At 41.3% G+C, this 225,391-nt stretch overlaps 4 protein-coding genes and 1 non-coding gene across 7 annotated transcripts; 4 read left to right on the top strand and 1 right to left on the bottom strand.

Moving 5' to 3' along the window:
- The first annotated feature begins 39,197 nt into the window (after positions 1-39,197).
- Positions 39,198-101,680, top strand: Dcr-1 (Endoribonuclease Dcr-1). Its single transcript, XM_080273346.1, has 21 exons — positions 39,198-39,373; positions 42,160-42,340; positions 46,720-46,845; positions 50,168-50,325; positions 51,012-51,256; positions 55,023-55,149; positions 55,655-57,494; positions 62,087-62,217; positions 65,285-65,371; positions 66,634-66,778; positions 69,116-69,258; positions 69,630-69,768; positions 70,544-70,765; positions 75,806-75,985; positions 77,937-78,150; positions 84,594-84,763; positions 87,488-87,678; positions 88,358-88,599; positions 89,126-91,207; positions 97,261-97,481; positions 101,270-101,680. The coding sequence occupies exons 1-21, from the start codon at positions 39,198-39,200 to the stop codon at positions 101,678-101,680; spliced, it is 7,431 nt and encodes a 2,476-aa protein (XP_080129472.1).
- A 7,136-nt stretch (positions 101,681-108,816) lies between these two features.
- On the bottom strand, positions 108,817-117,179 carry IFT20 (intraflagellar transport 20). Its single transcript, XM_080273364.1, has 4 exons — positions 117,030-117,179; positions 111,771-111,925; positions 111,468-111,580; positions 108,817-111,288 (listed from the first exon to the last, which is right to left on the bottom strand). Exons 1-4 carry the CDS (start codon positions 117,154-117,156, stop codon positions 111,171-111,173), a joined length of 513 nt encoding a protein of 170 aa, XP_080129490.1. The 5' UTR covers positions 117,157-117,179; the 3' UTR covers positions 108,817-111,170.
- Positions 117,180-117,735: 556 nt separating this feature from the next.
- Positions 117,736-151,683, top strand: LOC145401004 (BTB/POZ domain-containing adapter for CUL3-mediated RhoA degradation protein 2). 3 transcript variants are annotated; one of them, XM_080273362.1, is made up of 8 exons: positions 117,736-117,794; positions 120,160-120,292; positions 123,755-123,899; positions 125,464-125,564; positions 129,816-130,027; positions 131,138-131,336; positions 134,916-135,075; positions 151,316-151,683. In XM_080273362.1, the coding sequence occupies exons 2-8, from the start codon at positions 120,272-120,274 to the stop codon at positions 151,336-151,338; spliced, it is 861 nt and encodes a 286-aa protein (XP_080129488.1). In that variant the 5' UTR covers positions 117,736-117,794; positions 120,160-120,271; the 3' UTR covers positions 151,339-151,683. The 3 variants fall into 3 exon arrangements, with proteins under 3 accessions (XP_080129488.1, XP_080129487.1, XP_080129489.1); XM_080273361.1 differs by lacking the exon at positions 151,316-151,683 and having other exon boundaries at positions 134,916-138,497; XM_080273363.1 differs by lacking the exons at positions 117,736-117,794; positions 125,464-125,564; positions 151,316-151,683 and having other exon boundaries at positions 120,165-120,292; positions 134,916-138,497.
- LOC145401118 (5S ribosomal RNA) lies at positions 118,644-118,762 on the top strand. Its single transcript, XR_013897539.1, has one exon. It is a non-coding gene; the product is annotated as a 5S ribosomal RNA (ribosomal RNA).
- A 10,279-nt stretch (positions 151,684-161,962) lies between the features above and the next one.
- On the top strand, positions 161,963-208,470 carry LOC145401001 (anillin-like). The gene is made up of 21 exons (XM_080273358.1): positions 161,963-162,107; positions 162,268-162,300; positions 163,337-163,750; positions 169,219-169,484; positions 173,537-173,724; positions 173,929-174,053; positions 174,732-174,876; positions 176,642-176,857; positions 180,465-180,656; positions 182,336-182,468; positions 183,539-183,665; positions 184,033-184,152; positions 184,398-184,508; positions 185,213-185,332; positions 187,852-188,007; positions 195,112-195,241; positions 203,019-203,227; positions 203,512-203,694; positions 204,811-205,005; positions 207,384-207,556; positions 208,175-208,470. The coding sequence occupies exons 1-21, from the start codon at positions 162,015-162,017 to the stop codon at positions 208,296-208,298; spliced, it is 3,453 nt and encodes a 1,150-aa protein (XP_080129484.1). The 5' UTR covers positions 161,963-162,014; the 3' UTR covers positions 208,299-208,470.
- Positions 208,471-225,391: the final 16,921 nt, after the last annotated feature.

Below are 225,391 nucleotides of genomic sequence, written 5' to 3'. Positions count from 1 at the left end.
GCTGGGAACAACATATGGGATATAAAAAATAAAATTACAGTATCTTTGTCATTGAACACTAGAATGAGAAAAATACAGAACCCAGCTGATAAAGAATAGATGAGAAGCAAGAAAAGAACAAGAGAAAAAGAATTGTGTAACAAAAGAGATGGGTATAATAAAACAAGGCAATTATGCAAAGTTAAAGAAAAGAAACTGAAGACAGAAAACATTTTAAACAGATTAGAGAAAAGGGGTAAGTACGATAAATATAGTCCGGGTTTCTCTTCTCCCTTTCCATTTTCCTCTTTGTTTTCAAATCTGTTGGGTCCTTCCATTGTACCTGTCACTTTTCTCTGACAGTCCTTTCTTAATCTTACAACTCCCCCTTTCCCAAATCTTCTTACAACTCCCCTTTTCCCTTCTCTTGCCAGCTCACCACACTAACCTTAACAGTACTGACCAAGTCTGTGAAACATCATCTTCATTCATTATTTTCAGTTTTAAGTCTGTATTCTACATGGGTGGGGGCATCCATTATCCACTTGCTCAATTTAGTGCCATATGTGGGTAAGCCTACACTTAGTGACAACTCAAATGATTTTCTGGAACTCAAGAAACCATTTACTTCACTGGATGGTAACCATATAACCAAAACCACTGAATCAGAGGGATTGAAATGTTGCTCCTCAGAGATCACATAATCATTTTGTTTATTATAACCCACCAGTCCCATATCCTTTCAGGAATATTGTGATGATTTTCTGTTGTGTTAAAGTTGCCGTGAAACCATTTTGTAAGTTACTGTAAATTACATTACCAATATATTGGTAGTTGTCTAGACAGTAACTCACAGTCCGCAATGAGTGAGACAGGCTACGTGCCCCTAACCTTGGGTAGCCCACCTTTTTATGGAACCAATTGTTCCTCTTCATAGATAGCCCAGTACCTCTGTACTTGTATTACACATCTGATCTATACAGTACTTAACATGTCCAAAACATCGCACTCATTTTTATTTTCTTTTGGATTCTTTCTATTCCCAGCTGTCTTCTCATTTCTTCTGAAGATATCCAGTCATCCACTTTTGCTCCACATGTTCATCAAATAAGTCTTATGTCATTTAGTTCCAGTCTTATTACAGTATATTCTCTTTTATGCCCTATATTTTACTGTTTTACAGGCCAGTATGAGAATCCTAACACAGCCACCAAACACTTTCCCTTTTGTGGCCAATGAAAATACTTGACATGTTAGGATGGGTAGCACTTTTGTTAACTGATTTTAAGGCACAATGCACCCTTACAGTAACACTGTTCAGCACCACCCCAGGCACATCACCAATCACTAGACTCAAATTTCATCACATATCAATTGGTTTACTATCTAGCAGTCATACTGCACCCCTGTAACTACTGTGCCAGAAATACACCACCCACCTCAAACTATCTCTTACTGTACTGTCCTACATCTTGTGAGTGTCTACATCAGCATCCTTGGTATTATTTTACAAGTGCACAGGGATTTGGAATCTCAATTTTACTCTTACAGATATCTAAATCTCATTACGAAGATACTACCCACACCCTTCCTACATACAGAACATGTTTAGTTACCTGAATCCATATGCAGCCCAGGGGTGGGATTCTCAGATATATTTATGATCGATTGCCTGTCGAAACTTGTGCATGTTTTCACAGGAAAATCCTGATGAGGGAAGACTTTTCACCTCCTTTCCTTGATCTTCCTGCAGAAAGCACTTATAACCTGCTGTAAATTTTTGTGTTGTGACTTTAAGATTTATTTATGAAATTAGAAGAGGACATAGAGGAAGATTCTACAGCCCACATGAAATCGTAAGTGCATTTACTGCGTTTATGGATCTTGACGCAGTGTCATGCCAACAGATCACAGTTTTTGTTATCCTGATGTTTACTGAGACATTTGAACTCCATACCATCTCCACTTTCAGAATTCTTCTTCTTTCAAACTCTGCCATTGACACAAGTTCATCACTGTATGAGTTCTTCCCAGAGATCTCGAGATGATGTTTGCAGCAGTGGGTCAACACAAGCCCCCTACTCTCGTGATGGGGCAAGAAAGATGTAATGCCGTGATGATAAAGTTTAGTGTAAGGTAAAAAGTCAGGAATGGATTCAGCTGTTTGTTATGAGTGTTGTTCCTCATTTTGTAGAAATTCGTACAGTATGCAATACATAAAGCTTCTGTGTTGGACGTAGCTTAGGGAACCTTTCTTTGAAATTTTATTGTTCACTTGCATTCTAAAAAAAAAGTACACATACACACACACACACACACACACACACACACACAAAACTATGCAATTGATATACAATAATGGTGTAAGCAGATGTGCGAAAGTCTTGAGGCTTAACCTTCACTAAGCTGAATAAAATCACCTGACAGCAGCCATAATAGCCTGTGCTTATGTCAGTCAAAGACAGCGAAATAATTCCATTAATCATAAATCCAACTTTCCCACCAGCAGGCTACACATTCACTTTATTTCTTTTTTCTTTTTGGAATTGGCCCGAATGAAGAGTAGCCCACTCTGTAGGTTACTTCGATTCCTTAAAAAAAAAAAAAAATCAAAAGTTTGGATACACGGGAAAAGTATAACGTTTTTTCTCGCTGCAGATCTTTAGTGACATATGATGACACTCCAAGGAAGAGTACGCCGGCATCATATTGCATGCAAATAATGAGCTGTTCCAAACTTTTGCATCACCCTGTATTTGAGTCTTTATAAAGCATAGCACTGTATGATGAAAACGACCAGATGAGACACGCACTAGTCGGTGTGTGTGTGTGTGTGGATTTGTCCACCTTACTTAGAAGAGTGGACACGAGCAGATTGTGGAAGCCCGTCAGAGATTTATATATGAAGGGGGAAATCGTGTAGAGATCGTTGTTAGGGGAAGGAATGTGTGAGTGCAGGTGAGGATGATGGAATGAGAGGGTTAATGGATGAGGTGAGGGCAGAGATGTGGCGAGTTAGCAGGGGAGTGGAGATTTAGTAGGGGGGGGGGGGTAGGAGGACACAAGTTGGAGGAGAGCAGATGAGGGAAGGAGGCGTATTATTTCTGCGGCAGTGTGGGATCGTGATGTTCTTGGAATGAGGACAGGTGAGATTGTAGCGCGAAGTGAGACTGTGGTAGGACAGTCTAGGATATAATGAATCAGAGGAGACTCGTCAGAGTGGTGGCAGTGCATACGTGGCTCTGGGTCAACGCGAGTGACTTGAGAGAAGGTTGGGAAGCCAAGCCGTAGGAGATGAATATGCCTTTCTAGTGAGTTGGGGGTGCGAGGTGGGATGTCCAGCAGCTCGTATGCTGTGGCTCTGGCAAACCAGGAGGCAGAGAAAGATCCATCAGCGGCAAGAGTGACACTAGTCGGTTAAGGTTTTGGCCATGCTTTGTTATTTGATAATTAATCTTTAGACAGCTTGGAAGATACTCCATTTCCCGATATTACTGTGCCTGTTCTTATCCTCATTTATAGAGCCATGTGATTGTGTGGTGCAAATACGAGTATACTGACTATTCAATCCGCGGAAAGACTAGGACGCAATTTTTGCTGCCAATTTTGCGATTTATTCAGCTGAGAGAAGTACCCCGACTGCAAAGGATTGTAAGCTACCCTATATAATTCCATGAGGATGACTAGGATGCTTTTAATATACTTTGGGTGCTGCCAAACAATTTTATATCTATGTAACTATATATACTGTATATATTTTGTTTCCTGCTGAGGAGAGGAATAATCCCCCGAGCTAGACCTTATTTGATCATATAGCCTTGCTGAAGTGACGGGAGAGCGCTACCCCTCCCTGCACGGCAGTCGGCAGCCACCCGGGCTACAGCATTCCTACCCTGCTGAGGAGAGGTCAGGTCTAAAAGGTTGACGGATTTTTAAGTGATTTAAAACGTGATGAAACAGCCCTAATCATATTCAGACATATACCACTGGATAAATAGGTTAGCAGCTGTAGTACGAAGCACTACCACTTTCACATAATCCATAATTATTAAATGGGAAGCAGATCAGCGACAACCACACGTGGCAGCATTAAGATCATGGTATTTGACAAGTTTAAGATGACCATCACGCCATATGAAGAGCAGCTGGTAGTGATAGGTGACTGGCGTGCACTGAGGGGGTGGCACTTGGTCTGACCCACGTACAAATCTAAGTGGAAAGAAATAGATAAATGTCAGACGTGTGCAGACCTTCAGGGACTAAGAACCACCCACAAGGAATAGTTAAATTTGTACACCATCCACAATGCAAAGGTAAAGTGTAGCTAAATTTGTACACACAGTACCTTTACTTATTTTACTTTAACCTGGCCTATAATTGCTATCTCTCCATTTTGAAAAGCAGTAAAAATTTGCGGATAAAACGTCACAAAAGAAAGTTGACTCAGGACTATCCACCCAACGTATTGATTCCAGTTATTATTTCTAGGGAATCCGGTTTAATGGTTTTGTAAAAAAAAAAAACTACGAGCGCTTGGAATAACAAGTGCTGCGAAAAAGTGTAGAGCTGTATTTTTTTTTTTTTCTACTGAGCCATGTGGGGAAAAAAAAAAAAAAACTACAGGCAAAGGGGAATCAAATGCTGAAAGACTTAAAAAAAAAAAAAAAACGCTGCAGTAATTCAAATAAGAGCCACTTTCAAGATCTGTTAATTTTTAAATGCCATAGACAGTGCAGTTAGAAGACTGGACGTTGTATTTGGAAGACTGAATATACCAGTAAACTTTTTTTTTTTTTGGGGGGGGGTAGATTTCGAAGCTAAAGGAGTGCTATTGTGTGGATAGACAGACATATGCTGGGTGTAGAAAGAAATTAGAATGTCTAATTTCTGGTACAGGCAGTTGGAGCCTGTGAATCTTTAAAAGACAAGCAGTGCCTGGCAACAACGGATCATGAGGGTGGTGGGAGACAAGTGTCCAAGAGATGACATTGCTGGCTCCTGGTTGTAGGAGAGTGTGGGTTTCGCCATAGTCGATAGACCAAGTACCGACGTCAGTGTTCAATGTAGGCCATTATAATCAGTGACTTATACATATTCTGTGTCATGTGCAAGTTTTAAGGGCCGTTTGACTTGTCGAACTCCAAGGAAATGCCGAACTCATGGTGAGTACCTCCGCCGCTCCACCTGCAGTGTTGTCGTAAAACTTTTGTATATGCTCTGGTCAGAGTATTCAGCCTAGCCATTGCCATAGTATGGGTAATTTGCTGACTGCTCCCGTCTTAACTGAGGGAGTTAAGGATTACTGAGTGAGATTTACTCTTTCAAAACCCTTCTTCCCACGCAGAATGAAGCGTTATAACCTTTTGTCACTGAATCTCTCTCAACCGAATAAATACTCCGTGGTTGGTCAGAACATAATACTTTGTGTGCGACCAGACATTTGACAGGGTGGTATGAGTAACTAAATATAAATGATAGAATGGATTAGGTTTCTGAAGCGAGGCCTGTTGAACATGTTCAGTGAAATCCTGCCTATTCTCTAGCGTAGGATAAATTGTATACTTATATAGATTTATGAAGATAGTACCCGGGGGCGCTAACCATCCACTTACTCGATGTAGAGCTGCCTTCAAGTGACTCTAGTGAGTGCCACTCAACCATTTAGTTTGTCACTGACAAACCAAACGGTTTCTTTTAATCGTAACCATAATGACACCTGGTGGAGTAGCCTTCATCCAAGGGATGGATGGGGTTTATTGCACATGTAGTGATATTCAGGGGCGAGTGAGGCATGTCACCCTCGCATTAATGTCGAGAGTATGCAGCCTAGCCCTGAATCGCTACACTCCTGAAGGACTGGGTGGTGGATGGATACAAAATATATCTGCCTGTAACAGAAGACTTATCAACCAGTATTTATAACGTTGTTAACGTAGCTATTATTTGATGCTGTCAGCAATAATAGATGCGGCACCCGGATGGAAGGTGATTAAAAGAGTAAATGAAGACATGGGGGGGGGGGGAACAGGGAAGAATGCTGATTATGCTGAGTGGATTAATAAAACTGCATTGTGGTGACGAAGCAAAGTTGTGCCGTGCCGTACACATTAGCAAAACACTATCGCTCAGAACTTCGATAATGTTCTACTTGATCAATCCAGCTCATGTCTAAGGAAAATTAACATTTTTATGTAGGTCTGCAAAACACAACAATACTAATTACAGGAAGAAAACGCTATTAGCAAGCTATATTGTGCATCACGTAATCATGAAAGCGGGACTGGGATTTTTTTTTTTTTTTACCTAGTGAACAGCAGGGACAATAGTTTACCCGTTATTCCACTGCGTCTACGTAACACTCAGGGCATGTTCGTCTCTTTCCTAGTTGACCTTTCGTATCAAAATGAATCACGTATGAGCAGAGAAACATTGCAAACCTCTCTCAGTTTAGACATTGGTTAGGAGCGGAAAATGAGAAGCGGAGTGGAAGAAATGTTAGGTGCACTTTAGTCCCAACTCAATCTGCCTTGCACCTAACTGACCTGTATTTGGCTCTTATGAGTGCGTTGACAGAGAATGGGTCAGGGTGGTCCAGGATGTGGCAGGATCCTGCACAGTAATGCAGCAGCAGCACCTTGGGGTACTCCACCTCACGCAGACCCAGCTCACCCAGCGACACCTCCACCTCACGTAGCTGATACACATGGGAAGGATGAAGCGTTACTGGGGTAGTGGACTTAGTTCATGAAAGATGCATGCTATTATTAACTAATTTCCATCTAGGAGTAAACGATGGGATAAGACAAAATATTGAAGCAGGGACAGCACTTGTCGTACTATCCAACGCTATGCTCAGTAAAGTGAGCCACATAGTCATTCATACATTGCCCAGGCCTTTGGAATCCTGGCTCAAGGTCACGTGTACGAATATAACCATCTGTTCATTTTTAGATGCCAGAGCTTCTCCAGGAGCGCCGCTGTCCGTTTTTTTTGTCACTAACGACACTCGGAAACAGTGATTCACTCCCGTAGACTTTAGCGACTTGAGCGAACTCAACACGCCACTTGACACCACACAACACACAATACTGCCTTCTTTCACCACACCACACCACCTAAGTCCTGACACCACACACACACCCATACTGCCTTCCTCCACCACACCACACCAATGACATTAACCAAAGGACCCTAAGACTATCGCATCTAGTACTTTAGTAATTGTTTTCTTAGGCGCACGTCACCTTCACCTGTGGGGTAGTCTTTTCTTCGACGATTTGTTTCAGAGGGAGTGTACAACCTTCGTCATTTGCTTCCCCGTATATACTTTTGTGTACACATTTTGATCCCTTGTCATATTGGCTATTACCTATTTCAGCACCCCTACCTCGCTTTCTAGCACATACAATTATCAGCTTCAGTTATCCTCTCATGTGTCAACTACGCCTGCCAGTCACATCACACGTTTTGAAGGGACACCAGACACTCACCCTGCATTGTCTGCTGATGGACCTCCTCCGCACTCTGACATGCTCCCCGAAGTTGCCCCTGGTTGCGCTGTGTCGTTCCATCCGCTCATCTCGACCGGACATAAAATTCCTCATGGCCCTGTGAACATTGTCATCATCTCCTGTTATCTTGATGCGTGCCAGTTCCTTGATGCAAACGATGGGTTGAAGAAGAAGTGACTGATTGCCTTGTATGCCTTCAGTCAGTGTAGAGTCTCTTGATAGCACAACTGTAAATTTGGCTTGATGAAACAGCCATCCTTGGAGGAACTTTGAAACATCCACGATCACCCAGTCACCGTGCAGCGTCTCCAGCCTCTCGCAGGGAAGGGGCGGGGTGTGGCCATGCTGTATCTGGTCGTGTGGAGTGATACTTGGAGAGATGCTTGTGTCATTGGTACCCAGAGTGAGATTATGCAGAGAGGAACTTGTGTCATTATTAACCAGAGTGAGGTTGTAGGTGCAGGTGGTGTTGGGGGAAGAGCAGACAGTCAGCGCGAACCTAGCCACCGCCGTGTGTAAGAACAGATCCACCCGTGCTCCTCGTGGCCGTCGCTTAATGGGTGTGAAGTGCCACTCTTGCCTCTGTGCTTGACTTATATCTGGAAATATGTGATGGAGAATAGTATGTGGAACTATGTGATGGAGGACAGTATCTGGGAATATGTGATGGAGAATAGTATGTGGAAGTATGTGATGGAGAATAGTAGGCTATGTGGAAATATGTGATGGAGGACAGTATCTGAAAGTAATTGTGATGGAGAACAGTATCCGGAAACATGTGATAGAGAATAGTATGTGGAAATATGTGATGGAGAATAGTATGTGGAAATATGTGATGGAGGACAGTATCTGGGAATATGTGATGGAGAATAGTATCTGGAAGTATGTGATGGAGAATAGTAGGCTATGTGGAAATATGTGATGGAGGACAGTATCTGGGAATGTGATGGAGAATAGTATCTGGAAGCATGTGATGGAGAATAATATCTGGAAATATGTGATGGAGAATAGTATGTGGAAATATGTGATGGAGAACAGTATGTGGAAATATGTGATGGAGAACAGTATGTGGAAATATGCGATGGAGAACAGTCTGTGGAAATATGTGATGGAGAATAGTATCTGGAAATGTGATGGAGAATAGTATCTGAAAATATGTGATGGAGAATAGTATCTGGAAATATGTGATGAAGAATATAGTATCTGAAAGTATGTGATGGAGAATAGTATCTGGAATTATGTGATGGAGAATATTATCTGGAAATATGTGATGAAGAGTAGTATCAGGAAGTATGTGATGGAAATAGTATCTGGAAATATGTGATGGAGAATAATATCTGGAAATATGTGATGTAGAGTGGCAGCCTACCTGGAAATATGTGCTGGAGGATAGAATGCAGCTGTTTAAACACTAATGAGAACTAACTTTTAAAAAAAATATGGATTCTGTCCAGTCTGCAAAATTGTCACATTAACTCTTTCAGCCCTAGGTCGTCAATGTTACTTAATTCTTGCTAGTAACGGCGAGCCATCCCGTCCAGTTCGAAAAGTCTGTCATAAAACTGAATGTAATCGTCAAGAAGCAACAACAATAAAACAAAAAAGATGTGCTCGTGTTGAAATGGTGAAAACTATTCGTGATTTAAATTGTAAATGCATATACTGGCGATTAAAACTTAAATATCTTTTATCTATGATGGGATACTAAATAAGTTGGTTGCTTTGCTTTATACTGACAGCGGTGTGGCTGGTGTATGGATAGGGAGTGGGTGTGGTGGTAGTGGGCGGACAGGGCGGGCAGGAGGGCTGCTGTGCGTGGCCAGGCTCTCCCCACACCCACTTCTTTCACTGGCACATCACCAGCCACGCTTGTCGATACACCTACTCTCACGTCCCCATCCTTTCCCTTCTGGATAATGACACAGTCATTAATTCGTTTTGTAGAATATTAGTAAGAACAAAACTAATTATTAACAGAAATTTGATGTAGGCTCAACACACATTTCAAACATGCCTTGGTATAATAGTGGCCAGAACTCTTCATATTGGAAGTATTATACTCACATTTGGAAAAGGTGCTCACTGCTACAATATGGCAGACTTGGCTTAAGAGGGGTGCAAGTAGGGCCCAAAGTGTTTATATCTAACCAGTAAACATTTTTTTCATCCATTTAAAAAATACTTATTCTTCCTAGTGTTCTAATACAGCGTTATGCAGTAGGCCTACTGGGACTAAAATCATCTGGTGTTAGTTGGAACAGAATACTAGAACAACCCCGACCATGAGAGGGTTGAGGAGGCTTCCTAGCACCTCCTCCGTACCAGTTTAGGCTGTTTTTTCATGTGGCTTTACAGTATCGTCTTAACTACTTCCCTATCCTCTGAAAGGAGCATTGTCCTCCTTTAGGAGGAGGACAACTTCAACCTGCAGTCCATTGGGTTCTGCTACTACTTACTACTACTGCTACTACTACTATTACTACTACTATTACTACTACTACTACAGCTCTGTGTTATTTACCGTACACAATCTATGCCGGAAATGGAAAGACATAAATAACATACAGACGAATAATCAGGTGAGATGTGCAAAATAAATCGATATGGAAGAGATAGTACAATGCCTCCCGAGATGACAAGAACAGCCAGTCCTATCTTTCGTTTGGCAGTCACGAATATCTCCCTTACTGTCAGCCACCCATCACTTCTTGCACACACTCACACACACACACACACACACACACACACACACACACACACACACACACACACACACACACACACACACACACACACACACACACACACACACACACACACACACACACACACACACACACACACACACACACACACACACACACACACACATCACCTGCATCTCACTCTCACGCAGCCTTCCACCAGCGAGACGTAACAACTTTTGCTGACGTGTGTGGGAATCCTGATAGACCAACCTGAGTGAAGGGCTAATTAACAAGAGTACAGGGAGTGGTGAGAAATGCTACTACTATGTGCACCAAGTGTTAGGTAGTGTACGCTGCTGTTGTTGTTCCCAGAGTTGTGTACAAGCCGCCTCATTTACACACACACACACACACACACACACACACACACACACACACACACACACACACACACACACACACACACACCTAGCTTCCCTGGGTATGTGGCAGGAGAATGTGTCCGACTCAGGGAAGATGGACGACCCTGCCATGCATAGTCCCGGGCCACCCTTGGGCAAAGTGTAGCACCTGTTAGCCCACGAAAAAGGTAGTAAATGGATGGTTACCTTTGTCTCAGGAGGTACAACCATGGGAGTGACGTGAGGCCAAGGTCCGGTAATGGACTAGCATATGTTCAGGTCTGTGAATTTATACCGTACTTATGCTTTTTATTTTATTAAAAAAGCTATATCGTAGCCTACAAAAGCAGTATATTTCATGAGTAAAGAAGTAAATTAAGATGAAATAAAACAAAGACACTGATCATTCAGATCCTCTCTCCCATCTGAGGATGGGATGAGGTGGATTATAAAAGTACATTTTTTTTTTTCATTGAATACTCATCGTCATGACCGAAGTTTTGTATTTTTCATATTACTCCACATGCTGAGAGTATTATGACCTTACTGCCTTAATCGACATCACATTATAACTCACATATTTGTATACTGTTCACTTTAACTAGGAATAAAATTGCCATCTCTCCATCTTTCCTTACAGGCCACCATCCTTTTTTCGGGGAACAGGAAATGGACTGAGGGACGTTTGTATAACCGGGTAACAGAGCCGTCTGGTTATATCGGTGCCACCAAATGAAGGCGTCCCTCTCCATGACAAAAGAGCATAACAAAGGTGTAAAATGACTGAAGAAGAGGTTTTACGAAAGCCAAGACGCCAACGGGATATGAGGTTAGTATGGAAGATTTCGCAGTACCTGTTTTTTTTTTTTTTTTTTTTTTTAACCGGTTTATTCTGAAAATTACAGGTCAATACTCTTTTGTATGCCGCTGATGCAAATAAATCAGTATCAGCTCGATATACCTAAGAAGCGACAGACTATCAACGTGTAATAAGATAAATCGCCAGAGAGGAGATGTTACGAAGATCTCTATATCAGCTAGAATACGGACGCGCGTGAGACCTGAGTGAAGTGGCAGTGTATACAGATAGATTGGTCAGGGGACACTTACTGTCTGTCAGTGAGGGAGTAAACATCATGGGTAAAAGGGGCAGACCTACCGGGGATGCTGGGCGGGTCGGGTCGGGTCTCACCACCAGCACAAACACCAGCATCACCCCCGCCACCGCCAACACCACCCACGCTGACCACCACAGCCACCACCACCACCATCTCCTCCACCATAGACGCAGCACCTGTCATCATAGGGCACAAGTTACACTTGGGAGTTACACCATCACTTACCTTGCCTTACCCAACCCAACCCATCCTTATCTCACCCTCCCCCACCCCCTTCCTTGCACTACAGAGACCATCGGTGGTCTTAATCCTACTCTACCCCTCCCTGCCCTACCCAACCTTACCCTACCCTACCTTACTCAGCCCTACTACAGCATCACCACACCCCTTCACTTTACAGGAAAACATAAAGAATAAACCTGTCAAGAACTCTCATACACACACACACACACACACACACACATTGTATATATATATATATATATATATATATATATATATATATATATATATATATATATATATATATATATATATATATATATATATATATATATATATATATATATATTCCACACATATACTCGTATGTAGGGTAAGATGGGATTCAACAAGAAAAGAGAAAATCGGGAGACCTGCCAATAGCTACCGTAGGTCAGTGGTCAGTAAAAAGTGCCACACAGTCATTCACACTCCATTCGAGCCACCGGAATCGTGGCTGCAAGTTTAATCATCTGCAAATTTGGTTCTGCATTTTTCTTTGTAGGTGCAGTTCAAATACACCTGCTAGATAGTAATGCCGTTGACTATCAGGTTTAAAAAGGGTGCCAAACCCTTGTAATGTGCAGTATAAAATCATGTATATTACATAATGCATTGTAATCAGGCAGAGTCGAAAATGACAAACAAGGTTAAATCACATATGCACTAGGTTAGGTTAGGTTGGGTTTGGTAATGATTGGATGCTTGGGTTTAGCTTTAGATGCTTTGTGTCAATTTTATCACCTTGCCTCCTTTAGGAACCGTATAAATGTCTGGCTCTGTAATTTGTCCGTAACATATTGAGAAGCATCATGAATTCAGTAACGCTGACCTTAATGCCTCCACTCTCACATAAATAAAATTAAAATAGCCAGATTATCTTCTAGTGTAGTAGCATTTCTGAAGGAAATAGTTCTCTCTCTCTCTCTCAGTGAAAATAAGATGTTAGCGAGCAATCGTTACTGTTTTTGGTTATTTACCAGACCGACCAGTTTTCAGCCAAGTACGGATTCCACCTGTTTTTCGCGTGCAGGGTTGTGGTGTAGCCTACCTTTAATTAAGTCCTGAAATGTTTTGTTCCTAGCCACTCTCCTGAGGTTCCTCTCTACGCTGATGGATCCTGATGAAATGTCCAGAATATAAACAGCACAGTGTATAACAATGAACCTAGCATCTTCACTCCGGGTCAACGAACAGAGCCAATACCTGCATGTTCACAGCACTGCCCTGTACCCACTGGCCTGACATTTGAAGGAGACATGTGAGGCGGCGTGTTATTGTGTTCTGGCGGGGACAGTGAGAGACCGATGACAGCTTGACGACTGGATCTGTTTTGTCGTCCTGGTGTTTAACGTCCACCGTGGAACTGTTCTTGTTATTGAGACGAATGTGTTGGTGAAGGCAGAGTGGCGGAGATTTGACGGTCGGGACAAAAGTTAGCCAGGGATTTCACCTCTTCCATTTCTCACTTTCCTCTGTTGGCTAGTATTCCCAAGGTGAGACTCGGTATGTTTCTCTGGTTATAGATAATTCTTCGCCATATAATTCGTCAGCTGGTGGACAGGAATAGTGAAATTGGACAAGCGATTTGACTAGTGATATAGGAGAATCATCGCCGCCTCATACTAATAATTCATGCAACCACGCCTTCGCTTTCATTTTGTGGAAGTGCCCAGTTCCGAGAGGTGACAGGCACAAAAAAACTGTACAGCAAATGTATATATAAGAAACTGAGACAAAGAAATTACATTAAGAAAAAAAAAATCTTACCGTACTATAGTTAGTCCTGTAATAATGTTTTTTGTTAGAACCGCTCCAACATAATCACCACCACCACCACCACCATCACCACCATCATCATCATAATCATCATCATTTTCTTCTCCCTTGAGACACACCATCCCTTGCCCACCCACAGTGAGATGTGGTGTGGGAAAAGCAAACCAGCACTAGATCATTCCAAAGCATTCACAGTATTCATCACGCATCACCACTACCGACACAGTATTCAACACCACAAGAGACGGCACTTAAAACATTCAAGACTACACATCCTGCACAACACTACCCAACACCCAGTAATACACAACATACTGGTACCAAAGCACACACAAGAACCACAACACATCATCACACCAAAGACACCACACCACAACACATCATCACACCAAAGACACCACACCACAATACGTCATCACACCAAAGACACCACACCACAACACATCATCACACCAAAGACACCACACCACAACACATCATCACACCAAAGACACCACACCACAACACATCATCACACCAAAGACACCACACCACAACACCAAAACACATCATCACACCAAAGACACCACACCACAACACCAAAACACATCATCACACCAAAGACACCACACCACAACACCAAAACACATCATCACACCAAAGACACCACACCACAACACATCTTCACACCAAAGACACCACACCACATCATCACACCAAAGACACAGCACCACAACACATCTTCACACCAAAGACACCACACCACAGAACCACATCATCACACCAAAGACGTCACACCACAACACATCTTCACACCAAAGGCAAGTTGCAACATTCCAATACACGACACATACATAATACACCTCCTTCACGACACTCCTAAACAGTACCTATAACATGTGTATTGTCTCAAACTACATGCAAGTTCCATCCCAGAGTGGGGGAGGGAACAATCTGATTAATTGATTTTCGTTAAAAGAGACTTTACTGATCGTCCACAACACCTTCTGTAGCTTCAGCTGCATATAAGATAACTAGTTCATTGTATTATTTTCACTCAAACAACTACAGTTTACTTCACAACAAACCTAGTGACTATTAAGGTTAATGAATAAAAACGATAACTTCACAACGAATCTAGAGTGAGTGTTAAGGTTAAAGAAAACAAACAAACCGCATCGAAAAGAGTAAACTGCTATAAAATTTTGGTTTATCTTGGGCTTTGACTAAGATCCTTTGTAAATACCTCCCCCACCCTAATGGGGGGCGCGGTAGCACAGTGGTAGCGCGCCGGACTCGTAATCGGAGGATTGCGGGTTCGAGCCTCGCCCGGGCTGCCGTGCCGGGAGTGGTAGCTCGCTCCTGTAACCCTAGCGGGGCTATATAGTCCAATACAGGGCTTAGCTCGGGGGAACTCCATTTCTCCCATTTCCCCCACCCTAAGACAACACACGCTTCCCATGCCGTCAACACCGCCATAGCCCCGGACTCACAGACACTTGCAATCAGTTCCACGTCGCAGCTAGGTACCGGATTCGTAAATTGGCACCGGATTCTGAAACAAATCAACTTTTTCTTTTCCGAGATGGACAAGAGACATGGGGTGATTCCCTTATCTTTGTTGTCATATCTGTCTGTCTGTCTGTCTATCTATCTTTATGTTCATCTATCTATCTGTTTATCTATCTATCTGTCTGTTTGTCCATCTGTCTATCTGTCTATCTATCCATCTATATATGATAATTCCTCTTGTAACTAAAATGTATTTGGCAAGAATAGGTGACGTGGAAAAAAAATTGTTCCATGTGTTTCCTCGTTTTTCCTACATGAACCAATCCTAGTGAAGACAGAATTGGTCATGAGCTGTTTGTACATCAAAATCCTGGCTAGTATAGTCCGGCTTTAATGCATCTAGCCTCTCATGTTCGCAAAATCCCTCCTAAAGCTGAGTAAAATCGTCTGCGTGGTTAAAGAATAGAACAGTTTATAAAAGGCGTCTCTGTTGTGAAAAGGCAATATTAACTCCACCAAGATTTTTTTTTTTTTAACCAGCATCCACAAGACGATTTTACTTTTCATTAGGGGAAGTCTCAAGTAGTGACGTGGCTAATAAAGACTACTTCTTACACCTCCAGTTGGAAAAGGCTCCCTAAGCGTTTGGAGACGACAAATATGAATGAAGAAATGCATTATTAGGTTGAAGGAATTAAAAGTTACAAAATATGCGGTCAGAAAATATTTGGATCGCTTATTTTTGACCTACCTGACTGCAGTAGATGGCACTGTGGTATTTGTCGTTGTGTTGATAAGTACGGTAGCGCCAGTAGCTGGATAGCAGGTTATGGTAGGTGTGGTTATAGTTTCGGTAGTGGTAGGGATGGTAGGAGCTGTGGTTGTGGTGGTGCTGGGCTTTGTAGTTGTGATTGCAGTGGGTCTTGTGGTTGATGTTGAAGCTTAAGTTGTGGTGGAGGTGGCCGTTGTGGCTGCGAAGATTCTTGTGGCAGATGTGGTGGTTGTGGCTGACCTGACTGTGGTAGTTTGGCTGGCATTTGAGGTGGTGGTGATTCCTGAAGTGTTCTGTGACTTTTATGAAATTGACGAGGGGTTGTGACGGTTGTGACTGTCGTGTTGTAGGGAATAGCGGTGAATAGGCCTGCGCTGCGTGATGTTCATTTGTTGACTCGTGTTTGTTTAGCGTATCTGTTGTGTTTTTACTCGGGGTTCCATCGTGGGACTTGTCCTTTTTCTCTCCATGTTGCTCACTCATACCTTTCATCTTTCCCACACACTCCTCATCAGTCTCTCCTGTTTCTCTCCCAGGCTGATCCTCTTCCTCCTGCTCCTCTCTTTCCAGTTTCTCACACATCTTATTCATATTCATATTTTTCTCACTGTCCTCTTCTTCAGTATCTCTCTCCTGTTCCCTTTTCCATTTCTCACACATCTCAGTCATCCCTCTCTCATTTTCCTCCTCCCGTTCTCCTTCAGTTTCTCTTGTTTCTTTTCCAGGATACTGCCAGGATCCACTCACTGCATTTTCTTCTCCTGCTGTCTCTCCCATTTCTTGAACATATTTTCCATCTTTCTCTTTCACATTCCTCCCCTTCACCCTCCTTTTCCTCTCTCTCTGCCTGGCCTGCACTTTTTCACACCCTTCACATCTCTTTCTGTATTCGCCTTTGATTTCCCCTTGTTCTGTTCTTCGCTTATTCCACGCGCTCCACTGACCTACCAAAGGAACACCACTGAATATCGCTTTTTCTATCTCCCCACACAGTGTTTCCTTAAAGTTTGCTGATCTGAAAAGCCAATGTGCGGTTGAGGGGTGAGATAAGGGTGGTGGTGGTGGTGCAAGGATGTGGTAATGTGTTGGTGGTGGTGCAAGAGAATGACGAAGTGTTGGTGCAAGATGGAGTGCTTGGTGTGGCGGTGGTGCAAGTGGAAATAGGAGTGATGTTGGTCCCTAAGGATGGTAGTGGCGATTGGTGCAAGCGATGGTAGTGGTGCAAAAGAGTAGTGGTGCTGGTGTCTCTAGTTACTGCAAGGGAGTGTGGTGGTGGTGGTGGTGCAAGAGAATGGTGTCGGTATCTGGTAGAGGTGTAAGGGAGGGGTGGCTATGGTGCTAGTAGTAGTGTAAGGCAGTGATGGTATTGATGGTAGTGGTGGTGTAAGAGAGTGGAGCTGTTGGTGCCTGGTAGTGGTGTAAGAGTGGTTTTGGTGCTGGTATTGGGGTAAGACAGTGGTGGTGTTAATGCCTGGTAGTGGTTTAAGGCAGTGGTGGTAGTGATATAAGAGGTAATGGTGTAAGGAAGTGGTGGGTGGTGGTAATGGTGTAAAGGAGCACTGGTACTGGTGCTGGTAGTGGTGCAAGGAAGTGATGGTAGTGGTGTAAGGGGGTGCTGGTAGTGGTGTAAGGGAGTCTTGGTAATGGTGTAAGGGAGTGATGGTAGTGGTGTAAGGGAGAGTTGGTAGTGGTGTAAGGGAGAGTTGGTAGTGGTGTAAGGGAGTGATGGTAGTGGTGTAAGGGAGTGTTGGTAATGGTGTAAAGGAGTGTTGGTAGTGGTGTAAGGGAGAGTTGGTAGTGGTGTAAGGGAGTGTTGGTAGTGGTGCAAGGGAGTGATGGTAGTGGTGCAAGGGAGTGTTGGTAGTGGTGTAAGGGAGAGTTGATAGTGGTGTAAGGGAGTGTTGGTAGTGGTGTAAGGGAGAGTTGATAGTGGTGTAAGGAGTGGTGATGATGCAAGACAATACTACGAGTGGTGTTGGGTGGGGGTGACTGTGACTGACTGAGCGACTGATCGGGTCAACACACCAGACTGGAGTGAGTGTTGACCATTAGACACACACATACACCCGTTTACCCCCCCCCACCTTCTCTCTCTCTCTCTCTCTCTCTCTCTCTCTCTCTCTCTGTTTGTGTGTCCGTCCTTATGCTCCTTTTCCGTCTCTCTGCCTATTACTCTCACCCTTCCTCTCTCGCTTTACTCCTCCCTCCCCTTCTTTTACTCTCCCCTCCCTTCCCCTCCTCTCATTCTCTCCTTAATTTCCTTTTGCCTCCCTCTCTCATTACTCTCCCTTCCCTTCTCTCACCCTTTACTCTTTTCTCCTTCACCTATTTCCTTTTCATAGTATTTCTTCCAACCTTTCTCCTACTCTCATTCCCTCCTCTTCTTGTGCTTATACTCGTATATATTGGGTTTGACACTTCATTTTCAGTTTGACAGTAAACGAAGGACCCTTTCTGGCAGGTCTGTGTGAAGGGCATCTATAAAGGAAATTCTTTAAAATGTGCTCATAATTATTCTTGCATATGAGGTGGAGCCTGGATTCCGGAGGCTTAAGTGAAAGTGTGAATGACTGTGTGGCCTGTTTCAGTGGGCATGCTGTTGACAGCTTACCCACTTTTGTACTTTTTCTTTCCTTGTTCCTAGTTTCGACCTCGCCCCATGCTTAGGTGGAAAAGAAAGTCTGGAAGATGTTGATGATGATGTTGTTGATGATGATGGTCAGTGAATCCCCGGGTTGATGGGGCTAATGGTATATAGGTTGTACCAAATTAAACTCAATGGCACAAAGAATATTTTCAACAATAAAATACATTTCAATTTCATGGAGCTTATTCCTTTTTGGTAAGAGGCGTCAGCTTATTGTTTGCTATATAGAACGATATTTTTATCGTGGCTCTGAGCTGCATGATGTGTCCTCAGGCAACAGCGTGGCGTAAAATTAAACCCGTGCTTCATTTGGTAATCTTGCAGGGTAATCAGTAATCTCCAAGAGTCGGCGTTTCCCACACAGCCAGTGACAGAGGCTGTCACACGCAGGCACCAGTTCCCTCCTACATAAACACTGAACACAAATATGAGCACTAATGAGAAACCGCTCAATCTTCTACTACAGCACTGATCCCCGCCACCAGTTATTTTCTCATCTACTCTCAGCCTCAGTCTCCTGGGAAAACCTCCCCATGTTACACCCAAAATCACCTCTGTCACCTCTTGTTGTGCCCTAACACCGCCTACGATACTATGTGCTATGTGCAAAACAAGAGGTCAGGAGTTCGACTCTGGCCCGAGTACAGTTATAATTTCCCATACGACCCTGGCACACTCGAGCATACCACCAGCCACCACTATAATCGCATACCAAACATGACAAAGACAAATATTGTCCCTCGCCTCATTTGATGGCCCAGTGTTGTCAGATTCACACATCTTCCTGAGCGATAATATTCTGCACATTTCAACTCACTCTCCTTTTGTATTTTATTTATGTAAACTGAATCGCTATGTAAACGAAAAATAACATGCAAGACAATGTTAAGGTGTGATATAGAAATAAACGTCAAAGGAAGAGCCGCCCACTCTCTCTCTCTCTCTCTCTCTCTCTCTCTCTCTCTCTCTCTCTCTCTCGTCTCACGCCCGTCAGCACCAAGGTCCTTGTGTTTGGTGTCATAGGAGGCTTCTTAGCACCGTTTCCTTAGCTATTTATTTGCCATATTACCAGTGGCGTACCTGAGGGGGGCGGGGGGCCCCCCCGGGCCTCCAATTGAGGGGGGCCCAAAAAAGCCTTAAAAATTTATAAGCTTTTACATAAATATTTAAAAATATATATATTTATCACCCCCACAATCCCGGCTGAGATGTTAGATGAGTTTTGAGAATGAGGGGGCTAGGTTCTTTGCGGGACCACCCTCCTGGAGGGGGACCCGCAAAAGAACCTAGCCCCCCGGGCCCCAAAATCTCTAGGTACGCCCCTGAAAATTACACCTTGGCATTCACCTTCATTTATATAAGAAAAACATTTGTAGTGATTTGGTGTGTGTGTGTGTGTGTGTGTGTGTGTGTGTGTGTGTGTGTGTGTGTGTGTGTGTGTGTGTGTGTGTGTGTGTTCTTACCTAATTGTTCTTACCTAATTGTATCTTTACAGGAATGACTCAAGCTTGTACTATCCCGTGTCTTAAACCATATTTATCGTACATATCCTTAAATTTGTGAATTGTTTTGGCACACACTATTTCATTCGGTAGTGCATTCCATTGATCAATTGCTCTGTTTGGGAAACTGAATTTCCTTACGTCTTTATCACCTCTCTTCTTATGCAGTTTTTTGCAGTGTCCTCTTGCTGATGCTTCTCCATATGTTAAGTAATCATTTATGTCTATTTTCTCCTTTCCTGATATGCACTTATATAGCATTATCATGTCACCTCTTTTCCTTCTCTCCTGTAGTGTTGGTAGATTCAGTTTATTTAGTCTTTCTTCGTTGCTTAGGTCCCTTAAGCTTGGTATCCATCTTGTAGCGGCCCTTTGAACTTTTTCGATCTTGTCTATATGCTTTTTGAGATGAGGACTCCAGACTACTGATGCATATTCCAGGGTTGGTTTAATGAATGATGTTATTATCCTTCTTAGCATGTCTTCATTTATGTATGTGAATGCTATTCTCATATTTGCAAGCAGTGTATACATGTTCCGTACCTTCTCGCTGATGTGGTCAGCCAAAGATAGTCTGTTATTGATAATCACACCTAGGTCTTTCTCTCTTTCTGATGTGTATAGGGTTTTATTTCCTAACTTATAATCCCAATCAGGTCTTTTTCCACTTTTACCAAACCTGATTACATGACACTTGTCCACACTTGTGTGTGTGTGTGTGTGTGTGTGTGTGTGTGTGTGTGTGTGTGTGTGTGTGTGTGTGTGTGTGTGTGTGTGTGTGTGTGTGTGTGTGTGTGCTGACATTTCTTCTGTGTATTTCTTGTAGTCGACTTTACAAACACAGTTATAATTAGTTCCCTGATGCTTCCTAACACCTCTTCTTTAACAATTTTTTTTTCTTACTGCATTTTAATATTCTCTTTCCTGTTGATGAATCGCTTTTAATATAGAGAGATTTAGCATAAGTATGGCAGGAGAGAATATAAATGAGTCCCATGCGGAAAATACTATACTCTTTTTACCTTAACTTGGTCCAGATTTTCGTTCTTTTGTAGCTTATTTCACTTAATGGGGGAAAAGACAATGATACTATTCTGCACATTTTCCGTTGCACTTCTTCGTGACTAGCATCATATTCTGGTGTTAAGCATTTGTTACAGCTCAGCATTCACGATGGAGAAGTGGAAATTTTAGGCCGATATCCAGAACACCGAAAATATAATAAATAATAAAATTGTAGGTTATAAGAGGCACAATATATCGCTGGCTGAAAGGCGGATACGGAGCTTATAATGCCACTGAGAATGAGGCCTAAAAGAGTTCGTAGCACCTTTTTCACGGCGATCTATTCCCGTATTTTCATCAGTTAAGGAAGCTCACTAACATCTCTTCCCAAGCGATTTATTTTCCTTACTACTTCATACTATCCTCTCCTGCAGAATAAAACAAGAGACAGGACAAACTTGTAGTCCTTCCCGTCAAGCAGATTAGTTACGAGCCTGCATAGGAGAGAGAGAGAGAGAGAGAGAGAGAGAGGTGGGGAAGGGAGGGGGTGAGAAGCAATCACATCCAAATAAAATGGCAATTACAAACCCCAGACTGGACACGTGGCCGCCACACTGTCAACACCACACCACAGCCCAGCGCACATGCATCGAGGAAGGGGGGGGGGGAGAGGGGGGGCATGGAGCAGGGTAAAATAAAAATATCTTCGAAACCCCTGGGCATTATTATTATTATTATTATTATTATTATTATTATCATCATCATCATTGTCGTCGTCGTCGTCTTTGTTGTTGTTATTTGTTATCGTAAGCCTCTTAGTTTGCTTCCTTAATCCATTTATTTATGTGTCTGATTAATGTGCCATCCCTATGAGTAGTACCACTTATTGTTGTTGCTGCTGCTGTTGTTGATGGTGGTGGTGGTGATGCTGTTGGTGGTGATGGTGGTGATGCTGTTAGTGGTGGTGGTGGCGGTGGTTTTGTTGTATTCGTTGGTGGTGGTGGTGGTGGTGATGTTAGTGGTGGTGGGGGTGATTTCGTCGTTGTTGTTGTTGTTGGTGGTGGTGGCGTTGGTGGTAGTAATTTTGTTGTTGATGTTATTGTTCTTATTGTTCATTTTATTGCTCTTGTTGTTGTTGCTTTAGCTGAATGTGAATCCGATACTGTCCTTCTGCATTTCGCCATCCCACATGAAGGCGTCCCTCGTAAGTCTATGCTGAACAGAGAAGCGGGAAACAAACTGCGCCTAACAGTAGGACCGGCACGAGAACTGAACTCAGGCTCTCCCATTTGCAAGCTGGAAGTGGGGAGAGAGACAGACAGACAGACAGACAGAGACAGAGACAGACAGACAGAGACAGAGAACCAGTGCATCACCAGTTCCCATATGCAGCCGAGAGAGAGAGAGAGAGAGAGAGAGAGAGAGAGAGAGAGAGAGAGAGAGAGAGAGAGAGAGATATGGCCTCCATGTAGCGTATGCCAACACAGGGCCTCCCCACAGCTGAATCGCGTCTGTTCCTCGTTGTTTCCTGTTGACGCTGGTGGTGTTGATGGTATGCTGCCTCTGTTCCTGATGATGATCATGATGATGTACCCTTTTTGCTTTTACTTGGCTTAAAATTGTCGTCTCTCTGTCTAGAATGCTGAGTTGTAATATTAGTTTAGCACTAGAATATGGTGCTAGTCACGAAGAAGTGCTACGGAAAATATGCAGAGCCGCTTGTTACGTTGAGGGTGCTGTACTCTTTTTGCTCTAACATGGCCTAAAACTGTCATCTCTCCATCTTCAATGTTGAGTTGTAATATTAGTTTAACACTAGAATATGGTGCTAGTCACGAAAAAGTGCAATGGGAAGGATGTAGAGCCGTATCACTTTTTCTGCCACCGAGCTACATGAAATAAACTACAAAGGGACACTAATCTGCGCCAAGTTAAGGTGAAAGAACTACTGGTATAATCAGACATATGGAGTTCTACCACCAGAGCTAGGTTATTACTGTTTTTATTATTACAATTATTATTATTATTATTATCCTCATCATCATCATCATCATCATATTTATAATCATCAAGACCTTTCCCACTGCAAAGTATTACTAAAACTTCCCACATCCCTGTCGAAAGTTTTCTTGTTTTTGTCGATATTATTATTATTCAGGGGAAGATCTAAATAGCTGCCATTCGCATACCGTTTTAGTTACAATACAGTCTTCATTTTTTGCCATATTATAGTACTGGGTGGTCGCTTCATCTGACCAAGTATCCTCCTGATCCGACTGCTGGAATCCAGATAGGATCCGGAACAAAAAAAGAAAAAATAAAGGCGACCGTAAAGATCATGAACCACATAGTTGGAGGGCTGAAATTTTTAAAGCATATACCCAGGACTTGGCGAAAATACAGTGCTTCATGTAGTTCAGATCGGATCATTATTCTCTGAGATCGCCTGGGGTCCAAAATTTTGGACTACTCCGGAAGACAGAGAAATCACCTGATTTTACATGAAACAATAAAGCTAGAGCAACCAAACTTAATAGACTTATAAAATCATGATGTCCTAAGGCGATATGCAAATGATCAGTGACACTGACCCCAAGGCCCCTTCATGGCATGGCTTCAGTAGGCAATGATTGGGAAGTTTTTATTATCAAAACCGTCCTTTGACGAATAACCGCGAATGACAAACTACGAATGACAATATACTAAAGGGAAAAAAATGTTTATACTCTCTCTCTCTCTCTCTCTCTCTCTCTCTCTCTCTCTCTCTCTCTCTCTCTCTCTCTCTCTCTCTCTCTCTTCTTCTTCTTCCCTCATTACCTCTTTCCTATTTGTTTTTTCGTTTCCCCTCATCTGTTTCTCCCTCTCTCTTTCCCCTTCCAGTTCCCACTGAGTAAGCGACATTGATCCCGCTGTGTGCGTGCGTGCTTGTGTGTGTGTGTGTGTGTGTGTGTGTGTGTGTGTGTGTGTGTGTGTGTGTGTAGGAAGTGATGATGTACGTCTCTGCCCTCACTATGACCTCGCTGAGTCCTGTCTGCCATATCCTGAAAGGAAGACTGGGTCCCGTAACACTCGTTCCTAAGCGATTTATTTTGCTTATTTGACCTTAATGTCTTTTCTGTGTTATATAAATATTTCTAACATCGCCATACTCAGCAAAAACGACGTTCAAAAGGATATTAACCAGCCATACCCAAAAATAAATAGATAAGGAAGAGGTGTTAGGGAGCTTCCTTACTCAACGAGATTACGAGCTAGGGTGGGATATAGCCATTTACTGTTTACTGAAGTGATCACAATTCTCTCTCTCTCTCTCTCTCTCTCTCTCTCTCTCTCTCTCTCTCTCCCTTTCTCCTCTTTTTTTCTTTTCTCATTTTTAGACCAACCAAACTTTCATCAATACGGTCAAATTTATGCAAGCAAAATTTGCATCCATTTTCTATATATATATATTTTTTCCAGTATTATAGTCTGTCTAGTAAGTGCAGGAAGGAAAAAAGGGGATATTGATGTAAAAAAAGAGGGGGTACTGATGTAAGAAAAAAAAAAAGGGGGGGGTTACTGATGTAAAAAAAAGTGGGGTACCTATGTAAAAAAGGGTCACTGATGTAAAAAAGGGGGCACTGATGTAAAAAAAAGGGGGGGGCACTGATTTAAAAAAGGGGGACACTGATGTAAAAAAAGGGGGGTACTGATGTAAAAAAGGGGGGTACTGATGTAAAAAAAAGGGGAGTACTGATGTAAAAAAGGGGGGTACTGATGTAAAAAAAGGGGAGCACTGATGTAAAAACGGGGGGTACTGATGTAAAAAAGGGGGGTACTGATGTAAAAAGGGGGGTACTGATGTAAAAAAGGGGTACTAATGTAAAAAAAATAATAGGTGGGGCTCCAGATTACCTCTAACCCCCCCCCGATCCGTCCGTTTATATACTGTAATAGCTACAAGGAGTATTTTCCGTCTATCTATCTATCTATCTGTCTGTCTATCCATCTGTCTATCTATCAATATGTTTATCTGTCTGTCCATCCATCCGTCTATTCATTTGTTAATCCATCCATCCATCCATTTATCTATCTATATGTCTCTATGTCTGTCTGTTTGTCTATCTATCTATCTATCTATCTATCGCTATCTGTCTATCTATATATCCATCTGTCTATCTGTCTGTCTATCCACCCATCTGTCCATGTATCTGTCTATCTTTCAGTCTGTCTGTCTATCTGTCTGTCTGTCTATATCTCTCTCCTATTTCTTAAACTTTCCACTTCTCGGCCTTTTTCTATTCCTCTACACCTCTGCCTGTCTGTCTGTCTATCTATCTGTCTGTCTGTCTGTCTTTCTGTCTATCTGTCTGTCTGTCTGTCTCTCTGTCAGTCTGTCTATCTCCATTATTATTTCACGAGCTCTCTCAACTCTTAATTCTATTTCCAAACCCATCTATCTATCTTTATACCTGTCTGTTTATCTATCTATCTGTTTATCTTCATTTCTATTGCTCCGTTTTTTCTCTAACTCTCCCCAATATTTCTGTCTATCTATCTCTACCTGTCTATCTATCTGTCTGTCTATCTATCAGCTGAAGAATCGATTAGGCTGTAGTTCGTTCATTTTATAGGCGTTGATTTGCGTCCGTTTGCGGCTTATTTTTACTACCGCGCTCTATCCTTTCCATAGCACTTCTTCGTGACTAGCATCATATTCTAACGTTAATCTATTGTTACAACCTAGCATTCACTGTAGAGATGACAATTTTACGTCTAGTTAAAGTGGACGGAGAATAGTAACCAAGGAGACGCATCCCTACATCGTACTTTAGATGAAGCTCCCTAACATCACTTCATTAGCGATTTATTTTTGGATAGGCTGGTTGATATTAATTTGTATGCTATTTATGATGAAAATGGTGGTACTGGAATTATTTAAATGAAACAGAAGGTAGTAAGGTGTAATAAGCAAAATAAATCGCTTAGGAAGAGGTGTTAAGGAGCTTCATTAACCGACGAGAATACAGGCCTAAAGTTCCATCAAATTTCATGTGACCCAGTTATGTCAGATGAAAATAGCCGAGGTAGGAGACTTCATAGCACCTTGTCCTCAGCGATTCATTATACATGCGAGAGAGAGAGAGAGAGAGAGAGAGAGAGAGAGAGAGAGAGAATCACTGTTATGACAAGAATTATACATGATAATAATTAATAATACCGCCACCAGCATCATCATCACAGCTACTGACTTACCACCGTCACCGCCACCACTTTTACAACCATCATCACCATCACTACTGCCCAGTCATCATCATCACTACCATTATCATCATCATCATCATCACCAGTAAACACCAGTACTGCTATTACTACCATGACCACAACCTTTATGATCACCACCACTATCATCATCACCATCACCACAACCATTACCATCATCATCATCACCCCTACCATCACCACCACCATTACCATCATCACCACCAACACCACCATTACCATCATCACCATCACCACCACCATTACCATCATCACCATCACCCCTACCATCACCACCACCATTACCATCATCACCATCACCCTACCATCACCACCACCATTACCATCATCACCATCACCACCACCATTACCATCATCACCATCACCACCACCATTACCATCATCACCATCACCCTACCATCACCACCACCATTACCATCATCACCACCAAAACCCTGCCATCACCATCACCATTACCATCATCACGACCAACACCCTACCATCACCACCATCATTACCATCATCACGACCAACACCCTACCATCACCACCATCATTACTATCATCATCACCATCACCTCTACCATCACCACCATCATTACCATCATCACCATCACCCCTACCATCAGCACCATCATTACCATCATCACCACCAACACCCTGCCATCACCACCACCATTACCATCATCACCACCAACACCCTGCCATCACAACCATCATAACCATCATCACCATCACCCCTACCATCACAACCATCATTACCATCATCACCACCAACACCCTGCCATCACAACCATCATAACCATCATCACCATCACCCCTACCATCACAACCATCATTACCATCATCACCACCAACACCCTGCCATCACAACCACCATTACCATCATCACCACCAACACCCTGCCATCACAACCATCATCACCACCAACACCCTGCCATCACAACCACCATTACCATCATCACCACCAACACCCTACCATCATTACCATCATCACCACCAACACCCTGCCATCACCACCACCATTACCATCATCACCACCAACACCCTGCCATCACCACCACCATTACCATCATCACCATCACCCCTACCATCACCACCACCATTACCATCATCACCATCACCCCTACCATCACCACCACCATTACCATCATCACCATCACCCCTACCATCACCACCACCATTACCATCATCACCACCACTGGAAAGAACATAAGATGAAGTAGGATTACTTCGTATACAGTATACCTTGTTTACCTTAATCTAGAATACCACTCCAGATGGCACTGACCCCCTCTCAAACCTTTATTTAATATTCTTCTGTATTTATTTATTTATTTCGTCTTAGCAGTGAGCGGCTACCCTAGCATTCAAGGCAACATAAGGCACTGACCACCGAACAGTGATTTAGGAAGTGGTAGATGGTAGGTGTCTTTAGCAAAATAAATCGCTTAGGAAGAGATGTTAGGGAGCTTCCGTAATCGACGAGAATACGGGCCCAGGTGCCATATCCTCGTCGGGTAAAGAGGTTCCCTAACACCCATTCCTAAAAGGTGTACTTTCCAAACTACCCATTTATATCTTGTTTGTTGCTTCATATCTTTTTGATGTGGACATAGATTGCATGAATAACACACAAATATATAGTAACAAAGCAGAATAAAAAATAAGTCGGCAAGGAAGAGGTGTTAGTAAGCTTCCGGGCAGTACGACAATACCGCTCGAGGGAATGTACAGGTAAGGCTCAAAGGGGCTAGAGTCTGTCTCTTTGTACTACAGGGAATAAAGTGACCTCTCAGAAATTGTAGGCAGGTAGGTCGAGTTGGGTATAGTGCCCTTTTTATAACTGGAGCCCTAACCCCTCAGATTGTCTTTGGACGCTGCTGGATATGACAGGGATTATTTTCCAAACTACCCATTAATATCCTCTTTTTTTGCTTCTTATATCTTTTTAATGTCGACATAGAGTGCATGAATAACACACAAGAAAATAGTAACGGAGCAGAATCAGGAATAAACCAGTCAGGAAGAGTTGTTGGGAAGCTTCCTAACTACACAAGAATATCGCTCTGGGACTCCCTGAAAAGTCCCTGTCCGCCGCGGTATTCCAACCTGTGTCGGTCCAGCCACGTACCGTACGGTCCAGAACAAGAATATCATTTGGGGATGAACTCATATAATTCTGTTTCTGTTGGACATGTGACTAGTAACGGTTTGAAGGCCTCCCCCCCACTTTTTTTTTTTTGGGGGGGGAGGGTCATGGCGAGTGGCGAATTTCTTAAATGTGGCCTTTCTAACAGGAGAGGTTTTTAAATGTGTATAGCCTTCCTTAATTTCTTCACTGTTAGATATTATTCCGAAGATGAGGTTGCAAAAATAAACTAAAACGAAAGGTCAGCACAGTAGGGATGCAATGGGGGAGCAGAGATGCATGGGTAGGATGGGCGAGGATGGTGGTCGGTGGGTGGAGGGGGGGGAGACGCGATCGGAAAAGTATACCCTGGGAATTTGTGTTGAGAGTCAGTTGGTGGTCGAGGCATTCATGATGATGTGTCCAGTACATCAGAACAAAAGCTAGTTTGGTGGGCTTAGATGGCTGAGATGGTGGAACATAATGGAAGTATATATTGTGGAGCTGAGTGGTGTAGAACCTGTAGGTCACAGGTGGAGGTCAGGTGTAATTCAAAGGTGAGGAAGGAAGGAGAAAAAAAGAAAAAAAAATGAGGGTCATGCAAGGGAGCAGGTGGGGTGGCTGGGATGATTAGTAAATTCGGTACTTGAAGGTAGGAGTACAGAAGTACTAGCCATGTGGGACCATTTGTGGCTTCGCTGACGTGAAGTAATACCATATGAGGCATCACTTGAGTGTAGCACCTTGCATTTGAAAATCTTTAGAGAGCTACATTAAAGCACTGACCGAGCTGCTCCTAGATACCCATGCTCCTGCATCCAAAAGGGGTGGGTGGATGGAAAAGAGTGGTTGGAGCAGACGGGATGCAATGGGCCTTGGCGGGATGTTCGTGGATGGTGATGGAAACTGGAGCGTAACCACTGTAGGTTGCTCAGTTGGGCACAGTGATGGTTGGATTGGTTGATTTGAAATTTTCTCAACCTAAAAAAAAAAAAAAAAATGTCTTTGAGTAGGTCAAAACTCTCTGTGCAAGAGTGTCGATGTTAAGCTGTGAAACTGTCTCGACCAATCCGGCAATCCCATGATGAAGCCTTGCTATTTTTTCAAATTTCAAGCAAGAATAATGAATGTTCGAACCCACAACCGTTAACCTTTATCATCCACTCGGAAATCAGGATACGTGAAACCAGTAGCAGAAGTGATAAAATTGGAGCATTTGCTTTGTGTTTCGGCTTGTGAGTGGCATCTGTTTGTCATTTCAGAAATTAATTGATTTTTGTATGAGTATGTGAAGAATGATTAAAAATGCCATGAAGATTCCCGTAAATTTATTTACTGTGCATGATAAAGCGAAGTACGTATTACACTGTATGATTTTCCATGAGTTCTCACAAGCGAATCATATATTTTATTTGATGATAAAATACCTAAAGAAAAGTCTTCCTGGCATCATAGTACGTAAAAGTCTTTTAGCACAAGAGGAAGGCTTAGATATCAGTAAAAAATATCATTGTCTTAACCTGGATATAAAATTACTCTAGGCTGTGGTGGGAGGCTGCTACTCCGGATTATTTTCCACAAAAGCTTTAAGGTTTGTGCACTGCATGTCTTTTTCTGCCTGATTAACTGTTTACAAGTGTGTTAGATTATTATAGACGATATGAGGATGATTTTGTGGGGCATGTTAAGTTTGTAAGGTGATATATTGAATGGGTGTAGGAGTTGTGTCAGTGACCCTGTGAGTGCATCTGGCTCTCTCTCCTTGCTTTTCGAGTTTCTTCACATTTTGCACGTTGGTAATGAGGTGTTAGTTCACCACATTGCGCTTAAATATTACTTTCCTCACCCGACCATCACTGTTTTTTAGGGGAATTATACTGTAGTGGGCGATATGGTCACAGCTGTGTATCATAAATCACAAAAAAAAGTTCCTCTGCACATACATCATTGGTGAACATCTAGGTAAGCTCCTACTCCCAGCATTGTATGGTATATTTTATAAAATATAATATTTCAAATGTTAGGCATGGAGAGTTCAGAAGTGCATAATATTGAAGTTATTAATTGTAGGACCTTAATAGTTTTGCACACCAAACCATATCTAGCAGGACCAGAGCCAATTGTGTAAGTAACATACTTTGGCTCTATCCTTGTTTCATAATAGTTATTTCCACAAAATTTGGGTGTCATAATTGAATAACACTTACGGTAAAATACTTGGTACATACATTTCAACATCTGTGAATGAGTGGTCACTTGCGTCTTGTCCAAAAATATGTCATTCATAAAAGTGACAGTACGGTACTTTAGGTTAATATTGTGGTCAAGATTAGCTTTAACTAATGGCTGTGTTTTATATAAAATAAATTGGTAGTCTCTCATATTTTGTTGCATATTTGTTTAAATCTGACAGTTATTTTATCTCTGGATTTTTTTTATTATAGTACGGTTCTTTATTTAATTGAAGACCCTAGGTATTTTCATATGATTCAATTGATTTTGATGCTCATTTCTGTTGCAGTCTCATTGTTTTGCCAATTCACCCCTTTCATCTATAAGGGGAATACATGGGAATGCGGTGTTTTGGATGGGGGAAACACAGAGAAATGAAGAATTTTCAGTATGGGCACCAAAATCAATGGAATCACAGGAAAAAAAAGGGGGGGGGTCCCAAAGGGGAAGGAGGGTGCAGTCTTCCCCACCTAGACATACACTGCTACTAAGCCTAAATTTGAAAGTCATGTACCATAGGGAAAGGGGGGCTGCACTTTCTGGCGAAATGGCTCAACATCCTCTACTGCTACATCCAAACCCTCTCCATGTGCCTTACAGCCAGTAAGTCCATGTCGAAGTTTGAACCGGGTGAGCCAACCTTCGGATGCCATGAAGTCATGCACGTTGTGCAGACGTGCAAACTTCTCGGCTGCAGCCTTCAACTCGGTCCCAGGGACAAGCACGCCGGCACCCCATTGCTGGTGGAACCAGACCCGAGTCGACTGGTTGATGATGGCGTATCAGGGCTGGAACATCTCCTTCCGGTCACCTTTCCTAGTGGTATCACTGTAATCCTGTCCATACTGAGCCAGCTTGTCCCGTGAATTCTTGATAGCAGACAAGGTTGAGCCCAGCAAGTCAAATTCACACAGAATACATGAAGTTGGCCATCCCACATCAGCCTTGCCCAATATCTCACACTTCGTCTCCTGAGTCAAATCCCTCCTCTTGTATTTCTTGGGTGGTGGTGGAGCCATCACCACAGACACGAGAACACCACAGAGGAGAATTAAGGCCTGCAGAAGGTAGGGCACCAACACAAACGCAACAATGGAAGCCACCATTGTTTAACCTCAGCCAAGCACGTCCACACCTGGAGAGACAAAGGCGGGAACTGAGGTGCGGTAGCACTTGGGAGTGTACAGCATTGCTATGTCTCTACTACACTTGGTTATGAGCATGCAAACAAAAAGCGGCACACTGACCTACGATCACTATCTATCTATCTATTGCCAGACGCCTCAATCCCGTTTGGGGTGGCCACAAACAAATCGCCTCCAAGTCGCCCTGTCCCCCGCCATTTCACTACCCTGCTCCCAACTCACACCCCCCTCTCTCATATACCTCTCCACCCCATCCCTCCATCTCATCCTCGGTCTCCCCCTCCCTCTTCCACCCTCCACCTCACTCACATACACTTTCTTCGTCAGTCTTTCACCCTCCATCCTCTCCACATGGCCAAACCACCTCAGTGTGTTCCTCACAACGCTTCCTATCACATCCACATCAACACCACAACGCTCCTTTATATCCTCATTCGTCAGCCTGTCTCTCCACGTGACTCCACAAGCTCCTCTTAAATAACTCATTTCCACTGCTCTCACTCTTGACTTGTGTCCTTCCAACAACGTCCAAGCTTCACTTCCGTACGTTAGAGTTGGTATCACAATACTGTCATGTAGTAACTTTTTTACTTCCATGCTCACTTCCCTGTTTCTTATCACTGCTTTCAAGGAACCAGCAACCTTTCTTCCTTGCTGTACCCTTTCAAGCACTTCACCCTCCAAACCTCCATCCTTACTCATCACACTACCCAAATACTTAAACGTACTCACATTTTCCAATTCCTCACCATCCAACCTCGCTATACATTCACTGACTACGATCACAAGGGTCCTTTTTGCTCACCCAGGCAAATGTTGCAGCTTGGCGGTAACATTGGGTCCTTATACATCATGGGCCTAAGGAGTGGCTGAGTAATCCGGACTGTAATGCTACCGGTACTTTGACCGTTCGGTAAGGGGGCTAATGGCCAGGAGTATCCGATTAATCCGGGCGGCTGGGGGGTTTCAGCCATTCAGTAGGGATGCGTTCAGCCATACTTGCTCAGCTTGTGGGTTATGCTTTGTCTTCTTTGTGCACTGCCAGAATGTTACTGGTGATGGGGTGGCTGGAGGATTTCCACCATTCAGTAGGGAGCCATACAGCCATTCTTGCTCTGCTTGTAGGTTACGTCTGTTGTCCTTGCACACTGGCAGTGTGTTTCTGGTGATCGGGGTGGCTGGGGCATTTTGACCATGTGTTAGGGATCTGTACAGCCATTCTCGCCCATGTTATGGGTTAAGCTCTTTTACCTGTGCCCAGACAATGAGGCCAGTGAGCCACCCAATGGACTCTTTTGACTATGGAGGCTGGCTAGGGTCACCAGGGGATTTTGGCCATTCGGTAGGGATCTGTACTGCCATTTTTGCTCAGGTAATGGGTTATGTTTTGTCTTCCTCATGCGGTGCCGTTGTGTTTCTGTTGATCGGGATGGCCGGGGGGGGGGGAGTTGGATAGCCATTTTAGCTCAGCTTGTGGCAATATGATCTGTTACCTGTGCATGGAGAGAGAGGCCATTGAGTCACCCAACAGACTTCTGATTTTCTAGGCCGCCCTGCTGGCCGCCAAAGCCGGAATTTTTATGTCCAGTTACAGACAAATAAATCCGGATACCGGTATAATAGAGCCAAGGCCTAATGAACGGATACAGATCATGGCCAGATATTGATCGACTGGATATTAGAGGGATTATAATACAGTAAGTCAAGGAACCATTTACAACGCTGGGTGGTAACCATATAACCAAACCATACGTGCTCCCTACGTGTCAACAAGTGAGTTGGTGGAGGGTTAGTGCCCCTCCCCGTAAAACAACTAACTCGGAGTCAAGTGGCCACCCCTTGTGGGATTGTGGCGTCTGGCAGTGGATGGATGGATGGATGGATGGATGTATATACTGTATTTTACAGGAATGGGCTGGTCTTCCCCTCTATTAGTCCAGTCAGTTGTACCCCAAAATAGGTATTCAGTAAAACTCACTACAACGGACTAATTGGGGTCCAAGCCATTCCAAAAAAAGCAAAAATCTGATAAAAGCAACATCTGGACTTCCCCCTGCAAACCGAAACTTTTTGCAATAATGTATACAGGTATCAGACATTAGTCCTGATCACACCAACAGGTTTTCACTATGGCATCACCAACTGTTTTCACTACCATTGCAATACTGTACTGTATTATACATTCACTACAATAATAAGATGGTATGATATACAGTATTTACACTTACAAAGGGTACCCAAGTACTGTATAGCGTTTGCTTTATGCCAGCCATACCACACTGAATTCAATTATTGCCGAACTCACGATATTTGTTTATATGAAAGTAACCGTGTTCCTTCTGACTCACGGCAGTATCCACTCATATTTACCTCTTGGTCCAAGTTATTCTGTGATATACCCAGTAATACTGTAAGCAGTCTTCTGCACAACAACATATAGGCTAATTTTGGCAAGGTTTAGACTCAGTAAAAGCCATACAGTATGGTATGTAACACACACAAGAAGATATATTCATACATGAAAAGTGCCATGGCCATCATCCTGCTTCACCCCACCAATTTCTTCTGACTCATGGTAATATCCCATTTGCCTCATTTCTCAAATGCCACCATAAATAATTTATTGCATTCCCGGTAACAGTAAAATTAAAGCAAGGCTTGGACACAGTAAAACTCATAAGCACTAAAAAAATATTATTTTCTTACGTAACCATTGCGACTCACTTGGCATGCCTGACTCCCCCCCCCCGACCACCACCTTGCCAAGTGTTTATCATCATTCAGCACCTGGTGAAGGATCCTTCAGAGCAAATCCTTCAAAATCATTACCCATTATTTTCAGGGTCATCATCAAAAAACAGTGAATCATCCTCCTGATTGTCTTCACTGGCAGGAGCTGAATCATGGACGGGAACTGGAGTTGTAGCTTGTATCTTATGTGCCATGTACTGTGTGATTAATGCATCTATCTATCTATCTATTGCCAGACGCCTCAATCCCGTTTGGGGTGGCCACAAACAAATCGCCTCCAAGTCGCCCTGTCCCCCGCCATTTCACTGCCCTGCTCCCAACTCACACCCCCCTCTCTCATATACCTCTCCACCCCATCCCTCCATCTCATCCTCGGCCTCCCCCTCCCTCTTCCCCCCTCCACCTCACTCACATACACTCTCTTCGTCAGTCTCTCACCCTCCATCCTCTCCACATGGCCAAACCACCTCAGTGTGTTCCTCATAACGCTTCCTATCACATCCACATCCACACCACAACGCTCCTTTATATCCTCATTCGTCAGCCTGTCTCTCCACGTGACTCCACAGGCTCCTCTTAAATAGCTCATTTCCACTGCTCTCACTCTTGACTTGTGTCCTTCCAACAATGTCCAAGCTTCACTTCCGTAAGTTAGAGTTGGTATCACAATACTGTCATGTAGTAACTTTTTCACTTCCATGCTCACTTCCCTGTTTCTTATCACTGCTTTCAAGGAACCAGCAACCTTTCTTCCCTGCTGTACCCTTTCAAGCACTTCACCCTCCAAACCTCCATCCTTACTCATCACACTACCCAAATATTTAAACGTACTCACATTTTCCAATTCCTCACCATCTAACCTCGCTGTACATTCACTAACTTCACCTCTCTCAAAGACCATCACTTTACTCTTCCCTACATTCACCTTTAGGTTCCGTTTCTTACACACTCTCTCAAACTCATCCACCAAGCCTTGCAGCTCCCCTTCGTCTTCACTCAACAACACAGTATCATCTGAAAACAACAGTACAGGGAGTTTCCAAACACTATCCTCTCTCACCAGGGCCACTCCGCGTCTTGAATTAATATTAATAATAATGTAGGCCACTTTTCTATCTAGCGTTTTGACAATACTTTATTGTTACAACTTTAAACAAACACCTGTACTGTACTGTTCACTTTATACACAGTATTTACAGTCTTACAAAATACAGATGTTTGCTTTGTCTGTATACAGTGTTTCACTTATCACTCGTCACCCTTGAGCAGTATATCAGGGACTTCCAGGGAAATGATGTGGGTCAGACCAAGGCAGAGCATGGGGGGGGAATAGTGACTCCGCTAACCCTCCACCAACCGACGCACAAACACAAAACCACGCGGACAATACAGCCACTCTGGACTGAGGTCAGGCCGTATTGCTTCTAGCTTTATTGGAGTTTTCCTGAAATACAGTACAGTATAAGAATTTGGTCTGGTTGCTGCTCGACTCTGATCAAAGCGAATTCCGGTCTATTGAAGTCCGTTGTAATGAGGTTTTACTGTACTTTTTTCGTCCTGTTCACATATTGGTAGTCTGAAATCAACAAGCAACTAGCAGTGTACATTGCATATTGTGCTAGAATTATTTTCATTAAAACAGTTGGAATCACTGCACCCTGGTGGTAAAATTTTACCATTAATTACATTCCTAATTAGGTCTGCTTCCCTTTTTTGGTGTGCAGAGAGCGGCCAAAGGTTCGTTACAGTAGCTGGGAAAAATTATTTTATCTCTAGTTTTTACCCATTCATGCCTCTATTTTGTGTATCACCTACACCTTCTGTTCGGTTTCTGCTGGTTTTACTTTAGTAAATAACAGATTTAAAGAAAATTTGATTCTTTCTTTAATTTTAACTTCTCTTACAGTGGGAAAGTATAATCACTATATCAACTGAATAATTATCGCAGTTATAGCTTTCAGACAATGTTACCAACACTTTGTGTCATAGGTAAGCTGTGTGAGAGTGGGCAAAAGTTAGATGCAGCTGAATTTAATTGTTCAAAGTAATTACAGGGTCAGTTGTAGGTAAGTGACTAGATATTCAGGAAACATGATTTTGGACCCATGATGTTGAAGTCCTGGCAGATGTCTGGTTAGACTTATACGGTACTTATGACAGACTTGAATATAAATAAATAGCAATTACACTCTATACCATACTTTTGTTTTAAGTGCAATAGAAACCTTGCTTTGATTCATGATTGCAATATTTCATGTTGTCCAGACAGGGGAGTTCATAGAGAAGAAACAGTCGGTAATATGTGATATGAATTCATAATCAGTCCCAAAATGAAAGATTTCCTCATACTAGGAACAAGCAGCAGTCTCACTTTAATTACTGGTAGCACTTTTATATGGGCTACAAAGTTGCAGTGACATTATAAGTAGAGATTAGCATATATTTTGAAGTGTCATAATATTTTGTTTTCATGTTTAACAAGCAATTAATTGTGCTACTCCTTGAGCCAGTAAACGATATAAACAAGAATAAACTAAAACATGACAACCTTGTGTTAAAGGAATTGAAGGATAGCAGGGATAGTTTGAGATTTTATACTGACAGCTGTCATTATCAGTGAGAAACTTCCCTTTCTTTGACAGGTAGTTTGGGTAAATTTGACTTAGTGTTGTTGGGTTTGGTTTAAATAGTGTGTTATAGTTCAGAGCCTGTTTTTAATGTTATGTCAGTTCATTGTAGTGGTAGGTGGTGGTGACCATCATCCACTCACTTGATGTAGTGCTGCCTGCTTTTTCCTTAGCCTTTATCATTCTTTTTTCTGTGCCTGCCCTCCTCTCTTCCTATTTCTCCCATCTTTCCTGTCACTTCTTATTGCTTTTCTTTCCTTTTCAGGTGGCTTTACACTGAGTGACAAGCCAAATGGTTTCCTGTAACCCAAGAAACCATTTACAACGCTGGGTGGTTACCATATAACCAACCCATACCTGCTCCCTACATGTCAACAAATGGGTTGGTGGAGGGTTAGTGCCCCTCCCCGTAAAACAAATAACTCAAAGTCAAATGGCCATCCCTTACAGGATTGTGGCATCTGTCAATAGATAGATAGATAGATATTTGTTGTCATTCTCCTACTACCCATAGTGATTTGGGCAAGTGATAATTTTTGTTGAATTACTGTTAATTACTTATCCTTAAAGATTAATGATTTGAATTGTTCTTTTTTTTTTTTTTTCTTTCAGTTTGCCACCATGAAGGTATAAGACAGAGCAATAAGAATGGTGTGTGGATCCCAGTGATAGTACAGCAGACCCCAGCTGATGGTTCAGCATGGTATGTTAGAGTTTTCAGGGTTAGAGAGAGAGAGAGAGAGAGAGAGAGAGAGAAATGTTTATAATTGTAAACAAGCACAATGGAGTGTCAGTGATAGACAGATCAAGGAGGAAAATATTTACTAATTGATTTCAGCTTTCTTGGTTTTCTCTGCAGAATAAACATATATGTTACATTACTAGTATTTATGATTATACAGGCTCTGGCAAGTTTGAAGTCATTAATCATAAATTTTATGTTGAGAATTGCTGCAGAAGCCTGGAGGGACACAATATTCCTGATCAGTATTGTATGTCAGTAGAGGTTAGCCACAAGCCAGGGCAGGTGTGGGGCTGGACAGGGATCAGGTGTCAGGGTTGCCATTCACTTATTGTTACAAGTATTATCTGGAATTCATTTTGGTTAGCCACAAATAGTTTCTTACATTTAATCATAACTAAGTTGGGCTGGTCTTGTTTTTGTTTAGTTGAAGTAGTTAATGTTGATAAGGAGAGTGGTAGGGTAAATGGGTATCTGATTTCAAGGGACTTTGATTTCCATTGCCAGATAGGCTACTGTAAATTTTTCTAGTCTCTTTTCCCATTATTACTTGTACTGGCAATAGGAAGTTTGATTTGCTGTTAATACTATTTTTTTTGCAATGAAAATAAAATGTGAAAGTTTCGTGCTGGATATCAAGTGGTGGTGGTGGTGGTGGTGGTGATGCCTGGGCCAGTGTGTGTTTGTGGTGTGGACAGGGTTCACATCCTCTCTCATGTACACCCCTACTCCAGTGAGCTGCTGACTGCACACTGCACTCACTCACTCTAACTACTTATGTGGTAATATTTACTATGTACAGTGCCCACCAAATTTTCAAATATGAGGAGGAAGCGTAAGGTAAGAAGTTACGTTTTCTCATCATGCATTTGCATATTAAACTGTTTGCTCTGTTTGCACAGTATGTATTATATTATACAGTATATTTATCAAGACTTTGATTACCCATACTCTTGAAGTCAGTGTCATCAGTTCCAAAACTTTCTCCCCACCGTTATATGAATTCTTATCTATGGCATTCATCAGATTTTGTTGTTAACCATCTATACATAACACCTGTCATCCCTTCTTGCTCAGTGAGTGACTACCGTACTCATTAATGCAAGAGAGTTATAATATTTTTATTCTTCACAGCAACCTTTGTTGTTTCTTTAAGTCCCAAACTTGTCATTACAGATGAACCGGGTCCAGCCAGAAAATGTTCATTCTACCATCTTCACACCGAGGGAGTACCAGGTGGAACTGGTGGATGCGTGTCTCCGCCAGAACACCCTCACTGTCCTGGCCTCACGCTCCACACGCACCTTCCTGATCACTATGGTCACCCGGGAGCTGGCACATCTCACTCGCTGGTATGCTTACACTGTTCTACACAGACAAGAAACCCATGTGTTGTACAGTTTTCCGCAGATAAACAGTAGCTACAATTAAGACTAGACATTCATATATTTTTACGTTTGCTTCAGTAACAAAAGTTACTTAAAGTAATCGTGGAAACAAGTAACATTCATGGGAAAATTACCAGCAGTACTTGTTATATAAATAACTGATGCCATGCATTCTGTTGAGGAATTTGCATATTGGGGGGGCCATGTTACAAGTGATGTTTGCTGTGAACTGGAAGCTAAGCTAAATACCAAAATCAGGTAATTACTTTCCAACAATTGCTGAATGCTGTTGAGAATACAGAGCTCTGAAATGTACATGGCAATAAGATTTGTAACAATATTAGAGTCTCAACTTGGGTTTTGTTTACTTGTGGCTAAATGTTTCTTGTCTAAAAGTAATGGGTGTGTCACTAACTTTTTCATACACATGTATTCCAATGCATTTGCACAGAAAAAATTGCTGATGTAACCTGTGTGTGCAAATGCATTCTGAAGCACAGAGTGCTTGTAGAGAGTGTCTAAGAGAAGTTTGTTTGTGAGTGTATATTTTGCATTTTACTTTACCTTATCCCAGATTTTCATCTTTTTGCAGCTTATTTCATGTAGGTCAGTCACAGAAAAGGACAGTACTACAGGTCTGCATCCTGTCCTTTCCATAACACCTCTTTGAGACTTAAACCATATGAGGAGCTCCAAGGAGTAACACTGGACACATCAAAGTCAAAACTGACAAAATAGTGGGCAGACTAATGAATTGTGGATACATGGCACCTTGGTGGTTCCTCTATGAAATGCCTGTTATTATCATTATAATGATGCTCCCTGGAGGAACTCCCATGATGCCAGGGGTAAAAAATATCCGTTGTCTAGCCTACATTTTCTTGGTTTATTGATTATTGCAGGTTCGGCTTTATGGATAGCTTCATTTATCATCATTGTCATCGTTGTCATCCATCGTCCATCATCATCATCATCAGCAGCAGCAGCAGCATTATCATTATCATCATCATCATCATTTGGACCTCCTTTCCCACCCTAGGGCAGGGTGAGGAGTAGCAATATCCAGTCAGCCAATGTTTGCCCAATTCAATGAGCCATGCTTCCATTCACTCATTATTCAAGTCCTCAAAATCCTGGCTTCATCAGATAGTCCAAACCAAAATTTCATCACATTCTGCAGCTTCCCATTTACCTGCTGATAGGGCCAGTCTGAATGCTACGTTAAAAAGGGGTGCCAAATCCCTGGTTTTGCACTTCATCGGACAAAATTAATCCATCCAGCTCGGTCTCTTGTCAGTCCCATAGCCTTACCTACTTTCATACCTCTGTTCCTCGCACACTCATCCACCTTATCTCTCCACTTTCTTTTTGGCCTACCTTGCCTTCTCCCTCCTTCAAATTCATTCAGATATACCTTTGTCACGACTCTGTTGTCATCCATTCTTTCCACACGACCATACCATCCCAGTACACTTTCTTCGATTCTGGTATCCACAGACTTCCTCACTCTGCCTCTTTCACGTATCACATTATTCCATATCCTATCCACTCTCTGTACCTCACATACATTCCTCAGCGGTCCTCTCTCCCCTGCTTTTACTTTTGACTTTTCCTTTTTATGCCAGACCATAGTCTCACATCTGTATGATAAAGTTAGCACTAACACTCCTTCATGTAAGCCTCGCACTGCTGCAACACTCAAGCCTCTATTTCTTATCAAGACCTTCATAGCACCAGCTGCTTACCTTCCTTGTCACTCTGCTTTCCACTTCTTTTGCACATTTTCCTCTCCTTTATATCACTGTACAGGGCTCTTGCTAACTGCCGATGATTGCAAGCCATTTGGCTCCTGAGGTTTCAGATTTACGAGCCAAATAAATTTTTAGTAGCCAAACTGACTACAAGCCGAAATATTTTACGAGCAGTAAATATATTTATTTACACATTGTGATGATTAAAATCATATAATGAGGTTTTAAGCATTCACAGTGGCGACAAGGAAAGACTTAATAATCAATCACAATGTGCTTTTTTGTTCATTTAAGTGAGATTTACTTATTTTGTAGTTTACTGGGTTTTGAAGTGGATGTATTTTCTCCTCGCCAAAAGGCGACTTGCATGTAAAGTTTGTTCGCCGAAGGGAAAAATTACATGCATTTGCGAGCTGTGGCTCGCCAAACAAGAGCCCTGCTGTACCCAGGTATTTGGACTCTTCCAGAATATTCTCTCCCTTATACTTTATTCTTGTGTTAATCTGTTGTTACAGCACAACAATCAGTGTGGAAAGATGGCAGTTTTAGGCCAAGTAGAGTAAAAAGAATAATGTTATATGTTGGAGTGTGCATAGAGAGATTTCTGGAGCAAAAGAGTGCCTGTATAGAGCATCTATGAGGATGATTGTGTTGTAACATTTTAAGAGTGTGCTTTAAAGTACTTTAGTTAGCATAATGTATTCACAGTGATTTCTAGTGCACAGTAAATTTCAGTAATTATAGTGAGTGTGTGAGAATAGCATAGTGTATGTGAATGTGAAGTTATATTTGGTAGTGTATATGCAGTACAGGGATATTTGTTATGCTGTACAAATATGAGTAGTATTGGTGATGTGAGGTGTGTGGCACACTGGAGAGCTGCCGGGCATAAGTGAACATACTGTCATGCTGTGCCCAGAGTCCACCTAAAAAGGGAGGGATGGGGGTGTTTCATATTAAATGTTGTAAACCCAGAAATTCAATGCCTTCTTCCAGTAGCAAGGACCAAGGCGGACATGACCAGCGCACGTTGATCACAGGATGGTGTGGGCGGGGACTTGTGCGGGCAGGAGAGGCAATCCAGCAAAACACTAACTTAGCTGTCACTACTTATACTGCCCTTGACCAAGTCCATGGCTGGACACCTCATCGCTGGGCTCAGGCCTTCAGAGAGGCTCAGGTTAGGCATTCGTAACAATATTTATTCATAATGCTCATGTTAAGCTGTCCTGAGACTGCTAATTTTTTCACTAATTATGAGATAAATTTTTACTGGTAGCTGTCATCATATTTCAAGAAATAAAAACCAGATGAATAGTTTATGATATTTGAACTAGGTAGAAAAAGAGTATTTAAGGTATGATAGTTAAATGCATCTCAGGTAGAAAATGAAACATTCAAAGTAAATTATGGTGGACAGAGTGCAGCATACTGTAGATCTCTTTACCTTTTATTGCTGTAAGCTGATAGGCCTGTGATATACAGTATTGGAATTGTCTTGTAATCTTGCCCTAAGTAAATCCTGAAAGAAATTTGGTGGCCAAGAATGTGTCAGTGGCAGAAATGAAAAATGCTGTGAAAAATTGAGGAATGGAAAAGTACCAAATGATAAATTACTCTGGGGTAGGGGGGTTTGTCAAGAATACTCCCCCAGTATCCCTGCTTGTCGTAAAAGGCGACTAAAAGGGTTGGCGGAGGGTTAGTGCCCCTCCCCGGAAAACAACTAACTAAAAAAACAAACAATAAGCCTCGGACAAGGACTGACCAAACGTTGACGACCAAGGACCTGACAAAGGACATTACAATTGGAACGTGGAATGTAAGGGGAGCAAATGATGAGGTGAAAGAGAGAGAGATTGTCCAGGTGCTTGAGGATGCGAAAGTGGATGTATGTGGAATAACTGAAACAAAATGGGGAGGAGAAAGTGTGAGAGAATGGGAGTATGGATGGGGTATATGTGCAGGAGTAGGTGAGAATGAGAGGGCAAAGGAAGGAGTATGTATAGTTGTGAGTAAAAGATGGAAGAGGAGCATAAGACAGTATGGATCAGTTGGATCAAGGATTGTGTGGGTAAAGTTGAAAGTTGGAATACAAATGTGGGCGATTGTGTGTGTGTATGCGCCAACGCAAGATCGTGCTAGAAGAGTGAGAGAAGAGTTCTGGACAAATGTAGAAGTGTGCATGGAAAAGTTTGGAAGGAATGATAGTGTTTTTGATTGGTGATATGAATGGTAAAGTTGGGAATGTGAAGGTGGATGGAATAGTTGGTGAGTGAGGTGTGCCTGCTGAGATAGATGAGAATGGGAGTGCGTTAGTGGACATTTGTGCTGGGAGGGGGTTGGTGATAGCCAATACCCTCTTCAGGCATAAAATGATCCACAGGTATACATGGCGAGTGATGAGAAGGGTGGGTGGTGAATTGAGTGAAAGGAAGGCAATGATTGATTATGTGTGTGTGGATGAAAGGATGCGAAGATGTATATTGGATGCAAGAGTTTATAGAGGTTGGGGGAGTGGACTTTCTGACCACTACTTGGTGGTGGCCAGAGTTAAAGTTCAAGTAAGATGGAGGAATAGAAGAAGGGAAAGATGAGAGGAAGGAGTAGTTGCAAGGAGAGTGGAAAGGTTACAAGAGGATGAGAAAAAGGCAGAGTATAAGAGAGAAGTGGAGGAACGATTGGGCAAATATGAGTTGGAGCAGATGGGGGACGTGGAAGGTGTGTGCAGAATACCTGTATTTACAGAAGAAATATGTGCAGCATGTGATATGGTGTGTGGAAGGAAGAGAAGACGGAGGGGGGTGCAAGGAACAGCGTGGTGGACTGAAGAGGTGAAACGGGCTGTGGCACAAAAGAAGAAAGCATACAATGAATGGATGAGAAATAGGGGCGTGGAAGAAGTTGAGAGGCGGAAGAGAGAGTTATATGTAGAAAGAAAGAGAGAGGTGAAAAGATTAGTAAGAAGAGATTGGATGAGGAATTTGGAAGGAATTTGAGTGTAAAGTGGAGGGACTGTAAGAAAATGTTCTGGAAAGAAGTGAAAAGAGTAAGACAGGGTGGAAGTGGAGTTAGCAGGGGAGTGAAAGATAAAAATGGTAGATTACTAGTGGAGAAGGGAGAAAAAGTGAGCAGATGGAGAGAACACTTTAAGGAATTGTTGAACGTGGAGGATGGAAGTAATGCGAGTATATGTGGCTGGGGAATGGCTGGAAGAAGGAGGGAGGTGAGAAGACAGGAAGAAATCAGTAGGATAGAAGTTGTGGAAGCAATGAAGAAAGTTAAATCAGGGAAAGCCCCAGGAATTGATGGAGTGTGTGGTGAAATGCTGAAGCATGGGGGAGAGATAGTAGTAGAATGGATGTGGAAGATGTGCAGATTGGCCTGGGAGGAAGGTAGAGTCCCGGAGGATTGGAAGTCAGGTATAATTATTCCCTTGTACAAAGGAAAAGGGGAAAAAGAAGTGTGTGGTAATCATAGGGGCATTTGTCTTCTTAGTATAATAGGAAAAGTATATGGTAGGATACTTATTGACAGAGTTAGAGATGAACAGAGAAATTAGTTGGAGAAGAACAGGGAGGCTTTAGGAAGGGAAGAGGTTGTGTAGATCAGATATTCATTCTCAGATCTTTAGTGGAAAAGTTTCTAGAGAAGGGAAAGAAGTTGTATGCGGCTTTCATGGATTTGGAGAAAGCACATGACAGGGTGGATAGACTAGGATTGTGGAAAGTGTTAAGAATATATGGAATAGATGGGAAGTTGTTGAATGCTGTGAAGAGCATGTACGATGGTGCGAAGGCTGCAGTGCGTGTGGATGGTGAACTAAGTGAATTTTTCTCTTTGAAAGTTGGGTTGAAACAGGGATGTGTCATGTCTCCATGGTTGTTCAATCTGTACATGGATGGGGTAATAAATGAGGTACAAGGTAGGGTAGTGGATGTTGGAGTGGCCCTGGTGAGAGAGGATAGTGTTTGGAAACTCCCTGTACTGTTGTTTGCAGATGATACCGTGTTGTTGAGTGAAGACGAAGGGGAGCTGCAAGGCTTGGTGGATGAGTTTGAGAGAGTGTGTAAGAAACGGAATCTAAAGGTGAATGTAGGGAAGAGTAAAGTGATGGTCTTTGAGAGAGGTGAAGTCAGTGACTGTACAGCGAGGTTGGATGGTGAGGAATTGGAAAATGTGAGTACGTTTAAGTACTTGGGTAGTGTGATGAGTAAGGATGGAGGTTTGGAGGGTGAAGTGCTTGAAAGGGTACAGCAGGGAAGAAAGGTTGCTGGTTCTTTGAAAGCAGTGATGAGAAACAGGGAAGTGAGCATGGAAGTGAAAAAGTTACTACATGACAGTATTGTGATACCAACTCTAACTTACGGAAGTGAAGCTTGGACGTTGTTGGAAGGACACAAGTCAAGAGTGAGAGCCGTGGAAATGAGTTATTTAAGAGGAGCCTGTGGAGTCACATGGAGAGACAGGCTGACGAATGAGGATATAAAGGAGCGTTGTGGTGTTGATGTGGATGTGATAGGAAGCGTTATGAGGAACACACTGAGGTGGTTTGGCCATGTGGAGAGGATGGAGGGTGAAAGACTGACGAAGAGAGTGTATGTGAGTGAGGTGGAGGGGGAAAGAGGGAGGGGGAGGCCGAGGATGAGATGGAGAGATGGGGTGGAGAGGTATAATAGAGAGGGGGGTGTGAGTTGGGAGCAGGGGAGTGAAATGGCGGGGGACAGGGCGACTTGGAGGCGATTTGTTTGTGGCCACCCCAAACGGGATTGAGGCGTCTGGCAATAGATAGATAGATAAATAGATAGAATACAGTTAAATGTTTGTGGGGAAGCACAGTTTCTAAGAAGCCCTGACTAATTTAGTTTTACCATTGTTGAGGTAAGAGACTGGGAGTTGTGCCTTTGTATAAAAGTCAGAATGGCCAGAGTGAGTGTTAAACCACTGTACATGTGGGTAAGGTATATGGACAGATTGTCAGAGAAAATGTGAGACAGTTGCAAAATCTAGCCAGTGATGAATAGGATCATTTCCAAAGGGGTAGGGGAGGTGATGAATTGAATATTTGCTTCGAGGCAGATGGTGCAGAAAACATCTGGGAATGACAGCACAATATGGTGATTGGATGGGGCAATGTAGGATTGGATGATGGATGGATGGATGGATGGATGGTTCTGGAAATGGCATATGACAGAAAATAAGAGATTATGAAAGAAATTGTACAAATCTAATGATATGGATGCTGTAAAGGGCTTTTATGATGGTAGCAAAGCATGTGTAAGAACAGATGTCTGTTTGAATGAGTGCTACAAATGCATTCATACATAGAGGTGCACCTGTGAGCTTGATGTCTATTGTATTGTCCCAGGTTGGAGATGAGATGAGAATGACATAGGTCAAGAGTGAGAGCAGCAGAATTGTGGCTGCTGGGGAGTGTTTGTGAGTTTCATAGGTTTGATAGGATTAGTACCTGGTGTATACTGATGAAGTAGCAAAGAATCTGGTGATGATAATGGTAAATGATGATGTGAGTGCTGAATGTAATGAATGTTATACTTACAGGTGGTGATCATGACTGTGGAGGTGGTGGAGCGAGGACTGGCGGGGGGGTTGTTACCATTAAATGCACTCAACCTCCTTGTCATTACTGATGCTCACCGCATGGCCAGCTCTCCCACCATCAACCAGGTATAAACTCACCTTGTCTTCCATCACATTTTTACATATGCTGTATTTATACTCTCGTTCTTACATTTTTGCACCTTTTAAAGTACATCACATATTTAGCAGCATCTTTCACTTTTTTGCCTTAAAAATTTTTTGAAAAATCCCCATTCATCCTTGAGGGCAGAGATTAGCTTTGTTTATTTTGAAACAGACTCATCCAGATAGTATCTCACGGCCTGGTGATCACATGTGTTTTTTCGATTTAGAAAATATTTTGCAATGCAGTTGATATGTAAATAAATTGTGTGTGGTGTGGCAAGAGTAACAACAAAGAAGAAAGGTACGGCATGGTGGGGTGAGGAGGTAAAGAGAGCGGTGGAGGAAAAGAGGAAGAAGTGGCTAAAGTGGTTACAGGATAGGGGTTCAGTTAAAATAAGAACTGAATATGTAGAGAGCAAGAAGCACGTAAAGAGACTAGTGAAGAGGAAAAAGAAGGAGGTAAATGAGGATCTAGGAAGAAAAATGAATGCGAACTACTATGAAAATAGTATTCTGGAAAGAGGTGCGGAAATGTAGAAGTGAAACCGGAAAGAAATGGGATGGTGTGAAGGATGCAGGTGACAGATTATTAACCCATGGAGATGAAATAAGGACCAGATGGAAAGAATATTTTGAAAGCCTGATGAATGGGGATAGAGAGAGCAGAGCAGCTGTAAACATGATTGGTTTTGGGGGTGTGCAGAGAAGGAATGCAGTGCCAGGAAACATGACACTCGCACAGGTGAAGAGTGCTGTGAAGCGGCTGAAAAATGGGAAAGCAGCTGGGGTTGATGAGGTGTATGCAGAGATGGTTAAATATAGTGGAGAGAATGGAATGAAGTGTTTGTTGGAGATATGTAAGAAGGCATGGATGAGTGAAACTGTGCCTGCAGAGTGGAAAAAGGCTGTGATTGTACCCCTGTACAAAAATAAAGGTGAACGAAGCGAGTGCAAGAATTATCGTGGCATAAGCTTACTGAGTGTGGTACGGAAGGTATATGGAAGAATTATTATAAAGTAAGAGAGATATCAGAAGTCCTAGTGAGTGATGAACAGGATGGCTTTAGGAGTGGCAGAGGATGTGTGGACCAAATATTTGCAGTGAGACAGATAGTAGAGAAGGCTTGTGAGAAGGACCATAAGGTGTTTATGGCATTCATGGATCTGGAAAAAGCATATGACAAAGTGGACAGTGAAGGATTGTGGAAAGTTTTGCACATGTACGGTGTAGAGGGTAAGCTGCAAGGTGCCGTCAAGAGTTTTTATGATGGTAGTGAAGCATGTGTCAGGGTTAATGGGCATCTAAGTGAATGGTTCACGATCAGTGTGGGCGTACGACAAGGTTGTGTGATGTCCCCACGGTTGTTCGGTGTAGGCTATATATGGATGGGGTGATGAGAGAAGTGAAAACACGAGTAATGGAGAGAGGGATGGCATTGGTAATGAGTGGTGATGTATGGAATATCTCAAATTTGTTGTATGCTGATGATGCAGTACTGCTTGCAAGTACCGGACAAGAACTTGGTAGGCTAGTGCAGAGTTTTGCTAATGTCTGTAAGCGTTGTTCCTTGAAAGTAAATGTAGAAAAGAGTATAGTGATGGTTATTGAGAGAGAAGGTGACTCCCAGTGCAATGTAATAGTGAATGGAGAGAGACTGGAATTGGTGAGAGAGTTCAATTACCTGGGTACAGTGATAGAAAAGAGAGGAAAATGTGCAAAAGAAGTTGAAAGTAGTGACACAAAGAAGAAACGTAGCTGGTGCTATGAAGGCCTTGATAAGAAACAGAGGCTTGAGTGTTGCAGCTGCACGAGGCTTGTATGAAGGAGTGTTAGTGCCAACTTTAACATATGGATGTGAGACTATGGTGTGGCGTGAAAATGAAAAGTCAAGAGTAAGAGCAGTGGAGATGGGACTGCTGAGGAATGTATGCGGAATACAGAAGGTGGATAGGATACGAAATAATGTGATTTGTGAAAGATGCAGAGTGAGGAAGTCAGGGGACACCAGAATTGAAGAGAGTGTACTGAGATGGTGTGGTCATGTGGAGAGAATGGATAACAATAGAGTGGTGAAGAAGGTATATCTGAGCGAATTTGGAGGAGGGAGGAGGCGAGGTAGGCCAAGGAGAAGGTAGAGAGATATGGTGGATGAATGTGTGAGGAAGAGAGGTTTGGAAGTCGGCGAGGCTAGGGAACTGACAGGAGATCGAGCTGGCTGGATGAATTTTGTGAGGAGAAGTGCATGGTCAGGGATTTTTGGCACCCCTTTTTAACGTGGCAGCGTGTGGATTGACTTTGTCGGATATGATTATGTGAAGCTACAAAACGTGGTGAATGTTTTTGGTGTATCCGATAGAGCCAGGATTCCGGGCGCTTGAATGATGAGTGAATGGAAGCGTGGCCCATTGGATTGGGCACTTTTGGGCTGTTTGGACATTGCTACTCCTCACCCTGCCCTTGGGTGGGAAAGGAGGTCCGGATGATGATGATGATGATGATGATGATGAAAAATTTCATGCACTTAAGTATTTACTCAATATTTTTTTAGAAATGCCTCTGGAACTCTCACAAAGCATTCCGTGCAGCTGAGAGGGAATTTTTAGACTCGGGAATATTATGAGATATTGCGTAAGAGATTTGCTCAACCATCTGGGTGAAAAGCAACATTGCCTCTCAGACTCAAAATTTGCAGAGATCGGGGAATCATTCAGACTTAGGGTTAAAGAAATGTAGATGTAAAGTGGCTGTCTGCTGTGTTCTGACACAGTGGTTGTGAATTGGAGAATGCTGTAAAGGTGTAATGTTTAAGAAGCAATAGAAATTCGAGAGTTTTCGTACCATATTTATTGTTGTGGAAGGCTGTGAATGAGGTTTTTTAAGTTTTGTGTGGCACCTAACTGTCGTTGGATGGCATACTCAGGTTAGGAAAATTTAGACTCTTGCAAATGATGGGTTGACTCATTTACATAAGTAAAATATATGGATTCAGATCATGTAAATTAATTCTTCATTCAAAATTATAGTGACTGGTTGACTTTGTTTATCCAGGCTTACTGTACAGTGTAACAACATGAGCTTACAACTTCTTGCCCTTTTGTATTAGTTGCCTTTGCACTAAACATCTTACAACGAATGTCTGGTCTACACAGTCTGTGGTAATGTTTATTTTTGGATAGTTTCTCAGCATCTGTTCGTAGGATAGAATCCTTTAGTTTTGGATGAAAAGCTCCCTCAGGTAGCTACTCCTGTTGCTGATGTCCTGCAGCTCCATACCAGTAATCATATTGGTACCATCATGGTCAGATCCTGGAAGAATGTGGGAAGTGCCGTATTCTGGGCATGACAGCACCAGTGTTGAGTCAGGTGTGTGCACCGCCCCAGCTGGAGTCCTTCCTCAACCACATAGAAGAGGCTTCATGCTGCAGGGTTGATACTGCTTCTGAGATAGTCACTGTTCTCAGGTGAGTGTCTTTGACCAAAGTATGTTATACGTGTTGATGAGTAATATTTATGTTCGTACAAAAACAGGTTTTGCACATACAGTATTTTGAATGCTTGAGGTCATTACGTTATGGAATTTCTCTCTCTCTCTCTCTCTTTCTCTCATATTTTTAATTTTATTTCTTTATTTGTGTTTAGACTTAATGCATTGATGAGTAAATGGATGTGTAACTCATTCAGTTGGACAGACTTTGGTTAGTATCTCATTCAGTCATTTTTTTCTGGCTCGCTGGACCCTTCCTCACTCCACCTTAGGATGGGAAGGGAGGTCAGGATGATGATGATATTACCTGCATTTGGTTATACTGTACTTTGTATGTCAGTGTTATGTGAAGCACATTCAGCATTTTTGTCAGCCTTTATTTTCCTAACATGTATGTAACATATACAGTACTGCACTATATTATCATGATTAAAAGTTTTACTGCACTTACCTGTTGCCTGGTAAAGAAGGTGCTCTATGAAATATTTCTATGTGATGCCAATATGAAAGATAAAATAGGAGTTTTAAATGGATAGTCTTTGACATTCAAGGAGGAATGAGAATATGAAAGGCAGGGCATAGTGATGGTCAAGGATTGTTGGAGAACTTTTGCCTGTAATAGTACAGTACATTGTGCCTCTAATTTATGCTTGCCATGACAAGGTATGTGAACAAGCCAGTGGAGAAGATAGTGATGTGCCGTGACCCTGCTGCTGATGAGAGGTCAAATGCAGAGGTGGAGGTGCGGCGTCTTGTGGATGATGCTCTGGACTTCCTTGCCAACCACCGCTATGACTTGGTGGAAGTATATGGACCAGAGTATCAGGAGTTTTGCACAGGACTTCCTGACCCCAACACTGAGCCTAGGCAAATTCTCTTGGATTTCCTTGAGGTGCTCAATAACCTAGGTGGGTAGTGCATGTTTTATTGAAATTAAGTCAGAGTTTTGTAGACGTCTTTGAGCGTCATGCTTTGAGAGTAAATATAGAAAAGGGTAAAGTAATGGTTATTGAGAGAGAAGGTGACTCCCAGTGTGATGTTACAGTGAATAGAGAGAAACTGGAATTGGTGAGAGAGTTCAAAAACCTGGGTAAAGTGATAGAAAAGAGAGGAAAATGTGCAAAAAAAGTGGAAAGTAGAGTGACACAAGGAAGGAAAGTAGCTGGTTCTATGAAGGCCTTGATAAGAAACAGAGGCTTGAGTGTTGCCGCTGCATGAGGCTTACATGAAGGAGTGTTAGTGCCAACTTTAAAATATGGATGTGAGACTATGGTGTGGCTTGAAAATGAAAAGTCAAGAGTTAGAGCAGTGGAGGTGAGACTGCTAAGGAATGTATGCGGAATACAGAGAGTGGATAGGATACGGAATAATGTCATTCATGAAAGACGCGGAATGAGGAAGTTTATGGACACCAAGAATGAAGAGAGTATACTGAAATGGTATGGTCATATGGAGAGAATGGATGACAGTAGAGTGGTGAAAAGGTATATATGAGTGAATTTGGAGGAGGGAGGAGATGAGGCAGGCCATGAAGAAGTTGAAGGGATATGGTGGATGAGTGTGTGAGGAAGAGAGGTATGGAAGTTGGTGAGGCTGAGGGATTGACATGAGATCAAGCTCGCTAGATGAGTGTTCTATGGAGAAGTGCATAACCAGGATTTGGCATCCCTTTTTATTGTGACAGCGTTTGGATTGGCTCTGTCAGATAGGTATACACCTTGGTCCCAATTAATGCGTTATTAAATTGCACGATTCGCAAATAGCGCAAGCTGTCTCTTAATATCCACAATGTCTGGCATGTGGAGTATCACAAAAAGCGTGAGCTATTCCCAGTCAGGCCACCAATAACGTGGGACTTTGGGCAGAGCGTGATTCATGACGTCAGTGCTCAGATGTGTTAATTTTTATTAGCGTGCAGTGTGTGTTCCCTTGCGCATCTGTGGGAAGCTAAACTAGTTTTTTTGCCGCATGCAGTCTGGTATCACGTGCAGTCTTGTATTGTGTTGGAGGAATATTTTCACTTATTCAGGTAAACTCAGGTCTATTAGCTCTGAAGTGAAGAAGGAAGTGATTAAATGGAAAGATGAAGGACAGCGTAATTCAGTGATAGACAGAGCTTCGGGCCTTAGTAAGTCAACAGTGAGAACGATTTTGAAAAAGAAAGACGATAGTATGGAAGCCATCATGGCACATGGAGCTTCTAAACTAGACAGTCACATGCAAACCCGAGACAACAGAGTGATAAAAGTGGAAAGATTCCTTACCATGTGGATGAGTAGAAAAGAGCGTGAGGATGTGCCAGTAGATAAGAAGGAAGTTCAAATGCAAATAATGACGTTCTATACGTTGACCTGCTGCAAATCAAATTCCCCGCCAGGCAACTTCAGAGCATCAGCAGGGTGGCTATACTGTTTTCTGAAATGCAGGGATTCAAAAAAGCTTAAGTTCACAGGTGAAAGTGCTTTTGCTACTGAGTTGGCGGGCAGTGACTTCCCAAGCATCCTGAAAGACATCATAGAGGAAGGTGGCTACCTACCGGATTGCATTTACAATATGGATGAGGCCAGATTACAATACAAAAAAATGCCAGTCTACCATCCTCTCTAAGGAAATTAAAAAGGCTAAGGGCAGAGAGCCTGACGAGGCAAGGATTACAGTTTTGTTCTGCTGCAGTGTGACAGGATCACACAACAGGAAGCCGTTATTAGTGCATAAAACCAAACATCCTAGGGGCTACAAACACCTTAGTGATATGAGTCAGGCTCATGTGTATTAGATGACCATGCAAAATGGGTGGATGAACTCATAAACTACCAAGTCATGGTTGCTTGATTGTTTTGTGCATGATGCAAGGTGGAATTGCAAGAAGTTTGGAGTGCCATTCAACATTTCACTTCAAATGAACAACTGCCCTGCTCATCCCCTTACCTGGCTGATCTCCACCCTAACGTCAAGATTGTGTTCCTACCCCACAACACAACATGTCTTCTTCAGCCACTGGACCAAGACCTTATTGCCAATGCAAAGTCATTTTGCCAACTGAGAGTGTACTGCTTGCTTAGAGAAAGCACAGAAAGTGGGGAGGAGCTCCAGCAGATTGTCGCTGAGGCTGAGGCAGAGAATGAGGATGTTGACATTGACGACCATCAGCCTGGTAGTCAGTGTGAAGGATGTGAGCCTGACCTACAGGCCAACATTACCAACCCCCAACTGGGGACCGTCCACCTGTTTTAGAGGTGGTTCACAGTGAAGGATGCCATTGATAATTTGATTAAAGCATGGGAAGGTATAAATTTGGCAGTAGTGCACCATGCGTGGAGACATCCCCCCCCCCTCCTTTTTTTTCTTTTTAAGGAAGAAGGAACCAAAGCTGTGAGGATGTGAGTGAGGGAGTCCAGAGGCTGGGTGATTCAGTTGCCCAAGGTGCACAGCAAATTCCTGGGTCTGGGGAAGTAACACCTGAAGAGGCTGCTGAAATTAACAATGCTGGTGAAGCCACCACAACAGAAGATGTGATTACTGCAGCATCTGTCGAGGACACATTACAGGAGGCTAGACAAGAGGAGGTTACACCGATGCCAGCAACACCAGAAACACCAGAACTCACCATGATGCAGATCAGTCGAATCTTGGCTGCTGTAGATACCTTAAATGATTGCTCAAAAATGAGATATCCAGTGTCAGAAAGACTGAAATTCTGCAGGGAATGAATGAGCTGTTCCGCTACTACAAAGACATTCACATCTAGAAAATGAATGAAAGGAGGCAGATGCTTATCACAAGATTCATTACCAACCCCACACAACTTCAGGAACCTCAGCCAGGCCTTTCATGCCAGGAGGACGATGCTATGTCAGTTATCAATGAATTAAACTTCAAAGGATTTGTTAAGGAGGCTGATGAACTGAGGAATTCTGGGTATGACCCTGCCCATCTTGAGGATGATGGTGATGAGGAGGAGGAAGTGGTGTCGGGTGATGGTGCTGGGCTTCAGTAACCTCTCACAAGCCTCGGAACCCCATCCCCGTCCAATGTACATAATTCCACTAGAGCTAAGGTAACTTGCCATATTTATACATTATCAGTGCCTTTTTATTATTATGCTGTTATTATTATTAATCTGTGTTCTGGTATGAATTTTAGTGTTATTAAGTACTAGGGTAATTATCAGTATTAAAAAGTTTAACCTCTGCATTTAGAGTCACTCATCCATCAAATGAATTTTTCCCCATAAGTTATGTGTATCAATTAGCGCGATATCAAATAGTGCGCGCTCGTGCATCCACCATATAGGCACGTTAATTGGGACCAAGGTGTATGTGAAACGACAGAATGTGGTAAAATTTTTTGGCCTATCTGATGGAGCCAGGATTTTGAGGGCTTGAATGATGAGTGTATAGAAGCATGGCCCATTGAATTGGGCAAACTTTGGCTGTCTGGACGTTGCTACTCCTCATCCTGCCCTAGGGTGGGAAAGGAGGTCCAAATGATGATGATGATGATGATGATGATAAAAATTCAACAGAAGGAGGCTACTGAGCAAATGAGCTGCATGAAGAGTACAGCAGAGGAACCAAGTATGTTTATGATAGGGAAACAGTGTTTTGAAAATATACAGTAAACCTTTAATGCAAGTTATGAAGTACAGACTCAGTGAATATTTCCACCTTTCAGGGCTGTGGTGTGCTGACAGAGCTGCTCTTTATGCTTTAGTTGAGGTGGAGAAGTTAAAAAAGAAGACTGCATATGACCGCCACTACCTCTTGCTTTGTATGATCTTCACAGTCATGGCTCGAATCAGGTTGGTGCTCCTGGTTCTTCACACAGTAGAATTGTTATAGTTTATCCACTATATCTTGTAGACTGCAGTCTGTTAATGAATTAATTTATTATCACTATTATTTTGCTGTGGGTTCTCCTACAATGAAGGAATAAAAGAAGGCAATATCTGTATTTAAAAAAAAAAAAAAAAAAAAAAGACACTAAATCATCTGTAAATAGCAAGTATAAAGTGAAGAATGCATCTCTTGACGTGAGAGGTTAAATTTGTGAAAATTTTTGTCTTCTGGCATCATATTTCCCCTGGCTCAATGGTGAACTGTGGGATTACTACAGTTCTGCACCTTTTCTGTTACACTTCTTTGTGACAGGCATCATATTGATTGTTAATCTGTTGTTACAGTTTTGTATTCAAGATGGAGAAATGAATATTTTAGGCCAAGATACTACTTACTTTGCGCTTAGATTTGAATAATATAAATTTAAGTAAGATACTACTTAGGCCATGAATATGCTTTTCTTTTCAGGGCTGTGGTGGAGCAAGCATTTGATAAATACTCAGAATTAGATCAAATTTTAAAATTCTCAACCCCCAAAGTGTTGCGCTTAGTTGAGATCCTCCGCCAAGTAAGACCACTTAATTTTGTTGACCCACGGAAAAGAAGGGATAAAGGGGAGACCTCTGAGGCCAACCGGGGGGAAGGTGGCAAAGCTGACGGATCTGAGGCTCTGAAAGTCTTAACAACATCAGAAGAGAAAATTGGTGCTATTGAGAACTCGGAGAAAGAAAATGTTGAAACAGGTGGTGGAATCTTAAATCCTTGTGATGATCTTATTACAGCTCCACAACCAAAACACAATCTCGTTGTACCTGCAGATAAACGTTCACAGAGTATGAGTGAATTGGCTGTTGAGGCTTCTTCAAGTGGTGGTGCATGTCTTTGTGATGACGCCCCTAATGATTGTGTTCATGAAAGTAATGTGATAGACGGCAGTAGACTAGCAAATGATGTACCAAAAGAGACAGTTCCTAAGTCATGTACTAGAGGTGCTCAGTTGAGTGATTGTGTTGTGAGAGATAGCATGTGTACTTCAGATATGAGTGATTTCTCTACCTGTAACTCTGATATATCTGAGGGGGAAAGCAGTGAGGGGATATGCAATCAGCCTGAGTGTGCAACTGAATGTGATGCTGTTAACAAAAACCCAAGTGATATTTCTTCAAGATGTACAATGGAGGCTGTGTCTAAATCACATTCAAGCACACTAGATTGCTTTCCTGATAGGGTAGATCCAAGCAAAATAGTTATTTCCAAACTATTAGATGGTAGTACAACCAAAGGACTTAGCTGGGATTGCTCCACTGGTATCAAATCTAGTAATGCTGGAGTGAAAGAAAAGACAGTAATGGAGAATCATTTATGTAAGAGTAGAGTGGACAGTACAGTACAAAATCATCCTGATATAACACACAACTACTGCAATATTGAAGTTGTAAACAAGAAGAATGACAGTCAGTCAGTCATAGAAAATATATGTAGGCTTAATATTAGGAATTCATCTTGCAAAGGTGGCTGTGAATCTGAAAACCCTTCGAGCTGTGATGTACACAATGGAACTCTGAGTGCCAAAACTGAACTGAATGATTTTGCCAAGGTACAGAATATAAAGAATTCAGCAATATGCAATGGGTTTGTAAATTCCAACTTACACAGTTGCCCATCCCCTAGAATCTCAGAGGAGAAAGATATAAAGAGGCAGAATGGATATGCCAATCAGGATGGATCGGGAAGTGAGAGTGATGATGGTCAAAAATGTATTGTGTGTTTAGATTCTGAATGCTGTGATTCAGTACAAAATCAGCTTAGCATGGAATCTCACCCTAAAGAAGATTCCACAGCTGAAACTAATGCTCCGTCACCTACCTCTAATTTAGAGCTGCCATGTGAGGCAGATGCTATTAGTGTAACTCATGTCCATGCTGCAACGAGTGACAATGAAGCAGAAGACAAAAAAAGATTGACTGCGATTGACACTACTAGCTGTTCTGGAGAAGATATTGCTCTCTCCTCAAACCAGCCAGTTGTAACCTCTAGCCTCAGAACTGGTACCACATCTGAGGGTACTGGTCTCATCTCCAGCAAAGAGACAGAAGAGAGTTCTTCGGGGTTTGGTGTATCATCTGAGGCTGTAGCCATGGCAAACCATCTGGCCCAGTTGCTGCCCTCAGGTGGGAAGGGACGTAAACGACGCGACGAAGTAAAAGAGAAAGTTAAAGTTCACAACCCTGATGATCCAGACTCTGTGTGTGGCCTCATATTTGTCCATCATCGCAACATGGCAAAGATTATTTACAGGCTTCTCAAGGTTTGTATGATGTGGTTTACGTGAATCATAGACATTAGTTACCTGACAGCATTACTGTTTGTGGGATCAGGAAGGTAAAGAAACCATGTACTGTAAATTTGATATCAAGCACACTTAACATGTAGAATTTGTCACCATCATCATTTTCCAAACTCTTGTTGCCAACTAAAAAAATGGGGTAAAGTAGGATCCAGAAATAGAGAAAGAGAAAAAAGAAAAATGGGAGAACTGTCAGTAGCCTGACAGTGAAATAATCCAGTCATTCATTATTCATACTTTATAGTCCTGCCTTCACCTCACATGCATTAACATCTGAACATACTTTTTGTATCTTTTCTTAACAGATGCACCACACATAAACCCATCAGGTAGTCATTTTGTCATCTGTCTGAGTGAGGTTAAAAAGACATTGCAGTCCCTTGTTGTTTACTTCTCCATATGTACTGTAGCTGCTTTATCCTGTCTTTTCTGTCCCTTGTCACTTTTTTTAGCTTCATCATCTTCTTAACTCATTTTCCACATTTCATTTATCATGTCCATCCATCATCATGGTCTGCCACTCCTCCTCCCACTGTCAGGTTCTTTATCATATACCTGTTTCCATCATCCCCTCACTTGATGTGTGCTGCCTACTACTTCCTTCCTCTTTCTCATTCTGTCTGTGTGTGCTTTCATCTCTTCATACTTCTCCCTTTCTTTCCTGTCACTTGTTATTCTTCTTTCCACTAAGTGACAATCCTAATGGTTTCCTGTAACCCAAGAAAACAATACAGTGCTGGATGGTATCCAAATAACCAGTTTACGGGGTGAATTGAAGCCAGCAATGGAATCCCTGTTAACTGGATGGAGAGACAAATGCAGCATCCATCCAGGAACCAAACCTCCACACAGTTCCCTGTGTCTCACTGTGATGAAGCACTGTCAGCCGCAAGGGAACACCAGTTCACTTTACAGGACAACCCTGCAGGGACAGTTGCTTGCCTGCAGTTGAGATCTGCTCAACCAGAGAGACTGGGGTTGAACGACAACAACAACCTTATCTGCCGTACATCTATTCATTCCGTATAACCAGTACCATCTAAGCACCTGTTGACCCCTTCCTGCTCTGTGGCTTCCATGTAGCAATGTGCTCTGTATGCTGTCCACTTTATGCAAAGCTCACACTTCTGTTGACTCCTAAAGTCCGTTCATCATCGATCGCGTTTTAGACGAGGTACGTTCAGTCCGATCCACATCGATTTAGTAGAAACCATAAAAAACTGAGGAGAGGTTGCCATGCCTCTTTGATGATATAAATGGAAGCTAGCAAGTGGGGAACAACAATATCTGGTGGTGTCTGGCATGATTGGTTACCCTAGATGTGGTGGGAGGGGCCCCCTCTCCTTGGCCATCTCCACCTCCATCTGCCCCATTGGATCCTCCTCTCACTGCCTTCTCCCACCCAGATCTCCCTCATACCCCCTCTATGCCATTGTGGGGGGGGGGTGTAGCAGGCATATTCCCTCACCCTTGAGGCCCCCCACCACCACTCCACCTCCTTCTGCCCCATTGGTTCCTCATCTGACTGTCACCTACCACCCAAATCAAGCAAGCCAAACACAACGCCATTGTGTCATTGACATACAAGCTTTTACCCTTGACCTATTTTATACAGTGGAATTTATATTATATCTTATTAGTTATTTATGTAAGGTTATTAGCCAAAGAATATCAGTTTCTTTGTATAATTTACCCATTTTCCATCATTTTCAATGGGAAACTTTTGTGATTGTAGGGTATCTGCAAGTTACGGTTTTTTCAAGTGCTTGAAAATGTGCAACAAGGAAGAAAGGTTGCTTGTTCCTTGAAAGCAGTGATTAGAAACAGGGAAGTAAGCATGGAAGTGAAAAAGGTACTACATGACAGCATTGTCATACCAACTCTGACGTATGGAAGTGAAGCTTGGACGTTGTTGGAGGGACACAAGTCAAGAGTGAAAGCAGTGAAAATGAGTTATTTGAGAGGAGCCTGTGGAGTCACATGGAGTGACAGACTGACAAATGAGGATGTAAAGGAGCATTGTGGTGTGGATGTGGGTGTGCTAGGAAGCGTTAGGAGAAACACATTGAGGTGGTTTGGCCATGTGGAGAGGATGGAGAGTGAGAGACTGACGAGGAGAGTGTACGTTAGTGACGTGGAGGGGGGGAGAGGGAGGGGGAGGCCAAGGATGAGATGGAGTGGAGAGGTATATGAGAGAGGGGAATGTGAGTTGGGAGCAGGGCAGTGAAATGGCGGGGGAGAGGGTGGCATGGAGGCGATTTGTTTGTGGCCACCCTGTATGGGATTAAGGCGTCTGGCAATAGATAGATAGATAGATGGATTTCTGCCGTTCAACCATTTACACACATGAGTACAGTTTTTTTTTTTTGAATGACATAGGTATATGTTATTGTATTATTTACATGGAGGACCTAATATTTTAACATGACAAGAAATTTATTTTTTGTTCAGTTATTTCATTTATTTGTATTATCATAATGCTTTTTCTATGTTTATACATTTCAGTATATGTATAAATATTTGGCTTATTGAGTTACAGTAATTACATATGCGGTGAATCAACATATTTTTATCTTGCATGCAAAGGTGATTTTTTTTCTCCTTGTTTTATGCACACTCATACAACGTGTTTCATCCCTGGGCACATGTTTCATATTGATTTGGGTGATTTTTGTAAGGTTATGTTTCAAACAATAGGTATATACCAAAATTTTCCTATTTTCGGTCAGACTTGATGGGTAACTATTATAATATTTGATGGTCGATTGTGTGGCAGACATTTGGCTTATGAGTCTGAGATTGACATTTTCAGGTGTGTAAATTCAAGCTCTTCAAATCAGTTAGAGAAAATTTTACCTTGGTGAAAATTGAAAAATCGATGCCTTTTCACAGCTGGGGTGACAGTCGGGCCTAGAGATTTGCGGACTTTAGGGGTTAACAGTCCCATTTTGACCGCACTTTCTCCAGACGTTCATGTTTATATCATACCAATTTCTCATTTGTATGTTAGTATGACCACTGCCACGCCCTCATTTTCTTTTGCAGCCTCCATCCTTGATCCCCTGTTTCACATCATGGCCAGCTGCTCCTCCTTGAGTTACTTCATCCTTCACTGTCATGACATAATTGCCACTTTTTCTGTAACTATGCTGGTATACTTTAATCATTCATTAATTCAAGATGTACCTGGTGACTATGGTATCTTAAGAATTGTTAATGTAAGTTTATTGAATCAGTACTGTTAGCTGTTTCCCAGGTCCTACGTTTCTGATGGGGCAGTGGAGGATTGGATGAGGGATGGATGGGTAGGTGGAAGTCATTTACTGGTATTGCTTCATTTGAGTATAGGAAAACCTCCTTTTGTTGTGGATCTAGACTTACCTGGCACATAAGCCCAATGGACTGCTAGTTTTAAAGTTCCTTTTTTCCAGCAGACCACTAATTTTCCTCTCAGGGGACAGGGAAATAGTTGTGGGATACTTGTGTAACCAGGCTCTCAACTCACCCATTATAATGATGCCACCAGGTGAACATGTCCCTCTCAGACACCACATGTGTTACCTACAGTAATGGGTACTGGTACTGTATCCTTTATCCACCTTTATTAGCACTGAGTGAAAACAGTGTAGTTTCCCTCAGTGGAAAAAGAAAAATTGTAGTCATTGTCTTTCATGCATAATTTTCTCTTTTGTAGTTACCAAGTATGACAAAGACGCAAATGTCTTGCCCCATCGTGCACAACTTTTCCAGTGCTTATTTAACAGATATGATGGACACAGTAAATAAGCTTTGCACAGGTACTTCCAGTGTACCATTCTCTTGTATATGTTAGCAGTATAACTATTAGCACTGTCATTGGAGCCCTCAGTCACGTGACCACTCAAGCCTTCCTCACCCTAGGCTTCATTGTGTTCTCGTGAAGCATTGGCCCCAATTTTTGTTTCTTTTTATACCATATCGTTTTAATGTTGTTTGATTAGAAGTAATTTTTAATTTGTTTGCTTTATATATATATATATATATATATATATATATATATATATATATATATATATATATATATGTCCCATCAGACCCTATTTTTAGGTGTGGGAGTAATGGCCAGAATGGAGATAATGACACAACTGATGTGCTGTAACAATTATTTCATGTAGAGTATGTGCCATCCATCCACCTGTTTGATTAATTTTATCCTCTTGTCATGGTCATGCAGATGAAGGCTGACTCCCTCATGCTATATATCTTACCCTTTTTGTTCTGTGTAATCTGAATTTTCATTGACTGTCAGTGTTATACTGGCATTCACTATCTGTAGATTTTTTAGCGATGCTTTTTTATAAGACTCAAAAACTGCTTATTACAGTTCCATTGTTAGTTGTGAAGCTGATTTGCAAGGTTCCCCCCACTATCCATTACCAGTCATATGTAGAAAGTTATGGTATTTTAGATCTCGTCCCTAACTTAACATGAGGACTACTTGTATAGTATAAGTATGGTTGGTAAGATCAGGAAGGATTGAGCCTTTGGGTTATGTGAGCGATGTCGGTCAACAGGAACTGAGTGACATAGGAGGAGACTTTGCATGGATATTCCCCCAGTACACAGTGGAGGCACGGGAGAGTGTCAAAGATGATCCCAGGGCTGCTGAGGCAGAGCACAAGAAGCAGGAGGAGGTGCTTCGCAGGTCAGTGTGGCTCTCATAGAATAATTGATATAATATTCTTTTAGGGCCACTTTGTCATCAGCTTAAGGGCTTTCTGACACCTCTTCCTTACCAGTTTATTGCTGCACGTGGTATGTAGATCATCATTTTTGGTTATGTGTGAGATGGAGGGATAATGGAAAGATAATTGAAAAAGGGGTGTGAGTTGGAGGGAGTGCAACCAAATGGCAGAAGACAGGATGACATGGAGGTGATTTGTGTGACTACCCATCATGGGGTAAAAGTGTGTATCAGTAGATAAAATAGACATTTGTTTTCATTGTTCAGTAGCATAGATCAGACAGGTTCACAGGATAGCACTCTCCAACTTGCTGTGTTCTATGGCACCTCTCTACTCATACCTCTTAAATCTTAATTTGACCCACACCACGTTACCCGTGAATTCCTTGGTATACCTCTTTGTAGACATCCTGGTACCTTTATACTTCTACACCCCCTCCCCTGACACCCCTGGTTTGTACTCTCAATATGTCCAGACCGTATTATCATTTATTTTATTTCCGAAAACTGTGTTGATAACTAAAGGACATCGGTAATATACAAAGGAAAATTTAAGTGTATTAGACTAAATCACTTAGGAGTACAGGCCTACCTTGATATCTGAAGGTGTTTTGTGCTGGTGGGAGTGTTTGGACAGTGAGTGCCTGGATATCGAAGCAATTTTTCCATACCGAAGAAAAGCCAGAGATAAGTTCCAGGCCCAAACCCAAACTCTCATATACTGTACCTTACTCAGTCCTGACTGACACAGAAACACCATAGAGAATGTTATTATCCTCAGAAACACTACTGTTGCTAAAAAATGGGACATCAATCATCACAAACAAACACATTGTGGCAATTTATTGATGGCATAAGTCTATACAGAGATACATTCAGGACAACAGACACAGCAAGAGTGGATGAGCACGGCCCAGGCAGGCAGTGCACTAAGTGGGGGTGGGGTAGGATGGGGGGATGGGGAGGGAGACATGCCTGGAAGCAAGAGTGAGGGAGGGCTGGGGAATGGGAAGGGAGACACATCTGGCAGCGCTGAGCGTGATGGGGGATGGGAGGGGGACGGGGAAAAGCGAGGGGATGGCGGGAGGACAGGGAAAGCCACGCGCACCATCACATCCACAATCGGATGCACACTTTTCAAACGTAGAGGTGAAAGTGAAGGGGAATGTAAAAGTAAAAGAAGGAAGGTGAAAGAGAAGGCGAGTGAACGTAGTAGTAAAGGTAAATGTGAAAGTGAGAAATTAATGATGCAAGTGAAGGTGAAATTGAAAATGAAAGTAATAGTGAAAGTGAGTGTAAAGGTGAATGTGAATGAAAGTGAGCATGGAAGTGAATATGAAAGTGAATGAATGTCAAAGTGAATGTGAAAGGAAAGGCAAAAATGGAAAGGAAGGTGAAGATGAAGGTGATGATGCAGACGAAAATATGTGAAGTAAAAATGCAGGTGGAAACGCCCAATGTGGAGAGAGAGGGAGAGAATAAATACGAAAATGACATAATTGGCTACCCTATCAATAAGCAGATGAAGGAGATAAGGCATAATACCTCCCCCCCCCTCTCTCTCTCTCTCTCTCTCTCTCTCTCTCTCTCTCCATTCCCTCCCTCCCTCCCCCTCCCTCTCCAGGGGTAGAAAGAGAGGATAAAAACAGGAATGAGATGGGCGAGCGTAGCTGTCGCCAGGCCCCAAGTGTCTCCACTTCCTCTTAGTAGTCCGGGCATGAGTTCGGACCAGCAAATCGATGGCCATTCCAGTTGTGGGAATGTTCCCCAATTTCTGTGTTTGGTGTAGCGAATGTTTGGTTATTGATGTGCTGGATAGTGGGGTATTCCTGTAGATGTTAAACAAGTTCCTGCCCCATTGAGAATATGAACTGTAATCTTGTCCTTGACCATGTCTGTACTTTTTTTTATTTCTGCATTTGGAAACTGAACCTTGGAATTGGCAGTGTTGTAACTCTGGCAAGTGCATCAAGTTAGGGTTATTTTCTTGAAAAATTGGGACGTGGTATCATAAATTGTAAGGAGGTCTGAAGGCCTTGTTAGACATCCATAGAAGTGTCTGATGGTCACATACTGGGCTAGAAAGGGAAGTAATATAAGAAGGAACAAGATTTTTTTTTAATCAACGAATACCGGTACCTTATTTGGCTAATAGTATTGAATAATTTGTAGCACTGTATAAGGAAGATAGTAACAGGGCTAATCATTAAACTGAACAAGAGATGAAAGAATTAGATATATCGTAATCTGAAAGTAAATAAATTAAAAAGTTTTTGTAGTTGATGAGGCAGTGAAAAGACTGAAACTCTACGTATTTTTAGTGGGAGACACTAAAGTAAAAGAAAATAAGAAAAAACTATGTAGGTTTGTTGTAGGGCAATTTGGAATTGGAAAGCAGAGTGTTAGATGAGAAATGCCAGTGAAAATTAATGATAAAAATTTCCAGAAGAAATAGGTAATGAAAATGACCAAATGGTTGTTCATTGTTGCCCCAGGTTGAACTGGATATGATAAAAATATATATATATATATATATATATATATATATATATGAATACATAAATTAATAATTTTATTGTTTTCATCCATAGTGAATGGATTAATATCTCACTTTACCAAGCACTGTAATGAAAGCTTCTTATAGCCTACTGTTATTGTTAATAATAATAATAATATTATTATTATTATTATTATTATTAGTATTATTATTATTATTAGTATAATTATTCCTTTTCATCTTACTGCAGTTGTAACAGTGGGAAATTAGATTAGGGGCATAGTGGTGGTAGTGTAGATAACTTGTTGGATTCCAGACTCCTTGACTCATAAGTGATAAATGTGGGAAATAATATATTGAGCAAATAGGTTGTAGGGCACTAACCTCTGATTTGTTTCTAGATTTAGACACCACGAGTGCAATGTAGATAACTTGTTGGATTCCAGACTCCTTGACTTATAAGTGATAAATGTGGGAAATATTGTATTGAGCAAATAGGTTGTAGGACACTAACCTCTGATTTGTTTCCAGATTTAGACACCACGAGTGCAATGTGCTGGTGTCAACACGAGTGTTAGAAGAAGGCATCGATGTCCCTCAGTGCAACCTTGTTCTTAGGTCAGCAGAATGCATTTTGGGTTGTATTTATAGTGTGGTCCTTGGCCCACTACCTGTTCCCATTGAACCTCAGTTCTGTCTGCCTCAGTGTATGATATATCGTTATGCAGTGGGTTTTCACTTGATGCAACCACATCATATAATGAGGTATGGCTGTACTTTGCAAAGTCTTTGATGAGCATTGAGACGCAGTTGTGAGTTACTGTGCCTCAACTTTGATTCAGTATACCTGTAACTTATAATAGCACCTTACTGAAGAATTGTGATTGGTTAGTTACCAAGTTTTTAGCCATACCGGTACAGTCAAGTCGCCTATGGCGCGTGATTCTATGGCACGGCCATGTGCAAGACCCCCCCAAAATGAACCACGTAGATAAACTATACCTATGGCGTGGGCACGGCAAGGTTTGAAACGCGCTGGCAAATTCCCCTGGCGGCACACTCCCCCGTTTGTAAACAAAGAAGATGGTGACCACTTCAGCTCCATACTACAAAGGCTGCAACTGTGGACTTTTTTCTCTTATGAGGAGGTTAAACCACCAAATTCATTGTGTTAATGAAACATTAAAGATTCTTTGGGTAATGTGACTAGTTTATAGGTTTATTCGTAAAACTGCCATGAACGGGTTAGTGATGGAGCACCTATCTCAGAGCTAAGACGAAGTATAATACCTCCCATCATCATAATCACGTATATAAGAATGATCATTAATGTGTTACACGTGAGTTTTGTTGACACAAGCGTACAAACTTTATCAAATAAACTTCATCAATCAGTGCTTGACCAGGCAGCCTCCGCCATCTTTAATGTTTTGGTTGGTCAGCTGATCTGTGTCTACTTGGCTGAGCTTTTTTTTGCCCGATCTGCAGCGCGTGGTATTGCCCAAGTAGACACAAGGCTGATCACCGTCCCCTTTTTTGTGCCTATTTTTACGTGTAATACATGCATTGACTGATTTCTTTATTGTGTGCGTGAATAAAGTGGGGAAAAATGGAGAAAAGTGGGGTGAAAAGGGGGACTTTGGACGAACGTCCAGAACCAAATTCCATTTTTCCCATACCGGTACGGTAGGTTTTGTTATTTGTATGGCATGATTTTGTTTGGCACAGGCTTGGTCCAGAACCAATGATCCGCACCTTAGGTGACTTGACTGTATATGGCACAGCTTTTCAGTGTTGGTGACAGTCAGCCATTTTATTACCTAGCAACACTAAAGGGGATAAAATTTTTTATTTTATTGACCTCAACTGTTTCCTTACAGATTTGACCCGCCAGCTGACTACCGCTCTTATGTACACTCAAGTGGGCGTGCAAGGGGCCAGCACACCTTCTACTTCCACCTTATTACAAAGTCACAGGAGACTACCTTCCTCAGAGATATGGCAACCTATGCAGCCTTCAAGCAGGTTGATCTTAAATTCCTGTAATATGTAAGACTAGATTAGAAGCATACCAGCTTGCTTGTTTTTTCTCATAACTCAGAATTTATTCTGCACACTGCTTTCTATTTGCTTTATTAACCTTTCATACACCAGGTGAAAAAACGTTACCCAGAATGCCATATGGGATCTTGAAAGACCCCAGCTTAATTTTTTTATTTCTGTCATATGCACAAAGTTACAAATGTTAAATTTTGTACATATGTTGCCCAGGACACGGCACGTGTAGCCAATCCACCATGTGTCCCTTTTGTGTTTTATATAGTACAGTATTTATTCTTGTGTGTGTGTGTGTGTGTGTGTGTGTGTGTGTGTGTGTGTGTGTGTGTGTGTTTTTAATGAAAGTAAAATTTTTAATGTTTTTCAAAATTTTTGAAAGTGTGCACATGTCATGAGTAATGTGGCATATATTTTTAGGTTACATCATTCTTATTCATTCAGCATGCTCTTAACGTAATAAAATAAATGTATTATCAGTTTTAATACCATAGAAAAAAATAATAATCCATCATCATCACCATCATCATCCAATCCTGTGTTGCCCCATTAGGAGTGTAGGAACCTGGGGCTAGGCAAGTTGGTCCTGACATTTAAGATGAGAGTGACCAGCCTCACTCATCCCTGAGTGGCATTACATGAGCATTAAACTCCAACCACCCCTTGGATATAAACCTACACAGGCTCCATCCGATTGGAGCACCTTAATTACCCACTAAATCACCAGGTGCCATAATTTGGTTATATGGTTACCACTCAGCATAGTAAATGGTTTCCTGGTGTACAGGAAACCATTTGGCTTGTCACTCAGTGTAGAGTTACCCATAGACAAAAGGAAGAGGAAAGAATGAAGGAAAGAAAGACAGAGAGGGAGTGTAAAATCATCATAGGCAGGAGGAGGAGGAAAGAATGAAGGAAAGAAAGACAGAAGAGGAAGGATGGAAGAGAGGAAAGGGCAGACACCCAAAGTAGCACTACATCAGGTGAGTGGATGGTGAGCGCCCCCAGTGATGCAAAAAATTTGGTTGGATCTGTGTTTAGAACAATCAAGACTGACATTTATATCCAGAAAACTCCTGAATTATTTAAAAATCAAATAAACTTAAACAGGATTGACACTAATCAGAAAACCCCTGAATGATTTTAACATCAGATAAATCACAGCAGGTGTCATTATCAGCATCAGAAATCATGGGAGAATCTTCTGCAATTCTCCCCCACAGACTGTAGATCATCTCATCATTCAGTGACACGATCAGTATATCTAGAGTTGGGGGGACGAAGGGGTTACATGGAATGGTAAATGGGTACTGGATGACTCCCCAGTGAAGTTTGAGCCCTCCTAACTCCTGAACAATAAGAGTCTTTCCACTCAAATGTTGTATGCTTATACACTGGCCAAAGACAAACAAAGTCATGGTTTGCCAGATCCCTAAAACAATAAGTTGCAGAATGTCATCATTTAAAAAATTTGTTGAGGTCAAGCTGACCCCACATGGCGTATAATGGGTTTTAATATATGATGGGTCTTTGAATGTAACGTGTGGGGAGTGTAATGCTGTATGGTAGTGAGACCTAGGTAGTAAAGGAAGAGGATATTCATATGCTTAGACATACAATAAATGACAAGATTAGATGGATGTGTTGTGCATCCTCGAATGCAAGGCTTGAGGGGTGGGGCCAGAATTAAGATTGAAGAGTTGAGGGGAAGAATGGGACTGGAATATATTGGTGTTCTGATGAGAAAGGGTAGATTGAGGTGGTCTGGGCATGTTGAGAGAGTGGGTGATGGCAGTAGGGAATGAAAGGTGAGAAGTGTGAATGCAAGGGGTAGCGTTGTGAGAGGCTAACCGAAAAGACCTGGGACGAGGTCATAGAATATGACCTCAGAGATAAGGAACTGAATAGGGAAACTGTCAAATATCAAGCAGCATAGAGAGTTGCCATTAGGTGACTAAGGTTAATGCATGCAAGCATGTTGAAGCCTTTATAAATGATACGATACGATATGCCTAAAATTGCCATCTCTCCACCTTGAATGCTGAGTTGTAAGAACTGATTAATGCTGGAGTATGATGTTAGTCATGAATAAGTATTATGGGAAGGATGTAGTGCCATAGTATTGTCTTTTTCTGCCACTGAGCTACATAAATTAAGGTGCAGAAGGATGAAAATGTGGGCCAAATTAGTAAAAAGCAACTTAGCAGTGGAGCTTCAGTGGGCAATTTTTGTTTAATTTTCTGTTTATTTAATAGCTAGAAATAATATAAAAGAAGACAGATTGTAATGAGGATTTACTGTATATAGGTTCTGGTGAGCCGGTGCAGCAGTGTAGAAGCCGGAACTGATTGTGAAGTGACTGAGGATGAAGCCAATGCCACCTGCCCACCCTACCTCACCCCAGCAGATGCACGTGTCACCATGGCTTCGGCTATTGCCCTCCTCAACAAGTATGTGATTTAGTACACTGGTCATTCTAATTGATTTTTGTTTGGATTACTGTACTGTGTAAAGAAAGGTGGGTAGGAGGAGGAGGATGAACAAGTTAGTAGTGTTTCCTCCTCCTTTGGCCAGAGCTTTTATTTGGTATTTCAGCAAATTTATAGCAGTTTTTATAGCTATGGTGTTACAGTGTTATGGTGGTACAAGTTCAAGGTTGGAGAAATGGCTATGTAAATGTTGAGGTGTATGGTCTTTTCTTTGTACCTGAAGTGCATAAGGATTAAATCATCATAGGCTTTAGTTTTTACAGGTTTTTGGTGCCACTGACTCCAGTTTTGATTCTTCTCACCCATAACCTCACTTTTGTTGTTACCTACAGGTACTGTGCCAAACTTCCAAGCGACACTTTCACCCGGTTGACCGCCATGTGGGAGGTGGAGGAGAATCAAGAAGACCCTCCAAGTTACTGTTGCCACATAATGCTGCCCATCAATTCACCTCTGAAGGGAACAATACAGGTACGGTGCACTCACTCGTCCATAAGTGGGAGTAGAGGGTGAGGACAATGATGATGATTTATAACGTCATAGAGACCACATAGAAATAGTTTTATGTTATTCAGTTTCCTCTTTAGAGGCTAAGACATTGCATCTGTTTAGAGAACCTTTTTCAAAGTGCTGCATGCTTCAAAAAAGTTCTCTGCAGAATAGGAGTTAGGCCTTAGCTCCTCAAGAGAGGGAGTGCATTACATAAAACTTCGTGAAAGTGGAAGAAATATATGTAAAGGTATGTCATTCATACCTTTACATATATTTCTTCCACATTGTGTCTTTGAATAGCTCTCATCATATGCACCTGTTTCACCCGTATCAAATTAAGTATTGCAATTGAGTGTAGGTAACAAATAGTAGGAGCTACAGAAATTCATACTAATGGGGATTGCAGTGAATCATATACTGTACAGTTGTATCCTTACATCACTAGTTCCAATAGCTGTTTTTTTTTTTTTTTTTTTTTTTTTTTGCAGATTTTAACACACAGATTCAAGGGTTCTAGATATGCTATAATGAAAATAAGCATACCCAAAGTGGGTGTGTTTTTTATCAGGTTACTCAAGGAGCTGCACTGTAATGTGCTAAGTATTTTTATATGTTGAAGGTACTCCAGTGGCCAGACAAGTATTTTTTTTTCTCTTTATTCCAGAATTGTCATTACCCATTGGAATTAGTATTACCCATAGAAGTTAACTTAATATTTATGAGGCTTGTGTGTGTGACACGTATTTTGATGTAGGGTGAATGGGAGAAGAAGGTGTCTTTAGCGAAGATGTCTGCTGCCTTGGAGTGCTGCCGCCGCCTGCACCTGATGGGAGAACTTGATGACAACCTACAGCCGGTTGGGAAGGAAAGCATGAAGCTGGATGATCACCTGTGTGCCCCTCCACCAGATGACCACGTGCCTGAAGGCATGCCACGTCCCGGCACCACCAAACGACGACAGTATTATTACAAGAAGGTACATCCAGTTAGTAATAGTCTCTCATCACCAACTGCATTATGGTACAGTATGGGTAAACTGCTGTGGCCCCAGCTCATCTGTACATGAACCTGGTGAGTTGGGGGAAGCAGCCCATTTCAAGTAGATGCTCCCAAAGATCCTTTTGTAGAGGTTATGTTGAAGGATTGTCTATGTCATGAGAGGGGTATGCATGAGGTAAGTGTGAAAAGGGTATATGTGAGTGAGTTTGAAGGTAAGAGAAAGTATGGTATGTCAAGAAGGTGGGTGAATATGATAAGTAAGTGTGTGAGATAGTGAGGTGTGGAAGTTTATGAGAGTAGCAAATTCCCAGGAGATCAAATTGGTTGGATGCATTATGATTTTTTTTTCTAATAAGTAAATAAATAGTTGAAGGACTGACTGTCTGGCAGGTCCATGTGATGGGCATCTATACAAGAAAATGGAAAATTTTTGTGCAGCTATATAGGAGTGCAAGCTGGAGCCAATATTCCAAGAGCTTGAATGATGTGTAATGATTGTGCTGCCCACTGCATTGGGCATGTAGTTGATAGTTCTTCTGCTTTTTTAATTCGTCTCACCTTTATGTGCGAGAAATATGGCTCAGAATGATGATGGTGATGATGGCAGCATTTAGAACAATGATATTGATGATGATGATTCATTTCAGCAATTATACAGGCAAACCCTGATATACGATTCCCCTAGATGCGATACCCCAGAATAGTGATGGGGGTAGAAATACCACCCTACCCTGCCTAATGTAGGCCTACCCCTGGTTTTGCGATTGGTTTCGATTTTTTAAAAGCTGATTTTGATAGTATTTTAGACTTAAATTTTGTGTTTAGGTTGATTTATAAACTGTTCTTAGACTTAGATTAATGTATGTTAGTCATAGGTGGAGTGAACACTGTCACATGGGGTACGGATTCTCGCCTTTCAGATGAGGTACAAAACAGTGTGGACAGCTAGGCAACTCAAAGAATATTTTGTGAATTGTGGTAGGTGGGGGCACTTACCATTCACTCACTCAATATAGTACTGCTGTCGAGTGTCTGCCCTTTCCTTTCCGTCCTTCTTTCCTTCCATCCTCTTCTGTCTTTCTTTCCTTCATTCTTTCCTCTTCCTTCTGCCTGTGGGTGACTCTACATTGAGAGACAAGCCAAATGGTTTCTTGTACACCAGGAAACCATTGACTATGCCGGGTGGTAACCATATAACCAAATTTTGGCACCTGGTGGTTTAGTGGGTAATTATTGCGCTCTAATCGGATTGAGCCGGTGAAGGTTTATATCCAAGGGATGGTTGGGGTTGATTGCTCATGTAATGCCACTCAGGGATGAGTGAGGCTGGTCACTCTCATTTTAAATGTCGGGACCAACTGCCTAGCCCTGGTGTCTTATGCTCCTCATGGGGCAGTGTAGGATTGGATGATGGATGGATGGATGGATTGACCATTGAACATCTAACCTATCGTGGAATACATAATTATTATTTTAAATAAATATTAATAATTATGAAAGCCTTAACCCCTAAATACCGAAGCATGTCAGTGTATGAGTTGACCACTTTAGCCCTCTCAGCCGAATCACGTCAATATAGTCAACAGTAGCCTGCACATTGCTCCACCCCGATTGTGACATATATCCCTTCAAGCCAATGAGAACTAACCCCTCCGGCCTCGGGTTGTGTGATCCGGCCACTCTGGGGGCAGGGGGGTCACCCCCCCCTCTCGGCCCACCCACTGTCTGAATGTTTCGTCATCTGTCATGTAATAACCCTCTCTGAAGACCCTCCCACCCCTCTGTACACCCCAGTAGGACGTTGTTAGTCGAAGTTTACCCCTCCCCCAACCACGAGGCCCATTCCATCCCCCTCCAGCCTCCCCCTACCTTATATACCCCTACCTACCCTACCCCCTCTCCCTTTCGGCCCCATACTACCCTCCTACCTCCAATAAACCATCGTGTGATAGTGAGCACGCTGCTTGGCTTGCTCTTCCCCCCCCACGCCTCTCCTCCCCCACTTCCCCCACCCCCAACACATGTACATGTACTTTATATGTATTGTCTCGTTTTTTTTTTTTCTCCCTGTTCCTTTTTGTACCTGAACATAATAAATGCTTCTCTGTATACAAGTACTATTCTGTGCATGCAAACACGTGCAATCACAGGCATCTGAGCCCCAGACCCCGCACCACCACCCAGCCCCCTCCCCCCACCACCACCTCTCCACCTCAGTATTGTAAAGACAGTTACATTTTCCCTTTTCCCTTGCATGCATCTGCAACAGTATTGAACAATATTCTATTTTCCTTCATGGCAATACAGTACAATCCCAGCAATCCGGTATCCAGACAAACGGAATATTCAGAACAACAGGAAAATTCAAGGGCTGGTAAAAATGTCAGTAAGTTATAACTGTGCGCCAATTTGAATGGACCGCCAAACCGCCGTTTGATTGTGTCACACGAGGCTGGGAGAAGTCGGACAAAGCAAGGTGAAGGCATTTCCGGCTGATGTAAATCCCTAGCAAATCCTCTTAACCACCGCTCCTCTCCCCCTCTTTCCCCTACTTGAATTCAGTCATCCTCCACACCTTCCGAAAATCACCAGTCTGCGTTTTGCCACCAGACAGTAAACAAGGTCTTTTGCTATTGTGTTCCTCTGATAGACGGTAATTTGTACACTCCAGAATGCCTAAAGTGCAAACTAAACGTAAGCGTATTGTGCTTACCTTGAAACAGAAGCTGGACATATGCAACAGACTTGAAAAAGGCGAACATTATAAAACACTAATGGCTGAGTATAAATGTTAATAGGAATGAAAGTTTACTTTGTTGGAAGAAAAATAAATAAATAATATGTCTGCATTTCATACGTACATCATTTATTTTATTTTCTGCAAAACAGCTGAGTGGCGGGTGAGGGGTGGAGTGATGGAGGTCAGGTGGGGAAGAAGAAGAACAGTCGGAAACGTAAACAAACTCACGTGGGGGCACAGGTGTTGTGATAATTCTACAGTGCAGTCTTAACACATCATCAGTTCACTAATAAATGTTCAAGCTTTTATTTCTATACTTTATTTTTCAATTTTTATGAGTACAGTACATATAATGAATACAGTAATTTGGTAAACAATGGACTGGTTTAATTTGCAGTACTGCTAGTTGCTAGACATTGCACACGTGCGTTATGACCATGGTGTCTGTTTACAAGGCAGTTTTTCAGGCGGAATCTCTTAGTGTAACCCCTAATGTGACTGGTGAGTACCTGAACTGTATTTACTGCTGTGATAGCCTTTGTATAGATTTGACTTGAAAATCAGAAATACGGGAAAAATCTGTAACCAGGAAGGTAAATTCCCCAAGCCACCCGGTTAACTGGGATTGTACTGTATAAACGTTTGGTGTTTTTGAAAGTTTCTGAAGTACTATGAGGCACTGCAGGATTACTCTTCATACGTGACTTATCTCCCCACTCGTGCAAACACACCTGCTTGCATGGTTGATATGCTAAATCACATAGATTTTGTTTGTTTCAACTAGCCAAATTGGTTGTTACCGTAAATGATCTCCCAAGGTTCAATGTACTCATTGTGGGCCTTCTCCCTGATCAAAATGTATCTCCCCACACATACGTACACATCTGTTTTCGTAGTAGTTGGTCAAGAACAAACTAAAGTGCTCTACTTTGATGAGAAAGGTTGGTTTTATCCAATCTCCATACTTACAAACCTTCTCCCCACGGGGTACTTTATCTCCCCAAAAGCAAGTAATCTCCCCACACCCCAAAACACCTGTTCTTGGGCTTGGCATGACATATGATGTTCCAATGACCTATTTCAGTAATAGAAATAGTTAGTTATCAGAACTATAGAGGCTTTCAAAAAATTTGGGGGGGGGGGTAACTATATTCCCCCCCCCCCTCAACTTTGACCCTCGATTGTGCGGTAACCATTAGGCCTAGGGGGGTGCCGATTGCGGTCAGGTGTGTAAATTCTTCCTCTTTAGCCAGAACATATTGATTTTTCTCCTTGGTGAAAGTAACAAAAACACCCCCGAATTGCAGCTCCAGTGGCAGACAAGCCAGATTGAATTGTGGTATTTAGGGGTTAAAGATTACCATATATATTTCATGCATTGATGAAAAGTGTGACATCGATAAATCACGCGTTTACATTCGGGCTGTTGAAGGAGAAAGCTTTGAAAAATACAAAGGAATTTCTGAATAAATGTTGGATAATAAGAGAGAAGAAAATAAAGGAGCTTAGCATCCAGAACAGTAGCCAAAACGACATAAAGAGGGGCCATTATGAAAAGGCTGCCCCGATTGCATCATCGATCAATAAATCATGTGTTTACATTCAGGCTGTTCAAGGGAAAACACTTTTTGAAAATACAAAAGAATTTATAAATAAATGTTGGAAAATAAGAGAGAAGAAAATAAAGGAGCTCAGCAACCAGAAGAGTAGCTAAAACGACATAAGAGGTGCCATTGAAAAGGTTATCCCGATTGCATCATCAGTTGCATTCCCCGTCAAGAGAATTCCCCGTCAAAACATCAGCGATTCTCCATCACAACAGTTCGCACCTTGGACGATTCTGTGTCATTCATACATTATTATTATGCATAACAGATGTTTATTTAATTGTCCTGGGACTGTCTGATGGTGGGATTATATACAATGCTGCTACTTCTTCTCTGCCGAGTTTGGATACGAGTTGGAGATCGCATTTTTCAGCGACCTTGACTGGGTACAAGCGAGACGAGCATTGGTTTTAGGCCTAGGTTAGCTTCTTTCACAGCTGATGGCTGTAAACTTTTTTTTTTTCAACTCATTTGGGTGGGTTTAGGACTTCGTTGGGGGGGAAACCTAAGACTCCAAAACGCATCCCCATACTTTACATGTTGAATCTACCCTGAGATATGATACCCCGCCTAGCGATGGGTTTTTACTTGACCAATTGCATTGTTAAACTGGGGTTTCCCTGGATATATACATCTAAATTCAGGTTGCTTAGTGCTTCATCATTTTCAGGTAGCAGAGTGTTTGACTGGAGATCAGCCAAGAGATGACCTGGAACTGTTCATCTACAAGTTAGACATGGTGTTAACTTGTCCCATCCCAGACGAGCAGAACACTCGTGGTCGTAAAATATACAGGCCAGAGAAGTCTTCACGGTCATTTGGTATTGTCACAACAAAACCCATATCTCAGGTAAGGAGCTTCAGATAGTGGATATTTTTCCCTGTTGCTGAGGCTGACAAGGAGCTTACACATGGTGGCACTGTGTAGCCTTAATTGAGCAGCTGTGGCATTCCCCCAGGAGCCATACCTCCTCATATTTCCCTGGACCTACCCGTGGGGAAAGACCCCTGTCCAATCCAAGCAAGGCATTGCCTACCATGAAGGGGCGCTAGTTCCGTACACAGTGTAACTACTATAGCTCTCTGTAGGATGTCCCCACAAAGCAGTTGCAAACTGTGTTTGATGGGTCTGCTCAACCAGATAGACCAAGGTTAAGCAACAGCAGTTTCTACAACCTGATACTGCATTCTACTCCCCCCCACCCTCCCCTTCCCTCAGTGCTTTAGTTGTGTCAGCACTCTTAGCCCCAAACCGTGCCATTAGGTTTCATGGCCTTCTTGTGTTGATGCTTAGAGTGGTTACGGGGTCCGTTTATCTATCAGCATATTCAAATAAAGTTAGGAGGAAGCATGATATGCCAAAGGTGGCATGGTATGTCAAGTGAATATGTTATACAATGCGGTATTGATGTTGAGCAAGCTAAACATTAGAGAGGACAGGACAGAACAAGATGGGAGTTGTGAGAGCAACTGAGGTTTGAGCATGCCTGTGGATGACAGTGCTTGTGGATTGAAGCTGAAAATTTCAAATGTTTTATCTTAGAGTGAGTGAGTTTCTAGAGAGAGAGAGAGAGAGAGAGTGAGTGAGTGAGTGTGAGTGACTGAATGTGAATGGATGTGCATCACATCACATTCCCTAAGGCACTCTGTTGGTGTCTTATGGATGTGTGTGTCATTCCCTAACCCTTACACATTAGGTGTCACATATACATGCCACACAAAAAAATGTGTGTAGTTATCGGGTGGCATGGATACGTTTTCTGGAGTTTTTATATTTGCGCGCCAGTATTGGGGGCCCAATAATGGTTCACGTATTAGAAAAGGCCAATACTGAGATGTTGCCATTATGGAAACACTATTTCATTGTCTCTTAGTGCGGTACAAGATGTTTCCACTGCTGCAGCAGCCTCTGGCCGCTCGAATTACTACTTGGAGGAGCTTTAACATCAGTTTTAGACAACTCAGAAAACAGGTACTTATTATCATTATTATTATTATTATTTTTTTTATTTTTTTATTTATTTTTTTTTTTTACATTATTTTAGACATAATTTTACTCAAAAAATTATGGTCTGTTTTTTGGTGTGGAATATTATACTGTATCAAAAAAGTCTCTATATATATCTCAAAACCCCCATGTGTGGGACATTCAGCCAAAAAAACACCCCCGAGGTGGAAGGGTTGGTGTCTTATGGATGTGTGTGTGTGTCATTCCCTAAGGCACTTCATTGGTGTCTTATGGATGTGTGTGTGTGTGTCATTCCCTGAGGCACTCTATTGGTGTCTTATGGATGTGTGTGTCATTTCCTAAGGCACTCCATTGATGTCTTATGGATGTGTGTCATTTCGTAAGGCATTCCGTTTGTGTCTTATGGATGTGTGTCATTTTTTAAGGCACTCTTAATTTCTTATGGATGTGTGTCACTTCCCAAGCTGCTTTGTTGGTACCTTCTCTAACTGGTTCTTTCATGTCCTTTTTTATATTTGTGTATTGTCCCTTTTCCATTGATATATTGTACTGAAAAATTAGATCTTGTTGATAAAGGTGATTATAGCAGTGCAAAGGGTGTGTGTTGTAATAAATTCATGTTTGTTAGAAAATGATAACGGGAAGCGACTAAAGGATATGTCAGGAGAGGAGGTTGTGCATTTGTAACTCATATTTCAAACACAAAGATGCACATAAATATACATGGTTTGTTAGCACAGCTCCATTGTATTCCATAGCTTTCTAGACCATTAAATTACAGTACTGTTTCGATTTTCAGCATTAGTTTTCATCGATTTCTCCTTCCTTATAGGTGAGTGGATTCCCTGTGTTTACCCGATCTGGTGAGGTCATTGTGCAGGTGGAGGCGGTGGGAGCAAGAGAACGATTCACCCAGGACCAGCTGATTGCCCTTCAGTATTTCCACAAGTTCTCCTTTACACATGTCCTGCGCCTTGAGAAGTATCCCATCAAATTTGACCCCACCAATGCCCGGACAGCATTCTATATTGTTCCACTGAATAAGTGTAAGTTGTTTGAGGAAGATGTGGATTGTTTGTTAATTTATTTATGTTTATTTATTAATTTTTTTTAGGGGAGGAACGGAAGCTTGAATGATGCATGAGTGTTTTTTTGGCACATTTTACTGTGTATAGTATTTATAGTCCTCCCAAAAGCGTACTTTATCTGTCCTTGTTTCTGCCTCCTTCCTGACCCAGTCTTTAAGTAGGAAGATTTCCCCCCCACTCCAATAATGAGCCCCAGAACTGTTTATGTCTGCCTTCCTTTGGATGGTAACTGAGAAATATTAGTTTAGAATTAGGCTGAAGGATTGTCTGCTGCTTTTTTTTTTTTTTTTTTTTTTTTTTTTTTTTAAATGCATCACAGGTGCTGTTGGGTCTCATTATATAGTGCAATTTGTGAGTGTGCACATGTGCCTGTGTGTCTGTTTGTCTTTGTCTATCTGTCTGTTTGTCTTAGTTGATGGTGAGTGTGATGAAGTATAGTGCAATTTGTGAGTGTGCACACATGCGCCTGTCTGTTTGTCTGTCTCAGTTGATGGTGGATGTGATGAAGAATAGGTATATCAGCTGCAGCATTTTGAAGTTCAGTATGTTGTGGCATGAAGGGGGGAGGAATATGATGGGGTTATGCAGGGCACAAGGGTGGGGCAGTGGAGGGTGTTTCCTGAGTGGTGAGTTGCAGTCCACCTTGGTGCAGCACAGGCTGTCAGTCACAATTTATGGGTTAATAAAAGTTTGGGGTTGTACGAAAGCATGCGCTAAGGTACCAACTTTTTTTTTTTTTTTTTTTTTTCCCAGGTGACTACCCTTTCCTCTGTTCCTTCTTTCTTTCCTTCTTTCCTCTTCTGTCTTTCTTTTCTTAATTCTTTCCTCTTCCTTCTGTCAACAGGTGACTCTACACTGAGTGACAAGCCAAATAGTTTCCTGTACACCAGAAACCATTTACTTCGCTGGGTAGTAACCATTTAACCAACTTATGGTGCCTGGTGGTTTAGAGGGTATTTATGGTGCTCCAGTCAGATTGAGCCGGTGAAGGTTATATTCATGGGGTGGTTGGGGTTTATTGCTCACGTAATACCACTCAGAGATGAGTGAGGCTGGTCACTCTCATATTACATGTCAGGAACGACTTGCCTAGCCCTGGACTCCCATGCTCCTCATGGGGCAACACAAGATTAGATGATGATCTGTCTTTCTTTCCTTCAGTCTTTCCTCGTCCTTCTGCCTACAGGTGACTACGCTCCCTCTTCTGTCTTTCTTTCCTTCATTCTTTCCTCTTCCTTCTGCCTGTGGGTGTCTCTACACTGAGTGACAAGCCAAATGGTTTCCTGTACACCAGGAAACCATTTACTATGCTGGGTGGTAATCATATAACCAAATTGCAACATGCCAGCACTTAATCCTTTGCACTCTGAATTCTAATTTCTTAACACTGCACAACTGTAAATTTCCATGTAGTCTAGTGGTATGGTATTGCAGTCTATTCACAAAAGCAAGCATGTGAGCAGCCATGGCGATGAGCTTGTAATCATGATGGTAGGTAGATGGGAAGTTGGGAGGATGCAGGGGCGCTCTAGTGAACGTCGCTGAAACTACGCACCAAAACACAGCTGTTCGTCAGCGCGCGGCAAATTTAGAGTAGGGATAAACACATATTGACTTTTTTTTGGTGTCCCAGATGTCCGGATATATTAAGGAATAATCTGAGACTTGGACTATGGATCCAAGGCCAAAGTATTCGGGGCTTAGGGTGTCCGGGTCTTAACCCCCTAAAGTACTAAGCTCGTTGATCAAGCTTTTTGCGTAATTTCTTAAAAGGATGAGCAACGCCGATCGTCCAACATCCACAAAAACTTGTGGCAGCTGGCTCCACCCCGGCTGTGGCGTAGATGACTTGTAATCAATCAGACTAAGTGTTGGACACACCGGAGGGGGGACCAGGCCTGTACGCAGATGGTGGGGGGTGTACCCCCCACCTCCCTCTCGCCACATCCCTCTACCCCACATCCCTCTACCCCACTACCTTGTTTACTGTACTACTCTACCTCCCTCTTGCCACTTCCCTCTACCCCGCTACCTTGTTACTACCCTACCTCCCACCATTCTTACCACAACCACCACCCCTCCCACACCCTCCTCATGCATCCCTCCCCTCCCATGTGGATCCCCCCCATGTCCTTCCCCCCAAGTCATCTAGGGAGAGGGTATTTCCGCCTTACCCTCCTTCCATGTTCCTGTACTCCACTGGGGCCCTTCCTTTGTGTCTGGTGGTGGTCTCCTCCCATCCCTCCATCCCCATACTTCCCCTCCTGGCCTTACCACCTCCCACCACAACCCCCCACCCCCACCCCCACCTCCTAGCACGCAGTATCTTTACTTCCCGGTCTCAAATATTTTGCGTAATTTTTACACTTTATGGCACGTGTTTTTTTAATCATTACCTGTAATTTATTAGTATCTTTGAATGCAGATATGCACACCACAAATATTTTAGCTGTCTTTATTTGAAACCCACTTGAAAAAGAAATTTTATTTTCTGTAGCTAGATTTGACAGCTCAGAGGGAAGGGGAGGTTAGGCGAGGGAAGGGGAGGAGAGAAGAGGGGAGGGAATGGAAGTGAAGGGAAAGGAGAAGAGGGGAGGGAAGGGAAGTGACGGGAAAGGAGAGGAGGGGAGGATAATTTGTACTATTTATCATATTTTTTATTCGGGGGGTTCATTTTCCCTAGCTGGATTTGACAGCTCGGCGGGGAGGGGAAAGAGGGAGGGGAGAGAAGGGGAGGGTGGGGATTGGAGGTATGGGGAGAGGAGGGGAGGATAATTTTTACTATTTATCATATTTACTGGGGGGGGGGGGTTGTCACCATTTTATTTTTTTCTGAGCACATTACAGTGGTTTATAACATCTTTACACACCATAAAAAATTGAAAATGGCAATTTTTATAAGTATTTTTGTGAAGAAAACGGGTGCAAGCGCCTTATTTTCTTTCTCACCGGGGCCATGACGGGTAACTATTATCAACTTTTACAGGCCATAGTTCGGTAACTATTGTGTTTTCTGGTGTGTAAATTCTAGCTTTATAAGTCGGGCATAAAATTTTTAACCTTTGAGAAAGTAAAAAAATAGGCCTGTTTTTGCATCCTGGGAGGTAGTTGAGGCTGGAGAATTGCGTACTGAATATATATATATATATATATATATATACACACATACATACATACATACATACATACATACACCAAATGGGCAGATTCACATGGCCATGTAGAATGTGAGAGGTGTGAATGAGTAGAGCAAGAGGGTGGAAATGGTGAATGTGTTCAAGAGTGCAAGATATGCCATGATGGCATTGTGTGAAACAATGATGAAAGGGTGTGGAGTGGAGTGGGAGGGTGTGAAATGTGTAAGATCAGGGATGGATGGGTGATGAAGATGCAAGGAAGGAGTTGCTTTGTTGATGAATGAGGTGTGGCAGATGGAATGAGAGCTTACAAATGTGTCAGCTCGAGGTGTACAGTATGTATGTCAAGTTCAAGTTTGAAAAGGTGAAAGTGGCGGTGATTGTAGCGTATGCACCGTGTGAGAACAGGAGTGAGAGAGAGAAAGACAAGCTTTGGTATGAGCTGGATGAAGTACTGGGAGAAATGCCGAGGAGCTATAAAGTGTTTGTAATGGGCGATGTGAATGGAAGAGTAGACACTGGTCCTGATGATAACATAATGGGTTGTAATGGAGTACCAGAAGAAAATGATAATGGGAAATGACTGAAGGATATGTGTCAGGAAAGGAGATTGTGCATTTGTAATTCATATTTCAAACACAAAGATGCACATAAATATACATGGTATAGAGGGAATGGGGATCGTGTTGAAAGGAGCTTAATTGATTACGTGCTCGTAGAGAGGTCGATGCTGGGAATGGTTGCTGATATAAGGGTCATGAGAGGATGATATGGAGGTCTGTCAGATCATCTGATTGTGGTATGCAAGATCAATCTGAGAGGAGTGAGGTGAACCAGGAGAGAGAGGAGCAGTCAGGGAGAAAGACTGAAAGTCGAGAATCTGAGGATCAAAGAAATGGCAGTTGAATACAGGCCCAAAGTAGGGGAGGAGTTAGAATCAGTGAACTGGAATGAAATGGATCTGGACAGCCTGTGGAATGCATGCGGGGATTGCTTAGTTAGAAATGCTAAAACGGTGTATGGTGTGGCAAGAGTAACAACAAAGAAGAAGGGTATGGCATTGTGGGATGAGGAGGTTAAGAGAGCAGTGGAGGAAAAGAGGAAGAGGTGGCTAGAGTGGTTACAGGACAGGGGTTAAATTGAACTGAATATATTGAGAGCAAGAAGCACGTAAAGAGACTAGTGAAGAGGAAAAGAAAGGAGGTAAATGAAGATCTAGGAAGAAAAATGAATACAAACTACTCTGAAAGTAGGAAGTTATTCTGGAAAGAGGTGCAGAAATGTAGAAGCGAAAGCAGAAAGAAATGTGAAGAATGCAGGTGGTAGACAATTAACCCACCGGGATGAAGTATGGACCGGATGGAAAGTATATTTTAAAAGCCTGATGAATTGGAATGGAGAGGGCAAAGTGACTGCTAACATTATTGGTTTTGGGGGTGTGCAGAGAAGGAATGTAGTGCCAAAAAATGTGACACTTGCACAGGTGAAGAGTACTGTGAAATGGCTGAAAAATGGGAAAGCAGCTGGGGTTGATGAGGTGTATGCAGAGATGATTAAGTGTAATGGAGAGAATGGAATGAAGTGCTTGTTGGAGATATGTAAGAAGGCATGGATGAGTGAAACTGTGCCAGCAGAGAGGGAAAAGGCTGTAATTGTACCTCTGTACAAAAATTAAAAGTGAGCGAATTGAGTGCAAGAATTATTGTGGCATAAGTTTATTGAGTGTAGTGGGAAGGTATATGGAAGAATTATTACAGAGTAAGAAAGATATCAGAAGTCCTAGTGAGTGATGAACAGGATGGCTTTAGGAGTGGCAGAGGATGTGTGGATCAAATATTTGCAGTGAGACAGTTAGAGGTGAAGGCTTTTGAGAAGGACCATAAGGTGTTTATGGCATTTATGGATCTAGAAAAAGCATACAACAAAGGAGAAAGAGGGAGACTGTGGAAGTTTTGTGCATGTATGATGTAGATGGTAAGCTACTAGGTGACTGTTAAGAGTTTTTGCAATGATAGTGAGGCATGTGTAAGGGTAAATGGGCATCTAAGTGAATGGTTCACTATCAGTGTAGGCGTGTGACAGGGCTGTGTGATGTCCTCGTGCTTGTTCAATATATACAGTATATGTGGATAGAGTGGTGAGAGAAGTAAAAACACTAGTAATGGAGAGAGGGATGGTGTTGGTAATGAATGGTGAATGATGGAATATCTCAAATTTGTTGTATGCTGATGATGCAGTGCTTCTTTCAAATGCTGGATAAGAGCTTGGTTGACTTCTGCAGAGTTTTGTAGATGTCTGTGAGTGTCATGCCTGGAGAGCTAATGGAGAAAAGAGTAAAGTGATGGTTATTGAGAGAGAAGGTGGCTCCCAGTGTGATGTTACGGTGAATGGTGAGAGACTGGAATTGGTGAGAGAGTTCCAATACCTGGGTACAGTGATAGAGGAAAATGTGCAAAAGAAGTGGAAAGTAGTGACACAAGGAAAGAAAGCAGATGGTGCTATGAAGGCCTTGATAAGAAACAGAGGCTTGAGTGTTGCAGCTGCATGAGGCTTACATGAAGGAGTGATAGTGCCAACTTTAACATACAGGTGTGAGACCATGGTGTGGCATGAAAATGTATGTGGAGTACAGAGAGTGGATAGAATACAGAATAATGTGATTTGTGAAAGATGTGGAGTGAGGAAGTCTGTGGACACAAGAATTGAAGAATGTTCTGAGATGGTATAGTCATGTGGAGAGAATGGATGAAAATAGAGTGGTAAAAATGGTATATCTTTGCAAATTTGAAGGAGGGAGTTGGCGAGGTATACCAAGATGGAGGGATACGGTGGATGAGTGTGTGAGGATGAGAGGGATGGAAGTTGGTAAGGCCAAAGGACTGACAAGATATTGAGCTGGCTGGATGAATTTTGTGGAGAAATTCATAACCAGGGATTTGGCACCCCTTTTTAATGTGACAACCCTCTGATTGGCTCTATCATATAGGTATATGTGAAGCTACAGAACTTGGTGAAACTTTTTGTGGCCTATCTAATGGAGTCAGGATTTCAAGGGCTTGAATGATTAGTGAATGGAAGTGTTTCCCTTTGAAATAGGCAGACTTTGGCTGTCTGGACGTTGCTACCCCACACCCTGCCCTAGGGTTGGAAAGGAGGTCCATATGATGATGATATTGATGATTAACAATCACTAAATGGCTTTTCAGATGCAGTTAAGTGAAAATAAAAAGCAGATTTCTGGATTTCTGTTATTATTATTCCCAGTTGAAGGAAACGAAGGGATCGACTGGGATTTTGTGTACAAGATTCAGTCTGAGGGAGATCCGCGGCCAATGCCACCTCCAGAAGCCAACAGACAAAAGTTCACGTTCCAGCACAGCCTGTATGAGGACGCAGTTGTCATGCCCTGGTACCGCAATCAGGACCAGCCACAGGTACTTGTGCACATCATAGTATAGGCTTTTGATATGATATCAACTGTATGTGTATATGTGTGTGTGTGTGTGTGTGTGCATTTTGTTTGTTTGTTTATTTGTTTGTTCATATGTACGTACATACATTTCTTTGAGGGGGATTCAAATTTAATATTTTAGTTATGTGTTAGTAAGTGGAAAAAGACAATAGTAGTACTCGCGTAAATTTGCGGCTTTGGTGTGGCCCGCACCTGTGTACCAATGGTGCCACGTTTCCCCAACTTGCAATGTGAAACGGAAGCTATTTATGTACAAGGCATCACAAATACGATAAATTCAGATGAATAAAACTTACACTTGTGTATTTTGATGGATGAATCAACAGTAATCTTATTATGCATAAAATATTTATACAGTAACACAGAAACATGGCATACATATTGTACAATGTTGCCAAAAGAAATTGTCGTCACTTTTAATGGTTTTTAGCATAGTTTTAGGGTGGGTAATAATATCACAGTTATGGATATAAGATAATGAGTCTGAAAAAAAAAGAAATATGCCAATATCCAAAGTAAAAGAAATAATTCATATCATTCTTGTGAGTGGCAACACTGACACACCCAGTCTGGCCTAAGGTAAAGTACGTACCTCCATAGACCCAAGCATAGCTTGTACAGGTGTTGCTAGGGAAAAATGCTCACATTTACTGGCTTTTACCATAATTTTAAGGGCGAGGAATAATCACATTTCTAATCATAAGCTAATATGTAGGACAAAATAGTAGGCATATGCCAATACCGAAGTAAAAAAAAAAAAACATTATTCACTCGCGAGCGGCAACCCTTCCACACCCAGTCAGTGGCCTTGACCTCAAGGGTGGTGTGGAAATGATGTCAAATTTACAATATATACAATATTATGTAAAAGAAAATATCCAAAATGTCTCTTGCAATAAAAGAGAGAGAGAGAGAGAGAGAGAGAGAGAGAGAGAGAGAGAGAGAGGCAGGCAGGAGAGGGGCAAGGTTCAATGCATTGTCGGCATGACGGGGGGTGGTGGTGGTGGAAGCATTGTCAGGCTGAGAGAGAGATGGAGGAAGGGGAAAGAGAATGAATGAATGAAAATCAATCATGGTACTGCAATAACGGGTCATCTGTCGCTGTATACAAAAAATGATAAATATCACTAAATATAACAAAACCAAATTAACAAATGAAAGCACAATTATAAATAACTTATAAAAGAATCAAAAGTACTCAGGGTGGCTCACATCTCCCGCCAGGAGAGAGAGAGAGAGAGAGAGAGAGATAACGTTATAGAAAACGTGGCAACACTGTACACAGGTGCGGGTCACACCACAGGCGCACATTTACGCAAGTACAACTATAGTTGGAAAATTTTGTACTTCGATGCAGTATTAAGTGGTAGATGGAAGTTGAAGGAAGGATACGGATAGTAGAATGGTAAGGGAAAGGAAACTGGCAAGCACTTTTACCCATTGACAGCTAGGACTTTTCTCAACAAAACTGCTAAGTGGATGCAAAAATATAATTCTTGGATATACAGTATTAGTAGTAGAAAAGGAATATTATTAGGCATAGTCTTTTTTGCCTCTGACACTTGCAATTTAGCTCGTTTTATTAAACTCATATAGTACTGTATTAGCATGAACATAATGCTTAGAATCACCAGCCACAGTTAAAAATTAGCCCTTAGGTTCCAGAGATGTATTATGGTAGTTTGTTCTTGCTAATCACCAGAGCCTTATTTTCAGCTAAAGGGAGACCCCCTGTAGTGAAAGGATAAATCTCTCAAGTCCAAAAAGAAAGTATCAAAATCTGTGTAAATTGATAATTCAAAAAATACTTATATGAACTGAAGGGATGAAAGGCCTAAGTTTTGAACAAAAGTGGTGGCAATGAGTGATTAAAGATATGTTATACTCTTTTGACATGACCTGAAATTGCCATCTTCTCATCTTGACAGCTATGTTGTAACAGTGGAACAGTAAAATATGATGTTATAATCACAAACAAGTGCTGCGTAAGGGATGTAGAGCCATAGAATTAACTATTTCTGCCACTGTTCTATGTGAAATTAGAAGCAGAAGGATGCAAATGTGGGCCAAGTCAGGTGAACGTAAAAAACTGTACCTACACAGATTCAGTTTATGATGGCAGTGAAAAATGTATGTGTTTCCTGTACACCAGGAAACCATTTGCTGTGCTGGGTGATAACCATATAACCAAACTATGACTCGTGGTGGTTTAGTGGGTAATTAAGGCGCTCCAACCGGATTGAGCCTGTGTTTGTTTATATTCAAGGGGTGGTTGGGGTTTATTGCTCACATAATGCCACTCAGGGATGTGTGAGGCTGGTCACTCTTATCTTAAATGTCAGGATCAACTTCCTTAGCCCCAGGCTCCTATGTTCCTCATGGGGCAACATAGGATTAGATGATTTATGTAGTTATACTTTGCTGAATTTTCCCTTAACCACTTCAATAGTTACATTTTTTCATTTTTTTTGTGCTATATCCAGACAATTTTATTTGGTTTGGGGGAGATTTTTCTAACTGGATAGCCTTCATTAATTATTTCAGTGAGAGGCCTTTTCTAGAAATGGCCAGAATTAAAAAGAAAAAGAGAACCAGCTTGATAAGGTTAACATAATAGAGTGATAAATTGTAGTAATTTTAAATTATTAAATGATATTGGTGGAGTGACTTAAGCTGTTATTTACAGTACTTCTATGTGGCTGAGATCTGTGCACATCTTAACCCCCAAAGTGACTTCCCTGATGCTGGGTTTGAAACCTTTGAAAAATACTATCTTACCAAGTATGGCCTTCAGATCTGCAATTTAGCCCAGCCACTGCTTGATGTGGACCACACCTCAGGCCGCCTCAACCTGCTGACTCCCCGTCATGTCAACAGGTCAGAATATACGTTTGCGGTACTCATAATTTATATGTACTGTAATGTGTTTATCTGTTTGAGAGTGCATCTATATTCTCAGTGTACATTATGTACTCTTTCACTTTTGAATCTGTTCTCTCTGAATCAAGTACATTCAGTCAAGCTATTAGGTCTAGACCTGTTACCCATTATCATCAGTAATCTGTCCTCTTTTCCCTATTCCCCATCAATGGTTAGGAGGCTGCTGTGGTAAAATGACAAAATTTATCTGAACTTAACAGGATTATTACATGTCTGCTTGAGGGTGGAGATGGCCATGAATGAGATTTTGTTCATTCTTGTGTTTAGTTCGCAGTGTGATTATACGGATGAAAGGTGAAGGACATCGCGTCTGGTTGTGACCTATAGGTGTATGCAGCCAAGGGTTGGTGGAGGTTTATTGCTCACGTAATGTCATTTTGATGAGCAACTGGTCACTTTATTCTTACATGTCAGGACAAAGTGGCTTAGTCCCATACCCCAGTGCATCTGATAGGGGAGTATAGTATTGAATAAGCAGGAGAGAGAGATAGAGAGAATATTTAAAATTTAGTACAGTAGTAAGGTTTGAGATAAAAGAATAGTAAGTCAGTTCCATTTTACCTCTGTCAAGTTTGAGATGTAGTCAGCTGTGAATATCTGTATGTTTGGTCAACAGGAAGGGTGTTGCACTGCCCACCACCTCCGAAGAAACCAAGCGTGCCAAGCGGGAAAATCTGCAACAGAAACAGATCTTGGTGCCAGAATTGTGTATGATTCACCCTTTCCCTGCCTCCCTGTGGCGTAAGGCTGTGTGTCTGCCCACCATCCTATACCGCATTAATGCACTCCTTTTGGCTGATCAACTGAGGATCTGTGTGGCCTCGGAAGTTGGCCTGGGGCTACAGACTCTTAATCCAGGTACAGTAATTTCTCACTTAAAGCTGAGAATATGTACACTAGTGAAAGGATGCTTAAGTGGAGCAGCTTGAAGTAAAACATGCATCTGGTTCATGGCTTAGAGATTTAGATTAAAAAGAAAACTCCATAATACTTTTGTAGTAAATCATGAACAGATAATGAAAACTTCAATGGATATGGCTTTGAACAGGGACTGCCTACATTGTATGTGCCAGCTAAGCACTTTATATTGCTATTGTGTAGAAAGAAAAAAAGAGAATAGAGATGAGAAGTAATGCATGATTTACCAGTGATATAGGCATAACTGTAAAGGAAAAGGGGGAAAAGGAGGTCTAGAAGTCAGTGCTACAAAGATAGACACATAAAAAAGTAAAAGAGAGAGAGATTGTTTTTATGGTTATATATGTGTTATTCAGTATGATGATGTAATAATTCACATAGAAAGTGCATTTCAGAATTATCCAAGTGCATGGAAGTTAGTAGTTTAAGTAAATGAAAGATATATAAATATCTGGTGATTTTACAGGATTTTCATGGCCTGCCTTAGACTTTGGTTGGAGTCTTGCTGATGTGCTGAAGAAAAATCAGGAGAACCAAGAGGGAGAGAGTCAAGAATCAAAAACTAAAACAACAGCAACAACAACAAAGAAGGCAATCAAAAAAAGTGAAACCTCTAGGAGTGAATCACCATTGCCAAAGAAGAAGTTGACCAAGAATGGCATTGACATGGAGATAGGGACATGGTCGAATGACATGGCAGTGGACCCCCCAACACCACCACCTTATGACATCGAGGACACAATGGATGACTTTGAGATTGATACATTTGATCCTAATGTGGGCCTGCCAGACAACCTGACACTCCTTGAGGGCACTGGCACCACAGATGATGATGTGGAGGGTGAACTTGGTGCAGATTGGGGCACTGGCCTCACTGAACGCAGAACCAAGAACTCCTGCTCAAAGAACACAACGGGAGGGGAGGTGTTCAGGGTTGGATCACCTTCGAATTTTGAAATTGATGGTTGGGACATGTTTGGTGGGTCTGGTAACCCTGGTTATGGAGGAAGTTATAGCAGCTACAGCTCTTATGATGCCTATGGTGGATATGGAGACTTCCAGGGTCTGGCAGATGATTTAGAAGGATGTGAATCTGATGTCTCTTCAGACATGGATGACGACGACAAGAGCCAAACTGACAAGTTATGGGATGAAGAAGGCAGCAAGCGTAGGGTAAGTCTGGCCATGGATGACGGCTCCTCAGATGAAGAGGTTGACTTAGAATGGCCACACGAGAAAGAGAAGGTAAGGGCCGAGAAAGAGGAGGAGTTTCAGAACTTGCTGAAGGAGAAGCAACTTGGGATATTAACCAGTTCATGCTATCTGGCTGAAGATGAACTGTTGGTGATACAAAAGCCACACTTGAAGCTAGGAAAAGAAAGCAAATCCGTTTCTCCTGAGAAAGAAATTGTAAGTGTAGGAATATCTACAATGCAAGGCTGTGAACAACTATCTTCAATAGGCTGTGATAATGCTCAACAATCTACCTCACGCACTACTAGGATTGTGAACCGTGCTGAAACTCTGTCTCTTGGGAAACTAGATGATGGTGCTGAAATTTCTTCATGGAAGAATATCTCTAGTGAAACCACTTTCAGTTTTGACTACCAGCCAGACTTATTAAACCACCCTGGACCACCTCCCAGTGTGATCCTCCAGGCACTGACTATGTCCAATGCCAATGACGGTGTTAACCTGGAGAGACTGGAAACAATAGGCGACTCATTCCTGAAGTACGCCATCACAACCTTTCTGTACTGCACATACCCACAAAGGCACGAAGGCAAGCTCAGTTATTTACGCTCCAAGCAAGTCAGTAACCTCAACCTGTACCGCCTGGGGAAACGCAAAGGTCTGGGTGAGTGCATGGTGGCCACCAAATTTGAGCCTCATGACAATTGGCTTCCCCCTGGCTACTTTGTGCCAAGGGAGTTAGAGGAAGCCCTTATAGACTCAGGTGTCCCTGCAGGTCACTGGAACATGGCTGATCTTCCAGGTCTCCATGATTTAGGCAGCGAAGAAATCCGCCGCTTGGTGCAAGAACGTTCGGAGCAAATCAAACGAAGCAAGACGGAGCAGGTCACCAGTGAACTTATGGCCACCCAGAACCCCCATGATCTCCCGATATTTATCCCATATAACCTGCTCACACAACACAGTATTCCAGACAAGAGTATAGCTGATTGTGTAGAGGCACTCATAGGAGCTTACCTCACCACATGTGGACCGCGAGGAGCTCTCCTTTTCATGTCCTGGTTGGGCATAAAAGTTCTACCATGTAAAGTGGAAAAAAGAGGTTGTGACATTGTGGAAATTATGTATGGCCACCTGGAACCACCACAGTCGCCCCTCCACCACTGCCCCATTACAGACTCCAGTGATCAGCTGGAACTGTTGCTTAGTGGCTACAAGGTGTTTGAAGATAAGATTGGGTACACCTTTAGGGACCGCTCCTACCTGCTGCAGGCCTTCACGCACGCCTCATATTACAAGAATCGTCTCACAGATTGTTATCAGCGGCTGGAGTTCTTAGGAGATGCTGTTCTTGGTAAGGATGAATACAGTCGTAATCCTCTGTTAATATATAGTTTTATTAATAACTGTTGAGATTGTGAATGTTATAGGAAATAGTGCCCTTGAACATCTTTCAATTTCATCCTGTATGCATTTTGCTCAGCTAGTTTTATCATTTGATTACATTCTACTTAGAGGTAGCAAGTAGTTGACTACCATTAAATATTTTAGGTATTGCCATGTAAGTGTCCAAGAACACTTCCACATCACAGTATTTCAAACGTTGTTATGTACTTGAGATTTTTATTTTCAGCAGTTTTTAGTAAGTATGTGGATGTAATTTGGTGCTTTGTTAGGTGTCCAGCCTTTAGAAAAACTTTGTTGTACCATAGCCAGATCCAGTAGGGATCCTCTGAGGGAGCAGCCATCATAGGCTACACTGAAAACCAGCCTACAGTATTTCTTCCTTCACCTTTATCATTTTTTGTTCTGTTTCTCCCATCTTTCCTGTCACCTTTATTACACTTCTTTCAGTTTCAGGTAGCTCTCCACTGAGTGACAAACATAATGGTTCCATGTAACCCTGAAAACCATTTATAGTGCAGGATGGTAACCAAATAACAGGGTGATGTGGAACCTCCTATGGTGCCTGTTAACTGAGTGGAGAGACGCAAATATGGCATTCATCCTGGAACAAAACCTTTATTCTGTTCCTGCCCCTAACTGTGGTAGAGCATTGTCTGCCACAAGGGAACATTAATTCACTGCATGGGATGGACCTGCAGGGGCAATTACCTGTCTGTGGTTAATGGGTCTGCTCAGCCAGACAGATGGGGGGTTGATCAATTTTTTATTTAAGGTACACATTACACATCTGCCAGATACTTAAACTTTTCATAAATTCACCCATTACCTGCTAACCCATCATCTTACAGGTCAAACCATCTGCACTTTTTTATTATTTTATGTTATCTGTGTACTTCACAGATGAGGTTGTTAGGCCAGTTTTTTAGGTTGTCAAAGATGTTTCAAACAGACGGAGGCACTAGAGACCAAGGTCTCATCACCCGTGGCTATCACTCAGGACCAGGCCAAGTCATTTGTGGATGCTGTTTTGGGGTCTCTCACTGGGGGAGAGAAGGATCTGCCTGTGGCATGGTTGAGATCAGTGCTTATGGCCAGAAAAAAGCCATTAGTAGTCAACAGGTACTGAGCATAAAACCAAAAAGCAGTGCTGATGCACCGACAAATCAAATGGAACCAGAAGACATCAGAGGTGTACTTGACTCGGTACCTTAAGACCAGGGCTGGTGGGCTAGTACTGAAGTTTCCATCAGCTGAGACCAAAGGTGAAGTGGTTGGGATACAGAATGATCATTTTGGCACTTAATGCTTATCAGAGCCAAAGAAATTGCTGCCAGAAATGAAGAAGAAAGGCCTTTCGTCTCCCTTGGGTGATGTGTGACATCATCCCAAACATTCTGAATAAAAACAATAGAATTAAGAAGCTCATTGTTCGAGGTTGTACCCTCAACCTTCTCTTCACAAAAACATGGAATGACGCTAAAACTGCTGTCTTGAAGATGTCGCCAGAGGTGAGATCCTCCGTCATAGAACAGGGCACCTATATCTATGTGGATCTTATAAGATTCCGAGCTTTTGACAGATTCTGGGTTACAAACCGTCATCATTGTCAGGTTTTTGGTCATACATCTGAGAGGTGTTCTAGAAAAAATGATGAACCTAAATGTATTGTTTGTGCTGGAGCCCATAAATCTAAAGAGTGTAATTGTAAATGTGTATAAAGGGAAGGGTGATGCCCTGGAAAGAGGAAATTATAGAGGTATAAAGCTTTTAGATCAGACAATGAAGGTAATGGAGAGCGTTTTAGAAGGTATGATTAGAGAATGAGTGAATATTGATGAGATGCAGTTTGGGTTTATCCCAGGTAGGGGACCACTGATGCCATATTCATTGTTCAACAGCTTCAGGAAAAATATATTGGTAGGAGAAGGGATCTTTATTTTGTTTTTGTTGATTTGGAAAAGGCCTTTGACAGAGTCCCTAGAGAGGTGGTGAAGTGGGCCATGAGAAAGCTTGGCTTGGAGGAGTGGCTGGTTAGGGTGGTTATGGCTATGTATGTGGGTGCTCACACCCAGGTAAGAGTGAATGGAGATTTGAGTGATGAGTTTTCCATGAATGTTCATGTGCATCAGGGGTCAGTCTTGAGTCCCATGTTGTTTATCATGGTACTTGAAGCCCTTTCACATGACTAAGGGGTCTTTGTATGCAGCATGTGTTAAGGGTGTAATGCTGTATGGTAGAGACCTGGTGAGTGAAGGAGGAAGATATTCGCTGGCTCAGACGTACAGAAATGACAATGATTAGGTGGATGTGTAGTGCGTCCCTGCGTCCAAGGCCTGGAGGGGCTGGGTTTACGATGGAAGAGTTGAGAGGTAGGATGGGACTGGAGTGTATTGGTGTTGTGATGAGGAGAGGTAGATTGAGATGGTTTGGACATGTCGAGAGGATGGGGGATGATAATTGGGTGAGGAAGGTGAGAAGTGTTAATATTGGGGGTGGGGTTGTGAGAGGTAAACCAAGAAAGACATGGGACGAAGTCATTAAGTGTGACCTCAGGGTTAAGGGACTGAACAGGGAGGCTGCAATGGATCGTGCAGCATGGAGAGCCGCCATTATGTGACCAAGGCCGACACATGCAAGGATGTTGGAGCTTATAAAAACGAAAATGAATGTAGTAACTGAAATTCACCCAAATGCATCAACTGTTCTTCCATCAGACATAAAGAAGCTAACACTAATTTAGTCGGTTGCCCATTTTGCATGTATCTGTTCCTGTGATTTCTCATAGAAACAGATTGATTGAAAACACCAATTCCGACCATTCAAAAAACTATGTTCCTTTTGAACCTGTTAAGGATGGGTCTTTTAAACATTCATTCCATCTATAATAAGATAGACCACATTAATGAAGCTCTAAATTGGCGCGAACTTGACATTTTGTGCTGGGCTGAAGCCTGGTTGTAAGAGTCTGATATATAATTTGTCGTGCTTTGCCATAGACACATTGTGTTATAAGTATTCCCAGGCATGGTGCTGACTATCTGGGAGGAGGTGTAGCACTCATCAACTTGGCAGCACTTGCATACGTTACTCTCATAGACTCAGACCTGACCCCATCTTCATATCAAGTTATGGAAGTATTAATGAATTTCCATCAGAATACCATTAGAATTGCAATTGTCTATCGATCAGGTTGTGCGGGCACAGATCAAGGTTTTATGGAAGAGTTTGGGCAGTTTCTTGAAGTGTTTTCTGTTAAAGCTGGAGGACTTCTTGTTTGCAACGATTTCAGTTACTAGGTTGACAGTTGCAGTCAAAATCATTTTCTTCAGAATTCCTTGAGTTGATCACCCAAAATAATTTTTTCAGTTATGTGAGTGATCCGGCTCATGTCACATGACACGTCCTTGACTTGATCTTGTCCCCTGTTGATTGCAGGCGTGTATCTATGTGGAGGTTGACTTAGTTGGCCCCTCATCTCCGACCATGCTCTGATCACTTTTAGTTTTGATATCCTGAAATCCCTTCCTATAAAAAGGTCATCAGGTTTAGAAATTACAGGAAAGTTGACCATCATTTGATGTGTTTGGAAAAAGATCAGCATTTAAACTAATGTACATTGATTCTTTAGATCTTTCTTTTGATGATTTAGTTGATATTTATAACAATGATTTTAGGTCAATTTTTGACCGTTATTGTTGTCCTGAGGTAGTAAAAACGATCATTATACATGATAATTCTCCGTGGTATGGTCCATCCATTAATTCTTTTCATAGACAACATAGAAAGGCAGAATGTGAGTCACGCTTGCAACAGACCGAATTAACTCGTTTTATTTATGTTTTTGCTAGAAGAACAGTTGTTCACACTGTAAAAGCCCAAAAGGCAAGGTATTATCCCAAAAAGTTGATTTATGTGGTGGTGATAAGAAATAAAAAACTGTCTGCAGTTGTGAACGATTTGGTTGGTCGGAGGAATGTAATTGTTAAACCGTCCGTATCCAATGCCCAATTGGCGTCTGATTTTGCTACATTTTTTACAACTAAGATATCTACCGTAAGAAATTATTGAGACATCAGTTCTTCTAGTGAAGTGTACTCAGTTGACTTCCAATCATGGTGCACAGGGGATCATTTGCTTTCAACAGTTCATCCACTGGATGTAAATAAAGTCAAATGTTACATCAGAGAACTTAACAAAACATTTTGCCCACTCAATCCGTGTAACTTGTCACAACTGCCTGATGTGTACGAGCTCACAGCAGACTTTATCTGCAACATAATAAGTAGATGCTTCTTAGAAAGTAATTTTGTGCAATCTGAGAAACGTTTTTTGCTTAGGCCCCTAATCAAGAAACCTGGCCTTAATGTTGAGAGTATGACAGATTATCATCCCACCTCTAACCTGTCTTTCTTATCCAAGTTTATTGAGCTGGCCATACTTGATCAACGCTTACCACTACTCAAACATAACAGAGTTGTTCCTGTTGTTCAATCATCATACAGAAAATGCCATTCAACTGAAACTGCATTAGCAAGGATTCATGTGACTTGGTGGCAAACACCTGTTGTGGGATGTCCTCTCTCCTAGTTGTGTTGGATCTGTCTGCAGCTTTTGATACTATATATCATAAACTGTTGTTTGATGATCTGTATTTTCATGGCGTTCGTGATAGTGCTCTTTTGCTCCATATGTCGTATCTGTCGGGCAGATCTCAGAAAGTAGTTGTTGATTATGCTAGCACTGATTCTGCTTCCTCTCTGATCAGAGTCCCTCAAAGGTCAGTTTTGAGTCCAATTCGATTTTCAATCAACACGAGTAGCTTATTGTCTTTACTTGATGCTCATGATGTGTCCTATCATTTTCATGCTGATGACACCCAGCTCTGTGTTAAGGGATCAGATATTAACAATACCAAGACTAAGCTTAAATCTCTAATGTCTGATATTAAGATTTGGATGGCAAGGAGGAAACTTAAGCTAAATGATGGTAAAACTGAGATCATCATCATCAGAGGAAACAGAAGGGGTGCCCTGGCTTTGGACATTCGTGTGCCACAACATCATCTGGTCAGCTCTGTTCGATATCTGGGTGTTTATTTTTATTGAGAGGTAAATTACAAAGAACATATTAATCAATTTGTCAGAGGGTGTAACTTGCATATCAGAAATCTGTACTCTGTGAGAAAATTCCTGAATAGACATTGCCTCTCATTGGTCCATGCAGTCGTCTTGTCTCGTGTCGATTATTGCAATTCACTGTGGATAGGTCTTCCAAATAATTTACTAACAAAAGTTCAGTCTGTGTTGAACAGCACAGCAAGGCTTATCATTGGTCTACCCCCGACAACCTTGACTACCCAGTTCGTAATTGAGCTGCCTTGTTTACCAGCAAAGGCTAGAATTGAATTTAAACCGTGTCTAATTACATTCAAGGTTCTTAAGTTTGGTGGACCGAAGTATCTTGCTGAATTGTTACAACTTCCATTGGCACACTCAGGTGCGATGTTACATAGCAAAGATGATTCCTTGCGTCTTGACGAGCCTGGAGCCATTCTCCGTCATCTTTCTCTGATCGTGTTTTTGTGTATAGAGCCCCTGGATTATATAATAGATCGCTTTTGTCCATGAGAAACTCTAGTTTGTTGAATCCTTTAAGAGACAGCTGAAAGCCTTTCATTTTTCAAAATGCTGTGACCTGAAGAGAGTTATTCTGACAGATGATTATAGGGTTTAATTATTGCCACTTTCATATTTTTTTTCTGATGAAGTTTGTATTGTATATAGGCCGACACATGCAAGCATGTTGGAACCTTTAAAAAACGAAAACAAAAACGATGAGATATGTCAAAATTCTTGTATTTGTAAAAATAAGGTTATATGTGTCAAGCACTAGTGAATTCCCCATGGAAGGACTGGCGCTTTTGAGAAATGAAAGACCAGATTATTACATGTATTATTTATTTTTTACTTGCTAGATTAACTTTTTAAATTTGTCCATCAGATTACCTGATAACTCGTCATCTTTATGAGGACAAACGTCAGCACTCCCCTGGTGCCCTGACTGACCTGCGCTCGGCTTTGGTCAACAACACTATATTTGCCTCACTGGCAGTCAAGTACGACTTCCACAAGTATTTCCGACACTTTTCGCCCGGACTGGACCGTGTGGTGAGAGATTTTGTCAAGATGCAGGAGGAGAATGGTCACAAGATTAATGAAGAGGTGAGGTGTTATATGCACTCCTTCTTCTTCTTCTTCTTCTTCTTCTTCTTCTTTTCTTCTTCTTCTTCTTTTTTTCTTCTTCTTCTTTTTTTCTTCTTCTTCTTCTTTTTTTCTTCTTCTTCTTCCTCCTCCTCCTCCTCCTCCTCCTCCTCCTCCTCCTCCTCCTCCTCCTCCTCCTCCTCCTCCTCCTCCTCCTCCTCCTTCTCCTTCTCCTTCTTCTTCTTTTTTTTTTTTTTAAGGTGACTTTTCAAGGTAAAGGTAGTTAGCTAATGAAATCTATTTCTATTCCTTTCAGTTCAGAAGAAGAATGTATGATAGAATTGTCCCTATACATCAAGAATAAGGAATACAGCATTTAGAATTGTCTGTATACAGCAAGCATAGGAAATACAGCACATCATTGGATTAAAGATGTTGAAGGGTCAGTTTGTCAAGATTTTTCACTGGTACAATGGATGAGCTAATCCAAAGGAAAATGAGTGCTGGTGTGCTGGGATGAGGTTGTAGAGTGTGACGTCAGGGATGAGGGGCTGAATAGGGAGGCTACCAGAGATTGAGCAGTGTGGAGAGCCTCTATCAGGTGACCGAGGTTGATGCATCCAAGCAGTCAGACCCTTTGTAAATGATGTGAAAAACGTAATTTACACAAGTATATACGACCAGGGTACTTGAGATTTTTTCCTTTTTTGGTTATGAATCAGATTTGTTGAATACCATAATAGTTAATTTGTAGGGAAAAGAATGAAAAATACTCATCATTCCAACCCTACTACCTCTTAGGAGGTGGGATGAGTTAGAATCCAGGTATTGCACAGGAGGAGAAAGCACTAAAATTTAACTTTACAAAACAACATGGTCATTGAAACTGGCTCTACAGGCATTCACCCAACTCGGTGTCTTTTGAGCAGTGTAACTAAAGTACTAAGAAAAGTGCAGTTTGTTTGATTATTTACCCTTGTGTGGGCACACACTGATCACTCAGTAAAGAATACATCATATTTTATGTGAGAAGTATTTGTAAGTTAATTAAGAGCTTTAAACTGAAAAAAAATGTCAAGTGAATGCATGGTGGGTGACGAATTATGGTATGTCTTAGTGCCTGTATGAAGTGTTGTAATTCAGTTCTGCCCAGTGAGGGCTTAGTGCTTCTTTCAAATAAATGCAATTGTTGACTCCATGAGATACTACAGTGAGAGTGAAGTGTGGCTGCAGTCTTGATACTAGCCTCACAATCATCACTCTTAGGGAAGAAACTCAGCCACAGGCAAATAGTCAAACTCCAGTTTGAGGTTATTGCATTGTTACTGATCTTTTTAGACATTTTAAATTTCATTTTCTCAACAGTTTCCAACATTTGCTGGTAAGTAATTACAGTAGTTGGTTTGGGAATTGATTTTCCTTCCACTTCATATGAAATATCAGCTTTACCATGACCAACCTCAATACTGGGATTCCTTAACCCCTAGACACCGGGTATATTTCGGTGCAGCCGTTCTCTCCGTATGGGCATTTTCCCCAAAATCGCTTGTTTTCAAACCTCTTCCATCTGCCTCTGAGTGACTTTACATTGAGTGACAAGCCAGATGGTTTCCTGTACACCAGGAAACCATGTGGTAATCACATAACCAAATTATTGTACCTGGTGGTTTAGTGGGTAATTAAGGTGCTTCAATTGGATTGAGCCTGTGTACGTTTCTGTCTGAGGGGTGGTTGGGGTTTATTGCTCATGTAATGCCACTCGGGAATGAGTGAGGCTGGTCACTCATCTTAAATGTCAGGACCAACTTGCCTAGCCCCAGGCTTTTACACTCTTTATAGGGCAGCATAGGATTGGATGATGAATGGATGAATATCTCTGAAACTATAGGGGTTAGGAAAACAAACACCATATAAATCATCAACTCTTCTTCTTGCAAATGAAAGCATTCCCAGTCTGGTAGTGGTCGCATCAATTACTAAGGACGTGAAGAAGATGAGTGGCTTTTGGTGCTTGAAGCAGGATGTATTCATGTGTGTGCATGTGGCCCCGACTTCGGCTTTGCTCTCAGCGTGATAACTTCTCCACTGCTAGATAAAGTAGACACTGTGGCGTCCAAGGCACATCCAGTGACACTTTCACTGAACCTCTCCTAGTATCCTTGGAAAGAGATCTGGAAGGGGTGGATGAGGCAAGGGGTCGGTGTGAGGTGGGAACGGAATCAGACAAGGATGTTTCAGAAAACATCGTTCCACACCAGGCAAAGTAACAGAGAAGACTGAGGTACCCGTGCATTGGGTGGTGGGAGTCTCTCTCCACCCTTTGGTGACGAGATCAAATGGGGGCCACGTCAAATTGTGACGTTAAAACAATTGCGGTTATTACTGACACCGGACGGTCTCTGTCCACCCCTTTTGCGTCAGTCCATACCCGGCGAATACGGGTTAAGAGATAGCATGGGATCTTTTTTGTGTATTTATGATATATGGACGTAAGCACAGTATAGATATTTATGCCTGTGAGGGGGAACCACGATTGTGTGGGTTGGAATGGTGAGTGAATGACTGTAGGGTTCATTTAACTGGGCTAATTCTTGATAGATCTACATTTGTCATGTGTTTCATTTGCTCTCTGGACTTCAAAAATGCCATACACTATCTTTGTGTGGGAAAGGAGGTTGTGATGATGATGTATAATACTGTATGTATGTATGTCCCAGACTAGCCAGAATAAAATCCCTTAATATCTCAGCCATCTTAGTAGGAGTCCATCCATCCATCATCCAATCCTATGTTGCCCCATGAGGAGCGTAGAAGCCCGGGGCTAGGCAGTTGGTCCTGACATTTAAGATGAGAGTGACCAGCCTCACTCATCCCTGAGTGGCATTACATGAGCAATAAACCTCAATCACCCCTTGGATATAAACCTTCACCGGTTCAATCCGACTGGAGCACAATAATTACCCACTAAACCACCAGGTGCCAAAATTTGGTTATATGGTTACCACCCAGCATAGTAAATGGTTTCCTGGTGTACAGGAAACCATTTGGCTTGTCACTCAGTGTAGAGTCACCCACAGGCAGAAGGGAGAGGAAAGAATGAAGGAAGTAGGAGTCAGTCAAGATTAAATAGTTTTTAGTTGTGAAACATTTGACTCTTGATACTTTATTCATCCATCCATCAACCAGTCCTATGCTGCACCATGAGGAGCCTAGAAACCTGGAGCTAGGCAAGTTGGTCCAGACATTTAAGATGAGAGTGACTGGCCTCACTCATCCCTGAGTGGCACTACGGAAACAATAAACCCCAACCACCCCTTAGATATAGACCAACACAGGCTCCATCCGACTGGAGCACCATAATTACCCACTAAACCACCAGGTGCCGTAATTTGGTTATATGGTTACCACCCAAAATAGTATGTGGTTTCCTGGTGTACAGGAAATCATTTGGCTTGTCACTCAGCGTAGAGTCACCCATAGAAGGAAGAGGAAGGAATGAAGGAAAGAAAGACAGAAGAGGGAGTGTAAAGTCACCCATAGGCAGAAGGAAGAGGAAAGAATGAAGGAAAGAAAGACAAGAGGGAGTGTAAAGTCACCCATAGGCAGAAGGAAGAGGAAAGAATGAAGGAAAGAAAGACAGAAGAGGAAGGAAGGAAAAGAGGAAAGGGTAGACACCCAAAGCAGCACTACATTGAGTGAGTGGATGGTGAGCTTCCCCAGCTAAGTGAAATACACCTTGTATTAGCTAGAATAAATCATGGTTTCCTGGCCATCCTCTGTGTGTTAATAACAGTGAATTCCTTTTGCAGTACTACTTCATGGAAGAAGATGAGTGTGAGGCTGCTGAAGATATTGAAGTGCCCAAAGCACTTGGTGATGTGTTTGAGAGTGTGGCAGGGGCCATCTTCCTGGACTCTGGGGGCTCTCTGGATGCTGTGTGGTCTGTATACTACTCCATGATGTGTCGGGAGATTGAACAGTTCAGTGGTGTAGTGCCCAAGTCACCAATACGGGAGCTGCTGGAAATGGAGCCAGAGACAGCCAAGTTTGGTAAGCCAGAGCGCTTGGTGGATGGTAAGGTAAGGGTGTCTGTTGAGATATTTGGCAAAGGCTCCTTCTCTGGGGTGGGTCGTAATTACCGTATTGCAAAGTCCACCGCTGCCAAGCGGGCCCTTCGCCACTTGAAGAAGCTGCAGATGATGGCTAGTCAGGGCATCTGAACATGAATACTGGTATTAATTTTTGTCATACCTTACTTTAGAAGTAGAGGGCAGAAACTGATGTGTGTAGATAAGAGTACTGGAGTCAGGTCTGTGCCACCTAAATCATCAGTAGCAACACTATAGTAGAAATCATAGGATACTAAAATAAAGAATAGTGCTTTTAAATTTTGAAATGCAAGTTGCAGAGAAACTGAATATGAAACAAGGATGTGGGGTATTTAACTCCTTCAGGCATTTTGATGCTTTCAGCATTGTATCATCATACTGCATTAAGTGCAAAATTCGCAGTGCTTGCAGGCTTTCATCTCAGAATTTCATACTCTCAGGATCTGAAGTGAAAGCACCTGCACTGTAAGTATAGGCTTTGAATCCCTTCATTTTTCTGATGCAGTTGATCTTGGAACTCATGTAATTTTGGAGCACAATACAAAAAACATGCATGTGCCTGAGGGAGCCCTTTGTCTTTTTTTTTTTTTTTTTTTTTTTTTCCGTAGATGATTTTATTCAGATTTGGGGAGAATTTTTGAACTGGAAGAGTTAGATATTGATGTAATCACCCCCCTCAGTAATATAGTTGAACAGAGTTATTGAATAAAATGATTTGGTGGTAGTGTGACGTAAAAAAAAAAATCATGATTAAAGGGGTTACCGATAATAGGTATAAATTTGTTATGGGAACTGTCAGCAAATATGTGTAAGAGTAGGACAGTAAATTGTTGTCTCATGGGAAGTCTTACTGATAATTGGTTTAGCCAAACTTAAAATGTTTCTTAAATGAAAATTCCACATGAAATTTGCTACTTCATCTTGTTGCTTATTTATCCATTAACTTATGGTTGATTAAATAGTACAGATATTTGGTGAAGAGATAACTAATTAGACCACCTAAATCTGTTAAATGATATGGGTATTCTGTGGATGTTTATCAGATTTTTTTGTCTGTTATATTTGCATTATTGAACTTTTAGGAGAAAGATTTCAATCTGTGACATAATGTTGCATATTTTTGTTAATATAATTAGTGTTTTAGTTACGGTATTTCATTTCTTATACAGTATTTAGTACAAATGTGGTGAATTGTGTTGATTTGGTTTGTTTTCAGTATTAGATAAGAATTTACCAAGATTTATAACCTATTCAGTCATTTTTTATCAGAGTACAAAGGTGCATAATATGTATGATATGACTCATATTATTGCAAACAGTACCAGAGTCAAGTGCAATCGACAGTGATGAAAGCTGTTTTGTTTTGTATTTTGTTTGGGATAAGCCCTTAATTAATACCAGCCCTTCTGTTTCAGTGACGTTGTATAATGATTTATTCTTGCTACATTGAGATGAACTTATTCAACTTTTGAAAGTTTTCAAACAGGAGGAGTTAGATACACCCTTCATTAACCCCTTCACTACTAGAGGTTTGTCTTAGTTGAACATTGAGCAGTCTTCTAGTGGTAGTAAGTATAAAATAAAAATATACATCACCTGATGGAAAGGGTTCATGAAAGAAAGACTACAGTAGTTGGAGGAGAAAGAAGGGTAGTTAAAAGTAGCACAGTTGGCTGTGAAAGTAAAGATTTTGGTTTAGAATAGAATGTAGCAAAGATTGCAGCTGTAGACCAGAGTTCTAAACCCACCCTTCCCACCCAGCCCAGCCCTCCACACATTTGTACCATCCACATTTTTTAAAGATTAATTAAATGACATCAGTCATCCTAGGTAAAGTATGCAAGTAGGAGGTTCCACTAGTATTATTAAGCTCTGATACAATATGCTAAACATGCATCAGCACAGGAAAGATGATGGTAGGGTATTATTTTAACCCTTAGTTTATGATATGCTTGTCAGACAGTAGGTCTGTGGTATAGGAGAATTGGGAATAATCGATTGTTTTCATTTCAAGAATTCTCGTGGAACTACTTAACACACTGGAATAAAACATCAGTAAACAAGTAAATCAGTCATTTTGCCTACAAATGAAACAGATTAGAAGAACCTACGTGCTCAGTTCAGGGGTAACTATGAGTTGAAGACAAATTTTTTTTTTTTTTTTTTTTTTTTTTTTTTCCCCCAGACCATGTGTGGGCCAACTTGTGCCCAGGCAGGCAGAAAAATAGGCACCATCATCCATAGTGTAAGACAGAAGTTACATGAAGCCATATATGGCTACCCATCAAGCATAAAAATGCATTTTGTGATGTAAGGAAACATGAAAAACAAAAAATCTGGGCAAGGTTCTGGAAGGCATGCTGCTTATGGACAGGCATGTTGCAGCGTATGGGTTAAAAGATAATGAGATAAATAAAAACTGTACTGGAGGTCGCATGAGACCAGCAAGATACAGTTGATGAAGACATAGTAAGTAATAGTTAGAACAGGTTGTGTGAGAAGGCAGAGAACTTCCTACCGTATATAATGTTGTCTGATTGGAAGATGGTAGGGATTTTTTGTTCCTAGTATATAGTTAGTTAAAACTGAAAGTGCATTTTTAGAATGAAGATGGTGTAGGGCTGTAAGATGATTTTGAAGTAAGACATAGTGCAGTGCATCAACTCTAATGATATCAAAGCTTATGTTTCATTTGAAGGAAAGAGCACGTTAGCTTCTTTGGTATATAGACACTGCGAACAGATTTTTTATGATGATACTGAAATGGTAGGTGGGGGCACTCACCATCCACTCACTTGATGTAGGACTGCTCTCAGTCAGCTTCCCTTTCCTCTCTTCCTTCTTTCCTTCCTCTTTTGTCATTCTTTCCATCCTTCTTTCCACTTCCTTCTGTCTATGGGTAACTCTAAACTGAGTGACAAACCAAATGGTTCCCATACACCAGAAAACCATTTGATATGCTGGGTGGTAACCATATAACCAAATTATGGCGCCTGGCGGTTTAGTGGGTAATTAAGGCGCTCCAGTCGGATTGAGCCTGGGCAGGTTTATATCCAAGGGATGGTTGGGGTTTATTACTCATGTAATGCCACTTAGGGATGAGTGAGGCTGGTCACTCATCTTAAATGTCAGGACCAACTTGCCTAGTCCCGGGCTCCTACGCTCCTCATGGGGCAACACAGGATTAGATGATGAATGAATGAATGAGTGAATTAAAGAAAGATACTTTTACCATCATCATTGCAGGGATAATGGTTGTAGGTGTTGGAAGCTTGTTATAAAATAGATTGATGAAACCTGTCTAGTTTGCAGTAACTGTAGTTGGTGTGCCGGTGAGCATGTGGGGAGCGCTTTAATGTCACCCCAGCTGACCTGCAGTCACAACTGTGCCACCATTTTGCTGTGATTCTTTACCTGACACTTAAGTTCAAACTGAAAGTCTGACAGTTTAGTTCCATATATTGTTTTGATATTTTAAGTGCAAATACATTTATCTGTTGTAAAATTTTACTTAAATTAATTTTATAATGTTAAGTACAGAGCATAAATTTTTAAGTTATATATACCATAGTGACCTATAATATACCGTAAACATTACTGCCATGGTGTACGATTTTATGCATTTAACGAATAGCAGTCAACAAGTGGAATGAATTTTCACTGCCTGGCAACTATCCAGCTGTAATTGCTGCTGGAGTTTTAGTGTATATGTTGCCGGTACAGTATGGATCAGGAATGCTCCAAAATTTATTCCATATTAAACAGTACTATTATGTACTTCTTTTGGAATGTCAAAAAAGTTGGTTCTTTGTACTGTACTGCATGAAAGTTTGGATATACAGTTCATGTCATATACCCATGAGATCTTTTAAGGTCTGCTGTCCATAAAGGAATAACATCACTAGATTTTACTGCATTGTGACCCATTCTCTGTACCTGACCGTGTCTTACTGTATTAGATATTTATTTGGGAAAATAAAAGTTAATGCAGAACTCTGATGATAATGTAGCAGCATATGAAAGGGACTTGTCAAGATGTCTGTAACATTATTATTAATTTTGTGTTTGCTATTCAGTTCATTAATGGAAGGGAAATGTATTCACTCAATACTATTGCACTTTCTCTAGTGTACAGCACATTATCTTATACTTAGAACTGACTTTATACAGTGAGGTACTGGTTTGTTATTGTTATTTTCTACACTTGATGCAGTTTCTCTGGGATTAATGGTAGGTAATATTATTTTAGGGTTTCATACAGTGTAGCCTGTTAGAACTTTGTTGTTACACTATGTAGCTACTTCTTTTTTGAAGGTGCAATGGTGGTGAATGATGAAATGGAACATTTTGCAGCATAAAAGAAAGCTTAGCATCACTTGTTGACTGAATGTGAAGTTGATAATGCAGCTTTGATGTTGTAATATATTATTTCCATTATTTTGTTGATAAATTATGAGGACTAATCAGAGGTGCCTGCTGAACAACAGTTGTGCACTGTACCTTTATTTTATTTTATTCCCCCTTTTTTTTTTTTTTTTTTTTTTTTTTCCCCTCCAGATGCAGTGTGCAGAATTTTCTGGTAATTGTAGTGTTGTTTGTTTGATGCAAGTAACATTGAGATATGTAACCTCAGTTGTCTTACCTAAAAGATACATTCAATCAATCATTTCCTGTGGCACCCTCGGGGATGCATAGGGCCTCGATGAACTCACACCACCACATCCTATCTTGTGCTAACTCCTCAAGAGCTCCCCAACACTCATCTCCAGCTTCCCGTCTCATTGTCCTCACCCACGTCTCTTTTGGCCTTCAGGATGAGATAATGTCTGCAGGCTCAAATATGCTTGTTGCACTGTCATGTTAGGAATGTATACTAGCATCAGTGCAAACATATCTGTCAAGCTGTATTGATATTTGTTGCTGTCAACACCCACTGTATCAAGACTAACTGGACACAGACCCATTCCCAGTCCAGCCAATGCAGATGTTTAATATGTACATTTGCGACATTTGTTGTAGTGTACACAAAATTTTAAAAGCAGCTGTGTCACAGACATTACTAAAAGATCATTTATAATACAGTACAAAATTTGTCAGTTTAGCTTATTGTGTACCTAACTTACATGGGTGTATTGTGCAAATCCAGTCAAAAGGTTATTGTAAAGACAGGGAGGAGTGGTGGGGGGGGTAATCATAGGCATTTCATATGGGATTCAATCTTGAGTGGACAGGTGATGTTAATAGCAGTCTCACCACCCTTTGCTGTTGTACCACATTAGTCGTGTTTATTGCTTTTTAGCAAAGATTATTATTATTATTATTTTTTTTTTAATTATTTTTTTTTAATTGAATTTGTTCTGAGTGGATTTTAATGTACTAAACTCTTCATACATATTCAAAGATTCTTGCAAGTTTGATAAAGTTATGGTCCATTGTAATAGATATGTTGTGCTCATCAGTTGTTGTTCCATTTATTTTATTTATTTTCTTTGTGTAGTACAATTCTTTCATTTTGATGGGATCTCTTCTAAGCTGAAAAATTTTCTTGAAGTAATCCAACATACAGTATAAAACATCCTTCAGCCGAAAGGGCTTAATCTGTTTAGGCAAATCCAGACCACTACTAGACAGATACAAACACAGTTTGCTTTTTTAATTATTGTTATTATTGTGTTTATTGTGTTGTTATAGTATGAGTGAAGTATATAAGTGACATACCTAAATCCTATATATGATAATGATTAGTGCAGCAGCTGTCAGGTAGTATAGTTAAGCTGTGGAAGTATTGATATATCCGTTAAAAATTCTGTGTACAGCATCTGAAAACACCCTTGTTTCCTTCCCTCTTGCAAGGTGCCATCCAAGGTTTATTGTAGTTAAGAAATAAACAGTTGCAACATGGTAAGTGAAGGCACTTATATCAGCTGCAGCTGGATAATGAAGACTTCTGTCTGCAGTTGCTCATGGTAAACTCATTTAGTCTGGTTTGTTGGTCAATTTTCGTAAGTAATTTAGCTCCGAGAACAGTGCCAGGATCTTTGGTTATGAAATTTTCCTAGTCAAAATATGATCCCAGGTTCATGTTCTACAGAGGAGCTAGGTAGGTTAAGTGGTGTTAGGTAGGCCATTTTTACCAGTGCCATTGCAGGTTGTCTGAGCTAGGTGTGAGTGCCTCCCTGCATACAGTGAGGGAGGCAGTGGCAGCTAGCAGCCCTCTTTTGTGATCACTCCCTGCACTGGTGCTCATCCACCTAGTTTATAAGGGACTTTTTTAAATGTTTATGAATAGAATTAGCTTTGCTTACTGGTAGTGTAGATCTGTCAGCAGATGTAACACTTGGAACTAATTGATCATATTCTGAATATCTTAAACTTATATGAAGACATAAGTTTAAATTCATTAAAAGCAGTGAGTCCTCAGTGTTGCATTAAGAAAGAAGAGTTGAGTTGGAGATGGGTATCCATATCACAAGAGAGGTTTCAGCTCTTCCAGCCTCGCCTCTCTGTGGTAGTGAAGTCCAGCTCTGTGTTGCTCTCTCAGTCAGCTGTCATAACTGCAGTGTTGTCAGCGATAGGGGTCATGTATGTTAATGTTAAGCGATCTCAGTGTGCTGATGTTTTTCATATTTTTCTAGTTCTAAGATTTAAAGTTTACAAGGGGATTGCTACCTTATAATCAATAGACTTTTTTTCTTTCTTTCTTTCATACTAGCACATTGCTTGTAGAAGCTTATATACCCATTTGCATAAGTAACCAAGCCTTTCATTAAGCTCTGTATTGTTTACATGATGGTTGCAATGCTGTGTTTGTTTCAGACAAGATTATTATACATGTATAATGTAATGATACAGCTATGAAAGCTTTAATGTACTGGTATTTACATTTTCATAAATTGGCTATTCCCAAGGCTGTGAAAAAAAGAAAAGAAAAATCAGAATTTGAACTGCAGAATAATTAGAGAGTTGCTGAGTATATCCTAGATTGAGCTGTCACTGACAAGTTTGGCATCAGATGTAGCTAAGTACAGGAATATTAATACTGTACCTTGTATTAAACTGAAAGATTAATGTAATACTAACTGTTAATTTTTTCATAAGTATTCATTATGTGGAGGTGCATGGAAGAAAGCTGTACAGCAGTTTATTTAAAATTTTAGGCATGGTTGTGCAGCACTGTATTTTTCAAAAACTTTATGGTAAGTCTTCATGTTACAGTAAGTAGTTTTTATTGAAGTCTGTGATGCTTATTATTTCTCTAGTATAAAGCAAAACAAATTCTATGAACAATGAATTGCTCCTTTATGAAGTAGTTTTTCAGCTTCATCCAGTTGAAAGTACATACTGATTGTACAAAAACAGGTGATGTTTTGGAATGCATTCTTGATTCAAATGGAAGAGTTACTTTAATATGTGCATGTCATCATTCTTGCAGCTACATTTGATGTCAGAATCGTCTATCCACTGCTCAGCCATTTCTTTATGTAGAGGTCTTATATTTAGGAAGGTTTTAGGGCACCACATTCTATTCTTTATCTTTTTATTTGTCACAACAGGTGTTAGTCATATTATTCTGGCACAATAAAATGACAAGTAAACATATTATAGTGCTTTCCTATCACAGGATATGAGATTAAGAGTGTTAAATGAATATTTGTTTTATAGTACCATGTGTTGTTCACAAGCAGTAATTTAACACCTTAATTTGGTGACATGTTTTCTGTTATTGCTACCATTACATGATTTTATTCAGCTTAGGCATATAAATAGCACCTAAGGAGTTAATTAAGGCTATATCTAGCCCTCAAAAAAAAAAAAAAAAAAAAAAAAAAAAAAAAAAAAAAATGCATTCCTAGGTGAAAGTCTGGAGGCAAAAAAATGTGTGTGGGGGGGGGGAGTGAAGGAGTTAAACCTGTATTGCCACTGACAGTGCAGTGATCACCATCACCATCATCATCATCATCATCCTGACCTCCTTTCCCACCCTAGGGCAGGGTGAGGAGTAGCAACATCCACACAGCCCAAGTTTGCCCAATCCAATGGGTCACGCTTCCATTCACTCATCATTCAAGCCCCCGGAATCCTGGCTCTATCTGAACGCCAAAAAACTTTCACTACATTCTGTAGCTTCACATAAACATATCCAGCAGAGTCAATCCGAATGCTGTCACATTAAAATGGGGTGCCAAATCACTGATCATGCACTTCTCAGCATTCATCCATCCAGCTCGATCTCTTGTCAGTTCCCAACTTTCATACCTCTCTTCCTCATACACTGATCCACCATATCCCTCCACCTCCTCCTTGGCTTACCGTGCCTCCTTCCTCCTTCAAATTCGCTAAAATACACTATTTTCACCACTACTGTTATCCATTCTCTCCACATGACCATACCATCTCAGTGCATGCTCTTCGATTCTGGTGTCCACAGACCTCCTCATTCCACATCTTTCACGAATCACATTATTTCATATCCTGTTCACTCTCTGTACTCCACATACATTCCTCAGCAGCCCCAACTCCAATGTTCTCACTCTTGACTTTTCATTTTCATGCCACACCATTGACTTACACCCATGTGTTAAGGCTGGCACTAACTCTCCTTCATGTAAGCCTCATGCAGCTGCAACACTCAAGTCTCTGTTTCTTATTAAGGCCTTCATAGCACCAGGTACTTTCCTTCCTTGTGTCACTCTACTTTCCACTTCTTTTGCACATTTTCCTCTTTTCTATCAGTGTACCCAGGTATCTGAATTCTCTCGCCAATTCCAGTCTCTCTCCACTCACTGTAACATCACACTGGGAGTCACCTCCCCTCATTTTTTTTTTTTTTTTTTTTTTTTTTTTTTTTTTTTGGCTAAAACCTCAGCTTTTTATAAGAAACATTGAAAATTCAGAGAGAATGTGCTCAGTTGAGTTTAGAAATACCAAATACATGTAACAGTACCCCCACCTTGGTACCGTATTCTCTCAGGCCAGGCTTAACAAGATGTTTTCTTGGGAGGGGTAACTATTCCTAACCACTCTTTACAGTATATGTAAATATTTCTTTATTTGGTACAAATTTATATGTAGTACATGCGTATATTGGTTTTCACACAATAATATAGGTGATATAAGCGTTGTTCACTCCCCCAAAACATCAGCATGTGGCACCTTCCTTTACGATGTTACCGCCTCTTCACTTCTGCTTGTTTCTTCCTCTGGCTTCTTTCTTCCTTTGTCCTCTTTCTTCCTTTGTCCTCCACCATGGGAATCACTTTTGCCTTGAATTTCATCATTGGAGAGACTGTGGTGCAACATGTACTGGCCAGGTCACTGCTAACAGGTGAGTTGCCGAGAAAATGGCGTACAGGGGGGGGTCAGGTGGGGCCAGGCATTATCTCCACCTGGCGTTGGGTAGAGGAAGGTCTCCCACATATGCCTACCAAAAATCACCCGTGAAACTTGAAAAACGTGCAAATGACGGACCTCACAATTACAAAATGTATGGATATGTCGTCGGGTGTCACTGTGACAAAACTCGGCATTGTATCCATATGTCGTCTGGACGCCTCGGGTTAAAAGGCTTGGCTAGGCTATGATGCTTGATTGGTTTAGTGTATTAAATGCATTTTTGACTTATGAGCAGTTTCTCGGAACGTAACTTTCGCAAGTGGGGGAAGACCTGTATTATCATCACTATCATCATCTCCATCACCTTTCTTGTTCCTGGGATCATCCTGACGGAGGAGAGCCATCATCATAAATAAACTAGTAACTATTTAAATAAATACCTGGTAAATAAATAAATACCTAGTACTGTACAGTGAAAATGTGAATTCACCAAACCTGTGGAAGTCACAGCATAGTAATATGTCACTCTCCGAAAGTGTACATAACTAGGGATGATTTTCGTTACTTTTGTAATATGAACTGTTCTATGAACTCAAGTTGCTCAGCCTCTGTGCGGTGGAGGGATTCATACTGTACTCTCAACCGCTCCAGTTCCAGCTTCTTTTCCCCAATAAGAGCCTGCAATAAAATGTCTCCATGAGTACTGTATTTGAATGCATGGATAAAGTTTGTGTTTGTGTGTGTGTGTGTGTGTCACATGCAAAGTATTTACAGTATATAGAAAACACTGTTCCTTTTTTTTTTAATTCTCTGGACAAATTCTGGTCTACTGTATCATTATTTTAAAAAAATGGTCCATTAAACTCACAAGAAGCTGCTGCTCTTGTGCCTCTCTCTGCTTGCTCATACTCTTGATCAGGTTTCTGCACCCAATTGCTTTCATTTTTTCTGCCTCCACTGCTGAGCTCAGTGTGTCTGCTACCTGGATGAAGTGGTCTGCTCGTTCATGGAATTCTCGGATTTCTGAAATTAATTAACACTGTGTGAGTAGCTAATCACAGACCAACCATGTAGCAAGGTTAATTCACAGCTACCAGCATTCCTCTTGGTAACTGGCAATGGGATTGTTTACCCACTCTCTTATCACAGCAGGGGCATCCATGGCAGCATCAGTGCCTATACCAAAACAATGTCAATATTTGTCCTCTGTATTGGCCAATTGGATATGTAAAAATGCTGAGATACTGTTACATTATTTTGCTCAAGAGCATGATAATTGTTTAAAGTAACCTGTCCATGTGTGCTTTGGTTGATTATTTGAACATTTGTGCAGCTTAATGAATGGTCAGTCTCATAGCTACACTCTGAGTGTGCTGAGTACACTACACTTTGGCTGGAAAGCAATGAGTCAGTCACTGAGAAAAATCTGTTTAATGTTATATGTATTGCCATTTACCAAACCTAGTAAATATGTCAGTGTTCAAAAATTTTGTTAGATGAACAAGGAAAATTTAACACAAAATAAAGGGAACTAATAAGTACAGATGTACAAATAACAGTAAATACAGGTACTGCCTGTAGCTGAGATGAAGTTATTCATGGCAACTGCATTTCCAGACCCTAAGATGTAAACACTATAGAATTTTGTACGGACTTCTAGCACTGGAAAGCTCACCACATTTAGTCCAATTAAGAAACAAGACTTGAAAAATGCATTTCTGATGTATCAATACATGTGCAATCCATATTAATAATTTTCACATGAACTACTGTACTGAGGATAAGTGTGAATAGGGTGGTGAAAATGGTATATCTGAGCAAAATCAAAGGTGGAAGGAGACACTAAGCCAAGAAGGTGGACAAATATGGTAAATGACTGTGAAAAAGACAGGCATGGAAGCTGCTAATGCTAAGGAACTGACAAAGAGATAAATCTAGCTGGTTGATTTTTGTGCAGAAGAGTGCATAACAAGGTTTGCCATCCCTTTTTAACTTCATGGTTGTCATACTGATTCTGTCAGATGGGTGAGGATGATGCTACATGCAGATTCCCCCCCCTCCCCCATCAGGTGGAGCCAAGATTCTGGGGGAAGAACAGTAAATAAATGGGAGTGTTGCCCATTCAAGTGGGCAAGCTTTGGTTAATGTCTCATTCTTTCATGTTTTTTATAGCCCTCTGAACCTTGTCTCACCCCACCCAATGGTGGGAAGGGAGGCCTGGATGACGATGATTACTGTATACACTAGCTGTAAGAAGGAAGTAGCCAAATTATGATTCCATTAAAACTTACGTTTACTATGACCATCACTAGAACCAACATTCAGATATCATATGCTCAGCTGTGAAATTCAATGCTGTGCCACATATCATCCTCAGGCAACTAAGTTCTTTGTTAGCCATGTACCATGTACCAACTTAGCAATGACCCATAACCAATATTCTCTTATAGATAAATGACACAACAAACAGATATAAAGAGAAAGTAGCCTTAAAACAAAACTAAAATTTATACTCTTATCACTGGATTCTGCTCCACCTGGGGAAACACTTTTATTTTTTTCTTTAAGCACCGGCATATGGTATTCACTTTTTCAACTTCCATTTTCATAAAATAATTAGGCTAGTTCAAGCTAATAATGTATATGAAAATGGTAATACAGTGTAAGGATCTACTGTATCTCTATTCATAGCCAGACACCATAATCCTGTGAGGGGTGATCATTTGTCTTTGAGTTACCGTACCATAGTAGTTTTACGGGGAAGGGCACTGACCCTCCATATTTTAGATCTCCATATCAAGCCATTCTCTCCTTGCATTAAGTGCAAATTTTCCTGTTTCATGAATTGGATTTTCAGACTACTTAGTTAAGGATATTACAATAGGTGAGTAAACCAGGTGTTCTTACCATAGGGGTCAGATTTTGAGAACCTGTATCTCGGTATATCCTACAATTTTTCCTGGTATGACACCACTCTAGTCAGAAATGGCTAATAATAGGATTCAAATTATGGGGTAATTAAAAAATGTAAAAAATTAGCTACCTGCCCTTTGCCAGTTTCCAAGACAGAGGACCTTCAACCTAGACCAGCTCTCATTATGGTAGGGTCAACCACTGGGTTAGGTTTGTGTGCCAGTTTGCAAGACAAAGGACCTTCCACCCAGACCAGCTCTCATTATGTTAAGGTTAGCCTTTGGGTTAGGTTTGAGTGTGTGTATGTGTGTGTAACTTTACTTTGCCACATAGAAATGGAAGAAATGGAATTCCCCTGAGCTAAGCCCTGTATTGGACTATATAGCCCCGCTAGGGTTACAGGAGGGAGCTACCCCTCCCGGCTCGGCAGCCCGGGCGAGGCTCGAACTTGCAATCCCCCGATCACAAGTCCAGCGCGCTACCACTGTGCTACCGCGCCCCCCTTTGCCACATAGAGAGATTTCAGTTTTCCAACTGTCCATTAGTCACCTTCATACCAGCATACCAAGTAGTCTGGCTGAAAGACTTGCACTGCCCGGTACAGGCTAACCATTATATTCTTTGAAGTAACTGAAACCTTTAAATATGCATTTCAAGCAAAACTGTCATAGATGAAAGTCCCTCTAACTGACATGACTATTAGGCAATTAAAAATATGAAATTTGCATGTGTGGCAGTAATATTTTTTTTTCTTTAATCCAACTGTGTCCTCAATATATATGCTCTGTCCTCATAAGGTGGTTGCGCTCTATATTAACATCAAAATGAGGAGAAACAATTGCTCTTCTAAAGTTTTTTAGTGATTGGTTGCTTTTCATCATCCCTTTTTATTAATACCTCTTGAGAAGAATGTAAAGTACAGCTGCAAGCAGGTCTACTTAAAAAAATATATATATATATATATATATATATATATATATATATATATATATATATATATATATATATATATATATATATAGCTCCAGCCAAATGCAGAATTATATTTTCATCCATTTTTTTCGCTATTTTAGACAATCCTATGACACTTTTCATTTATGGCTGGTGAAGGAGAGTAAGAAGAAAGTGGATGAAGAGTTTGGGAGGAATCTGAGTGTGAAATGGAGGGAGAGTAAGAAATTGTTTTGGAAGGAGGTAAAGAAAGTAAGGCAGTGTGAAAGGGGAAATAGTAGGGGAGTGAAAGATAGGAATAATAGATTGTTGGTGGAGAAGAGAGAGAAATTGAGGAGATGGAAGGAGCACTTTGAGGATTTGTTGAAGGTAGAGAGTGAGAGCAGTGTGAGTATAAGTGGTTGGGGAATGGCTGGGAGAAGAAGAGATGAGAGGAGGGAGGAAGAGATCAGTAGGTCGGAAGTAGTGGAAGCGATGAAGAAGATTAAGCTGGGAAAGGCCCCAGGAATTGATGGAGTGTGTGGTGAAATGCTTAGGTATGGGGGTGAGATTGTTGTGGAGTGGATATGGAAGTTGTGTAGATTGGCTTGGGAAGAGGGAAGGGTTCCAGAGGACTGGAAATCAGGTATAATTGTTCCTCTGTACAAAGGAAAAGGGGAGAGAGAAGTATGTGGTAACCATAGGGGTATTTGCCTTCTTAGTGTGACTGGTAAAATATATGGTAGAATACTCATTGACAGGGTGAGGCATATGACAGAGGAGCTAGTTGGAGAAGAACAAGGGGGATTTAGGAAGGGAAAAGGGTGTGTAGATCAGATATTTGTTCTAAGATGTTTAGTGGAGAAGTATCTAGAGAAGGGAAGGAAAGTGTACGCTGCCTTCATGGACTTGGAGAAAGCTTATGACAGAATAGATAGGAAAGGTATGTGGAAGGTATTAAGAATATATGGAGTGGAGGGGAAATTGTTGAGTGCTGTGAAGAGTATGTACGAGGGAGCTAGGGCTACGGTGCGAGTGGATGGAGAGCTGAGTGAGTTCTTTGATCTCAGTGTGGGACTGAAACAGGGGTGTGTAATGTCTCCATGGCTGTTTAATATATATATGGATGGGGTCGTAAAGGAGGTACAAGGTAGGGCAGTGGATGTCGGGGTGGCCCTAATGAATGAGGGTGAGATTTGGAAGCTTCCGGTGTTGCTGTTTGCTGATGATACAGTATTGTTGAGTGAAGATGAATGGGAGTTGCAAGGTTTGGTGAATGAATTTGGGACAGTGTGTAGGAGGAGGAAGCTGAAAGTTAATGTAAACAAAAGTAAAGTTATGGTGTTTGAGAGGAATGAAGTCACAGAGTGTGCAGTGAGGTTGGATGGTGAGGATATGGAGAATGTGAGTGCATTCAAGTACTTGGGTAGTGTGATGAGTAAGGATGGAACTTTGGGGGATGAAGTACGTGAAAGGGTACAGCAGGGAAGGAAGGTTGTTGGCACACTGAAAGCAGTGATGAGAAATAGGGAGGTGAGTATGGAAGTTAAGAAGTCACTGCATGATGGTATTGTGATCCCTACCCTGACGTATGGAAGCGAGGCGTGGACCTTGCAAGAGGGGAACAAGTCAAGAGTGAGAGCAGTGGAAATGAGTTACTTGAGAGGAGCATGTGGAGTGACATGGAGGGACAGGTTGACGAATGAAGAAGTGAAGGAACGTTGTGGGGTAGATGTGGATGTGGTTGAAAAGATTAGGAGAAATACACTGAGGTGGTTTGGACATGTGGAGAGGATGGAGAATGAAAGACTGACTAAGAGGGTGTATGTAGGTGAGGTGGAGGGAGGGAGAGGGAGGGGTAGACCGAGGATGAGGTGGAGGGATGGAGTTGAGAGGTATATGAGGGAGGGGGGGGTGAGTTGGGGGGAGGGGAGTCAAATGGTGGGTGACAGAGTGACTTGGAGGCGTTTTGTCTGCGGCCACCCTTTGCGGGATTAGGGCGTCGGGCTATAGATAGATAGATAGACTTATGACCTAACCTAACCAATCCTTCAAGAGTAAAATGAAAATAATTTGCGACGAGATGCCATACGCACCAAAATCTCGTAATTCTGTTTTTGGCTGAAACAATAATAATAGTAATAATATTAATGGGGAGTTATACGGCAGTTGTCGCAAGCAATGTTACTGTCCCCTAGTTTTAACAAAATCTGTTATTATATACAAGGTTACGGTGCGAAAAAAATATGATGCTCCCAAGTTACTACCATGAGGGCAAACTTACTGTCAACAAACTCTTTACACTCGTCCTTTAACTCTGCAGTCTGCTGGGCTACTTCAGGTTCTAGTACTCTTATTTTATTGAGTTCATCGAAGTACAGGCCTGCCTTGGCTAAAGTCTCGTCCGCCATGGCCTCGTCGCTTCCCGTCGCAGTTTGACGTTTGGAATGTAAACAATCGTGTGACGCTCCTCGGCGCCAGCTCATCAATATGAAATTTTGAAAATTGAAAAGGGCTTTTTGTATCAGTAAATAGATTGTTCTTTGGTATATTTTTAAAAAGTAATGTTAGTTCTATCTTTATGCTAACATGATAAAATCGATTAGCCCATATTACTGAGAACAGAAGATACAGAGTGTGTGTAATCTATATTTAGATATCACTATTCACTTATTACAATGTAATACTGAATAAAACTCAAATAAGGATGGCAAACATTTCAGAAGGATGTTTTATGTGGAATGGGGGAGTGTCATCAAGTTGGAGGAATGATGCGTCGTTCTAAACCCAGTTTATGATGTAGATATATGATGGCAAAAAAGATGCATACGAGCTTGAATTTTTTTAACTTTTCTTCATTTCACATAGATTTAAAAAGTCAAGAACACAAACAAGATAAGCCACAGGCGGTAGATTTTGAGATGAATGGAAAATTATAAAAGATACCAGATAGTGATATAAAGGTAGCAACTATACAAGATGGTCGCTGGGCTGAGGGTGTCTGCTACCAGTCGCACCGTCCCTGCACAATTACTGCAAATATTTTCGGGTAAGTTTAAATTTTTACCTTATAATGTTATGTGTTTCAGTAGAGGAGAGTGGCAGCAATGTTTTCAATGCTAGAAATACCCAACATTATCCGTGTACATACGTAAAAACGTGATAAAAGATGGCAGCCTTGTCTAACCTCTTGTCTCCTATCATTGCTTTGCGTGGGTGAATCTATGTTGTATTTTTACCTTTTATTGGTACTTGTTGGGGTGGTAGCTTTGCTTTTTCTCTCGTATGTACAAACCGTCGTTTTAAGAGCAGTGTGGTATGGTTTAGCTCCAAAGCTTTCATGCTTTCTGACAGAAGACCATCGATCAGAGGGCAATGGAGGGCGAGTGGTGGAGGGTGAGGCCGTCAGTGGCTGTTGCCGCTGCAGCTCCTTCTCGAGGGGGAGGAGGTGGCTCGTGGGCACTGTTGCATTGTTATTAATTTTATTTGTGTATAATGCATTGTAATTCAGTATTTCATCAGGTTTGCAAAATTTGGAATGAAGTCAACACATTGGCACTTGGAACATAAGAGGGTATGAGTCATCTATCAAATATTTTTGGAATTTTATTGCTCAGAAAGTCTAGTTTGCTTCACTTAAAAGGCAGAATGTGTTATTGTAAGTTCATATTAATGCCATTGTAGTCAAAGAGTTGAAAGTGTATGCAACAAAGGTATTCCAGTGTGGACACTGGTGATACCCAGCAGTGCCAGCCACAATTGTTTAGATGTCAGGGATGAAGTTGTATGCTGTGGAGGTGAGATGCATTTAGATGGATTGAATATTTAGGACACTTTATAAATGAAGTTTCCATTTATATACTGTACGCATGAAATTATCCCTGCAACGGCCATGCCAGCCAACGGCCATGCCACGTTGAGTACACCGCTTCCCATCCGATCAGCGAAGTTAAGCAACGTTGGGTCTGGTTAGTACTTGGATGGGTGACCGCCTGGGAACACCAGATGCTGTTGGCATCCCTACGTCAAGTGGGGTTGGTGGAGGATTAGTGCCCCTCCCTGTAAAACAATTAACTCTAAGCCCTTGGCCACCCCATTTGGGATACATGGCGTCTGGCAATGGATGGGATGGATTAACTAACTAGAGACCATTAGATGTTAGCTTGTTCAAATAATATAAAAAATTGAAACTATACTGCTCCTAGGTTATACACTCCATAAATCCTACAGTTTTAAACATCCAACAGAATGGGGAGGATTTTGAAGGTCAGGAATATGTTTGGTTTGTCCTCAGCAATTTGGTGATGGATTTCTTATTATGGTTAATGCTGATTACTGCTGCACCACTTGGTCTCACTGTCTAACCTGAATAAAATGTTTTATTCAAGTTAGAGGGAGAGATCTGGTGGTAAAGATGTTCATGGAGAGTATAATCTCAGCACTTCAAAAAGCATCTCCAAAGCATGACAGAATCATTAGAAAATAGAAGGAAAACAAGTCATTGGGTTGAAGGGTGGAAGTACAGAGCCCTTGTACAATGAACATATTCAGAGTAAACAGTTCGCCTAGTGAACGAACAGGGAGTAATCAGGTCCACAAAACAATAATGAACGAGTTGAACCCCAAGTGAACAAAATTGGGGGAAAGAGTAGGCCATAATCGCCATCTCCCATGTTGGACGACCCCCCCCCCCCCCCAGTAGACGCAGCACAAGAGTCCAGATCAACCTGTTGAGCAGCATCTAGTGGAGGACGAAGATTTGCCTATGTTGAAGATCAGTAAAATTCTACCGGCAGTGGATGTTCTAGAGAAGAGGTCAAGACAAATGAAACCAGCTGCCTTAGGACACAGGAAGTGCTGAGTGGAATAGAAACCACTTTTCATTATTATGATGAAAGGCACAGTATGGAAGTGAACAGAAAACACTCATCACACACTGCTACTGAACTCAAGAATAACAGAAGCCACGGGGCACTTCAGCCAGACTTCCTAGGGAACAGCTACTACTACTACAACAGAAGCTGGTTGCCCCTACATTGTCTGCTACACTTCCTGGAGAAGATGATAATGATGTGATGTCAGTGGTGTCATCTTTGGACTTTGAAGGTTTTATAGGAGAGGTGAATGAGGTAGAGGCACCTGGGGAAGTGGTTCAGTCAAGTGATGAGGGCTGGACTGGTGATGGGAATGAAGGAATGGAAGGTGATGTGGAGGTGTCACCATAAGTGCTGTCTTAGCACGACACTGTAATTACTGATATTTGTCAGCAAACTAATTTGTATCTGTTTTTGTAAGTATCTTGCACAGAAATGCATTGACATTTACTAAATTCAAAAGTATTCTTGGCTTACACTACATGCTGTAATACAGACTGATATTGTAAAATGCATTGAACAAATCAAATAAAACTGCAGGTGTGGGCGGAGGTGTGTCGGTGTGGTGGCGGGGGCGGAGGACGTGACGCGGAACGTGACACTGGAGTCGACACGCACGGTGGTGGTGGCGCCGCCCTCACCCACCTCAGACATGTCGGGGGACCACAAGAAGGTATCTACTGCAGTACCGTACATAGTTCTATTGACGCTGTTTGTGTGGATGTACTGTATGTATGCAGCAAAACTCAAAGCCCTAACAAATATATTTAATAAAATTTGGCACACACACAGCCAGTAAGAGTCCAATAGATGGCATTCTGAGTTGAGTCCAGTTTGATGTCCTCTGGTTGGGTGTTTTGGTCATCATCTAGGATAGCTAGCTTCAGCAGGGCAAGTCCAGCTCGCTAATGGACTTTTTATACTCTGTACTCAACCAGCCAATCTTAAGATCGTACTGCATACAGTCAACCAATCTTCTAATTCCCATCCATGACACATGTAGGCCATATGATGCAACAGTGCCCCCTTGTCATCAGTCATGTATCTCTAATGATCACTGCTGCCTTTCAACTCTGATTTGTAATAAATATACTTATTAGCAACTTTTACTGACCTAAAATAGCCTGTCTCTTGTGTAAAAATTGTCATTAAAATTGGTTCATTTGTCTGTTCATTCATTTATAAACTGTCTGTCTATCTATCTATCTATTGCCATTTATAAATGCTTCAGCTTTATTGCATCTATTGGCCCAAGTTACTTAATGGTAGCTCTCCACTCTGCTTAACCTCCAGCAGCCTCTTTCTTCAGTTCCTTTTCTCTGAGGTCACACCTTATGACCTCATCTCAAGTTTTATTTTCTTGGTCTTCTCACAACTGGCTTCATTATTCATACCTCTCACCCTCCACATTGAGTTGTCATCGTCCCTCCTTTCCATGCTGAAACCATATCAGTCTACCCCTTCTCATCACATCACTAATACATTCAAGTCCATTCCCATCCTTCCTCTCAACTCTTCATTTGCAGTTCTGACCCTTCACCACCCAGGCTTGTCATTCAAGGACACACTACACATTCATATGATTACCTCATCTATGTATGTTTAGTCTTTTGAGTATCCTTTTCCTCAATCTTATGAGTATCCGTTTCCATTACTGTCCAAGTCTCAGTTTTGTACTGCATTATATTCCAAACATGCTGCATACAAGGACCCCTTAGCATGGAGGGAGAGCCCTCTCAATGTCAGGAGAGGCAACAGCTCCATAAACCCAGTTACTCCTTACCCTTGCAACTGAGCTAGCTCCAACCCTACCACCAGCACATAACATGTCCCTCAAATAACAAAACTCCTCCACACACTCAAGAAATTCTCCATTAACCCGCCGCATGCCAGTGCAGTTTTAAAATGGTGCAACGAAAACCTGCGGTCAGTGCCAGTGCCATTTTAAATTGGCTTGAAATTAAAAAATTCACTGTGACTGCATTTTTCAAGATTCGCAGGTAGAAATTGGCAGGCATGTATGGTAACTGTTCCTCTACCATGCCCCAGGCGGTCAAGGCCATACACCCACTTGCTCCCCCCCTCAAGCTCGCTCTGTTTCACTCTGCCTGTGTGCCTCACCCAGTGCTGTACATAGCGAAGGCTTGTTGTAAATATTTTCACGTAAGTGAAAGAACTATGCATAGTGAAATCAAGTTGTAATCATTTTCATGTAAGGACTGTACATAGTGAAGTCAGATTGTAAATACCTTCTTGTAAGTGCCAGGACTGTACATAATGAAGTCAGGTTGTACCTATCTCCAAGGAAGCATAAGGGATTGCATTCACAGTGAGAGAGACACGCAAATTGTGACATGTTGAAGTAATAAGTAAATCGAAAAGTGTGCTGAACATTGCTATACCTTCCCAGCATAAATACCTGAGTATACCTTACAGAGAAAACGGTTTTCTCTTACCTATGTGGTGACCGTGAGAGAGCAGGAATACCTGTATACGAGTATGCAGGACTCAATAAAACCCATTTCCGAGCTTCGGTGAGTACATTGTTTTAAGTGTGAAATTCGTTGTTTTCTCATCAAACTCAATCATTTTAGCAAAAAAAAAAAAAAAATTGAAAAACGGCCGGCACGGAGGCGACCCATAGGGCTAAAAATAGCTGGCATGCGACAGGTTAAGATTAATCCTTTCCCAACGCTTCCCTTCTGTATACTCTCCTGTACATACTGAACACTCAAAAATCGGCATTTTTTTTTACGGCCTACCTGTGTACTCCTAGTACAACTAATTCTCTTGAAATCTTGCACAGGATGGTTTTCCATCATACTTTAACATTATACAGTGATCCCTATACTATCCGGACGCCCACTTTCTGGACACCCCACTTACCGGACATTGTGGACCTGGACCTTCAGAACCCAAAAATGGCCCCCCAAAAAAAGAAAAAAAATCCCCCCCAAAAAAGTTTTTTTTTTCCCTCTCGTAATTTGAAATTGCCGCGTGGCGCTGAAAAGCTGTTTACACCATGGCCCCTTCACCCCTTCCTTCTTCCCCCCTTCCCCCTCCCCTGTCAGGGTTGCCATTTGGTATTTTTCATTACCACATGTGGGCCAATTTGGTAATGAAAATTTCGTTTGGTAATGAATCAGAATAATGCATGAGCAAATGGATTTTTCACATGTATGAGGATACATAGGATGGAGATGGTGGATTGTCTGCTCTCTCTGATTAATCTGCTAGCCTACATAGCGTAAAAATAATCAACATGCTGTTAATTATAAGGAGAGTGATTACATGTATTTCCACTTGTATATAATTGAAGAATAAATGCTAGCTTTACGAATTTGGTAATGAAAAGTTAAATTTGGTAATGAAAAGTTAAATTTGGTAATGAAAATTGAGGAGTTTGGTAATGTGACTGTTGCGATCAGGCAACTCTGTTTCCCCATCACCAGCACTGTAACAGTTACCGGTACCGTTTAACTTCGATAGCAAGTGGATGCTTATCGCAGTGGATGCCACAAGTGCTCGTTTTTTTTTTTTAATAAACTGCAATACCTCGCCAGTAGACTACACGGGAATTATAGTGTTGTGCAATGTTAAGAAATTAGAATTTAGAGTGCAAAGGATTAACTGTGGAGTGAATATTGGCTGTTGAAACTGGCGTGGTGCAATTAACAGTGTGCAGTGTTAAACAATTACAACTCAGTGCAAAGAATTACTGTAAGTGCAGCACAACACTGGATTACTGTACATGCATCAAGAGCATTTTCACCACTGCCAAAGCCTTAAGAAGGTGGCCACAGATGTGTTGTAAGTACCCTGGCTGAGGTACAGTCACTTCTGATTCCTCATTTATTGCATGCTTTATGTCCATTATTGGTGTGAACAGGGTCTTAAATAGGTTTAAATAAGTGCTATGCATGTCCGATAGGGAGTTATTTAGGTGGCTTTCAAAGTTAGGCTGGGTTAGGGTCCTTAAGTACCAGTCCAGCAGGCAGGTGCCCACTTTCCAGACATGCCTTTGGCTCTATTACATTAGGTAGTGGAGAGATTACTGTATATATCTGAAGAAAAACTAAACTACTACTGGTACGGTACATTTTTCACTGTACACCTTTTATTTTGTATATTTCAGGTAATTAAAGGGAGCCCATCCCAGTATGTAAAGCTCAATGTTGGAGGGTCGCTGCATTACACCACCATTGGCACCCTCACCAAGCATGATAACATGCTGCGTGCCATGTTTTCTGGTCGCATGGAGGTCCTCACAGACTCAGAAGGTAAGTTAGTCTCTCTCTCTCTCTCTCTCTCTCTCTCTCTCTCTCTGTTATTATTATTATTACTCCTACTACTACTCCTACTACTACTGCTACTACTACTACTACTACTACTACTACTACTACTCCTACTATGACTACTACTACTGCAGCTGCATGAAGATTACATGAAGGAGTGTTAGTGCCAACCCTGACGTATGGATGTGAGACTATTGTGTGACATGATAATGTAAAGTCAAGAGTGAGAGCAGTGGAGATGGGACCGCTGAGGAATGTACATGGAATACAGAGAGTGGATAGGATACGAAATATTGTGATTCATGAAAGATGTGAAGTGAGGAAGTCTGTGGACCCCAGAATCGAAGAGAGTGTACTGAAGTGGTATGGTCATGTGGAGCGAATGGATAACAATAGAGTGGTGAAAAAGTATATCTGAGTGAATTTGAAGGAGGGAGGAGGCGAGGTAGGCCAAGGAGAAGGTAGAGGGATATGGTGGATGAGTGTGTGAGGAAGAGAGGTTTGGAAGTCAGTGAGGCTAGGAGACTGATAAGAGATCGAGCTGGCTGGATGAATATTGTGAGGAGAAGCACATGATCAGGGATTTGGCACCCCTTTCTAATGTGACAGCATCCGGATTGACTCTATCCGATACGTTTATGTGAAGCCACAGAACGTGTTGAATGTTTTTGCTGTATCAGATAGGGCCAGGATTCCAGGGGCTTGAATGGTGAGTGAATGGAAGTGTGGCCCATTGGATTGGGCAAATTTATGCTGTCTGGACATTGCTACCCCTCATCCTGCCCTAAGGTGGGAAAGGAGGTCCGGATGATGATGATGATTATTATTATTATTGATGATGATGATGATGATTATTATTATTATTGATGATGATGATGATGATTATTATTATTATTATTATTATTATTAATACACATACATACATCATCTAATACTGTGTTGCCTCATGAGGAGCATAGGCACCCAGGACTAGGCAAGTTGTTCCTGACATTTAAGGTGAGAGTAACCAACCTTTCTCATCCTTAAGTGGCATTACGTGAGCAATAAACCCAAACCACCCATTGGATATAAACCAGCACAGGCTCAGTCTGGCTGGAGCACCTTAATAACCCACTAAACCACCAGGTGCCATAATTTGGTTATATGGTTACCATCCAGCATAGTAAATGGTTTCCTGGTGTACAGGAAACCAATTGGCTTGTCAGTCGGTGCATAGTCACAATAGGCAGAAGGAAGAGGAAAGAATGAAGAATGGAAGACAGAAGAGGGAGTGTAAAGTCACCCATAGACATAAGGAGGAGGAAAGACTGAAAGAAAGAAAGACAGAAGAGGAAGAAAGGAAGAGGAAATGGTAGACACCCAAAACAGCACTACATCGAGTGAGTGGATGGTGAGCACCCCCACCTACCATAAGAGTTATTATTATTAATTATTGCATGTCCTAATCTGCTTTTCAACTCCCATATCTGTACTTATCCCATTAGACAGTATTTTAATGAGAAATTGACTTAGGTAAGTGACAGAGATGATTGTTTTTATTTGTTTCCAGGGTGGATCTTGATAGACCGCTGTGGGAAACACTTTGGCACAATTCTGAACTATTTGAGAGATGAATGGATTCCCATACCTGAAAATCAACGTGAGCTACAGGTACAGACACCGCCCTGATAACTGTTATGGAGTCTACCCTTTCCCACCATTTTATATATCCTGTACTTAATGTGCAGATAAGTAGAGCTAGGATGATGATGATGATATATTGCACAATATGGTAATAATTATATCCAGCTGTTTGTATGTTGAACGTCATTAACCATCTCGCACATTATGATGCAAAACGTGTCAAAATGGTGGAAGGCTGAAGAGTAACCGATGGCGCACTATGACGCACTATCAGTGTTGGTATGAAGGGATGCTGGTTAGGCAGTTTTGGACAAAAATATTTACCAAAAACTAAGTTTTATCATGAAGTGCCTCAGTCTTTGTTGCATCATGGGGGAGAGCGTCTGTTTCAGGGCCAACACCCTCAGATAGGTGGCCTTCTCTCTGCTTCGGTGTGGGAGGGATGCACATGCAGTTTTTGGCGATTTACTAGAAAACTAATGGTCGTATCGGAATTCCGAAAACACCACGTTAAAGCTCACGAAATGCTTCATCTAGTCATATGCATAGCTCTTGCATGGTACAGTCAAAATTTTGTGCTAGGGTGTTGGAAAGTTATTTTTACTTGAATAACGTTATTCTCACTGCATGTCAGTAGTTTTACGCATCAGTTTTCTGTGTTTTTATTAGCTCATCGTATAGTATAAACATAATTGAAGATGATGGTATACAATTTATACCAATATAACCAATTTCTGGGGCAAATAAAACCCATGGGAATGTTTTTCTTTGTGTGCGAGTCTAGGTTGCTCTTGTGGCATTTTCTGTGGTCATGTCCCACAAACTTACAGAAAACTTACCATGCGCGAGGGGATTAATTAATGTGCAGAGAAGAAAATTGTTTATGTTACAGTTTTTAGGTACTTTGTATATGATGGATGTGTGCTTAGCTGCACAGTTATAATCACTGTTCAGCTGTTTGCTCTGTATTGGGATCTTATTTGCTCCCATGTGGAGTACAGCTCTTATTTGTGGGAGTGGATGAGGGGAGGGGATGACTTTACACATACAGATCTTCTGAAGAGAGTCTAGCAAAGACTTTTCATCATATCAGGTACCCTTCTCTTACTGACTCTCCTCATCCTTTGTGTTTTTCACCTCACAGTTCCATCTTTATCTCTTTACTTTCATTATTCAGTCGCCAGTGGTCTTATGAACTATCTGCTTGTATCCTTCCTTCATTATGGTGCACATATATTCATCTTGCAGGGCAGTCTCGTTTTTTTCTGTCCAGCTCTCTAACACAAGAGTAAGGGATATATTCTTGGTCTGTATTTCCTTCAGCCTATGACCTACAACCTGTACGTGCAGTGTGTTTGGTTATCTAAGAATGAACAGATGTTGAATTTGACTTTCCTTTTATTTATTTATTTTTTTATTATAAGAAATAGCTGATGGGGGGGTTCCAGCCTTTGTTTATTTATCGTTTGCAGAAAAAAAAAAAATTTGTACTGTACAGTAAAAGTCCTGTTATCTGAATGGCAGGGGACCGAGGGTCTTTCAAACTATTGGTTTTTCGGACTGTTGGGAGGAACCTCTGAAAACGTTAGAGATATGTACATGATCATTAACACTTTCAAAGTCAGTGATACTATTTTCATTCATGGGAAAATCAGAAAATGTGACCAAAAAATGCTTAGAAAAAAATGGGTTATACTGTACATTTTTGTGTACAGTGGGGCACCAATTTTCGCACCTAATTGGGTCCAAAAATAATGCGCGAAAGTAGAATTAGCGAAAATTGGGGCATTGTCTTTATGGCAAAAAGGCTAATTGGTTCCCGGTTATCCTAAAGTAACATCAGATTTTCATTTTCACTTGCAATACAGTACATCAAATCACTATTGTACATTGCATTGTGAGATACAAACAATAAAAACTCAACTATCTTCCTTTTCATTTCATTATTATACTGCCATTTCTTCACTCCAACACGATACTCTATTTTAGCCTTGGCGTTTCCTCCCGACTTTGAATGTCCCGGCCACTTTTTATCACCACCACTGCCTCCCGGCCCTCCCCCCACACCACCAGGCTCTCCCCCCACACCACCAGGCCCTTTCCCCACACTACCAGGTATAGTAGAGGCCATTGAACCGTGAGAATCCAACACAATGGAGCTAGCACACTCGTACACAATGGCGGGAATGAGTGGACAGAGTGTTGACATGACGTCATTCAAGATGGCGGTGGGTTGCGGGCGGGCGGTGCAGGAAATTCAACGTTCAAAATAGTGTCCCAAACCCAAAATTTGTGCGCGAAAATCGATTATTTTGAAGCGAAAGTGGAAGTTGGAATATTTGGTGCATGCCGCGAAAGTGGATTCCGCGAATCCTGCTGTAGCGAAAGTTGGTGCCCCACTGTACTCTTTGAACTTGTACTCATCGCAACTATTTTACTTAATGCAGTATCACTGTTGTTTTTCTTTCATCTTATTCTACAAAGCCTAAAACGGTATATAAACAAATCCGTTAATCCAAATATTTTGAGGTGAAAAAATTAACGGAAAAAAAACTAGTGCACAGCAGGGTAGGAGGGAGGGAGAGTGGGGGGGGGGGAGTGGAAAGGTTCTGCTGGCTGGAGGTGGGTCAGACCTTAAGTTTATCACATACTGTGTCCCACGCTTTCGTTCATAATTTTTCTTTCCACTACGACTAGTAGGTATGGGAGCCATTGCCACTTTGTTGTAATCATTTATTGGTCCGGAAATTGAGTGGAAATATTGGAAGAGCATCAGACTGAAAGTTGGTTTGAAACAGGGATGTGTCATGTCTCCATGGTTGTTCAATCTGTACATGGATGGGGTAATAAAAGAGGTACAAGGTAGGGTAGTGGATGTTGGAGTGTCCCTGGTGAGAGAGGATAGTGTTTGGAAACTCCCTGTACTGTTGTTTGCAGATGATACTGTGTTGTTGAGTGAAGACGAAGGGGAGCTGCAAGGCTTGGTGGATGAGTTTGAGAGAGTGTGTAAGAAACGGAACCTAAAGGTGAATGTAGGGAAGAGTAAAGTGATGGTCTTTGAGAGAGGTGAAGTTAGTGAATGTACAGCGAGGTTAGATGGTGAGGAATTGGAAAATGTGAGTACGTTTAAGTATTTGGGTAGTGTGATGAGTAAGGATGGAGGTTTCGAGGGTGAAGTGCTTGAAAGGGTACAGCAGGGAAGAAAGGTTGCTGGTTCCTTGAAAGCAGTGATAAGAAACAGGGAAGTGAGCATGGAAGTGAAAAAGTTACTACATGACAGTATTGTGATACCAACTCTAACGTACGGAAGTGAAGCTTGGACATTGTTGGAAGGACACAAGTCAAGAGTGGGAGCAGTGGAAATGAGTTATTTAAGAGGAGCCTGTGGAGTCACGTGGAGAGACAGGCTGACGAATGAGGATATAAAGGAGCGTTGTGGTGTGGATGTGGATGTGATAGGAAGCGTTATGAGGAACACACTGAGGTGGTTTGGCCATGTGGAGAGGATGGAGGGTGAAAGACTGACGAAGAGAGTGGATGTGAGTGAGGTGGAGGGGGGAAGAGGGAGGGGGAGGCCGAGGATGAGATGGAGGGATGGGGAGGAGAGGTATATGAGAGAGGGGGGTGTGAGTTGGGAGCAGGGGAGTGAAATGGCGGGGGACAGGGCGACTTGGAGGCGATTTGTTTGTGGCCACCCCAAACGGGATTGAGGCGTCTGGCAATAGATAGATAGATAGATAGATCAGACTGGGCACAGGTATATACTGAAAATGACTGTCCTTCCCGCTGCAAGCAGGATTTTGGCACCACCTCAAAGCATTCAGAGTATTGAGATATTCGGCTTATTAGTAGTGGGATTGAAGGACTTTTACTGTATCAGCAAAGCTATCACATCTAAATCCACTTTAACTTGTATATGATGCAGGTGTTCCCAACTTGCAGAGACAGATTTTATTGCAATACAGTAGTTGGTTACCTTGCAAGTGTTTCGTATACAGTATGTGATTTAAACCATTTGAGTTCATCAGTTTCCTTGTTCTTATTGTTTTATTTACTCACGTGCACCTTCTCTGAACCAGAGGAGATAACACAAAATTGAAAAGCCTTCTGCACATGTTTTCACAGAAAATTTGTGTCATGTTAGTTTCCATGTTCTGGTGAAGATATATAGTCAACTGATACGCTTGTTCAGTAGGGCACCGAACTGTGTGAGAGGCACCAGTAAATTATTCATTCAGTCACAGGTTTGTGCAAGTTTGCTGTCTTACACCCTCCCAGGAACTTCTAGCTGAGGCACGGTACTATTGCATGAGTGACCTGGTGGAGGTATGTGAGGGGGCAGTAAAGCAGCGGGAGCCAGAGAAGGACCCCGTGTGTCGTGTGCCGCTCATCACATCACAACGAGAGGAACAGATGCTTATTCAGTCCACCAGCAAGCCAGTCGTTAAGCTTCTAGTCAACAGACATAATAACAAATACTCCTACACAAGGTATGTTGGTCTTTAAGCTCTTGCTGAGAGGATAAAATAACAAATAATTATTAACCCCTGCTGGGCTGATTCTTTATAAGATAGTTTACCTCCCAAGTTTGTTTAGTTTTGTCTTATTGTTTATAAAGGCTCCAGCATGCTTGAATGCGTCAGCCTTGGTCACCTAATGGCGGCTTTCCAAGCTGCTCAATCTCTGGTGGCCTCCCTATTCAGTCTTCTGTCCCTGAGGTCACCACTGTAAATTGTACCTCATATGAGACTTGCAGCTTGGCCTGTGCAGACCTTCATTGTGCCTTGTGAAGTCTGTAGCTCGGGGCTAATAGCAAGTTTTTATTCTCTCACTGTGCCTTTTATCCTTTAGTAAGGCAAGTGAAGTCATGCTGCACTTTACAGATCTGTACTGGAAAAAAATGTAGCCACTTCAGACAAAGAGTCTCTCATAAGCAAAACCAAAATGTCTAGCGATAGATGGCTTAAAAAAAAATGCATTCTATGACCGAATAGTATAATTTAACCTTTTCAGTTGGACATGTCTTTTATACTTTACTTTGACCTATCCCAGATTAAAGTAATCAGCTGAACTGAGCCATCTGTGGGCTTTAAGGGTTAAAATGATCTCAATAACCCCTTCAGCTTGGGGACATTCAGTTTATTGTTTTCAGGTTAATTCCAGATGATTTAGGTGAGATGTACATTGGCTACTCCTTCAGTCTGGTGACATGCACATTGCATGTGTGTGTGAATATACATGTGCATGCATGCACACACATGCACAAGCACACATCCTGTACATTATTCTTGCTTTTAGTATCACTAGTTGATTTTGTTGACCTTTGGACAGTTTTTTCAGACTGGAGGGGCTCAGTTTAATCTCCATTCACTACTTCCCTGCTAAAGGCCCTTTCTGAGTTTAATGAAATTTGTTGACACTGGCAAGAACAAAATTTAAAATATTTCACTGAAAGATGTTTAGGATGTGATGAGGTGATATTTTGTATATATCAGATTATACCTTAGAAAATCCTAATTATTGGACTATTTAGCTTGTTCTGATTATATTTAAGAGTGTCATAGTGATGTGTGTAAAAATTATCTTTCTTCTATTTTCAGCACATCAGATGATAATTTACTAAAAAATATAGAACTTTTTGATCGGTTATCCCTACGATTCAGTCGCAGAGTGTTGTTCATCAAGGATGTTATTGGATCTAATGAGATCTGTCTCTGGGCCTTTTATGGTCATGGGAAAAAGTTGGCTGAAGTTTGTTGCACCTCCATAGTATATGCAACTGACAGAAAACACACGAAGGCAAGTATAATTTTAGTGTTACAAAGTTTTTGGCAAGGTGTAAAAGTATGAACTTGAGAGGCACTGTTTACAGTATAGTCTTGTTGTCATGACGTATGATTCTTCTCTCTCGTTGTTTAGTAAAATCCAAAATTATTTAAGAAACAGCTCTACACTGGTTTATTACCACATTCATATTTTGTTCAATATACGGTAAACCCTCGTTAACTCGTGATAATTGGGTTCCAACCCTTAACGAGTCAGAATTTTTACGAGTTAATGGGGTCTCCCCCCACTCCCTCTAAAAACATGTTATACAGTACAGTACATTAAAAGAAATTAAAACTAATAGAACCTTACCTTGTTTTGTTACTGCAGGGAAGTATTCAAGCTTGGAGGAAGCCTTTGGCAGGGTGAAGAGGTGGATTGGGGGGCTCTAGGTCATTTTTCTGAACACTTTTCTAATTAAAACACTTAATACTTTGAGCACTTGAGTACACACATTTAGATTACTATACTGTACACTGTAAAGGCCAGTACAGTACTGTATCACTTACATCACTTAACCTAAAATGTGCTGGGTTTGATATCAAACTCAGCACAAACTGAACGAGTCGAAACGCCAGCATCGCATCGAGCCAACACCTTCAGCTTCTCCTGCAGAGTAAGGCTCTTTAGCTTAATGTCCTTCCTCCCGTATGGTACAGTGGGCCTCTTGCTACCATCAGAATACATGATGGCAGGGTATGTAGGTCTTTTAGCTCAATAAACAATATGTAATGCAATCAAACGCACTAGCGAGCAAAGAGAGATGCGTCACAAGCGAAAGACGGCGGCAAACTGAGCATTGCAGAGGCATGGGTGCGTATTCGGTGTTTGTTTACAAGCCTAACTCGCACTTTTCCCGCGAGTAAACGGGTTAATATGAACTATTCTCTCCAAAACACGTTACCACTTGGAACCTCTTGCATCATGACTACAACTTTAACTTCGTTACCTCATGTTTCCATAAATTAATAGAAATTTTTACGAGTTGATTTTTTTTTTTCTCTCTCTCTCTCTCTCTCTCTCTCTCTCTCTCTCTGTTAGCCTGTACGAGTTATTCCGAATTACGATTTATTGAATATGAATTAATGAGGGTTTACTGTATTGCACTTTCTCTTTCACAGTTTATAGTCTGTCTTGAATTTATCACTCACAGTAGCAGTAATGTTGCACTTTCCCTTCCATCTTTCTCAGTTTGTTGCCAGTGTTGAATTTATTGTTCACAGAAGTACATGGTACCTATATGATTGTTTCCTGGTATGAGTTGCTACTTTGAATCAGGCTCATTTCTAGCAATTTGTAAAGTTCTCTAATTTTTTTTGTCCAAATATTATGCTTATGCAGCACAATACAGTGTTTTGTTTGCATTACCTTGGCCTGGAACTGTAATCCCTCCTTCTTGAATACTGAGTTAGAGTGATAGATTAGTGCTTGAATATGATGCTAGTCTCGAAGAAGTGCTACAGAGTAGACATAGAGCCACTTTTTTTTTTTTTTTTTCCCCAGCTACTTTAGATAAGCTGCAAAGGGATGGAACTCTAGGCCAAGTTAAAATGAGTGAACTGTATAACCTGTTCAGTTTTACTAGACATGAAATTGCTGAACTGTATAACCTGTTCACTATTACAAGTCATGAAATTTTTGTCATTCCATCTTGAATACTGAGCTATAGCAATAGATGAACACTAGGATATGGTGTTAGTCATGGAGAACTGCTGTGGAAAGTATGCAGGGTTGTAACACTGTCTTCAGTCATTAAGCTACAAGAACTGCTCAGCAAAGGGACAAAAATCTGTGCAAAGTTAAAGTGAATGAACTATGTCTTATTATGGCTATCATTTTAAAGCATCTAATATGGATAATTCAGTGCTATTACCATTGAGTAATGTTTCTCTAGTACTTATATTATAATGACTTGATGACTTCTCATATAAATTATGGAATTTGCTGCCAAAATCTCAGTACAGGTAGAGCTGTGTGGGAAGCTCAGGGCTGGTGATTTCATGACAACCTGTGGAGTGCAGGTGCTCCCTGCTGTTAAATAAGACTGTGTGGTATTTGTCTCATTATTGGTTATATATAATTAGCTGCCTTAAAAATTATTTTCCCTCTAACTTCACGTCAGAGTACATGCCACTAACTATGGAAGGACTGGTAGAGTAGAGTGAAGTGAATGGAATTGTTTCAGTGGATTGAGAACCTCAGGATTAAATTGACTTTGTGAGGACTCCTTGTACAGTGCAGTACTAATAAATTGATTCATATTATTGTGTATCAGTAGTAAAACTGGCATCTGTGTATTGTGTTTCAAGTTTACATGTTAGGTGTATTGTAGATTATGATGCTGTACTTTCCAGGGGGACCATACAGTTTTTTATAGGGAAGTGAAAAGAACATTATCAGATGACAGTGTTTATGTATTGTGATATATGTGACATAGTTTGTAGACTAGGGTATTGTAATTTTATTGATTATTGAAGTAGTAGTCTTACATCAAGCTGAAGTACCATAGTATTTAAGAAGATGAGAACCTCAGAGATAGGCCTTGGCTTCTCCGACGAGTCTTCAGTTGGGTTGTATGATGATCAACCTACCTGCTGACCCGTGGTGGAGGCCGGGTCTCACAGCACCGGCAGCCGTACTCATTTTATCCTACTGGTAACACCAGCAGCTTTGCTACACTCACACCTGTTAAATTGATTTGTATGCTCTCCCCTAAACATTCAGATGACGGTTCTTAGGTTAACCACCTAAGAATTGTACAGTAGATATTTCTAAATCTGTAGGAAGCCATTTAATTTTCACTAAGAGTCACAGTACAGTAGGTAGCACTAAAATAACAGAGTGAATGGGGGGCACCTCCTACTCAGAGAGAGAGAGAGAGAGAATGTGCAGTGAAGTGAGGTTTGGTTCCAGTACAGTACTATCATCGCTGCAGTATATAAATTGCTGAAGTTTGTCAAATTTAGCTTAATACCTCTTCTCAATTGTCCTTCTTTTCCCATTTCTATATTTTGTCATTAATCTGTCATACAGTACACCATATTTAGCTAAATGGACACCTGTAGGTATTAATTTTTCAATAATTCAGCATTAAATTGTTGATAGAGTGAGACAATATTGCACCATGTATATTGACTGAGACTGAATATTGTAATGTGTGTGTGTGTGTGTGTGTGTGTGTGTGTGTGTGTGTGAGTGTGTGTGTTTGTACGTACGTACGTACTTGGTGTCTCAGGAGTTGATGTATTATCTTTAGGAAGTGATTCATGGGCTCATTTAAAAAAAAAATGGAACATGATTATAGATGTAATTCCCAACCATAATGGACTTTGCAGGCAAAAGTGATGGGCCTTATAATTCACTCAAAGGGACATCACTGTTTGTAATTCCATAACAGTTGGTGTTTTGGACCCATGTTGATGTATCGTTTTTTTGCTCAAAATTTGGCCAAGAATCACCTCTTGAAGTTAGTGCATCAACTTCTAGGACACCTTGTATATATTGTATAAGTACAAATATTTCTTGGGTGTTAATATTTATCTGTGGGGGCAGGTTGAGTTTCCTGAAGCGCGAATCTATGAGGAGACACTGAATGTGCTGTTGTATGAGAACCGAACGGGTCCAGATGCAGAACTGATGCAGGCCACGTCAACTCGAGGGGCGGTGGCTCCAGTGGTGTGCACTTCTGATGATGAGGAGGAGCGCAGAGGAGGTGCGTGCTCACAGTCAGGCCTTGGTCGCCTCCGCTCAAACAAGAATAATTGAGATCTAGCTTGTTGTAAGGCGTAGGTAGGATTTCATCTGGGGCTTGTCTCAGTTTGGGATATCAGTAGGTCATCTCAACCAGCGACTTGACATTACAGCGACATTTTTTGCAAGTAGCCAGACAGCATGAACGCTGTATAACCAAGAGGCTTTTGCTCAAACAAACCTTCTTCCTTGAAGCTGCCAACAGTAGTGGGAATATATATATAATTGTAGCTTTTGTATATGGCTGTGGGAGCCGTGACAATAAATGCCAGTTGACAAGACTGTGATCATGAGGTTTCTGAAAGTTTTCTGGAGTTTTAAATGATGCTTTAGACTAACTACAGCATATGATTTTGCCCATATACAACTGTTTCCACCTGGTACACAAGTCTTCTGTAATATAAGGCCATTATTAAATGTTTATCTGTAAATGATCGGTGTTTTACCACTTGAGGTTATCTACTCTGGCATGATAATAATAACTTTTTTATGTAATTCTTTCTCATTATTTGAAACTGAATGAGAGTGTCATGGCAATAACTTAAAAGTTGGGAATCAAGTGGACCATGAAAAATTAGTGCAGAGCATGTTAGGCAGCTATGATCATCATCATCTCTGCTTTAATGAGAAAACTCCATCTATGAATTGGTGACTGTAGTGTAGAAAGAGTTCATAATGAAATAATGCACCCATTAACTCTTTCAGGGCCAAGGGCAGTAGCTCTTGTATGAGCATTTCAGACCACTTGGTATGAATGGCAGATTCTGCATGGCTAACTTGTATCATTTTTATTTTGACCATGGGGAAATGTTTGCCATGTATTGTGTATTACACATCATTGGATGTACAGGATCATGGTGATTTATGTGCAGTTTTATCAGATGAACAGTAAATGAAACTATGAAAGGATATTGTTGAGTAATTGAAGAAATAATAGTAAAAATATCAGGGTCTCTGTACCAGAGGTATATTTTACACTAATTCACATTTTGGTCTTTAGAAGAGGATGATCACGCAGATTATCAGGTAAACGTGAATAAGTATACTGTAAAAATGTTCTTTTGAGTCTATCGGATTTGTTTATGTGAAGCTACAGAATGTGGTTAACTTTTTTTTTGCACATCAGATAGAGTGAGGATTCCGGGGACTTGAATGATGAGTGAATGGAAGCATGGCCCATTTGATTGGGCATACTTGGGCTGTCTGGATGTTGCTACTCCTCACACTGCTCTAGGGTGGGAAAGGAGGTCCGAATGATGATGATGATGATGATAGCCCAGTACAGTTTTTGACCAATCAAAAGTATTATGTTTTTTATATATTTTTTTGCACATTATTCTTATTTGCTGAAACAAATTTCATTCCATACAAAATTTCCTCTTAAATACAGTGGTATTATAAATATTGAAAAATGACTTTACCAAGCAAACAATAGATGTTTTTTCTCTCACTGTACATGGGGTATGCATGTGTCTTCGTGGCGCATTGTGATTGAGTGGTGTTCAACCTGCCGTATATGTCTTGCAAGGCATGTGCTGTTGGGTGCTGCCACCACATAAAATTTGAAGGCAGACATTTTGTGAGGCTAATGTAGTGTTCACTGATAAAGAAATGCTAATATTTTTTGGGACATTGAGCTGCATCCTATGGTCTGGAATGTATTAAAGTATAAACATATGTGGACGTATATATTTGGGCATAAAAGTAAGCTTATTCAGAGAGCTAGGCCATCTTTATTATTATTGTATTTGTTGAATTTGATTGCAGTTATAGTGACTGCAGGTTTCTGGGTGTTTCTTCTGTGATCCATATAACAATGCCAATGATTAACTTTTAAAAAAATATTGAAATAGTTGTCACACAAGTCATTAGTTATGTTTCCTAATTTGAAATTGTTACTATACACTCATTCCTTGGGCTGTTGATATACACAGTAGAGCACTGCAGGTTCATGGTCATTTAATTGGCAGATATGCTAGGTCACTAGGGATAATAGAAAGAACACTTGTTGACAGACCTCTAACTAAAACCTGTGATGAAGATTGCATCACAAAGTACGTTTAATAAATGAGTGGCTTGTATTGCTGAGACCAGCATCTGTTAACATGTGTACGTAGTGCTTTACCATAAATGGCTAACATCCAAATATATTTGTAATTTCTAATACTTCAGTAGTGGTTGGTTATTATTTGTGATACAGCTCAGAAAGTAGACACTCCATCACATTCGGATGGTTGTCTGTGCCTGTTCATGGTATTCTGCTGTATACAGCTTTCCCATGCACCACAGACAAAGGGTAATGCATAGAGCACATAACATACAATCACATGTACATTTAAACAAATGCATGTAGAGAAGATTATTTTATAATATAGCTGACAGACCCTTTTTGTTATCCATTCAAATACTAGAGTGAATTATCTTGTTTAAAAACGATTGCTCCAGATCACTACTGTACGTCATCATTGTGTCTCCCAGCATTTACCATCAGCTTCCATACTACATTTTTTGAACTATCAAAATAGCTTGCCCTGCCTTATAACACCACCCCCTAACTTTTTTAATAACTTGCTTCAACGTCTGATGACATATCTCTTTTTCCTTCTTCATCAGTAAATTATCTTTGCAAAATTACTATGTGCAGTGATGGAAGTATTATTGTATAAATTGCATGCACTTTCAGATTCAAAGACTTGATGATTGAGTGAATGAAAATATGACCCACTTTAACTGACAGCCTTTTGATAGTTCACTAATATTTATTGCTACCACCATTGTACAGTATTTCTGGATACTAATCCATCCCCCCCCCCCTTTTTTTTATATAATGCAACTCTGTTATCCAAACAACAAATTATTCATGAGTTACATGACAGGAAAGAGGGGTAAGGTGGAATGGGTTATTGCTTTCATTGTTAGGCACAGTTGCCATTGGTTGATGATTATACAATTTTATTTCATTTATAACCAGATCTTACGCTTAATATACTGTATTTGCATTTTCATGAACAACAATTATATGTACAGTTATGCATGTTAATATATTCATATAAAAAGGTTTAGGAAGATTTTGTTGATAAATGGTACACAGTATTATGTATAGTGCCGGGACTAGTAGCAACAAATGGCTTTGTATGGTTTGTGTCTTGATGTCTCCAGGAAAGTAGCTGGCTCCCAGGTGTATTCCTTCAGGTACTGCTGTTTTATATAATCATCCTGATATCCAGTGTGTTACAAGGACAAGGTGTTTTCAGGCTGTTGCCAACCCATTTCTGCTTCAGTATGATTGGGAAGGGGAGTATATTTGTCCAGATTTTCCATTCCACAATCCCCAAGTTACGTACTCTTTATGCGCTTGTTTCATTTTATAACTTTTTTCTTTTTCCCTGCATTATTTGGGGGGGGGGGGATGGGAGACATTATTTGACAGAAGATGTGATAACAGTAAAATGTGCCAAGATAAACATTGAGTACACTAATGCTAGAGTTTGTGTATTATATATCATTGATATACACTGATGCTATTCCTGGATTACAGTGTTGTAGATTAGGAACTTAACCTCGTGAACTTGCGGTGCTCTGCTTTATATGTTCCTAAAATCTCTTTGATTACTCCTTTGTATAAGTATTCAGTACCTGTGAATATTATTTTTAGAATCTCTTGTTTTTATAAATTCATGTATTGTTGAAACTGGAGTATAGTAATAACTTGGCTTGAACTTTTTTTTTTTTTTACATTAACTGTACTATTTCCCAAGAAGCGCTTCTGTGATGAAAATAGGTTAGCTTGGAATCAGGGAAACTGCATTGCCAGGTATTGTTGTAGCACTTTTGGTAAGTGAGCTAGTTTGATGGTACATCTGTGTTTAAGCATATGGGTGCAATACAGTCCAAGGGAATTGTGTTGTCCGTCTCATCGTGTCAGAATAGTCCTACTACTTTGGCCTAACTCTGAAGTTATTCACTTAAGATAAAGAAGATGAAATAACTGCACTCACAAACACAGGTCTACCATATTGTTACTTGTGGTAAATTATGTTCATTGTAGGCAAAGGTGATGTCTATAGATGAACACTTGTATATATATATATATATATATATATATATATATATATATATATATATATATATATATATGTATATATATATATGTATATATATATATGTATATGTATATACCGTATATGTGCAAAGTATGTTGGCCGTTAGTGGCTGTTTCTAAAGGTTATTCAAGTCATCTTGGGTAGGCTTTTTTTTTTTTTTTTTTTTTTTTTTTTTTTTTTCCCCCCCAAGCAAGGAGGCTTCAGCCTTTGCATCATGATTGTGTGCTGGTGCAGGGAAATGAAGAATTTGCTGGACACCAGGAAAGTCAGGGAGATTGGTGCTGCAGCTTCACGGTGCTTGTAATAAAAAAAAATTTTAAACCTCCAAAAGCTTCACAATTGTGGGACAGTGGAAAGATTGTGGTAAACAACCTGAGCCAGCTTGAATGCAGGTTCATGCGGCCTAGTATGCCTTAGACTAATCTCAAAATGGTCATTTTAATTGTAGCATTCATTGTTACACCTTTGTTTATGTTGTCCATCACTTTGACTGAGTGGTATGTTGCCTTCCATAGGTTGCCACACATCTGATATATGTTGTTGATAAGCTCACCCACTGTGAACGAGTCTTTATGTCTGTAGTTATTCCATTACATTATTCATCTAAGTTTGACAGACTCCTTACCTGTTGCCTTGTTTTGCCATAGCAGCTAGCTACCTACCACCAACTTAAGGATGTTTATCATGCTGCCAGGGAATTTGGTTGGTCAGTCTGCCCATATATGATGTGGACCACGGTAACTAACCTCAAGGCCCCCATGCATCGAAAGGAGTAATATGAGATTTATTTTTTTACCACTGTAACCTACTAGAACTTTTCCCCTGCCGCTCGAGCTCCAGAGGTTCCTCGGGGTTCATTGAATACATTGACTTGACTGTATTCAGCGCCTTTTGCAGTACTAAAGGAAAGGCCTGCCGCACAGTAATTGTTTGGTCCAGCTGCTCTTTGGTTCATAGATCTTCTTTTTCAGCTTGCTTCCTTGTCCATCTCTTGTCTAATTTAAGTGTTGAGATAATATTACCATTTTGCTTATAGATATAAACGTGTAGGTTGTATGAGGAATGTTTATTATCCAGATTGCTGTCTTACAGATTCCAACCTTTCAGTGTCTTCATCCCAAGTTCTGACCTTTTTCTTCCTATGTTTGTAGCTGACAGCATTTCTCTTTCTGAAGCTATCATTATTGGTTTTCTTCTAAATTTTGTAATTTCACCAACTCTTTTCCTTATACTCATCAACAGTAACCTAAGCAGTACGGTTACCACTATCCTCTCGTACATGGAAGACTCCTCCATTTCCTTTCCCACTGCTGCTTGCCGTGTCCTCCACAATAGCCATTGGATGAGGCTGAGGCATACTTGACTTCTGAATTGTCTCATATCTGGCTGAGCAATAGAAAACTTGTTGCACTTCAAAATCTTATTTCCCTCCATCATGCAGCTTGCACTCATTTTCAGTTCATCTCACTCCAAAACATAATTGATACAGCATTGTGCATCCTTCATTTATACAACTAGTCAGCCCTGAAACTTTCCTCATCATTTTCTTTCCTTTTGCCTTTGACCTCCATTATTGTAAACATGTTGTATGCAGTCACTTTGAACTATTTAATTTTTATTTTGGTCTTCTGGTGTTCAGCTATGTAAGGAACAACTCAGGCTTCCAGAGTTTGGTTCTTTCTTTTTTTGCATCAGAGAAAAATATCACTACTTACTGCTATCCTTGATATTGTATTGCTTGGAGCAAGTAGTTTTCTGTTCAGTTTTGGTTGCAGTTTTGTTGAGTACAGTATTCATTTACTTTGTTTGGTAGAGTCATCATGGCTGCCCCAGGCCTTTTACATTATTTCTTTATGCTTATCTGGTGGTAGGGGAAGCAGCAGTAGCAGAGCATGTTTTGCCTTCTGTCATTGCCATATCTTTGCTTTGCCCAACCTGGGCATTACAATCAATACTCAAGCCGTACCTCGGCACACTAGCACACTGTATTGTTTACCAGATTTGCTCCTTGTGGTTCATATCATATTATTCCATATACCAGTATATTATAAAGTATTGTGCTCCTGATGCTGCCTTATGGGGTGGTTCCCATGTGGTCATGGCATACCTTCTCCGGTAGGGTCCCTTCGTGCTGTGTGAGTATCATTGCTCCTCAGCTATACTCTGATGGGCAGAGCCTAGGTTTACTCTGAGGGAGCATTCATCAGGATCGGAGGTGCAAGTTTGGCAATTGTATACACGTGGAATTGGATAAAGTGAAGATAGGCATGCTCCCATTTTTACACATCTGAAACCTAGTCTGCATGGAAGATGTAAGAGTTTGTCCCTGTCTGAGGCTTTGCCATCCATCTTAAGGTGCTGGATGACTACCAGGGATGAAAAGGATTTTTGCCCAGATAAAACTTCATTGTTGTATCTCTCTCTGGAAAGGTTTAAAAATACCTTGCCAGGTATCTCATCCAGTGGATACTGATGCTTATTACTTCCATGGACTGCATCTAACAATGATAGTCACACTAGAATTTCACAGGTGGCTGCTTTGTAATGAGTGTTTGGCAAGCTGGGCCATGCAAATCAGCGTGATGCATCTAGGTCAGCTTGGACCGTGTGTCACAGGTTTTCCATTGTCATAGCACTTGCAGAGTTTTAGGAACACATTCATAACATACAAGCACACTGAAATAATGGCACCTGTCCCCTTGATTGGTTGTGTTGGGAACAGAATCATTACTTGCCACTTCTGGCAAAGGCTCATGTTTACTTTCTGTGGTGCCTTCATGAACTGATGGAGGAAAAATGGGCTTTTGGCATGTCAAAAGCCAACATTTAGCTGATAATGTCATTCACATACCTTGTGAATGTATCATCCCTGGCTTTGGATATGAAATAAATATAATATTGTACAGATTATGCAGATTGATACTCCCTCAAGTGCATGCCTAAAAAATTTGGCAGTTGAAGCCAGTCAGTTCATGATACTAGAAGTGAGTGGTGATCAGAATATATGCTTACAGATACTTCTTATCGATCAAGAAATCAAACAACCACTATAAAGGATTGTATTGAGCAAAGCTGTCACATTTTAACCAATTGTTGGAGTATGTAGTAGAATGATTAATGAAAATTGTAATTTCTTTTTTTTTTACACTAGTAACGTGTCTCACTAGTAGTAGTAGAGAACCATATGTTCAGTTTCTTCCCAAAGTCCTTATTTTAGCAATGAAGGTGTTTAGATACAAGAATGAAGATATCCTTTGGATGTTGAGGGAGTTCTCATGCAACAGGGACAACTGTAGCTTGTGCCACTGTTGTGAGGTGACAGCACGGAGGAGAGAGATTGTTTGCATTTTTTTTTTTTTTTTTTTTTTTTTCTGACCACAGAAACAATGTGCTGTTATTACCTACAAATTCCATCAGTTGTTAATGTGGTGCTCTCATTTAATTATAATTGTTCATATTTTCAAAGCTGTTAAGGCCCAAGGCAAGTCTTAGGTTTATACCTTACTTAGTTTTTATGAAGTAACAGACTAATCCCCTGGCAGGCATGCTATTGCACTAACCCAGGAGCTGTATCATAAACGTCTTCTCATTGTTGAGAACTAGCAGGAGGTAAATTATATATTTATATATACTGTATATATATATATATATATATATATATATATATATATATATATATAATATATATATATATATATATACGTAGGAGCACATGTGGTTTGGTTATATGGTTACCACGCAGTGCTGTAAATGGTTTCTTTGCTTACAGGAAACCATTTGGCTTGTCACTGAATGTAAAGCCACCTGTAAAGGAAAGAAAAGTAATAAGAAGTGACAGGAAAGATGGGAGAAATAGGAAGAAAGGAGGGCAGGCACAGAAAAAGAATGATAAAGGCTAAGGAAGAAGTAGGCAGCACTACATCAAGCGAGTGGATGATGGTCGCCACCACCTACCACTATATACTGTATATATATATATATATATATATATATATATATATATATATATATATATATATATATATATATATATATATATATATATATATATATATATATATATATATATATATATGTATATATATATATATATATATATATATATATATACATATATATATATATATACAGTAATCCCGCATATTTCGCGGGTAGTTACGTTCTTGTAACCCCCGCGAAAAGTCAATTCCGCTAATACTCTATTAACAATTGAAAACTTGCACTTGTGTCCACCATGCTGCCCATCACACAGTCCATGTCCATACTGATTGCGTAGACAATTCCACGTCAGACAATTCCCCGTCAAAACATGGACGATTCCCCTTCAGAACAATTCGCACCCTGGACGATTCCCCGCCATTCTATAAATATACTAATCAATACTTTCATCAATATACTTATTATTAATTAATCAATACTTTAATAACTATATTTCAGGGGGATCCAGCAGTCTATGTTCAGTAGCGTAGGTTCTGGATATTATTTATTAGTTGCACCTTTAGTCAATAATTAACTTGTTTCTTCCTCGCTGTAGTCGCCTTCGAATTATATTCTAGCGTCACCCATAGCTATCTTCATTAATGAAGGCGAATTGTTTTGTGTTTGTTGTGACTGCGAATTGTCCCGAAACCTCCATACTCATCCCGAAATACCTTCTTACAAGATTGAAAGCACATACTCCATTATGAAGGAAAAACGTAAACACCGTACTGTAATACACAATTATCTACACATTTATTAACAAAACAGTACAAAATAAAAAGATGCATTAACTGGTGATAGCAAACACTGCACGGTCAAGTTTCTTAGCTTGTCCAGTAACACAATTTTCTCTGCTAAGGTCATAACTTGATCGTTTTGTCACTTTGGAGTTCTTACTAATTGTATTATTAGCCTTTGGTGAGGCTGGCTTACGTCCTGGGGCCATGTGGAAAGCAAGTGGGAGGCAAGAGGCTCATATCATACTGTGGTTACAACCACAACAGCCACTTGAGGCAGTCAGGCGTGGACTGAAGAATGCGGGACAGAGAGCAGTGTTGCCATATCCAAACAACGAAATTATGCTAGGGCAATGAAAAAATTATGCTAGATTGAGCATATTTGTTCCAAGTAAAAAATGAATTATGTTAACTTGAAGCTAAATGATAAAATTCTACACATATTCGTGCAACATATTAATTATGTATTGTTTACTATGAAAATATTAAAATGAACCTACATACAGTAAGAGGATAAATATCGGTATCTACCCATGCTGCTTTTTCCCACGAAACTTACGTTTTTCTGATGGATTTTGATGTGATTCGTTCGATTTTGAGCATCATTTCCGTCGGAAATAACCAGATTTTGAGATATGACCCCCCCCATCCCCCTGAAATAATGAGGGATCTTTGGGGAATCGGGGGTTATAGGGAGGGGGGAAAACACAGAAAATGGTCATTTCCGACTGAAATGAAGCTGAAAATCGAATGAATCATACCAAAATCCATCGGTAAAACCTAGGTTTCATGGGTAAAGTACAAAGCTCAAACTTATCCTAACCTAACCGAACCTAACCTAAAACCTAACCTAACCTAATCCAACCTAACCTAACCTAATCCAACCTAACCTAACCTAATCCAACCTAACCTAACCTAATCCAACCCAACCAAGCCCAAACTGAAAGTAACCAACTATTCAAACATCTTACCTTATTCGTCTCTCTCTCTCTCTCTCTCTCTCTCTCTCTCTCTCTGATTTGTAGCTTTTATAAAATTATTCTAAAAATATTCCATTCCATTCTAAATTATGCTAGAATGATTCTAAAACTTCTAATATGCTAAAAAATATTCCAGACTCGAAAATTTGATCAAAATTATGCTAAAAGAATAAAATTATGCTAGATATGGTAACACTGGCAGAGGGGCCACGGGAAAGGGACAGAGGGTATATGAGTTTACCGCGCTACAATTGGAAGCTGCGGGAATTTCAATTTTTTTTTTTTTTTTCTGTATATTCAAGGATATTTTTGTTGAACTTATTAATGCTAAGAAAATCCGCGAGAGGGCAAAACCGTAGACAAAAAATCCGCAAAAAATGCGGGATTACTGTATATATATATATATATATATATATATATATATATATATATATATATATAATAGTATATTATATATATATATATATATATATACTGTATATATATATATATATGTATGTATAAAATCAATGGATTTAGAACCTTTTTTTGTGTGTGTTCAGAACTTAAATTCTACTGAAAGCATTTTGCAGTTCTTGCTCATACATTTTCTTCGCAAAATGATACAATGATGATATCACCTTAACCTGTCCTATTGCTCCAGTAAGGCCTGTGGACCTTCCAAAGAAGTGTCGGTTTTGGCACTTCAGAGCTGCTGATTGGGAGGCCCTCAGGCTGTACTTCTTTAATTTTCCTTGGAATGATTTTTGCTTCCATGGTTGGGAGCCATCAGTGTGTGCCTAGTGCATCAGGGAAGTTATTCTCTCGAGCTTGGAAGCATACTTTCTTTTCTCGTATCCTTTGACTACAGTAATACAAAAATACCTTGGTGTAGTCACACTTGTTGTAATGCTGTCCATAACAAGGAGAAGGCCTACAAAAGGTACTGGAGCCAACCCTCTCCTGAATCTTATTTCTTTATTGTTTCTGCCCGGAATCATCCTATGTCTGTTCTTTGCCCAGATAAAAATAATTTCATTCATACTAAATGCTCTGACCTCTAACTCGAATTCTTCCTGCTCCTTCTTGCACCTTGCCAAAAACCTTTCTAACAACCTTGCTTCATCATCTTTCTCTCCTCTTTTCCACACTGATGGCTCTGTACCACAGAACTGTAGAATTTTAACAAATAAATGTGAAACTTTATAAAATAATGTTAGTATATTCCAAAACAGTAGTGAATAGTAAGAGTATACTGAACATCATCATCATCGTCTAATCCTGTGTTGCCCCATGAGGAGCATGGGAGCCCGGGGCTAGGCAAGTTGGTCCTGACATTTAAGATGAGAGTCTCACTCATCTCTGAGTGGCATTGCGTGAGGAATAAACCACAACAATCCCTTGGATATAAACCTGCACAGGCTCAATCCGACCAGAGCACAATAATTACCCACTAAACCACCAGGCACCATAATTTGGTTACCACCCAGCATAGTAAATGGCTTCCTGGTGTACCTATTTCTTCTACTGATAAAGCAGACTTTCTCTTCCAATTCCACCTTAGACGATTCCAGTGCTGTTCCTCCATCACTTCCCTCTCTGACTTCCTCATGGCTGACATTAAATCTTCAGTTGATGTATTTTCTGCCATCACTAGCCTCATTACTAACAAGGCATATGGTCCTGATGGGGTTCCTTCTGTTGTCCTCAAGAACTATGCTTCTCTGCTTACACCCACCCATGGTAAATCTTTCGCCTTTGTCTGTCAACTTGCACCTTTTCCTATCGCTGAAAGTTTGCTCTCATTCAGCCCGTCCCAGAGAAGGGTGACCATTCCCATCCCTCTATTACCCAATTGCTTTAACATCCTGTGTTTTAATGAAGTTCTTGAGTCTATTCTTAACAAAGAAAATTTTAAAGCATCTTTCCTATTACAACCCTTTTCCTGATTGTCAGTATGGGTTCCACCAGGGATGCTTCACTGGTGATATTCTCACATACCTTTCAGACTCCTGGTCATCCTCTTTTTGGGACTTTGGCAAAAGCTTTGCTATTGCACTTGACATCTCAAAGGCTCTTGATCAAGTCTGGCATAAATCTTTAATTTCCAAGCTGCCCTCTTACGGTTTTTATCCTTCTATCTGTGCCTTTATCTCGAGCTTCTGTTCTGGTCATTCTGTAGCTGCTGTTGTGGACGGCAACCATTCTTCTCTGAAAGCTGTCAACAGTGGTGTTCCTCCGGGCTCTGTCCTTTCACCAACTCTCTTCCTTCTATTCACCAATGACCTTTTAAGCTGTACATCTAACCTTATGGACTCAAACGCTGATGACTCCACCCTCCACCTTTCCATTCATTTCCCTCAGCGTCCCATCTCAGCGGTTACTTCAACAAATAAGGGATGAGGCTTTGGCGCACTAAATGTCCTACTTGGGTCATATCTCTGATTGGGGTAAAGATATTCTTGTTTTTAATGCATCAAAAATGCAGTTCTTAAAATCTGTCAGCCTGACAAAATCTTCCACAGGAGTACCCTCTAATTTTTAACAATATTCAGCTCAATCCTGCATCATCTTTAAACATACTTTGGGTTTCATTCTCTCATGATTTATCTTGGAAAGAACATATTACCTCTCCTGTAAAATCTGTTTCCAAGAGATTGGGTGTGCTAAGTCGACTCCATGCTTTCTTTACCCCTGCACAGTTGTTGGCTTTATACATGGATTTTATTCACCCATGTAGCACCATTGTGCAAGAGGAGGCTTCACATATAAAACTCTTCTCAACAAGGTGGAGTCAAAGGCTTTTCATTTCATTAACTCTCCTCTTCTCACTGACTCCTTTCAACCTCTGACTTTTGGCTGCACTCTTGCATCTTATCTCTTTTCTATTGCTACTTCAATGGTGACTGCTCCTCTGAACCGTCTGGTTGCATCCCTCCACCATTACAGCAAGTGCGTTGCACTTGCCTGGCAACAAACCCTCATCCCTTTTCTGTCCAACTCCCTAATGCAAAAGTTAACTTTTGCTCTCAGTCATTCATGTATGCAACAGGTCAGCTCTGGAATTGTCTCCCTCTGTCTGTATTTCCTACTGCCTATGATCTCAGACTTTCAAGCGCAGTTTGTCCAGGCATCTCAAAATGAACAAATCTTGAATTTGGCAGTCTGTTATCTTGTTTTTGTTTTTTCTTGAAGGGAATGGTTTGTGGGCTCATGGTCCATGGTTCCTTCTATGTAGTTATATAAAAAAAAAAAAAAAAAAAAAAATTACTTGCTACTTATGGTAGGTTTTTGCCCTCACCAAACTTCCTCATGATGTAGATATGTTCCATACCCACCCTAAACCCTTTCAATACAGTCCGTACATAAACGTTCTCAAAATCCATGGATGCAAGGTGAAGCTTCTTTGCAACATATATCTTGGGAAATGTAATTGTAAATACAGCATACTAATATATTTGAATGTAGTTCAGATGCCTTCCCTAACTCAAAGCCCTTAATACTTGAACAAGACTAGGTATTAGATTTTTAGGTGAGGCTTGAGACAGTCCTAAATGTGGACATATGACCTACCATTACTTGAGTGGTTCAGCAATCACAGCTTTGCTATATGTTAAATTGAAGAAATAAACCTAGGATTTGTTTTTCAAAGATGCCAGCCTACAGAACTGGCTGAGACAATGAGGTTACATAAAATCAAAACAATTGCAGTGGTAATATGTACATTTTGTGTGATGAGTACAACAATTACAAATAACATTTATTTTTTTACTTTATGTGAGAACAGGTTTTGACAGTAAACCTTATACAAGCTAGGTTAATCAAAGTTTCCAATGTAAGAATAGCATATTACAACTGCTTGTGATATGATACTTTCTTTAGTTGACGAAAGTATAAGACTATGATTACATAGCCTGCAATCAGCCCTTTTAGGGTGCAGTTAATTATGAGAAGGGTGGGCTGGGACATGGAATTTAATTTGTGGGAAAAAACAGGATAGCATGATAAAGTTCTTGGAGTTCCCCCCACTCATTTAATCCATTTCTATCTCTGACTTTACTTAAAAACATCTTACCAATTTTGACTGACATTATACTTATGGTAAATATCAATAGATGGAACTCTTACAATGCTTACACACAGAAATGACTCGGTTGTAAATGTAAATTATGTGTTTCCCACTGCTCTACTCATGTTCAAACGTAACCATTGCAGTCTCATACCATACATGCCAAGGGTAAGTAGTTCTGTTATACACATTATTTCCTGTAACTTTATATAAATAAGGGGATAACACAGCAGCACTGCTGGGTCACAATGTGGGGAATAGTATGAAACTCTGAGTTGCTTTTTTTTTTTTTTTTTTTTTTTTTCCAGTGGAGTGTGCTTGCAATCACAGGATTTTTTTCCATGATGCCTGAACCAAGTCAACAATTGCAAAACAGATGTACATTTGGTGTCAAGTACACCTTATAAGTAGTCCAGCAGTGTTGTACAGGATTATATAGGTATTTGTGTGACATGACATATATTACCATGGTTTTAAATATGATGGAGGCTTTAGCAGTGCAATTGTGTAATAAAGTTTAGCCTATGGTATTCTCTTTTTGTCTAAGTGGATTTTGTCAAGAAGCTTAGAGACCTTCTGACCTCTAATAAGGGGAATCTCTCCAAGGGTGAATGAAAGAATCAAAGATGTACAGTATTTGAACATAAGGAAATCAAACAACTTCAGTAAGTCTTGAACTGGGCAGTTATGTTTTGTTTTAATAGGCTTTGAACATATTTGCTGATCTCAGCCTAGTTCACCCAATGTTGGCTTTCAGTGCAGCATGATCTCTGGCAACATCTTTCTTTTGTCCCCCAATCTTGACGTCTTTTTTTTTATAATTTAATCCCTAGTCTTGTTAGATCTACCTCTTGGTGTGCTACTTACCACATACTCAGATTTTTTTCATTTATAAAACAGTCTACATTATTACCATTCCAGGATAAGCAATTATAAGAAATATTTTATAAAGTCCAGTTGAGATGTACTGAACTGTACGGCACAGAAACTACAATATAGTATCTGTCTTTTTGCCTGTAGGCAGATACCTTAATCCCAGAAGGGATGACTGCAACCAAATCACCTCTATGTAATTCTTTCCTCTGTCATCAGGCTGCATTCTCTCCAATTCAAATCCCTCTCACCTCATGCATGTGCTGTACCTGTCTGCCCTATCCCTCCATCTCATCCTTAACCTCCCCCTTCCCCTCCCTCTCACTTTCACACACTCCTAATCAGCCTTTCATTCTCATACTTTAACGAATATTTCTCATCATCCACTCACTTGATGTAGTGCTGCTTTGGGTGTCTGCCCTTTCCTCTCTTCCTTCCTTCCTCTTCTGTCTTTCTTTTCATCATTCTTTCCTTGTCCTTCTGCCTATGTGTGACTTTACACCCCCACTTCTGTCTTTCCTTCACTCTTTCCTCTTCCTTCTGCCTATGGGTGACTCTACACTGCATGACAAGCCAAATGGTTTCCTGTACACCAGGAAACCATTTTACTATGTTGGGTGGTAATCATAAAACAAAATTATGGTGTCTGGTGGTTTAGTGGGTAATTAAGGGGCTTCAATTGGATTTATATTCAAGGGGTGGTTGGGGTTTGTTGCTTACATGGTGCCACTCAGGGATGATTGAGGTTGGTCACTCTCATCTTAAATGTCAGGACCAACTTGCCTAGCCTCAGGCTCCTACTTTCTTCTAGGGGCAGCATAGGATCCGATGATGGATGGCAGTATATATATGCATTGTATTGTGTTGTATTAGAAATCCATCCTATAACATATATTACAATGATTGCTGTAGTAATGATGTAATTGAAAACTATGCTATACCATAGGTCTCAGTATCCTTATGTAATACATTATACTGCAGTAAGAAAGTTAATTTTCAATTTATATAGTAACTCAAGTAAACAGTGGGGTGTATAACAATATAAGTTTGTTGATGCCCAGATATTTTGCCCTGCAAAGAACCATATGTAGTCACTCAGTCATATGAAACTTTGTTGGATATGCTAAGAGCAGAGCCAACTGACAAAATTGCAGTTCATAAGGTTCTCTTCAAGCTCCATGGCAGTTCATTCTCAAGCCTACTTGGGTTCAGGGAACCTTAGCGAGGCTTATGAAAGACATGTAACTGTGATCACAGTTTTTGCTGGGCTTGTCTCAAATCAGACTTCTTACCAGCTCAAGCTGTAAGTTGGTCCCTTGTTTTGTCATAACTTTTAAAGTGGCGCAACACTTGAAAGTGAATAACTGCATTAGGACCTGTCATAAGTACTGAATAATAAACAGTGAACATAGTTTTAAATTCATAATGTTTTTAACAAGAGGCGTTGTTTTTACATTTGTCCATTATGTGTTTTCCACAGGTTACTTAAGGAAGTTGGTCTGAGGATGACACGTGCAGGAAGGCAAATTTTGGCAGTTCAGCTGATGCAATCTTCACCACATGGTTGAAGCACTTTGCAGTATTGTACTGATGCAGAATTCTGGTGCTGACTTCATTTCATTTGTGTCATGAGAACTGTATCAACATTCTGAAAGTGTGACTACTGTAGGTCTACTTAACATTAGCACTGAAGGTAGCTTTGTTTGTCTAACGTGTTAGTCTAGATCACCAGTGGCCAAGCCAGTACAGTGTACTGTGGGAACAACAATCAAACTTTGTCAGGAATACATGTGAATAGTATACAATAGTGCTTCATGTTTAGGATATAGTTTATTTTCCAGTACCCTATATTTAGACTACAATAAAGCTTCTTATATAAGTAAATAGTATACTGAACATTCCTCCATGTAAACTTAGAAAAGGGAATGGAATGCACACAGAAGTGAAAGAAAAGCATTTGGGAGCCGAATGCTAATCACCCGCTAGAATATGCTGTTGGTCAAGTCCAAGATGTAGGCCATATCTTGATAACCTGAAGGTTTCATGTTGATAGCTCAAGCTGTTCTAGAGATACAGTATAATGGTGCTAAAGGCATGCAATAAAAACAAGTTGACCTTTGGCAGCCATTTGGGTGACCTTGGCATCGACCCTGAGTGCCCATTTTCGAACTAGTCCAAGATTTTGGCCATATCTTGATACCCTGAAGGTTTCATGTTGAAAGCTTGAAAGCTCATGCCGTTCATGAGATATAATTTTGTTAAAGGTGGATGATAAAAACTAGGTGACCTTTGGCAGCCACTTTGGTGACCTTCACCTTGACCCCAAGTCCCCACTTTTGAACTAGTCAAAGATTTAGGCCACATCTTGATAACCTGAAGGTTTTGTGTTGATAGTTTGTGCCGTTTATGGGATATAATGGAAACACACACACACACAGCCAGGCAAAAAGATAATTGCTATGCCTTCTAAAGGCAGGCGATAATAATTTTTTATTGAAATAAATCGAATTGAGCAGTTTTACGTCACTATGACCATCAGTATAAAAAGGGACTCGCCCCAAATTATTAATATATAAATCTGTCACTGAACCCTTAAACTCAGAAATGGGTTTGGAACATGCACAGAAGTAATCTTTTACCGAAATAACTTAATGTGAATTGTGCAGTTTTACATCATTATGACCATCATTATGAAATGGGACTCACCCTGAAATATTAATACATAACTCTGTCACCAAGCCCTTGGACAATGAGAGTTTCTCTGTGATAAGTAAAATTGTGTAGCAGTAGCCAGAGTTGTTATAACTAAACCCTGGTCTCTCTAATCAAGCATACTCATCAGCCACATGTAAGCCACAGCTGCTGCAGGGCTGTCCTACAGGTACAGTATGGCGTATACACCATTTATGGAACTGGCATCTCCTGGTGTTAGACGGACCCTCACCAAGGTTGGACCAGGGTCCTTCCCATGGCAAGATGCAGGGAAATGGGTTTGGCTGCTCCCGGGTGGGTGTCACAACTGTTCCACCACCACATGTAGGATTATCAGTGCCATTAGCTCGAGTAAACTAATAAGTTGTCAGCCACCATGTGATGTTTAAAGAAATCATAATGAACTGTTGTATGGTACACTGACATTTTGGCTTGACTTCCCAACTCCGTCCTCCACCTCTACTCAGTGTGGAGAGCTGCACTGCCTGACCCTCTGATTTTCATTACGAATAGTAGTCGGGAAAAAGCCACTGGTATAGTCTTTGTACTCCTCATGTTCTATGGAAAGCAGAAGACCACCTACAACACAAGTTGTGCCACTGTACCTCCAGCAGACTGTACCTCCAGCATGCTCAGTGAGCATGCATTTTACTCTTCCTGTCCCCTACGTTTTGTACTGGTTTTACATGGTATGGTTAACCCTCTCTGCTTATCTTTTTTCTGGTAATAGCCTGCAGGGATCCCGTTCAATCTATTTCCCACTTTTTGCCCCACCTAACATTTTCCAAGTTTCATGCATCAAACAGTGCACTTTCAAGTCTATCTATCTATTGCCAGACGCCACAATCCCGTAAGCGGTGGCAGTGCTATGTAAAATATATTCTTGACCTGGGGCAGTCATCATCTTTAGCGTAAGTGTTCATGATAATGGTATATTGTGCAAGAAAATGGATAGGCCAGGGGCAAATTGAATTTCCCGCATTAAATCCTCGTCCGTGCCTTCCATGCTCACCGATAAATTTCGAATTTGGAATATTTATTGTTTCCGATTTGTTATAATATACACATTAATTTGCTATCAGCGATTATTGCCAGGTAATTTATATGACTTTGAATGTAAAAATAATAATAATAATAATAATAATAATAATAAGACTTTTAGGGTATTGTTTACATTAGGCTTGGCCTGAATCAGTGCGCATGCGCAGACTCCTCAGAGATAGAGGATTTAAAATTTGAAAGGCGGCGGACGTGTGTACCAGGCGGCGTTTCATTGCTGATTTTGTTTGTACTTTTATGTACAATGGCAGATCCATTCGTTCAGGTATGTTTGTTTCCTGAAGTATGACATATTCCTGAAGGGTTGTTAGTTATTTTGCTCTGTGTAAGTGTTGTGTATAAATTACGACATTATTTTGACTGGAGAGGTCATTGTATTTAGCAGCGTGCAGAAGTTAAGAAACGTGAGTTTCAACAGAATTTAATGGTAAAACCTGTTATTGTGGAGGGTTAAATTTACACTGTGGGATACGTCCCAGACCTGCATTTTTGCATGGATCAAGAGGAAAATGTATTGCTATGTTTACATTACAAGCTGGAAATTATATCTGGGTAGAATTTAGTGCATACTTATTTTTGGTCCATAGTAGGTACAATTTGTAAAAATATTCTTTGATAATATCTGAATTAGGGGAACTTCATTGTGTTTTTTCCATTGCAGATGCTTTGTTTTTTGCACTTGTTATTGACTCTTGAGAGAAATGTAGGTTTTATTTTACAAGTACACAATATGGAACCCAGTACAGTATTGGTCACAGACAGGTAGGCCATCAGAAAAGATAACTTTTTCTTTAAATACGATACATTCGCAAATGCATAATAACCGAGATATTAAAACCTAAAAACCTACATCTATTCGCCTGAGCATCATATGCATGTGTTTGGATATCCACTGACATGTGCCAATAGCTGTCCATATTTAACGTTCCTAACGCACATTTTTTACATTTCAAGCTGACCGTCAGATGCAAGACATGTTAGGTTTGGTTAAATCATTTAAGTTTCCATTGTTTTGATATGAGGTACACTGATGCGTCTAGTTGGAGTGATGGTTGCCAAACGTAGTGGCGCCAGCTGGAGATCGCTGGTAAACATTGCCACAGGGGACCTGGCCATTTCCTTAACTCCACAAAAATAAGTATATTTTGCCTTGGGTAGGCCTAATCTCCAAAACGAGTGATATCTGGCAAAAATGAATGTCAAAATCATTCAAAGTACATAAGAAAAAATTGTTGTGCAACAATTGGGGTGTATTCTGTACTTGTAAAATTTTACCAAAATGTATACTGTAGAATAATATTCATCTGTCTGTTGCCAGACACTCAATCCCATGAGGGGTGGCCACAAACAAATCTCCTCCATACCACCAGGTCCCCTGCCATTTCACTGCCCTGCTTCCAGCTCGCACCCCCCTCTCTTATATACCTCTCCATTCCATCTCATCCTTGGCCTTCCCATCTCTCTTCCCGTCACTACCTTACTCACATACACTGGCCCATTAGTCTCTTGCTCTCCATCCTCTCCATTTTTGTCAATTATATATGTTGTTGAAAATGGTTAAATCTTCAGCAGCAGTCCTGTATGTCTAAATACATTTCTTATACAGCTGTTACTGTTTGAGGTTTTTATATGACAAGGCATGCATACCAAAATCTTCCCATTTTTATCGTGGCAGTTGATGGAATGGTCTCTGCCCAGTGATGAATAAAGCTTTGAAAAGAAGATGCAGTTATACTAGCACTGTATTTTAAGGTACCGGTACATGTAGTGTATAATTTATCTTTTGTTTTCAGAAAATGATGGCTCGAAGCCAAGCCAGGCGTGCAGCAGTTGGGAAAAATCCACAGATTACAGATAAGGAAAATGTGGGAGTGTCTACTACAACTCGCTCTAGACTGAATCACCTCAGTAATCTTTACAAAGGTAATTTTATAATGAAAAGCACTGTGTTGCATCTCATATATATATATATATATATATATATATATATATCTATCTATCTATAGCCCGACGCCCTAATCCCGCAAAGGGTGGCCGCAGACAAAATGCCTCCAAGTCGCTCTGTCACCCACCATTTGACTACCCTCCCCCCAGCTCACCCCCCCCTCCCTCATATATATATACAGTATATGTATATATATATATTTGTATGTATAAACTATTTCCTTTGCACTCAGTAGCTAGTAGTAAATCACCTGGATAATGTTAACAAAACCACTAATATTAATGTGAATCAGTTTGTTGCACAGTTTTAAGTCAGCATCTGTGATGGTTGTCCCCTCAAATTAAAAGTAAGTGAGATACTGTGGAGTGTAATGTGTGCAAGTCCTGTGGGTCTGCTTACGTTTCATCGGCTAAAAATGATGCATTCTTGCTTTTCAGTGGTGCATTATGGTCATAGAGGGTATGCTTTTGCTTTTTGCTAGTGCTTCATAGTTCTGATTCAGCCAGTCAGAGGGTTGGAAGTAGGTCTGTTGCGTGTTTTCAAATTTGAAATCAATCAAGATGGATTCCACCAGTGACATAAGGTAAGATTGGATCTTGGTCATGGTTAGGCTTGAATGACAGACATATGTTAGGATAATATCTAAAATGGGTAGGTTAATTCCTGAAATTCAGGACAAATTACATATGATGGTAGTTAATGTGTGGAATAGTCTTCCCAAATTTGTTGTGGAGGCAAAGAGTGTAAAATAATTTGAAAGAAGACTTGATAAGTTCTGGTCGAGTCAGGAGATCGAGTACAATTCTGAAGAGTGCGGACACATTGAGTCAAACTGTCAGAGGACGAAACTGATGCAGAGATCTGACTGACCTATGGTGGCAGCGATCAGGACATAGAGCTCAACCGACCTGCATCCAGTATCTACATAAGGTAAGGAAATGGCTTGAAATTAATTTTTTTCTTATTTTTTTCTTTTTCTTTTTCCTTTTTCCCCCCCGCCATTAAGGGGGGGGGAAGAAAAATAAAAGCTGGGTTAAAGTTAGTGTGTCCAAAGGCTTAACACCACATAAAAGAGCCTACAATATCTTGCTTATTTTTTTATTTGTGGACAAATCGTCACAGAAGAAAGTCGACTAATTGTTCAGCAAATTGATTCACGTTATTATTTCTTTAGAATCGAGTGATATGGTTTTGTAAACATTTATCTATCACCCAGGGTTAATTTAATTAGTTACTTCACCATGAGAACATCTTGTTATTCAGTACTTTGTCCTTCCTAAACCCAGATAATTTTATTAAGCTCAAGAGAGACTTTATATTGGAAGGCATAGATGTATTGTGGCCTTCATTACCCTCTTCATAATGTGGGGGTCATCTGTGCTGAATATGAGTATGAAATTAGCAAGAATGGTATGAGAAAGATGCCAAACTGAAGGGTTTAACATTCTACCTGAGGGATGTTTCTGAGACCGAATGTTATCATTGTGAGAGTGAAATACAAAGTTCTTCATTGAGCTGAAGGTTTGAGTGAAGATTGAAGCAAGCCCTTGAAGGGAGAAAAATTGTAGTCCCCATACACCCAGTATATCACGTAAGCTATCAGGAAAAGGGTAGTGAGGACCAAGAATCCAGTGTACCTTCTCATAACTGTGTAATGTAATAACAGTCCAGATGACCTAGGATTTGGGTCCTGTGCCAGCCCAGGGCCCAGTTTAATTAGGTAGACTTGGGTGGCTGTCTGGAATGTTAGAAGTGTTAAAGAAGAATGTAAGACAGGAGTGGTAGTGAAGGCATTTAAGGAAAGAAAATAGTTATGGTATCCTGGCAGTTTGTGTTTGACAAAGATGAGAGGGAATGAGAAGGATGAAATGGAATGTTGCAGTATGTATAAGGTCAGTATGAACATACAGGTGTGATACTGCAATTGAGTTGGCTTGTTGATGAAATAATAATGGCAGGGAGGAATGAATAACTATAACTGTATCAGCTTAAAGTGCATGTATGTCAAGTTTAAGGCTGAATTTATGAAAGTGGCACTGATTATCTGTGCACATCTGTGTGCCTTAAAATGGTAGAGGTGTGGATGAGAAGGTCAGGTTTAGGATCAACTGTTTTAGAGTGACAATACCATATATACCAAGGAATTGCGAGTGCAGAAGGAGATCTGAATGGGAGAGTTGACACTGGCTTGGTGAATGATGTAATGGGTTGTTTTGAAGTGCCAGGAGAGAATGATAATGTGAAGTGACTGAAAGACATGTAAAGTAGCGGGAAAGGCTCATGACATTCAGAAACATTGGACCATGCTGCCATTATGCTTAAGTACTTCCAATTTCAGATACAGAAAGTACATAAATAATCATGTATAGAAGCCTGATTGATAATGTTCTTTATAGAGAGGAGGATGCCTGGTACCAGTGACAGGAGGGCATTGAGAAATGTGTTCAGTTAGGATCGTACTGTATTTATGTGGCAGTATGACTTTGGTTTGCATTGTGAAACTGAGAGAAGCATGGAGGATAAATGATAAAAGAGGTGTTGAGTGAGAGGAAAATCTGAGAAACAAAGCAATGACATGAATACAAGGCCCGTTCAGAAAGTATCTGACCACATTTTTTTTGTGTCTCACCAACCAGTTGGAGCATAGGGGCAGAGTTTTGTGTAGCACGGTGCAGGACCTTTGTGTGCTTGCATGATTAATGCCAGTCGCCATGAGTGACCAAGTGGCTGTCAGTCAGCCTATATTCATGGTTGTGCACCTTACACTCGTTGAGTTCCCGCGCTCGTCACAATGACCGAAAAAGTTGAACAACGTTACTGGATCAAATTTTGCCAAAAACTAGGTGAAGTCTTGGGAGTAGTGCAAATAGAGGAGGGTTACAATCGCTTAAAAAATGGCCGAATATCAGTCGAGAGCAATCCACATCCTGGGAGGCCATCAACGAGCAGGAGTGCTGAAAATGTAAAGAAAGTCTGTGATTTGGTCGTATCATGGGAAATCATTGGTTGACTGTCAGAGAAATTGCAAATGAAATTGGAATCAGCAATGGATTAGCACACAAAATTTTAACATGATTTGGGCATGTGAAGAGTTGCCATCAAGTTCATTCCAAAGCACCTCTTATGTGAACAACGAGCTGTGTGGATGAACATTGCTCAAGACATGTTGGAGTGTGAAAATCATGATCCAGATTTTGTTGAAGACTGTTATCACTGGAGATGAGACTTGGGTGCATGGGTACAACCCCAAAATCAAAGCACAGTCATCCCAGTAGAAGCATGCAGGGCTGCCTTGGCCAAAAAAAAAGCACGACAGGTTCGCATGAAGGTGAAATGCATATTGCAGTTTTTTTTCAACTATAGTGGGCTTGTGCATCATAAATATGCACCAGAAGGTCAGACTGAACAAACATACCACTTCAACATTATCCATTGTCTTCGTGATGCATTTCGGCGAAAGAGACCAGATCTTTGGAATGTGATAAGTTGGAAGCTGCACCACGGCAACCAAGGCTGTGGAGTCAGAGTCAGAAGCAGTTATGGTGATGCTGGAGCCGGAGTTGGTAAAAAAGTCCTTACTCTGGCTCTGACTCCAACCATCAGTAAAGAAATTATAAACATGATGTAGATGTTGTGTGGAACTACAGTATTTATTGCCTTTCGAACGACAGCTCCTTCGGTTTTATTTCTTACAGCTGCTGCATTTTTTTTTCTTTTCTCTTATTTTCCACATTTTATTTAGGAGTTGTTCATTGTTCTCCCGTACTTCGTTTGTTTATCATAAACATAGGTGCTGCCATCTGTCGACAGAACAAGAACAGACACCACAGTCAGCAGATTTCCCATGGAGTGAACATGTCCGGATAATTTCTTCATTCTTGAATCTAGAGGTGGGTTTCTTTAATACAAAATTTTTAAGAACAAAATGATTATAGTATAAAGTGACATGGAAGCATCTGCTACTGCCAGTAAGTTGCGAGGTGGGAATTTTGAGCACGTGCAAGTCAGTGCAGACTCATCATGGCAAATTTATTGTAGAGAAAGTCTAAGGGGTTGGAGCTGGAGTCGGACATACATGAAATGAAGGAGTCGGAGTTTAGAGTTTTGGGTACCAACTCTGCAGCCCTGATGACAATTCTCCTGCCCATTCTTCTCAACTGACTCAGGAATTTTTGTCCAAGCACAACATCCCACAGGTCCAGCATGCTCCCTGTTTACTAGACATAGCTCCAAGTGACTTTTGCGTATTCCCCAATCTCAAAACTCTGCTGAAGGCTTCCCAGTTTGAGACGAGAGAAGAGATCAAGATGAATGTGACAAAGCACCTGCTAGAGATACCAAAAATTGACTTTGTAAAATGTTTCAGGCAGTGCAAAGAACAACTGGCAACCTGTGTCAAGTCAGAAGGGGCATACTTTGAGGGGGATTAGTGTCCTAGCTCAACAGGTTAGCTGTTTATTTATTATTTTTAATTTATTTTTTTAGAGCTATACTGTCTGAACAGACCTTGTATGAGTGAAAGGCAGTGGAGGAGTTAGTTACTAAACTGGAAGAAAATATAGAAAATACTAATTGCATACAAGAACTGTTTGATCAAGAATGCTGAAGCTATAGGTGTTGCCGCAGGGGTGTCAACCAGTAAAGGAGGAATAACGTGGTGGGATGTCGCAGTTGAAAGAGCATTGGAAGGAAAACAGAAGTGGTTGGGGTCGATACAAGAGAGACATTATGATGAAAGAGGGAATGTACAGTAGTGAGAGGAAGAAATGAGTGGGAGTTAATTCAGAGAAGCATAATGCAATTGAAGAATTTCAAAGAAATAATGATTTTAAGCTGTAGTACTCTGAAAATGGGGAAAATTTTCACTCTGCTTTCTCTGTGGAAGCACCCAGAAAAAGAGGCTTTCATTCACCTTCAGACTCACTCACACATATATCCTTTTTACCACCCTATCTATATTAATTTTTTCAGTATGACCTTATTTCACAATATTCATGAATCAGCTCTTGAACTACATTGTGCTTATAGTTCATGTATTGCTATACAGTATGTCAACAAAAAAAGATTGAATCAAATATTTCATATTCATATTTGAAAAATATTTGTAGGGTCGTTGTGCAATTTGCCTATGGTAGACTTGTTACTGTATATTGTTTCACAAGTGTAAGAACACTGTACATCTTGATAAACTCACACCCACTCCATCAACTTTGGAGAGAGATCTACATTACTACATCTCATTCCTGTCCCTTGACACAGTAATCATTGTCTAGTATTGCATTTGCAATATAGCCTACTGTATTTTCTTCTGCAGCAAATTGTACATACTACAGTAAAAGTTACTGTACGTTCCACTATTCCAAACTTCTGCTTTCTTCCTTTGGTGCTTTACATTTTTTTCTGCATTTTCCCTATTTGATCTACCCATATTCATGTCCAGTCTCTTATTGGCTTATTTTGTAATTTTTTACTGTATGTTATGAACTTGCACTGTTTATTTCTGTTATTTCATGGCAGTGTGTTCTCTAACTTCTACTCTACCTTATTAAATCAGAGTTTTCTTCAGAGTTAAGCATAGTCTTACGCGTAGTTGACTACAGGGAAAAAAAAAAAAAGTCATTTTGATGAAATTGTGAAACCTACAGGTACCATTCATCATTAGGCTACATCATGCAGTGTTCCCTCTATGAATTTTTACATTTGTTTTCCCACCACAGATCTCAGTCAGTTATATACTCTACTCAAGGGTAATGTATACAGGTACTTTATTTGTCATAGCATTTTTGTATTGCAGGTATATAATATGTTTAACACTGTAAGTTAGAAGAGTATAATGCAATTACAGTCATGTGTGATCATTTGTGTTGCAGATACCTCCAGAGAAGAAGCAGATCCTCCTAAGCCAAGTTGTATTAGTACTGATCAAGAGTCCTCTCGTGTTAAGAAAGCAAGTTTTAGCCCTGAGAAAGTGTTAACTGAAAATGTCATAAAAGATGTTGGTGAGAGGCTTCCAGCTGAAGCCACATTGGACGTGAATGTTCAGCATTCCTCACACATACATCGTTCAGGTCCCTTGGCTAAGAGGTGCCAGGAAATGAAAAACTGGGATGATGACTACACATATCATTCCACCAGTCATGGCTCGCAGGTAGATGTAGAGAGACTATCAGCTTCAACACCTGTGCATGAAGCGCATGGCAACAATGCATTTCCTGACAATGAGTCTAGTTCATCAGTAGAACATGGCATGTCTAACTCTGGCTTGACACATACTTCATTTACAAGCGGCAGTGGTTCTCCCTCTAAGTATTACTATGGAGAAGGGTCCTCAGGTAGGCTGACTAGTAGCATAGGTGATGGGGAGTCATCATCTTCCTCTGCTTCAAATCAGACACCATTCCACATTCCATCTTTCTCATCCCAGTCTCCTGTTCCTCATTCCAAATATTCATCAAACTCAAAGATGCCAAGGAACAAGACAACTGTACATCAAAATGACAACATTGCCTCACCCACAAAAAGGCTTGACTGGGACAGAGGCATGATTAACTCGCTGGTAAGTATGCTGTTCCTCCATAGTAGATCACTCTATTTTGTTGTAGTTTGTAAGCACAGTAGTAGCTCCTAGTTTTTGTGTGGGAAGGCATGGATTTATTTCAAATAAGAATTTTACTAATGTTTTCTGCATGCCTGACAGCTTCAACTGCTTGTTTCAGATGATCCTAAATGATGGTATTCAAGAGGCATTGGTAAGTTGAGTGCTAGATTTGTGTTACAAGTTCTTATTTTTTTTTATTTGACAAATGTTAGATAGTGTTCTGCATATGTTTGATATACAATTGGATCTGCTTATACAGTTTTTGAAGATGTATGTATATGGAGATAATATGAAAATTCAGCTGGGACCAGAGATCGTAGTGCCTGACTTGTGTGACTTTTCATCCCTAGCTACCCATAAGTGGTGCATCATACATAGCCTGTAACCCTTTGTGTAAGACGGCATATAGAACATATTTCAAGCATCTTATTACAGTATTAAACACGAAATGATAAACAGGAAAATAAAACAGTATAGTATTGTTGTATCAAAAAATGTAACTGACAGATGTACATTGTGTGTGCTCATACCTGGTAGTGATTAGTGAATGGCTTAAAGCAGGATCTTTATAGCAGTAGAATGTCTCCCTGCCTGTATATCTACACATGCTGAAGTAGAGTTTGAAAAATGCTCTCAAACTTCCAAATAAAACATCAGTGCATGTTAGTAAATATCTGTTGGCCTGTAGTGTTGATGATAAAGTGAATAACCTGAGGGAGATGGTTGTAACTACGGTACAGTAGTTGGTGCAAGAGTGCTTTAGAGCAGCAAATTGTCTTTCAAATCATTAGTCATTAATAGTTATTGTAAACATTTCATGAAGACTTCTTGTTTGACACCTTCAATTCAATGATGTATTTTAAATTTTTTCTTGCTGCAAGAGTGCTTTGGAACAGCATATTGTCTTTCGAATCATGAATCATTAATAGTTATTGTAAACATTTCTACTTTTTGTTTGGCACTATGAGTTCAGTGACATGTTTTAAATTTTTTCGAGCTACCTCCAAACAGTTGTATTCAACAGGACAGACCTCTTGTAGTGAAGGGATTAATGAAAGGCGATATCAGACTCATCCAGTTTGAGAAGCCCCTATAGAGCTGAATAAATCTGTGTGGTGGTAGCAGTAATAAAATAAATGTCATTGTAGTGAAGGAGTTAAGAAGACTTATAACTGAATTACTTACAGGAAGCACAAGGATTCACTCCAAGTGATTCTCGATCAAAGCTTTATTATGATTACAAAGAGCAAGAGCATAAGACTGCTAGTTGCAGCCCTCAGAAGTCCACATCCACCCTTGAGAGTTCCCCATCATCTGTTAGTCCCTCCAAAGCTAGGAGCATCAGCCTTGCAGAATTTATGAGGAGCACCAGCCCAGAGAAAGTGAAAAAGCGAGATGAACCTGGTACTGTTTGCATGCCTGCTTCTCAATCCCTGACTGCCAGCCAGGCAAGTACTAGCACCCAACCACCACCTTACAGGAGTCCACCCAAGTCACCACCACTGCCGCCTGTTGTTGTGTCATGTATGCCCAAAAGTCCTCGTTCAAGCCCAGGCCATATGCTTTCTAGGGTGCCAAGCTCTGAACCAGAATCTTGTAAGGTAGGTTCATGCAGCAGGTATTTTATATCAAAGTGAACCACTTACGCGCATCCTCACATGTTTTTTCATTGTTTCTCCCCTTCTCAGTCAATAATTCACAGTTGAACTCTCATTTGCACACAAGATCTCAGTAATTGCCAAAAATTATAGATTGTATACTGACATTTTTTCTAATTACTGTATAATGATTTTCATTCACCCCCATGACTGAAAGCATTGTATATTACTAACAAAGCTGGTATGTAATTAATTGCAAGGTAAGAATGCATAAATCTTAGTTTTGCTTTGCTTTGCAACAAAATATGCTCCATCCAATTTCGTTCATTCGTTTGTTATTGAAGGCTCCAACATGCTTGGACGCATCTGCTTTCGTCACCTAATGGTGGCTTTCCAAGCTCCTAGATCTCTGGCAGCTTCCCTGTTCAGTCCTTTATCCCTGAGGTGACACTCAAAAACCTTGTACCAGGTCTTTTTCGGTCTGCCTCTCGCAACCCTACCCCTAACATTAGCACCCAGTGGCATAAAGCTTTTTAACCAGATAATGAAGGTAATGGAGAAAGTTCTAGAAGATATGGCTGGAGAAAGAATGAATATTGATGAGATACAGTTTGGGTTTATGCCAGGCAAAGGGACCACTGATGCCATACTCATTGTTCGACAGTTTCAGGAAAAATATACAGGAAAGAAAAGGGAACTGCACATTGTTTTTGGTGATTTGGAGAAGGCCTTTGACAGAGTCTCTAGAGGGATGGTGAAGTGGACAATGAGAAAGTTTGAGATCGAGGAGTGGCTGGTTAGGGTGATTATGGCCATGTACACCCACTGCAAATTGACTTAGGACCTAAACACAGAATTGCTATGGGAGAGTTGTCTGTCCTTGATTTGTGTTTCCACCTCTACCAAATGAATCTTGGGGGCAAGAAGTAACTGGCAACTCCTCTGGTTTTGGCGGGAGGTGGTGAAACACTCGGCACGTCAGTTCTTGCTCAGAAGCGAGAGTGGGATCATATGTTCCCGTCGCTCCGAGCATGCACCTCCCCTAAGTATGCATTACTGTTTGCCCTGTTATTTTTCTAGAGTCGAGTTTTCATGCCTGGATAGTACTGCTCAAGGGATGAGAGGGTCCGTATCATTGCATGGAGGCAGGATAATGTCCCTGTCAACATGATTTGTGAATGTACTTGACGCGCAAAGTCGACTGTCATAAGATTTTTGCTGCAGCTCTCAGATATCGTACCAGAGCACAAGCATGGCAGTGGAAAGAAGACGACTACTTCCAGAGGTACAGATACGCTTCTGAAGGGGGAAGTAATCAAGAATCCTCGACTGACAGCAGCAGAAATGAAGAGAATGCATTCCCAGCTGTTACAAGCTGTCTCAGTTTGAACTATCCAACACCGCTTGCAGAAGGAGCTGGGTTTGCCAAGCCACACCACAGCCAAGAAATCGCTTCTTACTGACTGCATGAAGAAGCAGCGCATTCAGTTGCCAAGAAGTATGCACACTGGACATTGGATGAGTGGAGAAAGTTATGTTTTCTGATGAAAGTACATTTCAAGTGTTCTAGGTGCGTTCTGCCAAGGTTCGTCACCCTGCCTCCCGTAGTCGATATGACCCTGCTTACATGGAGCTGACTGTTAAGCACCCACAATCAGTAATGGTATGGGGGTGTTTCTCAGGTGAAATGGGAAGGGGAGGCCTCTACTTTCTTCCTAAGAACTTGATGATGAATGGTGGCTGGTACATTCAAGTACTGAAAGATATTTGTTAAACTTTTTTGCAGTTCATGGATGCAACTTTTTCATGCACAGTTCAGCTCCATGTCACAAGTCAAGAAAGGTGACAAAATGGCTTCAGGATAATCAGATTGAGGTCCTCAACTGGCCTGGCAACAGTCCGGATCTAAATCCAATAGAAGACTGCTGGGCAAAGATGAAGAAAATCATGGCAGAGAAGAAGACACCCAATCTGGACAACCTCAAGACTGAACTGACAAATGTTTGGTGCAAAGAAATGTCCTTAGATTATATACAGTAGAAATCTAATTGATTCCATGTCAAAATGCATCCAACTGGTCCTGAAAAACAAAGGAAACATGATTTCATATTAATGAATGGCATTTCATGGACAAACATTGTGATATGTACTATGATTTCTGTGTTTTTAATACTTTGTGGGGAGAGGTCCTAAGTCACTTTGCGGTAACTGTAATATTCATGACATAGTCCACCCATTTCTCCCCAACCAACACACCCACACCACCATAACCATCTGTCCTACCCTGCCAAAACAACTTATAATAGCAATCCCTGTCAGCAGTTTTTCTGGCTGATCCACCCCAATACCAAACTTCTTGCACATATCCCACATCCATCCACCCCCTACTAAATGCCACAACCACTTCCCCCACTCTATCCCTCAACTTCCCACATTCCATGACTCCAGTCTGATCCCCCTGGGTGATTTAATGTCCTCAGGGTTGCTTTGAATTTCATTCTTTAACTTGGTCATAATCAGTAAAATAATAAAGGGGAGAGACATGCCACAGGCCCCAACCACTGCACAGTCCCAGGTCCAGGCAATGGATCTGGGACCCCTAGCCCACCAGCCTTGACCAGTGGCTGTGTTAGTGGCCTCTGGGCACCCTGCTGAGAGAGCTACAGGGACACCCTCCAAGTGTGCCTTGGCACTGTAACTGCCGTGTCATTATACACCCATTGATATGGCAGCCTCCTGGGGCACTACTCCCAGGTTCGGTCCGGTCCCCTCTCTATTGGGCGGAAGTGGCAGCCTGGGAACTGCAATGCCCTGTACTCTCTAGCACAGGTTCGAGCCCCATCTCACCCTGGCCCCATTATCTATGCTGGCGGAGCCCTCGTCATGCCTCCCTTCAAAAGATTCGCTACTAGGTAGCGGGGGCAAAGTTTTCTGGCCACATGCCCTTGCTGGCCTCAACCCATGTGACTTAGTGGGGTATGTTGTGTGATGTAAAATGCATGTGGTTTAGTGTAGGAGATAGTTAGAGGTGTACATTCCATGTTGGTATCACACTGAAAAGGTCAACAGAGGGGGATGGTTATGTAGCTAGTGATACAGGAACTCCAGCTCTCCCTATCACCAACATTCCCATTCCCCTTGGGAGTACCACCCTGATTGGCTGGTGCTTCAGCCTCCTCCCTATTATGTCACTGTCCAGTCACATGCCATGCATACTTCAACAGATATTTTATGGGTAAATTTTGCCTAGTTCAGATAGTTCATGGGTGAATTTTACCTACTTTTGGTTGCAAGCAATGATATACTTTCCTCTTAGGTAGTGGTTCTATGGATTCTGCACCCTCCCCCCAAAAAAAAAATGCTGAAAAAGGATCAGAAGTGTTTGCTGAGAGTTTGAGAAATATCTTGCCCATTACATTATTTTAGGTCTTCTGTCACCTGCCCACAATTAAGTGCAAAATAATAGTATTTGAAAGAAAGGAATTACATAATTTGCTTAGCCATGTAATATAGGGTAGAGAGAGGAAACAGGATGTCTTGCAGAGTGCAAATGGAAGGAGAAGTGCTTGAGGAGGTTGATTATTTTAAATACTGTATGTATATTGTGTAAACATGGCAAGATGGAGTGTGAGGTTAAAGAGAGATTACTTTAATGGAAAACTTGTAATGTTTCAAAGTGGGATGGTATGAATGGAGGTGGGGAGGATCCAGTGTAAAAGTGCACAGTAATACAGTACATACATATTACATACATACATATATACTGTACACAAAATTGATGCCATGCCTCGTCCTAAGGCCATGCTACAGCTGATGTTTTCTTTGGAGTGGAAGCTAAACCATCCATCCATCCATCATCCAGTCCTATGTTGCCCCATGAGGAGCATAGGAACCCGGGACTAGGCAAGTTGGTCCTGACACATAAAATGAGTGACCAGCCTCACTCATCCCTGAGTGGCATTACATGAGCAAGAAACCCCAGGCACCCCTTGGATATAAACCTGCACAGGCCAATTCCCAAAACAAGCTAATTACTTCCAAGCAGTTGCTAGAAGCTGTTGGAGAAAAAAATTTAATGTGTAAAAAGATTTATAACAATATGAGAACTTCAGTTAGGACTAACTCTACATATTCACTCTAAAGAGGGATTGCAGAGTGACTGCTATTGTGTCTGAAAAGTTCTCTGCCTAAGAGGGATGATTGTGGGGCTTGGTACCAAGCTTGTAGCCATATTTCACTTTCTTGGCACTACCTTCTGGGGTCAATGGTAGCCATCCATCTGTTACCTGAAAGTATTACAAACATCCATATTGTGTACAAGCAAATAATCAGAGGTTCCTATCATCATTCTCTTTAGCAGTGTCAGTATATATTTGTGTACGGTACTTAGTGTTTGAAATACAGATTCTCCCTCCTCCTCATCATAATAATTGCATGTCTTTTCCCCACCCAAAATTGGGGTGGGGCAGGGTCCAGAACATCACTGCGATAATGTACAACCTTCTATCCTGACAAGCTCTCCAGTCAGTGTTTATATTACAGTAATCTCTCCACTATCCGATGTAATAGAGCTAAAGGCACGTCCAGAAAGTGGGTCCGTCCAGATAGTGGGCCCCTGCCTCTTGGACTGGTACTTATGGACCCTAACCCAGCCTAACTCAGAAAACCACCTACATAACTCTCTACCGGACATGCATAGCACCTATTTAAGACCCTGTTTACACAGTTAAGGGACGGAAAGTATGAATTAAATGAAAAGGAACCAGAGAATGAGGAATTAGAAGTGGATATGGAAAATACAGTATTTGGCAGTGTACAGGATACTTACAATATGTCCATTGCCATTCGTTTTGAAGGTTAACCCACCTCCTCTAAGGCTTTGGCAGTGGTGAAAATGCTCTTGAAGCATGTACAGTAATCCAGTGTTGTGCTACACTTAATCCTTTGCACTATGAGTTATAATTGTTTAACTGCACATTCTGTTCTTGATTGCACCATGCCAGTTTCATCCACTATTTTCAACTGCCAGTTTACACTCTGTACTTAATCTTTGCACTCTGAATTCTTATTTCATAACACTGCACTTCACTCTAAATTCCCATGTGGTCTAGTGGCGAGGTATTGCAGTTTGTTGACTGTTTACTGTATTCATAAAAACGTCTAGTCAGGATGGTAGTTAGTTGGTAACTGGGGAGGGATGGGGGAAGCAAGCAGTGAGCGTAAACACAGCTGTTATTCGGCGCTGCACACCAATTTCAAAGTATGGTTGATAAAAATGTTGGAATTTTTTTTTTGGGGGGGGGGGGGGGGGAATGGCCCGGGCCCAAAATGTCTGGTAAGTGGGGAGTCCGGATAGTCGCCGTTCAGATAGTATAGGAATTACTGTATTTTCCTGCCTCTTTGGGCTCAAAACCTATCCTCTTTCAGTCCTTTGTCATTCTGTTTTTAAGAATAGTTTACTGTTGTTTTAGGATCGTCCACGAGACCCGAGCCCATCCAAGGTTAGGGAGATGCGCAGCAGATGGGAACAGCACATTCGTCAGGCATCACCAGAACGTTCTGATAGGTCTCGTAGTCCTAGGAAGTCTTACCCCACTCCAGAGAGTCCTGGAAAAATGCACACAGGGGCTTTCAAAAAACAAGTCAGTCATTCAAGCTACAGTAACATGCAAACCTGTGCTGCTGGCTTTACATCCACAAGTGATATGGGTCAGACTCATCGACACAGCCCTAACAAGTAAGTCGTTAAAGGAGTTTTAGCTATTGTATATGTGGCTTTTTATTTTCATTTCTCCTTTCTTTCTTTATTAATATAGAAAGAAATAACCAAAGACTGAATACAGTACTGTACTTGCAGGAAAACTGTCCCATCCAAAAATGCTTAAAATAAGTTCAAGATGCCTAGGCAGATTGTTTGAAAGCATAGAAGAGAGACTGAGGAAGACTTTTCTTGAGACAACCATTTGCTTAGAAAACAGTACAGTAAAACCTCATTGTAACAGACTAATTAGGGCCCATGCCATTCCAAAAAAAAGCCAAATTCCAATATAAGGAAAAAAGCCAAATTCCAATAAAAGCAATGTCTGGACTTTTTCCGACATATCAGACATTAATCTGGATCACACCAATGGTTTTTAAACTGTTTTCACTACCATTGCAGTACTGTACTGTATTATACATTCTCTACAATAATCAAATGGTATCATATACATAATAATACTGTACTGTACTGCACTACCATTGCAGTACTGTACTGTACTGCACTACCATTGCAGTACTGTACTGTACACTGGTAAACCTGTCTTTTATTTACCTCATTGTGGTGAACATAGTTGAAGTGGTAAGGCAGTCCAGACTGCTTCTGGCTTAATTGGACTTTTTCCAATATACAGTATAAGAATTTAGTCCAGTAGCTCCTCAATTCCGATAACAAATTCTGGTCTATTGTAGTCCATTATATTGAGGTTTTACTGTATAGGAAAAACTGAACCATGCCACCTGACTTGTAGACATCTCAAACCAATACTTCATGTACAGAGATTATATATGGTGGCAGGTGGTGGCAATCATCATCCACTCACTTCATGTAGTGCTGCCTGCTTCTTCCTTCACCTTTATCATTCCTTTTCTGTGTCTGTCCTCCTATCTTCCTATCTGTCCCATCCTCTCTGTCACTTTTTATTACTCTTCTTTCCACTTCATGTGGCTGTACACTGAGTAACAAGTATAGTGGTTTCCTGTAACCCAGGATAGCATTCACAACACTGGGTGGTAACCTTATAACCAAAGAACAGGGTGATGTTTGGTGTCCCTTTTAAGTGGGTTGAGAGAGACAGTTGTAGAATCCACCAGGAATCAAACCTCCTTTCTCTTCCCTTCTCCTTGCTGTGTCGAGACATTGTCCACCACAAGGAAACTGCATGGGACAGCCCTGCAGGGACAGGTAACTGCCTGCAATTGCAGGGCCTCTTCAGTCAGACAGACCAGGGTTACTCACCAACAACGAGAACAGTAGATTACTTCAAAAACATAAGTGTACCACCTAATTCTAGCAGTAATGAGTTGGTCAGGGAGTATGGGGATGAAAGGTTAGTGCATGCCCACTTAACCCTTTTTGGCAAGAGAGGTAATTTACCACTGAACATTAATGTCTTGGCAATAGTTATCGGACTTAGGGAATACACAGGTGGTCATGGAAGTAAAGAGTACTGAAGAACAGTATCTGCTGTGATGGCAGTAGTGAAGAAGAGAGGAAGGCTGAAGTACTTGGTATATCAGATAGAGAGGTAGATAGTCGATGAAAGTACAGTACAGCATCATTTTGTTATTGCATAAGGGATCCAGAACCAGTTAGTCATATATAATGAGAGCCTGTGTAGAATAATTTACAAATCATCTTCACATTTTTTCACATCTAAAGACTAGGTGAGTTCAGGTCCAGGAAACAAGGAAAGATAAAGCATGACAGATGGAGGTAGTCACCCACCATTCAAGCCCCAAGTATTCTGGCTCCACCTCACATGTCTGAACATCTGCATGTGCTTTAAGGGAGGGGGAGATATTTTTTCTTTGAAGATTCACTTCACCTACCAGTACACCTGCTGGTTGAAGTCAGTTTATATACTAGTAAGTTTCAAAAAGGTTGCCAAACCTGCTCTTCTGTACATTATTTATCCAACTATCATGGTCCTCTGTCAGTCCTTAATTTTTGGGTGTGTGAGATTTCCCATAATGTGAATTACATCTTGGGGTACTATAAAATAAAATGAAAATTATGACATCATAAAGGGAGTTGACAGGAAATATTTCCAACCCCTTGTTGGGGAATGAGTTAAGGTATAGAAATTATAGATGTTAATAGCAAATGATACTGGAGAAAAGTAACTTCATTTCCTGATTATATACAGTACTCATGTATACATGGCTTTCTTGAGACCTTTGAGACAGGCTGTAAGTTCACTTCATCCTTTAATTAGGCACCAGTTCATACACAGTCCAAGTTGCATATGTGTAATTTTGCTCACAACCATGTGCATATGCATTGTGCATATTGCTTGTACACAAACATTGCATCCCCATGATCAGCAGCCATCTGGTTTTAGTGACCTGGATATCATCTGCCTCATCTTATTCTTACATGGATTGTCTTTAACTACACGATAATAGATCAGACGTATTACCCATCAACTTCATTATATTGTCATCTTTTTAAGTTTATTTTTATTTACTGCTGCCAGATTATCTGTTGCCTGTTACAGGAAATCACTTATACTGAGGAGATTAAAAATAATCCCCATTACCTCTGTAGGCACATTGTCATCCTTATATTAACCCGTTCACATCGAATGGCACGTTGACATGCCACAAAGGAAGTGTTGTGGACTGTTATATTTGCGTGCCAGTACTGGGGCCCAATAGTGGTTCAGTATCAGGAGGTGGCAAGACTGAGGAGTTGCCATCACAGGAAGACTGTTTTATTGTCTACTATTTTTGTCATGTACCAGAAGTATGTTGAGGCATAATGTACGAAATGTTTCGCTGCCATGGCAGCTTACTTGGATCTGATGGAAATGATGTTTGATGACTCGGATTATGTTGTCAGATGAAAGTGAAAGTGAAAATTAAAGTGCTATTATAAATGGGATACGTCTGGCAGTGGAGGAGTTCCATCATCACAGGTTTTGACAGCTCACCACACAGGTAATTATCATCATCATAATTATCATCATCATCATCATCACCATCATCATGACCTCCTTTCCCACCATGGGGCAGGGTGAGGAGTAGCAGTGTTCAGGCAGCCCAAATTTGCTCAATATTGGGCCATGCTTCCATTCACTCACCATTCAAGCCCCCAGAATCCTGGCTGTATCTGATATGCCCAAAACATTATTCTCATTATTATTATTATTATTATTTTGTTACATTATGTTAGACATCATTTTCTATCTATCTGTCTCTCATCCAATCTTACGTTGCCCCATGAGGAGCGTAGAAGCCTGGGGCTAGGTAAGTTGGTCCTGACATTTAAGATGAGAGTGACCAGCCTCACTCATTCCTGGGTGGCATTATGTGAGCAGTAACCCCAACCACCCCATGGATATAAACCTTCACTGGTTCAATCCAATTGGAGCACTGCAATTACCCACTAAACCACCAGGCGCCATAATTTGGTTATGTGGTTACCACTCAGCGTCGTAAATGGTTTCCTGGTGTTCAGGAAACCATTCAGCTTGTCACTAAGTGTAGAGTCACCCATAGGCAGAAGGAACAGGCAAGAATGAAGGAAAGACAAAAGGGGGAGTGTAAAGTCACCTGTAGGCAGAAGGACGAGGAAAGAATGAAGTAAAGAAAGACAGAAGAGGAGGGAAGGAAAGGAGGGAGGAGAGGAAAAGCCAGACACCTGAGAGCAGCACTACATCGAGTGAGTTAATGGTGAGCATCCCCACCTACCACAGACATGTTACTCAGAAAATTATGGTTGTTGTTTTTTTGGTGTGGAATATTTTATCAAAACAATTACAGTATCTTTGTATACCTCAAAATCCCAGTATGTGGGACACCCAGAAAAAAAAAAAAAAAATGAAATGGAAGGGTTAATGAGGACTTACAGCTGGAAGATATTCCTCATGAGCTAATTCTGCTTATCATTCAAAATGTATCTTAGTTGTCTCTGAGTGAACACTGAAGTTAGCATGTATAGACCCATTGTCATTCACTTCTCAATGTCTATCAAAGTCAGATTGTATGGACTTAAGGAATCATGCCAGAATTTATTGTTATTTGCAGACATCAAAACCAATCTGGGGCAATCCAAAACTCACCAGAGCGCAAGAACTGGCGTGATCAGAGTCCGAAGAAATACAGCCCTGTTAAGGAAGTGGTGAAGAGTTCAGCAGTACCCCACTCCGAACCTGTTGTGGCTGAACCATTTGGATCATCTGTCAGAGAAAGAGCTGCTGCCTTTGGCAATGTTGGTTAGTTACATAAGTCAAATAGCAGTGCATAAATTGTTGCATAACTTGGATTTCCTGTACATTGTAATGTTTTTTTTAATATTGCATAAGTGACCATCAAAAATTTGGAACCTGCAGACACAGATCCTTTCAGTATTAAGAATGCTGTTAGTGTTGAAAAGATAGATATGTTTCAAAGCTGTGATATATATGTTACTGCTCCAGGTGGACGCAAGCCAGTAAAGGATCCAGCTGAAATGACAGTTCAAGAACGTCTTGCAATATTTAACAAGAAGCAGAGTTCTGCTCTGATCCCTAAAGCTCCGTTTGGACAGTCTGTTCCAGCAAAGGTAAGCTTTAACTTAATTGATGATTATGGTGAGAGTAATTCAGCAAGAATTAGTGACACTAGAAGTGAGTCATGTTACTGTATTTACTTTCTTATGTCATTGTCAGATGTAGTATGATTTCATGATAGCTCACAAAGCCTTTTGCAACAAATTTTTTATGGGAAAAAAAAAAAAAGAAAGGTATTGCTGTACTGTATACTTTGGTTACGTATAAGACAGTGATTTTCTTCTTTCATTTGTTGACTAAGTAGTAGCTACTCTACTTTTGTTTTACTATTTGATTTGTCACATTACTTTTATCTATAAATTTTATTACACACTTGTGGAGTTCTTTTTGGTAAGGAAGTTACCATGATACAGTTTTGGGAAGCTGTATTAAAATAAATTAGGATAAAATATTAGTCACTGTGGTACAGATTCAGGTGAGTTATATTCATCATTGCCATCCTGATCTCTTCTCCCTCCCAAAGATAGAATAAGGTAGGGTCCTGAGGCAAGGGCAGAGAAAAATAAGAAAGAGAGAGAACTAGGCAACAGCATGCCTAGTGAAATGGGCCACATACTCACTTATCTCTCAAACCCTTGGAATCCTGACTACCTTACAATCGTAAGGTTCCACATATAGGTGCTTTGTAATGCTGTGCCTTTCATTGATAATTCTTGGATATTATATTTCAGGCACTTCAAAGTGATGGTTCAAGTACATCCCATGAGTATACCAACCTACCAGCAGTGGCTAAATCACAGCCAGTTCCAAAGCCACCCATGCAGCAGGCCTCAGGACCACCTGCAGATATTGCCAGTAATCTTCATGGATATGGAGGTGTGTTTCTTGATTTCTCATATTTGCCCATATACTGTATAAACAGCTTAACTTCACTTATCTAGAGTTATTAGGACATTGAGCTTTCTGGAGAGGCTGTTCTTGTCAGATGTTCCATTACTTTTACATTTCTTAGGAATCGCATTGTTAGCAGTGGGTAATAAATCTGGTATGTGTATATGTAGTACAGTACTAGGCGTAATAAGAAAGCAGAGGCTGTGTGTGTGTAGTTTATAAGTATGACTGCATTTCAGGGCATATTCTGGTAGTAATGTTGGTCATTCATACCTGCTTTATTGTTAGACGAGTCTACGTGAATTTTGCCATTTGCTCATACCCAGTCTGATCTATACAGTTTAGAGGTAATCATGTAGGCTTTACTTTACAGTTTAACATTGGTAAATAACATGCTGTAATCAGACTTTTGTGGTTAGATACCATCAAACTATTCCAGATTGACAAAACAGCACGGTGTGGCGGAAAATATATCATTCAAAGAACAGTTTACAAAGGAGTGAAAATATTTAGGAGTGGCAGAACAGTATGGTTGATGTGATCACTTTAAAAACTGTGTGCACTTTTACAAACACTTACGTCTAAGCTCATCTGTGAGCATTTTGGGAACCCTTTTGGGGGAGGTGATGTCTGAATGGTTGGAGAAGGTGTTGTCTGAAATGACACAAGTTTGATCCCAGGCAGGGAGAGGGAACAGTAGGATTGGATTTTCTTAAAACAAATGCAGTTGGTCTTCCACGAGACCTAATGACATATAAAAACATCCCTGCAAAGACTAGTGCACCAGCCCTGAATGAGACAGCCCTAACTTGTGTTCATTTTTGATGGTGGGAATTACTGCTGAAGAGGTGACATGTGAAGATGTTAAGCCCCAGGAAAACTGCTGGGCCTAATGGAATGGCCCATTAAACCTGTGCCTAGAAATGATATCATTAAAAAAAGAGAGAGAGCTTTGGAAGTGTTTTGCTTGATGGTAAATGCAGACGCGTAGCTCATGTCAAGCCTGACAGTGGCAGGGCCAGTAATCTGTCATACCTTGGGTGAGGGCATTAACTTAGTTTACAGTACAGTTCCTGAAGTTGTTGGATGACCAGTCTTTGACAGCCTGGTGAGATGCTGTTTACCACAAGGAGATCTGGATTCTTGCACAATATATTTACTATACCTGTAAGACTGTCACACAGAAGCAGTTGCTTACCTGTTGTCAACAGGTCTGCTCAGCTATACAGACTAGGGCTAAGCAGCAAGTCAACTGCACTGTGTGGAGTCAGATACATTCTTTAACTGAAAATTCAGGATCTCTCATATTCCGAACATGTTTTCTGTGTTAACCATGACAAGTAGTAATCTCCCATTTATTATCACTACCTCAATATTTCAGTTGGAGTGTGGAGATCATTAGCAAGGATTTACCCATGATATAATGTGTTGTTAATGTAGTGCTGCTGAATCCATTTTATGTTAGCATGTGAAATAATATATTGAAGAGTATGAGATGGAGGGATGGGATGAAGAGATACTAGAGAGAGGGGTTGTATGTTGGAGGGAGGGCAGTGTAATGGCAGAGGAGAGGATGACTTGGAGGCAATTTGTTTCTGGACTTCCCTTGTGAGATTAAGGTGTCTGGTTATAGATAGATGTACGTGTATTCTCTTTACAGATGATAGAGCCACTTCTTATAATGGTGACAATATTCTGTTTACAGATGATAGAGCCACTTCTTATAATGATGACAATATTCTCTTTACAGATGATAGAGCCACTTCTTATAATGATGACAAGAAACCAGTATCTCAGAAAAAGATATTTGAGCACGTCAGGGAAAGCTGGCGGGATAATGAGATAAATACCAAGATACAGACTGAACGTCAAAAGGAGATGGAAATTCTGATGAACAGATTTAAGAAGCCCAGACAGGTGGATACTGTACAAAATCCTGTGATCTCACAAGCAAATAACTTCTCTGGTAAGATATATTAATGTTCATTGTGTCACATGTGAACCTGGGACAGTTTGTGTGTGTAGCAGAGGTTTGATAGTTGTACATCTATGCTCTTGACTTCAGCCTGGCCTAAAGTTATCATCCCTCCATCCTGAATGTTGAGATGCAGCATTACATTAATACTAGAATACAATGCAAGCCATGAAGTACCAAAGATATATGAGGCGTCTCGTGGACAAGGGGCGAATGCGCCACCCCCATCAAAAATGAGTTATGCATGTTTTCCGCTAGGTGGAGGCACTGAAAATCTCGTGGTGAAGAGCGTTTTCCGATTCCAACCCATGCGGGTTCAGAATTCTAGGTTCAATCTCCCTTATTTTGCACACGTGGAGGGGAGGAGGAGAGCGGGGAGGGTCTGGGATTTCAGAGCGTTAGGGGCGAATGTCAGCACGCGGCCCAGCCAATGGGCGAGCGGCTACCTCTGTCAGAGTTAAAGGGCCGCCTCTCAGCCAATCAGACGCGCGCTAGCACCCCCGCTAGTCATCCCGCCAAGCACATGAGTGAAGCCTGGCTTTGTTTACACCCCGCATTGCTTTGAGATTTACGAGTGAATTACTTGGTGTCATGGCGAGTACTACCAACCAGGAAAATGCCAATACACTGCCGCTCGTGCCTTCACGCAAAAGAAGGCCCGAGTGAATATTATAACTTCATTGTGTCAGTCATTAACAATATAATGGTTATCATACACACAATAAAACAACCTGTTGCCGATAAGATGAAAATTTTTAATTAATAATTATAGGAAAAATATTAATTATAGGAATTTTTGGCTGAAATTTTCAGTATCTTAGTTTCATTTACATCTAATACAGGAATGAATTTCAAGTTGATTGAACAATAATTACTATATGCTGAGAAAACACCATTGCGTGTTTTACTGTTTTTTTTTTTCATTTTTTTCCTGCAGTATAAATTTGCCTCTTCCAGAGGATTCTAATGATATATAATAACATGCTATTCTGTAATATTCTATGTCTGCCACCTGTACCTGAACTTTAAACGCTCATAACTCAAAAGTAAGAAAATGGCGCATTCGCCCCTTGTCCACGAGACGCCTCATATATATAATCACTCAATAATCAGGAGTCAGGATGCTCCATATTCGGTCATGCTCCATATACGGATGTTAGGCCTTGGTTGTGTTACTGTAACCCACAGGCAGAGCAAACAAGGCTGTCCTGCTCCCTTCTGAATGGCCAGGGTCCCTTGGCACCCCCAATCACTGGTTACATACCAGCAGCACACGTGTATTACAGACTGTAACCCACACTTTGAGCAAGAATGGCTGTTTGGCGTCCAACAAAATGGTCAGAGGCCCCCCCCCCCATCACTGGTTACATACTGGCAGCGCATGTGTAATACAGACTGTAACCCACAAGAGAGAATGGCTGTCCAGCTCCCAGTCGAATGGTCAAAGTCCACCGGTTTCCCGGATTAGTCAGAAACTCCCGGCCACACACAGCCTTCCACCTCCTTACCAAATGGTCAAAGTCACATCGCCGTCCAGATTACACGCCCACTCCTCATGCCCATGATGTATGGGAACCCAGTGTTTCTGCCACATTGTGACATTTGCCTGGGTGAGCAAAAGGAACCCCTGTGCATGTAGGTCAGTGTGCTGCTTTTTGCTTGTTTGCTCATAGCCAAGCATGGGTAGAGACATGGCAATGCTGTACACTCCCCAGTGATCCTGCACCTCAGTTCCCGCCTTTGTCTCTCCACGTGTGGACATGCTTGGCTGAGGTATATATATATATATATATATAAAATATACAGTATATTGATAGATAGATAAATATAGATAGATAACTAGGCTATGTGCAACTTTAGTAGGAGGATCTGGTTCAAGTGAATATGAAGGACTATAAGCAGGTTGACTTATTCATGTGTGTTTTGATGACAGTAGCATAATTGAATGTGGTTACCAACTTCCAGCTGAAATAGCCAAATAACTGTAGCACTTGAATGTCAGAAATTATTGCTACACTTGCTGTCCCAGGTTCAGATGTGGCTTAGTGTACTGAATATTGAACCATATCTTTAAATAAATTAGCATTTAGTGGCTACTGTAATTTTTTGATTGTGAAAAACAGGGATGTGCACCTAGCCACTGTTGTTTTATCATTATTATTATTGTTTTCAGTTTTACCTTTGTTCTACATTTAACATAGTAATGTTATACTGTACTGTACTGTCCATGCTTCTGCTTCTGTATAACCAGTTGATATTAAATGTCAAGTGGACTCCCATTCTCCTCATGGGGCAACATAGGATTGGGTGATGTATGGATGGTAATATACAGTCTGTGCAGCAGAAACAATGCTAAATACCAGTACTGTCTTTGCTGTATCACTGGTTATAACAGAAATGGTTTGTAAATGATAGTAATCAAAGTTGATGTGGAAAATAAATTATTTTGAGGTGGTTTAACCATATGGAGTAGTTGGAGAGTGAAACAGCTGACCAGGAATGTGTAGATTATAACAGGTGGTTGGAATCAGGAAAGGAATCCTGGGAACTATATGGAGAGATAGTGTGTGTGAGGATGTGTGGCTTGTAATGGGAAGTCCAGTTGCTCTGCAGGGATAGAAATTCCTGTAGGTACTGTTGTGAGGCTAGCTATGGCATGCAAGATCTGGCACCATTAGGCAGTATGCAGATACATAGATAATCTGCTTTACAGTGATTCCATTGTATGTTGATAATTTGTCATATTAAAAATACATAAATAAGTGAAAATAAATGCACTAATGTATGGAATCATGTAAATTATTCCATAAGAACTGTTATTGTTTGGCTAATGTGGCTTAAAAAACACACACACACAGAATTTTCCCAAAATCCCTATTATGGCCCTCTTCAAGAATTCCTCCCCCCCCCCCACACACACACACACAAAGAGCATGCATAATATATTGCAGAGAGTATGAAAACCTTGTGGTCATCATTTGGGGGGGAGGAATCCGTCCATCCATCATCCAATCCTACCTTGCCCCATGAGCAGTGTAGGAGCCCAGGGCTAGGCATGTTGGTCCTGGTATTTAAGATGAGAGTGACCAGCCTCACTCTTCCCTGAGTGGCATTACATGAACAATAACCCCAACCACCGTATGGATATAAACCTTCACTGGCTCAGTCCAATTGGAGCTCCACAATTACCCACTAAACCACCAAGCTGGCATTACAATGCAGATATTGTCTTAAATGCTCAGTCTGTTGAAATTCATCCTGTAATTCAGTCTGATTCCAGCCCCACTTCAACATACCTGGGAAAATGCTTAAAGGGAGGACTTGCTGTAACTTTGAAAATATATGATCAGTTTAATGTATAAACAATAACATACTGTAATTATAATTCCTGTATTGCACTATTTTCATTATTTTACCGTATATTATTGATCTTATCTTGTAACAGATGACAGTTATCTGAATATTTGTTCTGTTAAGTGAATGGTAGAAGTACTTATTACTAATATATATATATATATATATATATATATATATATATATATATATATATATATATATATATCTTTTCTCCCATGAACAGAAAAAGCAAAATATCCAGAGGAATCTGAATCTGATTATCTGGAAAGTGATGACTCAATTGGTGAATCCACCACATCTGATGATACGCTAACACAGGAGGCCTTGTCTGGACCACCCAAACCACCACGACTCTTCCTAGATTCCTCTGCTCCCACACCTGTACATAACCATGGAAGTCCTCCTGGTAGACTCAATTCAACAGAAATAGGAGGCAAGTTTACAAATGAAATGGGGTATATTCTAAGTGCAGTAGACATTTATGTACTGAGGTAGGTAGGGAGACCTACCATCCAGTCACTTATAGTAGTGCAACCTATAGATGAATCTACACTTGTGATAAGCCTGATAGTTTTCTGAAACCCGGGAGACTATTTGCTGGGCTGGATGGTAACATTGTAACCATTCACAGGGATAAGAAGGAAGAAAAATTGTCTCTCAAACTCCCTCCAGGCCTTGGCAGAAGGGAAGGGGTGGCAGGGATTGGTGGTCTCCCAACCTTTATTCATTGCTCATTGGTGAAGGCACAGAGACTCAAATTAGGGTCTAATATTTGCCTAGGACTTGTTTTTATAGCTAATCATATAGTATACACAGTGTTGACATACTGTTCATGTACTTCAAAGGCAGTGTTCCATGTATACTTACTCAACAGTTCACTTCAGTACTGGTTTCCAGGTTCTGCTGTCTCCTATAACATCTGCAGTGCAGTACATCTCTTTGTTTTGGGTGGTCTCATGCTATGTTCTGGCATGTATGGTGCAGTGATATGGCAGAGTCTAATTTTAATCAGCTGGATATTTGACCCAGTTACATCATAAGAACATGGGTGTTGGTTTATGTCTTTCCATGAGGGAAGAGCATTGGTATCCAGTGAGCAGAAAATAATTTTTTCTTGTGGTAGTTAGCTTGTTTTGGGTGTGGATTCCTCACAAATTTAAAGTGATGTGTGTTGAAAGAGAGTGAATGCAATTCAGTGAGATTTGCTTGTGAATGGAGGGAGAGGGATTGGTGGATGAGCTTAAGTATCTCTGCTGTGTCAGAAGAGAGTGGTTAACATGGAGTCTGGGTTGACGCTAGGAAGGAAAGTGGCAATTGCTACGAAGGTCTTAATACAAACCAGAGGACTGAGTAGGGAGGCATCAAGAGCATGCATGAGGGGATCCCAGTTCCTGCATTAACACATCAGTGTAAGACTTTTTATGGTATGAGTTTGACTAGTTGAGAGAGAGAAAGCAGTGGGGATAGGATTGTTAAGGAGTATTTTTTAGTTATTTAGGCTCAGTAGGGTTAGAAGGTTCACTTCATTATTTATCTCAGAATAGGTTTGCTTCTTTATTTATCTCAGAAGAGATTGATTCTATCAGATAGGTATATATAAAGCTACTGTATGTGGTGAAGTCTTTTGGCCTGTTAGATGGAGCCAGGATTCCGTAGGCTTGAATGATGAGTGAATGGAAGCGTGGCCCATTGAATTGGGCAAACTGTGGCTGGTTGGACTCTGCTACTCCTCACCTCACCCTAGGGTGGGAAGGGAGGTCCAGACGATGATGATGAGAACATGTAATAAGTGTGTACAATCAGACCATCATATGCTTGAGGGATGTGTTTGTAAGATGCCTGTGAATGGCAAAAATATGCCAATAATTAGCATTCCTCTATAATGGCCCCTGCATTACTAATTTAAATATGGCCGAACACATCATCAGATGTTAGAATATAGGTGTTTAAAGAGATAATTTAGCACAGGTTGTTAAACCATCCCCAAATGCACCTTAAATAAGTGTACAGTATTTTGAAATTATTTATTAACCCACAAATAACCGAACCTGCAGATGAGGGCTGACAGTATCTTTGTGTACATCACTCTTAGTAATGGTGGTTCTCTTTCAGAGGTTCGTCCTTCTCCCAAAAAAGAATTCATACCAAAAGTGAAGCCTGGTTGCCTGTTCCCATCTTTGTCTGATATTGAGTCACACTCTGAAGCCCCAGATAGTCAGGATGAAGATGATGCCAAAGATTCCAGGTATAGTGGATAATGGATTAAATTTCCATGTCATCTTTGTCTGTAAAAGTATTGTTTATAAGAAGTAATTATCACACAGCTCTTTCAGTATATCAGGTGACTGTAAAGCTGAAAACTACCTTGTAGGATATGGCTGACAGAACAGCCTTCAGCTTTGTTCTCATATATCTCTCTCGCTCTCAAACTCTCATCTTTCTTCTTTCTTATTGGTGTGCTGCTCAGTCTGTTGTGGTATGGTAAAAGGGTGCAGCAGTGTTTTGGTGAGATCAAAGAAAGAGGATGACGATTGTTTTGAGTGAGAGGTATGCGAGGACCAAGTAGCCTAAAGGCGGTTCTGTCATGGCCACCCCTGGGTGGGGGGGGGGTATCTAGGAGGAAGAAGCTGTGTAACAAATAGATTCCATACATTTTACTGCTCAGATATTTGCAAGTTCAAATGTATAGATATAAGAATGATTAGGTGGATGTGTAGTGTATCCTTGAATGACAGGCCTGAGGAGGAGGGGGGTTAAAAATGTGGATAGAATTGAAAGATGGGACATGAATGTACAGTATTAGTCCTGTGATAAGAAGGGGTAGATTGAGATGGTTTGGGCATGTGGAGAGGGTGGTGGATGACAGCTGGGTGTGCAGAGTGAGAGGTGTGAATGTTTAAGGTAGAGTTGTGAGAGGTGGATTGAAAATGACTTGGTATGAGGTCATATAGTGTGACTTCAGAGTTAAGGGACTGAATATACAGTTGAGGCTGCTAGAGATCAAGCGGTGTGGAGTCACCATTAGGTAACCAATGCCAATGCATGCAAGCATGTTGGAGCCTTTATAAATGATTCAACAAATATGAAAATTCTGCTGCTACCTGAGAATCTGATTTTCCTGTTTCTTCCCAATGTGCAGTACCATTCATATCAAGAAACTGGAATATCGTAGAACACATCCCTGTAGCATTATTTCACAGGGCTTTCTGGACAGTTCTCTGAATTCTTTGCTTTCTTTTCTTATTTCTCCACTATTTACTATGTTCATGAGTAGAATTTAGATTTAGGATACTCATGATAATATTCCTTTTCCAGTTTTGCTGAGAGTGTATTGACTTGCACATCCATGGAGAGTTTGGGAAAGAAAATTCAGAAATGTGCTCAAAGTGCTACAAATAGAACTCTTTCTATGATTGCTGAGGCCACCACTTCCCCGTCTGATGTGAGTATTTATGTTATCTTCTATGCATATAAGATGGAGTCAGGATTTCAAGGACTTTAGTAGTAAGTGAATGAGAGCGTGGTCCCTTTAATTTTGGATATGGTTAAATAGTTCCTCCTCTGTCAGATTTTGTCTTGCTGTCTGAACACTACCTCACCTTAGACTCTGGTGGGGAAAAGTGGTCAGGACAATGATGACGATGAACGATGTCCTGAATGAGTACAGATTACATCCATTCAGTCATGTCCTGTTGTGCATAAAGGTAAAACCTCATTTTGGAAGTGATAGAGTATACCATCTGACATAAATATTGCACTCATATAGGTGTGTTTGTTTGAACTTAAATATTGTTTACCTTAATTTCTAGGTAAATTATGGTATGTCTGAAAGCACAATGGATGCTCTTGGTGCCATTGATGATGCCATTGACGAGGCTTTGTCTGATGATCCCACACCACCAAAGAGAGCCAGAGTTCCTGATGATGATGTAAGTACATATATGGTACTGCAGTTTTGCTGAGTCCTTCTTTTCTCTTGTTTGTGGATCCTTTCAACACATTTTTGTTATAGGAGTTAGGTTTGTGATTATGAGTATGGCATTTCCTTTTCATCTCTTTGGCTCTAGCTTGCCCCATTGTCTTGAAAAAATTGATAGGATGATCCGGATATGTATCTTAAGTTCAAGACACTGATGGCATACTTTTCCTGTAAGTAATGATGTTTTTGTTGTAGATGCAGAGTGTTTTCAAGACCCCAAAGAACAGCAGTACATGTCCTGGCCTCCAAGAAGAGCAGGATGTCTCCCTTGCTCACAGTATTTCTTTATATCGCAAGCAGAAGCCTGTAAGTATATGCCAGATCTAAATTAGTCAGTCATACTTGGTAACAGTATTGTAATTAGTGAGGTTTACATTAGCCTATTAATGTGTGTCCGACTCTGGGCATAGGCTTCACAGCCTGCTCCCAACGCCCAGTAGTCCTCCTATGTTCCATACACATCTGCATGTCACCACTTCGGCTCTAACACCTACCGTCCATACTGAATACCTGCTAGGGCTGTCTCATACGGGACTGGTGTATTGGTAATAGCGGGGGTATTTTTACGACATGAGTACATCTTAGCCACCACAATTCCCAGCCTTAAAGTACTCTGGACCATGATAGCTAAGCCTGGCCCCTTTGCCCAGAAAAGAGTGATACAGACTTGAGTGTAACTGTTTTTTATGTGTAACTTATTTGGATCAGCCAGGGAGTGTACCAGAAGCAGAGCTAGGAAAGAATCAGTTACAGCAGTTTTGATGAACTGCTACAGAATCTGCATTCAGGCTTGGGAACCAATTCCATTTTATAGAATTGATTGATGACTGAAAGAGTGTGTGGCTCTTTTCATTGGGTATGCTGTTGATTAGTTTTCCCATTGTCCTGTATTCCCTTTCTGTTTGTGGTTTGGACTCTGCCTCACTCCACTTGTGGGTGGGAAGAAGTGGCAGGATGAGGTGATGATGTAATGTATGGAAAATACAGTAACTATACTTTTTGTGCTCCAGGATGTGACATGTACACCTGTGCGCCAGATCATATGTCGACCAGACCTGCGCTCCCCAACTCCCGAACCTGTCAGTCCCTCTGTAAATGTTAGTGCCCGCATAAAGGTACTTCAGGAAGAGGTAAGATTATTTACCACTATAAAATTGGTTTGTTTGCATGTAATAGAACTAAGCTACTCCCTTAACTTAATACTGAATTGTTGGTTGTATGAAATTCAGTGAGCCATACATGTGATACAGGCCTGAATCTCCATGGTAACTAGGCAGATCAGCCCCATAATCTGAGTACATTTGACCTTCAGCTGAGCTGAAAGGGGTTGGGGATCTTTTTCAGATTAGAAATAAACTTGCCATAATACTTAGTAACATGTAGGTATAGATTTAACCCTCATATGATGTGTTTTCTGATAGGTGGGAGATTTAAGAGGAAGGATGGGACTGGAGTGTATTGGTATTGTGATGAGGAGAGGTTGATTGAGGATGGGGGGTCATCAGTTAGGTGAAAGTGGAAGTGTTAACGTTGGGGGTAGGGTTGCGAGAGGCAGACCGAAAAAGACCTGGGACGATGTCATAGAATGTGACTTCAGGGATAAGGGACTGAACAGGGAGGTTGCCAGAGATCAAGCAGCATAGAGAGCTGCTATTAGGTGACCAAGGCTGATGCATGCAATCATGTTGGAGCCTTTATAAACAAAGCAAAACAATTCATGCTGCCATTATCATCATCATCATCCAGATCTCCTTTCTCACCCTAGGGCAGGGTGAGGAGCTGTAACGTCCAGACAGCCTAAGTTTGCTCAGTTCAACAGCCTACGCTTCCATTCACTCATCATTTATATAAGGCGATGGAATTTGGCTCCATCAGATAGGCCCCCCTCAAATTTCACTACATTCTGTGGCTTCACATATGCCTATCTGATAGAGTCAGTTCGAATGCTGTCACATTAAAATGGGGTGCCAAATCCCTGGCAGTGGGCTCATCATCATCATCATCCAGACTTCCTTTCCCACCCAACGGCAGGATGAGGAGTAGCAACGTCCAGACAGCCCAAGTTTGCCCATTGCAATGGGCCACGCTTCCATTCACTCATCATTTAAGCCCCCAGAATCTGGGCTGTATCTGATATGCCAAAGACATCCAGCACTTTCTGTAGCTTCACATAAATGTATCTGATAGAGTCAGTTCGGATGCTGTCATGTTAAAAAGGGTGCCAAATCCCTGATCATGCGCTTCTCATAACATTCATCCAGCCAGCCCGATCTTATGTGAGTCTCCTGACCTCACCGACTTCCATACCCCTCTTCCTCACACACTCATCCACCATATCCCTCCACCTTCTCCTTGGCCCACCTCGCCTCCTTCCTCCTTCAAATTCGCTCAGATATATCTTTTTCACCACTCTTTTGTCTCCAACAAGCGCTCTGTCCACTACATTTAATCATCTCTGGATACACCTCATCAACCCCAGCTGCTTTCCCATTTTTCAGCCACTTCACAGTGTTCTTCACCTGTGCGAGTGTCAAGTTTCCTGGCACAGCATTCCTTTGCTGCACACCCCCAAAACCAATCATGTTTACAGCCACTCTGCAGTCTCTATTGCCATTCATCAGGCTTTCAAAATATTCTTCCCATCTGGTCATTACCACATCCCCACTACCACTTTCATCCTTCACACTTTCACATTTCTTTCCGCTGTCACTACATTTCTGCACCTCATTCCGGAATAACTTCGTATTTTCATGCGTCTTGCACTCAATATATTCAGTTCTTATTTCAATTGAGCCCCTGTCCTGAACCACTCTAGCCACTTCTTTGTCGTTTCCTCCACTGGTCTCTTAATCTCTTCATCCTACCATACTGTACTTTTCTTTGTTGTTACCCTTACCACACCACACCTCTTTATCCGTCCCAACTAAGCAATCCCTATAGGCATTCCACAGGCTGTCCAGACCCATTTCATTCCAATTCACTGATTCGAACTCCTCCCCTGCATTGGTCCTGTATTCATCTGCCATTTCTTTGATCTGCAGCTTCTGGACTTTCAGTCTATCTCCGTGACTGCTCCTCTCTCTCCTGGTCCACCTCACTCCTCTCAGCTTCTCCACACAAAATTCATTCAGCCAGCTCGGTCTCTTGTCAGTCTCTTAGCCTTACCAACTTCCATGCTTCTCTTCCTCACATACTCATCCCCCCACCTTCTTCATGCTCTACCTCACCTCCCTTCTTCAAATTCGCTCAGATATACCTTTCTGCCACTCTGTTGTCATCCATTCTCATGCTGCTACCAGATGAAAATCTGTTTAGCTTTGGAAGACCCTCTTTGATTAGACTGTAGGTGTTAGAGATAGTACATTAAACTCATCATAATTATGCCTTTTGCCAAACAGTGTTCTTCAATTTAGGAAGGAAAGTATTGATGACCTTGCTCTCTCTGCATACAGTATGGTGTGGCGGGGGGCAGTACACCCTTGAAAAAATAACCTTACAGTGTTTACCTCCTAGAAAATATTGTCATAATATAAATTCAGATACGATACACATACAATCCTTATTCCATTCATAGATGGGGTAAAGGGTCAATTATGTTCATGATGATGATGTTATACATATTAATAAAATTGTGTGTGCATTAATGTAGGTTGCAGAACAGCAGCGTGTCATAGCTCAAGCTTCAAATGCTGTGACAGTGGTCCTTGAACATCCAGAGCAGCAGGGTACACCTCAGCATGTAGAGGCTGAAAAATTGCTGCTGCTTGCTAGCCAGAAGAGACAAACTGCATTAAATGAGATTCAGGTAAGTTGATACCAGTATACTCTTTTCATCTTAATTTGGCCCTCATTTTTGTCCCTTTTAACCCTTTCGCGCCCGTGACGTATGTGTTTACGATCGCAAAGCACTGAGTCATTCCGCCCATGATGTAGCCTTTTATGTCCCATAACATCTGTATGTATTGGGATGTGGTTTATTGACCTATATGCATTCTCTGAGCCTGGTATACCTCACTGGGAAAGAAAAATAAGCTCCACCCACCAACCAATGACAGCTCAGACAAATGATGTCATCTGAAACGTCACTGCTCACCATAGAGTTTTATTGGGTCCTACTTTGTACTCGGCTCTCAGTTTGTGTTTGGTACTCGAGGGGGTTGGATTACGTCGATAGTAGTATCCGTGCATTGCCATACTGGGAATTTATTGTAATTTTTTTTTCTGTGATTGTTTTCATGAATACACAGCCATGTCAGACAGTAGTGATGAATATTTTGATGCATTGTATGTGCCAGGGGAGTCCAGTGAGGATGATAGTACTGACAGTGAGTTATCACTAAGTGATAATGAATTATGGAGGGAAGATTACCTGATTGAGGAGAGTGGGTGGAGGTTTCTGGTCAACATTTTTGCAGACCAACGGCCAGACACCATTCCTGCCTTCATTGACGGTGCTGCCCAGGATATGATGCCCCCTACTTTTGCTTCCCCTGGGGCTACTTTTAGTCATTTTCTTGATGACAAAGTGATGTCAAAATTGCGTTCATGGATGAATGAGAGGGCTGATGTGTACTGGGCTGTGAATCCAAGTAAAAGTAAAGTACATGGCCTAAAATGGAGACCAGTTACAACTGATGAAATGCATGTGTACAGTAGGTAAGCAAGATGTGCATATGTCATGCATGTACTGTATATGTTATATATATTGCATTTATAAAGAAATGGAACGTATGGCACTTTAATGATGACAAGTATTTTCTGTTAAGTATTCTTTATGCATGTTTATGGTTGGGGGGGGCTGGGATGGGCAGGCTGTGTGATGCCCTGCGGCATGGGTGTGAAGGGGTTAAGTTTCTTTGACGTAATTCAGAGATAGAAAAAAAAGAGTGCTACTGCTCTGCATCCTTTCAATACTGTAACCTTATGACTAGCATCTATTGTTAATCTGTTATTAAACGTCAGTATCGAAGGTGGAGTGATGGCAGTTTAGTCCTAATTAAAGTGAAAAGAGTAGTTGCCTCATAAACACACTGACAACTTGCATTTATTGTATGGAATAAAGTTCATCATCATCATCTGGACCTCCTTTCCCACCCAAGGGCAGGGTGAGGAGTAGCAATGTCCAGACAGCACAAACTTACCCAGTCCAAATAGGCCACACTTCCATTCACTCATCATTCAAGCCCCCAGAATCCTGGCTTTACCAGATACGCCAAAAACATTCACCACATTCTGTAGCTTCACACAGCGTATCCGATTGAGTCAATCCGGACGCTGCCATGCTCACAAGAGGTGCCAAAATCCCTGATCACACACTTCTCACAAAATTCATCCAGCCAGCTCGATCTCTTGTCAGTTCCCTAGCCTCACCGACTTCCAAATCTCTCTTCCTCACACACTCATCCACCATATCTCTTCACCTTCTTGGCCTGCCTCGCCTCCTCCCTCCTTCAGATTTGCTCAGGTATACCTTTTTTACCACTATTGTTATCCATTCTTTCCACATGACCATACCATCTCTGAACATTCTCTTCGATTCTGGTGTCCACTGACTTCCTCGCTCCACATCTTTCACGAATCACATTATTTCGTATCCTATGCACCCTCTGTACTCCACGTACATTCCTCAGCAGTCCCATCTCCACTGCTCTTACTCTTGACTTTTCATTTTCATGCCACACCATAGTCTCACACCCATATGTTAGAGTTCGCACTAACACTCCCTCATGGAAGCCTTGTGCAGCAGCTGCAACACTCAAGTCTCAGTTTCTTATCAAGGCCTTCTTTGCACCAGCTACTTTTCTTCCTTGTGTACTCTACTTTCAACTTCTTTTGCACATTTTCCTCTTTTTTTCTATCACTATACCCAAGTATCTGAACTCTCTCACCAATTCCTGTCTCTCTTCATTCACCGTGACATCACATTGGGGGTCATCTTCTCTCTCAGTAACCACCACTTTACTCTTCTCTACATTTACTCTCAAGGTACGATGCTCACAGACATCAGCAAAACTCTGCACAAGCCTACCAAGTTCTTGTCCAGTACTTGCAAGCAGTACTGCATCAACAGCATACAACAAATTTGAGATATTCCATCCATCACCATTTATTATCAGCGCCATCCCTCTCTCCATCACTCGTGTTTTTACTTCTCTCATCACCCCATCCAAATATATATTGAACAACCATGGGGACATTGCAACCTTATTGCACGCCCACACTGATCGTGAACCACTCACTTAGATGCCCATTAACCCTAACACATGCTTCGCTATCATCATAAAAACTCTTGACAGCACCTAACAGCTTACCATCTACACCATACATGCGCAAAACTTTCCACAGTCTCTCTCTGTCTACTTTGTCGTATGCTTTTTCCAGATCCATGAATGCCATAAACACCTTATGGTCCTTCTCACAAGCCTTCTTTGCTACCTGTCTCGCTGCAAATACTTGATCCACACATCCTCTGCCACTCCTAAAGCCACCCTATTCATCACTCACTAGGACTTCTGATATCTCTCTTACTTTCTCTATAATAATTCTATATACCTTCCCTACCACACTCAATAAACTTATGCCACGATAATTCTTGCACTCACTTCGCTCACCTTTTTTTTGTACAGGGGTACAATCACAGCCTTTTTCCACTCTGCAGGCACAGTTTCACTCATCCATGCCTTCTTACATATCTCCAACAAGCACTTCATTCCACTCTCTCCACTACACTTAAGCATCAACCCCAGCTGCTTTCCCATTTTTCAGCAGCTTCACAGCGCTCTTCACCTGTGCGAGTGTCACGTCTCCTGGCACTGAATTCCTTCTCTGCACACCCCCAAAACCAATCATGTTTACAGCTGCTCTGCTCTCTCTATTCCCATTCATCAGGCTTTCAAAATATTCTTTCCATCTGGTCCTTACTTCATCTCCATGGGTTAGTAACCTACCACCTGCATCTTTCACACCATCGCATTTCTTTCCGCTTTCACATCTACATTTCTGCACCTCTTTCCAGAATAACTTCCTATTTTCAGAGTAGTTCGCTTTCATTTTTCTTCCCAGATCATCATTTACCTCCTTCTTTTTCCCCTTCACTAGTCTCTTTACATGCTTCTTGCTCTCGATATACTCAGTTCTTACTTCAATCGAACCCCTATCCTGTAACCACTTTAGCCACTTCTTCCTCTTTTCCTCCACTGCTCTCTCAACCTCCTCATTCCACCATGCCGTACCCTTCTTTTTTGTTGATACTCTTGCCACACCACATTTGTAGGGAAAAACGAAGAATCATACATTGATAAAGTGTGAGTACGTTTAAGTACTTGGGGTATGTGATGAGTAAGGATGGAAGGTTGGAGGGTGAAGTGCTTGAAAGAGTGCAGCATGGAAGAAAGGTTGCTGGTTCCTTGAAAGCAGTGATAAGAAAGAGGGAAGTGAGCATGGAAGTGAAAAAGTTACTACACGACAGTATTGTGATACCAACTCTAATGTATGGAAGTGAAGCTTGGACGTTGTTGAAGGGACACAAGTCAAGAGTGAGAGCAGTGGAAATAGTTATTTAAGAGCCTGTGGAGTCACATGGAGAGACAGGCTGACAAATGAGGATATAAAGGAGTGTGGTGTGGATGTGGATGTGATAGGAAGCGTTAGGAGAAACACACTGAGGTGGTTTGGCCATGTGGAGAGGATGGAGAGTGAGAGACTGATGAGGAGAGTGTATGTGAGTGAGGTGGAGGGGGAGGCCAAGGATGAGATGGAGGGATGGAGTGGAGAGGTATATGAGACGGGGGGTGTGAGTTGGGAGCAGGGAAGTGAAACGGCGGGGGACAGGGTGACGTGGAGGTGATTTGTTTGTGGCCACCCCGTATGGGATTAAGGCGCCTGGCAATAGATAGATACATTGATAAAGATGGAGACAGGCAATAGAAAGAGGTTACTTTTGCTGGTATCTCTTGGAGGTGTGAGAGACTTCTGACTGACCTAAAATGCCGAGTCTACGCTGTTCACAACTCTTCTGAACATTATAAGGCAGGGAATAATCCATGGTTTCTAATAACATACAGTAGAGTTGCGATTTAAGACCAAACAAAACAACGCTCTTACAATAACATGAGCATTTAATTTCTCCATAATTATATAATAGCACGGTAATACCACTTGATTACGCGAGAGAAACTGTGGGAAATGGGTGTTTTGGTATTGGATTTCCAGATGCAACTCGTGTGTAAATCTCTTCTTGGTCACTGATTGGTTTCCTCGACCCGACCCGACCCACATGACCCCCATACCACCTGCTACAGCCTGCTCAGCCCTCCTGCCTACCTCAGTGTTGTGTGAATGGTCGCTGTGATGAGAAGTTTATTTGCTTATTTCCTTGCTCCTCGTTTCCTCTCAGAACTGAGCACGTGGTTCCAAACTAACTTTATTTATGCTTAAGCACCCTGAAAGTGCTATGAACACAAGAAAAGCATTTATTTTAAATGAAAATGTAAGTGTTGGACGAAGTTGTGTGGTGTTGGAGCTTACATGCAAACAATCAGACATAAAATGAGTCGGGATGTTTACGATGTGGATAGTTTTCTTTGTTGGGGGGGGGGGGAGTCAATGAAGGAGCAGTAAAATTCATGTATTTGCCTTTAATGGAACGAGTATGAAAAAAAAAAAAAAAGAAAGAAAGAAAGGCTTTGTGCTCGATCTTTGGTCAAGTAAATTCGGATCTTACCACACATGAAGACACTTTTGAGTACCGAAAGTGATTCGTGACGAAATATGCGTGATGCTGACAGCCATTATTCAAGTGTTGTTTAGGTCAAGTTTTAGGTTGATTTCTAATGAAGACTTTCAAGAAACTTATCCCTGGTGATTAAATTTTTTTATGGGGAGTATTAGGGGGCAAAACCAATTGGTTAGGTTAGGTGCATTAGCCATGCACTGATGTGTCCAGTCGGTGAGGTCGTATGTAAACACAGTCTTCGGTGTCTTAAGGAAGATACGCGGCATTTCTAATAATCTATATTTAAATATATTTTTAACGAAAAATATGAGGCTTCTAGAACCTAACCCCCTACTTTACTTGCAAATATATGTCCCGTTTTAGCGCGAAATCGATTTTGCACGAGGTTCTGCTTGACCTATTCCGTGTTGTATGAAGAGCTTACTGTATCTGCTTTTTATATATAGGTGGTTGCCACCATACAGTGCCATTCCTACATGACAGTTGCCATGGTGGTATACACGCTGGGGGGGGGGGGGAAGCATACTTTTTCATTTTATACACCCTCTTGCAGGCACCCTGAAAAACAGGTTTTTAGTTATCTTAAGACACAACATAGATGTTCTTGTTCATTCATGTGAATGAGGCCTGAGATGTATTCATCTCCAGTTATGATAGCTTTGTTAATCCAGGGTGAACGGAAAGGATCGCTGTCCCTGATTATGTTGTCTGCTATGGAAACAATAGCCATCCATCCATCATCCACTCCTATGTTGCCCCATGAGGATTGTAAGAGCCTGGGGCTTGGCAAGTTGGTCTTGACATTTAAGATGAGAGTGATCAGCCTCGCTTATCCCTAAGTCGCATTACAAGAGCAATAATCCCAAGCCACCTTTTGGATACAGACAATAACAGCCAATATAGCGGATGCTTCACGTGGTGCTGGCATTATGCTGATGTCTGAATTAAATAATGACACTATCATTGTTGCAGTTGACTGCCTAAGACTACCTTCTGCACTATTTTAATCATGCCTGAAGAATACAGTGACAGTCTAATTTCAGCCAGTACTCCATATTAACAATAAAACTTTCCTATGTTTTTTGCCAATGAAATAAAGTATTACCAAGAGTAATCAACCTAGAAGGGTGTATCAGTTCCATTTGTGACAAATGTTTGTTATTGTTTTGATGACAACATATTGCTTTACTCAGACACAGCTATGTGCATTAAGCAGCAAGAGGACAGAAACCTGAAACTGGTTTAGTGGAAAGGATAATAGATATCCACAGAGGGGCGGTGCATTCAGGTGTCCAACAAGTAGGATGCAGGAATCAGATCATACAGCACTAGACTTGAACAAGCAGTTGAGACACGGACAACTTTGGAGGAAGGTCTTTATCCAATGTGTAGCATTGTATGGCGCCTGGTGGTTTAGTGGATAATTAGGTGCTCCAATCAGATTGAGCTTGTGCATGTTTCAATCCAAAGGGTGGTTGGGGTTTATTGTTCACGAATGCCACACAGGGATGAGTGAGGCTGGTCACTCTCATCTTAAATGTCAAGGCTAAAATGCCTAGCCCTGGGCTCCTATGATCCTCATGGGGCGACAGGATCAGATGATGGATGGACAAGCAGTGAAGCCTACTCTCACCAAAGGTGAGCCTGGGATGGTTCCTCCCATCACCATTTTAATTCCTGGATGGTGAAATAAGTGGTTTGAAACCTGTTCCTAAGGGTGTCACTAAACTCACTCACTCACAGTTAAAAATGGTTTTTTGACTGTACAAAGACCTGTTAATTTCTTCACACTACAACTACCATCTGTACTACTTTATAAGGTGTAATACTCGTGTAGTATCTGTAGTAGTAAAAAAGAAACTAGAAGTTCAGATTAATTACTTGTGCTTGACCATAACAGTATGTAGGTTAAGGAGAATTGTGATTAGCATTAACACCCTCACCTGCATACTTCATATCCAAGGAGACTTGGTCTGAGTTGGATAGCCGATTCTCTGATTCTCCATACTCTTGAAACACCTGGCCCTTAAATGGAGTTTGACTTAAGTTAAACTAAGATAATGAAGTGGCACTATCTGTTTTCACAGTGCTTTATAAACTACGTCAGTCATTTTAGGTTATTTATGGATTTATTTATTAGTATTACTATGAGATGATGTATATTTTTGTTGGCAGAGACTGAAGGCAGAGGGAGCACTCGGCCAACAAAACTGGAATGGTGATGAAGAAACTTGTATGGGGTCAATCAGTGTACGCAACATCTCAGTGCCTCTGAAGCATGATTTCCTGCAGCGAGGAATGAAAGGTAGTATGACAAAAACAGAACATAGCCTACTGAAATTAAATTTTATTTTTCAGGAAGGTGGTGGTGACCATCTTTCACTTATCTGATGTAGTGCTGCCTACTCCTTCCTTCACCATTATCCTCCATTTTCTGTGTCTGCCCTCCTTTTCTTCCTGTTTCTCATATCTTTCCTGTCACTCTTTATTACTCTTCCTCCTTTTCAAGTTGGCTTTACATTGACTTACAGGTCTAATGGTTTCCTGTAAGCCCACACTTGTGCCCTACATGTCAACAAGTGGCTTGGCAGAGGGTTAGTGCCCATCTCTGTAAAACAACTAACTCAGAGACTAGCGGCCACCCCTTAAAGGATTATCGTGTCTGGGTGAAGATAGAAGTGTAAAATTAAAAGCAAAGATTGGAAGCTTGTAGAAAGCTGTCCTTGACAGGATGAAATTAACAAATGAGTGGGCTTCCTTGAAAGTTTTATATCCTGATAATTTAGTTTACTGCCATTAGTATACAGGAGGTTGTGTAGATCAGATATTCATTCTTAGATCTTTAGTGGAAAAGTTTCTAGAGAAGGGAAAGAAGTTGTATGCAGCTTTCATGGATTTGGAGAAAGCATATGACAGGGTGGATAGACAAGGATTGTGGAAAGTGTTAAGAATATATGGAGTAGATGGGAAGTTGTTGAATGCTATGAAGAGTATGTACGATGGTGCGAAGACTGCAGTGCATGTGGATGGTGAACTAAGTGAATTTTTCTCTTTGAAAGTTGGGTTGAAACAGGGATGTGTCATGTCTCCATGGTTGTTCAATCTGTACATGGATGGGGTAATAAAAGAGGTACAAGGTAGGGTAGTGGATGTTGGAGTGGCCCTGGTGAAAGAGGATAGTGTTTGGAAACTCCCTGTACTGTTGTTTGCAGATGATACTGTGTTGTTGAGTGAAGACGAAAGGGAGCTGCAAGGCTTGGTGGATGAGCTTGGGAGAGTGTGTAAGAAACGGAATCTAAAGGTGAATGTAGGGAAGAGTAAAGTGATGGTCTTTGAGAGAGGTGAAGTCAGTGAATGTACAGCGAGGCTGGATGGTGAGGAATTGGAAAATGTGAGTACGTTTAAGTACTTGGGTAGTGTGATGAGTAAGGATGGAGGTTTGGAGGGTGAAGTGCTTGAAAGGGTACAGCAGGGAAGAAAGGTTGCTGGTTCTTTGAAAGCAGTGATAAGAAACAGAGAAGTGAGCATGGAAGTGAAAAAGTTACTACAGTACATGACAGTATTGTGATACCAACTCTAACGTATGGAAGTGAAACTTGGAGGTTGTTAGGACACAAGTCAAGAGTGAGAGCAGTGGAAATGAGTTATCTAAGAGGAGCCTGTGGAGTCACATGGAGAGACAGGCTGACGAATGAGGATATAAAGGAGCGTTGTGGTGTGGATGTGGATGTGATACGAAGCATTATGAGGAACACACTGAGGTGGTTTGGCCATGTGGAGAGGATGGAGGGTGAAAGACTGACGAAGAGAGTGTATGTGAGTGAGGTGGAGGGGGGAAGAGGTAGGGGAGGCCGAGGATGAGATGGAGGGATGGGGTGGAGAGGTATATGAGAGAGGGGTGTGTGAGTTGGGAGCAGGGCAGTGAAATGGCGGAGGACAGGGTGACTTGGAGGCGATTTGTTTGTGGCCACCCCAAATGGGATTGAGGCGTCTGGCAATAGATAGATAGTATACAAGAGGCAGAAAGAATTTCTTAGGGTGGAGGGATGAGATTAAATCAAAGGGACTGAAGGTTATTCATGATTAAACAAAGGTCATAGTGGGTGTGAAGGTGCTAGGGTCATGGAACAAGGTGTGTGACTTTGTGCAGGGTGTAAAAAGGGAGTTGGTCAGAAATCTTTTCTGTGTATAGCTTTTAGTAAATGGGCTCACAAGAGCTGGAGTGGTGTTAGAGGTAGAATGCAGGGTGCAAGAAAATTTAAATGTGGTATGCAGGGATGTTCAGGCTGTTGACATTAGGGAAAATGTTTGTAACGATAGTTGATTGGAATGTGTTCAGGAATTTGCTGCATGGAAGAAATGCTGATTGCAGCAGGAGATGCAGAGGCTAGTTCTTTTGCCAGAATGAGAAGTGGAAGGAAGCAGCCTAAGGAACTGTTGTCTCTCCTGACTATGAAAGGGGCTCCTCTTTTGTGTGCTACAGTAAAAGTCTTTTCATTCCACCACCAATAATCCGATCATCCCAATCATCATCATCATCATCATCCGGACCTCCTTTCCCACCCAAGGGCAGGGCAAGGAGTAGCAATGTCCAGACAGCCCAAAATTGCCCAATCCAATGGGCCACGTTTCCATTCACTCACCACTCAAGCCCCTGGAATCCTGGCTCTATTGGTTATGCCAAAAACATTCACCACGTTCTGTAGCTTCACATATCGTATCTGACAGTCAATCCAGATGCTGCCACGTTAAAAAGGGGTGCCAAAAATCCCTGATCATGCACATCTCCTCACAAAATTCATCCAGCCAGCTCGATCTCCTGTCAGTTCCCTAGCCTCACCGACTTCCAAACCTCTCTTCCTCACACATTCATCCACCATATCTCTCCACCTTCTCCTTGGCCCACCTCGCCTCCTCCCTCCTTCGAATTCGCTCAGATATACCTTCTTCACCACTCTATTGTTATCCATTCTCTCCACATGACCATACCATCTCAGTAAACTCTCATCAATTCTGGTGTCCTCCAACTTCCTCACTCCGCATCTTTCACGAATCACATTATTTCGTATCCTATCCACCCTCTGTACTCCACATACATTCCTCAGCAGTCCCATCTCCACTGCTCTTACTCTTGACTTTTCATTTTCATGCCACACCATGGTCTCATATCCATATTTTAAAGTTGGCACTAACACTCCTTCATGTAAGCCTCGTGCAGCTGCAACACTCAAGCCTGTTTCTTATCAAGGCCTTCATTGCACCAGCTACTTTTCTTCCTTGTGTCACTCTACTTTCAACTTCTTTTGCACATTTTCCTCTCTTTTCTATCACTGTACCCAGGTATTTGAACTCTCACCAATTCGTCTCTCTCCATTCACTGTTACATTGCACTGGGAGTCACCTTCTCTCTCAATAACTATCACTACTCTTTTCTACATTTACTCTCAAGGAACGACACTTACAGATATCAGCAAAACTCTGCACTAGCCTACCAAGTTCTTGTCCGGTACTTGCAAGCAGTACTGCATCATCAGCATACAACAAATTTGAGATATTCCATCCATCACCATTCATTACCAATGCCATCCCTCTCTCCATTACTCATGTTTTCACTTCTCTCATCACCCCATCCATATATACATTGAACAACCACAGGGACATCACACAACCTTGTCACACGCCCACACTGATTGTGAACCATTCGCTTAGATGCCCACTAACCCTGACGCATGCTTCACTACCATCGTAAAAACTCTTGACGGCACCTAACAGCTTACCCTCTACACCATACATGCGCAAAACTTTCCACAATCCTTCACTGTCCACTGTGTCATATCCTTTTTCCAGATCCATGAATGCCATAAACACCTTATGGTCCTTCTCACAAGCCTTCTCTGCCATCTGTCTCACTGCAAATATTTGGTCCACACATCCTCTGCCACTCCTAAAGCCACCCTGTTCATCACTCACTAGGACTTCTGATATCTTTCTTACTTTCTCTATAACAATTCTTCCATATACCTTCCCTACCACACTCAGTAAGCTTATGCCACGATAATTCTTGCATTCACTTTGTTCACCTTTATTTTTGTACAGGGGCACAATCACAGCCTTTTTCCACTCTGCAGGCACAGTTTCACTCATCCATGCCTTCTTACATACTGTATCTCCACAAGCACTTCATTCTATTCTCTCCACTACATTTAACCATCTCTGCATACACCTCATCAACCCCAGCTGCTTTCCAATTTTTCAGCCGCTTCACAGCACTCTTCACCTGTGCGAGAGTCACGTCTCCTGGCACTGCATTCCTTCTCTGCACACCCCCAAAACCAATCATGTTTACAGCTGCTGTGCTTTCTCTATCCCCACTCATCAGGGTTTCAAAATATTCTTTCCATCTGGTCCTTACATCATCTCCATGGGTTAATAATCTACCACCTGCATCCTTCACACCATCCCATTTCTTACCGCTTTCACTTCTACATTTCCGCACCTCTTTCCAGAATAACTTTCTATTTTCAGAGTAGTTTGCATTCATTTTTCTTCCTAGATCCCAATACTCCGAATATTTCGAGGTGGTACAGAAATCCCCCTTGTGGTGGGGAGTGGAAGCAAGCAGGGAGGACAGCCCTCGCCTGCCATTTTCATTTTATACCACAGTGCCCAGTCTGATGCTTCTCCGATAATTTCACTTGATTTTCATACCAATAAGTGACTACAACAAAGTAGCACTGGCTCCCACACCTTCTACTAGTCGTGGTGGAAAGAGAACTGCTAGACAGAAGTGATAAACACAAGGCGATAACACAGTCGAGCGCGGTGAAGAACATCGGAAGATAATGGAAGACTTTGAGGCCTCAACAATCTTGAATACTGTGGCAGCTGAGGATAAATTGATGAAGTTTGTGGCGAGTGGGTGGTCGCAAGTCAGGTCAGAGAAACTACGAAACAGGCAAAATTAGAATTCTGGATAAAGCAGCGAACCGATGATTTACAGCTAAACGTGCTGAGGGCATGCCCATATTGGGTTAATGATTGTTGAGAAAGCTAAGTAGTATTGCAGAGATATGATATAAGATTCTCTGACGGATGGCCTCGCGATTTTAAGCTTCAAGGTAACTGTGCATTAACCCCTAAACTGTGGGGTTGTTTTTGCCTGACTTGCGTCTCCCTGGCATATTTGCGCTCCAACAGACTTTCTAAAAATATTCGCCAAAAATCAGTTATCAATCCTAGAATATTATAATTAAATATGCATATGGCACATACCTTCAGCTTTCTCCTGGGATGTTTGTTGAGTCTTCGTTGAGTACCGTAAGACTTGTGGAGACCTCTGAAGTTGGGTAACGAAGTCTCCACTTTACACTTCCCGACAACCCGTAATATGATTACCACAGCCTGATATTATCACTAGAAACACTATTCTATGATTCTCAAATAGTTTGGAATCCATACTCCAAAAAAAAAAAACTGTGAAAGCAATGAAAATTACGAGCGCTTATGACCTTCCCACTTGCGATCATTCGCCGCTGGTGTTCTGTCATTTGTTATTCATAAAACACTCACGGTTTATATTTCTATTACTATATAACACTTATATATATCTACAGTCTTTATCCATAAGTTTCCTTCAGTAATAGTAGTTTATTGTCACTGTAGGCATTCAATTTCTCTTTCAGTAAAATACGTAGCATTCACTTTCTCGTCCTGTATACTAGCGTTGAGAGTGAATCTGTCACTTTCACTTTCATAACTCATAGTATTCATACATGCTAGAGTGAAACTTTCACTTTCATTACTCCTAGTATATATACTCGTATTCTTATATTACTACTCATTTACATTTCTGTTTACATTTTCTACTTTATTTACAGTAATCCCTCTAATATCTGAACACCCAATATCCGAACATCCCCACTAACCGGACATAATCGTCCTGGGATCCAATATTCCCAAAATGGGCCAAAAACCGGAAAAAAAAAATCGAAAAAAATCTGACTTTTTTTTCCCTCTCGTAATTTGAAATTCCCGCCTGGCGCCGAACAGCTGTTACACCATGGTCCCTTCACCCCTTCCTTCCTCCCCCTCCCCCCTCCCCTGTCAGGGTTGCCATTTGGTATTTTTCATTACCAAGTGTGGGCCAATTTGGTAATGAAAAATTCGTTTGGTAATGAATCAGAATAATGCATTACCAAATGGATTTTTCACATGTATGAGGATACACAGGATGGAGATGGTGGATTGTTTGCTCTTTCTGATTAATCTGCTACCCTACATAGTGTGAAAATAATCAACATGGTGATAATTATAAGGAGAGTGATTACATGTTTTTCCACTTGTATATATAATTAGTGAAGAATAAATGCTAGCTTTACGAATTTGGTAATGAAAAGTTAAATTTGGTAATGAAAGTTGAGGAGATTGGTAATGTGGCCGTTGCGATCTGGCAAGTCTGTTACCCCGCCAACATCAACAGTCACAGTCTAACTCCGATCGAGAGCAGATGCTTATAGCAGTGCAAGCCATAGGTGCTTGTTTTTTGTGAATAAACTGCAATACCTCGCCACTAGAACACACAGGAATTTACAGTGTTGTGCAGTGTTAAGAAATTAGAATTTAGAGTGCAGAGGATTAACTGTGGACTGCAAACTGGCAGTTCAAACCAGTCCAGGAGCAAGGGACTTGTTAGTACCCAGAATGTTTAATATTGTATAAACTCACCTCTAAAACCTCATTTTATGGTTCTTTTGCATTTATTTCAGTCTTTTATGTCCCTTATTGGTGTGATTTGGGTCTTAAATAGGTGCAATGGATGTCCAGAGGGAGTTGTATAGGTGTTTTTCCGAGTTAGGGTCCATAAGTACAAGTCCATAAGCTGGGGCCCAATATCCGGACAGGACTACTATCCAGACCTGCCTATGGCTCTATTACGTCAGATATTGGAGGGATTACTGTATTTACATTTCTATTTTATTTACACTGTGTTTGCACTGTCACTTGTAGTAACTTATAAAACTATTTTCCACTGTTCAGTTATATTTACATTCATTGCTTTCACTTGTTGTTTACACATTATTTACATTTCCACTTGCACTGTTTTACTCACCAGATAGATCGTAGTCACTGTCTATCATTTTCATTGACAAATTAGCCAGTTCACGTTCCACAGCAGTCACTTAGCCCTTTACCTCTTTCCACACGAGGTTTATTAGGGAGTAGAGGTCACAGTGCCCTTTGCTTGGGGCTAAAAAGCGGCGGAATTGGACAGGCGCGAATCCGACGTGCTTTCACCTTGAAAGACGACAGTAAACTGAATACAGTGTGGTGGCCTGCCTAGGAAGAGTGCAATGCTGCCAATGTCAGCAGGGTGACAGCTGCTAATATATACACTATGAAATGATTGGCAAGAAATCTAGACAATACATAATCAATTAGGTAGTTCCAGGTGAATGTCAATACCACTTAGGCTTCTCCCTTCCTTTCTTATATATATTTTTATTACGAGAATAGATTATACGGCATATTTCAAGGGGAAATAAACAGAGAAAATTAGCGAACGAGTGCACATGGTGTTGTCAGGTGATAATTAGCCAATTCCAGGTGTATGGCACTATCACTTACCTTATTTCTTTCTTGTATATATTATTTGGTATAAGAATAGGGCATAGGGCTTATTTCAGTGGTTGAAATCAGTGGAAAATTCCAGGGAAGATTTACTTAGCGTAGCATGGCCGGGCAGGCGAGAGGAGAGGGTAATGGAGGGGAGGTAGGGAGGGGAGTCAAGAATGGGGAGAAATGACTAAATTGTCAACAATGGATGGGAGTACAGATGAGATTAGGAGTGCTGACTAGTGTTGGACATTGGCAGTGCTGATAGATGATACAAGCCACCACTTGAAAGCCCGGGCGAATTCAAAATAACACAGAATCACAAAAGTGATGCCCCGTGGTATGATCCCTTGCTCCCAAGCGTCATGAAAGTGACGCCCCACAGTTATATATATATATATATATATATATATATATATATAAAAAATCCAGTTAGTCATTTCACACTGCATTTTTCTTTTTCTCAGCAGGTGAGGATACTTATCATCTGATGGTGCTAGTAAAACATCGTGAGCAAGTAATATCGTCTCAGCTGCTTCAGACACCAGAGTGTGTGGTAGAAGGGGCAGTCACATTTCCCAACCTAATGGCTCTTCATCACCTCACCTCAGACTTCAACATCACACTGGAAGTTTATGCTCTTTGCACCCACAAACCACGCCACAACAACTTTAAAAAGGTAGGAATTTAATACTGTATATGTGTTAGTATTTTCTAACACAGACACTTCAGTGCTTTGTCAGCTTTTAAGTGTACAGAGATTATGACAGTGCTCTTTGAACTGTAGCTGCCAGAAGCTTGGTATTATAGCTCATGTAATTAGTCAAATATTTTTGTATGTTTATGCCCATTATATACCATTCTATAAAGGTAGAGGTAGGCAAATGGAATTAATGAAAATGTTTGATAAGCAGATGTAATGAGTGTTACAGATAAGCTTTACCGTATTAAATTGTTGCACAGGAACAAAGCCGGATGAAGCTGACTCCGCTGAAGAGGCTTCACAAGCATGATTCTCGCATGTCCTCTCCCTCAATTCAGTCGCCAGGTGGTCCCTATGCTGTTCGCACCTCAGAGTTTCAGCTGGTTGGCTTCACACACCTCAACATTTCTACACTTACTCGGAATGCCTGGACTCTAGAAAAGGTGAGAGTGGTTCACCAACACATACAAAGGTGAGGATGGTGATAAAGAATTCAGTTCAGTGAGGAGAATACTGGTCCACTCATGACCCACAGTTTCTGCTTTTCCTGTTAGAATCTTGAACACATTTGCAATCCTTTGCTTGTCATAGCATTGATTCGTTTTCCCAGGAAGGACAAGGAAAGGAGAGTAAAGGGTCTTCCCATGTCTCTTGTTCCTCCTAGAAGAATAGATCTTGGTTACGCAAGACATGTTAACGTAGATTATTATATATTTTCTAGCAGGAATAACTGGGAAAGAACCGTATATACTTGTAATATCTCCATTTCTTTAGTTCTTCCTCCAGAAACAAATCAAAGGTATGACAGTGAACTGATCTTGAATATATCTGAGAATCCCACCCCTGGCTGCAAGGAAATGGCAGCCAGGGATTTTCATTGTGCAAAGACTTGTCGGGTGTTGAGGTGGTAGTGTGATGCCTGGCTAGATTTTACAAGGAACAGGTCAGTTTGTGATAACTCTCACTCATGCTGTTTAGAAAGCATCAGACTACAGTACTGTACTCTTTTTGCTCTAGCCTAAAACTTCCATTTCTTTTTCTTGAATGCTGAACAGTAACTAGATTAACACTACAATATGATGGTAGTCACAAAAATTTGCTGTGGAATGGAAGGCCTGTTGACCCTTAGTATTGTCTGTTTCTGGCACTGAGCTGCATGAAATAAGCTGCAAAAGGATAAAATCTGGCCCAAATTAAATGAACTATAACAAAAGAGCTTTATTTGGTGTGAAAGCATGTAGGATAGGGTAGGAGGTAAGGTGAAACTTCCACTAATGAATGTACTTGGTTCATCCATTCTAGTCGTACAGCTGATTACTGTACTGTACTGGTATCTAAAGTTGATAAAATAAATTGCTCTTAAACTGCTATGTACTTTGTATTACAACAGCTGGGGCAAGCTGATTATTGTTAATATTATGATTTTCATCACAGGAAAAGATTGCAATTACTGTATTTATTTTTTTATGTATTCATTTACTCTATCAGATACGTTTATGATTATTCATTTACTTATTTTTTTGTGGTTTTGGAATTATTTTTATGTTCTTTTACCCCAGGTGCCATTTTCATCTCCGCTTGATGGCCATCTTTTGATGAATGTAAGCTGCAGTTTTGAGGGTGGGATCAGTGAGCGTGGCTTCCTTACTATGTTTGAAGATGTTGGAGGGTATGGTGCTTGGAACAGACGTTGGTGTGTCCTCAATGGCATGCATCTACGTTACTGGCGTTACCCTGATGATGAGACGAAGAAGGTATAGTTGTCCATGTATCTGTGTACCAGACATACTCTGAACCTAACATTGTGGTGCTGGAGAGGGATACCTTCATGTGGTGACATAGATATAACATTACTGCCTCGTTATACCCCCCCCCCCCAATTCCTTCCCTGTCCACCAAGAGGGTGATACTGAAGTGCAGGAAAAGGGCATCTTTGGTTGTCTGTCCACTGGGTTCATATCCAGTTTAACAAAGCCACAACAGCAACAACAACTAGAAGTTTAAGCGTGTACTACTGTAACTGTGTTAGATGAAATGCTGGTATGTCTTGGTCAGTATGGTATATTTAGATATATTTAGAACCATTAATAATAATATGTTCAAGTACAGCATAGTTAGCGCTCGCATAATGCACGATCCTTTAGCGCGAAACTCACATAACACGGGAGGTGCCATTTTGTGCCCAAGATATGTTAATGCAGGAAAAAAAAAAAAAAAGATACTGGTATAACTTCGTCAGAGGAAGCGGCTCATTTTTTTACAGGACCTGACTCTGGTGACGAACAGACGTGGCCGGAGGCCCCAATTTATGTTTCAAAGTCATACTATGCTGCCTACGATAGATATAACATGACACGAGGCATAAAATTACTGTTGGGAATCACACAATGTGGCAGGTGACAGACAGAGCACAGACTGCATCAGCTAAAAAATGAGACTGTAAACATCACATGCAGTAAGGTGAGGTGGTGGGAGGTGTGATTGAGGGCAAATGACAGCACGCAGACAGTGAGCTAAGCAGGGGGCGGGGGAGGGGAGGAGAGGGAGGGAGACAAGTGGGGGTGAGGGAGGGTGGGGGGAAAGGAGAGAGGCAAGAACTACTACCACCACCACCCCGTCTGTCATTCTCTTACTCACTCATTTACTTCACTCACTCTCTCTCTCTCTCTCTGTCCCCCCTCTTCTCCTCCCATCCCCAATCCCTCCCTCCCTTGTCCCTCCTCCATCCCCTGCCATGCCAGTGATTGTTTGTTGGAAATATACTCAAAAACCATTGGTTGTATTGAAATTCCAAAAACACACACACACACACACACACACACACACACACACACACAGAACCTTGTGAAATTCTGCACCTCAACATATGCTTTGTTCTTGCTCGTTGTTTTTAAAATTTTGCACTGGGATGTTGGGAAGTTATTTGAAGCTATTTCTACCCATGAACAATATTATTGTCATTGCATTTTTGCCATTTTACTCATCAGTTTTGTGTTTTTATTAGCTTATCTTATAGTGTAGACATCAGCTAAGATGATGGTATACAATTTATACCATTAATAACCAATTTCCGAGGACAAATTTGGCAGTGGAAATTTTTTTCTTTGTGCCCAGGCAGAAACAGCCATGGGGGAATGGAGGAGAGATGGGATGGAGGGAAGACTGGGATAGTGGTGTATACCACCACATGTGTTCTGACATGCTCGTTTCAAACCTACGGCCCCAAAAGGTGAACCTGGGGCTGGCTTTGGTATCATGAAACCCTTTAACGTGTAAACGTATGGCCCTATAAAGCGGAATTCTCATAAAGTGGGAGCTTCAGGGTACAATATTCCTGCGTTATGTGAGCAGTCACTGTACTGTGTTTCATTTAAATGATATTTAGTACAAAACCAGTGGGAAAGTGTTCAGGATGGGTGGATAACACTGGTGGTGGGAGGAGGTAAAAAGGTTGGTTAGGAATGAGGTAGATGGATAAAACAGAGGCCAAAAAATACCTGTACAGTATTTACATTTTCTTCAACCATGCATCCGAATGCAGAAAGTTTTTTTTTTTTTCCCAGTAAGTTTCTTTTAGAGTCAGACACTATTTTACCTTCATTTCAGCTTACCATTTCTCCCATCCAGTTGAACTTATTATCTGCATAGTTTTGCTTAACTACATTTCAATAGTGGTCAGGAATACAGCTGTTCAGTGAATGAATTAGTCATCACCATCATCCTGTCCCAATATCTCACATTTTCACAAGATCGGGATTATGGAATGAAATAGAACCTACTATGGTTACCCTGTTAACTGGGTGGAGACACACAAACGCAACATCCACCCAGGAACCAAACCTCCACACTCTTCCCCGTGCCTCGCCATGTGAGACACTGTCATCCGCAAGGGAACATCAGTTCACTGCAGGGGTAGTTGCTTGCCTGGGGTTGATGGGGTCTGGTTCAGCCAGCCAGACAGGTTGATCAACAACCACAACATGAGATTGGGAGAACTAGGTCACACTGTTGCTTTCAGTTTGATAAGAATCAGTTGCATCATATATGGACAGAAAGCAGACGTGGGAAGTAGATGGATACTTGCATCAGAGAAAAGATTCTTGCACTTTAAGAATTTATAATCGTATTTCAGGAGGCAACAGGAGAGCTGGATCTACGATCCTGTACTACACGACGTGTTGAACTTGTATCCAGAGATATTTGTGCTCGCCAACATACTTTCAACTTGACTTTTGTGAGGCCAGCTCATCCTAGGGATGTCACTAATCTGGTTCAGGAAGTCAAAGGATCATCCCTAGTTACTAGGTAAATATGTGTTGTTACAAATGTCACTCTTGTTTTACCCCCTTTGTGGGGATCTGAGACAGGACAGTAATAAGCTAGCCTCCCCATATACTTTATGTTGAAGAAACACACATTATATGTGGCTGTGTGTCCTAAGTTTTTAATGCTGTAGCCAAGAATCGAACCCAGGACTCTATGTAGGAGCCAAGCACTGTGCCACTGTACTATGGGATGATAAAAGCTAAGCCTTGGGTTACCCAAATTCTATGAATAACTAGGTAAGTCTATTATTGGAGATAATTTTTCAACCTGAACCTACATAACATATTTCAGAATCATCTGGATTTTTGCTTAACCCTACACAGCATAGCTGTTTTAATCTATCCTAGTGAGTACAAGCACCATCCTGTATGTTGGAGAAACACACATTATTAATGAAGATAATTCTCAAAGGACGTCTTCACTGTCTAGGACAATGTAAAAATGGGTTGGGTTTGGGCTTACATTTTTTATTATTATTATTACAAAAGTAGTAGTATTTTTGTGTGTGTAGATTACAGTATCAGCAAATGCAATTTTCATGCATCTCTTTAGTCATATCTAGAACCAAGAGTGTAATGTGTTCTTTACCCATTTCAGGATACTCATGTCAGCAGACAGTAAAGACGAGAGAATTCTTTGGTGCAGCAAGCTGAACAAAGCACTTGCCAACATTCGTGCCTGGGATCCTGATGCCTTAGGTCCAGAGGATTTTCAGGTGTAGGTACTTTCCACGATATATAATATTAAGTGTATAGTTCATGAATGAACTTCATGTAGTTTGCCATAACTATAACTTCTTTGTGATTGTGATTATTTTGGAGTGTTTTATGATTTTATCTTTGCACTAAATGAATGATCTGGGCCACTTTTTAACTTGTATATCTCATAGCAGTTTAGCTGGTCAGGTTTTAAGTACAGTAAGAATGAGAGGCCAGTGATACCCCCTCCCCCTTTTTTCCCCAAGTATATATATATATATATATATATATATATATATATATATATATATATAATATTTTATTCCCTGAAGGTTCATTTTGACTACATTTTTAATGTGAATATAGAGTTGGGTACTTGGAGAGAAGAATGTACTTAGAACATTTCTTTAAACATCTTGATTTGTTTTACATGATTTACTGTATAATACCAGTACTACTAGCTGTTCACTTATGCATCAAAACAGTGTACTGTATTTTACAAGTGAGTAATGTGCAGTATGTATGGTATAATATATTCATTTTGATCATTTTACTAATGTTTTACTGGTAGATTTATAGACTTAAATGTGCATCTACAAATTGCCACTATCTTTATGTGAATGACTGCAGCATTTTTATATTGGCGTGTCTGAGTTGGTTCTTTCAGGTTAGGATACCAAGCCTCTCGGAACTTCATATTTAGGTAACTTATTGTTGTATGGAATATGTTTAGTACCAACTCATATTGTCAAATGCTGGTGTTTATAGAAATTTACTGTGATAATAGTATTGCAGGTCATAAATATATGCTGCCTTATTGGCATAATGCTGCCATACCATCAGCAGATTTGAATGACACAAATAAAGCTGATTATACTCATTGTTTGATAAAATCTCGATATCTTGTGATCCCCCATAATAAAAAAAAAAAAAAATGAAAAATCTTTAGTACAGTCTGTGGTATGGTGCCTCATATATTCAACAGAGTTTATGTATTTTTAGAGCTACTAGGCAAGTGGATTACAGTGTAGAGGTTTACTAACATATCACCACTATGTTTAACAAACTCACAAACAGTGTATACAGATAGTCATTCCTGTTTCTCAATGATAAAGAGCATCTTAACCCCTTCAGCCTGATAATTTTCTCCTGAGCTAAATTAAAGGGTCTTGTAATAGCCAGAATAAAATACATGACATCCTCATACTGAGGGGGTTAATATTTTGTTCATTATTAAAATTTTAAAATGATAAAAATACAGCAAAGTATTAGAGTACTGTATTCTCGGATTGAGTTTGCAATGTTGTACATTAAGGTACATTCCAGACGAGTTTTTAATATTGTGTATGAAGGATATGAGAGTATACAGTGAAGATTTATATAATTTTTTTTTTCTTCACTAGTGCTGTACACTCGGAAGCACTAATTTCTCCCCCCCTAGTAGCCGGAGTCGCGGCCAGTGAGAGACCAGGCATTCGAACACCCCACACCCACATCCCCTCCCCCAACTCCAGTGGCAAATGTTGTTGGACAAATGTGGAACGGCCAAAGCTGGTGATCTTACAATGTCATGATTGTTTTTATAGAGAATCAGAACCAGTAGGTGTAAGTATATAAAGGTATTTAATGTGTATTACTGTGCTGTTATCCACAACATATGAAAAAGGAACGAAAATGAAAGAAGACCTACATTGTATTATGTGTTATTGTCTGTAATAGTTACGTCCTATATTATAATGTTACAAATAAGTATAGTATAATGAACAGCATCTGTTGAAAGATATGATGTCTTTTCTCACACATTCTCATTCCCACCACCACCACCACCACCACCCTTCTCTCTGGGTTTATTATCAACCAAACACCTCTCTTATCCTCCTGTCCCCCACTCCCACGCTTAGTTAACCAACATAAAGATATTGATGAAATGATCCGTCAGGTATTGATCATATTAATATTAGCATACACCTCAGTATTAAGCACCAACAAATCAGTAACATACAATACTTCGATAAACCTGCCAACTATTTCATCTTGTAAGCTGTTACGTGACATATGCACTGCAAGTTTGACCTTGTTACAGGGACATACTGCTGTTTATTGCTAACACAGGTTATGGGTGTTTTTGGACGTCCATCAATTCATATTAACGTGACAATTTAAGCCTCACATTTAAACATATAAGGTTTATATTTCTGTCACTACCGTATTAACCAAACGAATCAGGGATCGGTTCTGACGAACCACAAACTCTCTGCTTCAACGAAAATATTTCGACCTCTCGTCACAACAGTGACAAAATGTCACAATGTATACGACTGAATGTGGGTCAGTCGTCTACATAATGACATTGTGTCACTGTTGTCACAGGAGGTCGGAATATTTTCGTAAAAGCAGAGAGTTTGTGGTTCGTCAGAACCGATCCCTTATTCGTTTCGTCCATCCATTAATGACAGGAACATAAATCTTAAGTGTTTTAATGTAAGGCTTAAATTGCCACGTTAATATGAATTCATGGGCGTCCAAAACCACACACAACCTGTGTTAAAGTAAAACAACCGTATGTCCTTGTATCACAAGGTCCAACTTGCGGTGAGTATGTCATGTAACAGCTTACAACAAGATGAAATAGTCGGCAGGTATATCGAAGCATTGTATGTTATTGATTTGTTGGTGCTTAATACAGAGGTGTATTATAGTAATAATATGATCAATACCTGACGGATCATTTCATCACTATCTTTGTTTACGTTGGTTAATAATGGGTGTGACTGGTGGACGAGAGGATAAAAGAGGCGTTTGGTGGAGACAGGAATCGAGAGAGATGGGTGGTGGTGGTGGTGGCGGCGGGAGTGAGAATGTGTGAGAAAAGACATCATATATTTCAACAGATGCTGTTCACAACACTATACTTATTTGTAACATTATAAAATAGGACATAAGTATTATAGACAATAACACATGGCACACTGTAGAGGAAAGGCGCGAAAATGAAAGAAGACCTACAGTGTGCCATGTGTTATTGTCTATAATACTTATGTCCTATTTTATAATGTTACAAATAAGTATAGTGTTGTGAACAGCATCTGTTGAAATATATGATGTCTTTTCTCACACATTCTCACTCCCGCCACCACCACCCATCTTTCTCGATTCCTGTCTCCACCAAACGCCTCTCTTATCCTCTCGTCCACCAGTCACACCCATTATTAACCAACGTAAACAAAGATAGTGATGAAATGATCCGTCAGGTATTGATCATATTATTACTATAATACACCTCTGTATTAAGCATCAACAAATCAATAACATACAATGCTTCGGTATACCTGCCGACTATTTCATCTTGTTGTAAGCTGTTACGTGACATACTCACCGCAAGTTGGACCTTGTGATACAAGGACATACGGTTGTTTTACTTTAACACAGGTTGTGTGTGGTTTTGGACGCCCATGAATTCATATTAACATGGCAATTTAAGCCTTACATTATAAACACTTAAGATTTATGTTCCTGTCATTAATGGATGGACGAAACGAATAAGGGATCGGTTCTGACGAACCACAAACTCTCTGCTTTTACGAAAATATTCCGACCTCCTGTGACAACAGTGACACAATGTCATTATGTAGACGACTGACCCACATTCAGTCGTATACATTGTGACATTTTGTCACTGTTGTGACGAGAGGTCGAAATATTTTCGTTGAAGCAGAGAGTTTGTGGTTCGTCAGAACCGATCCCTGATTCGTTTGGTTAATACGGTAGTGACAGAAATATAAACCTTATATGTTTATAATGTGAGGCTTAAATTGTCACGTTAATATGAATTGATGGACGTCCAAAAACACCCATAACCTGTGTTAGCAATAAACAGCAGTATGTCCCTGTAACAAGGTCAAACTTGCAGTGCATATGTCACGTAACAGCTTACAAGATGAAATAGTTGGCAGGTTTATCGAAGTATTGTATGTTACTGATTTGTTGGTGCTTAATACTGAGGTGTATGCTAATATTAATATGATCAATACCTGACGGATCATTTCATCAATATCTTTATGTTGGTTAACTAAGCGTGGGAGTGGGGGACAGGAGGATAAGAGAGGTGTTTGGTTGATATAAACCCAGAGAGAAGGGTGGTGGTGGTGGTGGTGGGAATGAGAATGTGTGAGAAAAGACATCATATCTTTCAACAGATGCTGTTCATTATACTATACTTATTTGTAACATTATAATATAGGACGTAACTATTACAGACAATAACACATAATACAATGTAGGTCTTCTTTCATTTTCGTTCCTTTTTCATATGTTGTGGATAACAGCACAGTAATACACATTAAATACCTTTATATACTTACACCTACTGGTTCTGATTCTCTATAAAAACAATCATGACATTGTAAGATCACCAGCTTTGGCCGTTCCACATTTGTCCAACAACATTTGCCACTGGAGTTGGGGGAGGGGATGTGGGTGTGGGGTGTTCGAACGCCTGGTCTCTCACTGGCCGCGACTCCGGCTACTAGGGGGGGAGAAATTAGTGCTTCCGAGTGTACATACAGTACATAATGTTATCTTTTTTAATTATTATATATGCCTTTGTAAAATATCTTCCATTATCCTGTCTCACTTAAATAAATATTATATTGTAAAGATGTTGATGTATTTGTGTCCATCATATATAAAAGATAATTCAAATATTTCATTAAAAAAAAAAAAACTTGCAGGAGGAGGAGAATGAAGAGGATAAATGGTGTTCAAGGAAAGGGAGAAGGTTGAAAAGGGGGAGGAGGAGGATGGGAAAAGGATGGGGGAAAGGAAGGAGAATGAGGGATGGGATAAGGCAGAGGAGAAAGGAAGAGGAGGAGGAGGAAAGAGAGGAGAATGAGGGATGGAAGAGAAAAGGGAGGTTGATGAATATGACGTGGCTGGCTGTATGTTGCTGTTGGCTGCATGTTGTTACTGGCTGCTGCTGGTCACTGGCTACTAATGCAAATGGATGCTGCTTCTGACTGCTGTGTGCTGCTACTGATCACTTGTTGCTGTTGGCTGCTTGCTACTTCTGTTGGCTACTAACTGCTGCTGCTGCTTCTGTTTCCTGCTACTGCTGGCTGGTGATTAATACTGTTGGCTGCTTCCTGCTAGATGCTGACTACTGCTGTTGCTGCCTGCTTGTTGGTGTTCGTTGCTTGCTACTGTGGACTTCATCCTGCTGGTTGCTTGCTGCAGGCTGCTGCTGCTTGTTTTTGGCTGCTTATAGCCTGTCTGATATAGCTGCAGCTGTTGCTGGCAGCTTGCTGGTGATGGCTATATGCTGCTGTCTATTAATGTCCATTCCTACCCATCCACCTTCCTACTTTACCTACCCATTTACCTATTTATATACTTACCCACCATCTACCATACCCATTTACTTACCCATTCTGCCTGTTTACTGCCCTACATTACCATCAACCAATTTTCCTACCCACCTACCTAGTTTACTACCCATTTACCTACTTACCATCTACCCATTTATATACCCATCTGCCTGTTTACTGTCCTTCATTACCATCAGCCAATTTTCCTACTCATCTGCTTTAACCATTAACCCATTTACCCTCCTACATCTACATCTACCTGCTTACTTAACCCATCTACCTATTTCCCTTCCTAGCATTTACCTATTGATCTTTCTGCCTACTCACTGACCAATTTGTCAGTTTACCTTGCTGCGTATATATCTACCTATTAACCTCACCACCTATTCATCAACTATCTCTTTCCCTTTTGTCTACCAGTCTACCTATATACTGTCCTACCTACAAATCTGTCTACTTAACCATCATGCCTCATCACCACCACACCACATGGTCCTCCCTTCTCCCTCACCCCATTCATGCTAATCTCTCCACCAGCACCACTACAACAAGACACTACCTAAAACTGCCAACTGTCCATGCTGAATGCTGAGTTGTAGCAACAGATTAACACCATAAACTGATGCTAGTCAAGAAGAAGTGCTGTTGAAAGAATGTACAGCTGAAGTATTGTCTTTTTGTCACTGACCTATGTGTAATAAGTTTCAAAAGGACCAAAATCTTGACCAGGCTAGAGTAAATGGAGAGTAACATCATCACACACAAAAGTCTCCCTTTTCAATCTCCCCCACCCTCTCACCACCACGACCATCAGTCACATACACAGTAACCACATTTCATTACTGCACTACAACTGCCGAATGTCCTCACTGCTTAATAATGAGAACACTCGGATAGTATGTGCTCTTTTTTATTTTAGTTATGTAGATCAGAGATCACATACTTCATATTTGTTTCTCTTCTGCCTTTTAAAATTTTCCATGCCTGCTTTCTAACATTTTTTTTTTTTTTTTTTTTTTTTTACCAACTGCTTTGTACATGGGGGAGTTCCTTCCTCCTTTCTATATCCTTTTCTCTTACATGTTGGTTTGATCCTAGTGACAGAATCAGATAATGCTATGGCCTTACATTTCCATTGCGCTAATTTTCTGCAACCTGACGTTCAAGTGGAATGACAGTATCTTAACCCCTTAAACGCGGCCGTGAACAGTCGACCCCCCCCCCGAGTGGCGGGGTTGTATCGCGGTCTGAGTACCTGTAGGAAAATATTAGCCAAAAATCAGAGATTAACCCTAGAACATTATACTTGGTAGGGCAGATAGTACTTACATTCAGCTTTCTTCACAGACAGGTGTTGAGCCTTTGTGGACTACCCAAGGACTTGTGGAGACTTGCAAAGTTGGGTAACCAAATCTTCACTTTCACACCTCCAGCAACCCGGTTTCCCCTCTACCACAGCCTCATTCTGTCACAGTAAACTTTATACTACAACGTAAAGGTAGTTTGGATTCCGTATTTGTACAATAAGTACTGAAAATATGGCTAAAATCAACGGAGCGTACAGCCAACATGCACCGCGGCGGAGGTCTTCCCGTCACTCAACAAACATTTCCATTTTCACAGCTAAAAACATGTATACTACATTATTTTCAATCATATTACTTCCCAAAAGATCACCACGGCGCGCTTTTTATTCTGCCTTACGCCCGCCACTTTATTCTCGTTCCTGTCGGCCGCTTGCACTGACTCGGAAGAGCTAGAACTCACCATAATGTCACTTTGAAAGCCTGCGGTAAACTGACGCTAAACAGGGGCAAACCGTGAGAAAAAAAGCTAGTGTTACAACTGGGGAAACAAGCGTTTCCTAGTAGCATAAACTGCTTGTGAGAGGAGAGCGCAGATTTACAGTTCTGAGCACTCAGAGCGCTGCCATGTATCACAGCCAGGCTGGCCGGGCCATGGTGGGGGGGGGGGGACGGGGGAAAAACGCGATACTTGGCAACAACGGAGGTCAGTAGTACAAAGGTAAAGTATGCTAATTGTAGCTAAAGGGTGGTGGTACTGATAGACAATACCAGCTGGAGCCTGCTTGCCCCCGGTTATTCAAAATTTACTAGAATCGCAAACGCGATGATCCGCCGTTATGTCCTTTTCGCCGAGCGTCGCAAATGCGACGATCCGCGTTTAAAGGGTTAAGGCAAGTTAGCATTAAATGAGCTTACCACCATCACACACTATCCTCACTCCCATACTTTCCCTCTCCCCTATCCCTCCCAACCACCAGCACCAACACCACCATTACCACTGTAGCCGCTGCCAGAGTTAATTCAACAATCAGGAGGAATTATAAAAACCCAGAGAAGGGGATGAGAGGGCTTAACCACACCATCCATATCACATCCCCTTTCTCACATAATTGTAAAGAATCTTGGTCGGTAATTATGATTTAAAAAGTTACCATTACGGTCGAATATACTCTCCACCTTAACCTGGCCAATTTTTTTCCTTTCACAACTCATTTCACATAGCTCAGAGCCAGAATAAGAGAATACTGTAGTTCGACATGTGGGCGAGTTACAGTAGTATGTAGGAGGACTACTGGGCCTTGGCAAGAGGCTGTGAAGCCTATGCCCAAAGCTGAGAGAGAGAGAGAGAGAAAAAAAAAAAAACGTGACTAGCTTCATACTATACCCTATTTGACTGACCTGTGCACCTGAGATTATAAAGTTTTATAAAATAATGAGTCACTTTTGATGTTAATTATCCACCCACAATGTTCACCTATGTCTGCATGTTACACTATAATACATGCCTGCATTTACCTCAATGACATTATCAGTGGCCAATCAGTAGCCATGAATCAAATACACCCTACTCGCAGCATACATCTCAGGAGCACAGGTCAGTCAAATAGGGTATAATGATAATCTATTGCTTCAACTCATCATTCAAGATGGAGAGGTGGTAATTTTAGGTGTAAATTTGTTCTGATGGAACTGGGCTACTCAATGTGCATAAGGGATTAGCTACAGCAGTCCCGACATGTGATTACGAAGTATCCAAGTCAATAGTTACGATAAAGAGGTCACCATAATCATTGACTAGAGTTGGTTTGTCTTCATCTAACAGGACTGGGTCACTCACAACCTGAAAAGTAAGTTGTGGTTGCATTAAATTAGATGAGCCTTAGATATGCTGTAGGAATGAGTGTCCTTTTCAAACCTACCCTCCAGTCTGAATACACCTGGCCATCTAAAAGTAGAAAGACGTTAGGGATCATTGTATTGTGGATCGTTGTGCTTTTCGTAGTTGTCACTATGTGTCTGACTGGCTGTTTGAAGTACTGGGTGGTCCATATATAACATTCCTCTTCCACACCACCAACTAGGTGAATTCTCGTGTTGCAAGGACGACTTAGTGTTATCAATGTCTATCTTGCATCAAGTATTCATTTCCCTACTCCCACTAACACATCCATGTCCACACCAGCATACTGAGCCGTCCCTGCAACACATAGTGCCAAGAAAGTTTCTGACACAGAACAACACCATTTATTATTAAGGGCACTTGGTAGACTATATGGTAGTTGTATGGGAGAGGTTAAGTGTATACAGCCTACGGCAGCTTAATACTATACTGGTAGTTGTTGTAACTCCAGGTTCATCTGAAACGTGAACTGCGGCTATAGTTGTCCTTCAACTATCCACCATCCTCTTTTCATGAGAGGAGCAGGGTGGCTCAGTGATTAGAGTGCTGGACTCGAGATCACAAGGTTGAGAGTTCGTGCCCCACCCAGGTAGTTGCCTTCACTGGGAGGGGTAGCGCTCTCCTGTAACCCTAGCAGGGTTATATGATCTATCTGGGTCTAGCTCGGGGGAATAATCCTAAAATCCCTCTATTCGAGGGAGGGGGGGTCAGCATTACTTTCATATTGTAAAAAATGGCCCTATGCTTATTAAACTAAATATGCATGAGCTAAAATGTGTAAATAAAACCAACTAACGGCTTATTATAAGCTGTCATCAAGGTTTGAAAAGCCTGCTCGATTTCAACACGTTTTAATACCGTACTGTGGAACTTAACCATTTCATTACTGTGTTGATGTCACCAAATCAGGAAATTTCAATCAGTTGCTTTTAAAGCAAAGTTTAAACTATCTATCTATTGCCAGACGCCTTAATCCTGTAAGGGGTGGCCACAAACAAATTGCCTCCATGTTGCCCTGTCCCCCGCCATTTCACTGCCCTGCTCCCAGGTCACACCCCCCTCTCTGATATACCTCTCCACTCCATCCCTCCATCTCATCCTTGGCCTCCCTCTCCCTCTTCCCCCCTCCACCTCACTCACATACACTCTCCTCATCAGCCTCTCACTCTCCATCCTCTCCACATGGCCAAACCACCTCAATGTGTTTCTCCTAACACTTCCTAGCACATCCACACCACAATGCTCCTTCACTTCCTCATTTGTCAGTCTGTCTCTCCATGTGGCTCCACATGCTCCTCTAAAATAACTCATTTCCACTGCTCTCACTCTTGACTTCTGTCCCTCCAACAAAGTCCAAGCTTCACTTCCATATGCTAGAGTTGGTACACATTGTTGTCATGTAATAACTTTTTCATTTCTATACTCACTCCCCTGTTTCTTATCACTGCTTTCAAGGAACCAGCAACCTTCCTTCTTTTGTACCCTTTCAAGCACTTCACCCTCTAAACTTCCATCCTTACTCATCACACTATCCAAATACTTAAATGCACTCACATTTTCCATTTCCTCCTCATCCAACCTCACTGTACATTCACTGACTTCACTTATCTCAAAGACCATCACTTTACTCTTCCTTACATTTACCTTTAGGTTAAGTTTCTTACACACTCTCTTAAACTCATCCACCAAGCCCTGCAGGTCCCTTTCATCTTCAGTTAACAACAAAGTATCATCTGCAAACAACAGTACAGTGAGTTTCCAAACACTGCCCTCTCTCACTAGGGCAGCTCCAACATCCACTGCCCTACCTTGTATCTCTTTTATAACACCATCCATATACAGACTGAACAACCATGGAGACATGACACATCCTTGTTTTAATCCAACTTAAAACAGAAAAATTCACTCAGTTCACTATCCACACACACTACAGCCTTAGAACCCTCATACATACTCTTCAGGGCATTCAACAACTTCCCATCTACTCCATATATTCTTAATACTTTCCACAATCCTTGTCTATCCACCCTGTCATATGCTTTCTCCAAATCCATGAAGACTGCATACAACTTCTTTTCCTTCTCTAGATACACTTCCATGCAAGATCTAAGAATGACTATCTGATCTACACAATCTCTTCCCTTCCTAAAACCTCCGTGTTCTTCTCCAACTAATTTCCCTGTTATATCTCAAACTCTGTCAATAAGTATCCTACCATATACTTTTCCTAATACACTAAGAAGATAAATGCCACTATGATTATCACATACGTACCTGCACTTCTTTTTCCCCTTTTCCTTTGTACAAGGGAATAATTATACCTGACTTCCAATCCTCCAAGACTCTACCCTCCTCCCAGATCAATCTGCACATCTTCCACATCCATTCTACTACTATCTCTCCCCCATGCTTCTGCATTTCACCACAAACTCCATCAATTCCTAGGGCTTTCCCCATTTTAACTTTCTTCCTTGCTTCTGCAATTTCTATTCTACTGATTTCTTCCTCTCTTCTCACATCCCTCCATCTCCCAGCCAATTGGGAATGGTTGGGAGACAAGAACATAATTTGGAGCACTGTTGTTTAAAGGGATGGTAGGTGACAGGGCGGAGTAGAATATCAGTTCATTTCAGTTCAGTCGGTATGCAAGAGTACTGCCTTTGCAACAGCACTCCCTGATGTGTTCTTATTCTTTACAGATCAGCTCATTGAAACATATGTCATTTGAACCGCGCTTCCTTTTTCTATCTTCTATTGTTTTGTTGTTATTGTCTTCATTGCTTTCTTTTTAACCATATTCATTTTTGTCTTCTAATTTGTTTCTTTAATAATTTTCTCTCTCTTTTTCAAAATATTATATAGGACTTCCTTCTCCTCTCCCAGATTTTCTTTCTGAAATAAAAATTGACCAATTACTTCTATCTCCCCTTCATTATACAGTTGTTGCAGTTCTACAGCTTTTATCCTTTCATTAATAATTTTTGGACATCTTAAAAGAAAATGTTTTAAGTCTTCATATTCATGTCCAAATAACTTGCATGCTTCTTCCCCATCAGTATGTCTTCTCATGTCATTTAATGGTAAAGTCCCAATTCTTGCCTTATACAATGTGTTCAATGAAGGTCTACTGTCATTTATCTGTTCTTCTATTTTCTTTTTCCATCTCTCATATATTTCTAAACTCGATTTACTATTATCTTCTTCTCTCCATTTTCTTCTTCCTACTTCCTTGTCTTCTCTTTAATTTCTTTTTTCTCCATTCTACTCAACTCCAACTGTTTTAGTTTCATATTGTTTATGTATGCTTCTGTAACCCTCATCCACTTACTACTAACATCCTCTTTCATTTCTCTTAAAATCCTTTTTAGTACCTCTTTTTCACCTACTTTTAAATTATTCATAAACTGTAACCTCCCATTTATTAGTTTAATCTTCATTAATGAATTTCCTATTTCACCTCTCAATGTACATACTGGTGCTCTTTTTGTTGCTCCCATTATCTGTCTGTACACTCCATTTTCTATTCTTTGTAACATTTGTATCTGACTCTGCCATATTTACTATACTGCTTCAATATAGCACTGCTGGTATTACTATATTTTTCCAGTACTGTAGGTCTTACCAATTATCATTCCATTACAGCTCTTGGCTATCAAGGAGTATTATTCACTAATTTATGGGCCTTTGTGATCATTCCATTCTTTTGCTATCTAAATAAATTCCTTTTGTTTTCTAAATAAATTCCCCATTGCTGGAGTTTGTGCTTGCGTGGGAACTCTACCCGCCAAGCGAAGCTCCTACGCGCGCCACCGGTCCGCACCTGGGGCTTGGTGGGCAGTCTGATTCAGGCTGCGCTACTGATAGGATGGGCCCATGCCTGGACCTCTTACAATAAATCTCAAGCTGGCCTCACTGTTTCTATCTCCCTCCTGGTCCTCACCCCAACATGGTGCAGTGGAGTTCTACGGGTGACCCAGGGGCAGCACCACCAGCGTCCAAGCAGGCGAACCAAGAGTCAGTGGACTGGTTCTGCCCCATGGTGCCGGAAGACCAAGTGCACAGCAACATGTACAATGTGCCACCACCCCAGCTATGACTTCCAGGGATTAGGGCAGCCTACCAGCCACTATACCCAGCCCTACACCCAGAAGCACTAGCACCACTTGCAACTCCCAGAAAGGCTACCATGGGACTATCGCCATCTCAAGGTGTGGACCTGCAGCGTCGAATGCTACAGCAGTGGCAGTACGTTACGTAAGATTGCTGTGTGATCCTGAGGTGCAGCAATGCGTGGACGCACAGGTGGTGAAGCATAGATTCGAGGCCATGTGCACAGAGGCCGTCAGAGTGGTGAGAAGCGTGGTGGTGGGCCCCAGGTGCACTGTGGAAGCATGGATGAACTTCTTCACATACAGCAGGAGCCCAAAGATAACGTGTGTTCATATGTGGTAAAATGCAGAGCCAAGGCGGTAAGAATATGATTCTAGGTGCCCCCAGTGTTCTGTAAATCTCAATGATTTCATGCTATCGAAAAAGCTTGTGATGGGGCTGAGCAACCTCAGTATGAAAACAGAAGTGCTGTGGCAACTTCCAGTGTTGCGATCTGTGGAAGAAATCACAAACACCTGTGAAGTGTTCGAATCGACGGAGAAAACAGTCGGAAAGCGCGGCCAGAGTGGTGTGGCAGATGCTTCTGTGAGTGATGAGGAGGAAACGGAAGCAGCCAGCGCCACTCAGTTGCTGCAGTCAGATGCAGGGCCACCCCAGCCTCGTGCCACTCCCCCACCATCAAAAGGCTGCCGGAGGTGCGGTGGCAACATGTGCAGCGGGAAGTGCCGGTGCTCTACCATCAAGGCCACCTGCTGCAGATGTGGGAGGGTCTGCCACTGCCAGCGAGTGTGTAGGTCAGCAAAGCAGCCCAGCCCCGCCAAGACCACTGGCAGTGTCACGATAACCAGCACTGAGGCGTCAGCGTGCCTCAGGATGGAAGTGATGTGACAACCCACCCGCAGTGAGGTGACGATGGTAGCTGATATGGGCACACAGGTATGCATAGATGCTACCTCGTGCAGGGCCTCGGGCTGACTCCGCGATGCCTACAGAGACCAACCGTGATTATTAGTCACCTCGCGGGCAGGAACATACGAGTTGTGGGATGCGTGGAATGTCGATTGAACGTGGGCGGAAGGTCTATTATGGCAAATCTGTACTCCGCTGATAGGGTGCAGCAGCTGTATCTGTCGTTGTAAACATGCAAAGCGCTGGGCGTGGTGCCACACAACTTCCCCAACGTGCCGACAATTGTAGGGGCTGTTGAACAGGTGGAAGAGCCCCCAATCCCTGCCCAACCCGATACTCCCCCATACACCCTGACGGAAGAAAATGTGAACCGGCTGGAAAAGTGGTTCCTGGAGCACTTCGGGTGCACGACATTCACGGTGAACTGTGCCCCCCCCCCACCGCTAGAGATGTAAGGGCCAGCCCACCGCATCCACCTGCACCCCTGTCCAAACCCCTATGCAATGCACATGCCAGCGTCCATCTCCCAACACTTCTGCGAAGAAGTTTGCCAGCAGTTGGAAGCATACATAAAGAAGGGTATCATCAACCCCATACCACCTCAAGAACCCACAGAGTGGCATTCCCGTGGGGTGGTGGTCCCGAAGAAGGACAGGCAGCCGTGCAGAACAGTGGACTATCAACGACTCAACCAGGCAAGCCAGCGGGAGACCCATCACACTCACACCCCCATTCGAAGCAATCACCAGCGTCCTGAAGCACACGTTCTAAACAGTAGTGAATGCTTACTCGGGGTACCACCAGATCCCCCTGGACGAGGAGAGCAAGAAGCTGACCATCTTCATCATCCCGCTTGTCACCCATGGGCCACTGTGCAGGACAGGACGCCTTTACCAAGCGCTTCGACAACGAAACAGCGGAGATCCCCAGGAAATTTAAATGTGTCAACGACACACTCCTGCACAACCGTAGTGTCGCCAGTGCTTTCTGGTGCTCATACCACTTCCTGCGAATGTGTGCAGAAAATGGGATCATGCTCCGCCTAAACAAATTCCGCTTCTGCAGGAGAAGCGTGACCTTCGCAGGTTATCTGCTCGGCTGGGAGGAGTATCAGCCTAGCCAGGGCATTGCTAAGCCGTATAACCAATTTCCAGATGCTGCCACACATCTCCCTCACAGATATCTGGTTGTGGTTAGGAATGGTGAACCAGTTGGCGCCATTCCTTGCCATTGCCCCACTCGTGGAGCCCTTCAGAGAATTATTGAAAAAACTGTCAGGGAAAGTGGTGTACTGGAACAGCCAACTCCAGTCCATCTCTGAGTTGACAAAGGAAACTATAGGCAAGCTTGCGACAGAAGGCCTCCAATATTACAACGCCACAAGGCCCACAGCAGTGTTCACCGACTTGAGCAGGCTTGGAATCTGTTTTGTGGCCATGCAGCAGTACTGCCAAAGTGTGTCTCAAAAGGACCCCCTGTGCTGCAAGGGCGGCTGGAAACTGGCCCTGTGCAGCAGCCATCATCTAACATTGGCTGAGGAGAACTACTCAACGTTAGAGGGGGAGGCTCTTGTCATCGCATGGTGCCTGAAAAGGGCGCGCCTGTTCCTGCTTGGATGTCTGGACCTCATCTTCATCACGGACCACTGTGCGCTCACCAAGATCTTCAAGGACAAAGAGCTGAAAGACATCAGCAACCCCCACATACTCAACCTCAAGACGAAGACACTGATGTACAGTACTCATTTCACATAAAGTACCTGAAGGGGGAGTCGAATCGCGCAACAGACACACTCACAAGATACCCCTTGCTATGGGGCCGACCGGACGAGACAGGCGAGGCTACATGTGCCATGGTCATGGCAGCGATGGCCTGCGCCCAAGAAGACGAAGGCGCCATCGTGGACCTCCGTCAAGTGGTGGAGGAAGCACACCAGGACAACAACTACAGGCTCCTTCACGAGCATGTGGGCGCCGGGGACTGGGCTGACCAGAAGGACAAGGAGTCGATAGCACTCCGCCCATACTACAGGATAAGGAGACACCTGTCATGCTAGGGGGACACTGCCATGTATGGCAACGACAAGGAGCACCTATGACTCATAATTCCCACAGCCCTTTGACGCGTGGTCCTAGCCAACCTCCATGCAGGTCACCAGAGCTGGGACTCCATGCCCAGGTGTGCCAGGCAATGTGTACTCTGGCCTGGCATGGATGTTGAGGTGAAGCAGAAAAGAAGACACTGTCAAGTATGCGAAATCAACACCCCATCACAACCCATGGAAAACTTGCTGCCCACGCCCCCACTGGAGTACCCCTTCCAGCAAGCAGTGGCTGACCTGTTCCAACTGGAAGGGGAGGAGTACATCACTTACACAGACAGGTTAACTGGCTGGCTGGAGGTGGAGCATCTGCCCAGGGGCACTGCCAGCTCACAGCTCATAATGGCCATTTGTAAGTGGTTCAAAAGGTTCGGTATCCCGGAGGTACTTTCTTGTGACGAGGGTACAAGCCTCTTGAGTGGGGTAATGAGGGCAATCCTACCTGCAAGGCGTATGCAGCTGAGGGTGCCATCAGCCCATTACCCACAGTCCAACGGCCGAGCGGAGGCCATAGTCAAGTCTGCCAAGAGGCCCCTGAGGAACAACACCGGCCTGGGAGACTCCCTGGACTCGGATGCAGCCACCACAGCCATATTGCAGTACCTCAACACCCTGCTACATGACACTGACGCATCCCCAGCCCAGCTGCTGATGGAGCATCAGCTGAGAAACTCTGTACCTGCTGCCAAAGAACACTATAGGATCAGAAAACAGTGGGCCGGGATGCTAAGAAGCAGGGAACGGGCCAGGGCCCACACTGGGGATGCAGCGGCCATGAGATTCAACCAGACAGCACACAACCTCACCCCTTTCAACTTTGGCCAGCAGGTGCGCCTACAGAACCAGAAGACCACAGCTTAAGTAAAATACAGTTGTCTCACGCGCAGGTGGATGAGATCACAAGGCCTCCCACAGGGAGAAAACGAGAAGTAAAGGGATAACTCAAGTGTGACAAGTATACCCTGTTCACTCAGCTCTGCTGGCTGGAGTCAAGAAATCTTTGAATTAAAGCTGTTCATTGGTTAATGCAACACTGAGCATGGTAAATCTATAGCTCTTCTTATTTTAAAACATATATACATATATTTGTAAACTGCTTGCAAATAAGCAGCCAGCTTACATATGGAATAATTTCCAAAGCTAAAGATGTCAAAGTTAACTTTAAAAGTTTACCTTTATCAAAAAATATTAAAGTTGATTAAAAAGTTTTATAAGACGATGATTGACGTTTGAAGTAAATGCAGGCATGTACAGTAATACCTTTAAGACCTGGATGCCCAAGTCCCGGACATTTTGGGCTAGGGTCCTTGGACACACACGCACGCACGCGCACACACACACACACCGCTCGCCGGTGCTGTGGTAACGTTCTCGCTTGCCAACTGGTGGACAGGAGTTCGCGCCTCGCTCAGGTTGCGAAAAGTTT

Source organism: Coenobita brevimanus, chromosome 54 (assembly GCF_032717465.1).
Source record: "Coenobita brevimanus isolate Jiangsu-jjx chromosome 54, ASM3271746v2, whole genome shotgun sequence".
Taxonomy (NCBI): Eukaryota; Metazoa; Arthropoda; class Malacostraca; order Decapoda; family Coenobitidae; genus Coenobita; species Coenobita brevimanus.
Note: the sequence above shows the minus strand (reverse complement) of the source record. Positions and strands in the feature narration are given on the sequence as shown.

Excerpts from the sequence above, each read along its gene's own strand:
- Dcr-1 (XM_080273346.1), top strand. The coding sequence starts at position 39,198 with ATGAACCGGGTCCAGCCAGAAAATGTTCATTCTACCATCTTCACACCG. Across the intron at positions 55,150-55,654 it reads ACAGTCATGGCTCGAATCAG|GGCTGTGGTGGAGCAAGCAT; the intron begins GTTGGTGCTCCT and ends TTTTCTTTTCAG. Across the intron at positions 69,769-70,543 it reads CTCTGAAGGGAACAATACAG|GGTGAATGGGAGAAGAAGGT; the intron begins GTACGGTGCACT and ends ATTTTGATGTAG.
- IFT20 (XM_080273364.1), bottom strand. The coding sequence starts at position 117,156 with ATGGCGGACGAGACTTTAGCCAAGGCAGGCCTGTACTTCGATGAACTC. Across the intron at positions 111,926-117,029 it reads GTGTAAAGAGTTTGTTGACA|AAATCCGAGAATTCCATGAA; the intron begins GTAAGTTTGCCC and ends AATTAATTTCAG. Across the intron at positions 111,581-111,770 it reads CACAAGAGCAGCAGCTTCTT|GCTCTTATTGGGGAAAAGAA; the intron begins GTGAGTTTAATG and ends ATTTTATTGCAG.
- LOC145401004 (XM_080273361.1), top strand. The coding sequence starts at position 120,272 with ATGTCGGGGGACCACAAGAAG. Across the intron at positions 125,565-129,815 it reads AAAATCAACGTGAGCTACAG|GAACTTCTAGCTGAGGCACG; the intron begins GTACAGACACCG and ends ACACCCTCCCAG. Across the intron at positions 130,028-131,137 it reads AACAAATACTCCTACACAAG|CACATCAGATGATAATTTAC; the intron begins GTATGTTGGTCT and ends TTCTATTTTCAG.
- LOC145401001 (XM_080273358.1), top strand. The coding sequence starts at position 162,015 with ATGCCAAGGAACAAGACAACTGTACATCAAAATGACAACATTGCCTCA. Across the intron at positions 163,751-169,218 it reads CTGAACCAGAATCTTGTAAG|GATCGTCCACGAGACCCGAG; the intron begins GTAGGTTCATGC and ends CTGTTGTTTTAG. Across the intron at positions 203,228-203,511 it reads GCCACAACAACTTTAAAAAG|GAACAAAGCCGGATGAAGCT; the intron begins GTAGGAATTTAA and ends ATTGTTGCACAG.